Source organism: Ambystoma mexicanum, chromosome 1p, assembly GCF_040938575.1.
Source record: "Ambystoma mexicanum isolate Mex_15411 chromosome 1p, UKY_AmexF1_1, whole genome shotgun sequence".
NCBI lineage: Eukaryota > Metazoa > Chordata > Amphibia > Caudata > Ambystomatidae > Ambystoma > Ambystoma mexicanum.
This window is the reverse complement of record NC_090921.1, coordinates 471953974-472242331: the sequence shown is the minus strand read 5'-3', so window position 1 is coordinate 472242331 and position 288358 is coordinate 471953974. Positions and strand designations below refer to the sequence as shown.

Here is a 288358-nt window from a genome sequence, read left to right as displayed (position 1 = left end):
ACAATGATGGCCCTCGGTATGGGTGTATCCCGACCACAAAAGTAAGGTAGGGTCCCATGCCCATTAATAAAGAAATAGTAAGCAACATATTTTGAAGAAAAAAAGAATATTTGGGTTATAACAAATGCCATATACGTTTACTCAACAGCGAAATATTCAGCTTCATTTAATGAAATCTGAAGAAAAACAGTCCCTGTCAAGGTCTACTCAAATAGATCAGTAGAACAAAACCTACCTTTGACCTATGTCACCAGACACATTGGGCATCATTACACGGTAGGCGGTAACCATGGCGCTATTAGCGCCATGGTTGCCGCCGGTATTTTACTGTGTCCGCCTTGGTGGATGGCGGAATTACCGCCTTACTCCAAGGTGAGCGGGGCGGTAATTCCCCATTCACCAAGGCACTTCCTCATTCCCATTTTTGCCCCCATAGGGCATAATGGGAATGGGGAAGGAGCTAATTATGGTACCGCAAATTGCGGTACCGTAATTAGCACCAAGGTCCCTTTGCGGGTCCCGTCCTTAACGCCTGGAAAAACCAGGCGTTAAGGGAGGACCCGCAAAGGGACCTCGTAGTAAGGCGGTAAGGGTTTACCGGTACCGGTGCCCTTACCGGTACCGGTAAACCCTTACCGCCTACCGTGTAATGAGGCCCATTATATTTACCAGTCCACTGACTTAGTTTTATTGTTTTTATCTCTTGTAGAAACACAACAAAATAAGGGTTAGAAGACTATTTAGCTACAACAAATCAACCTACCATCTGTCCTGACGAAGGCCTTATAACAACATGGAAGAATCTACCTAAGGATAGGGTTCATTCCACAAATACAGGCCGAAACGTGTAGACATATCATCCTGATGAAATGTTAAAGAAAAATAACTATTTGGTGGAAACTATGGGGAATGATTCTCCAATCTTGAAAAATGGTTTAATAATGTTTGCACTAGATGGCGTATTAGGAAAGCCATGTTAGAGATAACCTGTGAAAAGTGTTTATGTATTGAATATTTTTTATTATGATTAAGGTTTCTTTACTGTGAAAGACAAATAAACTTGTTTTTATGTGTTTCTGATATAATGTGTGAAGAGTTCTAAGTCTAGGTAATGTATAGTCACTTAGCCTGTTGTAAATAATACAGAATTTGTGAATCAAAGGTGGTTTATACTGAGTTGAAAAACAGGAGATAGGGGTAGTCCGTGTGTCATATTTGTTTGATACATTGGCCCTCATTACGACCCTGGCGGAATTCGCGGTGCTAAATGCACCGCGGAGCACGGCGGAAAGCCGCCGATAGCGCCATGGGGGTTGGCGGATTTACCACCCCATGCCGACCTTGGCGGAGCGGTAAATCCCCAATCCCCATTTTGCCCTTCCCCATTCCCATTCTTGCCCCATAGGGTATAATGGGAGTGGGGAAGGCGTTAATTACGCCACCGTAAAGTACGGTGGCGTAATTAACAACGAGGTCCCTTAGCGCCATGGATTTCTCCGCCCGGTAAAACCAGGCGGAGAAAGGCTCCATGGCGCTACGGGAACTCGTAGTAGGGCGGACGGGTCCGCCGCGAATAACGCTGGCGGAAACCCACTCCGCCAGGGTCGTAATGAGGGCCATTGTCTTTGCTCTGTTATAACACGTTCCACCCGATAACAAAAATATAGAACGTGACCTACCCTATATAACATACACTCAAGACATACACCTTACACGTTTTGGTGTTTCTTCACAGTGGATGGGATCCCTCTAGAACTCTATCCTCAGAAGGCTTGCAATAAGGTTCAAGACACCTCACTAATATTCAAAAGCAGGAAGAACAGGTTTTCTTATCCATTAAAGTTGTCCTCTCAAAGGTATGTTTAACCCATGAAAACTGTGTCGTATTCGGGGAAACCGTTCAAATTATTACAAAAAGGTGAGACTATTCTCACATATAGTCTTCTACATTCATGTGAATCCAGTCTTGAAATGATTGAATTCCAAACATCTCTTCTCCAACATGCGTTTGTTAATAGTTACCATGAAAACGTAGATGTTAAATGATAATGGTTGGGTCATGAAAGATGTAATTTCTGAATTTAAAATTGGCAATTGACATAGTGCATTGATAAGCAATTATTTTGGATTGTATTAATAGTACCATCTGGTCCAGAGTATGGGGGTAACTCAGTGGATTTCCACAATATTGAGAAAGCATTTTGATCCACTCAAGAACTGCTTTATACATTTAGTCCAAATAAACTGAAGTGTCCATCCCTGGAAATACCAGACAATTTACATCAGCTTTAGGAATCAGAAAGGCACAGCCTTTGCCTATCTTAGAAGTGTTTGTAAATCTAAACATTATTCTACCACAAAAAGGACTTTCTTCCAACACCCCCAGTAGACGTTAATTGTGATCACATTATTATATTAGTGGATAATAACGGTCAGTGAAGTATCCTTTGGAGTTAAAGACACTTCAACTGGAACAGCTGTTGATGTTAAGTATGTATTCACTGGATTTTGTAAATCCCCATCATTGGGCAAATACTCTAAGAGTTGTACGATTGCTCTGATGATAAGATTAGAAAATCTGAATACCAGCTGTGGGGGGGTTGTGGAGTTCATTGGTGTAACCCTGTTGTCCCTGTGGGTAAGAGGGAGTTACCTGGAGTTACCTGTGATGTCACAGCAGATAAGGGAGTGTTTTACTTTACAATTAAGTACCTCCCTCCCCAGCAGTCACCTGTTCAGGTAGACACCATGGACAGATGTCATAAACCTGAGGATACCTCAGAGGTTGATACCCTAGAGTTATTTCAAGGTTTCTTTCACATGTTCAAATGACAGATTGGTCTGGCCGATGAATTTGAAACCAATATTCAAAGGCAACAATTGAGACTGATGGTTGGATTTCTAGATTATCTTCTCAGTTGGTGTGCTTGACTATGGTCACAAGTCCTTGCATTATACAATTATAGCCATGATTATGTAACCAGTAGAATGGAGTTTACTGCTAGCTTAAATGGAATCACTCCCAGAGCCCAGAGAAAATTATCCCATGGGATCATTAATCTGATTCACAGTATTCCTAATCATCCAGTACTTGGAATCTTAAGAGTCAATGGGCACTGGAGACTCTGTGCTGTCCTAAGGGAACTGGTTAAGAGGGTCCAGATGTCAAGGTGGTCTATCCCTTGCATCTATCAGGGACTTGTGCAAATGTGGAGATCTGATGTATTTTCTGCTGCTGATTTAACAAAAGAATATTGGACATTTCCTTCACAGCAGGAATTAATTCAAAACTCTTCCTGCAGAAGACCATGCCAGAATTGAGTAAAAGAGGAAAGCTGACCTACACTACTTGTCATTAACATTTGTAATATCACCCGACGTGTGATGCACCCTTTGCCCTTTTTAAAGAGCCTTTGTCTCAGTGAGCCACCTCTGGGCAATTCATTTATTTTTCCCCATTGCCAATAGGCCTAAAGAGAAAGTAATGACGCAGCTCTAATCTCTTCATGGTGTGGCGCTAGACACAAACCGCACTTCCCGTACACAGGTTTTTGGCTGATGAGTTAATATGATAATGTACCTTAATATGTTAAAGCGTGTGTTTGCAGGGTTCATAATCACAGCATTGATAATTTAGTGGTTCAGAGGCTACCCTCCAATAAGGAAGCAGACAATGGAGCTGGGTTTAAATCACACCACCTTCAATGAATTGCCCTTATTTATTGTATTGCATTAGTTTTCCAATTCTTAAACATAGTTAGACTTATGGGGTCATAGGTTTTATATGCTTGGAGAAGCAATTAGACCCATGTCTTGGTAGCAGAGGGGGTCATCTGCAGCCTGTGCAATGATTTACAACATTTTAAGCAACCAAGAGACTCCAGGTCACTCCTCCAACCTTGGAGGTGTGTGGCGTTCTACCTATACCTGGATGGGTTAAATAATATGAAACACTAAGGTGGAACTTGCACTCGTTTTTTCTATTCTATAGAGACCATAAAGGCCATACGCAGTTTACAATAAGGTTTCCAAAGACTTCTAAGATAATGACCAAGTCGCCATTCATTAGAAGATAGTTAAAAATACACAATTTTATTCAAAATTCATTAAACACATTAAACACATTGGCCCTCATTACGACCCTGGCGGAAATCGCGGTGCAAAATGCACCATGGAGCACGGCGGAAAGCTGCCGATAGCGCCATGGGGGTTGGCGGATTTTCCGCCCCATTCCGACCTTGGCGGGGCGGTAAATCCCCATCCCCCATTTTACCCTTCCCCATTCCCATTTTTGCCCCATAGGGTATAATGGGAGTGGGGAAGGCGTTAATTACGCCACCGTAAAATACGGTGGCGTAATTAACAACAAGGTCCCGTAGCGCCATGGATTTCTCCGCCCGGAAAAACCAGGCGGAAAACGCTCCATGGCGCTACGGGAACTCGTAGTAGGGCGGACGGGTCCGCCGCGAATAACGCTGGCGTAAACCCACTCCGCCAGGGTCGTAATGAGGCCCATTGTAATTCAAATCAAGTTTATCTTACATTTCATCAACACAACAATTTAATATACCTTCTAAAACCCAACATTTTAAAAGACATAGATAATTGACATTTCATATTCTAACCACCCTTAGTACACAAATTCCAATGGGAGATAGGGGGGCCTTGAAATTAATATATTATCCTCCCTCATCTTATGCTCGACATATTTAAGTTCTCCAGCCCACCAGTGGTGAACTTTCGTCAGGAGCCTATTCTTTCTGTCACTGTTAGAAAAGTCAATAATGACTTGATACCATAGAGGGCTCCTCCTCTTTCACTATAAAACAAGAAAAAACAGGATACCATTAGCATCCAATGCTACTTTGTATAGTTCAGGTGGTTGAGTCATTCCCTCCACTCTCCTCGCACCCCTACCACGGTGTAAATACCTGAGGGGCACTCACTGGTACACACTGTAGGCTCGGGCCTCACAGGTATTTAAAAAATCATATCTCATGATGGGTACAAAAAAGGAATTGAAGAGAGAGAACAAGAAATGAGAGCTTTTAAACAGAATAATCTGATGGAAAGAATAAAAAGACTGAAGAAAGATTTGAATAACTTCAGCCATGAAAAAGCTTTTCCCTCCGTCAAAACTGAATATTATCATGAATCTCATGTACAGACTCAGGGTGCCTGGAATAAACAAAACCGATGAGTCAGATTCTGTAATACATCTTACAGTACTAGTGGGGATATTAGTGAAACGGAAGATCCTGATAAAGGTACATCGAGCAGCTGGACACCAGTCAATAGAGGAAGGGGCCAATATAATAGACAAAGAGGTGGTGGAATGGTAATCAGATTTTTTTTCAACAGGGCCCCAAAAGAGCCCAATGGACGGACAAGAGAGTGACCTGAAGCAGAGCACTCTCTTAGTCAATATATCTGATTACACCAATGTAGAGCATGGAGTACTGAATAAAGGACTGAGGTCTGTTTTCACCAACGCACACAACCCTTTTGAAATCAGGGGTGAATTCATGAAATTTATGAGGAAAATAAACCTCTAGGAATGTTTCGCCAACAACAAATGTCAACCCCTGTACAATGCCACTGGAATAAAGAATCCCTCCAATTTCATGCCACCCACATACACCCACTCCACAGAATTACAAGTATTTGAAAAGAAGGTAATGGCGCAGATTGAAAAATTTGAAAGCAAGATCAATCCGATATGCCACAATCTGAGTACACGAGAACTAAATGCAGCTAAAACATTGGGGAAAAATGAATCAATCATTATCAAAAAGGCAGTCAAGAGAGGGGGATTGTTACCCAAAAGGCAGAAATCTACGCAGACAGTAATCCATACAGAGAGCACATAAAAGAATGGAGTAGATACATTGACGATGTGCTGATGGTGTGGGAAGGGCCTGTAGAAACAGCAATTGCATTTTTTGAATGGCTAAATACAATAAATACACATTTAACATTCACTATGGCCCAGAGCAATCAGGAGATCAACTTTTTAGATATAACAATCTATCAAGAAGAAGGTAAACTACTGATAAAGCCCTACCACAAACCAAAAGATAAAAATTCCCTGCTACAATACACGAGTCACCACATCGAACATTTGCGGGATAATTTACCGTTTGTTGGACAATTTCTGCGCTTAAAACGAAATAGCAGCACTAAGGCGGTCTGTGCCGGGATATTTAAATAGCCGGCTTTCCCACCATCGTTCATTACTATTTTATTAATATGTGTGTAAACCGAGAGTGCAATCTATTGTTTTAGAATCTGTAGATTTGTAGTTGATATATTTTTAGAATTGTGCTCATATGTTTAATTCATTTTTAGCATTGCTTATTATTATAACGCTATTCTTCTCGCAGTTAGCTCTTCTTGTTGCCCTTCATACATTTCTTAAGGCTCAGTTCGCCGTGACCTGATTTTTATTGCTCTAAGAAATAGCGTGGTTTTAGCAGTTGTTCCTAGTGCTCACTTGTTGCCTGGTTGAAGAAAACTAGATTACCCATCATTCTTGTAGTCCTTTGGACTACTAATTAGCTGACCAGGCGCGTGAGCACTGGCGCATCAAAAGCCAAGCCGGTCTATGCCAGTCCGTGATTTTGTGGCCGCACAAAACACTGATCGGATTTCTTAATACAGGTAGGCAGGTACAATACGCGTACAATGTGTAATATAGGATGTGCCTTTCGTATACGCGCAATATTTTACTTGCAGTAAAGAAGACCAACCAGGGCTCCATTTAGCTACATGCATTGAATAAAATCAGAAATCTGAAGATTGAAGGGACATTGGTGGCTGAGACCGTATCTACAGCAATCCTGGCTAATAAATGCCTTAAATTAGTACTCATTAATGCTAGGTCGGCTGTGTGACTTTCTTAAAACAACCGATACTGATATAATGCTGATCACAGAGACGTGGTTTACGGAGACGTCTCATTCACATTTCCACATGTTAATACTGCCTAACTACTTGATTAAATGGCTAAACAGGGAGGGGAAAAAGAGGAGGGGGTGGCTATGATTGATAAGGAATATATAGAACTGAAGAGCATTCATACACTGAATTTGGGTGATAACTCGCAGGTGTTACTATGTTTGTTACAATGTTCATCTAATGAGTCCTTTAGACTCATTTTATGCTACCGACACCCTGCCCCTGCTACTACGTTCCTCTATGCGATGGATACATATCTAGGGGTGGAGGCAAGTAATCAGCCAAACACTGTGATCGTTGGAGATCTCAATGTTTGGTGCAATGAGCCAGAAAAAGGAGATTGCTCACATCTTTTGAGAATCCTGGTCTCGCATAATCTTAGCCTTCTGTCAGTCAACACAACCTAATCATGTAAATGGATACTGTTTAGATCCTATTATAGTCAGAGGATTCCTGCAAGATATGGTACCCATTAAACAAGTTAGCTGGTCTGACCATTTTATGGTTCAGGCTAACTGGATATTGACGCCAAGTGCATATAAAACTACACCTCTGCCAACTACAGATTACCAACGGCAAAATAAAGATCTGGATAAAATCTCAAATGCCAACCTGATGGCACATATACCTGAAATCTTTGATATGTCAGAGGGAGAGGTGGATTACATGCGGCTGATGCAACAGCTAAAGGCAAATTGTGATCTCTTTGCACCGCTAAAAAATGTTAACAAAATTACCAGGAGAGTGAACAAATGGTTTGATGAAAGTGTAAAAGAATTTCAGAGAAAATATCGGAAGGCCGAAAAGAGATGGTGTCTAACCCATTCCAGGGACAACCTTATTAACACTAAGCTGGCATTAAAAAGTTACAAATAAGAGATCAGACAGAAGAAGGAATTCAGTTTACAAAATCAGATCAATATAGCACAAAATAAACTGAAGAAACTTTTTAAGGTCATTGGAAATTTGGTGAACCATGATTCTATCAGCACTGCATTACCTCCCAGTGCGACAATGGTCAATGATTTTAATACATTTTTCTTCAACAAAATTGAACAGATTAGAATAAATCTGGATAACCAATCCTCAGGGGGAGATAGTCCCATTATATCAATGCAGAAGGCAGAAGGAGCAACCCCAAATGTAGATTTTAACTTCTCCCCAGTGGATAAAGAAACCATAAAAAAACAAATTGAAGCATTAAAACCAACTAATTATAGTTAGTTATAACCCAATTCTGGCATACCTAGCTCAGAAACATGCGTAGGCCTTGAGTGGACCTATGCAAAGCTTTGTTAATGCCTCGTTGATACAATGATGTGTGCCAAAGGACTTAAAAAAGTTCTATCTGACACCATTACTAAAGAAGCCCAGTCTGGATCCCCATGTATTGGCCAACCAGTTATATAACGGCACAATAGGATTTAACGCAGACGAGAGATTATTGATGACATGCCATTTCAGGCAGGACGTGTATTCTGAATCAGAATGATTGAAGGTTGCATTGATATTTTTCCAACTTTGGTAAAAGAAGATTTGTAGGACGTGAGAATAGACCCGAGATATCCAACATTAGTAATACATACCACGAGTTTTGCCTTGAGAAAGACCGAGAGAGGTCGAAACACGTGTTGGCACATTACTCTGTCACGTCACAACCCACATCGGTTGTGATGAAGATGGCACATTACTCTGTCACGTCACAACCCACATCGGTTGTGATGAAGATTAAACTTTCATAACTTTTATTTTTGTGTTAATTCAGTTTAATACATTGTACAGGAAGTGTGCAAGAGTACTTTTCTATTGTATAATTGTTCATGCTGGCAGCGCATCCATAATGTGGGAACACCCCATGTTCCTATTGGCCAACTATGGCACAATAGCTGGGTTTGTGTGGCCAACTAAAATTCTTGAAAAGGTTCTGATTCCGCAGCTATAAAAACACATGGAAGTAAACAGAATTCTTGACACATTCCATTCTGGGTTTTAGGCCCGGACATGGAACAGAGACAGCCTCGATTAAAGTATGGGATGACATACTGGAAAATGTAGACTGTGGTAATGCCAGCATGCTTATCATGTTGGACTTGTCGGTAGCATTCAACACTGTTGATCACACAATTTTCAGTGCTAGATTGAGTGAAGTAACACATATCTCTCAAGAGGCACAGCGATGGTTTGATTCCTTTTTGAGCAATCGTACACAGCAGGTTAAGATGGGTTATTTCTTATCTGAAATGCTGACCATAATCTGCGGGGTGACTCAAGGCTCTTCTCTATTTCTGGTTCTCTTTAATCTTTATATTCGCCCCCTTTTACTGATTTTGGCACAGTTTAATCTGCAGTATCCTTCCTATGCGGATGATAGGCAATTTTATATGAGCCTAAGAAAGCCAGTGGAAGCAGTGGACAATAATTTGAAATGTGCAGAGGCAGTCCAAGAATGGATGACAAATAACAAGCCCCAGTTGAACCCTAACAAGACCGAGATCATTATCTTTGGATCTAAAAAGAATCTCAGAACCACTGCTCAGCTGGTTCCCTGTCCACCAATTTTTTTGTAACACCCAAAGGTATACAGATTCTGGTGGGGTGTATTTGGCGATCAGATATGGGATACAATCAACAAGTGAACCAAATGGTTAAATCAGTTTATTTTCAACTCAAATTATGATAAAATCAGTTTATTTTCAACTCACATTATTGAAACCACTCCTCCTTCTCATTTCAGAAAGTGATCAAGCAAAGATGGTGAGTTTACTTGTGAACGCCAGGTTGGACTATTGCAATGGGCTCCTGATAGGATGCCCTAAATATCAGCTGCAACGTCTTGCAGTAGCACAGAATAAATCAGTTGCGAAATTCAGGAGGAAACTACATTGGCTTCCGGTCCACCGAAGAATCCAATTTAAGCTACTGTGTTTGATCTTTAAGTGCATACACAACCTTGCACCCTCTTACTTAGTGGCTAAGATTCAAATTTATGTCCCAGTAGATCCTTGAGATCTATGGTTCTAAATCAATTGGTAGTTCCTACATCTAGATTTGTCTGCTGGGAGGACAGAAGGTTCTCAGTGGCTGGTGCCTGTGCATGGAATGGTCTACCACACCACTTAAGGAATATAGAATCCCTGACAGCCTTTGAAAACATCTAAAAACATATCTGTTTGAATAATGCCATGTGAATGGTGACGGGTGTTTCATCTACTGTATTTAAGACCTGCACCTAGATGCGGCTTGCTGCTTGGTTTCCTATGGGGATATGCGCGTTTTACATTTTAAATCAAATCAAGGCTTCTTTTGAACAAGAAGCAGAGACACTTTCTAAGAAATAAAGAGGTGTAAGGGAAGGTCATACCGTTTTTGTTTTATATTTACGAGGGCCCTGTGGTCATTAAGGTATATGACAAGGAACAAAAAAGGGGTTGGACGACAGACTCCTCCTGCTCCTGTTACTGTATTGACTAATAATAGTAAAATCCCAATTCACGCAACCCTTGAGAGATACTAGCTAGTTTCACTCTAAACCACACCACTTCATATAAGAAACTGTTTCTTATTCAACACAAGATATATTTTATGTTTCACACACAATATATTTATTCAAAAAAACATTGTTATACATATTAGTAAAGACTTAAGTTGCCTATACATCCTTATTCCAACATAAAATAGAAGCATTTTTGCGTACCATTTCTACAGCATACACAATGACATTCAATCTGGGTTAGTTCATTTTTGGCCTGTGTTATTATGCCATTACATTTTTCATACACTACTATCTCTTTCTGGAAAGTCTGCTAACTTTGTAGACCTTCCCTTTAGGGAGTGGTGTCTTACCACAGTGTACATGAAGAGCATACGGAATCACATCAAGTATTGTTATCTGGAATACCATGGACTCAATTGATTCAGAGTAGTCACACTTTTCAATTGTGTGTGTTGTGTTCTCTGAGAGTTTAGTGCTGTTTCTGTGTTCCATTATAGTCTCATCTTTAGGTTCCTTGCACCATCCCCCCGGGTGCTTGTTGAATATCACCCTTATGTTACACTGAAGGCGTTTGGGCCATAAGAAGTGGGATAGTCCACATCCATACGGTGGTCTTCCCTCGATGTTAAAACAGGTTGTCGTCAGGAAAGAAAAAAGTATTTGTGTGTTGATGTTAATCTTCTAACCCCAAAAATAGTGATCTACAATTAAAAAAGAAAGAGAGGCAACCATATTAAAAGAAGTGGTCCGAATGCTCTGGATTACTAGAGACTTTGGGTGGTGGTATGCGACTGTGGTTACTAACCTGATTAGATGAACCGAACAAGGACAGGTCTTCAAATTGGAATGCATCTAAAGTTATGCATTTCTGGAAAAAAGTTGTGTGCCTGTGGAAAAAATGACAGGACGATGCTATATAAACTACCTCATCTCAGTGTATGTTTTCTTTTACACATAGACAAAAAATGAAAAATAATAATAACACAGGCAGGGAAACCGTCCCTACCTTCATATAGAGGAAAGAAATCGCCTCAGTAGATGTTGCCCGTGTGAAAGGGCATCTCGTCTGATGTTAGACGTGGTTCTAATTATTAATGCCAAATTTGCTTCAGTCAGACACTTGATGAAGATTGAACCGCATTGATGGCTGCGGAAAAAGGGGAATGATGCAGTGTTTTAAAAACCATCATCCTTCCTGAATGCATCAAAACCATATAACTGTGTGGCTAAAATCAAGAGTAAAAATAAATAAATTAATAAATAAATAAAATAAGATAAAAAATAGAATCGTAGTGGTCGTAAATGGAAAAAAAACCTTGTGCCATAGTGTGCCATAGTCCTAATTGTAGTGACGCAAACCAGAACAGAGACTGTGATAGTACATGTGATTTAAGTGCAGCGGTCAGTCGTGGGAGAACGACACCTGCTTTGTCTTATGACTGAAACTCCCGGCAAAAGAACTAAATCCCAAAAAGTGCTATCAACCTGGTCGCAGAGTCGTTAGACCCCGCTGCACCGCTATGTGAGGCACGGAAAATGCAAACCACTCAACAAGAAAAGCATGCACATACCTCCAGCCTTCCGAACAGAGACTGCTCCTGTTGTTGCTCTAAACCCACGGATACAGTATCAAGAGCCGCCTACTGTCGGCATCGCCGGCTTGCTCTGGATAAGGCGCCGTATGTTAGAGTTAAGGGATATAGAAACAGGGCTAGACTTGGGCCGTATGTATTTCGTGCCTCATGCTGCAGGCCATACACGTAATGGATAAAGAAATGGGACTGCGACCCTGTTGAAGAAATGTTATTACTCGTACCTTGTGGTGCGGAGCAGAGACGGCATGTACATCATTATTCGCATTGGTGACTGCATACACTACTTTTTATTCATCTCCCTATTGTGCTGCCCAGTCAATTTGTGCAAGGTACATAACAAGCAGTTGTCCATACAGTTTTTGTAAATATACACATTATATCTTTCAAATTTGATATCACAAATCTGCGGATGCAAAAAAATGTGTTGTTAACAGTTCACTAATACCGCACAACTGCATGTGAAAACACAACATTTACGTGTCCAAAGCCTGAAGCTCAATATCGCCCATTCTAAATATGTTCTGTTTGTGATAGTGCTAACTTTATGTTGTATCCTGTCTTGCATCGTACACTCTTAACTCAACTGTGCCCCAAAAAGTACAAAAGGGGATTTTAGACGCTTGCTGCCTAGTGGCGTCTTTTGGCAGAAATGCAGAAGTGTTTATGAATAAAACATATCACAGCATGTAGCCCTGTGTGAATTCCTAGGTAAAGAGACTGTGATGCAACTCCTCTTGAAAAAAATACTGAACTACTGGGTGGCTACATTTATCATGGAGTTCTATGCATGTTAAAGAACACACCAAATATGGTCTTTGACAGAAACGGAGCAGAGTGAGAGTTTCCTCCTACCCATGTACAAATAAGGGTGTCATTTGTTGTACTTGGGAAATTTAAGACATGTGTGTAAAGGCTCCATTCAATACTAGTGTTCAGGCCTTTCTTTGCACTGTCAACCTTTTGGATCCATTTCTGTTCAAGTCTTCTTATGGCCAGGTCTCTGTCCCCTCCACGTGTCTTGGCCTGTATAGTTTGTATCACAAACCATCTGATGTCCTGATGTGTGTGTTTCTCCCTCTGGAAATGTTCCACAAGTGGTTTGTCCGCCACCATGTTTTTCACGCAGGAACGATGTGCGCAAATATGCTGTCATACCGCTCTCTTGGTCTTCCTATGTACACCAAATCACACAGACATTTTATGCCGTAAACTGCCCAGGGGGTTTTGCAGTTGGTGAATTCGGTAAAAACTCATGTGATCTTATTCAAGGATACACTCTTGATGTTAGCAGTGAACAGGAACACGGAACAAAGGCCACATTTAAAATGCCCAATGACCAGAGGGAGTGCCCACAGAGTTGGTTGGTCGACTTTCTTTTTGGTATTTTCTTCAAAGGTGTGGACCAGCATTTGTCTCAGATTTCTAAAATTAAACCTGTTTTTTTTTGGCTGAAAATCCGGGCTAGGTATCGTACGGTCAGTTTCTGAGTATAGGAGAACAAGAGCTCATCTTTATCACTAAAAGTGACAGTAGAGGTCTAAATGAAGAGATCGAGTGGAACAAAATATAAAATCTGCGGACCTAGTACATAAGCTCCTAAAAAAGGACGATGTCTGTTTTTCAGTATTTGTGTGCTTAGCAGTAAAGTCTGTCTTTTGGTATCAGAGGCTAAACCATCATCTCTGGGGGTTGGCATCTGCACTGGGTGTTGACTTGACCATGTCATTTGAACACGGTACAGTAAGAATCATACCGAGATGAGATAGTCTGTCACAATGAATAGGTGTGTATTACCGCACAATTTATTGTGGTTTACTACAGACAGTCCCTTACCTGCAATTAGGGGAGTTTTGAAGCCAGGCTCCCTCAGTAAGTCTTAGTAATTGGGCTTCATTAATTGTATGTGAACTCACGAGACAGTCTAAATAGGACTCAGAGATCCCGGCTGCTCTACGGCAGCAACGAGCGATGGACCCGATTCAAGATGGCTGCCTTAGCAGCCGTGAGACCATAGAGTCCCGTTTGGTGTAGGAGAAGAGTCTCGGCCGGCTACTAGTAGCACTGTGCCTGCATGACAGAGAATAAGAAATCAGACTCTGGGGTGAGGCCAGCAAAATCATACACTAAGTGGGTTCCGACGCAGTGAGACGTCAAGGTGAGGAACTTTATCCTAATCAGCCACCCTGAGAGGTGAACAGTGCTGTTTCTCCACTAATGCATTGACACAGGTCCGCTTTTGTTTAGATTACATGACGAGCTGTGGGAACAAAACAAAAGAAGTCACATCATGTTCCCTTTAGAAATGTATAGTAAAGGAGAGAGAACCTCCATACTTGAGGAAGCGCTAAACACTCCCACAGGTATGTTGCCTTAGGATTGACAGCTTGTGTGCTGTAGCCAGTTCCATTGCCATTGGAGATACACACTTAGCAGTTCAATATCTCGATTGTGTATTGTAGGTGGAGTTAGCATGAAAGCCAGTAGTTGTTTGAGGCCTGAGCCTACAGTGTGTTCCAGCGAGTGCCCCACAAGTATTTACACCGTGGTAGGGGTGTGAGGAGGGTGGAAGGAACTACCCAAGCACCCAAATTATACAAAGTAGCATTGGATGCTAATAGTATCCCATTCTTTCTTGTTTTATAGTGAAAGAGGAGGAGCCCTCTATGGTATCACATTTTTTGAGTTTTTATGTATTTTGAACGGGCATGGGCTTCTGATGATGGCTCTTGTTCGTCTCTTCTCTTCATTTGCCCTAGGTGACCAGACTGCCTTGTTTATAGATTTGACCTCAATTATAGTGGTCAGGCGTATATATCAAGTGACTTTTCGCCATTCAAGAAGGGATTATTTACAACTCTTCTATAGCTATGTAATTGCTTTTCACGGTCAGGGTCATTGATTGGACTCGTGATGAATCTGTCATGGTGATGGGTGCTCACTCTTTCCTTCCCCCCGTGATTGAGGCTCAGGGCCCATCTCTGAGGTGTAGGTAGAGAGTGATATTTTGTGTGTGATTGCTGGGTACTCAGGGCCATCTTTTACATTTTTCAGCTACATTTTCCAGCCCATTTGACGACATCCTTTGGTGGATGCTTTTAGGACTCCTACTGCACAATATTGCAAGAATTCTAAATGAAAAAAGAAGTTTGTTTCCCCTGAAGAAAGTTCAGGCACCTCAAGGCATCAAGAACTGAAACATGCTGCATGTCGGGAATATATGTTTTGTTTATGACACATTTCTTTTATGATGTTGTGATATGCTGCTATTTTTGTGTCTATGTATTGGTTTAAATTGAGTTTTTATGAGAATTGAGCTATAATTTTGTATTTTAGGGTCATTTCAAATTTTAAAAAAAATTATTTTTTTGGTCATAATAAATTATAAATGTGAATGTACTCGTGTGTACACTATCTATTTTTTCAAGATAGGAGTACGGGGTGACCAGGTGGAAAGTTGGTTTTTGTTCCCAGTATGACACACGTAATGGGTGTATTTTGTTCTCCTATCTCTTTGTTTATGAAAAAATATCAAGTCATTATTGACTTTTCTAACAGTGACGGAAAGAATAAGCTCCTGAAGAAAGTTTGCCACTAGTGGGCTGGAGAACCGAAACATGTCGAGCAGAAGATAAGGGAGGATTACATATAAATTTAAAGGTCCCCCCTATCACCCATTGGAATTTGTGTACTAAGGGTGGGTAGAATATGAAATTAGTCACTTTTCTATGTCATTTAAAATGTGGAGTTTTAGAGGGTATATTAAATTGTTGTGTTGATGCAATGTAAGAGAAACTTGATTTGAATTACAATGTGTTTAATGTGTTTAATGAATTTTGAATAAAATTGTGTATTTGGAACTATTTTCTAACTAACGGCGACTTGGTCATTGTCTTAGAAGTCTTTGAAAACTGTATTGTAAACTGTGCATGGCCGTTATGGTCTCTATGGACTTAGGTGCAAGTCCCACCTGAGTGTTTAATGCAATGATTTACAACAGCTGAATGCAGCCCATCCGGGGATCAAGGATCCCAGGTTCAGAACCATATGAAAACCAATGTTGTTTGATTGACAAACAAACTACTAATGAATATCAGTGCTGAATGTTTGTTTGTTTTCTGGGAGCAATTACTCTCACAGCAAGGATGTTTTTATTTGAATTATTTAGGGATACACATCCCGTAATGTATTTGGCAGAGAAGATATGTCAGGGCTAATCCCAGTATGTAATGAGCTACTGTTAACCACTGGACGTGTGTTCAACCTTCTCCATCAGCCTTCTGCTAAGCATCAGGCCTGCACAATGGGTCATATGTGTTTTGTCCCAGGGTGTGATGTATTTCTCACATGCAATTGTATTTGAATCCAGCTGTTCTAGAGTCAAATGTTAACCTCCTGCAAAGCACCCAGTACTTGAGCATTTATAACCTCAGACCTTTTGTCTCTTGCAAAGGAGTTAATTTGCACCTTTTCCATGGGCGATTTCTGTTTACCTGCTCTGCAAGGTCAGTTGAGTCTGATTAATATGGCACCAAACCAATGGCTGTTTTTATATGGTAGATTGTGAGGATACACATTCATTGTATGGGGTCTGTACTGCCACATCCTGCACAATAACCACTTCCAAGATGGCCCGCTCAACCCACGATCACTTCACAGGGAAGTCCTTCTGCTCCAAGCCAAACTATGCTGGGTACACCATTATAAAAAAGGGATTTGTTGAATGTTTTTATTCTAGAAATATCATGATCCCTAATGTCGATAGAGTAGAACTGTCTACCATGCAAGTGCTGTCCTCACTTCTGTAATCAGGGATGTGCCATTAAAATCCTCTTAGCCATGATGTTGTACAGTGAGGGGTACAGTAAGGCGCACACTGCTGTAATATCCATGTTTCTCTTTAAGATGGCATGCCTTCCCTGGCCATTCTGCTATCCTATCCAATGTAAGACTTTTTAGTTCTAGTACAATATGGTAGAATATAGAGAAACCTTGTACTATACAGAACACTGATACAGTCTTTGCGGCTTCATACTCTATGCATGCGCTGTTTTATGTTGAGGAATTCTAATGCCTGCCATGGCGTGTACCATTCAATGTTACTTGACAGCTTCCAGTCAGACACACACATTACTCCTGATAACTTTCTAAGAGAAAACACCAATTTCCCCATGAGCCACACTCATTCTTATAAATTCATCTATTATTCTGCATTTGTGATCGGACAGTGCATATTGTAGACAGGACAGCAGCTATTTTGCCTTTCTCTTTGCTGTATAGCAGCTTTGGGGGTGAGGGTGGGGCATGTACAAACTCTGACTCACCAATCATGTTTGACTACAACTCACATCAGCCCTAAGCAGCATAATCAAATGGAGGGGCTCATGGGAGTTGTAGTCCAAAACATCTGGCGAGCCATGCAGACCCCTGTCCAAATGTTCCTTATTGGCGAGAGGATGGTGTAAGGGTGTGGAAGGAGGAGACTGACACACAGGTGGCATTGTTGTGGTTATACACTTTTATTTGGTGTAATTGAAGGAGGAAACCCCCTAACTATCCCTAACCATTAGAGGGGATTTCCTGCCTCAACTAAACACTAAGGATTCTGTCAGGAAGTCTGTTGAAATTATATAGCCTACCGTACTGTCAAAAAGCCTTTTTCTGTCCCTTACACAAGTAACTCATCTTAAAAGGTTGGCGAGTTGTCTTAATACAGGGGGACCACCTTGACAGTAGTCTGGGGGGACTATTTCCTGATGGAGTGACTCTTTTCCCCACGTGGAGTTCTTCTCAAAGGCACAATGAAATGTTCCAGACTAAAAAGTCTCAGTTCCAAATTAAAGCAAAGTTCCCACTCAAATTCTTGGTACCAAGATAGTGCCTTTGCCAGGCTTTTCACAATATGCCCAAATACCAGCATCAGTGACTCCCTTCTCCTGACCTTTCTTAGACTCTTTACAGTCTCCAGGGATGGGAAGAGGTGCTGTTCTTGCCCTGCTCCTTCTCGGGTTTGCATAGTTCACAACTACTGGGGAATGACTCCCTTCCCCAGGATTTTCTCAGGTTTGCACAATTTACACATTTTATCACACTGTTAACATGACTCTCTTCCACTGGCCTATCTTAGGCTTGTTGTAATGCCAAGAGAATGTATCTCTTCTCTTGTTCTTCGTCACAATATTCACAAACTTTAGTACAATGTTCCCAGGTACAAGGGGGTATGCTCTTTTCCACTGGTCTCTCTTAGGCTTCTCGTAATGACAGGAGAATGACTCCCTTCTCTTGGCCTTTGCAATATTCACAAACTTTATCACAATGTCATGTCGGAGGGAGAGATATGCTTCTTCCCCTGATCTTCCTCTGTTCACAATGCCAGGGGGTAGGCTCCTCTTCCCCTGGCCTTTCTCTCACAGCCCACCTGGTTCACTATCCTGACAAGTACTGTGACTGTGAAGTTGACTTGGGTTACTCTTCACAGAAGGGTGCAGGTGCACGACCCATGAAATTCTCTAATGTCTATTTCACCGATCTGGTTTACTATCCTGCTAGGTGCTGTGACTACGAAGATGGCTATGGAGGCAGTTTGTTATCTGTTGCAGGTCCAAGACCTGTTCCTTGCAACCTCTTTGCACCTCGGGGTTCCCACGAACTGTCCCGACTACCCAGACCTCTCCAGGCTTCTTACCAGCGACCTGGGGTGCCTGTGAGCTTCTCTTCCCCACCTGGACTTCTCGCGGCCCTCCACGAACCAAAGCATCCTGTTTGCATTCCTCTGCTCCTGGACAGTGTGCTTCCAGCTCTCTGCACACACCAGCTATCCTTGCCGGCTGGTTGTGCTGCCCTCTGCCTTCTTCTCTGCTTGAACCATAGTGGAGTTACCGGCACGCCTCTGCCGGTGTCCAAGTGCATTCCTGGCGTCTCCCTTGCTTCTGTTTTGTTCGGGATTCCCGGCTCCTCCAGGAAGGATCTGACAGATCATAAAGTCCTTCATCCCTTTTTTTTCCTCACCATGTACTTGTTTGTTTCACATTGTCTGGACCACTCATGTTGGTTCCGCGGCCACTCTGGATTACTTCACGCCTCTTCCTCGTCTCAGTATTGTTCTAACTCTCAAGCGGGTTTCTTGCGTTCTTCTTCATCCCAGTTCTGTAGGTAATTCACAGAGGTGATCCCTACTCTTTCTCATTCCAGTACTTTCTAGGGAGCTCATGTCACCTACCTTACAAAGATACATGGAAATGTGTGGAATTATGGGACTCTCTATAGGGTAGGAGGATGAGGAAGGTGGGGATATATTTTGTGTATACCGCATTCTTCCCAGACAGTCGCCTCTAGTCCCATAGGGGATCCCTCCCCATGAAATCCACCCACTGAGTACCACCACTAGGGGGACTATCGGGTAGTGGCCTCACCTCCCTGGCCTCATGGGAAGGGGCTCACTCTAGGGGAGGAGGGATGACATCCAATGATTTGTCACATACCTTTCCCCTAATGCCAGTGGCTTCCCCATCTAAGGCTATCCAGGGGCTTTTGATGCTTTCACCCCAGGTCCAGGCATGGGTGGCTGGTTTAAACTTGTCCTCTTCTGAGGCATCAAGTGGGGAATATATCTGGCCTGCTCTATTTATTTCCTCAATGATGTGTCCACATTTTGGGAAGTCTGTGCAAGTAAGTTTACTCTGTGAGTCCAGGCAGGATGGCTGAGCTAATAAGGGTTTCTGACTCCTGATTTTAATAATTACTGGAGTCCAATGGTGTACCTCCTAGTCTCCATGCACACAGGGGATTTTGATGGGCCTTCACTTATGCAGTTCATTGGTAGAAATCAGATTCGCTCTTAGTGCCATTTGTTTGCTTCCGGGTCTACCCCTGTGACGAATCTCAGTGTTGTCACTGCTTTAGATGAGAGAGACCCTTTCCATGAGGCCAGGGAGGTGAGGCCGCTACCCGATAGTCCCCCTGGGAGTGATGCTCAGGGGGAGTATCTCTTGGGGAGGGGGGACCCCATTTAGCATAGTGACCAGCTTGGGAGAACACACTATCCCTTTCCCCCTCCTACCTTCCCTCAAAACCCATCCTTCTCCACATTACCAGATACCCCCATGTATTGTTGTAATACATCCCAGGTAATAACTACTGGGATGAGGAAGAGGCCGCGTGTAATGATGATTACCAACACGAACGACAATAAAGCGTTCTAGCCTTTGCAAGGACCTGATAGGCCCGCTGTCATTCAAAGGCAGAGAGGGAACTGCAGGATGGCATCTTCGTTCTTGGTCCGGTGCTGATAGGCTTCAGTTACGCGGCAGGCGTGCAGAGGTAGAACAACATTGCATCCCGGAGAGAACCGCACTTGCAGAAGGCTCGCAGCACGGGAAGCAGACCAGAGTGAAGGAAAGCTGATTGGCAGTAACCGAAACCACGAGAGTGTAGGAGGACAGATGCCGAACATCAGAAGAAGCATGCAGAAGGTCGGCGAGGACGCCGGAAAGCTCAGGTAGCCGATGAAGCACCTAGGAAATACACAAGCATCCCAAGAGGATGGTCAGACCCTACAGCATGGGTGCACAACATATGGCCCGCGGGCCAGTTGCGGCCCGCCATGCCCTTTTGACCGGCCCGCGAGGCACAAAGACTTTCCTAATGGAGGGCGGCCCGCGGCCGCCCTCCATTAGGAAAGTCTTTGTTGTCTTCCGGGCCGGTGAAAACACTGGCCCTCATTGGCTCAGCACACACACGCATAACGTCGCTCCTACGAGCCACGTAATGCGTATGTGCTGCACCAATGGAGGGCCAGCACTACGGCTGGCGTGGTCGATAAGGCTTGATGCCGGAAGGCATTTCAGCCTTGGACCACGCCAGCCGTAGTACGATTCCAGCTTACCTGCCGCTTACCTGCCTGCCTTCCAGCACGCCTCCGGTAAGTGGTCTGTTTGTGTTTGTGTGTCGGGTTTGTATTGCTTTATGTTTGTGTGTGTATGTTGCGGGGGGTGTGTGTCGGATGTGTATGAATGTTTGTATTTGAATGTATTTTGTGTGTATGTTGAGATGCGGGGGTGGGGGGGTGTGTCGGATGTGTGTGTTTGAATGTATTTTGTGTGTATGTTGAGATGCGGGGGTTGGGGTGTGTGTCGGATGTGTATGAATGTATTTGAATGTATTTTGTGTGTATGTTGAGATGTGGGGGGTGTGTGAATGTTTGTATTTGAATGTATTTTGTGTGTATGTTGAGATGTGGGGGGGTGTGAATGTTTGTATTTGAATGTATTTTGTGTGTATGTTGAGATGCGGGGGTGGGGGGGTGTGTCGGATGTGTATGAATGTATTTTGTGTGTATGTTGAGATGTGGGGGTGTGTGTGAATGTTTGTATTTGAATGTATTTTGTGTGTATGTTGAGATGTGGGGGGGTGTGTGAATGTTTGTATTTGAATGTATTTTGTGTGTATGTTGAGATGCGGAGGTGGGGGGGTGTGTCGGATGTGTATGAATGTTTGTGTTTGAATGTATCTTGTGTATGTTGAGATGCGGGGGTGGGGGGATGTGTATGAATGTTTGTATTTGAATGTATTTGTGTGTATGTTGAGATGCGGGGGTGGGGGGGTGTGTCGGATGTGTATGAATGTTTGTGTTTGAATGTATTTTGTGTGTATGTTGAGATGCGGGGGTGGGGAGGGTGTCGGATGTGTATGAATGTATTTGAATGTATTTTGTGTGTATGTTGAGATGTGGGGGGGTGTGTGAATGTTTGTATTTGAATGTATTTTGTGTGTATGTTGAGATGTGGGGGGGGTGTGAATGTTTGTATTTGAATGTATTTTGTGTGTATGTTGAGATGCGGGGGTGGGGGGTGTCGGATGTGTATGAATGTTTTGATTTGAATGTTTTTTGTGTGCTGAGTTGGGGGGTGGGGGTTCGGGTCTGTATGGGTGGTTGTTTGAGAGTTTGCTGATTTGGGGGGGTGGGGTTTCGGGTCTGTATGGGTGCATGTTTGTGTGTGTGCTGAGTTGGGGGGGGTGGGGGATTCGGGTCTGTATGGGTGCATGTTTGTGTGTGTGCTGAGTTGGGGGGTGGGGGTTCGGGTCTGTATTGGTGCATGTTTGTGTGGGTGTGCTGAGTTGGGGGGTTTGGTTGGGGGTGAGGGGGCCATGGGGCATAGTGTTTGGTTGGGGGTGAGGAGGCCATGGGGCATAGTGTTTGGTTGGGGGTGAGGGGGCCATGGGGCATAGTGTTTGGTTGGGGGTGAGGGGGCCATGGGGCATAGTGTTTGGTTGGGGGTGAGGGGGCCATGGGGCATAGTGTTTGGTTGGGGTGAGGGGGCCATGGGGCATAGTGTTTGGTTGGGGTGAGGGGGCCATGGGGCATAGTGTTTGGTTGGGGGTGAGGGGGCCATGGGGCATAGTGTTTGGTTGGGGGTGAGGGGGCCATGGGGCATAGTGTTTGGTTGGGGGTGAGGGGGCCATGGGGCATAGTGTTTGGTTGGGGGTGAGGTGGCCATGGGGCATAGTGTTTGGTTGGGGGTGAGGGGGCCATGGGGCATAGTGTTTGGTTGGGGGTGAGGGGGCCATGGGGCATAGTGTTTGGTTGGGGGTGAGGGGGCCATGGGCATAGTGTTTGGTTGGGGGTGAGGTGGCCATGGGGCATAGTGTTTGGTTGGGGGTGAGGGGGCCATGGGGCATAGTGTTTGGTTGGGGGTGAGGGGGACATGCGGCATAGTGTTTGGTTGGGGTGAGGGGGCCATGGGGCATAGTGTTTGGTTGGGGGTGAGGGGGCCATGGGGCATAGTGTTTGGTTGGGGTGAGGGAGCCATGGGGCATAGTGTCTGGTTGGGGTGAGGGGGCCATGGGGCATAGTGTATGGGGCATAGTGTATCTAGGGTCAATAAAATATATATAAGTTAATTAAACAGGCGAGATACAATAACTAAATAGAAATAAATTATAACAATGGAAAATGTGTAGTACAAAATGTAAGTTTGAAATGCAAATAAAAATCGTTACCCCTCAAAAACATTCTTTTTCCATGTGTTTAGTACAAATTGGGGGTTTAAAAAGCCTCCTGCCACGCCCCGCCTACCGCCCCGCCCACATTTACTTTTCGGCCCACTATAGCCCTCGTGTAAGGTACTTTCGGCCCTCTGTCAAAATCAGTTGTGCACCCCTGGCCTACAGGTACCAGGGTGGCTGATCCCAAGGTTGGGGAGAGCGAGAGGGGGCAGGAGGCAAGACATATGTGACATCAGAGGCAGAATCATTACTCAAAGGGGGTCTGGGACCCATGGTGGGCAGATAAACACTGAACAGTGAGAAATATGGACTTTGCATATTTAAGCAGCACCCATAAAACTTGGCCGGAGAGTTAACCAAGGCTGTGGTCTATAAATAAAGAGAAATTTGACAACATACAAGTGATGGGGGTCTGTGACCCACACTGAAGAGATAACTGTGAGGGGTCAGAAATGTGAGGCGGACAACTTGATAAAGGTTTGTTACAAGATGCCATTTTATTAACTCAAAGGGGTTTGACAAACGCCTCGCTATCCCTACCCTAAAGAAGATTTCCCTGCCTATCAAAATAAACTAAAGTAAACACTCTAACAAAATGAGTCTGTCCCTCAAACGTATGCATACATCAAACTCATAAAGGGAATATATTGCAATTCAAAATATAACAGAAATAACAGTTGTGTTCAACATAAAACTAATAACTGTATATCCTTTTAACCTCGGTTGGATCCCATTCCCCAGATTCAAAGCAGGACGTTCAATCAAAAGTTCAACATAGATGAGTTCAAATTCAAATGATATAATTTTTATTGCTCCAAAACCCTTTCTCTTGGATTTTGACCAAAAGTTCAATTACATTTCAATTACTATTGGGTGCAAGCAAACAATGCTTGACAAAATATCAAAGTATCCAAAACCATGCGGTACGGATAATCATGAAAAAAGCAAGGACAGACCACATAAGTGAAGCCAGAAGAGAGCTACACTGGCTCAAGGTTGAAGACCGTGTCTTATTTAAGTCTTTGACATTCTCCCTTAAGTGCATATATGGAAAGGCTCCAGCTTACCTGAAGCTCAAAATTGTTGGCTACACACTTACCCGTTCGTTAAGATCCGAGGCTCAAGGACTCATTGTAGTTAACCCCCATAAAAAAGCAAACGGCTTAGGTAAAACTTTTCCCAACCGGTCTTCTGTCAGTTGGAACAAACTTCCGCTGAGTCTGAGACTTGAACCCAATCATCTCAAATTCAGAAAAACATTGAAAACCTTCCTGTTTAAATGAAAACAGAACGCTAGTGTAGCATACGTCCTTCTCTGTCTTGGTATGCCAAGTGTCCCGTTACATACATAGCTGGTTATTCTCACAGCTCATGTCCATGTCTTTCTGTTGCGCCCTGATGCCTGCGGGTTACAGCACATTACAAATAAATAAAGAAATAAATAAAATATATACACATGACAAATCTTTATCTCGCCACTTGCAGCAAAGAGTTCAACACAACTCCAAAAGTCTTTCTCTTTGACTTTGACCAACAGTTCTATTAGACAACAAGTCTTGATCTCTCCAATTGTAGCAAAGAGTTCAATACAACTTCTTCTTCTTAGAAAATAAAATACTTCCACAATGTATTATTAGTATTCATCTGGATCAAAAATATTTTTTGTCAGGATGATTCCACAACAATTCACAAAATACTTGAGTGGTCTTTACCACTTCTTCTTCTTCACAATTTTTAACCACAACACAGTACTTCTTGGTTCACTAACCTGCCAAGACTACGTCTACAAAGTCCTTATCCTGGTATACTTGCCTGCCAGGACAAAAAGCTCCTAACACTATTAAAAGTACTTCTGTAGTAAGGTTCACTTCAAAACAATTGGTAAAGTCTTTGACTTTCCACAACATTAAACTTTACTACTTCTTCTGGGAAGACATGATACATATTAGTGCTGTTTATTTCACTCTTGTGATTGCCACATGCAATGCAGGTAATGCTCCTCTCCCCCTGAAAACCCGAAGGGCTTCTTTCCTGCCACTCCTGTTTTTCCACTTTTACAGCAACCAAAAACGGACAATGCTTATCTCTCACACTTGTTCTTCTTTGGCTTAGACAATGCTTGTTTAGGTCTTTTCCAACTAGTGTCTCTTTCTCATTCTGACAACAAGGGTTATATTTAGTTTGCTTCAGTATTGGCAACGCCCTCTTGGCACTTTGGCAATAACGGTGACCTTCAAAGTAATAATTATAACCTTTCCTTTCTTGCCTGTTTGCAAAGTTCTTATCATGCCACTTCAAATTCTTTATGTCAGTTCAGCATTCAAAATAGTCATTAGTGGCCAGCGAATGATTACAGAGCGCACCAGGGTTATCCAACAGAGGTGAACTCACCTGTTGCTGCATACGCATCCGCTCGGCCCGCTGCCACAGTGCCTTCTGCTTCCTCCACCGCCTCCTGCATGACCAATTGCTTCAGTTCACTTCCTGTGGCCCACGCCGGTCGGGAAAGGAGCGTTACTTGCACCTGAAGCACCCCGATGCTCGCTTGCCACCGGAGCACAACTCACAATAAGGAGAGCCTCTCTCTCTATGGGGTAAGCTTTCACAGCAACGCTTTTGCTGTGCAATCTCTGCATACAAGGTCATCAAGATGTAGACCCTCTTGGAACCGCCATCCGCTCTGCAACTTGCGGCAGCTCCGGCGTCTATAGTCCCCTTCTTCCTCTGCTGCCACTTCAACATGGAGTCTCTGCAACCACTCCACCTTCTACTCCTAATGGCCTGCACCTGAGGGGGTCTTATATATTCAAAGGTGCCGCTCAGGTGTGGGTCATTTGAATCACTGGACTGCACCGTGCAGTCTAATGCCTCTGAGACCCTCTTCCTTGTCCCAGTAATTGAAGTCCCCAATTTTCAGTATACTTATTTTATTCTGAACTAGCATAAAGTACCCATTTGCCAAACAGGTTCTGTAGACAGACATGATAACACTCTCATCAACTGTTGAAAATCAATGATTCTGTAGTTCACTGTTCCGATTCCCTTATCGCTTGATGTGCTTTGCGTCTGAAGCAAACTGCACTGAGAATGGGCACTTGTGGCTGGCTAACATACATCAGAGCAGACGTTTGGGGGGAGGCGAGAGTTGGTGTGCTGCTGCATACTGGGCCCTTCTGTGCTCCCTCCCCACCTGTCGCCTCACCCTAGCATTGTGCAGTTCAGTGCAGTGCATTGTGGTACAAATATCTCAGAAATCCTGAGGCCTTAGAAACGTGGTTTTCAAGGACCCATAGCGACCTCGAGTTTTGTTCCTCTTGTCGAGACCGGTCCATCTATGACCACATGGATGTTTCGCCAATTTTAGGCAACCGTCTCATGTGTGAAGGTGCTGCAATCTAGGGAGAGGGGCGGGTTGCTCACATGTCATGTAGCCAATAATGTCTGGAGGGTCCTAACAGGTGACTGTGTAAAATTTGGTGCAGATTGGTGAAACAGAGTGGAATTGCATAGGAAACATACACTTTGCCACAAACCCACACATTTTCCCTTTTATATATATAGATAGATATCGGGACTCATTATAATTTTGCCAGTCCGTAAACAAGGGTGCCGGTAAGCCCACCAGCACCCTTGTTTCCAGCCCGGCAAACTACAAGTCTGCCTGCCGGGGCTGGTGTACCCGACAGGTCTGTCCCTGCCGGACGCAGCGGTCATGGTAGGCAGACTTTTCACAGGAAGATCTAGGAGATCCGCTCTGTGAGAAATCCTCCGGGGGAAATCCAAAGAAAGTTCCATCAGAACTGGAAAGCAAGCTTGCAATTTCCTTTCTGGTGTCACTATCACTAATTCTGCTTTGTCCCTGCCTACCTTTGCTAGTGCCCTCACCAGCATCACGAATGGGGAAATGCATAATGGACTTGATCCCCCCCAGTTGTGTAGAAAGGCATCCATCCCTAGAGCCTCTAGGTCTAGTTTCCAGCTGAAGTACTTCATCAGCTGGGTGTTCAGTCTCGAGTTGAATAGTTCCGTATGGAAAGGGCCCCACAACTGTAGCAACCTCTAGAAGACTGATCTGTGTAGCTTCCAGTCACTCGGGTCCAGTAAACAGCGGGAGTTCCAGTCCGCCACTGAATTCTGAACCCCCAGTAGATACTCTGCCATAATTGAGACCAGCAATGTTCCAGATCATGATATGTAAAGTATGATCCTCAGCCCTCTCACTTCTCTCTGGTGTCACGCTGGTGTCTGTTCTGCCCAGCTTTCGGGCCACGATCGGATTGATACTTACTGCAAAATGAGTAGGCCTATAATCAGGGGTTGGACTATCTTGCCTTCCCTCAACTGCATAGTGCTCTGTTTAAGTAGATGGGATAGTGAATTAAGTCAGGGGTTGGCAATATCTTGCCCTCCCTGAATGGCATGATACTCTGATTAAATAAAGCGGAAGGTGGGTTTAGGTCAGAGGGAGAGGTTAAACCCTCCAGCCAGTCTACCTCATCTAAATATTTAAGGCAGGCAAACTTGTTGCTATGCCCAAAGTGCATACCCTTCCCACACGATTGTGGCATTGTCAGGTCTTCGCCAACTTCAGCCTGCCCCAGGACTGAGGGATGTAGTTGCCCAAATTGCTGGCAGTCCCCCAACTGAGGTGTTGGAAGGGTGAGTAGAAAAAGATCAGTGGTACTCTACCTATTTCCATTCCCTGTCATTCATGGTTTCCCTTAGGGAGCATCTTACTGACCAAAGGGTGTTTTTCAAAAGTAAGGGTCACACAATCCCCCGGGATGTGTTTCCTATTTTGGCCTACCCAATTGTACCTTTTGGCCATTAAAAGATCTGACCCCCTGTAAACACTAAATCCACAAGTCGACCTAATATGTCGCCTTATTCAGAAGGTAAATGGTGTTCTTTGAGGTTGGGTCGGGGACTTGGATACATTTCTAAGTACCACCACAAGTGGTGCTGCTTGGTTGGGGGTGGAAGATTTAGGCAAAATAAGCTTACCTCTCTGAAGGTAGAGTTCCCTCTTTCCCCCAAGCTTCTCTGCCCATTTTATTTAAATTCACTCTTCCCCTCACCTCCTCAGAATTATATCCCCTAACTTCCTTCCGTTTCTCCACTAAGTCTGTATGGTCTATAATATTTGTGTCCATCTTCTGCTGGCTTTGAGCCGGAACTAACACGTTTCCTAATATGTTTCCGGCTATATTAGCCTTAGCTATTGCTCCAGGGACCATTTGACCACACAGTTGTGTCCCTACAGTCGTAGGTCGAATCATGAGATCTGTGGCCACTCTCTGATGTATCTCTATGTTGGTGCTTGGGATCCTGGGATCTGTGGGCTTGCTCTGCCAGAGCACAGTCATTCTATCCAACTTTATTTCAATTCTCTTTAGAGTCTCATTGATGTTTAGAATTTGGCTCATGTACACATTGGAGGGACTGGAGGCGGGTGAGAACACCCTGTACAGATTCATATGGGGTGATTATTATAAAATGTTCAACACAGGAATCACAATTACGTTTAATATTCCTGTTCACTTGAACTCAGTTTCTAAAATTTAAAAAAATGATTTGTGGCCCTGAGGGGTGCACATATTATTTAGATTGGGTGTCCCATAATTATTGGAACATATCTTGGTAAAGTTGGTCGACCGGTTTCAGTGGCTAGCAATGGTATTGCCACTTTCTCCAGGAACTTGGATGCGCTATTGGTATTCTAGCGCATTTATTCTGGTGTTGCTGGATACCTTGTCCAATGTATTTCTAATTGGATGATTTAGGAGTCTGCTACCTGTAAGCAGAAAGGAGGGGCAAGGGCAGACAGATTGATATAATTATAGTTAAAGTTAAAAACAGCTGTCCTTGTGTGATGCTATAAGGTACTGCTGTAGATGTTCAAACAAACATGCTTACCCAAATGTGCAGAATATTATCATGATGACCCAACAGTGTGGTGGCCTCTAAATTCTATAGTGCTTCCAAAATCTGAACACAATCATAAAAGTACTGTCGGGTGTAGGGAGGGGGGTCACAACAACAATGTATTTCTTTAAATATCGATCTCGGACACATGTTACAAATCTACCTGCTGGTCATAGATGCCTCCTAATAACTCTCTTACCGTGTCTTGCACTAGTCTTTGGGAACAAAGGATCAGGGTTGAACCAAGCAGCTGAAAGACAGTGGGCCTCATTCTAACTATGCTGGTCCGGTAACAACGGTGCCGGTAAGCCTACCAGCACTGTTGTTACCGGACCAGCACAGTACAACACTTAGGGCAGGTGCCATCCCGCCCGCCAGGGTCAGACATGGTGGGCGGAACGGCACCCGCACGCAGAGTTTCACGGAAGCACTGACACTGTTATTAATGGTGCCAGTGCTTCCGTGGTCCCGATTGGGAATTTACAATTACCGGCGCCTGACTTCCCAGAACGCCGGGATTGTAATCCCCTGGTGTTTCCGGCAAGCCAGGTGCTAGTAATATTCACAAGTCTGGTTGCAACCTGCCGGTTTTACCGGCACGGTTACCGCCAGACTTGTGATGAGGCCCAGAATGTGCTGCGTCGCCGACCCTCGTTTAATGGACCCGCAACCCAGGCTTTTTTTGCACGGTTGAATGTGTCTTTGCACTGCTGAAAGGCGACTTTGCACTGCCGACACAAATCCTGATTCATGGAACTGTGAAAAGTGTATTTTTGCAGTACAAAGTCAGTACAAGACTTTGCTCTAACTTTGTACTGCAAAAATACACTTATCACAGTTCCATGAATTAGGTTTGTGTCGGCAGTGCAAATTCATTTTCAACCGTGCAAAAAATTCCATGAATTGGGCCCATGGTCTCTATTTTTGTATTGTAGTAGTGATTAACAAGAGACCTCACAGGACACCGGAGTCTATCTGTTGAGAACTTTTTAACAACACTTTCCCGATGAAGGCTGCACTATACAAAGGGAGCATGTTAAAGAGGGCGCCATAAGGCCGAAAACACAATGTGTCGGCATCCCTTAGTTTTCAATTGTAATTGTTTGTAATTGTTTATTTGTAAAGCGCTTATACACAAGTGAAGTGCTTCAAATCGCGTCAAGGCGGGAAGGGAACATGGGAATACAGAGTCATTCTTAAGCCTTGATGTTTCCGAATGATCTAACAAAAATGACTAGCAAACTAGGCCTGATGACCTTTATACTTGTACAAGTGCAAGACAAGAAGTGCGGCGGGAAGGGGGAGGAAAGGGAGAAGGACATACAATCTTTAAACTACCGCGTACTAGGCCAACGACGTTGCAGGTAGTGCACGTGAGTGATAGGGGGGAGGAGAAGGAGAGGCCATACAGAAACAAATAACTACCGTCCTGTACTCATCCGCTCCCTAAAAGATACACTGTGCACTCTGCAATAGTGCACGTGAGTGATAGGGGGGAGGAGAAGGAGAGGCCATACAGAAACAAATAACTACCGTCCTGTACTCATCCGCTCCCTAAAAGATACATTGTGCACTCTGCAATAGTGCACGTGAGTGATAGGGGGGAGGAGAAGGAGAGGCCATATAGAAACAAATAACTACTGTCCTGTACTCATCCGCTCCCTAACAGATACATTGTGCACTCTGCAAAGCAAATGCCACGAGCGGTGGTGAAGGATTTGCAACTGCAAGAGTAACACAATACTTCTCGTCCTGAATCTGTTTGGGGAAATTAGCTTTGCCAACGAGCGCTGTGTGGGAAATGGCTGGATTGCAGCTGTAAGGCAGCTTTAGGTGTAATAAAAATATCCTAATGTGAGCCACTTCGTTTACAGGCCATGTGGGTGCCCTTTCATTGCTCCTTGCACTTTATTTCCGTTAGAATCAAGCATTGGCCGAACCAAACAATTGTGGTTCATGTACAAGCATTGGGATAGGCTTTGCCAGGCATAGCCATGATATGCCCATGTCCCAACGCCGTATGCCAGCAGTTGCCATGTTATGGCCAATTAGTACCGTTATGTCAAAGCCTGAAAAATGCGTTGCCAATGATTGCGTGTAGCTTCTAATTTGGTCTCTTTGCTGAGCAATACTCACATTAAGGGCGGCGCCCCAAAGGTTCTTGGCTCCTGTCGTGACTTTTCACGTTTTGATGATTAGTTGAGTCGCTTAAAACGGTCGCCAGCGCATAATGACTGGAGTGTCAAACTCCGGTTATTTACAGTAATGCGAAACCGCAAGACTGTGGAAGCAAGTTCATTGCTATTATTGTGATTTCAGACACACCCAGAAACAAAAACCTGTTCGGTCATTGAACGCGTGTTGCCTCGTGAAGAGAGCAGGCGTCACTTGACTCGACGGAAAGCGATGCGAACTATGGGGCACGCGTGCGTCAGCGCTGGCCCGTGGCGGGTCAGGCAGCCCGTGGCGGGTCAGGCAGCGCGTGGCGGGTTGAACTTTACGAAGGTATCCGTGAACTCTACTCCACCCAGGGGAGTTGCTAGGTCTGGAAAAGACCCGGGGCTATGCTGATGTTGGAACTGTTGGGACTGGGGGCTAGCTAGTCTTTTGGCTGTAGCTCCTGAGATTCTATCCGGGGCTACAACCAAAAGATCAGGGGCTATAGCCCCCTTAGCCCCCCCCTAGCAACGCCCCTGACTCCACCTATGGAAATAATATTGGTTGGTTACTGCTTATGCCAATTGTGAAGACGCTCCTTATTTTTGGTATCAGTAATGAAATACTATCCATGCTACTTTTCTGTGAGTTCATTTCTATGGAGTTCACCGGAAAGTAGTATAGATCTTATTTGATATGATTATATGATATTTTTAATTTTTTTTAATTTTATTTCTTTAATGAATATCAAAAATAAGGATAATGAGTACCTACACAATTAATTGCCAAGTTCAAAGAAAAGTACTATGGATCTTATTTAATTATTGAATACCAAAACCAAGTAGTATCTACACAATTAATTGCCATGGGTAGTAACCAGCCCATATTATATCCAGAATCAAGCTATGAGCATTGGGCAGACACAATACTTTGGGGATGTGATCAGCAATGAAAACGGTATACATTCGAGAGAGATTAGCGCCAAAAAACTGCAGCATTGTATATTACTCTGGGCATCTGTGATAAAACAACCATGATAAGTGTTACTGCTTCGATTGGCATTTTGGTGCAACCAGTCTAGGTATGTCTAAATGTGGCCTGGCATGCTTTACTGTAATATGTTAGTACGTTTTTAGACTGGTCCACACTGTGCAGCCAGTTGGACATGTTTTCATTGTGGCATGGCATTTTTAGCAAAGCATTATATTAATTAAAGCATTAATGTTCCTGTGCACTGTTGGTGACTTGCATGTATTGGATTTTTGGATTTTTGGATTGGTGTTACCCTACAAAACATGTGTAAACGCTCTAGCCTTTTAGCCAATTTTTCTTTCACCTAGTGCTGGCTGCGGCGTATCCCTGCAGCAGCATGTTCGTGCGTATTGCCGGCCCAGAGTGTGGCATGACCTGTGATTTTTTGCCAAGTTGGGGGGGCCCTCACCATGTTCGTAGCGGGGCCCCCAAATGTTGGGTTACGCCACTGAATGGCACAATCCCATTGAGAAATGCTTTTTAAATCAGGTTCTTGATTTCTTATTCCCGCTTTCCCCCTTTGATCACATTGTGTGATACTCAGGGGCGTAGAAGACACATACAATCTGGGGGGCACAGGGGACACCCTGGGGACTTTGCTGCAGAGTGATGCACTCTACTCAGCTTATGTGCACTTTGCCGGAAAATTAACGACAGGCGTAGTACTCTTTTTTTGAAGCACAGTGCAGGCTCAAGAAAACGGTGCTCATTGATCTTCCACAATTCTAATGTATTACTGGAGAATATGTGCATCCGAGCATTATGAGAACACAACATAAAGGACCCTTCAACAGCAAAAAGGTCTTCAACTTCTGCCATGTTATACTGAGGGTGTTTGTGCAGCTCAACTTGTCATCACCCATCATTCATCATTCACAGCTCTTACGAAGCATGCTGTAGGGGAACATAGTCAGTTTAAAATAACTCACTGGTGTATTCTGCAATCTTATATTTGCTTCCCATTTTAAATGGTCTGCTGAAATAAAGTGAAGAGTTAAAAGTAAACTTGATATACTGCTGAGCCACCCTATTTCTTTGATGTGCTGAAATGCAAAAAAAAGAAAACCTGGAGCACAGCTCTTCAGAGCTCAGATGTCAATCTCTGAATGCCTGATGGTTGATAACAGCGGGTGCCACTTGGACATGGGTTGTTAGTTCCCCCCACAAACAGGATCCAAGGAGACAATTATTACTGCTTTCCGGTTGTAGGCCCAAGGGAGTACAATGTTACGTTTGGAGTTTTTCCTGAGAGCAATGGGCAATTTCGTCAATGGGTTTACAAAGGGGCTGAACAGGGGAAGTAGGAATATAAGTGCAGCACTGGGTGGTAATTGCCCGGAGCTCAAGTTCCCACCCAATAAGGTCTGGGGAACTTGGCAGTATGGTTGTTAGCACCTGGGGGTAAATGCCCAGGGTTTTAATGGTGGGGTAAAAGTGGGAAAACACTGATCGAGACAGGCATGTAATCCGTGGATTTTGATTATGTGAATTGAAACAATTGAACATCACTTCTGTGGAAAGTGGAGCCTGGGGCCCCTTTTCCATTTCTATGGCATGTGCATCAAGGTGCTGCAGTGGACCATGGGGCAGACATTGAAGAATAGATAAGTGGTTGTGGGTTGGGATGAGGTAGGGGTAGTACCGGGAAAGGGACTGCAAGATCTACGGCAGGCCTGCAAAATGGGCACAGGGGACGAGGGGCGGGCCAGCAACTTCAAACATGCGCTTGCATCTGTGACTAAAGACTGCATGTGTTAGAAACTGAATGGCTGGCTTTGATGATTCCCGGGACACACTTCCATTTTGGTGCTTACACCACTGTCTAGGCCCCACCAAAAATGTGTGAAGTTGGCCCCCTTGCCCCAATCACCTCCATGTGAATGACCCATTCTCACAGAGTAGAACTGCTTAGCAAGCAACTAATCAGGATTATAACAGCTGGGTTTCCCCTCTCCAACACTGACAGTCTTTCCACTACACCATTTTGATCATCACTTTTAGTCATCAGGTTTCCCACATTTATTGACAACTATACAAAGAGTATGTCCCACATCCTCCACCCTCCTAGAGGGGCATGCCCCACAGTTTGAAGACCAATGGGGTAAAGTATGATAGAGTGCAGGCAGGGGCGAATGTGGATTGTGAACCGGTGTGAGAATGAGTGTAATGATGTGAAGGGTGAGCGTGTCTGTGGTGAAGGAAGGGGGCATACGAGAGGATACGTGCAGCAGAATCAGTACCACATGCTAGGTTGTCCTGTGGAGCAGGATGAACACCAGTTTCCCTGACTTCTAAGATGCGCTTTCAGCTCGCCTCGCGCTGCCCTTTGTCCAGGAGTTCGCTGAAAATAAATAGAGGAAGTGTTTGGTTACACATAGAGTAGCTCCAACGGTGGCGAGCTGAGGATACGGACAAAGGCATGTGCCATGGACCACAGTAGACTTTGGGGCTGGAGAGGATCTTCTACACGGCTAAAATCCTGTGTCTGGAGCCCCTTAAAGCACAGGTGCAAGGTGAGTAAAGGCAGGACTCCCCTGGTGGAATAGCACTGGGATGGGAAAAGGGCATGAATAAGAGAAAGAGCTCAGGGTAGGGTGCAGAGGTGGAGTGGGTGTGACGAGAAAGGGGGAAGGATAAAGCGAGACTGTGCTCAGTTGGTGGCCCAGCTGGATCCCTTTCTTCCAGATTCATGCATATGAGTCGCAAGTGAGAGGAGAGGAAGATGAATGGCATTCATCTTTCCTCTCACTCGCTGCCTTCCCACGCTGCCCCCCCTCGTCCTCACACATCACACTACTTACCTTAAGGGTCCAGCTCGAGTTGTGCTGCTCTCGTGTCTGTCACAGAGAGCAGACTCTCTCTCACTAATCAGACAAACGCCGTCGCTGAGATCAGCCCAGCCTGCCTGAGTCTCTCAGCACATGTTGCTGCCTCCTGCCTGCTAGTGCTCCGCTTCGCTTCAACGGCGATGACGAGTCACAATCACTGGACTCATGCAGGCTGTGCAGCAGTGCATTGTGCAGGGGCACGTGCAGTTTGTTCCCTGGCCAGGACATATACCAAATGCGTAGGCGCATAGTGTGCTGCAAGCAGAAGTACTTTTACATGCTGCAGTGCATGCAGCTCTCTGTCTCCACTCTCCTCCAGCCAGGAATGTGCAACAGTGTGCACAACAAATCAAGAGGGGGGGATAAATGTCATTACATCCCCCCTACTTAAAATTGTGGGGGGGATTTGTCCCCCCTGTCCCCCCATGTCCTACGCCTATGGGCATATGGCATATCACACCGTGTGCTACCCGGCCTCTCACAACCTGTAGTTGAGTCCTAATCTGCCTCAATTGGAACACTGGTGAGTGGACCAAAAACCAGTAAATTAGGTTGCTGTATCATAGCTTTATTTGCCAGGGGTCATATAATGTTAGGTGGGAAAGCCATGTTGGTGCCTCAGGCTCCTGGATACGTTGTGCAGTTTAGACACTAGCTTGCCACTCCTCTATACCTCTGTGCACCTCATGCCACCCACCCTACCCACATGAGAACTGTCCAGAAAATACATCCCAGAATTCATACACTAAATTCAATCTACACACAGCCCAACATCAAACTTGCTGCCCATGGCACTCTTACCGAAACTAAGTATGCAAGGCTTGTGCTGTGGGGCGGGCGGAAAGGGAGGACTTGGGAGAAGGACACAGGCAGTATATAGTTTTCACTAGATGAATAAAGTTGGATATGACCCTCTCCCAGTGCATCCACGCCTAATTGCATCATATTTGGGCCGCTGTGTGGGGACATTATATTGGTGATGAAGCTGTCGACCCACTTGCGCCGTGCAGGTGCAGTGTGACAGCTACATCAAGCAGCGTGCCTTGTGGAGTGCTGCCGGTGTGGAGTGAAGCTCTGCTGGTGGCCTGACCGGAGCACCCACCTAAAGGTGCCGCCTGCAGGGGTGCGCGGAGAGCAGTCCAGACCAGATAGCAGCGGGTGGCCGTATCTACGACAGAGGGTGCATCCAGCTACAAAAGGATTGCTCTAGACGGGAAGGTGCGCCTGTGCGCAGGGGGGCTGCATGTGCAGTTCTGAACAGCACCGACAGCATCAGAGGACCGCCTTTCAGCTCAATCACGTTGGCTAAGCAGCCCAGCAAACTCGTGCCCCAAAGGAAAGAGAAACATTAAAGGCACAAGTGCAGGACAGGGCATGTAGCTATTCACAGAAAGGGCATCAGTGCTCATGACCAGCATGCTGACTGCAAATTAAGACATTCACCAGTCACCACAGCCACAAGATATCAGATCAGATCTCTGCTGTTTTTCACTGAATTTGAAAATTGCTCGCTGGAGGAAATACTGTGCTTGGCAAGATCAGACGTTGTTCTCGCACTGCAGGTGGAGGCCATGAGCAACGTCAACGTCACAAATGTGCACTTCGGAGGTGATCAACAGGATGGAGGCCACACCACTGCACAAAGGCAACAGAGAACCCTTTTGCTACTGATGCAGATATGAGCTTTGAAGGCACGCCTCTGAACGCTCACATCAGAGGGAATACAACCTGCTAGGGAAGAAAGGCCTAAGTCGATCTTATAAGGATAGCAAGTTTTAATCTCACACAGATGAGAGCAACAGCAAATAACTCTGCTGCTAAGAACGTTCTGCCAGAAAAGGGTACAAGCAGATGCTTAAGAGGAGATCTATCATCGTCGTAACGTAATACCATACAGTAAAACCCATGTGGATGGTTGGTGTGCGCCTATACAGGATCCGCCTGCTCCATAAGGGATGCCAGGTCATTAGTTCCCCCCCAGCATCTCGAACCACAAATCATGATTGTAGATCAGATGTGCAATGTCTGTTCTCTTTGAACATTTAAGACTTGTTACTTTAGGGTTGATGGTCAAAGGTCACCTGGTGCCATGGAATTTAGGGATCTTGAAACATTTTTGCAACACTGTTAGAACAATGAATGAGCTTTATGGTGGTTGGGGGTGTGGGTTGTCCTCATGGGACCTCGGGCATGGCTGGAAGCTTTCCTCGTCTCCCAATTCGGGACTAGTGCATGAGACGCTGCATTTGCCATGCAGACATTGTCTCCTAACTATGATTACTAATATCTACACAAAATGGCAGTCTTGCTCATGCCATTCGCTACACAATGTGGGTTGATTATATTGGGGTGGGGTCCTACCACCATCCCTCCTCCCCCCTGGCCCATCATAGTGCTTCAAATGCAGCTCTCCTTCCCAACAGTTCCCCCATGAAGGCGCGTGCCCCGCAGTACTCAGCATGTTGGGAGAGACAACCATTTCAAAGCAGTCTGCTGCATGTCCCGCAGTCAAGGACGAGGACAAGGAAGCGGTAGTGTGGTGGTGCACACATAGGAGAAACCACAAGTACCTCAAGCAGAGTCCAGTCAATTCTATGAACCACCTCCCTGGAAACACTGGGAGTGTAAGGTTGAAGGGATGAAAGAGCACCCACAGAATGGCGGTCAAGCCCATCATCTATGTCACTACCCAAGAGAAGGCCCATGAGATATGTCCGCTACCTGGAAGAGCAGTACCAATTGGACAGTGGGTCCAGCCAATCGTGGGCGGCAGAGCAAAAGAATAAAGTACATCTCTACGAAGAGCCAAGAAATAGTGGATATCTCTACGCCCTAGGGAATACCACTGCGAATGAACAGAGGCCCATACTGCTTCTTTGGGTGAATAGCATGCCAGCTGAGTTCCTGGTCGAGACGGGAGCCACCATAAATGTCATTAGTGAATAAGTATACGGCAACCTTCCACAAGCCCCATAACTCAGACCATCAGAGGTGAACATTTACCCTTCATGGCACACCGTAAATACAAGACTCACTCCAAAAGGATACTCATGCACATGCTAGAGACTGCCACAGAGAGCGAGTGAAACCAGAACTTCAAAGCAGCTTTGGATATAGGGTTGATACACATGCTTTACTGACTCATGGCCCATAAGTATATTGGCCCATCAGCGAAAATGGAACAACTGTTCCCTGCGCTCTTTAAAGGTCCAGGTAAGCTGAAGGACTGCCAAATCACCCTACATATAAATCTGGAGGTATGCCCGGTGGCGGCCCAACACTACCGGTATCCCCATAAACATAAACATACAGAGGCAAGTAGAAGAAGAACTACACACCCTTTTGGAGCAGGATATTATAGAGCCGACAGTAGGGCCCATCCCATCGGTGTCACTGATAGTCCTGGTCCCCAAGAAGGACTTCCATGACATCAGACTATGCGTGGACATGCACCGCCCAAATGAGGCCATCATGAGAGAACGGCACCAAGCCCTGAGGATCACAGACATGGTCCATCTACTAAATGGGGCAATAGCATTTTGAAAGCTGGATTTAAACAAAGGCTACCACCAACTGGAACTTAGTGAAGAGTCCAGGTGCATAACAACCTTTGTTACTCACATGGGCCTTTATAGATATAACCACCACAGTTTTGGGTTATTTTCAGCCATGGAAATGTTCTATGCCGAAAGCCATGATGTCATCAAACGTATCCCCAATTGTCTCAACTCCAGCAATGATATACTGGTGTTTGGGAAAGACCAAGAGCAACATGACAACACGCTGGCAAGGGTATGCATGGCATTGGAAGCGGTCCATCTCATGCTCAAAGAGAGAAATGCGAGTTCAGGAAAGGCACCTATCGATTCTTTGGCCACATGTTCTTGGCGCAGGGCATGAACCCAGACCCCGAGAAGCTAGCTGCGCTCAATGGTCCAAAACCCCTGTCCAACGTGTCGGACCTGCACTTGTTCTTGGGGCTTGCCAGCTACTGCACCTGTTACATTCAAGACTTTGCATCGGTGAGTGAGCCGCTGAGAGCCCTCACGCAGAAACAAGTGCAATTTGTGTGGTCCAAGCGCTGCAAGTAAGCATTTGAGACCATTCGACAGCGGATTTCATCTGCAGAGAACATGGCTTATTTCAACACTGAAAAGGGGACAGAGCTTGTTGTCAATGCCAGCCCTGTGGGGCTGGGTGCAATTTTAACTCATATTGACCCAGCTGATGAAGGAAAATGACACATTGTGTTTTACGCCAGCCAGAACCTCTCCTAAATGGAGCAAGCCTACTCGCAGGCCAAGAAAGAAGGCCTGGCCATAGTATGGGCATGCAAACACTTTCACTTGTTCCACGAGGCATAATTATTCATTTGTGGAAACCCAAGATACCCGCAGGATCGCACGATGGGCTTGCAGCTTCAAGATTACAGCTTCCGGATCATCCATCGACCGGGAAAGGAAGAAACCCAGACAGACTCTGTCCTGCCATCCACTCGCATCAGATGCCTCAAGTCCCTCAATTGCTGATCAATACGTACACTACTACATCGTCCAGGCGGCAGCGCCAAAGGGCTTTGACCTATTACACATAGTGCAGGAGATGGAGAATAACCAAGGAATCCAGATCATCTTTAGGTGCCTTGAATCGGGCCGCAGGAAACAGGCCAAAGTGGTGGGACCGGGCCAAAGCCTAAGTGCAACAAGATATTGCAGGTTTGACATTGGTCCAAGAGGAACTGACGCTATCTGAAGACAACATATTACTAAAAGGAACCAAGATTGTCATTCCCCAGAAGATGCAAAGGAAGATACTAGAGTTGGCCCATGAAGGCCACTGAGGTATAGTATCCTTGAAGAGAATGCTGAGACAAAAGTTGTGATTCCCTCAAATGGATGCTCAAGTGGAAGCGCTCCTCAGGAACTGGCCCCCGTGCTGTCATCAACCTTCACACCAAACTTGAACCTTTGCGCATGACCGACCTACCAGAGAAAGCAAGGGACGAGATCGCTATTGAAGGGGGAGAGGGAATAGATATTAGTAGCTATGGATGAGTACTCCCGTTTCCATTACATCCAACTGGTGAGTTCAACAGCTGCGTATCACACCATCTCTGCGCTAGACCGAATGCTCACCACTTATGGGGTACCAAGAGTAGTCAAGTCGAAAAATGGGCCCCCTTTCACAGGACAGGACTTCAAAACATTTGCAACGAACATGGGGTTCAAACACCGGAGGGCCACGCCTTTGTGGCCATAGGACAATGGGACAGTGGAAAATTCAATAGCAACATCAAGCGAATGTTCAGATTGCCCATTTAATAAACCATTGAAAAGGTACTATATCAACTAATCCAAGATTACCGGAACACCCCTCCCAGTAATATAGGAAAAGCCTCATCGGAGGTCATGTTCGGCCGCAACATCCGGACACGGCTACCCCATGTCACAGTCTCGGAAGAAACCTACGTAGGTGAATGGGACATGCATTAGCAAGATGCTCAGGCCAAGGAAAACATGAAGCGGCGTGCAGATGCAACACGAAAAGCCTGCAAGTGTGATCTACTGCCAGGGGATGTTGTGGTAGTTCACCAACCCCAGACTCGGTAGCACAAAGCAGCTTTTGGCAGTCACCAAAGTAAAGGGGTCCATCATCACTGCAGAGGGCGAAAGAAGAAATGTGACTTGAAATTCATTGCACTTCAAGAAGATGCCAGGGATCTGAGTGTTGGGATACTTCGTAATAAGGTGGCGGGAGGCCTCGGGTGATGAGCTGGCTGATTCTTCCGGCGGACCGGTGAGTGGCACTGGCAACCCTCGGAGAGCGAGAAACAGACCACATAGACTAATTGAGGAGATGTACTAAGGGTTGACCTATGTTGAAAAAAGGGGGAGGTTGTAATGTTGTGAGTGAAGCCAGCCTGCAGGCGCAGGAAAGGGAGGAGTTGGGAGAAGGTCACGGGCAATATATAGTTAGCACTGGATTAATAAAGTTGAGTATGACCCAGCTCCCAATTTGTTCGCGCCTAATTGCCTCATGATTGGGTCACCGTGTGGGGACGTTATAGTTATGATAAGGGAATTCTAGGCACATGCATAGCACCGCCACCAGTGCGACCACAGAGGCGCCATTCTGGCCCTAAAAACATCACACCTGTTTCGAGGGAAGATGAGGGCACCAAAATGCCATTTTGCTTGCGGCAGCAAAAAGCTGTGCTTTTCCTACGCCCACATGTAGCACGCTAACAGGAGGAGAACTCCCCTGGAATAAAATCACCTGCTATGCAACTCATACATTCAAATATACGTACACAAAACTGAACACGAACATACTGCTCGTGTCACGCGCTATTTGCGCATATTCACACTGCAGCATTTTCCTGCAAAGGGCAGAGGGTGGAGTAAGATTTCAAGAGCCAACTGGCTCCTCTCTAGAGTAATCCTCAACTACATCACCATCATCATAGGTGTTGGGGAAGGTCATTTTTTTGCGAAGCTGGCTTGATAGTAAGCCGGTGTTGTATGCTATCCTGCCTCCCATGGTAGCTTGTGGGAGGCAGTGTTCGGCAATCTTCGGAGTCACGCCCACTTGATGGCACCAGCCATACATGCAGCCCGAAATGAAAAGCTAATGTCATAGCCGGCCTACAGCCCGCCCTCCAACATCTCTATTGAGGGATTGGCCAGAGGGCCTTCACTCTGTCATGGGAAGCCGAATATCATACAGTATGGTATAATATACGGCTTCCCATGTTGTTTTTTTTTTTTAATACTGTGCAAAGTCTGGGAGCCTAGCATTCGCTCAGTTGTACATTTGCGCACATGTTATTATTTTAAATGGTATAATAATAAGAAAGTTTGTACTGTTACAGTAGATGGGGCGCTTAAGCATTTTTTATGGCATAATTAACCTTTCTATATTTGATTCCAACATCAAAGCACGAGGAATCACTGCAGGAGCCTCTCTTAAGGATAAAGGGGGAGGTTGGGCTCAGTCACACAACTCTGTCATAATGCACGGGGTGCACGGTAGGGTCTCCCTTCAGCATGTGTTATTGGGAAGGGAAGTCAACAGTATTTTACGTAATTGGTGTTAAGCTCCCTGTTCACCCCCGGCTTGGTAAACTGTGCACATTATCACACACTGCTGCAAGTGACTGGTATGGGCTGCGCTATGTCATGGCTACAACACCACTGGGTTAATGAGGCTCAAGCCCCCTACCTAAAGTTTGGGCTGTTTGTATGGGGATGAAATGCAGACTAGTGAGAGTCTGTGTAATTCCTTTCCTTTTGTCCTCAGCGGCGCTGTTCTTCGGCGTGCATTCAGCCATCACACACTACAATGGGGCATTTCCAACCGAAAGATCCCCTTCCCCTTACAGCTACAACTATTAATTCTGTGTCTGCTTCCTGCTTCCAAGACGGATCTATGCGATTACTGTGCCCCAATTACTATGACCCCCAAAATGTTGACTTTTTTATTTCAACCCCATTTTCACCTCATATATATGCTGGGAGAGACACCATCAGCCCCCCTACATGTATTATGGTAATTCGCATCCCCTGTCTCCCTGGGGTTAACTCACAATGACACAAGTCGTCATCCTGTTTAACGTTTAATCTGGTCCCTACCAATGTATCGGCACCACCTACCTCCTCCCTTGACACCCCCATACCTTTTCATTGTTGGGGTGCATGATATCATGGCCTGAACGCAACTATGGTAATTCACAAAACCTGTAACACACATCCTGTTTTATGTTTACTCTGGTCCCAAATGATGTAGAGGCACCACCTAGCCCTTCCCTGGATACCTCCATACCTTTTGATTGTGGGGGGCGCAAGATGTCATGGCCTGAACACACCTATGGTAATTCGCATCCCCTACCTCCATGGGGTAAACTCACACTGACGCAAGTGGTCATCCTGCTGTATGTTTAATCTGGTCCCAACCAATGTAGAGGCACCATCTACCCCCTCCCGGAACACCCCCATACCTTTCGATTGTGGGGGGTGCAAGATATCATGGCCTGAACACACCTATGGTAGTTCGCATCCCCTACCTCCCTGGGGTTAACTCACACTAGCGCACGTGGTCATCCTGCTGTATGTTTAATCTGGTCCTAACCAATATAGAGGCGTCCCCTAGCCCCTCCCTGGAGACCCCTATGCCTTTTGATTGTGGGGGGTGCAAGATGTCATGGCCTGAATGCACCTATGGTAGTTTGCATCCCCTACCTCCCTGGGGTTAACTCACACTGACGCAAGTGGTCATCCTGTTTTATGTTTAATCTGGTCCCAACCAATGTACATGCACCATCTAACCCCTCCCTGGAGACCACCATGCCTTTTGATTGTGGGGGGTGCAAGATATCATGGCCTGAATGCACCTATGGTAATTTGCATCCCCTATTTCTCTTGGGGCTATTCACACTAGCGCAAGTGGTCATCCTGTTTTATGTTTAATCTGGTCCCAACATATGTAGAGGCACCATCTACCCCCTCCCGGAACACCCCCATACCTTTTGATTGTGGGGGGTGCAAGATATCATGGCCTGAATGCACCTATGGTAATTTGCATCCCCTATTTCTCTTGGGGTAATTCACACTAGCGCAAGTGGTCATCCTGTTTTATGTTTACTCTGGTCCTAACCAATATAGAGGCATCCCCCTAGCCCCTCCCTGAACACCCCCATACCTTTTAATTGTGGGGGGTGCAAGATATCATGGCCTGAATGCACCTATGGTAATTTGCATCCCCTATTTCTCTTGGGGCTATTCACACTAGTGCAAGTGGTCATCCTGTTTTATGTTTAACATGGTCCCAATAAATGTAGATGCACCATCTAATCCCTCCCTGGACACCCCCATATCTTTTGATTGTGGGGGGTGCAAGATGTCATGGCCTGAATGCACCTATGGTAGTTCGCATCCTCTACCTCCCTGGGGTTAACTCACACTAGCGCACGGGGTCATCCGGCTGTATGTTTAATCTGGTCCCAATCAATGTAGAGGCATCACCTAGCCCCTCCCTGGACACCCCCATACCTTTTGATTGTGGGGGGTGCAAGATGTCATGGCCTGAATGCACCTATGGTAGTTCGCATCCCCTACCTCCCTGGGGTTAACTCACACTAGCGCATGTGGTCATCCTGTTTTATGTTTAATCTGGTCTCAATCAATGTAGATGCACCATCTAACCCCTCCCTGGAGACCCCCATGCCTTTTGATTGTGGGGGTGCAAGATATCATGGCCTGAATGCACCTATGGTAATTTGCACCCCCTATTTCTCTTGGGGCTATTCACACTAGTGCAAGTGGTCATCCTGTTTTATGTTTACTCTGGTCCCAATCAATGTAGATGCACCATTTAACCCCTTCCTGGAGACCCCCATGCCTTTGGATTGTGGGGGGTGCAAGATATCATGGCCTGAACACACCCATGGTAATTCGCATCCCCTACCTCCCTGGGGTTAACTCACACTAGCGCACGTGGTCATCCTGCTGTATGATTAATCTGGTCCTAACCAATATAGAGGCGTCTCCTAGCCCCTCCCTGGAGACCCCTATGCCTTTTGATTGTGGGGGGTGCAAGATATCATGGCCTGAATGCACTTATGGTAATTTGCATCCCCTATTTCTCTTGGGGTAATTCACACTAGCGCAAGTGGTCATCCTGTTTTATGTTTACTCTGGTCCTAACCAATATAGAGGCGTCCCCCTAGCCCCTCCCGGAACACCCCCATACCTTTTGATTGTGGGGGGTGCAAGATATCATGGCCTGAATGCACTTATGGTAATTTGCATCCCCTATTTCTCTTGGGGTAATTCACACTAGCGCAAGTGGTCATCCTGTTTTATGTTTACTCTGGTCCTAACCAATATAGAGGCATCCCCCAAGCCCCTCCTGGAACACCCCCATACCTTTTGATTGTGGGGGGTGCAAGATATCATGGCCTGAATGCACCTATGGTAATTTGCATCCCCTATTTCTCTTGGGGCTATTCACACTAGTGCAAGTGGTCATCCTGTTTTATGTTTAATCCGGTCCCAATCAATGTAGATGCACCATCTAACCCTTCCCTGGACACCCCCATACCTTTTGATTGTGGGGGGTGCAAGATGTCATGGCCTGAATGCACCTATGGTAATTTGCATCCCCTATTTCTCTTGGGGTAATTCACACTAGCGCAAGTGGTCATCCTGTTTTATGTTTACTCTGGTCCTAACCAATATAGAGGCATCCCCCTAGCCCCTCCCTGAACACCCCCATACCTTTTGATTGTGGGGGGTGCAAGATATCATGGCCTGAATGCACCTATGGTAATTTGCATCCCCTATTTCGCTTGGGGCTATTCACACTAGTGCAAGTGGTCATCCTGTTTTATGTTTAACATGGTCCCAATAAATGTAGATGCACCATCTAATCCCTCCCTGGACACCCCCATATCTTTTGATTGTGGGGGGTGCAAGATGTCATGGCCTGAATGCACCTATGGTAGTTCGCATCCTCTACCTCCCTGGGGTTAACTCACACTAGCGCACGGGGTCATCCGGCTGTATGTTTAATCTGGTCCCAATCAATGTAGAGGCATCACCTAGCCCCTCCCTGGACACCCCCATACCTTTTGATTGTGGGGGGTGCAAGATGTCATGGCCTGAATGCACCTATGGTAGTTCGCATCCCCTACCTCCCTGGGGTTAACTCACACTAGCGCATGTGGTCATCCTGTTTTATGTTTAATCTGGTCTCAATCAATGTAGATGCACCATCTAACCCCTCCCTGGAGACACCCATGCCTTTTGATTGTGGGGGTGCAAGATATCATGGCCTGAATGCACCTATGGTAATTTGCACCCCCTATTTCTCTTGGGGCTATTCACACTAGTGCAAGTGGTCATCCTGTTTTATGTTTACTCTGGTCCCAATCAATGTAGATGCACCATTTAACCCCTTCCTGGAGACCCCCATGCCTTTGGATTGTGGGGGGTGCAAGATATCATGGCCTGAACACACCCATGGTAATTCGCATCCCCTACCTCCCTGGGGTTAACTCACACTAGCGCACGTGGTCATCCTGCTGTATGATTAATCTGGTCCTAACCAATATAGAGGCGTCTCCTAGCCCCTCCCTGGAGACCCCTATGCCTTTTGATTGTGGGGGGTGCAAGATATCATGGCCTGAATGCACTTATGGTAATTTGCATCCCCTATTTCTCTTGGGGTAATTCACACTAGCGCAAGTGGTCATCCTGTTTTATGTTTACTCTGGTCCTAACCAATATAGAGGCATCCCCCAAGCCCCTCCTGGAACACCCCCATACCTTTTGATTGTGGGGGGTGCAAGATATCATGGCCTGAATGCACCTATGGTAATTTGCATCCCCTATTTCTCTTGGGGCTATTCACACTAGTGCAAGTGGTCATCCTGTTTTATGTTTAATCCGGTCCCAATCAATGTAGATGCACCATCTAACCCCTCCCTGGACACCCCCATACCTTTTGATTGTGGGGGGTGCAAGATGTCATGGCCTGGATGCACCTATGGTAGTTCGCATCCCCTACCTCCCTGGGGTTAACTCACACTAGCGCACGTGGTCATCCTGTTTTATGTTTAATCTGGTCCCAATCAATGTAGATGCACCATCTAACCCCTCCCTGGAGACCCCCATGCCTTTTGATTGTGGGGGGTGCAAGATATCATGGCCTGAATGCACCTGTGGTAATTTGCATCCCCTATTTCTTTTGGGGCTATTCACACTAGTGCAAGTGGTCATCCTGTTTTATGTTTACTCTGGTCCTAAACAATGTAGAGGCATCACCTAGCCCCTCCCTGTACACCCCCATACCTTTTGATTGTGGGGGGTGCAAGATGTCATGACCTGAATGCACCTATGGTAGTTCGCATACCCTACCTCCCTGGGGTTAACTCACACTAGCGCACGTGGTCATCCTGTTTTATGTTTAATCTGGTCCCAATCAATGTAGATGCACCATCCAACCCCTCCCTGGAGACCCCCATGCCTTTTGATTGTGGGGGGTGCAAGATATCATGGCCTGAACACAACTATGGTAATTCGCATTCCCTACCTCCCTGGGGTTAACTCACAGTAGCGCACATGGTCATCCTGCTGTATGTTTAATCTGGTCCCAACCAATGTAGATGCACCATCTAACCCATCCCTGGACATCCACATGTCTTTTGATTGTGGGGGTGCAAGATATCATGGTCTGAGCACACCTATGGTAATTCGCATCCCCTGCCTTCCTGTGGTTAATTTACACTGACACAAGTGGCCATCCTGTTTTGTGTTTACTCTGGTCCTAACCAATGTAGATGCACCATCTAACCCCTCCGGGAACACCCCCATACTTTTTCACTGTGGGGGGTGCAAGATATCATGGCCTGAATGCACCTATGGTAATTCGCATCCCCTACCTCGCTGGGGTTAACTCACACTAACGCAAGTGGTCATCCTGTTTTATGTTTCATCTGGTCCCAACGAATGTAGATGCACCATCTAACCCCTCCCTGGACAGCCCCATGTCTTTTGATTGTGGGGGTGCAAGATATCATGGTCTGAGCACACCTATGTAATTTGCATCCCCGGCCTTCCTGTGGTTAATTTACACTGATACAAGTGGTCATCCTGTTTTGTGTTTACTCTGGTCCTAACCAATGTAGATGCACCATCTAACCCCTCCCTGGAGACTCCCATGCCTTTTGATTGTGGGGGGTGCAAGATATCATGGCCTGAACACACCTATGGTAATTCACATCCCCTACCTCCCTGGGGTTAACTCACACTAGTGCAAGTGGTCATCCTGTTTTATGTTTACTCTGGTCTTAACCAATGTAGAGGCATCACCTAGCCCCTCCCTGGACACCCCCATACCTTTTGATTGTGGGGGGTGCAAGATGTCATGACCTGAATGCACCTATGGTAATTTGCATCCCCTACCTCCCTGGGGTTAACTCACACTAGCGCACGTGGTCATCCTGTTTTATGTTTAATCTGGTCCCAATCAATGTAGATGCACCATCTAACCCCTCCCTGGAGACCCCCATGCCTTTTGATTGTGGGGGGTGTAAGATATCATGGCCTGAACACAACCATGGTAATTTGTATCCCCTACCTCCCTGGGGTTAACTCACAGTAGCGCACGTGGTCATCCTGCTGTATGTTTAATCTGGTCCCAACCAATGTAGAGGCACCATCTACCCCCTCCCGGAACACCCCTTTAACTTTTGATTGTGGGGGTTGCAAGATATCATGGCCTGAACAAACCTGTGGTAATTTGCATCCCCTATTTCTCTTGGAGTAATTCACACTAGCGCAAGTGGTCATCCTGTTTTATGTTTACTCTGGTCCTAACCAATGTAGAGGCGTCCCCTTGCCCCTCCCGGAACACCCCCATACCTTTTGATTCTGGGGGGTGCAAGATATCATGGCCTGAATGCACCTATGGTAATTCGCATCCCCTACCTCGCTGGGGTTAACTCACACTGACGCAAGTGGTCATCCGGTTTTATGTTTAATCTGGTCCCAACCAATGTAGAGGCACCATCTACCCCCTCCCGGAACACCCCCATACCTTTTGATTGTGGGGGGTGCAAGATATCATGGCCTGAACACACCTATGCTAATTCGCATCCCCTACCTCCCGGGGTTAACTCACACTGACACAAGTGGTCATCCTGTTTTATGTTTACTCTGGTCCTAAACAATGTAGAGGCATCACCTAGCCCCTCCCTGTACACCCCCATACCTTTTGATTGTGGGGGGTGCAAGATGTCATGACCTGAATGCACCTATGGTAGTTCGCATACCCTACCTCCCTGGGGTTAACTCACACTAGCGCACGTGGTCATCCTGTTTTATGTTTAATCTGGTCCCAATCAATGTAGATGCACCATCCAACCCCTCCCTGGAGACCCCCATGCCTTTTGATTGTGGGGGGTGCAAGATATCATGGCCTGAACACAACTATGGTAATTCGCATTCCCTACCTCCCTGGGGTTAACTCACAGTAGCGCACATGGTCATCCTGCTGTATGTTTAATCTGGTCCCAACCAATGTAGATGCACCATCTAACCCATCCCTGGACATCCACATGTCTTTTGATTGTGGGGGTGCAAGATATCATGGTCTGAGCACACCTATGGTAATTCGCATCCCCTGCCTTCCTGTGGTTAATTTACACTGACACAAGTGGCCATCCTGTTTTGTGTTTACTCTGGTCCTAACCAATGTAGATGCACCATCTAACCCCTCCGGGAACACCCCCATACTTTTTCACTGTGGGGGGTGCAAGATATCATGGCCTGAATGCACCTATGGTAATTCGCATCCCCTACCTCGCTGGGGTTAACTCACACTAACGCAAGTGGTCATCCTGTTTTATGTTTCATCTGGTCCCAACGAATGTAGATGCACCATCTAACCCCTCCCTGGACAGCCCCATATCTTTTGATTGTGGGGGTGCAAGATATCATGGTCTGAGCACACCTATGTAATTTGCATCCCCGGCCTTCCTGTGGTTAATTTACACTGATACAAGTGGTCATCCTGTTTTGTGTTTACTCTGGTCCTAACCAATGTAGATGCACCATCTAACCCCTCCCTGGAGACTCCCATGCCTTTTGATTGTGGGGGGTGCAAGATATCATGGCCTGAACACACCTATGGTAATTCACATCCCCTACCTCCCTGGGGTTAACTTACCCTAGTGCAAGTGGTCATCCTGTTTTATGTTTACTCTGGTCTTAACCAATGTAGAGGCATCACCTAGCCCCTCCCTGGACACCCCCATACCTTTTGATTGTGGGGGGTGCAAGATGTCATGACCTGAATGCACCTATGGTAATTTGCATCCCCTACCTCCCTGGGGTTAACTCACACTAGCGCACGTGGTCATCCTGTTTTATGTTTAATCTGGTCCCAATCAATGTAGATGCACCATCTAACCCCTCCCTGGAGACCCCCATGCCTTTTGATTGTGGGGGGTGTAAGATATCATGGCCTGAACACAACCATGGTAATTCGTATCCCCTACCTCCCTGGGGTTAACTCACAGTAGCGCACGTGGTCATCCTGCTGTATGTTTAATCTGGTCCCAACCAATGTAGAGGCACCATCTACCCCCTCCCGGAACACCCCTTTAACTTTTGATTGTGGGGGTTGCAAGATATCATGGCCTGAACACACCTGTGGTAATTCGCATCCCCTATTTCTCTTGGAGTAATTCACACTAGCGCAAGTGGTCATCCTGTTTTATGTTTACTCTGGTCCTAACCAATGTAGAGGCGTCCCCTTGCCCCTCCCGGAACACCCCCATACCTTTTGATTCTGGGGGGTGCAAGATATCATGGCCTGAATGCACCTATGGTAATTCGCATCCCCTACCTCGCTGGGGTTAACTCACACTGACGCAAGTGGTCATCCGGTTTTATGTTTAATCTCGTCCCAACCAATGTAGAGGCACCATCTACCCCCTCCCGGAACACCCCCATACCTTTTGATTGTGGGGGGTGCAAGATATCATGGCCTGAACACACCTATGCTAATTCGCATCCCCTACCTCCCGGGGTTAACTCACACTGACACAAGTGGTCATCCTGTTTTATGTTTAATCTGTTCCCAATCAATGTAGATGCACAATCTAACCCCTCCCTGGACGCCCGGATACCTTTTGATAGTGGGGGTGCAAGATATCATGGCCCAAACACACCTATTGCAAATTTAATTCTATCCGCCGCTCCCCACAGGAAACCCTGTGATCTTCCGGCTAATGGCGGACGATGCTGGATCGTCCGAAACTCTGGAGACAAACTAGTTTGGATCTTTTTCAACCATCCGCACCGCTACCACGTGAGCATATGGCTCTTTAGTAACGTGCATGCAATGGATGGGGTTGCAGAATAATTCTGAGTCCAAATAATGGAACCAACTCGGGAAGATGGCAAAGGTACTGTTTTATTAACAATTATCCAAAACAGGGAGGTTACAACGGACATCAACGGACGTTCGCTCAGGCTCTTGACGATTTTCTCATAAAAACATCCTTATATGCAAAGAATACGTCAGACGTGATGTCATACTGCATGGCAAATAATAGGAAACCTATCAAAGGCTGTGATAGGCTTAAGGGGAACAACTAAGTATACATTGCATAGGGACTAGGATTGGAATTTGCTGCCCACTGTCAGGTGGAAAACTTATGCCTACCTCTTAAAACTTGTAAAGTACACAGTTTATCATTGGTCTTCAAACTATAAGGCCCTTCACTATATGGCCCTCTACAATTGGTTGGCACGCTCGTGCCATGTCTGGAACATTCAGTTCACTTTTCAGCACATAAACTCAAACCCAGGTGCCAGGAGGTGGACTAGACATTACCTCCCCACCCAATTAGCCCAGCATCTCTCATCAACCATGGCTTCTGCCATGAAGATTGTTTTAGAAATTGGCCTTGCAAAGTATCCTTGTCTGTGGGAATATATGGGAGTGCAGGCTCTCACTATCGTTGTTCTAGGACTCCAAGCTGAACTCTATTTCCATCCTAGGCTCACATGACAGGAGACCATGAATTGGCCCATTTTGCAGAAGCGAACATGACCTCTGACCCTTTCAGTACAACTCACACAAAGGGAACTGATGTATGTGTTATTATTGTGTTACAATGCAATAATACTATTATGTCCGTGGCACTAAATCATAGATATGTACTGTGAATCATTTAAAATTCCAATCCGAAGCATATGTGATTGTGCACTTCTAACAGGCAGGGGACCTGGGTAATTGGCGTGCAGGCCAATGGTGGTATGTGGGTGGGAGCATATCTATTCTCTGTCTTTGCATCAGGTGGTGTGGGTTTTCTTGACTGTGTTTGTGCTTCTTTTTGTCACTTTGGTTGTGTGCACTCTGGTACATGTAGTGATTTTCGTATTGGTGTACGGAATGGATGTTGTTACGCATGCACTGGATCATTTTCTTCAATTGAGACACACCTGTCAAGCCCTTGCACTCACGCATGCTATTACTGTGTTGCACCTTGATTTCCCTCTCTATACTTGCACGTTCAATGCACTCACTAGCAATAGTAGGTGTGTCTCCCCTTACCTTTTTTTATCATTACTTGTTGTACTATTGTAGCAATTATTGATCCTTGCTCTAATTCATGGTCTACCTTCCCCTTTACCCACCCTGTCTGCCCGCTGTGCGCTTTCAAGGTGTTTTGCTAATTGCATGAGCGCAGAATATTTGAACAACAAATAAAGGAATGCATACACTGCGCACAACCACTGCTGATCGGTGTTATACGTGCCCATAATTCAACAGTGCACATGCCCTTGTAGTTACATTCACCCAGCATCCAGTTACACAGTCCACTGTGACGTGCCATGTACCCAGGCAGCGTGGAGTTGCGCAGCACCGTGGAGTCATGGGTTCAACCAGGACATCTGGCACAGCAGTGGGTGATGGGGTGGCGGGCATCACACACCATCTGCATGTTCAGTGAGTGATAGTTTTCTGTTCCGGTAGACTGCCTCTACAGCATGCCTGGCCACCAGCTCCACATGTATTCCGTCCAATACACCTATGATATAATATGGGATTTATAACGCACCTATACACAAGTGTTTCAAGGCGCGATGAGGCAAGGGAGGGGAAACAAAGGGAAAACAAAGACAATGGTCTTACTAGGCCAGGTGACATTGAGATCGCGCAAGTGCAGGGGAGGGGGGAAAGGGAAAAGTGCGGGGAGGAGGTGGCTGTGCAATACATAGGATCAACAGTAAAAAATAAATTAAATTAAAAAAAAAAGGTAAAAGTGCAGCCAGCTTGTGGCAAGTGCAGGGGTAAGTGCAGACATCAAGTTTCAAGAGCTTGTAGGGGACTGTAGGGATACAGAAACAGCCACCCAAGTGCAGCTGTTGCCTGGGAGGCAGTGCAGGTGTGCAACAGACGGGGGAGGGCACCTGGGCCCGAGATCAGAGGGTAGCCAGGTGACCAATGCAGTTTCAGTTAGGAGTTCAGCAGGGGAAAGGGGGAGAAAAGAATCAAAGAGGAAGGTCTTGAGGTCCTTCCGGAACCGGAGATCGTTCTCCTCAAGTTTCAGGGAGGCTGTTCCAGAGGGAGGCCCCAGCCGAAGAAAGAGATTTACCACAAACTCGTTGCTTGGAGAAGCGACTGACCCTGAGGGAGTTCGAGGCGGGTGAGCGAAGAGCTCGACAAGGAAGATATTTAGGAAGAGAGAGTTGAAGGTATTGAGGCCCCAAGCCTCAGAATGCCTTGTGGACAATGCAGAGGGTTTTCAACTTAATCCTCGCAGCCACTGGGAGCCATTGCAGAGATTTCAGTCCTGGAGAGATACGATCCCTGGGCTTGAGGCCAAAGACAAGTCTTGCAGTCCTGTTCTGGATGAGTTGCAGAGGGCGCAGAGTAGAAGCAGGCAGATTAAGAAAGAGGCAGTAGTACAGCCTAGAAAGAACCAGAGCTCTAGAGACAGTGAACTTCTGGAGGAAGGAGAGGAAAGGAAGAATACCTCTGAGGAGGTGCAGCTGGTAGTGTGACTTCTTAGAGATGTCAGAGATGTCAGGAGAGAAGGAGAGTGGGGAGTCGAAGATGACCCCGAGGTTTTTAGCCTCACAGGTGTGAGCAGAAAGAGGGCCAAGAGAGGCTGGCCAGAGAGCGACAGTAAAGGAGGGAGCAGGTGTGCCGATGAGGAGAATCTCCGTCTTACTGGCATTAAGGCAGATGTCGTTGGCGACGCACCACACCTGGATAGCGGACAGACAGTCAGAGATGAGAAAGGGAGAAGAGGTGGCAGAAGGGAGCCTGAAATGAGTGTCATCCACATAGCACTGAAAGTTTGAGCACAGAGCAGCAATGTGGTGGGCAAGAAGTGCCAGGTATTAATTGAACAGCCAGGGAGAGAGGTTAGACCCCTGGGGAACACCACAGGTAGAGATAGAGCAGAGCAAGGATCCTAGTTAGACCTGGGAGTGTCGATCGGAGAGGAGAGAGGTCAGCCAAGCCAGGGCCTGATCAGTGATCACGGAGACAGTTGAGCAGGATGGCATGGTTGACCATGTCAAAGGCAGAAGAGAGATCCAGTCATACCTGCAAGGGCATGGAAGGCAATTTTAGTGGCATTGACCTGGTCAGCAGTCCTGAGTAGGATGATGTGGTCTCCAACCTGAAACAGGACACGCGAAAAACAGGGTTGCAATATCCCATGCAGTTCACCCACAGTATGTTGGTATGTGCCCGTGGCTATGAAGTGTAGCAAAGACACTAACTTGAGCAAGTGGGGGGTATGGCTGTACGGATATGTTTATGTTCCTGTTCTTTTTGTTGTTCCTCTTCTTCCAGAAAAGGTTTAAGTGCCTTGCCTTTTTTTTCATTCATAACTCTTTTTCTTTAATCCCTTCTACCTCATATTCAGTTCTTTTTGACCTTGGAATAGTTGTTTAATGTGGTGAGAATTTCTGTGTTGATTTCTTTCTAAAATGTGAAACTGGTTTAGTCACTGTATGGATTAGCAACGTTGGGTGGCATGGTTTATGTTTGGAGAGGTTTTTTTCTTTTGATCTTTGCTGTCTTTAAAGGTGGGTAAGAGCCAAAGGTGAAATTCTCTATTTCTGTAGCAGACCGTGAACCAATAATAAGATTCTATCCAAAATAAAAAAAGATGCATATTGGTACAAATTTGCAACCGTTTGCTTCTTAAATATCCATTGTGAAACATGTTTAAAAGTTATCGAGGTGGGTGTGGCTTAGGAGGCCCACACACGGATGCCTCCTTAACAGTCTCCGGACATCGCCGGGCCTTCAGTGTTAATGGCGCCGTCATAAGTGTCGCCAGAGCCTAGAAATCCTCACTCTGGCTAGGTGAAGCCTCGAGGCATGCAGGGACCGAGTTTCGGCACCCGCAGCCCTCGCTGGACAGGGTTGGGAATCCTGGAATCAGCGGAGCGGGGACCGCACCAACTCCAACATGGCGCCTGCAACCCTTGCTCGCCATAAACTGAGCAGCTGGCCATCTTCTCCAGGGTAGAGATGCGTGGGTCTGGGACTGTAACTTGCACTAAGCTGTCTGACCCGAGCTTTTCCTTTGGGGTACCTGTTGTTTTTTCTCTGCATCTTTCTCCGCTCTTCCTTTGGGAGCTGCCTTGAATTACATGCTTTCTGCCCAGCTGGTGAGTGCTCTGGCAGTTGGAGGCTTCCCGCGAGGACTTGCCAGATGCCTGACTCATTGCTTGATGCATGCGGAGCATCTCCTTGAGGGCTTTGGTTGGTCCTAGGTGTGCGGTGCCTGGGTGTGCGGTGACTCTTACTACATGGGTGATAGTGGTATCTGTTGGAGTCCCTGTGCATGGATTACATGCTGCCTTATCTCTCTTCACGAGCATTGTAGTTAAGAGCCCTCAGTCCCTGTGCACAGATCACATACTGCCTGATCTTTATTTATTGGTGCTGGGGCTACCTGCGGTCCCTGGATTTGTTACCTGGAGGCTGTGATGGCAAAGAGGGGAAATACCCCTACAGATGTTGATATTGCGTGCTTGGTACATGCCTGTGAAGGACCTAAGAAGATTGACAACGCTGTCCTGCTGGTGCAGTGTCCCCAGGAGAGGGGAGAGGACATGGCTCTACCGGCTATCAAACCGGATCTGGCTAACCTGCTGAGGGAACTGAAGCGGGCACTCCAAAACAGTGTTGCCAAGCTCTCCTCTAAAGTTGTGACAATTGACAAACGCGTGACGGAGGCAGAACAGTGTATTAGGGACATTGAGGACTCTTTCTGAGCAAACCTTGGAGTCTTGCAATGCTTCCCAATGCCTTCCGAGGTGTGAGGCCCTGGAACACAAGCAGGAGGACATCAACAATCATTCATGACGTAACAATGTCAGGCTACGCAGCATACCTAGATCTGTAAGTGACTCAGATTTGCTGAATTAGGTCTGCACCCTCTTCCGGTCTCCTCTCTGACTGTCTGAGGTTGCCAAGGCGGAACTGAACCATACCCATAGTCTTTGAGGGTCTCTCTGGGAAGGATCAAGCCAGCCACCTGATGTTCTCAGAAGAGTCAATTTCCTCACGTTTAAGCAGCGCATCATGGAAGCAGCACGTGCAGACCAGCCTTCACTTTCGGGGTGCCGACCTTCAGATATCCCAGGATCTGGCGACTTTCACAATCCAGAGGCGCAGGATGCTTTGTCCACTTACTGTGTGGCTCAGGGAGGAGGGTATTCATTTCAGATGGGGCTTCTCCACTGCTCTGTTCTTCACTTTGGAGGGGAAACATTGGTCAATAACATCACATCAGGATGCTTAGGATTTACTGTCATCATGGCCATCTGGCCCTCATGAGGTTGGGTCCCTAAGCCACAGAGGGGATTGTGGTCAAGAGCTGGTAAGGCGCGAAAACCTGGGGGCCACTCGGGAGTAAAATGAAGGTGATTGGCCCCACGCAGGTGAAGTAGCTCTGGATGCTTTTTTTTTTTTACTTCTCTCTATAGGTTCTGGTTGAAATTGAAATTGATATTTTATTTCTATCGCGCTCATACACAAGTGTTTCAGAGCGCGACAAGGCAAGGGAAGGGGAACAGAGGAGAAACAAAAACAACGATCTTACTAGGCCCAGTGACATTGAGAACGAGCAAGTGCATGGTAGAGGGGGAGAGGGAGAAGTGCATGGAAGGGGGATCAAAAGGAGAGTGCGGAGCAAGGAGGAAAAAAACATAAATAATAATAAATAAATTAATAAATAAAAAGGCAACAAACAGAGGGAGTGCAGCCAGCAAATGGCAGTGCTGGGTTTAAGGCAGCAGGCTGGGTAGGTCTGATAAGTGCAGGAAGAACAAAACAAAGGGGTAGGGGCTGTATGGGTACAGATACAGACCCCAGTGCAAGGAGTGGCTCGGAGGCAGTGCATGCGGGTGGCAAGAGGAGCAGGTACCTGGACCCAGAGGAAAGAGGCTGGCCAGGTGCATGGTGCCGAGGGAGAGTAGAATCAGCAGGTGAGAGGGGGGGCAAAGGCAGAAGCAAAGAGGAAGGTCTTGAGGTGCTTCCGGAACCGGAGATGGTCCTCCACAAGTTTCCTCAAGATGGTTCTCCTCACTTTAACTGTTTGGACGATCTAGACTCTGTGAGCGGATGGACTTGGCGATGGCATGAATATTCTCTCTATTGATTTGTAACTGTGTTTTGGTCTGGCGACAGCAAGCAATAGCCCCGGTCTGTGATAATAGCTCCTTTTCTGAACCGTTTTTATTTTTATACGAGTCTTTCTTGGAAGGGTTCTCGTAAATTTTGAGGTAAAATTGGATGCGGGATGGTAAGAGTCATGATCAGTTCGCTACTTGTAGAGTGTGACACCTGCTTAGTTTAAGCTTATCTCTTATTTCCACGTAGCACTGAGGTCGTGTTAGCGGACTCCCCGTTGGGCCAGAGTTAAAGAACTTGCTCTTAATGTGCATGGATTGAACTCCCCCTTAAATCTGTGTTGCAGAGATTGAGGGACCAGGAATGTTCCATAGCCTTGTTACAGGAGACGCACCTGTGTCATACTGATTTTCGTAGACTGCGCAATAGACACTTTGCTAAACAATATCTTGCCTATTTCAGTACTAATAAAGGTGGAACAGGGATCTTTGTTGAGTTGGGAGAGAAGAATGACCCGGGGGGGTCGGTTTATAGGGGTCAAGGGCTTGTTAGGCGGTCATCTGTTTACTGTCATATCTCTTTATTCCGCCAGTGAGAAGCAGGGTGGATTCCTGGTGGACTTTCTGTCGGAAAGGACTGCTTTTGCAGATGGACAAGTGATCTTGGTGGTGGGGGTAGGGGGATGATTATAATGTAGTACCTGACCCCATGATTAATCACACCCACCCTCTGCTACAGACTTTAAACTGGCCCAGTCTTTAATTAAAGTTCTGAGGGAAATGAATCTGGTTTACTTGTGGAGGCTATTGCACAAGGGAGAACTTGACAACACACATTTTACACGCATATAGGACTTTCTCAAGGATCAATCTCTGGCTCATATCTCCCTTTCTCCAGCATGGGGTCTGGCATGGATTCACATGCTCGTGAATATTCCCCGTTGTCAGGCCGGGGATCCTCGGTAAAAGAATAAACTGTTTGACTTGCACTTGCAAACTGTCTTTCTTCTATACACCAAACACTGAGCTCTGGGTCATACTGTCCCCAGCCAATGACTGCCCTCTCCCTAAGCCCCTCCACTGGCAGCCATCTTCATATTTTTACCGCAGGTTCAAGTGTTGGGAGTCCTCGTGTTGTGCTCAGAGAGCTTTTCTATGTTTTTGCGCTTTTTCGATAAAAAGTTTCTATTTTTGTCAAATAGTGCCTGTGTGTTCTTTCGTTCCTTTGACCGGCAAGCAGGGATCCGTTTGTCGGCGTCTTTCAACGCCCCTTAAGGGCAAGAATTTCATGAAAGAGTTTCATGGAAAATTCCAGAACGCCATTGGGCCTACATCGCACTCCGGACCATGTCGGAGGAGAAGAAAGAGGGAGGCTCCCTCTTCAAGCTCTGCTCCAGCTGCGGATTGAGGAACTTGTTTGTGGAGGACAAACACTCTCAGTGCCTCTACTGTCTCCATCCGGACCACAGCGAAGCATATTGTGAAATCTGCCTTGGGTTCTCCAAGCGAACCATCAAGGACAGTCACAGTAGGTTGGTGGCATGGCTTAACACCAAGGCCTCTACCCTGTGCGGCAAGCAGGGGCATGCCTTACCCAGGTCCGGCCGGTCCAAAGAGCTGGCTTCTAAGTCCTTTGAGGGTGCTCGATCCGCGGGGGCCCAAGACAAGGCCAAGTACTGCAAGTTTGTTTCCGTCTGGGTTTCCGCACAAGTGGGTCCCACAATACGCAGCGCACGTTCATCTTCGCCATCTGCCTCCATCGCCAGTCATCGCTCCAGCTCGAAGAGGAAATCGGTTAACCCAGGGAAGCTGCGGGGAAAGCCAGAGAAGACCAAGGCGCAAGGAAAGGTGTCCGACCTGCCCCTGAAGGCCCAGGTGGTCCAGACTAATTCATCCTTGAGGATCGAGCTGGTGGCGGCCGCCCTCTCGAAGGCAAAAGGGGCTGACCTGGTCCAGCGAGTGGGAAAAGATCTCCACCGACCGATGGGTGCTGGACGCTCCCACCCACGGACACTCTCTAGAGTTCCAGCAGAAGTGTCCGCGGATACCACTGGTGGCCCGGCAGGAGCAGCACATCCCTCCGCTCCTGCAGGAAATACGGGCCATATTAAAAAAGGGGGCTATAGAGCTGGTTCCGATGTGACTGCGGGCTCCGCAGTCTACTGCAGATACTTCTTGGTGACGTAGACTGGGGGCTGGAGGCCCATTCTAGACTTGCGGCGCCTTAACAAATACCTCAAGTCCCAAAAATTCATGATGGTCATGTTGCAGCACGTGCTTGGCCAACTGGAGGAAGAGGACTTCTTGTCGTCGCTGGATCTGGAGGATGCATACTTCCACATCCCCATCACGAGAAGCATCGGAAGGTCCTGTGCTTCGTAGTACAGGGAAAGCACTACCAGTTCAAGGCCCTTCCTTTCAGACTGAATTCGGCACCCAGGGTGTTCACAAAAGTGCATGGCACCAGTGGCGGCCCATCTGCGCCTACAAGGGATACATGTGTACACGTACCTTGATGACTGACTCATCCGCGCCAAGTCCAGGGAAGTAGCAGATGTGGGGTTCTCCGTCAACTATCCAAAATCCTGCTTGATACTATCGCAGAATGTGCTATTTCTGGGGGCCAGGCTCAACTTGGTCTCCTGCCTGACCGCCCCCTTGGAAGAGAGGATAGTGGCCATGCTGGGCAAGGTGCAATGGCTGTTGACACTGAAGACTGCCACGGTGCGGACCATCAAGTCAGATGGGGCATGCTTGTATTCAGTGTTCTCCAAATAAAACTATAAAAATTCTCTTTGGTTATCGACCTCCTGGCCCAGCACAGGCTTTCCTGGAGAAATGAGAATTATTTCTGGCAGACACGGGGAATAAGCATGACAAGCTGTTATGATTGGGGGACTTCAATATATGGGCTGAGGAGGTGACATCTGGGGATGGGAGAGAATTAAAGGAGACCCTGGAAGCCCATGCTTTGGAACTTCTAGCATCATCCCCCTCACATTGCCAGGACCATTGTCTTGATGTCCTGCTATATCGAGGGAAGATAATTTGTTATGTTGAGACAATCGCAATATCATGGACAGACCACTATGCCATAGTATTTGAACTGAGAATGCATAAGAAAACTCTGGAAGTGCACACGGAAAATTGGATGGGGGAGTTCCGCAAGCTGAAAGATTTATTGAAAATCTCAGGGGAAACTCTGAAACATGCTTTGGCACAGATTGAAGAGGCTCTTCCATGTGAAGAGTTCTTCAATAAAGGCATGTAAATCATGGCTATGCTATGTAATGTACAGGCCCCTCTCCAACAAAACAAAGCCATGTAACTCCTGGTTTTCGCCAGATTTGGCCAAGAAAAGGGTACAGGTGAGATCTTTAGAGAATAAAATGGAGAAGACATCGTACAGAGAGCATTTTAGAACAGGTCAAGAGCGCCTGAAGAGAATATGGAAAAGCCATTTTTGATGATAAAGCTAAATTTATAATGGGGAAAATTGACAAAGTCATGAACAGGCCACGGGAATTGTACGCTGCTATTTCCCAGTTAGCAAATCCTGGGTGTGTGTCAGCAGCACCTGAATCATCACAAGCACAGGCGAATGCTTTTAATAATTACTTTATAAATAAAATAGAGCTAATACAAGGAAAGATTATGGAAATTAAACCATTACATCCCCAAGAGGATCTGGAAGTAACAGAGGAGATTAGCCCAGAATGCATATCTCATGATGAAGACACTGGGGCGGATCAGAAGCTATTTATGTTTACGAAAGTATCTGAGGAAAGGGTCTGCACCTTGCTCTCTGCGTTGAAGGCTACTAATGATGTACTCTTCGTTATTCTATCTTCAGTAGCTAAACTAATAGCTCCAGATATTACCCCATTTATCACAAAATTTGTTAACAAATCTCTTACATCAGGGGTAGTACCGATGATTCTGAAGAAATATGTGGTCACGCCACTGCTAAAAAAAACTAATTTAGACCCTAAGAATTTCCAGAATTACAGGCCAATGGCAAGATTGTCATGGCCATCGAAAATTCTGGAAAACATTGTGACAGCTCAGCTGCAGGAACATCTGGATCAGGAGAATCTGCAATCCACTGCAATCCGGCTTCCGACCAGGTTTTGGGATGGAGATTGTGTTGCTGACGGTCTGGGACTATCTATTGGAGACGGCGGATCAGGGGGGCGTGTCCCTGTTGGTCATGTTGGTCATGTTGGACCTGTCCGCCGTCTTTGATACGGTTGTCCATGGGACCCTGCTGAAACGTCTGAGAGAAGTGGGTGGAGTAGTGAAACAAGCTCTTCAATGGTTTGAATCTTTTCTCTCTAGAAGAGAACAAAGAGTAGGATTTGGAGATTTCTTGTTAGATTCAGGATTACAAAGCTGTGGAGTCCCACAGGGATCATCCCTTGTCACAGGTTTCCCCTTTCTCACCTGCTTTCGCTGCTTGATGGAATCCAGAGGAGTTTTCTTCCGTACGGATCGGGTCTTGTACAAGCCTGCTCTGCCGTCTTCGGCTTCCAGTGTTCGTTCAGCTTTAACATCTGGGAAAAAATGAGGAAACTCCAGGAAGACCAGGAAAGGAGAAGTGCACTCGGAGGCGGGTGCACGGAATCCGGGAAGAAGGCTAAATAGGAGGAGGGAGGATAGAAGGGAAAGCGGAGGGTCCAGGAATCAGGAAACTACAGAATTCCGCAAGGCAAACTTCGGAGCACACGTCTAGCCACAGCAACAGTAACGTTGAGACGCGCGGGCTGCGGGGGCATGGCCATTTTATAGAACATGCTGCCTCGGACATAAAGACTGGTAGGCAGCGTTCTGTGTGTACGGCCATGTTGGAAGTAGTACAGAGTGTAAGCCCTGACGCGTCAAGGACCAGGAGGTCCAGAAGGGGCATGTCTGATGGTTCATGACATCCCTCTCCCCACTGCTTTTTAATTTATATGTTAAACTACTCATGGACATTCTGAGGAAGCACGGCATACAGTTTCACTCATACGCAGGTGTTCTTGAGGATACAGAATCTAGAGGAGACGTACGAAATAGTTGACCGGTGCCTACAAGAAATACAGGCTTGGATGTGTGCGATCCAGCTACTGCTGAATGCCTGCAAAACAGAAGTGAATCTATTCGCTTCAAAGCACAATCTGCAGAGGGAGCATTTACTCGCTATGTTTCCTGGGGACACAGCTGAATTTCTCCAAGAAAATAAAAAATGTAGGCTGTGTCTGGGAGGATAACATGGGAAGTGGAGCTCAAGTTAGTGCGAAGGTACAAGCAGCTTTCCACTCACTACGCCTATTGAAACATATCCTACCATTCATTGCGAATGAGGACAGAGCGGTAGTTATTGGCACTCTGGTCAACTCGAGGTTAGACTATGGAAATGTATTGCTGTCGGGTATACCAGCCTATCAGTTGCGAAGACTGCAGGTGGCCCAAAATGCAGCGGTTAGGCTGGCGTATAGGTAAAAAAATCAGCTCCAACCTCTAACTTAAGAAGAGCCCTACATTGGCTGGCAGTAAAGGAGATAATTGAGTTTAAGGTACTCTGCTTGGTTTATAGGTGTGTTAACAAGACAGGAACAAGATATCTATCAGATAAAATCAGGAGACATGTTCCACCCAACAACTGCGCTCAGCAGATCAAAATCTGCTTCATATACACCACACCAGGTATATGAGCAAAGGGGACCGCAGATTCGGCGTCTACGGTCCAAGAGCATGGAATAAACTACCTAGAGAAATCTGTGAGATTAAAACCTTTCCGGCATTCCAGAAGGCCGTGAAGACCTATCTGTTTTGTTAGAACTCTCCTAGACCTTAACTGGTGTATTTCAATCTCATATGATTAAGTGGATTAAGACATGGGCCTCATTACGAGTATGGAGGTAGCCATGCCGCTTTTAGCGGCATAGCTACCGCCATACCGGGTACCGGATCCGGGTTCCTGGAATGGGAAAATACCGGGCCATTCCGACCTTGGAGGGCCCGGTATTCCCCCATTCCAGGAACCCGGACCCGGTACATCCCCATTCCCATTTGAGCCCCCATAGGGCTCAATGGGAATAGGGAGTATGCTAACCACGGGTCCGTTAATGACGGGCCTGTTGTAAGCATCCTAGTCTGCTAGCGGGTCCCACTAAGGACGCCTGGTTTTACCAGACGTCCTTAGAGGGACTCACGAGAAGACCTCGTAATGAGGCGGTAGAGGGTTAACGGCACCGGCAGCTCTACCAGCGCCGTTAACCTGATCCGGCTCTGCAGGTTGCGGATAGGACCCCTTCAGGAATTCCTGGACGCTTGGTGGATCCAGGTGTCTGGAAGCTTTGCAGACAAGATTGTTCTCGACGAGGAGTTCCGTCGAGCGATAAGGTGGTGGGGCGTGCGCTCCAGCATTGCCGGGGGCACGGATTTCCAGAGCCCCCCATACCAAGAGACAGTCACCACAGACGCGTCCCTGGAGGGCTGGGGAGCCCACACCGGACGTCTCCACGCCAGAGGCCTGTGGCTACCATAGGAGAGGGCTCTCCACATCAATGTCCTGGAGCTGCGGGCAGTGTTCTGGGTCCTCTAGTCGTTCCTTCTGTCACTCAAGGGCAAGGTGGTGAGGGTCTTCACGCACAATACCACCACGATGTTCTACATCAGGAAGAGGCACAGGACTTGTGGCACTGGGCCGTCAGCCAAGAGATGTTCCTCATTCCTTTTCACCTGGCTGTAGTCAAGAACACCATCACCGACTCCCTCAGCAGGGAGCTCCGCTCTTGCCACGAGTGGGAACTTCGACATGATCAAGTGAACAGCCTCTTCCTCAAATGAGGCAGACCCCAGATCGATCTGTTTGCGACAGCGATGAATTCCAAATGCCAGAGATTCGCCAGAAGGTTCCACCAGCCGAGGAGCATGGGGGACGCGTTTTCCTTTCTGTGGGAAGGCCTGTTCTGCCGGAATTCCCCTTCCCCGTTGCCTCTCCTGCTGCTGTCATCAATCAACTCAAACGGTGGCGATGCAAGATGATCCTCATCGCCCCGGCGTGGCCGAGTCAGATTTGGTACCCGGATCTTCTCAGCCTGTCAGTGTTACCCCCGGTCAAGCTGCCGGTGGTTTGGATCTGCTCGCCAGAGAAGGAAGCGCAATCCTACATCACAACACAGGATCGCTGAACCTGAAGGCTTGGCTCCTGCAGCCTTAGGGTTTGGAGTGTATGAGCTGCCGGCGGACTGCAGGGAGGTCCTTACCAGGGCCAGAGCATCGTCGATTCTTCATTGCTAAGGGCACAAGTGCAAACATTTTGCAACGTGGTGCCGGACGCAGAAGACCAATCCTCTGAATATCTCAGCTCCGCAGATTCTTCCGTACTTGTACTTGGTCAAGGCAGGGCAGAAGCACGCCTCTATCAAGGTGCTTCTGGCGGCTATCTCCCGCTACACCAGGTCTCCAGGACGGTCTTCTCTTTGGTCCCACCGTCTAGTCAAGGAGTTCCTCAAATGACTGTTTCGATCATTACCGCCGGAGAATGCCCCTACCCCGGCGTGTGAACTCAACGTGGTGCTGACGAGGATCATGGGGGCTCCCTTCAAGCATATGCATCAGGCCCCTCTCAAGTTCCTTTCGTGGAAGACAGCTTTTCTCGTGGCCATCACCTCTGCCAGGAGGGTAGGTGAGATCCAGGTCCTTTCCTGCGAACAGCCTTAGCTGACTTTTCACAACACAACGGTGGTGCTGCGGATGCACCCCTCCTTCATGCCAAAGGTTCTGTCGGAATTCCACCTCAACAAGCCTTTGGTGTTGCCTGTGTTTTTTCCAAAACCTTTGTCGCCGGCTAAAAGGACTTTGCACTGGCTGGATGTGGCTTGTGCGCTGAAGTTCACGCACAAAGTGTTTCCGGAAGACATCTCAACCATTCATGAACTTTGGTCCTGTGAACCATGGGAAGGCCTTGTCCAAGGCTTCCATCTCCAGGTGTCTCTCCGGCTGCATCACACACTGTCACTGGTTGTCAAACCAACCGTTGCCCGGCCGTCCGAGAGCCCATTCTACCAGAGCGATCGCTGCGACGACGGCGTTCCTGTCTGGTGTGCCCCTGCTGGACATCTGCAGGGCTGCTACGTGGAGGTCCACGCACACCTTTACAAGATTCTACTGCGTCCACAGGGATTCCAGAGAGGAGTCCAGGGTTGGCCAAGCAGTGCTACGCAACCTGTTCGCTTGAAGGTGAGCCTGTTCCGGAGGGAAGAGTATTTGCTTCTGTTGAGCCTTGCCACCTCCTGTGGTTGTGTAATGTTGTACTGCTATGTATTCTTTATTCTTGAGCATGTGAATCCATGCCAGACCCCATGCTGGAGAAGGAACAAGTTGCTTACCTGCAACTATTGTTCTCCAGCATGGGTCTGGCATGGATTCACATGCAAACCCTCCCTCCTGTGGCTCTTCTTGGTCATACTGCCACTTTATGGGCTATTAAATCTGAAGATGGCTGCCAGAGGAGGGGCTTCGGGAGAAGGGCAGTCATTGGTTAGGGGCAGTATGACCCAGAGCTCAGTGATTGGTTTATCGGAGAAAGACAGTTTGTAAGTGAAAGTGAAACTGTTTTACTTTTTGATTCCCGGCCTGACGACGGGGAATATTAATGAGCATGTGAATCCATGCCAGACCCATTCTGGAGAACAATAGTTACAGGTAAGTAACTTGTTCCTTCTGATTCCGTTTGTATCAGAGGTACTCATTGCTACCCATGTACTCTCAGATCATGCAGCAGTTGAGTGTACACTTTCGGTTGATAGGTTGTCCCCCGTTAGCAGGCCCCCATGGAAGCTGCACGACCCGGCCCTCTCAGATGTGGTGTTCAAAGGACTCCATAACTAAGGCAATAACTGATTTCTTTAGGGAAAATAGCACTGATACTGTTCCGACTGCCACGGTATGCGACCCTATGAAGGCAGTGATTAGATGGGAACTGATTGCTCACACGACTGCTTGCATTTATAGGAATAGAACCCTAAGGTAGGCACTTTAGGGGGAGATGCGCGCTTCAGAAATGCTTCATAAGCATTTCAATTCTGTCATGGCCAGGAAGGGCCTACGGGTAGCGCGAAATAAACTAGAAGCACACTTAGCAGGAAATACGGCCAAATCGATTATTCGTGCTAAGCAATCTTATTATGCCATGGGTAATATGGTGAATACATTTCTGGTTCATAAATTGAAGGCCATACATACAACAAATACTACAGCAATGCTGGTAGACTCAGACATAAATATTCAGTACAGGGAATCGGCGAAAAGGAAGGTTTCTGAATGATATTTACCCACAGAATCTGCAGCAGGCCCGCCCCCCCCCTCCATCTCTGGGACTTACGCCAGACTACCAAATCAGGCTCTCGTCTACTGGTCAGGAGACCTTAGACACTCCTGTAACCACGGAAGAGGTGGCAATAGCAATAGTTTCTCTTAAACACAGGACCCCTAGTCCGGATGGTTTCTCAGTATCGTTTATACGATTTTTCAACCAACACTACTACTCAAACCTTTGACTAACTTATTCAACTTGTTCCCGGAATTTAGGGAGGGTTACTCCTTCGATGGAGTCAACTACAATTTTAATACTTAAGCTGGGGAATCCCACACAGGATTGTCACCCGTATAGGCCAATTTCTTTAAACCTGGATGCCAAGTTGTACTCTAAGGTGTTGGCCTCGAGGTTGGGGACGGTTCTACCCCAACTGATAAATCCGGATCAGGCTGGGTTTATTCCAAAGCGAAGCACACAAGACAACATCAAATGAGTCTTGGATATCCTTGACCTAGCCAGCAGGTGATAGTCTTGCCCTGGGAGTACTCACACTGGATGCTACTAAAGCATTCGACAGAGTGCACTGGCCCTACCTTTGTGAGGTTCTGCTTGCTTTTGGATTTGGCCCGTTGGCTAACTACCATTGACCTTTTACTCGAATAAGGGTTAATTGCCCCTGTCCCTATCGCTCATGGAACTAAGCAGGGTTGTCCACTGTCTCCTTTGATTTTTTCTCTTGTAATGGAGCCATTTGCGCAAAGGATCAGAGACAACTCGGAGATCACAGGGACTGAGGTAGCTTGGGTGCAACACAAAATGCCTCTTTATGCCGATGATGTCCTGCTCATGTTAACTAATATACCAACCTCCCTTGAGGCTGTCATGTCTGAATTAAGATGATTTGAACTGGCTTCTCTGTCAATTACTAGAAATCCTTGCCATAAGTGTGCAATTGCCCAAGCAAGTCATTGCCGCTCCGAGATCCACCTGTCGAATTCCGTGGGCATCTGACACTATTGAGTACCTGGGGGTGAGGATTCCCATTTCCCCGCAGGATGTATATTGGGTCAACTTCCCAGGGTTGCTTAAGGATCTTGCCGAAGATCTTAAACGTTGGAGTAAGCAGGAAATATCACTGATGGGACGAATCGCTGCAGTAAAAATGAATCTTTTACCCAGATTCTTGTATCTTTGTCAAGCCTTGCTAGTTAAGATACCCAACCTTGAAGTACGTATGCTGCAGCGTAGCGTCCTACAATTTATCTGGGCGGGCAAAAAGCCTAGAGTTTCAAAAGCTGAGGTTTTAAGCGATGCCCAGAGAGGGGCAATGGCGGCTCTGGACCTCCTCAGGTATTATGTGGCTGCTCGGGTTACGCGCATTTTGGCTTGGAGGTCCCCTTCCAGATGGGTAGCTCTTGAGAAAGCCAACTCCTCCTGCCAGTTATCTTTCTTACCCTTTATCGACAATACTAAACTCCCCGATCTGACACACACTTGAGCTCGACAAAAATCTTGCTGTATTACTGGCACGTGGCTTTTATGAAGAAGTGGGTGAATCGGGTTTCAGACCGTGCTCTCCAGTCTTTGGTAATGCAGAATTCTCCCCAGGATTCTTAGGGAATAGTTTTTCAAATTGGCATAATGGGGGTCTGCATAGCTTGCATCAGCTGTACCAGGAGGGCTCTCCTCTCTCGTGTCCGAATGTAAGGCTCAATTCTCACTAACCGAAGGCGAACGATTTAGATATGGTCATATTCGGCACTGGATTTCACAACTGTGAGGAGCCAGGTGACCCACGAAGGTGAGAGTATTGGAATGTACCCAACAGTATGGCATAGATGGGGGTAGAATCTCATGCTTTTATAAACTTTTGGGAGGCAACTTACTAACCGTCAGATCCTCCTACATTGCCATTTGGAAAGCGGATGTGGGACCTCCTGTCGAGGATTTATGGGAAGAGATCTGGGCTAGAAACCACGCCTCCTCTAAATGTGTAACCAATAGAGAATGTATGCATAAAGTTTGCTACAGATGGTACCGGCCTCTGCTAACTTTACATAAAATGAATGCGGCTTTGAATTCGGCTTGCTGGAGGGGGTGCGGCCTCGGGAAGCTACTTTCATATGTGGTGGTCCTGTCATGTGATCCACACTTTTTGGATTGCTGTACTGTCTCACATTAAGGAGAGAACTGCAGTGGACTTACCCCTGGCTCCACTAGTTGGCCTATCGCGTCGCTTAGTGGAAGATGTGTACCCTAAATCGGGTTGCAGAGCACAATCGGCGACACACCAATTTTTAGCAACTAAAATATCAATAGCACGATCGTGGAAGGCTTCTATGGGGCCAGTATTGGCACAATGGTGGATGGAGGTCTGGGACATCTTGGTTGACGAAAAAGTTACAGCATGTGTAAAACAATGCGCTGCCTTGGTATCTAGAATTCTGGCTCCCATTTGTTGACTATTACCAGAATTTTCCCTCCCTAACTTTTAAACCGTCTCTACTTTCAAACTATTCCCTGATGTGATGTCCTTGGTGTGGTACTTTGTTATTTTAACAGGGTTATGCATTTTCGCATTAGCGCCTCGGTGGTGGGATGGCTTGTTGGACCCGGGAATGTTGTGCATTATGCATTCAGCCATATTTTACTGTCTATGTATGTCTCGCATCCTTGTTTGAATAAAAGGTTTGGGAAAAAAGTTATAGAATTTTGCTTTTATACTTAACAGATACTTCATTGTTCTGATATTGTGAAATGTGTAGGCTTAATTGAGCTGCAACAAGAATGCTGTGTGACTTGACTAGTTTATATTTGTGTATGATTTTGTATTATCTGGGGAGATGGTTTATATTTATGGCCTGTATTGTTTGTCTAATTGTGCATAGGAGACTTTTAAATATTCATGTTCGTGTGCAAGGTTTGTTGGAAACCAAAGCACAAATGGAAAAATAAATAAAAAAGAATGCTAATCCATGCACTGGGAGAAATTGTTAACCCTGAGGTGCAGGCCCGTTTCTTGGCCCGGGCGAGGCGGGCAGCTGCCCGGGGCGCAACCGCCAGGGGGGTTCGCAATTACCCCGCTACACTGGAGCCTCTGGAGGGGATAAAATTCCCCAGTTTGTGGGGCGGCGCATTGTCGTGGGGAAAGTTCTGTGGGTCAGGTACTGGCGTTGCCCCTTCCGACTGTAATGTCACAAGTACTACGTAACATTACAGAAGTCAGAGGCTTCCTCTGACCACTTTTGCGCCACTTGGGGTGGGGGCATAAGCACAACAATTAAAACACTTCAGGTCCCTCTGCAGCTAAAACCAGCTCCTCCCATCACAATGCAGGCAGGAAACTGCTAATGGTGGGCCATTAGTCACTGAATGGTTTCGTGCTGACATTGTGTTGGGAGGGGAGGTAGTGTGGGGCGTGGGCGTGCACTGTAGGCAGCTTTGCCTCTCCCAAAATAATAGTTTAAAGCGGCACTATTTCTTTCATGCTGCTTCTTTTCCAAACTTGATATCAATTCCACTTTAAACCACTTCCATGGCACTGGTGATGAGTTACTTCATTAGGGTGATAATAGTTTTGATCCGTGTTGCTGAGTAAATATTCTTTAAGCCATGACCCGGTTCATTTATTTATTTATGCAATGTTTGTCGGGTACATGGACACCGATTGTTTATTTATGCAATGTTTGTCGGATACCTGTATCAGACAAACAAATTTAATAAATAAATAGGTACCCGACAAACATTGCATGAATAAATAATCCGGTTCCATGTCTCCTTATAACAAGTCAACAGTCAGACTTTACTGTATCAAAGCATACTCTTGATTCCCATTCAAAGAATGTTAAAGTGAGTGTTTATTGGGTTCAGGTGTCTCCTTGTCATTGCCCTTTTGGCTTAGGTTGCCTCCAAACCCCCTTCTGCATCTTGTGTTCTTTGATGGTTGCATATACTGCATCCTGTGCCATATTCATGTTCTCTTGGTGTGCCCAGTCCTCATTATCTGCAGCCTAAGTGGGACTAGAGCATACAATTGTCTTGGGCACCAATGAAAAAGTGGCCCACTGTTGCAAATGGCAATTCATTCCTTGTGTAACGGACTGTTTGACTTTGGGTAGGAGTGCCTTAATGGTGTAGTTTGGGAGTGGGGTGGGGTGCGATGCAGTGGGGCTGGGGCGCGGGGTGTGGTGGGGCGCGGGGTGCGGTGGGGCTGGGGCGCGGTGGGGCTGGCGCGTGGGGTGCGGTGGGGCTGGGGCGCGGGATGGGATGTGGGGGGTGTATTCCTAGTGTTTCGCTCTGGGCACCAAATGGATTCGAAACTGCCCTGCTGAAGTGCGTTATAATGGTTTTCAAACAGGCAACATAACTGTGGAAACCATGATGACCATTCTCCGTGATAAAGAGAGTGGAATTAACATGCAAGGAGGATTCATGACAAGTGGGAGTATGGCATCCATCCTGCCACAAGACTGCAGCCTACCTTGTGTTCACTTATTTACAGGCACGCCTGATGCAGACAGGTATGAAACCATTGTTCGCTAAACACTCCTTTTGCTTGGTATAATATTTCTTTACATTAATGTTTTGGCTATAGAACAGTGATAAAACACACAAGTTATGAAAAAGTTAAGTTGACATTCATCACACAATGTTGTCCATGCACGAAGCCCCCAAAACAGACCACCTTGAGTTAAGCATTTCCGTAAAACATTCAGGTGCTTCGTTTCAGCAATATGGTGATTAGCCCTCTCTTAATATGGCATTCTTCCGTGTTGATGTGTCTACGTACATGGGGGAGTAAACAATGTTACGTTGGTGTCATGAAACAGAAAAGTCAAAATGTTTTTCATTTATGTGATTTTTATTATTTTTTAATCCCAGCAATTAAACCACTGTACAGGGCTTTTGTAATCCTTGGTAGCCTTTCAAATACTGTGCTTTAGTTGTGTCGGTGCAGAAGGGTCCCTCCTTTGTTCCTGCTCAGTCCCGTGTGTGCCTCGAGCTCCTGTATTCCCACCACAGCCCCGCAGTGTAGAGCTCGGTTCTACTCCATGCGACTTAATTTCTTCAAACCCCCTCTTTCCCAGTCTCCCCTTCCTCTCTCCACGGCCGCTCAGTGTTGCCAGGTCAGAAGGAAAAAATAAGCTGAATGTTCTTTTAAAACAAGCCCAAAACAAGCTGACTCCCAACCAAATAAGCTGCAAAAACAAGCGCACCTTAAAATAAGGTGGAAAGGTCTCAGAAGTTGAAAAATAACTATAACGCAAAGAATACATACAGAGAGCTCAAACATATGTTAACAAAAAGCATTTATTAAAATTGTTATTTTCTAACAATTGGTGTCTATTTTAATTTTTTGTATGTGTGCGACTTATAAAAGCAACATTATTGGCTTTTTGGATCCTTGGCTGCTCTGGTCCTTGATTCGTCGCTCACCTCTGGTCCTTGGCTCCATTGCAGGTACCTGCCAAGTAGCCCCATGTACTTAATGACACTGAGCCAGTCCAGGCATTTCCTATTAAATGCTAGGACTGGTATTTTATTTCTTCCCATTATAAGTATGGGCCTACAAGGACCAGTATGCAAAGGGAAAATCCAGGACTAGCTCATGGCGACAAGCGTGACATGCCCCCCCCCACTGTCGTCCTTCTGGTATTGGGAAACCTGGTTGACTGCTGTCATCTGGTCCTTGGTTCATATAGTCCATCACCCCTCTGGTCATTGGCTCCCTCATGACTTACTCCTCTAGTAAATCACTAGCCCACCCATTGACTGTTCATTGCCATGCTAATCCCCAAACCTGTTCTTGCCCCTCCCCGCCCAAAACACCTTCTCATGGGAACTCTTTGAGCTCTCTTTAATCAAGCCTTAACATTAAACTTTGCACTCAATGCTGAATTAATTTGAGCTGTAAATGCTACTGGTGTAATAGAAATGTCTTAACCTGGTCTGCGTTCAGCCAATCAAGTTAAAAGCACTGTGTGTCCTTCAGTGAAGTCATGTTAACAGTTTTTGGCTTTTGCAAACTTATCCGGCATTTGCCAGGCACTGCCATTAGATGCCCTGGTACTTGCACCATTTTGCACCTGGTGCCGTTCATACAACTAAAGACAGCAGTGCCTACCAAGGGCCTTTCCCATGCCTACACAAAACCCTAAACTATTGTCATTGTCTATGCTTGTTTCCATCATTACTAAACTACATGTTGCTGTAAATACCCCGTGTTTACCTCTTGGCTAGGTAATGAGTCTTCAAAGGGTCTCTCATATTGAAAGAGCCCATCAATGCAAAAGAAAGGAGTACTTGCAGGTCGTTAAGGGGCTGCAGACAGCCCCGTCCAGGACGCTGCATGGGGCTTCACATCAGGAAGGCAATCAGCCCGAGCCTCACAGCGTGTGCATAACTGCTTATGGCAGGACGGCATGTTCGCCTTTCATATTCATTTTTCTTTTTTGTAAATGGGGCCAAGTCAGACAGACTGGCAAAAAAGCGGAACAATAAGCACACAATTGAGGAAAAACGCAGACAAAAACCGCGACAAGCAACCTGCTAATATTATAAGCGACTTTGGGCAAAAACAAGCCCAAAGTCACTTATAATATAATAAGCGGACATGGCAACACTGCAGCCGCTACAAAAGAAGAAAATATGAGAACTGCTTAAATGATGGACACGGGCACTCAGGGACAGGGGTGGAGCTACGCAGATCACTGGCCAATCCCAGGAACAGAAATGTAGGAGGGCGGGCTATGACATTAGCTTTTCATTTCGGGCTGCATGTATGGCTGTAGCCATCAAGTGGGCGTGACTCCGAAGATTGCCGAACACTGCCTCCCACAAGCTACCATGGGAGGCAGGATAGCATACAACACCGGCAACTAGCCTGCAGTACTCTATCTGACAGACAGAGGCGCTATATGAGGGATTTTTTTTCTGCATTTGGGCTGTGCCACTAAGAAATCCGTGTCATGAATGGCTTATTTGCATAGCTCCATCAAGTGTTGATTTGGTCTGGGGGTTTTCATCGCATTCCGATACTTTCAGTCCAATTTTATAACCGCAAAATCAAAACCGCATGGACCAGGAAGAGTGCCAGGTAAAAAATAGGACTGGGCAAAAGGCATTGGCCAACCACAGAGCCCTGCGTTTGAAATGATGTCATTTTACAAATACCAATCAAGATATAGATATGGTAGTTAGTTGTGTCTTGAAAAAAGATGATTAACTGCTTCTTTCAACACACCATCCTCATTAAGTTCCTCTTCTATAGGTGGGGAGTGGAGCCTTGCGACAGCCTGTCCACAGAAAAAGAGCGGAAGTGCGTTCTTCTTATAGCAACGTGCTGGGAAAATGAAGATAGGAGCATTACTGAAAGGATGCACTTGGCCGTTAAATAGCTCTGGGGATGTTCTTCAATGGGCCAGCATGCGCATGGGTCTACTCCTTGGCACCGGGCCAGTCCAATAAAGAGACATGAAAATAAAGAAAACAGTTTAAAAGGTTTTCTGTGTGACACGTTCATTCTCTTTTGCAGAATGCATAGGTTTGGTCAGCTAACCTACTTGTTCTGGCCTGGTGAATAAAAATGCCCCATGTTCATTTCTTAACACTGAAATGTTAAGCACAGACTTTGTAAAAACACTGACGTATTAAATGAGCCTTGAAAGGCTGTCAACACAAAGAATGAGGGGCACGGGGTGTGTGACTACAGTGTATCTCACACGCTGCCTTTGGAATATGCATTCCATTGTCAGCATGTTCTGAACCTATTGCCAGTCATCTCCAAGTCAATAGAGAGCAGCCAGCCGGGTTGGCCGCCTCCTGCGCCCCCCTCCTGAGCAATTTACCTCTGCACCCCAGGCCGTCGCCCGCTCCGCCAGGGCCTTTTCCCTGGCCTTGCCCTTCTGGTGGTGCCGTTGGCTGATGACTGCTCTATAGTTCACCTCTCTGTGCCGAGTGACGCTCTGCCCCACTCACAGCACTGGTGACTGCACCACCAATCGCAGCAAAGTGCCACGTGTGTTTAATTTTGCACATGCATGCATGTTGGCGCACCCCATGCTGACTGCATACGAGAAGAAAAAGGGCCTGCCTGTGCCCGCCCAGCTCGAAGAGGCCCTGCATGTGCCCACCCACTAAGTACCCCTGCATTCAGTCCCAGCAAAGCTCGCATCATCATATCACTTGCACAGGAGGGTAGCTTTGTTGTGAGAGCAGTGGACCAGTGATCTAGAGTGCTTACCTTGCTGCACTGAGCTCGATTCCCACCCTGCGTCAACTCCTCCCTTCGTCCCAGGAGAATAGCTCAGCGGCAACGTGCACGCCTTGGAAGAAAGACGACACAAAGCACTTAGAAACCTCTAGGTATTTAAGCGCGTTATAAATGCGCAACTAAGACTAAAACAATTACGCAACCAAAATAAAAACAATTCCTGTAACAGCGCCTCGATGCCTGCGGGCTGCGTGAGCACTTTAAAAATGCAAAATAAATAAATAAATCCTTCCGAGGTCGATACAATGAGTACCAATGTGCTTGGGTAATAGCGAGTGTGCCTACCTAAAGCGCTTTGAAGTCTACACCAAAACATGAAGCGCTATATATATTAAAGGCTAACATATACATTTGTGCCCGCCTGCCCACTGAACTAGTTATTTGCATACAGTGTCTCCTGTAAAATTAACTCTAAAATGCACTGCTCAGCAAATATTCCAGGGAGTAGAGGGGGGACCCTGGGGTTTAGCTTAGTTTAGTTTCTTTATTTGTGCCACGCACCAAACCCTGAGGTAACTGGGCGCCAAAAACTTGAGCAAATGTTACAGATAGTTTACAGCAAACAACAAAACGAACAAGGACAAAAATAAGTGCAGGTCAACCATGGTTACATAGGGGTCGAGCTTACGAAGAACAGCTGCAATACCAGGTGACTAGTAAGGCAGATAGACATGAAGAGATGAGCAGGCGCTGGTATTTTAACAGGTGCGATATTCTGATCAATAATGTTTTTTGTCAAAGAGCCAACTCTTTACTTTAGCCCTAAAGGTCCAGAATGAAGGTTCCAATCTGATGCTAAGGGGTAGAGCATTCCACTGTTTAGCGGCTAACACAGGGAAGCTTGCTCCTCCCGCTCTTTTTAAGTGGAATCTAGGGACGGTAAGGCAATATGAGTACACAGCTCTGGTGGGTCTAGCTAGTTGGCGTTTGTTGACTTTATCTGCCAGGTACTTAGGGACGGAATTTGAGAGGCATTTGTGGGTGATGACGAGCGTGCAAAGGACGATTCTATCTCTTACTGGTAGCCAGTGGACATCCTGTCTGAAGCCAGTGATGTGAGTAGATCTAGGGATGCTTAATGCTGATCTTAAGGCATTATTTTGAAGGACCTGGAGTTTGTTGAGGTTCCGTTTGCATGTGCCTAGGAAGAGGGTGTTGCAAACGTCAATTTTGGACAATACTAGTGCCCTGGCTAAGGTAATGCAGCTACTGGGCGAGAGGAATGATTTGCAGGCGTTAATTAGCTTGTTAGTGTAGGCAGTGGCAGAGGCAGTAGCATTCACTTGCTTTTTGACAGAGATGTTGGTATCCAAGTATACCCCCAAGGTTTTAATCTCTTTGGCTACTTTGATCGGGTTACCATCGATATTAATGGATGATTGAGGCAGAGGCTGTGGTCAGCCATCCACGCCTGGATTTCTAGGTATATCCGTTAATCCGTTTAGAATAATCTTCATAGCATCCTGATAGCGTGATGAGAACCTGGGTGTCATCTGCATAATTTGTGTGTGTGACACCCAGGTTATCAAGACGGTCGAAAAGGAGCTTAGTGAAGATGTTGTAAAGTGTTGGCGAGACGAACGATCCTTGCGGTACACCGCAATGGATGCGGCTTGGGTCAGCTGAGGCTTAGGGTGCGAAGACTCTAGTAGTGCGATTGGACAGGAAAAATTGTATCCAGGTAGCAGCGTTACTGGAGAAAGCGGCTGCTGTAGACAAGTGATCAGTGAAGATCTAGTGATCGACAAGATCAAATTCTGCCGATCTCGCAGCAGGAGCATGGCCAGCTTGCACTTGTCCTTGTCCATTTGGATTTTAAGGTCCAAGAAGGCTGTTTCCATTCAAGGTCTTGGCCTAAAGCCTGATTGTCTGAGGGCCAACAGGTTGTAGTCCTCCAAGTGTTTCTGGATTTGCAGGTAGGCCACTCTGTCTAAAATCTTTAGGATGCATGGAACGGTAGTGATGGGCCTGTAGTTAGTTGGGGTATTAGGGTTTAGGTTTTTTTTTTTTAAGAGAGGCATGACCCATGCCTCCTTGAGGTTGTTGGATACCGTGCTGGTCTCAAAGGAGGAGTTAATTAATGCAGAGATGAAAGGGGCCAAGTCCTTGGCACCTTCCTGAATGATTGTTGCTGGGCAAAGATCTCCTTCTCTTCTGGAAGATTTGAGACTTTGATGATTTTTTCCACTTCTTTGGCCGAAACAGGTGAGATGGAGAAGGATCGGTACTCAGAGACACAGTGGGTAGGAGGAGGAGTAGGGTTGGCATTCCTGGCCAGCCTATTCTATTTTTGTTCAATTTCGGATTGGAGCATGGCAATATTGTCTGCGAGACTTTCTATATGTTTGCACACCAAACTGCGTCTTCGACACAGGTTTCTGATGGTGGTGCTGGGGACTCAAGTTCCCTGAGGATACTGAAGAGCTCTTTTTTTTAGATTTGGCATTGGTGATTCGAGTGTCATATGTTTCTTTTTTTGCAATGAGGATAGCAGATTTGTAGGAGGAGACAGCTGTGGTGAAAAGAGCCTTGTTAGAAGGGTTAGGTATTTTTCTCCATAGAGATTCTGCTGCTCTTTTGGAATTTCGGAGAATTTTTAGTTCAGGGGTAAACCATTTGTTGAGGTGGGCTATTGGTTTGGCTTTGGAGAGTTTAATGGGGGCAATGCTGTTGACAGCAGTCTCGAGTGTGCTATTGTATAGGTGAATTAGCTTGTTTGAGTCCAAGTCCTTGTAGTTGGCTGGGACTAGGATGTTCTGTATCAAGGGGCGTAGGCTTTGGAGAATTAAGTTTTGGTTGTTTCTGGCGAGAACTTGTGGAACAACATGTGGATTAGGCATGGTGGGAGCATTCCCCTGGATAGTAAAAGAGATGTGGTGATGGTTCAACCAGGTGGTGGGTTCATTATGGAGGATAGTAGTGGAACAGATGAGGTCTGTCAACCAATCCAGTGTTCTTCCTTTATTGTGCGTCGGGGCTGTGATGCAGTGGTTGAAGCCAAGCTGGGAGATAGAGTTTTCCAGGGCTGTGGCATTGAGGTCATTAGGATCACATAGGCCTAGGTTAAAGTCACCGAGCAGTATTATTTGGGACCCAGGTTTGGTGTTGTTAGTCAGTCGGTCAGAGATATCTTCCTCGAAAGAGGAGATCTGACCAAGGGGGGCGGTAAATGAGGTGCATAACGATTGTTTGGGATGCTGAGAGTGGGATTTTGACTGCCAGTAGTTCCGTTGAGGTGGCAGGCTGTGGGGGTGGCTCGAAGGCCTAGAGATGTTTTAGCGATGAATGCTACTCCACCCCCTTTGCTGACCTCTCTATCCTTCCTTAATACTGAGTAGCCATTTAGGATGGCTAGTGATAATGCTGGGCCAGCTGTCTGATGCAGCCATGTCTCAGTAATTGCCACGAAATGCAGGTCATTACTAGTGATTAGGTCTGCAATTTCTAGTGCGTGGGCGACCAAGGATCGGGCATTAATAAGCGTGCCTCCAATGATAGGGTTTAAAGCTGGACTAGGCATTTTTAGTGTTTTGGGAGTTACGGGTGAGCTTGGAATTGGACTGGTGCGTATAGACTTAAGTGGCCGGGATTGGAGGTTTCTCCTGAGCGGCTGGCTACGGAGGGGGATTCTGTAGCATAGTCTTAGGTTCCTTTCCTTCACCGGGCAGGGATTCCATGGAGTAGGTGGTGATGCAAAGAGATGGATCCATTCTGAGGGGCTAAGGGATTTGTGGTTGTTGCGATCTGTGGTTTCTGCGTGTAAATGTAGTGGCACGCGATGAGGATGCAGTGAAGGTAGGAACTCAGATGGGATAGTTGAGTTCAGTAGAGGGATGATGGCTGCCATGATTAGGGTGAAACTTCCGAGGGTGGCCATATAGGTGTAATGCGCCCTAAGGTCGCAATGGGGTCGTTATGCGCCTAAGCAGTAGGCTAGATCAGTTTAAGTACAGTAGGAGAGTTCAGCCCTTGGGAGGTAGGCTAGTTCACTTTGGAAACAGTTGGCTTAATTCACTATAAATATAGTGGGCTAGTTCTCTTTGGATACCTAGGCTAGTTTCCTTGGGTACAGTAATAGTTCTTTAGAATGCAACAGGATAGTTCACTGGATGCAATAGGCTGGTTCACTAAGGATACAGTAGGATAGTTCGATTCGGATACAGTAGGCTAGTTCACTTGGATGCAGAAGGCTAGTTCACTAAAAATACAGTAGGCTAGTTTACTTTGGGAGCGGTAGGCTTGTACAATTTGGACACAGTAGGGTAGTTCACAAAGAATACAGTAGGCTAGTTCACTTTAGTTACCATGGCCTGGTTCACTTGGATGTAGTAGGCTAGTTCACTAAAAATACAGTAGGCTAGTTCACTTTAGATACCATGATCTAGTTCACTTGGATGCAGTAGGCCAGTTCACAAAGAATAGAGTAGGCTAGTTCACTTTAGTTACCATGGTCTAGCTAGTTCACTTGGATGCAGTAGGCTAGTTCACTTGGATGCAGTAGGCTAGTTCATTAAAAATACAGTAGGCTAGTTCACTTTAGATCCCATGGTATAGTTCACTTGGATGCAGTAGGCTAGTTCACAAAGAATACAGTAGGCTAGTTTACTTTGGATACAGTAGGCTAGTTGACAAAGAATACTGTGGGTGTTGAGGTTGCCCTTGAAGGGAAAATCGAAAGTAGGCATCAGTGCTGATAGAAAGTATATTTGCTCCTTGCAGTTTTTTCTGTCATTTGAAGAGGAATACAAGTTCTCCACTTGCCTGAGTAACGGACAGGTTCTCAGTGTCCTCCAACTCCTTTTCACGTTCAAGTGTAAAGCCCGCCTTTGCCTGCAAAAACAGACTAATGAAAAGTAATGAGTTCATGGTTGCTATTACGCAGCTCGTGTAATAAAAACGTCTTACGCCAGTGGGCCTCTAGTTACTTGATTTCTTAGCAACACAGCGCCCCAGGACACAGCCCTGATGCTCCTTTCTTTTGTGTGGAAAAAAAAGATAAATACAAGTTGTAACTTATTTTTTGTGAAGAAAAGGTAAAACTAGTCTAAACATGATATATATATATATATATATATATATATATATATATATATATATATATATATATATATATATATATACAAATCAATCATATGCTTTGAACATTTTATTGGTGTTGATTTCTAGAAAACGAGCCACGTCGTTGTACAAATGTACGCATACAGGGGAGGATATCTGTTTACAGAAAAGTGCATGCACTTGACTTTGCCCGCCTGTACACCACACTTCCTGTTTCTTTTATTAGGAGGCATGAGTCAGCGCCGCAGCTCACCTGCGCCAGGATCCGCCCATTTGACGTTCAGTTACAATGAAACGGGAAGGAAACGAAACTGGGTAATCCAAAGACAGACCGGGCTCCGTGTGAGAAGGGAGAATTGCAACCCCCTGCCTATGCTGCGAGGTAATGTGCCCGTTTCTCATTTGTTTACCGTGCCGCAGCATCCTTTAAAGCCCACTTTTGGGACCTGTAACTACGTCAATGTTTCAGGTGTTGACTTTCGTATGCGACATGTCCCCCCTTTGAACTGGGACCCCTGGCCTCGAATCTTTGGTTTCCCACTTGACTTTATTGTTTGAGCCTTGTAGCCCCTGCCCGCTTATTTCCTCTGCCAAAGTGCCTTCATTACCTGCCGAACGGGAGCGCGTTTGCCAGTGGGGAAGGGTAAATAGCGCAGAATGCTCTGCTTGGAAACCGCGTTACCTTTCTCAAAAGACTTCACGCCTTCAATGTGAAAGTTGGGCGCCCTCGGGTATTTGGTGAATGGACGAGGCGGACTGTAGATGCTCGTTATTAGTTCTGTCGCAAGAAATATGTACAGGAATGAACACACGGTGGGGTTCGATAGAAGTTGCCACTCTGAATTGTGGAAAGAGGACATTTGTTATATGAACTTGAGCTGGGCACGCAACCGTGCATTGCCCGCGTTCCTAAAGCAAGGCGAAGGCAGAAGCAGTTTTTAGAACTAAGAGAACACATCCTGATTCATTGCAACAACCACGCGATTGGCATGTTCCTGATATCCCTCACTTTATGACAATCCCGAGATACAAATGCGACAGTACACCTTGAAATGAAATATTATTCCAGATGACCTCTACATTTGCAATCTCCGTCCGCTAAAAAAACGCACACGCTTAAGAGGGACATTTATTTTAAAACTAAGGAAACCTACATACAGTCATGGGACGTCTTTTCCGCTTGGGCTAGGGCAGTGGTCTTCAAACTGTAGGGCTGGCTCACCTGGGGGGGGGGGGGCGCTGGATAACAGATACAATCACTCATTATGGGATCTGGGCTACCTGCATTTCGTGACCTCAAAGCATGGTTGCGTGCAAGTATGTACACGGGATGTCCCTGCTGTGATGCCATGGCAGGAGTGATCTGCGCCCTACCCTGTGCACATATTTGCACACAGCCATGCTGTGATGTCACAAAATGCAAGCGGCAAGGACGCCAGCCCGCACAGAGCCCCACAGCAAGTGAGTGTATCTGTTATCCTGACATCCCTCCTTCATCAACAGCCACTTATTGAAGCCTGTGTGCCCTACTCTCGTGACCAAGCTTTTACTAATCACGCACTTCCTGGCTGCAGCAAGCTCTGGAAGGTCTTCTACAACCACTACTGGAGAGCTTCCAGCTGTCACCCGTGTGTTGTAGCGGTCGCTGGAATTCTCCCCCCCCCCCCTTTTGTGTAGTGTCCTGAGGATGTCTGCATCAGTGTCTTCTGCATTTCTTCTCCACAATGGGTTGCACTCTGCTCCTTGAACCGACAGGAAGAATCCTTGCACCCGCTGCTCCTGGGCACCTCTCAGCGGAACCAACAGGGGGAAACCCTACCCAGCCCCAGTTGCCACACCTGATAGCCTGGGCCTAAAAGCTTGTATCTAAAAGCTAGGAATATCATTCTACTGACATGTAACATTGTTCACATATCTTCTGGTACATTTTCACCATCACAAGAACTCTGCTACATCAGTCCCCCCTCCTAAAATGACGCATTGTAACATTGGGCAATCAATCGTAGGGATTTAATTTATAAAGTTAGGGTATCATTCTTGTGAATTGGTTTCATTCTACTACATGGTTACCTCCTTTGATTTGATATGATACAGCATTATAACGCGCCTATACAAAAGTGTTTCTAGGCGCGAAGAGGCAAGGGAGGGAAACAGAGGGAAGACAGACAACGATCTTACTAGGCCAGGGGACAATGAGATCACGCAAGTGCAGGGGAGGAGGGAAGGGGAAAGGTGCGAGGGGGAGGGGAAGTGAGTGCATAGGATAAACAGTAAATAAATAAAAACAATAAGTGCGACCAGCTGGTGGCAGGTGCAAGGGCAAGTGCAGACGTTGGTTGTCAAGTGCTGGAAGGGGGCTGTAGGAATACAGGAACAGACCCAGAGTGCAAGGACTGCCAGGGGCAGTGCAGGTGTGCAATTGGTGGGGAGGGGGCCTGAGAACAATGGGTAGCCAGGTGACCAGTGCAGTTTCACTTTCAGCCAGGAGTTCAACAGGCGCGAGGAGGATTGAAAGTAGAAGTAAAGAGGAAGGTCTTGAGGTGCTCCCGGAACCATAGATGGTTCTCCTCAAATTTCAGAGAGGCAGAGAGGCTGTTCCAGAGGGTGGAACCAGCCGAAGAAAGAGATCTTGGAGAAGCAACTGACGCTGAGGGAGTTGGAGGCAGATGAGCAAAGAGCTTGAGAAGTAAGATATTTAGGATGAGACAGTTGAAGGTATTGCGGCCCCAGAAGGCCTTGTGGACAGTGTAGAGGGTTTTGAACTTAATCCTCGCAGCCACTGGGAGCCAGTGCAGATATTTCAGTCCCGTAGAGATACAATCCCTGGGCTTGAGGCCAATGGCAAGTCTCGCAGTCCTGTTTTGGATGAGTTGCAGAGGGCGGAGAGTAGAGGTAGGCAGATTTAGAAAGAGGCTGTTGCAGTAGTCCAGCCTAGAGAGAACCAGAGCTCTGGAGACAGTGAGCTTCTGGAGGAAGGAGAGTAAAGGAAGAATACCTCTGAGGAGGTGCAGATGGTAGTGTGACTTCTTAGAGACGTCAGAGATGTGAGGAGAGAAGGAGAGTGTTGAGTTGAAGATGACCCCGAGGTTTTTAGCCTCACAGCAAGACTGAGATCCTCCTCATCGGCACACCATCACCTTCCTTTCCCCTCACTCTCTGGCCGGCCTCCCATGGCCCTCCTCCTGTCCCCCTCTGCGAGGCCGAGAACCTTGGTGTCTCCTTTGATTCCACACTCTCCTTCTCCGCCCACATCGCTGATGTATCAAAAAAGTCAAACATCCTTTCCTCTCATTCCCCCAAAAGCTCACTGTCTCCCAAGCTCTGGTTCTCTCCAAGTTGGACTATTGCAACAGCCACTTTCCTAATCTACCTAACTCTACTCTCCGCCCTTTGCAACTTATCCAGAACAGAACTGCAAGACTTGTCCTTGGCCTCAAGCCCTGGGATCGTATCTCTCCAGCTCTGAAATCTCTCCATTGGCTCCCAGTGGATGCAAGGATTAAATTCAAAACCCTCTGCATTGTCCACAAATCTTTCTGGGGCCTGGGTCCAACATACCTTCAGCTATCCCTCCACAAATACCTCCCATCTCGAGCACTCCGCTCCTCTACCTCTAACTCCCTCAGGGCCAGTCGTTTCACAAAGAAACGAGCTGGGGGTAGATCTCTGTCTTCGGCTGGGGCCTCCCTCTCGAACAGCCTCCCCGCCACTCTAAAACTTGAGGAGAACCATCTCCAGTTCCGGAAGCACCTCAAGACCTTCCTCTTTGCTTCTGCCTTCGCTCCCTCTCGCCCCTGCTGATTCTACTCTCCCTAGGCACCAGGCACCTGCTCCTCTTGCCACCCGCTGACACTGCCTCCGGCTCACCCCTTGCACTGTGGTCTGTATCTGTACCCATACAGCCCCACCCCCCTTTTGTTCTTCCTGCACTTATCAGACCTACCCAGCCTGCTGCCTTAAACCCAGCACTTGCCACTTGCTGGCTGCACTCCCTCTGTTGCCTTTTTATTAATTTTATTATTATTTATGTTTTTTTTTTCCTCCTTTCTCCACACTCTCCTTTTGTTCCCCCTTCCATGCACTTCTCCCTTTCCCCCTCTACCATGCAGTTGTACGTTCTCAATGTCACTGGGCCTAGTAAGATCATTGTTTTTGTTTCTCATCTGTTCCCCTCCCTTGCCTTGTCGCGCTCTGAAACACTTGTGTAAGAACACGATAGAAATAAAATATCAATATCAATTTCAAAAGGTGGGCGCAGGAAGAGGGCCACGAGAGGCCGGCCAGAGAGTGACAGGAAAGGAGGGAGTGGGTGTGCCAATGAGGAGAATATCAGACTTACTTGCATTAAGGCAGAGCTCATTGGCGGCACACCACTCCTGGGTAGCAGACAGACAGTCAGAGATAAGACAAGGAGAAGAAGTGGCGGCTAAAGGGAGCCTGAAAATGAGCTGAGTGTCATGTGCATAGCACTGACAGTTTGGGCAGAGAGCGGCAATGCAGTGAACATGAAGTGCCAGGTATTGGTTTAACAGCCAGGGAGCGAGGTTACACCCCTGGGGAAATCCACAGGTAGAAATGGAGATAGAGGAGAGGAAGGACCCAAGTTGGACCTTGGAGGGTCGATCGGAGAGGAAAGAAGTCAGCCAAGCCAGGGCACGATTGGTGATACCCAGGTTATCATAGAGACGGTTTGTGCATGATGGCATGGTTGATCGTTCAAAAGCAGAAGAGAGATCAAGTACGATGAGGACACAGGGGCTGTTGGAATCAAGGTTGGAGAGCAGGTCTTCATGGATGTTCAGGAGAGCAGTTTCCGTGCTTCTGGCAGCTCTCAACAGACTGATGGTTATGGAGACAACAAACAGATTCAGTGTGAAGATTAAGCTGGGGGATGGCCAGCCTTTCCAGGAATTTGCCCAGGAAAGGAGTGATGGAGACTGGGCGATAGTTAGCTGGACAGGATAGGTCGGCAGGGAGAGGGTGCACAAGGGAGTGCTTTGGGGGTGGGGGGGACTTTTAGTTATCTAAGTTATTGTATGCATTCCTTCAAACCTAAAGGTGACTCATATATATTTGATAATTGAGTATTATTTGATATTACTACCTGCTTAGTTCATTTTCTAGTGTGTGTTTTGTGCCTAAAATAGAGTATTTATGTAACCGTCTGTCTAATTGGATTTATTGTGTGCTTCACTGTGGGGGACTTATTGTGGACTCCTGACCCCACTCACTTTCTCCTGAGACTAAGCCTTGACCACTCACATGCTTACCTTGATTGCATTTGGCTAACCTCTCAGTGGTCTCGTGTTCACTAAAACTAGGGTGGCCTCCTAAAATCTGTCGACCAGGCCAGATTCTAGAAATCCAAATAAACATAAGGCGCACCCCTTCTACCCTTGCCCTGAAAATCAGCCAAGCCAAGACCCTTGCACATCCCCATTGCTGAATTTGAGACCCTAGGCACATGTCAGAGCTAGGCTCTAAAGGGCCCTATGGGTCGAAAGACTCGAACTCCATTTTGCCAAAATGAAAGATAATGATGACAATAAGAAGTTCACAATGCTGTTTTAAGTGGGACTAGGAGTACAAAAAATGATGCTGACTGACAACTCGTATGCGGCAGGTAAATCTGCTCTGGCCAACTACTCGCAAGCCAACACAGATTTCTAAAGATTTCAGCTGTGTCAGGCACACCAGCTGGAGCACAAACCAACTGATGCAAGACTCTGCCAGCTTGCATCCGCCTGCACCCTACTCGATGAAACAAATGAGGTGCAAGCTCAACTAATCCAAGGGTGCTACTTGAACAAGCTAAGGAGACAAATTCTTAGAAAAGCTGGCCTGCTCTTGTAAAGGATCCTGCAGCTACGCTGCTCACTTGAGCACACCGAAAGCAGAGTTGAGAAGATGGAAGCAGCCTTCAAATATGTGGTGTTGACGCAGGTTCAATCACTGTCGTACAACTACCCAAGCAAGAGTGGTGGGGAAAGTAGGTGGACAACCCCCAAGGAACCAGATCGCACAGGCCACTACCAACAGATGTGACTACTGTGGAGGCAGAGTGCCATAGTAAAATAAGCGCCCTGCAAGAAGTGCAGAGAGCACCAAGTGTGGTCGGCTGAACGACTTTGTGCAGGGCAGGCACCTTCATGCTGTCCTCCACAGACCACTAAGGCGAGGGGTCAGCTAACTGCACACTGCGCACATGTCGGACCGCAAAGACTGAGGCGAGGACCATGCCTGTTCCTTATCTCCAGGCTAGGTTGGTGCTGATGGTGACACTGGCAACCGCGCTGCATAATCCTCATAGAGCGCACTGAAATGCCTGCGCTGATCGACTCAAGTGCCTCCATGAATGTCATTAGCAGCACTCAATTCAGCAACTCAAGGCAACCCACCCCCACGCCCCTGTCCACTCGATGCTGTGACCAATGCAATATTCCAACATGAAGACGCTGTGGTACATGGCAAAATATATATTACTCCTGCTGACATGGCCATGCTAGTCAGCTAAAACACCACTGAGGATCTAGCTTTAGTACAGTTTTCCATTAGTGTACACAAAGACTGGGTACAGATCCTCATTGAACAGTTTGTGGACCCCTTTCAAGGAATTGGTTGCATGCGGTTGGAAGAGGTGCAGCTGCACATTGGCAAAACAGTCCACATGGTGTCATTGAAGTGCCTGAATATTCCTTCCCTCTTGCGCCCGCTAGTAGAAGAGCTTTGCAAGATGGAACAGGCTGGTATCATGGAGAAGGCAGTGGGGTTCACCATGGGCTTTGCCCATTGTACTAGCCAGAAAACCCAAGCAACTGCATCAGGTGCGTATTTGTTTAGACGTGCACATCCCCAACCACACTGTCAAATGGGAGAGGCACCCAACAATCACCTTGGAAGACCTCCTCAATGACCTCTATGAAGCTCAACCTAATGGCATGGTACCATCAGATCCATTCACAGACCATTACTACAAGAGACTCGTATTTGGAATCTCCTCCTCCACTGATGTTTTTCAAATTGCCATTTGCGTCGGAATTGCAGGAATCCCAGGCAACCTAAATGTGAGTGAAATCTTGATAATTGCAAAATCACCATCTGAACATCATCACTGGCTGAGAACCATCCGGCAGAGTCTTAGAGACCACGGGCCTACCATGAACAAAAGCAAATAAGAGTTCCACAAAGACCAGCTAGAATTCTTTTGGATTTGTTTTTCAGAAGGAGGGAGTCTCAGCAGACCCCCAGAAAGTAAAAGACATCAAGACAGCCCGCCCGAAGAACCTATTGGAGATAAAAAAAGCTTCCTGGGTATGGCAAACTATTGCAACTCAGCACTTACGGAACCCCTCAGAAAGCTGACAATCTGTGGGAATAGGTTGAGCTACATGTGATGCCATGAAGAGAGGCATGGCAGTAACCTACCAGCGCACCTACTTGCACTCAGCTATGCAGAAACACTGTCCTCACGCAAATAAGTTACTGTGTCTGTTTTACTGGCAGCCCTCACACTCATTTGTCAGGAGCCACTTCCTGAAGTCTGGGAACCGACTCTCCGGGACCACCCTTTTACTGAGCAGGCACTCCCGAGCTGCAGCATCACGAGTGCTGGGAACCCTCCATGGCTTGTCGGTCAAGCAACCCTTACCTTGGGCCCAGCAGATGGCGTACCGTGCGCCAGGCACCTTCCTGCAGGTACGCTCCAACTCCCGTGTCTCGGCAGTGTCCCGCTTTTCACACTACCATGGTTTCATTCAACAAATCAATGTATTTTGAAAATTGTGTTTGTGGGCTACAGTTTGACAAATTGTACTTAAGCACCTGATAATAAATGATATGCCAATATGCCAAAATAAATGCACTAGACTGCAGATGCATTGTCTTTTTGACTTCTGGTTGGCGGATTTGGGGAACCTTAAGCGAACATACATGCCAACAACATCTATTACATTTGGGAAAAGTTAGCCAAGTCCTGGTTTTAACTTTTTATTCCTGGACTTGTAGTCCAGAATACCCCCATTATAAATCTAGGCTTGCAAGTCCCAGAAAGCAAAGTTAAAAGCAGGACTGAAGTGGACAAGTGCCTCCCAAATGGAATGAATAATGTGGACATCGATGAGCAAATCCAATCCAACTGGGCTACAAACTATATTGGACTGCTTGAACCCACTACTCGACCAACCACACTCCAACTACCCCTGTTAGTAACAGCTCTGCCTACTGGCATACACCGCCTTTCCTTCACTTCATACCCGAAGGGGTTCACAACATTTGACCCTCCAGATGTTGTAGACTTACCACTCCACAGGAGTTGGTTTACAATATCTGGAGAGCCACAGGTTGCCAAATTATTATTCTACTCCCGCTTTCACCAATTCCCTTCAAACCCACTCCCTCATATCCCCTCCACGTCTGGAAATGTAAGCATGGGCACAGTGCGTTATATTTTTACCAACAAACCTCAATGCTGGTAGACCACTGCTGGTGGAGTATAAGTTCTTGTTACATTACTTCAGGTGATCACCTTACCAGTGGAGAGTGTTTTGTTTGTACGTTTTCATGCGTGTCAACATTTTCAATTCAGGAGATGCCAGTCCAGTCCTTCTTTTTTAAACTTTACCTTCAGGGACTTGTTGTCCTGGATTTCCCCCATTATAAATCAATCAGTTAAAACTAGGACTGGATTTGAGTCTCTCGAATGGATTTGATAATGTTGTCATAAGTGCTTTAAATAGGCCTCGGTCCTGCACTTCTCATTTTTTGCCAGTATGTGTACCTGCACTTCTCAAAGCTTGAAGGAGGGTATTGGTACTGTGATGAATCCCGGGATGTCATCATTACTTCCGTAGGGGGAGCCTCTTCCATTAGGCCAGGGAGGTGAGCCTGCTACCCGATTGTCCCACAAGTAGAAAGGACTGAGACGAGAAATCAAAGTGGTAGCTATCATGAAGATTTAAGCCAAGAAACGGTGATGAGGGAGAGGTGCAGATCCGCATGGATCAATCGGAAGAGCTTGAGTGAACAGTCTAGTCTCCAACTACAGACTGTAGTGAACACCAACATAAAAACTAACAGACTTACCTGGGAGGCAGATCTTCCCTGGAGGAACCAAGAACGTGGCGGATGCTCACAGCGGAGACTTGAAGGGGCAAACTGGAACGTGGGAGGGTGCGAAGGAATATGTCTAGGGGACACATGAAGAGACGGAGAACCAGAAGGCTGGCTGGGGAGAATGCCAGCAACTCAGCACTGCAGGACCACACGGTCTGGCAGAGAGAGACGATGAACAAGATCAGAAGCCGTGGTGCTGCTGCAGCATGCCAGAAAGAGCCCAGAGCGCCGGCGAGCAGGAGAGAGAGAGGGAAGCCCACAACCGACCCAAGGGCTGTAGCCAAGACCCTAAAGGTATTTTGGTGGCTGAGCATATGGCTGGGGGTCCCTAGAGGGTGCAAGAAGCCCTAAAGATAGCAGTGCGTGAACTGGGGGAGGAGAACCCCTACGGGACATTAAGAAGAATATCATTAAGATACTATACCGAGAATAGGTTCTGGGACCCTTATAGAAAAGAACATAACTACATAACAAAGTTACCTAACCTTCATGACAGTACTTGGAGAGAAGGCGACCCAGGGCTGTCGAACATCAGAAGAGGGTTTGAAGAAAGCTGTGTGAGTGATTCTTGTGAATGCAGTACTTGGCAGGAGAGCAAACTGTCATGATATATTAAGCGGTCACTCTTAACTCAACTCCCCCAAGAAAGGTGGTGCGCACCCAAGCTCTTAACCAGATTCAGCTTCAGTGAGGCCTTCAACCCATTTTGCACCACCCCCAGCAAATACCCTTTGTACCACCAATTAGCTAACAACCAGGCCGGTGTATAGTAAGAATATATATTTATTTAAGGTTTGACAAAGAAGGCTAGCAACCGAACATCGAGCACCAACAGGACAAGGGGTTAGGCGGTGCGAATGATGGTGGCTGAGGGAGGAGAAAGATTCATCATCCCAAAAATGACAAGTGGATTTAACTTCTTCAGTGTCCTTAAAATCTAACAATGTGATAGCTACCCCAATTTTTCAGATAATTGCCCACGCATATATATTTTTGAATTCTATATTTCATGCCGAGTCAGAAAATACACATTTTATTTTGGCACACCCATCCTTGGTGGAACTACCATTTTGTGTGATTTGCTCATGAGCCAAAATGTCAATAATCTACCCCTTCCTGATTCCAACCTTACTTCCATGTCCTATCACCACAACAACTTTCTATTCCCTCAGAATTATTGGAAGGGCGGAATCATAATTCTTTTGAAATGATCTCGATGGGCTTTATATCCCGTTCAGTATGAGCCTGGGATGATCTCACTGGGATGTACGATGCACTTTTTATTCAAGAAAATGCATTCAATGTTGGTGAATGGAAATGCACCACAAGTCCCTCAGTTCCACATAGCCCCCATCAATTCCTACGTTGCATTTCTCTTCTATGACCTGATCAAGGCACCTAGCTGGCCCATGTGATCATGCCCTCCCCTCCTGGGCGTCAAAGGATTTTGTTAGAAGCGAATGCACTGTTAGTGGGGAGACCTGACTTTAAAGGCCATTTCTGATGGCTATGTTATCTGTACATCCCATAATTCTGGTCTACTTCTCTGTATATCTTAGCATTTAAACTGAAAACCAGACCTTCTTCTCCTAGAGGTCCTCAGCCAAAGGTCTTGATGTCAAATTTTCAAAGGCAGAGACCTTTCAGTTCAGTTGGGAAAACATCAGCTGCATCCATACTTCAGAAAATACAACTTTAAATTGACAAGATGTGCTTACATGTAACATTTTAGCATTATATCTAGGCCTGCTGTTCATAAATGCACTCTTTCATTTCTACTATATTATAACAGAGGTAGATTCATTATTAATCTCATGCACACAGATTGGCCACAGCTAACATAGGAAACCAGTGTTCACTTTTACAAAAACGAAATGCGCCTTTCTCTTTACAGGCTGTCATTTTCTATGATGGAAATTAAGTCTCTTTATTCCTGCTAAACACAATCTGTCACTTGACTTTATTTCTTAAATGTCAGGCATCATTCCTCCTTTTATCTTCCAAATGCGCTTTCTATGTGCAGTATTGCAGTTTTACATAATTTCTTCAACTTCACTAGGCCTTATGTCGAAATCTGTTTTGTACTGGCTTTTATATTTCAATGGAACACCACATTAGCCAGCTTCACTCTCACAATAGGGGCTTAGCATGGCCTCTCCATCTTTTCACTCTCGGGCTGTCTGTTCACCCAACAAAACCAAGTCTGCCTATGAAAATAGGAGACTGAAAAGAACTGTGAAAGCAATGCATATAAACACAGAACTTGGCAGGCGAGTAAACCTAGTCCGTGTTTCAGATTAAGCTTCTGGTAGAAGGAAACCCAGGTCTGCCAACCAGGTTCAGGCACCCACCACTGTTTGGCGAAGGATCCAAACTACACTTCTTCATCGCAGTGCCTGGTAAAAGGGAACCAGGTCTGCCAACCAGGGTCTGGGATCCCCAGACACAAGCACAGAACTTGGCAGGCGAGTACACCAAGTCAGTGCTTGAGATTAAGTACTTGGTTGAAGAAGGAAACCTAGGTCTGCCAATCGGGGTCAGGGGCCCACCACAGTTAAGAGAAGCATCCAGACTACTCTTCATGGTTGCAGTGCCTGGCAGAAGGGAACCAGGTATGCCAACCAGGCTCTAGTGACCCACCACAGTTTAGAGAAGCATCCAAACTACTCTTCTTCATCACAGTGTCTGCTAGAAGGGAACCAGGTCTGCCAACCAGGGCCTGGGGCCCCCAGAGACATAGAAGAAGCCTGAGAAAGGTTGGTTGGGGAAGGGAGAGGCATTTCCCCACTAATTGTTGAACTGTCATAAGTCTAAGGAAAGCTGGGAAATGAAGACCCCCCTCCCCCTATAGTTGTTGAACTGTTTCGGAAGCCTGAGGAAGGGAGACACTTCCCCACCAGTGGAGATTAAACTTTGAGAACTTTCAAACCAAGCATTTTGTCCAAGCTAAGGGAGTTTATTTCTCTGGAGCAGGAAGATAGCCTTTTATATTTTTAGTTTAACATAACATGTGCGGGACAGAGAGATGACTCTGACATATAACTTTTACTTTTGATATCCTGACTTTTTGAAACACAGTTCTTTGTGATTAGAAGTGCCTTTTCTAATATGTTAATGTTGAAATGTTTGGAATTGTGATGGAACGTTTCAGGCTGAAAGCACAAACACAGCTCCTGTTAGCTACCAAATACTTTATTACTAGACAATGAAAGGGAGCAATAATGAAACTCCTGTTTTAAAGCTTAGTTTATATTTGTCTGCTAGTCTGACATGCAAAAAACGAAGTCTGCTTTTATAGGGATACTCACATTTTCGTAAACCCCTTCATCCCAACAAACTTGTAGTTTGTGTGACGGAATTCCCAGCTTCACTGCTTAACCAAAGCTTGTGATCATTGGCAAATAATGTAAACGCACTGTGTCTGGCCTTCACAAATTGGGCATTCTCAAAGCTTGCCAACTTTTGTACATCACAATAAGGCTGTGATGAGAGGTTTTGAGAGATGGTGCGTTTGGGTTGACATAATCAAATGTAAAGGTAATGACTTAACAGTAAACCATTATACTGAGATGTTGGTTGATTCACTGAGAATTTTCAGCATTCCATGCTCCCAAGGCCCTGAAAAAATAGGGAATTACACAGAGGTTAGGAGTGTGTGACCGCTTAATTGGAATGAGAGTGTGGGGAGAGAGAGAGACAAATGGAGAATAAGATACGAAGAGTAAGACACAAATAGATAACTACAAAAGTGGAGCGGGTCACACAGTGTGAGATTTATTGAAATGCGTCACTGAGCCTCTGCCAGGCACGAATGAGAGCAATATTTAGCCCTGTCCCGGGACTGAACCCAGGACTACTGGACGCCTAGCTAGGTGAGCACTACACTTTCCCTTTAAAGCGCTGCATGATTGTTTTTTGTGGGAATGGCGAAGGTCATGTTGCTGTATGAAAAATACACCAATTGGTTAAATTGCATGCCAGTTCTAAGAGTCTCCCCATGGATCCCTGAATACTGGCAAGTGGTCCCAGGCAATGGCGTGGGGGGTGGGCTGGGGCTGGGGAGGCCAGTGCCCCCTCTCTGAAATCCTGTGCCCCCCCCCACCTAAGGCGAGCAGTGACTGTGTTCTCTGTTCGTGGTGTTATTTGTGACACTCACTGAGGCAAACGTCTGCAGATCACACAGCAATACTCCTTTTGTCTCAAAAGCAAGCAGTGATCAAGCAGCTTGCAGCCCCTCCCATCAGAAAGTAGTCCGCGAAAGTGCAAATGATGGGCCATTAGTCACTGAATGGTTTCATGCCTGCATTCTGATGGGAGGGGAGGTACAGAGGGGTGTGGGTAGTTGGAGCGCACAAAAGCCTCTCTGCAGGAGTGCTTGTGACGTCACACATTACCTTTCATATGTGCCCCTCCCACTTTTGCCTGTACCCCCCACCCCACACTTTTGTCTTTGGCCCCCTCTGTGCCCCTTCTAAATTTGATTCCTGGCGAAGCCACTGGCCCCAGGAGAGCTGTGTAGCCTGTTCTGGCTTTCTAGTTCCCTTTACTTTGCATTATGGCACTTGTAGTCTAGCATTTAAAAAGCCAGAGCCCCTTTACAGGTACCTTAATTCAAAGCTAAAAATACTGAAGTATTTGAGCATCTCACCTGCAAAGGGGTAGCGTGAGATCACGATGGCCATTGAAGCAAATACTGCTTTTTCTGTATTTTAGGACTTTTTGTTACCTAATGTATAAGCTCGATTTATGTTTACATCGAAAATGACTCCAGGTAAAAAAAAGGTATTCTGGTTCAGAATTACAATTACATTTGATTGAAAACACAACTGCGATGTAATTTTTGTTTTTAAAGTTTACGTTAGTTGATGAAATGGGTCATGATTTACTGTGCATTGTGGGAGCAAATCGAGCAAGCTCTAAAAATCAGTCGTGTGCGACACTGTGGAGCTCAAGCAACATGGCAACAGCTCCAGTCTCGAGTGTTCCCTCCCTCCTGAAAATGTGGACTGAGCACCAACTATGTCCTCAAAAGTGCCTTGCTTGGATTGAGTGGCATCCCTAGAAATCAGAAATCGGTATTAAGAGGGGGGAGGATGGGGGAGGGGCACAAGTAAGCCAGAGTGGATACCCTGCACAAATACACTGCGAGGCGGCATATCATTTAATTATGCATCGCAATGTATCTTGCAGGGGATCTTGTCTGGCTTCCTTGTGCTAATTAAACGTACTTGTAACACAACCGCCTATTCAGCCATGCATGCACATGTATGTTTCAGGCCCATTGGGGAATGGACTCTGCATTTTACTCTACCTGGGACGACCTTAAGAGGAATGGGGATGGTCATCACCACAGCCCTTTGGTTAACCATGCATCACTAATGGAGTGTGGAAGAAGGGGGACTTTGCAACACTGTGCTATGATAGCTGAAGTAACTTCTCGTGTACCGAATAGAAGTGACCGGGTGCCTCCCATACAGTTTGCCAATAATGGAATAGTAATCCAATTTGGTTCTCGTTTTCCTGTGTGCTAGGAAGTGATTGAAAGACCTGAAATAAACAGCGTGTTTGTGGTCTTCCAAAAACAGTGTGTGCGACAATAAGGCTCATGGGAGAATCTAGATGAAAATGCGTGCTGCATAAAAGAGCAGTAACTAGGAACCCCGGCCAACAAATAGAAATATATCTAAGGCTCCCAGGTTTAAGGTGTTTTTTTCTACATTTCCATCTATATTCATCCCTATTTATTTCCTGTTGTGTTATCTGTGTTTATCTGCATTTATTTTTGCTCTGTAGAAGAAATGAGATGCAGCTAGTATTTTATTTTTCTCATATTTTTCCAAAGAAAAATGGACACTAGCCTGTGAATGCCTGTAATGGGCCACAATGCGTCGGGTTCCTGCAGGTCAAGAGCCATTTCTTTTTTTACCTTACAGCAGGCGTTCTATTTGCTTAAATATATGGGACAAATGAGAACTAGCCACCTCGAAATCAAAGCAATTTTCACTCTCCCCCTCCGCACCCCCTCATCTGTACTAAAGACATCGCCCACAAAAGAGTAGCATTTACTTTCTTTCAAACTGAGGAAATCGTGCAGCTGGACTGCAGCAAATTAAATTACTCCACATGGACCCACTTAATTTTCACATCAAGCCAAACGCCATTGTCCCCATAAAAACAAACCTAAATCAAACGGATGATCTTGTGAAATGGCTTTAAAGGCAATTAACCTAATGTCTTTTTCTCTCTGCATGGTGTCATTATGCACATCCATTGGCCAGCAGTGCATGGCTGCAGACAAGAAAACGACATTTCCGTCTTTTGTATCCGTTTTTACAAATGGGTACTAACAGAAAACAGATTGATTTCCTTTTCTGTATTATATGTAAAAAAAACATGGAGCCTTGAATATAATACAAAATGCTGTTTAAAAAGTTTCAGGGAACGCTCAATGTGCAGTAATATGGACGTGTCCTGGTATGCAACAAACTTGCCGACCACTTCAAAAAAAAAAATCAATGACATCCGACAAACCATCCAACAGAGGCAGCGACACACAACCAAACGAACCTAACTTAGAACCGCAGCACAAACTCAACAACTTCCCTGAAATATCAGCAGAGGCATTCGCAATGCTGGTAAAACACAGCAAGAAAGCGGGCTCACCGATGGATCCCTGTCCCCCGGACATCTACAAATCAATCCTCACACAAGGAACGCCAGCAGAATACTTCAGAAACCTTCTAATGCTATCACTGGCAACAGGAACCGTACCAAGGATCTTCAAATCGGCTTACATCAAACCACTTCTGAAAAACACAAGCGGGCACGTAGATGATCTCTCCAACTACAGACCAATCTCCAACATCCCCTTCCCGGCCAAACTCCTCGAAACCTACGTATACAAACTAACCCAAGAATACGTCGAAGAACACCACCTGCTAGACCAAGCTCAAGCCAGCTTCAGACCCACAAGAGGTACAGAAACAGCACTACTATCCATCTGGGATGACCTAAAAACAAATGCAGACTCCAACACAACATCAGCCCTTATTCTGCTCGACCTCTCCGCAGCCTTCGACACAGTTAGCCATGACACCGTAACCAAAAGACTAGAAGACATAGGCATAACAGACACAGCGCTACGCTGGACTAAATCATTCCTAGCAGACAGAACTGAAACCGTTTGGATCAAACCCTTCAAATCCACCCCACCAGTCAACGACTGTGGAGTACCACAAGGATCCACACTATCACCACTGTACTTCAACATCTACCAAACCCCAGTTATCAGAATCTTCAAGAAACACAACATCAAATGCTACAACTACGCAGACAACACTCAAATCATCTACAAGATCGAAGACACCCAAGCCGATCATTCAAACTTAACCGACTGTCTAAAAGAAGTCTTCAACTGGATGAATGCCAACAACCTGAAAATCAACCCAGGAAAAACAGAAATTATGATCATATCCAAAGACCAAGAGAAGGAAACCGCCATCCCGTGGCCAATGGAAATGGGATCTGCACCATCACCATCTAAGGTAGTAAAAAATCTGGCAGTCCTGATGGACAACACCCTAACCTTAGAACCGCAAATAAACGCAACAGTCAAGAAATGCTTCTTCCTCCTCCACACGGCAAGAAAAATACTACCTTTCCTCTCCTTCACACGCAAAACACTTACTATCGTCGGCCTCATCATGTCAAGTATCGACTATGCAAACAGCCTCTACCTCGGAATACCAGAATACCTACTGAAGAAGCTACAACGGATCCAAAACACAGCAGCCAGACTACTCCTCAAACTATCCAGAAGAGACCACATCACCCCGGCCCTAAAAACACTACACTGGCTCCCAGTAAAACACTGTATCACCTTCAAAACAATGTGCATAACGCACAGGGCAATCTGCGGACAAAGAGCAGAATTCCTACAAAAGAAAAAAATCTACAAGCCAACGAGACCGCTCAGGTCAACCAACGAAATCCGACTGGAACAAAAACCTTACATCAAGAAAAAACCGGGAGGCACTGCCTTCTACCACTTAGCTGCGAAAACCTGGAACAACATCACAAAAGTAATAAGGAACACCAAAGATCACCTTAAATTCAGAAAACTACTAAAAACCTGGCTCTTCAACACCAGAGACTAAAACCGAAACAACAATAAGACAAATGACTCAACAGGAAAGGACATTGACAAGCCCCTAGAACCGACAGAAGTACTCTGAGCACCAGTAGGGCTGACGCTGGACACGCGAGACCCAGGGAGACAGAGGCAACAACCCCAGTCAATCCTTACCATCCCCCACCGCCCGTACAGCTACAACTAGGTACCACGGGGTTGTGGAACGGACGAGATACCACCAATCGCCACACAATCGGAAGTATGGACACTAGCAGGTGCGCTGTTCATGTGGGTGGGGGTGAGGAGCATGCAAAGTTATTGAGGGAGCGGACGGAGGGGACAGCTAAATGCTCAAGCGGCCTCGATGCAAAACGGGCACGTACCTTCTGATGCACAGGGTGCGCAAGCACCCCGTCGTGTAAGATTACACGAGCCCAAGCGGTCAATCCAGGATAGAGATACCAAATAACCAATACCACTAACAATTTCCTTCTCTGCATACACCTCTCAAACTCCAAACCAAACACAACCACAAACCTCCAGCACAACAAACCGCACAAACTTCACTACACTGCAACAACAAAACAAAAACACACATAGACTCGCACATCAGCACACGACGACTACTGGCCGCATACACCCCAGGCCCAGCCGACGGAACCACGGGCTGAGGCTGCCAACAGCACATCACTGCAATCTTGCACTTTTCCAGCCTCCACCCACTAACCCACCTCTCCCTCCCTCTTTCAGAGCCGCCAGAGCGCCAGGGGACCACTCCGGTGGTGATAGTGCGCAGTACAAATGTCCTTTAACATTAACATATATGTTCATGTCTGTTTGGCTTGTGTGGCTGTTTGTCGGTACTTTACAGGGGGCATGTTTTCTTTTTCAGATCTCCAAGTTCATGATGCTAACTGGAGTGTATTTCTCTTGAGCAGTGGTAGAAGTGCACCAAAAAAGTAGTGGAACTGTGACTCGGGTGGGGGACAGAGTAGGAAGGAAGGGAGCAACGTACAACACATTTTTCAGGGGTTGCAGTCATGCTGGTTGACGGCCAATTGAGTTGAAACAGGTTTCAGTTTAGCTGTAACAGATATACGGTGCTAAAGTGGGGAAGTCTGCTTTAACTTCACAAGGAACGCTTCTGGAATGGTGATGATGGTTGCAAAAAGTAGTGAAGCTGTAAACAGTAATAAAAAGAAATAGTAGTGGAACACTGCTCCAGACCGTTACCGCTCACTTCGACCACTGCGCTTGAGCAGGAGTGGGGAATTGTCTGTTTAGACAGGGGACTTCATGGTCCTTTTCTGCATACAGTAACTATTGCCCAGAACTCCTTCTCTCTACTAACGTGTAAAACGCTTCTCCAGTCAGGGTCTTTTCTTTTGTTTTGTGATTTTTAGAATTGACATAAGAGCCAACTGTAGAGACTGGATTATCCTGAAAAACACAAACGCACTCTCACTCGCTCGCCCTCTGTCTCTCTCGAAACGGGTTCTTTGACCCTATTCTACCTTCTATGAATGAACCATATATTTGCCTTCATTTAAGAGAAAAAATCTGGATGCTAAATAGACCTGATGGTGTTACAGCCTGCAGGGTTCGTGGCGGAGTTGGATGGAAAAGGTTTTTGATTGTGGCTGTTTGCCACTGGTCAGTGTAGTTGCAGTAAAGAACCAACTGTTGGGTATTGGAGTGCATGTCTGAGTTTCAGAACACTGTGTGTTTAACAGCTCCGGCAGAGGGTTATGTTCAACCTACCACGCACAGCAGTGTCAATTTGAGGGGATGAGGTGGGGTGAGGGGGGTTGGAGGCTCCAAATGATACTCTTCGGTGGTGGGAGAGGGCGTCCTTTTGAAATTAAATGTGCTCACGGGAGCGGGCACATTTAACAACAATAGGGTGCTGCGGCACCCTATTAAGATGATTATCTCCCCACTCCTGCACCGTACCAGGGAGTTAATCACTGGAATAGGGCGCTGATGCAAGCATCAGAGGCCCATTCTAATAAACACCAGCACCATATTGTTAAATTCTCCCGCAAGCGCATTTAACTTCCAAAGGATACTTCTCCCACCACACTAGCTCGAGTTAGCCCTTGAAAGGCTCCCCTGAGCTGGCGCCCTGGGGGGCTAATGGCACACTGGGGGGCTATGGCGCCCCAGGCGGTCGCGCGGCCCACCCTGCCCTACGGCCGGCCCTGAGGCACAGGCTCTAAACTAGCTCCCTGGGCTGAATGCTTGTTGAAGAATCGATGTAACCTGCAGTATACAGAATCAAAAATCAGTTATCTAGCTAATTGGGTCGAGAAGCTGCTGCAAAGATCTATGTAACCTGCAGGTTACAGGATCTGTTTTCCATCACGAGAAATGGGATAGAACATTCCAAGCCCCTTCCCATTGCATTTCCTTTCTGCGTGGGGATGGAAATAGAATTATTTATGTGTAGGTTATGTTTTCAGAACTGCCATTCAATGTGTGGTATTTTATTTTACATAGAAATCCTACTACTCATTTGTCACTTAAAAATACTATTGGAGATGCTTAAGGTTTAAAGATACTTCAATGAAAATGAATACATTAGTTTAGTTCCTTTGTTATAGTGAGGGAGTAAGTGTGATCATTGATAGTACCATGATAGAGGGATTACCTCTCTAAAAAGTTAACCAAAGGGTTGGATGATTCCTGGTGCACTCTTTGCTTTCCCCTTTGAGCTAGTTGGGACTGAAGCAAGGGATGGGGAGAGCGACACCTGAATGCACTAGGAATGGAAAGCTGTATATTCTTTTAAGTTGAGGCGTGAATCCCCCCACAGTGCTAAACAAGCGTGATGGTGATTTGTTTGATTCCCAATGTAATTTCACATGAACGGATGCTATATGTCACACCAATACTGGGAGGATGCATAGTCATTCCTAGAAAACCCAGTGTTAAGATGGCCTGACAAGTCCCAAATTACACAGAGGTTCTGGAGCCAGTTCAACCCGGACTCAATGGAAAAAGAGAAGGTGCAAGGCAAAATCCAGCTTTGTTATCATCAAAATTAAGTAGGGACAGCATACAAGGATTGAATTCTTGGAGGTCTCGCTTGTTATATAAAAACTATGGCCATAAGTATGATGTCATAACTGACATCATACTGTAATTTTCCAAAAACCTATGGGGAACGCGGCTTGCCTAATAGTGGGGATTACATATACATTTGATAGGGGTTACATTTCTAATTGGGTTGCACTTGTCGGATGGCTCCTCCTTCGACCACCTCTAAAATGATAAAGGTAAAAACACATCATCTCTGCACTATGGAATTATCTGGCACCTTGCTTCATGGGTGGCGTATCATTGGAGATTTTCATTGGTTGGCTTCTACTAACCAACTTTGGACAACTGAGGTCATCAAGACATGAGCCAGAAGGGAGTAGGGGGAGAGAGGTCCACTGACTGCTTTCCTTTCAATTAAAGAAGATGCCATCCCTCATTTCTGGGCCATGAGCCATGGTGCTCTCTTCATATTTCGCCTAGTGTGGCGTCTCATGTCTGGGAGTGTGTAAGAAGTAAGGCAGGTGTCCTATCTGTGTTTGTTGCTAATGAATAGACCGTGTTCTTCAATTATGGGTCATGTGTGATGGGACCGTATTTGGAATAATTCCACCCTTCATTTATTGGGAGTTTAGCTAATATTGATGCAAGTGTCATATTTTCTCTTGCCACTGAAGATACTATTTTTCATGGGGTCTTTTGGCTTATAGGTGTCCTGCGCCTGGCTTGAAAAGGCTTGATTAACTTATATCAAACTTTAATCTGGCAGTATCCTTCTTGTGTCCTGGGAATTGTTATTTTGTGGTTTCACTGCAACGTTCTGAGTCTCCCTTAATTCACGATAACCCTGACTGGGGTTACCAGCTCCTTCCTGAGCTGTGCACGTATCTATATATTTGTGGTTTCAGCCTTTTGAGCTCTCATGAAGCCTTGAGGCCTTTCGTTTAATTAGAACCATGTTGTGGCATCCATTTTGGAAAAGATGGCTGCCCATTACTGTTGCGTTTCTATGTTAGCGTTTCTATGTTAGTGAGCTATATTTGTTTTGTCTTGTAGTGTGAATTGGGTATGTTAATGAGTAGGACATTATTTGTACATATATTTTGTAATACGTTAGCAAAGCTAAAATGTTTGGTGTGGTTTGAAATGTTCAAGTGTGCTTTTCTGAGAAACTAATTGTTCACATTGTTTAAATAAAAAAATTGAAAGTAGGTTAATTCCATGCGCAATTATAGGGGAACGAAGTATAACTATTCTTGATACCTTTCCCTGTGCCTCAATGCCTTACATTAAACTGCTGGCACCAGTGATTACACAGACACACGTTTTGAAGGGTATAGTGCAATGCAGAATGAAACATAATATTTCTTGTTATGCAGACAATGACTTAAACTATTTACAGTTCAACTCTAAAATGTATTTCGGTACATTCAGTATTCCTTAAAACCAACACACCAGTAAATCTAAGGCCATAAAAAGAAAATTGCATCATTCTAAGACAAATACAGCAGTACTATTTGTTACAATCCACTACAAGGCAGTACAGTTCCTCCAAGGTAGACTGGCCGGTACGACGTCCTTTCATCGTCTGCCTTTTCTTCCCCAGGCTTGCACATTCTATCGAATGTGCTCATCGAATTTATTAGGAGGGGGTGGTGGGAAAGGGCAGATAAGGGTTTGGGCGGGTGGGCAATGGTAAAAAATAGAGTGGGAGGGAGTTTTGGGGGGGTACCGCCCCCCAAAAAAGAAAAGAAAACGATGAGCACAATCGATGGAATGTGCATGTTTAAAAGCCTGGGGATGAAAAGGCAGGCGATGAAATGACACGGAACCGACTTGCCTACAGGGAACTCTGGAGATATCCTGATCGGCCTCTTCTCCATGGGCTTCTTTTCGCCAGGTAGTCTGCTTTTCTGCTCTTCGCAACATATCTCGCAGTCATCCTATCGCTTTCGTTCTAGCTCTCCTGATTCCCCACATCCCTTTGAAGCAAAGGTTTTCTTATAAAGCTTTCAATATGTTCTTCCTCACTTGTTACCAATGTTTTATTTAAGTTATTTGCTTTATATAACTACCTGTTGATCCCTATATATTGAACACATTTTTAAAGTTCAGGATTTCAAATCGTTATTCCAACGTTTCCTGGGCGTAGAATGCCCTGACCGATATTTGGAGGGATTGGCTTGCTCGCTACTTTTACTTGCATGGTGTAATATGGCTGAGCTTAAAAAAACATTTCCAGAGCCACTTTTGGTTCCCAGTCCACCCATGCAGTCCCTTCTAATTATTTATTTCACAGAGGTGGCCTTTCTCATAATTGTAAAAAGTTCAGCAGCCTACTCCTTGGCGCACGATTTAGATGGTGTGTGTCTGGTTATCATTTAGATTCATGCATAATTCGTTTGAGGCAGGGCGATATTCCGGAAGCCAAAATAGTGTTTTGTTTTAGCTGATTTTCACACCTTAGCCAATTTTTAGTGTGCCAGTCTCAGGAATGTATCCATTTGAAGGACATTAAAGAACTGGTGAGCATCAAGATAAAAGATGAGGCCAGTCTATATCGATAAAAGTTTTATTTCTTCAGCAAATGAATTAGTAATTCATCCAAGAGTGCTGAATAATGCGCCAAAAACAGAATGCTTAACGATGTGCAGTGTTACATAATCGCATCTATGTACGTTAAAGAGCTTTGCCTTCCACCTTCCCGTAGTTATTGCAAGAAACAAAATGTTATATCGTGCCTGAGTGTGTGTGCAATTGAGTCTGCCTAGTCTGGCCATGTGCTCAGTGATGTCATGCAAGCATCAATTGGAATGTTGATGTATGAGTGTGAGAATGATGTGGTGAGTGTTCTGTAACTGGTCAGTTGGTCCCTCCCTCCCTGGGTGATGGGTGCCGGTGATCTATTGTCTTATACTTAATGTCTGTCCTGAAATATGTAACTTAGGAGGCTAGGAACATCTAGGGCGAGGGACAGAACCTGTGGGGAAGGGATAGGTTGGCGGGATGATTATATGATGATAAAGCTATTATGTAATTGCGATGTTGCATGCTTTTCCCTCAGTCTGACTTATTTATTTTTGTTATTTATGTATATGTTGTATTAAAAAGCAGACCTTGTTCCGCTGTATGGCACGTTAAATAAAAAAAAAAGTGTTTTGTTTTTGTTTTGCCTGCATCCTTTTCATGATGCTATCAACTTGCTTAACCTCTGGGTCTGTTTTGGAACAAATACATTTGTGTTTTGACAGGTTTTAATGCCACAGTTGCCTGCCTGTTTTACAGGGTTTCCAAGAGTATCTCCTGCAAAGATCTGCACTTTTCTTTCTTGTCCCTTCTGGAGCAAATTCATTTGTATGTTCAATCCCATTCTCTCCACTTTAGGCCTCCCCCAATTACAGCCTACTTGTGATACTGCCACACACACACTGAACATTCACTTCCCAGCGATTTATTAATATCGGCTTTATAAGTTGATGACTGCAAGCACTTCATAGGCTTTGGAGACATTCCGTTCATTTAAGCACAAGGGAAAGGAATAATGAGCTCAGGGTATTTGAAACCAGAATATCAAAAGAAGTATTAAAACATAAGCGCTAGAACCTAGACGTGGCATTGATGATCAGTTGACCATTCATTTATTTACCTGATTCTTCGTTGGAAGGTACCAAAACCATTTCTAGGGAATTAACCTATATTCTGAAAGTGGCCAAGAAGGTCTGTCATGTGATTGGGGGCACTCCCAAACCCCATCTAATTTCACTTTTTATCACTCTTCCTCTCTCCACTTGTTGCAGTTTTGTTGGTCTGCTTCTGCACTGTACAAAACGCAGGTTGTCCAGTAAGTTGAGGTGTTTCCACAAAGCTATGAGTTCACCCTACAGCCACCTGTTAACCTAACATGGCAACTGCAGCTCAGGGAAGTGGTAGGAAAGAGGTGGTATATATGCAGCTTTAATCCAGAGGATGCTAGAAACAGCCTCAGAAGGGCCCCGTCTTCACACTTCCCTCAGATTTCTCCTAAGTTTCCTAGCAGGGCACATTGATGACTTGTGAAACAACATTAGGGCTATGTTCTTAGCAGGGACCCTGCATACTGAATGCCCCCTAGCGCACACTGTTACAGCGTAACAGAAATAATTTCTTTACGAAGGCAGAGTAACTAAAAAAAAAATCCTTTTTTTAAAAGTCTGCCGCTACTCCCACCCCACCCCATGACATGGTAGCCATTGTGCTGGAGGCCTCCATGTCATGGGGTGGAGGAGCCTTATGACTTCAAAAAGAAATAGATTCTTTTTGAAGTCGCTCTGCCTTCATAAAGACATTATTTCCATTATGGTTCGTCCTTAACGGAAATAATGGGCCTCATTACGACCCAGGAGGTAACTACGTTTACGCCATGGTGGTTGGCGGACTTACCGCTCCATTCCAAGTTTGGCGGGGCGGTAAGTCCCCAATCCCCATTCACCCTTCCCCATTCCCATTTTTGCCCCATGGGGCATAATGGGAGTGGGGAAGGCGTTAATTACGCCACCGTAAATTACGGTGGCGTAATTAACTCCATGGTCCCTTAGCGCCATGGATTTTAACACCTGCTAAAAGCAGGTGTTAAATCCGCCATGGCGCTAAGGGACCTCGTACTCAGGCGGTAAGGGTCGGCGCTGTTTACGGCGCCGTAAACCCCTTACCGCCTGAATTGTAATGAGGCCCCATTTCTTTTTAAAGAAATAGGGCTCCCTTCAACGCTATGACATGTGTGAGTGTATGCTGAAAGGGTGCCCAATTAAATGTTTGGGTGGCTGGGTGTGCGTGTCGAGTGTGTGGTGAAAGGGTGCATACTTAAATATATGGGAGGCCGCCTGGGTGTGCCTGAATGATGAAAGGGTGCACGCTTAACTGTATGGGTGTCTGCCTGGGTGTGTCTGTATGGTGAAAGGGTGCAAACCTGAATGTATGTGTGGCTGGGTGTGCCTGTATGGTGAAAGGGTGCACCCCTAACTGTATGGGTGTCTGCCTGGGTGTGCCTGTATGGTGAAAGGGTGCAAACTTAAATGTATGTGTGGCTGGGTGTGCCTGTATGGTGAAAGAGCGCACGCTTAACTGTATGGGTGTCTGCCTGGGTGTGCCTGTATGGTGAAAGGGTGTACACACTTAAATGTACGAGTGGCTGGGTGTGCATGTGTGTGTATGTTGAATGGTGTGTATGCTTGTGTTCTGGGGCGCAAAAAAAAACAAAATTATGGGGGGTGCTAACCCGTCAAGTGTTGGGAAAGGTGCTTACTTCACGGGTGGTGGGGGAGGGGCAAACGTATTTGTGTGGGGCATCTAACTTCTTTATGTATTCTAATGAGACTATTCTAGTGCAGCTTCAATGTTACAAGCAGTTAACTCTCTCCTTTAAGTCTGAAGCACCCACTTATGGACTGCTGTGAGAATGACCGGTCTCCTGTCCCCTCTCTACCCGTCCAATCACTTCCCTGGCATGCAAGTACTAAACCCACATCAAGATTTCAATTGCTCAAATAATTGTGCATTTGAATGCAGGTACTAACAGTGAAATGCTTTACGTTAGTAATTACTGGGCCTTTGTTAACCGCAAAACCCAGGTTCCGTATTAGTGTTCTGTTCTGTCTGGCAATGGCTCTGTAGGTCAGCCAGGTCAAGTCAACATAGCCCAAAATGCCAAGGGGGGTGGGGTGGGGTAGGAGGGCTGAATCCCAGCCAACTCAATGGTGTTGCACCACTACTTGTGTTTAATCCCTTGGGTACTTATTGGTAATCTAGCCCTATTCTTCCTCGTCCCAGTACTTGTGTATGAGACCGTTTGACTCATACACAAGTACTGGTATGAGGTAGAGGGACACTGAGGTAATGCCTGGCTAAATTGCCTGTAATCTTCATTACTCCTAGTCCCACTCTTCCTCATCCCAGTACTTACCTTTGCAGCAAGGAGCCTCATACATCGGCACTGGGACAAGGAAAAGGGACATGGAGGTAATTCTGTGCCGGGAAGCTGATTTTGGCAGTTTGGGCAGAGGGTGGGCGGGAGAGGGGATGTGGAGGGATATGAGGAGTGTGTGATACATCCTAATGGTCATCCATGTCCAAGCTAAGCAGGCTTACTATGTAGTATTAGGGGCTAGAGAGGCATTTTGGTGCAGCCAGTCTAGTAATTTCTTAGTTTGGACTTTTGCAGTCCTGCTAAGTGTAATTACCTGGCTAGACTGGCACTTGGGTGCTGCCAGTCTATCAGTTTCTTACTGCAGCATTGTATATTTATCTGGGCATCTGTGATACAATAACCATGATAAGTGTTATTGCTTCGACTGGCATTTTGGTGCAACCAGACTAGGTATGTCTAAATGTGGCCTGGCATGCTTTACTGTAATATGTTATGACGTGTCTAGACTGGTCTACATTGTGCAGCCAGGTGGACATGTTTTCATTGTGGCATGGCTTTTTTAATAGCAAAGCATTATATTAATTAAAGCATTAATGTTCCTGTACACTGTTGGTGATTTACATGTATTGGATTTTTAGATTGGTGTTACCCTACAAAACAATTGCAAACGCTCTGGCCTTTTAGCCAATTTTTCTCAGAGTGTGTTGTATAATCAATTAAATAAAACGAAAGAAGGTCTCGGGTATTGGCGAACCAATGTACCCTATCTAATCCTCATGAAACTCGGAGAAAACCCTTGGAACAAATATAAGCCTGCTCAAAGTCTCAAACTAATGTTGCATAAAACATGTGTACTTTTATAATACACAGTGGTGTTGCCACTTGAAATTCAAACAATAAAAAAAGTCATCAGTATATAAATCATTACCTGAGACCTTCTTTCAGTTCATGTAATAGATAGCTTCCCACTAAGTAAGAAGGTCTAACACCCGGTAGTGGGCTATGCCCGTATAAGAATAGAGTAGAATGCATTAAAACACATTTATATCTTTCTCGTAGTGCAGTGTGCGGCGTACCCCTGCAGCAGCACGTTCATGCGTATTGCGCAAGCATGGTAATCTAGGCCATCCCAGTGTGGCACGACCTGTGATTTGTTGCAGAGTTGGGAGGTGGGAAGGCGGGTCCTCAGCATGGCTCGCAGGGGGGCCCTCAAATGTTGTGTTACACCACTGCTAACATAGTGTCCTAACGTTTGCCCCCATATCCGTACTATATCCTTGGGTGCAACCTTCTTTCATGGGGACTTCATGGACCATAGGACTCGGGCAACCCGGGATTCTGGAGGCCTAAATCTAATTGGAATAGGGTCGATTCCCAAATCTCGTCATGAGGGTCGACTGAGAGTTTTAGTGCCTCTTCACAAGTCTGGGGTAACCCTTAAAAGGGAGGGTAACAGAATTAGCGCTGCCAATACCGCTCCGCCAGATCATGAGCCAGCGCTAATACCACGTAATGTAAAATCAGCCGGCGCATTTACAGCTGGCATGATTACTGCCAGCTTCAATTACAACAGGCACTATTACAGCCGGTCACACAAGGCGCAAACACAGCCGGATCAAGTCCATGTTCAGCGGTATTTGCTTCATGGGTACATCTTCTCCATGCAGGTAAGTCCGGCATGGGCATGCTCCCTGGCCTGTACTGTGACGTTGGTGTGGGAGGTGGTCCAGTACAGAATTCGCATTCGCTTGTCATGCCATCCTTTGTGTAGTAATTTGCATCTCCCAACTTTGGGCATGTGCTTCACACCGCATGTGTGCTGGCTTTTCTACTCACGCAGTATCTAGGCCCGTTGTCCTCTGTGCCTCTCCATGTATCCTGGCGGTGTGCTGTTCCATGTGATAATGGCATCAAGGGTAGAATTAGGGTAGCGGCCACAGCGGTGGGTAACGTACAGGTTGTGGTCGCAGCTCACCTGCAGATTCAGGGAGTGGTTGTGCTTGCGGTTTTGGTACACTGCTTCGTGGGCCTGGGGGGCCACCTTTGCAACATGGGTACAGTCCAGGGCAGTGATCACATTTTGCATTTCGGCAATGGCATGGAACTGTGCATTGACCTGGGCTGGGGTGGTAGGCAGTGGGATGTGGCATGCAACTTCCTAGTCTTCCTCTGATGCCTCTGGCGAAGTGTGTGTGCCTGTAAGGGGCATAGGAAATGTTGTTAGTCAGTTATGGTTCCCCCACGTGTGTTGGCATGCAAGGCCCAATTGCTATGGTACAGGGTGTGACCCCAAAGATATGGGCATGGTTGGTCTTGGGAGGGGAAGATGTGGGGGTGGGGGTGCATGTGGGCCCACCGTCATGGGGTTGCTTGTAGCGATGGATGTGTGACCCATGGCCTGTTGGTCTTTGGCCTGTGTGTGGGTAGGACAGGTTGTCCATGCTGGGGCAGCTTACGTCTGAAATGCATGCTTGTCCTCCATGGCCCCCCACCCCCTCCCTGGATGGCACTCACCTGGAGGGGGGGGTTAGTACATGGAATTGTCATGGCTCTATGGGGCACTGCTGTGCAGCCAGCAGGACTCCACTGTGGTGCACTGTAATTGGCAGGCTGGTCACATGTCGGTGTGTGGGACGTGTACTTCCCCATTGCTTGATGGCTTGTCTGCCATGCCGACATGGGGCAGACCTACTGATGTGACTGCTGCACGGTGTGGTGGTCACTCAGACACCTCAATCTTGCTGGCACAGGGTGCGCCAGTAGGGGTCTGGTGTGCATGGCATTTGTTTGATGCACTTGCCTGGCCTTCCAGCTGCAGTGATGCTCCGGGGGTGCTCTTGGTGCTCTGCCCCATGGCTGCTGTGGAGGCGGGCTGATGTGCCACCCCATCCCTCTGCCCTCTTGGCATGCCCTGCTTCAGGGTCTGCTGCCTTGTGTCACTGTCCACTGGGGCATCTTATGCTGGGCTGTCATTTGTGCATGCATTTGTGTTTCGGGGAAGGGTGTTCACTCACCTCCTGGCTGCTGGCACCCGCCTCTGCACTGCTGACTCCCTATATCCCTTTTGAGGTGTAGCACCGTGCTGCATTTCTCCTCCCAGGCGGTGAGGACCACTGGCTCAACATTGCCTCCTCCAGTCGCCATGGACTCTCGGCGGCGTTTAGACCGCAGTCCCCACACCCTGACCCTCAGGTCATTACACCGCTTGCTACAGTCCTCTCCTTCACAGGGTATGCTAGAAACTGCTATCACCTTCTGGCAGATGGAAATCCAGATGGCTGTCCTGTGCTGCACAGTGGTCTTCCGTTGGCGACTGCCGTAAAAATCCTTCGGTTCGCGCAGGCAATGTTCGGTCACCTTGCCACTTATCCTCTCCTGGGACATTTTTACTTCTTACCAGGACCGGATGGCTGCAGGAAATGGAGATATTTAATGTATTTAGTTTGTCAAAATGTCTGCTGCGGTTGCTTTGCGTTCCGGCGGTGATGCAATTTATGCCAGCACCTTTAGCACCAGAATTGGTGGTGGTAGCACTATTGGCACCGCTTTCTCGGCAGTAACCCTTATTTATGCGCAGTTACTGCTGGGCACTAATAGTGTTTTCGCCAGAGTCGGGGGTTGCATTCACGCCAGGTTGTGATGCAGCGCTAATTCCCCTGCATGACCTGGCGGTATTGCTATTTCCGCTTGGTGATAATTGCACTGGATTACGCCAGACTTGTGATGAAGCCTTTAGTCTCCTACGTGGGTCAACTCTGTTGGGTTATCCGAATCCTACTTCTGACACGATACATGGCAGACCAGAAGGAGGAGTCTGACGCACTGAGGACATTTTAAAGATTTGAATAAATAATAATGTAAAAGACCTACTTTTCCCTATTACTAAGGGGATGTTCTCAACCTTACTAAGGGTGCGTGCCTTTCCAAAAAGTCCAAAGAAAATGTCCTCTGTCCAAAACATGCTTCTAACTAGCCCTTCCACGATAACTAACAACTAAACAAAGCAGGAATGTTCAGCTTCTGGTAACTTCACTTTTATCTAGATTCACTGGGCTTCTTCCCAGGGCCATTCCACAAAACCATGTTCTTGTAGTTCTGAAAAGTGGTTAGTCAATAAAAGAAAGTATTCTAATTTTCATAGGGCACTCCTCGTAAGACTTCACACTTATTATATATATATATATATTATATTGCAAAAGGATGTCAGGAAAAAGGTACAGGTAGGCGGATGAACAACACCTTCAACTTTAGCCAAAACTTGCCCAAGCACTCACGACCATTTATTAAGTTAAAAATTATTTTTCTTTATTTTATCAAAGGTTGTGCAAAACTTCATAAAAAGCATACATAGCAATACCTGGTCAGACCAGGCATAAGGCACCACTCAGCCCAACGGGTGGAAAAACGGCACGTGTTCCGCTCGACTCGCGAGCTTCCTCAGGCTTGTGGTTGTTCCCAACTAGTGTGTTCTCGTGTTTATATTAACTCATAGGCCATGTCATGTGCTCCTCCCAACTGTTACTCACGTGTCACATGATACACAGTTCAAATTTTACTGAAAAAGAACTCTATGGTTCTGCATGACGGAAAATCCGCCATCTTGGAGTGACTAAGGTCTAATAGACCGTAAGTGTAAATATATGTAGATAAAATACTAATAGATTTTTTGAAATTGAACTAGCGTGTGTAGATAGCAGAAACAGGGGGAGTCAAACATGCCATGCCTGAGCGAGAAAAAAATGTATATCAACTTAATGACGAGATCTCGCGTCAGTGCGCAATTGCAATATTTGTTGCCTCACCGCGCGAGAAAAATTCTACGCAGTGTGGCAAACAATCGTATGAAGGGGTGAGTGCAGAAGAAACGAATACAGCGGCTACAGCCCAATATCAGTAATGCCAGCCCGCACAATGCATGAAAGGAAGGGAATCTTCATCTATGTAGCAAGTGTACTCCATCAATGACCGGTTAGGCGCAATGCATGTTGGACCTACTAGTCCCTAACTCGCCAGGGAAATGCAACTGCATATATTGGGGATTGAAGCAAATTCAGACAGATACAGACGCCTTTCATCCCATATGGAGTAATACAGTACTATGAATAGATGATACCTCAGTGTATTAATAAAGTGCTAGTGCAAGATTAAAGCAGCATGATTTGAAGTTATTCGGACAAGTGTCCAAATTGATGACTTTATCTAAAAAGGTTATTTATGCTACTCTGAGAGCACTGAGATTCGACAGAAATAGTGAGCAGAGTTCTCTGTCTCTAAGGATACCCAGTCATCTGTGAGCATTATGACTTGAAAGACATAGCGTGCAGGATTCTCTCTCTCTAGGGATACCTCATATATTTCTGCCCACTTTCTCCCCATCTCCCAACACTATGCAAACGGCATGCTGATACTGGGCAGTATTTCACTGAGTGATCAATTATACCATCTTTAGATTAGATGAGCATTCCGCCTGTCATATAAAGTGACATGTGCATTTGATTAATTCTTAAAGTGCAAAGTGATACATGTGTATATACATTGTCAATGTGTTCTGTCCGCATCAGAAACCAACCTGAATACATTATGAGGTTACTTTCTAGAATAAGTGGTATGCAGAAGGAAAGTGTAACACAGATAACAGACATTGCACTGAAGTATGGAACAATCACTGATGTAAATAGCTTCTAGCACCTAATTAGTCATATAAAAAGACATATAACTCTGAGTCCACATTTAAACCGTTAGGTTTTAAGGTATCAAACCTACAGATTAGCTTGGCTTCTAGTTGGCGCAATTTGAGTTCCCTATTGCCCAACCTATTGTGTTGTGGTATATGTGCTAAACCTACCAAACTCATCTCTGATGTATTTTTATTGTGTTTTTCACCAAAGTGTAGCGCTAAAGGGTATGTCTGATCTCCATTTTTTATGTCTCTGTAATGTTGTAAAATACGCAGTTTTAGCGGGCCAATAGTAGATCCTATATAGTGTAACCCACAGCTGCATGTTATTGCATAAACCACAAACTTTGTAAGACAAGTTATTTTGTGCTTATACTTCCATTCTTGCCCATTGGCACTGATTGGAGAATTTCTCGAGACATATTTGCACATTTTGCATTTTCCACATTTTTTGAAACCTACATATTCATGTTTGTTAGGAAACCAGCTCGATGAAGAAACCTCGGTTATTACAGTGCTCGGTGCCAGTATATTTTTCAATGTCAGAGTTTTGCGAAAAGTCACACTGGGTCTCTCTCTGTTCCAATACTTTACACAGGTCTCAGTCAGTGGTTAATATGTTCCAATGTCTGTGCATGATAGCCCTGATGTGTTTAGCTTGCTGGTTGTAGCCTGTTATAAATCTTATCGTTTAACTTTTTGATTTAGGATGTGGTTTGAAGAGATCTCTTCTCGAATGTTTTTCAGCTTTAATAAAACATTCCGTCACTGTACTTTTCGAGTATCCTCTGTTCACAAATCTGTTGCCAATATTTTTGGCTTCTTTTTGGAAATCTGCCTCATTACTACATACTCTTTTTGCCCTAAGGAATTCTCCATGGGGTATAGATTTTTTTAGAGCTGTAGGGTGGTGACTGCGAGCATGGAGCGTGGAGTTCGAACTGGTGTCCTTCCTATACAGGGTGGTAATGAGTTGGTTTTGCTCAATTAGCAAGGAAACATCCAAAAATACCAATGTGTTTTTACTGATGGTGCTTGTTAGCTTCAAATTTAATGCGTTCGAATTCAGAATAATGATGTACTTCTCTAATTCTTTTTCTGTTCCATCCCATATCAGGAAAAAATCATTGATAAATCGATACCACATGACTATGTGTTTGGTAAACTCTTCCAGCTCCTCACTCCATGCCACTGTCGTTTCCCACCAAACCATATAAAGATTGGCGTAAATTGGCACCATACAGGACCCCATTGCTGTGCCCTGGGTTTGTCTATAAATTACATCATTATAGAGGAAAAAATTGTGTTCCAGGCAGAATTTCAACATATCCAGCAACATCTTATTGTGTTGGCGGTAGCTAACAGATCTGCTATCCAGAAAGTGACGCCATGCATTTAAACCATGTTGGTGCTGTATAGACGTATAAAGGGACACTACATCTAAGGAGAAAAGAAAATAATTAGGCTCCCAATTGACCTCATTTAATTTTGACATGAGGTCTGATGTGTCCCGAATGTATGAGTTTAGGCTTAGCACAAATGGCTGGAGGAAATGATCAAGGAATCTGGAGGTATTTTCCAGCAGGCTGCCAATTGAGGACCCTATTGGGCGTCCTGGAGGGTCTATTAGGGTTTATGAATTTTAGGGTTGAAGTAGATTAGCGGGGTTATTGGGTGAGCATTCTTCAAGAAGTGGTATTCATCATCATTTAACAATTCTTCTTCACACCAATGCAACAGCAATTCATAATATTCTCTATTGGTGATCCCCAAAATCGATTGTCCGCTAGTTCATAACAAGAAGTGTCACTAAGTTGTCTGTTTGCTTCTTTGACATAGCTGCTACTATCCATGACAACTATGCTCCCTCCTTTATCCGAGGGTCGAATGACTATGTTATGATCATATTTCAATGTTTCCAGGGCTTTTATTTGTGTGGGATCAAGGTTTTTAGATCCCATGTTGATAAAGACGGACAGGCCTTTAAGATCTTTCATCACCAGTTTTTCAAAAACATCTATTGGACTGCATTCTATATTTGGGCAGAAAACTGATTTTGGCTTAAATTAACTAAAGCAAGTCATATTGGTGTTAATATCATATCGTTCCGCCAGTATGTTGTCGTCCATAGTTTCTGTGTGTATATCAACAGAATTGGGATTAGACTGCAATTCATCTATACAGATTAAGGTGGCCAGATCTTTCTCTGATAGAATGGAGGCAATTTCTGTATCAGAGTCTTTTTTTCTGTGTTTTGTGCCCAACTTGTGTGGAGAAAAACTTGGTGAGTTTTTCAGTTTTTGTGTAAATTTGAAGAGATCTATTCTGGCAGATGTGTAATCATAGGCGTAGATTGGGTTATAAGATAGTCCTAATGATAGGACTGATATTTCCTTCTGGGTGAGGCTTCTAGCTGAAATATTGAATATTTTTAGTTGTTCAAATTCTTGCCTCTCGGTCTCCCCCTCTGTTTGTTCCCAGATCTTGTGGCCCTTCCAATTTGATCTTCCCCACTTTGCAAGGCTGCCCCGCCTGGTTGTCTTCTTCCTGTCTTTCCTCTTGATCCTCTTCCTCAAACGGGTGATTGGCCTCGTCCTCTTTTGTACATTCTGCTGTCCATATGGAGCAGCTTGAATTCGTCTAAAAAGTTCATCTTTTTTGCTGATTGTGCTCCTTCAGAATCTGAAAGATCAATTTCCGAACTGCTGGGGTCCTCTACAGATGCTTCATTTTGTTTTGTAGGGGGTTTTTTCTGTTCCATCCTTGCTTTTATGGGCCCATCGAATCTCTTGGCAAAGGTGTATATTCTTCCTTGCTCATAATCCAGCCTGTCTCTTTTAAATTTGAGCTGCTTCCTTGTTCTTAATTCTCCTTTGAATTTTTCTAGATTCTCTTCCAGTCTCGTCATACGCTTTTTGCATTCATCCCCATCTTCTGAGGTGAATAATAGTTCTTCCATGGTTTGTATTTCTTTCATTAGTTTGATTCTATCTAATTTGGCGTATTTTATCAGGCTTTCAATCATTGGAAATGAGAAAGTATTCGTGTGGGTTGTCCATTCTTCTATTAATTGCGGATCCATATCTTCAAATGTGGGTATTGTAAGAATTCTTAATCCCCTCGGTATCCGCTGTGCTTCTAGATACATCTGTAGAGTCATGGCTTCCCACCATTTAGAGATCTCCTTTTTCTTTACCCTTTCCAATTTGTCAAGTTTCTGCTGCACTGTAAGACTTGCTGGTAGACTATTGTCATTAAAAATGCCAGTTGTAGTTTTGTCTTGATAAAACAAGATTAGCGTCGCCGCTATTAGTTTTGCCTCTACCTGGTCTGCCATTTCTTAAATTCCACTAGTAATTAGTGTGCTATAATGTTGCACTAAGCACTTAGTAAAAAACACGGTGGTAAGACAAATGATAGTTGAATAAATGTCTTTGTCTTATCCTGCTCTGCACACAGACGTCTGTGGTAGCTCTCCCAGGTGGTCTGCCCCTCAATAATGTAAAAGAGATTAGCAAAAAATGGCTCTTTATAGTTGCAACATTAGAGGGACACTCAACTCTGATTATTATGATGCTGAGAATCACCACCCTACAGCTCTCAAAAAAATCTATACCCCATGGAGAATTCCTTAGGGCAAAAAGAGTATGTAGTAATGAGGCAGATTTCCAAAAAGAAGCCAAAAATATTGGCAACAGATATGTGAACAGAGGATACTCGAAAAGTACAGTGACGGAATGTTTTATTAAAGCTGAAAAACAATCGAGAAGAGATTTCTTCAAACCACATCCTAAATCAAAAAATGAAACGATAAGATTTATAACAGGCTACAACCAGCAAGCTAAACACATCAGGGCTATCATGCACAGACATTGGAACATAGTAACCACTGACAGAGACCTGTGTTAAGTATTGGAACAGATACCCAGTGTGACTTTTCGCAAAGCTCCGACATTGAAAAATATACTGGCACCGAGCACTGTAATAACCGAGGTTTCTTCATCGAGCTGGTTTCCTAACAAACATGAATATGTAGGTTTAAAAAAATGTGGCAAATGCAAAATGTGCAAATATGTCTCGAGAAATTCTCCAATCAGTGCCAATGGGCAAGAATGGAAGTATAAGCACAAAATAACTTGTCTTACAAAGTTTGTGGTTTATGCAATAACATGCAGCTATGGGTTACACTATATAGGATCTACTATTGGCCCGCTAAAACTGCGTATTTTACAACATTACAGAGACATAAAAAATGGAGATCAGACATACCCTTTAGCGCTACACTTTGGTGAGAAACACAATAAAAATACATCCGAGATGGGTTTTGTAGGTTTAGCACATATACCACAACACAATAGGTTGGGCAATAGGGAACTCAAATTGCGCCAACTAGAAGCCAAGCTAATCTGTAGGTTTGATACCTTTTAAAGCCTAACGGTTTAAATGTGGACTCAGAGTTATATGTCTTTATATGAATAATTAGGTGCTAAAAGCTATTTACATCAGTGATTGTTCCATACTTCAGTGCAATGTCTGTTATCTGTGTTACACTTTCCTTCTGCATACCACTTATTCTAGAAAGTAACCTCATAATGTATTCAGGTTGGTTTCTGATGTGGACAGAACACATGGACAATGTATATACACATGTATCACTTTGCACTTTAAGAATTAATCAAATGCACATGTCACTTTATATGACAGGCGGAATGCTCATCTAATCTAAAGATGGTATAATTGATCACTCAGTGAAATACTGTCCAGTATCAGTATGCCGTTTGCATAGTGTTGGGAGATAGGGAGAAAGTGGGCAGAGATATATGAGGTATCCCTAGAGAGAGAGAATCCTGCACGCTATGTCTTTCAAGTCATAATGCTCACAGATGACTGGGTATCCTTAGAGACAGAGAACTCTGCTCACTATTTCTGTCGAATCTCAGTGCTCTGAGTAGCATAAATAACCTTTTTAGATAAAGTCATCAATTTGGACACTTGTTCGAATAACTTCAAATCATGCTGCTTTAATCTTGCACTAGCACTTTATTAATACACTGAGGTATCATCTATTCATAGTACTGTATTACTCCATATGGGATGAAAGACGTTTGTATTTCTGTCTGAATTCGCTTCAATCCCCAATATATGCACTTGCATTTTCCTGGCGAGTTAGGGACTAGTAGGTCCAACATGCATTGCGCCTAACCAGTCATTGATGGAGTACACTTGCTACATAGATGAAGATTCCCTTCCTTTCATGCATTGTGCGGGCTGGCATTACTGATATTGGGCTGTAGCCGCTGTATTTGTTTCTTCTGCACTGACCCCTTCATACGATTGTTTGCCACACTGCGTAGAATTTTTCTCGCACGGTGAGGCAACAAATATTGCAATTGCGCACTGACGCGAGATCTCGTCATTAAGTTGATATACATTTTTTCTCGCACAGGCATGGCATGTTTGACTCCCCCTGTTTCTGCTATCTACACGCGCTAGTTCAATTTCAAAAAATCTATTAGTATTTTATCTTCATATATTTACACTTACGGTCTATTAGACCTTAGTCACTCCAAGATGGCGGATTTTCCGTCATGCAGAACCATAGAATTATTTTTCAGTAAAACTTTAACTGTGAGTCATGTGACGCGTGAGTAACAGTTGGGAGGAGCACATGACATGGCCTTTGAGTTAATATAAACACGAGAACACACTAGTTGGGAACAACTACAAGCCTGAGGAAACTTGCGAGTCGAGCGGAACGCGTGGTGTTTTTCCACCCATTGGGGTGAGTGGTGCCTTATGCCTGGTCTGACCAGGTATTGCTATGTATGTTTTTTATGATGTTTTGCACAACCTTTGATAAAATAAAGGAAAATTAATTTTTAACTTAATAAATGGTCGTGAGTGCTTGGGCAAATTTTGGCTAATGTTGGAGGTGTTGTTCATCTGCCTACCTGTACCTTTTTCCTGACACTCTTTTGCAATTTTTAGAGCCCAGCCCGCTCTAGCCCAACAGCACCAGCTCAATAATGAGGCAGAGCGCAGTCTAGGGGCTGACAAATTTTATATATATATATATAATATATATTTCAGAGGTTTAATTGCATTGGGGATGGTGATCCTTCTTGCACCCATTTTGGCACTGTTCTAATACTCTTCTGCTCTCTCGCATGGTTTGTACTTCAGCCCTTTTCAAGCTCTCATAAGCGGCTTTCACGTTTAGGTCAATTAGTCTCTCAGTATCCCTTAAATCACGGTTGGCCCCCTCCAAGCTTTATATCTGGGGAAACTCTTGTGGTCCATCCCCAAGACCTGCACTTCAGGTTTCTCAGGTTCCCATAACAGGCGTCGTCCTCACGGTTTCTCATAGGGCATTGCCAGCCCTCTCTAATCTTTATATCGTACAACCTTCTTGGGCTTCCCCAAGGTCTATTTTCAATGTCTCTCATAGGGTACTGTCGGCCCTCTCCAGTCTTTATTTGAAATAATTGTGAACTCTCTCAAGACCGACACTTCGGCTTTATCAGGCTCCTGTAACCAGTAATTTCATACAGTTAGTTCAGTCCCTGTTTCTCCCTCTTTCCTGAACCACCCGGGCAACTTCTCTTGAGTTGGGTTAGTTCACAGGGCTTGGTGTCAGGATATGGTGGCTTCACTTTCTTTCATTGTCTGCTTTCTTGAGTCTATCGCTGACTCTCTCTCACCATCTGTTTGCTTCGGCAGGCCCTGTACATGTTGATGGGAGGTTTTGTTTCTTCATGTTTGACTGATCTCGCCGTGGTTTTTCAGGCCCAAGACCAACCACGTGTCCTCGTGGTCACGCCATCAAGTGGGGCGGTCTCTGTGAATCCGTCCCAGCAGCAGTTGCTCCACTGCTCGCAATACCGGGTTTCGGCTTTTCTCATCTGGCATTCTCTCAATCTCAGGAAGCCGCTTCCTCAGTGGCTCCAGTGTTCTACACCTTTAGGACGTACCTACGTCAGAGGCTCTCCCCTGAGTAAGGTTCTCTTCCCTTGATTCAAAGTTCCTCCTGGTTTTATGTACGTTATGCAAACCAAAAGGGGTGCTTTGCTCCTCCTTTACTCTGGAGTTCAGGCAAGATCCATTGTTACCTGAAACCAAAGAGATTGAGGAAACAGAAGTAATAAGTCTGTCCAATTTCCATGTTGGTAGATAATGTTCTCTGGACTGGGAGCTCCTTATCGGAATGGGAGTCCTTGTCTCCAAGAGGGGAGTCCCTCTCAGTGAGGTCCCACTTGGCGAGGGTCTTGCTTAATGGGCTCCCCTCTCTAACCTGAAAGGTGTGGCTCCCCCTGGTGAAGAATAACCTAGATTAATCACACAGAGTTTTGGAGGAAAGGGTTATTTTCCTGTGTCTCCTGCCGCAAAGAAAACTAGTAGTCTTACAACTATGAAAGCAGGAGAGTGGCCCAACATAGACAAACTATCCATCTTATCCAAGGTTCTGCTCAGCTGAGCCTATTAGTGTCAGCATGGTTGGTCCATGGCCCAGTCCACAAGTATGGTTTGTATATGATGATTTTATTTGAGATAGGCACAAATTATTTGTGTCGTAAACATGCATTATGGCATGGCTGGGATAACTGAATAAAGAAACGGGTGCACTACTCACAGAACCCTGCTTGTTGACCTATAGACTTGGAGCCAGCCTCTGGACATTTAAAAACAAATGTCCCTAGAAGGGGCATTTCTGTCTTTTGTGAGGTGGGGGATTTGGAGGCAGTGGTATAGGTACATTTTTCTTTGGCCCATGTTTCTCCAGAGGTCTTACCTTTTCATTGTTGGTGAGTAATCCAACTGAGATTTACACTTAAATTTTCATTAATACCTTTCGATATGAACACTTGGGGGTCCACGAATACATGGCTGAGCTTCGCCTATGCTCGTTTTCCTCCAGGAGGGGAATCGACAGATGTGTTATTCCTACATGTTGATTGGAAGTACTCTGGTTCTTTGTCTTGGTTCTCTTTCTAGGCGTGCTTTGTCAGGGCAAAGGAACCTCCTGCTGTTCAAGGTGCTAGGTTGTGTTGGTCAGGTGATGTGTCTTGTAAGTAGAAGTGTAGTGTTTTAATTGTTTGGTTTCTGATGGGAGAGTCATTTCGACCTTACCATTTGCAAAGCTGGTATGTTCATGGTGCGTTTGCACCGGCATTGCAGACAGGCAGCTCCCTGGCAGGCTGGATGGGCCAATGTGACTGCAAGCCTGCTGATCTGTTTTTTACCAGTGTTTCGCAAGGAAGCAGTGACCTTCTCTGTGCATCCCAGAAGCAAGCAGTCAGTACTAACACCCACTCGTTCTCTGGTTGAGTTGGCAAACACCATTTTGCCTGGTCCCTTAAGCAACCAATTTAGAAGCGGGCAGATACCGCAATAGCTGTTCCACTCCATGTGCCATCCAGTAAATCTTTGTCTAGAGGCATTCCACTGCCTGGTGGCCACAGTAGAAGGCTGAACATACAAGGACATGTTCTGTTTGGCTTAGGTAGGGCTGGGAGAAATTGTTAAATTCCATTCCGCCAAAAGAGGGAGCTTAATTGGTCTGATTTCGATCAGATTCAGCCCAATCTGCCGTTCACCCACCCCCACATATTGAAAAAAGTGGCATTGCTCCAACCTCAGAAAATTAACTTTCGTAAGAAATCTCGATCTAACTTTATTCATAGGGACCAACAAGTGCTTGATTGGCTTTAGAAAGATCCAGAACTGACTATAAAACCTGCCGATAAAGGCGGCACCCTAGTCCTGATGAACACTATTAAATACAAATTTGAAATAGAAAAGCAATTAGCAGATCAAGATACATACCTAGAGATCTTCAATGACCCCACAGAAACGGTACGCAGTGTCATCACAACTGTCCTAGACAAAGCAGTGACAGAAGAATTTATCACTCATCGGGCTAAACAATTTCTTACCAACTTGTATTCTTCAATGCTGGTGATTTACACCCTCACAAAAGTGCGCAAGAATCTCCAAAATCCCCCCGGTAGACCCATCATAGTGGCTACCAACAGTCTTTTGGAACCACTAGCACAATACATCGAGAGAGCTATCCAACCCTTGACACGCACATTTGAAACCTACATCAAAGATACAAATGACTTTCTACTGAAATTACTGGACATTCAGTTTGATGTAAACAAAAACTATCTCTTCACGATGAATGTGCCGAGCATTTATACCAACATAACGCACCAAGGTGGACTTAAGGCTACGGAATGGTTATTATTAAACACACAGAGACATGCAAAGCAGACCGGTTACTGGTTCTCAAACTCCTGAAAATTGTACTAAATAACAACTTCTTCATGTTTGAAAACAGATACTTTGTCCAAATTTCAGGAACATCTATGGGAGCCTCAATGGCTCCCAATTATGCCAATACATATATGGATGGAACAAAATATATAAGAACAACATATACTACACAATACCAAATGGAACAAACACCTAAATCTCTTTGTGCATTATATTGAAGACCTGTTTGGAATCTGGGATGGCTCCTGTGATGACTTGGCGAATTTTTGAAATTCATGGACACATTGGCTCCCAGAAAAAAATTCACTTCAAAAGTCATTCAATCTTCAATAGAGTTTTTGGATGTGAAGATTTATTTGAAAGCAGGGAAGGTAGAAATAACCATTTACACGAAAAAGACCGATATAAACAGCCTGCTACCAGCTGGAAGCTTTCATCCTAAGAAAACCTTTTCAAGTACCCCACTCAGTCAATTTCTGAGATATAGGTGAATTATTTCAGACGACTCAGATTATATCGACAAGGTACAAACCCTCACAGACAAATTTATCCAAAGGGGATATGATCCAGAATCTGTGAAACAATGTGCCGAAGAAGCAACTAATGTGCAGAGACGAGATGCAATGAGTCCAAAAGAAAGGCAACCAGTTGAAAACATGGTGTACGTTACCACCTATTCTCACCAAAGAACAGAATAAAGAAAATTGTGAAAAAACATTGGAACATCCTGTCATTAGATCCTACATTAGCAGAACTTTTTCCTATGCCACCTCTGTTTACATATAGTAAAATCAGATCGATTAGAGATAATTTGATGAGAGCAGATTTTGCAGCCAAATGTACTAAAGGCCAAAATCCCAAAGGGACCCTTCCGTGCAATAATTACAACAATCTGATAAAAGGCAACTACATCACCCATCCACATATGGCCTATAAAATTGGACTACGTCACACAGCAACATGTGACACTAAGAACACCATCTATGGGATCAAATGCCCATGTGGACTTTTTAATGTTGGGATGACCACACCAAAAACTAAGACAAAGTGGTTGGATCAAACATCTGACTGAAAGTAGAAAGATCACCAGTAGCACAACATCTTTTGAAAGAATCGCACTCGATTACCCGGATAAAATTCATTATATTGAAACATGTAATCTTATCATGAAGAAGAGGCAATCTCACCAAGCAACCTCTTTAATGCTTTAATATTTCGGTTGATCGATTAGATTCGATGTCACCAAGTGGGATGAATGTAGACTGGGAAATGAGCTGTCGTTTATGATCTAGAGACCTCATTTGGAGAGTAGGGCACTTCTATTTGATCACATTGAGATTAAATAAAGTGACCCCCAGTGTTGTCATAAGTCATAAAGTTCGCCTTATGAAACTAATATCACGGGACAAGCCGTATTGATAATCTGCCCAGTACCACATAATTAGCGACTCTGCGTTTTCCCACAGAGGGGGTATACAACAATGAGCCCATAGCTACTACTAACATCATGATGCTTTTATTTTAACCACTCACACCATGTAGTATTTATTATCATTAAGATTTGCATCCATTCAACTACTATAATCACTGTTACTTGCTCAGATCTCAATAATTTAACGCATTACTGTTTTGAGCGTATGTGGACACAGCATTCTAACAGCTAGCTTCCAATAACAGAAGCCACTCCAAGATGGCGCTCTTTGAAACACTTCCTCTTTAGGAGAACACAAATACGGTTATCGCATAGCGTCGAGGCTTCCTTGCCGACTGTACGAGTTGCAGACAGCCGCGCAGGCATTCGGAACGCCGCTTTCACACAGCATACAGGGAAGCAGCTCCGCTGCACTTGAAACAGATTGTTAGCGGGTCAATTACATGCCCTCACAGTAATATATTTGACAATCTGCACTTACAGGCTGGGGACAACTAACACGATCCAACGCCTGTCAAACACACAGCAAAACACGGGTTCCGCAGACCCAGCAACGATCTTCATTTCATGTACTTCAATCTTTACTGGTGAAATGATGGTAAGCAGTCTCTCTAATGTGAATACATACCATATCTTGATAAAATGCCCGCCGCTTTCTATTGAGGTGACCACCTCCGTGCAGCCAGTTAGCCCTAGCAAGGCTACAGTTGGCTTGGCTGGAGCCAACCATTTCAGGGCAATCCGATTGGCTCCTGACCTGAGCCTGTCCGGAGACGCCGGACACTGGACGCCAGAAACGCTGTCCATTTACAGAGTGCCCTACTGGTTATACCGCGCCTGACATTTACTGATACAAGCTATTCTGGCCCAGTATCATGCTTGGCAAGCTACTTGTCAACACGCGTACCGTCGCTCTTCTGGATGGCTACTGCCGTGTTCACCCCAAGTTATAATGAGGAATGCCGCTGTTAGCCACTTCTTTCGATTTGTGACCTACATACCAAAATTACTGATTACTGTTAGCCCTCCCGACAACATATATACTCTCACTAAGCCTGTCCGTGCTAATACCATAGTCCACCCACTTGTCTGCTGTACTGTGCCTACTTTGCTTTACCCTTTACACCTGTACACATAGACGCTTAAATTATCCCTAATAGCGACCTAATATATTTATCGTACGTGGTAGGCCCTTCTTGTATTGTGTCCAACGCCCTATAACCGTGTCTCAATTGGGAAGGATATACTGGACTCTGGCACGTGGTACTGGACTCACTCTCTGTATCCTAGGATTGGTATTTAAGGACTGTATGATATGTTTTCGTTACAATGCTGCGTACCAAACTTTTTCCTAAAGGGGATTCTCAGTGCTTACATACAATTACTTACCTATGCCTAACTGTACAGTGACTATCTGCATGCAAACATGCTGTGTCATTTATAGCATTGTGCCCTATGTGGCTGCGACTCCGCTTTTATACAGTAATATGTGCAACACTCTGTTATTACCTAGCAGACCTACTCTGCTGTGCACATTGTAGAATTGTGTCTGAACTGCCTAATGCGCTGCCTTGTTTAGTGTGCCCATCTGATCGGCTCTCTGTCTAGCGAAACAGTGTCTGCACTTGGTGCCCATTCCAGTACTGCCCTACGTGCCTGTTAGCAACTACTTTTATGTTTTACATTTACTTGCTGATACTATTTGCTTGCCGGATCATGCCCTTTTTAGACCTGCACTTATAAGTGCCTTGGATGCTTCTATGCGTCCACAGTGTACTCTACTACTCCCATATACTGTTACGGCCTATTACTACTGCCTAATCTCTCTGGCTATAACTGCTGAGGCCTAGAACAACCCTGGAAGCAATAGTTCTACAGGCCATATGCCGAAATGTTATAATGTCATAACATAACGCAACCAACTTGCACATCTTAACCAATGACCCCTTCCTTTGTGACCTGCTAAAAAAGAGCTAAACTTTGCACATCCATCTTATCTGCTTGCATGGCAAATAAAGAAGACTCTCTGCATAGAGGTTATTACTTCCACTTACTTCTCTTAACCTAAGTAATTATCCTGCTTCTCGGCACTTTAGCCAGTCACGCAGGGCATACTACCGGTACTATGCATGCCGACACCTACCTGCTCCTAAAAGCGCTGTGTGCTCTACTTGCCGTCTACATTCAAACTGTCTCTATATATTTAGCCAACCAGTATCTTGACATGTCTAGGCACTCCTTTTCCTCACCTTGGATCAAACCGACATCATTTCTGCCTCCTCTCAAATATGCAATATACAAAGGTGAGGACTGGCTACCCCTCTCTCAGTGCCACCAAACTAGGCCAAAGTCCCCTACAGAATCCAATTGAGCAAGACAAATCACTTACCAATTAGTGCCAGTAGTGCACGTGCACAGGACACAGAGTGAGTAGGAGGAACCATCTTATTCAAACATTAAAAATACAATCACAAAATTACATCTTATATATTTATTAGGTATCAAAAAACCAATCACAGGTGATTAAAACAAGGGAAACATAGTGAGAGGAGCAGCATGCATCTTAGAGTTAATATTAAACATTACTGGCTATTTCTCACTTGTTTGAAAAGCAAACAAACACAATATATTTCACATGGGGTTCAGCATCTTAATTATGGCCACTCTGTTACTTCATGTGGTTTACAGATACAAGACTATCTACTTACGCTAGTCTCTTGTCATGTGTCGACATGTTTCGGCCGTCTTAACATATGAAACACTATCCCTAGTATCTATACAGACAAAAGTGGCGTTGCTCCAACCTCAGAAAATTAACTTTCGTAAGAAATCTCGATCTAACTTTATTCATAGGGACCAACAAGTGCTTGATTGGCTTTAGTAAGATCCAGAACTGACTATAAAACCTGCCGATAAAGGCGGCACCCTAGTCCTGACGAACACTATTAAATACAAATTCGAAATAGAAAAGCAATTTGGGCCCAAAGATTTTGGGCCTTCTTCAGGACAGACAAATTTCTTTTTCTGATGGTGAGCCTCTTTTTCAAATCCCTGTTGTAGGGCGAGTATAATCTAAAAGTCAAACGTATATACAATTATCACATTAAAACATTCTAAAAAATGGTTCCATACTCGAGCAACATCTCTGGTTCTTAATTCTTAGCAATTCATATCAAGGCATATTAAACTCATGCGCTCATTTAGCATCTGACCATAGTAAAGTAGTGGTCACATTGTATTCTGTAGGTTACACAAGGGCCTTTACTTACATCTTGGTGGTACTAGAGCTTTTTCCTAGACACACTTAATGATAGTGTGAGTGGATCGCTATTTCCTGGTGTTCACAGATCACCTCGCAACCTGTTGTTTAGAACTTGCAGGTTCAAGTGGGCTCTATAAAAAAGAAACCCCAAACATATATTTTAGTGGATCGGCATACTAATATTTCACCTGATACAATACCTCATTATGGTTAACAAATTAATTAATACATTTCTCCGGTGTGTGGAAGACTTTTTTATATTAAAATTCAAAAAACGTTTGGCTAAAGAACAAAAGGCCTATATCATTCAAAGGGTCCGTCTGTTTTATCTCACATTCGTTCTTATGTTTTAGTGTATCTTACTACACAACTTTGTAAAACGTGTGGGGCGTGACTTTTTCAGAACATACAAGTCGTGTAACTCACGGGAATGAGCCTCTTCCAGTGCCCAAGCACTTGAAAAAAGCCGTGGGAGCGGTTTGTTTTGCACACACTTTCGACTTCTAAAGATGGTCGCGTAGCTGCCAGCACAAGTCACAGCTCGAACGCGGATCGAAACGTTGATTCATCAAGCCTGAAACACATAAACCACCACACAAAGGCAGGTGATCGTCAGAAAACCACATCTGCAACAAAGCGCCCAGAGAGGGACAGAAAAAACAGTACCCCGGCATCTCGTCCGAGACGCCGTACTAGAGCGGCATTACATTTATTCTTTACATGCGGGTGGGAGCAGCATGAGAAAACCCTGTGTCTCAGTATATTGCCTCTTGAGTGTGTCTCCCGTTTTGAGAGACTGGCCCCCGATAACAAAAATCGTCGGAGATTACCTGTGTTGATATAACTCCTCTCAAATATGACTGCCAATCCATATCCTTCAAACTGACAACAATGTTCCCGAAGCTCAAAGAAAATACCAACCTAGCCTACTCAGATGATGTTAGGGGCATTGACCTTGACCTCCTACTACACACCAACCTAGATAGCAATACATCTTCTACAAAAGTCAACTTATCTTGCTCTATAAAAACTAGAAACAATAGACTTGGTTCCAAACTAGCCAGACCCCATGACCCACTCGCCAACTTTCCCTACAACCGGGAATAACCATAACACTGGAAGAAATGCCCTTTCTATAAATAATGTTCTAGACAATAATCTTTACAGCCAAAAGTAGAGCCACGTTCAATAAGATTGGTAATCGGAGGAAAACCAGTGCCATCCTGACCAACTCTAACTCTCTCACCATTAAGGGCGCCTTAATAAACGCCAGGTCTTTGGTGGCACATGCTACTGACATAGCGGATCTGATCACGGTTGAAAACCTGGACTTCCTCGCCATAACTGAGTCATGGTTACACACAGCTGCAGCCCCTGCCATCCTACTTGCAGTACAAGACAACTACAACCTCATAAGAGGAGACAGAGCAGACTCTAGAGATGGGGGCATTGCCTTAATTACTAAGTTCAACTTAGGCATGAGAACAGTCCCTTTGCCTATTGTCACGTCTACTACTAACAGAATACCTATCTCGAACTCCCGGGCCGTAACAACCCACCTAATATCTACAGACCTCCAGGGCCCATTGGCTCATTCAAGGAAGATATCAGTACCATACTTTCTGACCATACCAAAGCCACTTCACAAATACCACTGCTTGGAGACTTCAACCTAGGTTTTAACGATCCGAAGGACCAACAAGCACTAGTAGTGTCCAATGCGCTCACTGAATTTGGTCTCAACCGAAGAGTGACTCAGCCCACCCATGACAAAGGTAGAAAGTTAGATTGGGTAGCTGATCTCAACTGTGAAGCCTCAATCACCTCCATAATACCACAACCCGATCACTCTCTAATCGCCTTTACCATCTCCGCCAACATCCCACCACTAAAATTAACTCAATAGCACCCCCACGCCTCATGAGAAACAAAAGGAATATTACCCTGGACAAGATCCTACCATTAGTTATCCCCACCCTCGACTCATTGTCAGATACCACTGATCCAGACACATTAGTAGATGTATACAACTCCACCATCTCCAAGGCCTTAGACAGTATCGCCACGCTCAAAATGCAGAAAAGCAAACCCAGAGCTCACCTGAACTCATGGTTCACTCCTCAACTAAAAGCCTTGAGAACTGAAAAAAGGAAAGCGGAAGTCACCCACCAAGGAGAATAAAAGTAACCTTTTTTGAAATCGTTCGTACCAAACAGGAAACCTACAATGATGGGATAAACAAAGCTAGTTCAAGTACCAAGGAACTCTTTGTTATTTTAAGAGAATTAGAAACTCCCATTCCTCCGACCAATACCTGTGTGAAGGATACACTCTGGTGTACTAACATTCTGAACGCCCTACGTAATAAAATTGCCCTTCTCCAAAACAAAATCGCAGACAAAAGAGCGACCCTGTCAAATTTAGGTACGCAAGCCGAAACACCAGCCCGTTCCTCTAAACCCCCTCAAAGCTTCAAGTTTGCCGAAGTCTCCATCAGGGAGGTAGAAAACATCATTGCGTCCCTTAAAACCTTCAAGGTGCCAGGACGACAGCTGCCCAGCTCAGATAATTAAAGAAGCTGCTAGAGATTTAGCGCCTTTTATCTCTTAATTAATGCTTCTTTCTCATCCGGTACCGTACCTAGAAATTTAAAGGCGTTCTGGGTTTTATCACTCCTACAAAAACAATCCTTGGACCCTACTATACCTACAAATTGCAGGCTAATTACAACTGTCCCATTTCTATTGAAGATATTAGACAAAGTAGCTCATCTCCAGATACAGGAATACCTAGAGACCAATCACCTCTTAGGTGTCCAACAATCCGGCTTCAGGCCCCAACACGGCACTGAAACGGCGCTGATTGATCTAAAGACCCCTGATAGATGAACTCCAAGACAAGGGGAAAACGGCCTTGTAACTACTCTTAGATCTATCGGCCACCTTTGATTTGGTGGATCACAAAGTTTTATGTAAACGCCTTGCCTCAGCAGCCAATTTTTCTCAGGACTCCATAGCATGGATCCAATCATTCCTGAACAATAGGACCATGAGAGTCTTCTCTCTCTCAGCGGCTGCAGACTCCATCCCTATAACATGTGTAGCGCCTCAAGGCTCGTGCGTTTCACCAACAATGTATAATATATTCACGAAGCCATTATTCGACGACTTGCACCATCTGGGTGTCACCTACACTAATTATGCAGATGACACCCAGATCCTCATACCCCTTTCTGGGGACTATGACAAGGATGTAACCCTAGTGAATAAAATGTATCTAATCATCCAGGCATGGATGGCCTCTCACGGTCTCTGCCTGAATGATGATAAAACAGCTCTTGATTCTAGGAACGTAACAAACCTCAACAAACTCTGTACCTCATACTCCTCATTCAACATCGACGGGAACAATATTAAAGTGGTAAAAGAAGCAAAAACTCTAGGTTTTTACTTAGACACTCCTCTCTCAATCCAAGCAAACCAGTCAATACCATAGCCTCTACAATGGCATACACATATAAGCTGATCCAGGCGTGCAAACACTTTCTTTCTAAAGAAAGCTGTATTACACTAGCCAGAGCCCTCATCCTTTCAAAGTTGGACTACTGCAATGCACTATACCTAGGTGCGAGCGAGTACATTATCAATAAAATCCAAATCCTTCAAAATAACGCCCTCAGAACAGCTCTTGGCATACCAAGGAGAGAGCACATTTCGGAGACGAGGAGACAGAATTAATGGCTCTCCATTAAGACAAAATTCTGCTAAAAACAGTTTCCCTGACACACAAATGTCTGAATCAATCAGCCCCTCTCTACTTCTCCCAGAGAATTGTCGTGAAATCGTTGTCACGTACCACCAGGACGGCAAATGCAGACTGTCTTGTAGTATCCAGATACAAACTAAAATAAGCCGGAGGGTTTAGTTTCCCTGTTATGGCAACGCAGCATTGGAATACCCCCTCCCCCTCTCTGAGAGCAGATCAGTGCTTCCCTAACTTTAAACGAAATACCTTAAGCTGGCTTTCAGCCAACGACCTAGTTTTGAGATAGTCTGGGCTACGCTTAAAGGTAGATACATGACTCCTCTGCATTCCAACAAACGTTACTGACTTTTTGCTTTGTTGTACTTTCTACACACTCTGTATATAAGGACTGTAACTACTGTAATACATGACATTGTATATTAGCATGTACTTTTAGCATATTACTGTACCTTTATGGTAATATCCTTGTATCTTTCCTTCTGTACATATTGCTCGTAATTATTGTAATTCACTGTAATGTATATCTGTAACTCTTGCAAATGCACCCAGATACCACTGGGTTTGGGGCGCTTTATAAATCAATAAACAAATATAAAGAAACAAATAAGACCAGATGCAGTTGGCGATTATGATACTGGAATATGTCTTACTTCCCTTATAGACATTTCCCATAAACACGGCATAAATCGATACCAACATTACTGATAGGTTGAATCTGTTGACTTGTCAGAACTGATTACTTACGGGGGCATACTCACCAAAGTTGGTGAGTATATGAATGATATTATCAAAATGTAATATATGACCGTGATGGGGGACCCAGCGTCTGTTTGTAAGCGACTGGTCCCACACGCCGTCATTCCAAATCTGGTTAGACATCATTGTTTAAATATTTATTATCAGAATCTTTGCGGATTCAAGTTCTCTGCTCCCCAACATGTGGCCCATATCCAACTGAATCCTTTCCTCAACAACTGGGCCATGCTTTAGGAGCCCAGGTCAGTCATTGACTTTTTACCATTTAATTTTCCACTGAATAAGCATTGCATAATCATTCCCGATAAGTGACCAGAGACTAAAAGATATATAATTGATTTATATATTTCAGAAATTAAAACATGTCCTGTACCTGAAGAAGGGCTGTGCCCGAAACCCGTTGTACAAATAACACTGCACCCCATCCTTGTAAAGCAGTGTTTTTAAACAATTTAAATGGAATGACATATATGTTTATGTTGCCAAAATTGTCAACATTTCTGAGTTATCATTTATTTCGTTTGTGACCATTTGAATTTGTATGACTATTATAATGTTCAGATCTATGACTATTGAAAATGAGTTGTAAACACATTTTGCACATGTTTTACTAACACATTTGTGGTTTACAAATTGTGACGTTTTATAAATACTTTTATTTAACTTTATGATTAAAATGATACACCTGGCTGTGCTTTGACCACTATAAGATTGACTATTGAGTTCATTTGCTGACGTTGGTCAGTCTATAGTGTGCCCTGTTATTGTCCCTCACGAGTTGGTGGACCCTCGATTCTGCGTTGCTCGAACCTGGCAGCGATTGAAAAGAACCACACAAGGTTTCTCATGCTGCTGCACAAACCAAGCACGAATCGGGGAGTCTGGGCGGGAAAAGATGCAATGTTTTACATGCTGCAACATGAAACTAGCAGGGATCGGGGAAAACGATGTGAAGGTTATCGTGCTGCTGCGTGAAACCAACACGCGAATGAAAAACCATGCTCTGGGCGAAACAGCAAAAAACATACACAATTTCAGTGGCTGCGGAAATGTAATGCTGATTTCGCAGAACAAGCAGAAGCAGATTTCAGTGTAAATCCAGCACTTTTTGTTTCGCAGGCAGACCTTTCCCTCGCCCTAGGGCCAGCCATTCTGCTCTTTTGCCTACTCCATACATGTCCTTATCTCAACAAAACTACCACTAAAGTCTTGTGCCTCAACTGTAAAATCAATGTTTTGAACATCCACCAATTCATGTTCCAGCTGCACCTTGTCTAATGCATTTCTTGGTTGCCCATGGTCCTGACTAAACCCTCAATACAACTAAAGTCATGGGGTTTTTATATTCTGTCTCAACCCACTTGTACTGTAACACATCACAGACAGAATGAAATGTATTCAAAAGTTATTCCTCCGTCTGGAGTTCCTATAGATAACTAAAAGTCCCTACAGAGAATTTCTCACTATCCCTTTGATTTGCTGTCCTTAGTTGGGCGCTGGTGTGTCGCCTGTCTAGGTAAGGGGATAGAGGAGACATCTAGCCCTATCCTAACTCACTACTTTCCTCAACCTCTAAAAATGGGAGCACACTGTTTGGAAGTCAAAAACCCTGCCCATCACTCCTTGCCTTTTATGCTCCTGCCAATCCTCCGCCATACTGTTTACTGTTCTTTTCCTCTCTAACGCACTCTCCTGTGGACGTCTCCCCGCCCTCTCCCCGCCCCCACTCCATAGTTCTTCTTTCCCAGTCTCCTCATTGCCATTATCCACTCACCTCCTAAACGCTATCAGGCCACTCCTTGATTCCATTCCACACACTAACCTCATCTACCCTACTGATTTCCCTTCGACTCCATCAACTTACCCCGACTCCATCAACTTACCACCTTTACCGCTGCCTCCCCATTAACCCTTACCCTGGTTATCTGAAATGGCCAATCTATCTGCAAAAATACTTTTAGGGAACCATTTTGATTCCCAACACCTCAAACCCTCAGTGATGGCTATCACCGAAACCTGGATTCCACCCACACCTTCCCAGCCACATTGACTGCCCTTCACATCGACTATCTCTTTCCCCTCCTTTCCCCCAAAAAGGCAGATGGTGTCCACGGCATCCCATCCCTTCCCTGATTTTACTCCTTTCTCCTTTTGGGCATATCTTGGACAAACCTCTTGCTCCCAGCCTTCGTACTATGCTCCCCTATCACCCATCGCCCAGCCTCAATGTCTTCTTCTCTGATCTTGACGTCTTCCTCGAAATGCTCTAAGCAAATTTCCCTGCAGTCATAGTGGGAGACCTCAAGCTATCCATTATGACCAAGTCCCAAAAGCTCCAGCTTGACTCCACTTTCTAACCACTCAGTCAACCTACAGAACCTCACAACCTAGCCAACTCTCTCAATCTCCTATTCCTATTTTTTACCCTGGTCTTCACAGATGCCACAATGTACTCTCCCATTCCCCTCCCTCAATAGTCTTCAAATGTAATGTCCAGCCTGACCTCATAGTCCTCTAACTTGACCAAGTCAACATCTTGGTCCACGCTCTTTCTCCTCCACTTGCTCACTCCATACAACTCCCCTTTACCCAATTCAACTCTGCACTGGCTACCCCTTCAATCATTACTAGCCTGCCTGCTTTATCACCCGCTCCCATTAACGTTCGCAACCATGGATCCGCCCCACTGCCCTGCTCCATCCAGCTGTTGAGGACAGCAATATGTCCCTACTTAAGTTGCTGGCACAAAGACCGATCCCTCCCTCTTCTCGCTGCCTACATGGTGTCTCTATCAACCCAGACCACAACTAATTTCCTACTTACCTTTTGGCTTTAACTACCACCTACTCACTGACAATACAGTGATATTCTTCTCTTTCCCCATTCTTCAACCATGCATTCTCTGAACACATAGCCAACTGACTAATCTGCATTTACTAATGGCTGGCTCTATCCTGCCTCATGCTTAACTCTTCAAATACTGATATGCTCTTTCTCAAAGACTCCAATGCCAGACCTGGTCTTGCCTCTCCCCCCGTACCTCCCCGCCCACCCCAAGTCTTTCTTCCCTGACCACCTCACCCCCTCACTCCGGGGTTTATCATGGTCACTGTCATTGGAGTCAGACTCCACCTCCTAAGCATTAGAACAACTTGCCCACACCTGTCAACGAAAACCCCTTTCTCTATTCATGTGCTCAGTACAGACTGCTGTGCATGTTTACTACTTCTTGCTCTACCCCTCTATTGTTTAGCTCCCCTCAACTAAGTCTTCAATATTGTGACACACACCCTTTTAAACCTACCCAGATCCTCACCCACCTCTACCTACCGGCACCATGCTGGCTGGCTCTCCAGGCAGAATTGCTCTTTAAATTCCTGGCACTCCTCTATAAATCCATCAATGGTCTTTTCCCCCACTGCCTTACTTGATGCATTTCACTGTACTTTCCCCTCTCAGACTCTGAGCTCATTATCTCTTTCAACTGATCGGTTACAAGTGCCTCCATCCACTTTTGCTTTTTTCCCTGCTTGACCCTCTCCACTGTAACGGTCTCTTCCCTAGCCATCCAAGCCGTCTCTTCAGTGAAACTCTTCAAAGCAAGACTCAAACTCCACCTAATAACAATGCAAAAGCCCCTCAAATCCTCCATCCTCACATTCAAACTAACCACCAGACCTGCATTCTGGCCCCAAGCCCACTCTATGTAATTTGTAAATATATAAATACTAGCCTCATGATTTCAATGTCAAAAATATTGTAGTGTCCTCCAGTCCCCTTTTCCCTGATTTGAGTTCCTATTCTTACCCCTTTACCATACGGTGTGTCATTTAATACAACAATGTTCTTATGTTATGTGGAGACTTGTGTGGTGAACCAAAATAAGTCAGACTCGAAGAGGACATCCTAAGGATGTTTATTAAATTAAAAATCAAATGCCTATCTATCCCTACTGCTAAAAGGGATTTTCCATAACTAAAAAAACTAAACTAAGGGTGCTCGTCCATCGTCAAATTTAAAAGTCGTTCTCGTTCCAAACCTAATCCCTATGTGGTCCTACCACTGTGGACAAAATATAAACATGTAAGCTCAAGCAATAGCCTCTCAGTTTAGGCTATGTCCAGCCAATTGTCCAAAAGAAGTATTCTCCGCTCTCCTGTTAGCCTCTTCAGAAAGACTTGCAAGTCTCTATAAAGTCCCATGTCTCAAGTCCTTTATGTGTAGACATTTTTCACTTGTTCCTTTTCCACCACTTTAACCACTTTCTCTCTATTGGTTCTTTATTGTGAAGAGGTTGATTGAACCCTTGAGGTTCCCTTCCCCTTATGATTATACCAATGTCTCCTATTTCCTGAGGACTTTCTAAGCCCCTCTTCTTCTGACTTCAGAGTTTCTTAAACCTCTATGGGTGTGTATGAGCTTCTTGCCAAGATTCAATACCCTGGTTTCTAGGACTTCTGTAACCCTCCTTGTCAGTTTTCTTTCTCTGTATTTATTTCAGCGCACCTCCTTCCAGCCTGGGCAACTCTGGTACATTCTATAGCCTTTGTGTGTGCTCCAGCGGGATAGCGTGCTAGCAGAGATGTTGCTGGTCGCCCTTCTCCACAGCTTCGTCAGCACATAAGCTTCAGCTTCTTTTCTTCTGCCCAACTTGGTAGTCTCTGTGGTCCTTGCATTCAAAGTGGAGTGTTCGTTCCTCCTGTCTGTTCTGGCCTCAGCTTAGTTTTCTGGGTCTCTGACATGCCACGGCTGATTTGGTCCCGCCACCAGGTAAGATGTTTCTTCCGTCCCCATTTCTTACTTCTCTGCTTCTGCACAATTTGGCAGTCTCTGTGGGTCTTGCGTTCCAATGGTAGGAGTTGTTCCTCCGTTCAGCCGAGGCTCGTCGTAGTTTTCCGGGTCCCGGGCCTACTACGGCTGCTGCATGGTCACACCACCAAGTAAAACGGTTCTGCCATCCCGTCTCTTACTCAGGTTGATCGTCTTTCTCTGCGCCGGCCTTCTGGCATCTCTGCCTTCTCTCCACGCTACCGCTGGCTCCATGGTCTAGCGCAGCTCTACTGCCTCTTCATAGGATTCTTCCTCCTCCATTCAAGGTTCTGCATCCCTTTATACTCGTCGCCATACTTCAAGAGGGCGTGTTGTTTTTTGTCAGGTGCTGAATTCAAGGGAATGCCATTATTCCCTTGAGCCAACGATGTAAAAGCAATATCAGTATTTGTTGGATGCAAAACAGAATTAACATCAGTCTCTTCTGTACCCATATATGCAGACATTCTTCATAGGGAGTTCCTTGTTGGAATGGGAGTCCTTGTCCCTAGCCTCAAAGGGGGTGGCTTCCCCCTTGGAAGAAGGGACTAATTGTGCAGATTCTTCAGAGTAGGCACCTTACCATAGAGCTGCCTCTGCTCACTCTTATTGCCTACTTTGTAAGTCATTTCAGTTCAAAATGACGCCCTCTTATTGAATACAAATATGTTCGAGCGTAGAAGAGTGAGGTGATTAGTGTGGGGGGTTACAAGGTCTGACTGACGATTTAGGAGAGTTTGTTGGGTACATTTGTGGTTGATTTGGTATGCTGGTACGACAATAGGGTTACTATACACAATCAATTGGTCAAAACACATAATAGAAACGCAGATGATTGTTAAAACCCCATTGGCGATATTTAATGATCACATACTGGGCAGTGCAAGAGAAAAGTGCTTGCCCTGCCTTTAAATAATCCTAACTGTGTCTATAGTGTAATTGCCAAAATAGCTTGGGTAGTTTTCCAAATAACCCACAGAACACTAGGGGAACATCAGGATATCTTTCACACAGAATGGTGTGTAATATCGAATAAACGACAATACATTCTCATAAACCATTTATGATTAAAATTCACTTGCAAATTTGTGTTCCTTGAATATCAATTCAACAGTGTCACAAACGCACAGAAAATTAAATGTATAATTTAAAGCAAAATGATTTATTAACAGTACATTCATTGACACTTTTCAGACCATTAGCCATTATAACTTACAAATAAAATTCATTTAAACCAGATTTGAGAAATCACACATACTTTAATGAACTATAGATCAATCAGTGAAGCTAACAATAGCAACTCGTGTCTGTTAGGCAGAATCACATGCAGTACCCTTTGGGAACACCAGCCACGATTAAGAGTACAAGTGCAAGTGCAAATTCACCTTTGGTACAAACCTGTAATACACAGTAAAGTGGTAGCGATGGCTGAGCAGCCAGACTTATCTCAAGAGTAAAGTGAGCAGTATCAGAAGTTACACAAAGGACAACAATTACTATGATTCAAACAAACACTGATTCAAGCTTTCTGAGTAAATGAATATACACTTATTTACACCATCAATTATAAAACAGTTCACTAATATAAAGCAGCAGCAAATCACAATCTTAATACACCACAGAACACGCAATCAATTCTGGACAAGTTATGCTCAAAAAGAAGTGTGAGCAAAATGGCACTCCAGCTATTTAAAAAGGGAGGGCAAGGACAAGGTTATCAATAATCAACAACACCAACAAGTGATAGGCAGGGCAATCTACAAAAGGCTTACTACAACTAGGATTCAAATCAATAGGCCTGGGCCAATGTTAATGGTTCAGAGTCTTTGTAGAGGATCACACAGTTCAGAGTAGTTCGCGGTTAAGTCTTTGCCAAGAGTTCAAAACAAAGTTGGTCGGAGGAAAAATTATTCAAAAGAGTAGAGAAGGACAAGCCTTCGGAGAGGCGAAAGATTTAAAACACTTTCACCGCGGTCGGACGGAATGAACGACCGGATTTGAACAGTACCTTAGATGAAGAAGAATCCTGTAGCTGAGGTGGTAGTTCCTGGTAGTTCCTGCAAGCTCACAGTTCCTGAAGCGACTGTCGGACTGACAAGAAGGAGGAAGACTGGAGGGTCCTGCGCTGCCCAAGGAAGAAGCCAGCAGCAGAGCAAAGCGTTGAATAAAAGGTGCACTCCTTAAAAGCACAAATGGACTCTTCACTGCTATGCGGTTTCCTGTAGCACAGCAAATTCGACCAGGCTGAAGAGGAGGTCCAAGGGCTTTGTGAGCTGGTTGGTCCCACCAGGCTCAAAGGGAGAAGACTCCTTGCGGATCTCCTCTGTCGTCGAAGTTTCAGGCGATTTGGAACTGCAGCAGGGCTTCACCGGGATGTCCAGTAGTTGCAGCAGTCATCTTCCTTCAGCTCCTCGTTGGTTATCTCGTTCCAGTGGCAATTCTGCCTTCCTAGTCCCAGAGACCTGCTTTTAAACAGTTCTCCCCGATTCACACAGCCTGGCTGTGCGACTTGGGTGTCCAAGGAGACCCTGTGCAGGGGTTTCAAACCCCCTCCCTCACATTCTGTCCACCCAGAACTCATGTGCCTAAGGCGGGCTTCTCTGCAGATGCCTGCCAAAGGACGGTGGACAAAGGAACCAAACCTGGTTTGGCGCGCAGAGTATAACACGAGAAAGACCTTTACAAAAAGAAATGGCGATTAAAACCAACCGGAACCAAATAAAATTAAAAGGGGTCCAGTGGATTAAAGTTCGAGGCTACCACCATAGCCTCTAACAGTACCGAGGCTATTTTCATAGCTTGCGGTAAAATAAAAATGGTAGCTACCACTGCCACCAGCCAAATCTTAGAGAAAGGGGAACGAATAAAAGCTATTGGGGAGTCGGGCGCAGCGAAGGTACAATGTACAACTGCCAGCTGACAATTTAAGAAAGATGGAAAGAAGACAATATTGCGATTTTAAAAACGAAATTTCGCCTTCTTTCACAGGAAGACATTTCTCCTCTTTCAACTGGTGCTAAACCAGTGGTCTTCAAACTTGAGGAAAAAGAAAGTTGCCCCACCCCCCCATATCATTGCCCATATTTTAACATGTGGACTTTGGGGTCAGGGGCCATCAGCGGTGGCCAACTTCTTTTTTTTAAAAAAAACATTTTTTAGCTGCTTGCCCCAAAACTAGGTTTTTGGTCCAGTGGTGGGGAGATGTAGGGCCTAGTCCAGGGGACAAAACCCCCCAATGGTGCGATCAGGAGCACAGTGTGAAGGTGCCGTGAGGGGAGTGAAGATGCCTCTACTCAACAGAGGACAGACCCCTAGCGTCCGTACTCTCCTTTGAGATGGGAGTTCGGGGTCTGGCCTTTGTTAAGCCATGCAGCTGGAGGCTTCTTCACCCACCCTTCCCCCAGTATCAGTGTTAGTGGTTAAGGCCCCCACTCCAGACCCCTAGCCCCTATGTGGTTGCTGGGCATCTATAGGTGGAACCAAATGCCCCCAAAAGTGGGATCGGGGAAAGGAGGATGGCAGGGGGTCAAGAGTGGGTGAAAAAACAAATAACGTACCTTGTGTGAGGTGCTCTGTAGACGACATGGCGCTGGAAGGGAAGAAATGCAGTCTGGAAGGTGTTGTTGCAATAAAAACGGTCTTCTAGGCTGCATTTAAATCCTGGCCCCAAAAATGGCTTCTTCCCCTCTGCCTCCCCTGATATACACGTCTCCCCTTGGCCATGAAGCTTCACCCCTGAGGGGGGTTATGCCCCACAGCTTGAATAACACTGCGCTAAAACATCAGGATCCTCCAACTACATCTACCAAGCTAATGTTCTCATATCTGTTTTCCTTCTATAACCAAACCTATAAAATATCTTAATTACTCATCCTGGGTCACTTTCTTCCACACTAACGTACGCCATGGTCCTCATCCCACCAATTTTCATTTACGCTCACCTGGACCCCACAGGGGTGTCGATCGGACCCAGACAGCTGCGGTTTCCTTCAACGTGATGCGTAGTGCAGAGATGACTGTCTGGACTGGCCTGCCTAGTCTTGTCTGCTGGACCCGAAGAAGTACTCTCCTGCAAGTGGAGACGGATTAACCACCTGTGGGTTTTAGTGATGGCCGCCTACTGTTCTCGCTCTCCCCCACTAATCACCTCCGATATCCCCTTAGTAACCTCACCTTATGTACATAAAAGATGAGCTCTCCATCCTGCGTGTCTTGCAGGGGCGCGTAGATACCAGTTACTTCACTGGTTTGAAGGCGTTGGGAGAGTTCCGGTAAGTATTGACTCTGAAGTCCCTGGCGGGATTGGTAAGTATCAAGTTCAAAGAGTTCAATGTGCCCGATGTTCACTCTTGTCCCATTCCTTCCTTAAATTGCAACTGAGTTTGTGAGAAGAAGGTCTCGTAGCTGCTGCTGGCGTTCAGGTAAGAGTCTGTGTTACCCAACGCTGTCCGGTAACTATTGCATGCGTTAACATGTTGTTTTTCTCCCTCTTTACAGATGCGGCATATGAAAATGTGGAGAGTTATGGAATAATACCGCCGGTGGTAAATCAGGTAAGCCTATGGTGGTAAGAGGTTGTATTTGTTGATTCCCTTGGCTCACCTTGTTTTTTTCTTGTGTTCCCTAGGTGCCGGATTACAGCGAAGAAATGATGGAGACAGTGCCGGATCGAAAGATGCTGTGAGAACTGGTGAGTATGGCGCCGTGCTGGAGCTGGCGAAGCGACGCGTGCAGGACTGATGTTCTTTCCAGGTCTGGAGATGAAATGGTTCCGGAATTAGGTGAGGAATTTGAAATAAGTTCATTTTCTAACCTTGTCCTTTTCTTCTTCTTTATTCTAGGAGCTCCGGATTCGAGGCGGGCGTGGCAGAAGACTGGATGCTGGCTGCAGGCACGTGGGCGTGGCAGAAGACTGGATGCTGGCTGCAGGCACGGTGAGCGTCCCGCTGCTGGATGCAGAATAACGCAAAGCATGTGCTGCTGTTTGGGTGTGGTTTAAATAGCCTCCAAAGTAGTTCCAGGTAAGAAGTTCCCTAGAGCCACGTCCGAGTAAAAAATAGTCCCTGTAACAAAATAGTCCCATCCAGGCCTCATGTAGGCTTGGACTCTTTTGCAGCATGGTCTGCATCAGGTAAGTAAAGTCTATGAGCCTGGCGCCTATGGCGCCAGTACTGATTTCTATGATGAGCCTGGCGCCTAAAGCGCCAGGACTGAACCCAGACAGCCCCTAGCCGGGGCTGCTGAGGTTTAAACAAATGTCTGGATGCCTGCTCTCGGAGCTGAGGGCCTTGGTCCTGATGCCCGGGGGTAGGCATCATGACATTTACAACCCATACAGAGACTGTTTTTTGGGGAAATTCTACCACCTTCAATTTGATGCCAGTAAAATTGAATTATTTCTATGTGGGCAGAAGGCAAGAAATTGGAATCCCACTTTCAGGCCACATTTTTTGGGAATCGCCACCTTCCTTCTCCCCACTTGTACAAGGTACACATTGTCTGGGTAACTCTGGATAAATGACGGACTCCAATACCGCAAATTAATAATGTAGCAGCCAAATATGTGTACTAAAAAAAAATCTGTATCGTCATGTTTGTATTCATTCTCTTCATGAGGGTGCATTGGGGTGACATGCCAGACGCTGAAGTTAAGAGCCATCATTAGCTATACGTGGGATGATGCAGTTCGACAAGTTGACTTACCACAGTGAAAGTATGTTGGCACATCTTTGACACTTATTAGTGTCAAGTGATGAGCAGGTGAAAGTAATGTCTCCTAGTGGATCAGAAAACTCTGGAATACCCCGCATCACCTGCTCACCTTTCCCCAGGTCCCTACAAATCGGTGTAAGATGTTGTAGATTAGCTGGAAAATACAATGAGGTAGTGTCACTTGCAAAAGCCATATTTCAGTAAAAATAATATATTTGAGCAGATGATGGCATCTTAGGGCTGGACCTACTGCTTGCCATGCACTTGAGATCGTTAAGCAGTACTCAAGCATATACAAGGGAAGGGACATCACTCCAAAGCTGCAGCGAGGCGTGTCTGTACCCCAGCAGGGTAATCACAAGGGCAACTTCTGAATATAATGGCTGCAGATCATTTCTCAAGTAGCCTGATGCATTAGCTATCAACATGTGGTCTAGGGCTTTAACCCAATGCACAGAGTATATTCTCTGAGCTCACACCCTTGCCAACAGCAGGACTCAAAAGGGAGAATTCTATGACTTGCATGGCAAACTAAATATCAATGGCCCCAAATACTTAAACCCACATTGTACACATTTGTGGCTATCGCACAGACTGTATGAAAGTGCTATTCAACTATGATGCCAACAGAATTGTCACCAGCACAAATGTTAAAACCGGGTCGGTGAACGTGGTAGCCCAGGACGGTGAACATTGATTACAACTCTGGGCACAAAAACAAAAGGGTGGCAGGAGAGTGGTCCTGGAGCTCTGAATTGTAGCCCGCTACCACAGACATTAAATATAGCAGATTAGCTCTGCTCCTCTGCACCCAAGGACATTAAATGAATGGTTCTAGATTTTGCCATTGTGATAATCTGATCCTCTGGCAAGGCACACCAGAGACATTCCAAAAATATACTGACTATTTTAATAACAATCATTATGGCATTAGTCTAAAAGGATATTGTGATGCCAGGAACATTGATTTATTTGGACTTAAATATTTATGTTAACAATGGTAAGATTGAAACAAAAACGTTTTGTAAACCGACTGAAGTAAACTCTGTTTTGCATGCCAGTAATTGCCATAGGAGGGCCACCATCCTCAATAAACCTGGTGGCAAATTTCATAGGGCAAGACGGAATTGCAGTGAGGATATGCAATTTATCAAAGAATGTGAACTTAACAGAAGGGGGTACTCGCACAATAATGTTCAACTATCACGTGATAAAATAAAAAAACTCTTGCATAGCCACCAAAGCACACCTCATCAGGGCACCAGATCTACTGAAACGGGTAAATCTGGGATCTGCTTATCTTGTGCTAGCCCCATACCCCAGTTTGGTTTATATCCCTGCTACATTCCAAGGAAGGAGAAACAACAATTCGTGAAATTCTATTGGGCAGAGGTGCACCTGGCTCAATCCACCTAATCAGTGACGAGTCAACCGCAGTGGCCCTCGCATTAATGCCATGCAAGCCAGAGGAGGAGACTAGATGATCTGCACATGGTCCAGGCCCCTTGTTCACGTCATGTCCCTGGGGTAATGTCGCCTTGGGAGATGAATACCTGGTTGTTGGCACAAGCAGTTAAACAGGGATATTGCAAGTGAGGAGATTCTTTCATGGCCGCGGTGGAGGGAGGGGGGAGTTGGGTGAACTCCTCTTCTGAACATTCATCTGGCCCAATGTGTATCTTAATACTCTCCCCAACACTCATCCCTACAGGGCTAACCAACAAGCCTCCAAGACTTGTTCATTTGGGATGGGGACGAGTCTTCGTTACCCTTTCTGGTCTCTCTGGAAACATTCGCAATATCTTCACAGATCAGTGACCCACACTTCCGTGCAGAGCAAACACAATTGATGACTTTAACTGGGCTTTAGATTCATGCAGTTAGAGCCATTCAATTTGCTCTGCTGATCAAGCGCTTACCCGGCCCCCCTTAGCCCTTGCGGAAAGCCATAGAAAGAGCTGTGGGAAGGCCAGAAGGGCTACAACAAGGGGGTTGTCCTGCCCTCTATGAATCAAAGGAGTGCACAATATTAATCATGTGCACACTAGTTTTTAAACCCTTTTGGGTGCCCATGCAACTGGGGCAACCGTTGTTGAAAACGACATGCTTGCTACTGACAAATACTTATCTCGAACATATAAGAATGTTTCAGCTTTTATTAGTTTTCGCTGAAGCTTTTTCTTTTTTTACAAAGTGTTTAAGTTTTTGTGTATACATAACAGTACATAATAACCGTTGTGATAAACAAATGCATAGTTGTGTTGAACATTCAGTGTAACATATTTACAGATGACATGGCACCCAAAAGGGTTTAAAAACTAGTGTGCACCTGATTAATATTGTGCACTCCTTTGATTCATAGAGGGTAGGACAACCCCCTTGTTATAGCTTCGCCAGCCCTCCAGTCCTCCCCGCTTTTGGGCAGCTTTTTTTTTGTTTTACAAGGCCAGAAGGGCAGCAGGGCTTCAGGAATATTGATATTGTGAAGCCTTTTCCCATGAGTGGAGCGCTGCTCAGGTTGTACAGAAACCATGGATGAGAGCTGTCCTCGGACTTCACTCTCCCTTCTTTAAGTGCTGGGTGAGGAGGGTCACTTCCCCCAGATCGCTGCCCAAGCATAGAGCCAACTTCCCTCTACAACTCGGCCACCAATTTCTTCAATGCCCCGACCTCCAGCCTCAAAAAAGCTGACCTTTGTGGTAGTCCAAGACTGTTCACCAGAACAATCTGAGCGTTTGACACCCTTCACACGACAGAACAAGCAGGGACCCCAGGCCACTTGGAATTGTTGCAGAGTTGTGCTATATTTTACAGAAGGAGGGGGATTTATCACCTAGTTTTATACCTTAAACATACAAAAGGAAGGTAAACATTTATGGCCGGATTAATGGAAGTGTTCTATAATGCTGCAGTGCCATAGGAAAACGTTCTGTGAATCTGGCCGAAGTGCCATCACTTCTTAAAAAGAGACCTACACATCATTGGGGTCGCTTCCAAAATACACTATTCGTTAAAAAAAATATAATTTTCTTAATCCTAACCCACACAATCACAAAATCGTTTTAAAACATAAAAAATAATGTATAAATCCACAAGTCAAACAAAATGTAAACAGTTGATCCAAAGTACAGCAGACAATCCGTGCACTATCTTTCCACTGGATTCCTCTTACTAAAGTGTCCTGGACATTCATCAGGGGCAACATTTCACTGGGTCTTATATGTTTATGTTTATTAAGTTTATATAGCGCTTTAACCCAACGCACTTTACAATAAAACAGGTACAATGGAGGGAGAAGCATATAAACAATCCTGATACAAACCAGTGTAACAGTACGTAGAACAGTTTCCTTAGATGGAGGAGGCGAGGGAAGGGTGAGGTGGAAGGGAGTTGGGGTAGTCAGAGAGGGGGATCAAATTCAGTTGTCTGTTTTAAGTTCTCGCGGGTGTGAGAAAAAAAAGGGGGGGATGAGGTATGAAGGGGATAGGGGGGCTGGGGAGAAGGGAGGAGAGAGGAAGGAAGGAAGTCAAGGGGGAGGAGTGGAGAAGGAGGGCTTTCAAGGCAGAGCAGAAGGAGGAGTAGGTGGGGATGGAGCGCATGGAGAGAGGTAAGGAGTTCCAGTGTAGGGGGGGCCATGAGCTGAAAGGAACGGAAGCGAGAAGAGGCACATGGTGAAGGGGGTACAGCGAGTAGGAAAAGATCAGCGGGGTGGAGAGAGCGGGAAGGAGTGAAGAATGAAAGGAGAGAGGAGAGGTAGGGGGGCAAGGTCATGGAGAGATTTGAAAGCCAGGCGGAGGAATTGAAACTTAAGTTGGGAGAGGAGGGAAGCCAGCCAAGGAGGGAGAGGGAGGAGGAAATAGTCGTGAGGACCGAGGAGACAGAGAGTATGGATAGAGGAGTGGTAGATGAATTTCAGGGGGGTCAGATGAGAGACAGGGAGACCAAAGAGGAGAGAAGAGCAATAGAAGAGACTGGAGAAGATGAGAGAGGAGATTAAGAATTTAGAAGCGTGGAAGGTGAGGGAGGATCGGATTTTACGAATGTTGTAAAGGTGGTGTAGGCAGGTGCGAGAGGTGAGAGAAATGTGGTGGGAGAAGGAAAGAGAGGAGTCGAAGTGGAGACCGAGATTGCGAGCATGGGTTGTTGCCCCTGATGAATGTCCAGCATTGAAGTGCGTGTTTAGGACAGAAAAGTTGGGCTTAAAATGCTATAAGATTAATAGCACAAACAGTACACTTTAGTAAGAGGAATCCAGTGAAAAGTGTGTACACGGATTGTCTGCTGTACTTTGGTTCAATTGTTTACAGGTTTATATGTACTTGTGGTTTTATACATTATTTCTAATGTTTTAAAACAATTTTGTGATTGTGTGGTTTATGGTGAATAACATTGTATTTTTTTTTTAAACAAATAATGTATTTTGGGATCGAGCCCAATGATGTGTAGGTCTGTCTTTTTAAGAAGTGGTGACACTTAATGTTTACATTCCTTTTGTATGTTTAATGTGAATACCCACGAGGAAGGCAGGCTTTGGTTCCCCGACGTAGGGCTAGACGTTTTGGGATCAGCGCCTAGTTTTATACCAGCATGTGACCTGTGTTATACATGCAATGCATTCATGGTTTCCGGAGACTTAACCAGTACTTTGAAATGGTTTGAACAAGGGAACAAGGAGGTTTCCCATTGGGTGCACCATTAGTCTTGACATGTTGCTATCAGGTGCAGAAATGGTTCTTTGGTATAACTCCTAGTTCCACCAGCAAATTCGTAGTTGATGCAGAGGATTTATTGATATTGAGGTGCTGATTTGTGTGTACACAAATGCCATCACAGGCCGCTAAATAGACAGCAGTAGCCAATTTCCTGGATAGCTTCCCAGGAGACAGATGGTCCTCTCTAGGGGCGAAGTGCGAACCAAAAGTGGCCATGGAAATGTTTAGGCTCCATATCACACCGTGCAAACAGGCCCAATCCCTCCATGGGCTTATCACGAGTTTTATGGTATTTCTTCGGGAAATACTGAAAAATGGTAATCCCTTTAGCGCACGCAATAAGCAGGCTGTAACTTTGCAGGTCCGCCACATTGAGTCGTGGGCACCCAAAAGTTATTCTCCTTTTGGAGTCCCATAGCTCTTCGTAGGCATTGTCTATTATAGTATGTGGTAATTTACACATTTGGTTATGCTTTTTCTGGTGGTAATTACCACTGCACACAAGTATGTGGCGATGGACAAGTTTCAATATTGACAGTGGTAGTTTGATGGAGTGGTAAAACATCTGGTTTAAAAACAATATTGGATGTTTTACCACCGCAGCCACTAATCGGGCCCTAAAAGGGGTTTGGGGGGTGCTTATCGCCCAGAAGAAATTTTGGAAAATGGGTTCAAGTTGTGAATTTTAAAGCACATTTTTGCCTATATACGGATTAAAATGTAGGTAAACGGAGCGTTTGTTAAGCGTTAGGTTTGGCATACTGGAAGTTTCAGAAGAAATGTTTTGCTTGATAATGTTAATTATGTCTTGATTATATAGCGCTTTCGCCAAAGAGCTTTAACGAGAGCATATTTACATACATTGGTACTCATTCATAGATTTCGGAAGGATGAAAGGCTGAGTTGGCCGTGCCAGGATTCGAACCTGAGACCTGCAGCTCACACACAGATTGCAGCAGCAAGAGCTCAAACCGCTGAGCTATCTTGCCGGCACTGTTTCAAAGGGATGAGGAGCGATAGAAGGAAAAAGGGGAGTGCCTGGAGACAGGGTAAGAGGTGTAGAAAACTAGGGTTCTCACACACGAGTCCCATGGTGTAGAGGTCCCCCGGGAAATGTTCAGAGTTCCTTGTGGGCATTACACCCCTGGTCCTCTGCCTTGTGCTTTTCAAAAGTTTGACTGCTGCACACCCCCTTCTGATCCATCCCTGAAGCGATCAGGAGGATCGTAAACCAGTCCAGCTTTCAGTACAAAAGGACGACCTATCTCTTTCCGTCATCCGAGTATGTAGCCTTAGTCCCATTAGGGTTTCTTTAGTGCTGAGAGGCCCCTGCAGAGGTCAATGAAGTGCTCTTAGAAGGTGTATGAAGCAGTCTAGAAGGGAAACCTAAGATGACATAATATATACTCGTTATACAGGATTTCCATTTATGACACTGATGGCTCTGAAACTGCAAGAAGAAGGCAAACATTACTTTGGCTCCCTGTTTTTGTCAAGGTGTGCCCCCGTGGGTATCATTTACTTGCTGTCTTGGTCCGTAGATGGTGCAGGATAGTACGGAGTCCAATCCAGTCCTGTTGATATGTAGTGAAGGAATCTGCACCCTGTCCCAGACCAGGTAGTGAGCACTAGCCAGGAACAGGAAGCAGTCTCTCAGCAACATGGGAAAGGACCAGCCACATATTAACGCGGTGCCAGGCAGTGCAATGCACTACATGAAGGATGCCCAATAGCTCAAGAATACGTTAGCAGAAAATAAGGAGAAAACGAACAAAGCAAAAGCAAGGTAATCGAGCAAGGAAAACAAGAGCCAGAGCAAGGCTGGGAGGGATACGACCCAGCAAGGCGGATGGTAGGGCAAGAGCTCAAGGACCAAGACCGGTTCCAGGGAAGGATGCCAGTTCCAAGAGGACGAGCAAGGAGAGTTGCAGGTAACAGGAAAAAGGACTGAGAATCTCATCAGCGTGACCTCTGGAAAAGAGGTTGTGATGCCATGTTTATATAGAGCTCGGCAGTGAGGGGGGATGCCATGCTGGTTGACTGGTTGCCCATGGCAACAACCCTCGCTGCACACACGGCAAATGCATGAAACTCGGCTGTTGCTCCTCGGTGCGGCAAAGACGGCGGCACCCAGGAACCAAGGTGATCCCATCTGGACACGTCTGGGAAGACGGCCCAGCAAAATTCGGCAGGCCCCCCTTGGAGGAAAGGCATGGTGACCCAGGCAGGTAAGTGGCACGACATTCCACACACCACAAGCACTGAAAAGAGCACCAGGCTTCCAAGGACAACGCAGGTAGAAGTGAGGAACAAGACGGGGGCATGAACACCAGATGCAGGTTCCTAAGAGTTGACGCAAACAGCATAATCTTTCCAAGACACCATATATTAGAGACGTCCACGTCAGATCCTGGCATCACAAATGTCTTCCACCTTGTACTCAAGGGCACCAGCCATGAGGAGCGGACAAGAAGGTGGCATGCAGCGCTGGAATGGATCAGGATAAAAAGGTTTCAACAAAGAAATGTGGAAAACAGGGTTCCCCTTCCAAGTAGCAGTTATACTAAGTCGAAAAGCCACACAGGAGAGTCGTCAAGCAATCCGGAAAGGCCCAGCGAAACAAGGCAAGGCAAGCTTCGGGGATGTTTCACGAGTGCTGATCCTTGGTCGAAAGCCACACATTATCGCCTCGTTGATAACCAGGTTCCGTAGACTGACGTTTTTCGGCAGCATTCTTGACTGGTGATCAGGTGGATTCCAACTGTGTGATCACCTGACAGTAAGTATCCTGCAGACGGGATATCAAATTGTTGCTGGAAACCACGATCCCAGGACAAACGGACGACAAAGACATAAGGGTAGGATGGTATCCTGTACAGCAGAAGAAAGGACTGACTCCAGTGGCGGAATGGACAAAATTGTTATAAGCCCCCTCAGCCATAAGCAAATTTCACTCCACGTAGACTGCATACCTCCAGTGAAACACTGTAGGTATTGTCTGGTTAGTGCGTTCTGTTTGGCCATTGGTTTGGGGATGACAACCAGAAATGAAGGCAGTAGTCGCGCCAATATGTTTACATGAGGATGTCCAAAAACAGGACGTAAACTCTGTTCCCTGATCGGAAATGATTTGAGCGGGTAGACCACGTAAACCATAAATGTTGGAAAAGAAAACCATAACCATCTGTGAAGCCGTGGGAAGAACAGGTAAGGGAATGAAATGCACCATTTTGGAGAAACGATCTGCTACCACCATTATACATGTCGAACCACTGGATGGTGGTAAATCCACAATAAAGTTGGTAGCGATAGTGTGCCAAGGGAGTGGAAGTGTTTCCAGAGGATGAAATAGTCCCACATGACGTTTGTGTTCGGTCTTGGTCTGGGCGCCGGTAGCACGTGACGCTACATACTCTTTCACTTGTTGCCACAACCCTGCCCACCAGAATTGACAATCAAGTTCTGGTGTGGGACGCTAGCCCTTATGTCCTTCTAAGGTGGAATCGTGCATCTGGGAAAGCATGGTTCGCTGAAGGCGTGATGTAGGTACATACAGCCGATCCCATCTTTAATACTGTTTTCTGGAATTCTGAGCAAGGCTTGCACATTTGTATTTTCTCCATTTGTAAAGCGCGCCTGGCCCTCGGGCATCTGGGCGCATATCTTAGGTTAGGTTACAGAAACATATAGTACAGCATAAAACATGAGATAGTGCAGGTATAAGCAACATAGGAAAATATGTAACAAGCATGTGGCAAATTAGGTTATATACAGTCACAATTTACATTAGTAGATATATACAGGTCATATACAATCAAGATTTACAGTAGCCGATAAATACAGGTGTGTGTCAGAGTAGGGTAGGAAGTGGTCAAAGTAGAGACTAGGTATCGCATAGGGCCGCTACTTAGTGGAATTGTCGCTATCATGAAGCCACAGTTTAGTCTCAAAGGCGTAAAAGCAAGGTTCGAACCTGAGTGTAGGTTGGGATCAACGGATGTTTCAATCCTTACATGTTCCAGCAGGGGTTGAATGGCAGCCAGGAAATTAAAAAGTTGAGCGAGAATAAATCCAGGATTGTTCATACTTCCATTTTCCTGTAAGGAATGTGACAAGGCACTAGCCTGCTTGTTCTGCGATCCTGGGATATAGGTAACATGAAAGTAATATTTAAGAAAGCCCATCTGGCCTGTCTACTGTTTCTGCACTGTTGGGTCCAAAGGTATTTCAGGTTTCGATGATTGGTATCGACCTCTGCTTTAAACCGTCTGCCCACCAGGTGTTGTCACCACTTCTCAAATGTGGCCTTAATCGCCAATAATTCCTTTCAGATGATGGAATCGTTTTGTTCACAAGGTGTTAATTTTCGTGAATAATTGACCACTGGTAGTTCTGTAAGAGTTTGCAGGTTTTTCTGGAGTTATACCACACCCTAGGGACAAGTATTATACAGATGGGAGCCAGGATGAAGGCCGACTTGAGAGACTGGATTGCTAGTTTAGCATTGTGATTCCAATGAAAGGGCAGTTTTGTGCTCAAAAGATTGGTCAATTCTTTGATTAGTTAGGCGAAGTTGTATATGAAACAACTGTATTAATGGCAAACCCCATAAAATGTTGAAGGGATTTGTGATTGTGTGGTTGTATCCATTGCAATCTGGATGGTGCCTTCCAGACAACATACTCTAAGAAAATCAATTTCGGTCGTATGGAACTGACATTTTTCCAATTTGGCATATAGATGGTTTTGCTGCAGTCTTGTAAGGACTTTAGTGGCATGGGAAATAGGCTTCCCGAGTAGCTGAGAAAACAAGGATACCGTCCAAGCATACCCACATGGATTGACCAATGATATCAGAGAAAACCGAATCCATGAATCACTGAAATATTGCCGGGCGTTACTAAGACCAAACGGCATCACTCTGTACTCTTAATGCACTCGTAATACCCAAAGGGTGTTTTAAAGGCAGTTAACCACTTATGTCCTGGTTTGAATGGTATACACCTGAAGGTCCAATTTGAAAAAGAACTTACCCTCTCGTAAGGACTCCAGTATATCCAAAATTAAGGGTAATGGATGGCCATTCTTCAGGGTGATCTCATTGAGCAGGCGGTAATCAATGCAAATCCATAGGGTTCCTTCCTTCCTTGGGGACAAAGAATAAAGGAGGTTCCAGGGGTTATATAGAAGGCATAATATACCCAAGCTTCAGAAATTCTGCCTGGTATTCTTTCAATTCTGTCTTCTCCGACTCTGTCAAGGAACAGATCCTACGGTTTGGTAATGTGTGGTTGGTTGTCTGCTGACTCTGGTCATTATCCTGTTGAGATTTAAAATGCCCCAGAATGGGGTATTCACACTTGGCTAAACAGCAATGGGTGGTGCAGATGTCAGAGGCAACAGAACTCGAGTTGTCCAATTGATGCTTGAATTGTGTTTCATGTTCCATGGCAACAGGATACACAGGAGAATGAGTAATGTCAAAGTCCAGCTGTTCGCAGTGTTGGTTTATATCAATTTACAAAGGCACAGAATGGTGATCAACGGGGCCTGAAGATAGCGGGGTACCGTCAATGACTTGAATATTAGCGCTTTCTTTTTTTACGTTGTTGTGGAACAGAGTTATTCCAAGCAAAGTCTTTGTCAAGATAGTTACCTGTAACCCCAAAATCCAGTAAAGCGAGTGCCACCGCGGTTTTTGTAGATTGGGTACCCCAGGACAACTGGACTTGAAGAAAAAATAAAGGGGTTGGAGACATCAAAGAGCCGTTTCTTTGTGAAGATGGCATTCAGAATCTATAAGTCCTACCTCTTGCTCCCCACGTCATAGGGCAGGCCTTTTAGTTTTCTGACGTTTTAGTGGGTCACACCAGACAGGAGTCCCCAAAAAACCCTGATCATCCGCCGTACATGCAAAGACAGTTTATTGTACGTCGTAGTCTTTCGTCTTCTGTCAAGGGTCTGCATAGTGTCCCGATTTGCATGGGTTCTCCAGAGGTTTCTCCTGTAGACAGGGTTTAACTAGTGGTAGGCTGGTTAGTCACAGGATGAAGTGCGGGCAGGCCACCAGCGTTCTGTTCATCTTTCAGTTAGACAATTGTGAATTCTGATGACTTGGTTGATTAGGCCCTGCAGAGGCATCGCTTCAGGTACATGAACCCGTTCATCTTCATACTCTTCTCGTAATCCTCTGCGAGTAAGAGTAAGTTGGGTGATGTCCGGCCACAAGGACTCTGTTGCCAACTGCTTAAATCAACCCACATAGGAAACCACATCTTAAGTACCGTGCCACAATTCCAATAGCTGTCTTTGGCAGTTGCAGCTTGATTAGGAGACTTAAACACATCAAAAAAGGCTTTCTCAAAACCTGCAAAGTCTTCCAGTAACGGGCTCTGGTAGGACACAAATAGGGGACTGCTCAGGCCAATGGATTGCCAGAGAGATGGCCGATGATGTATCCGATCTTCGCTTTATCAGTTATAAAGTGGGTAGGACGGAGCATGAATTGAATTGGATGCTACTATGATTGCAGCAATAGGTAAACTTTCGTGGATTCCCATCGCATCTCATTGAACTCGTCTGACCAACTACACTCTCGTACAAGGATGAGGATGTGGTAGTCGTCAGGGCCTCTTGCAACTTAGCATGCTCAGCACGCAAAGTGGCTACTTCTGTGCGCAGATCCCGTATTTCATCCCTAACTTCTTGCATGGCATCCATGTCCAGTTCAGAGCATACTGTCAGGCGTTGCAATCTGTCAAGGTCTGCCAGCTGTGCTCTCCGTTAGGCTGCAGTCTTGGTGTGTAGACAGTCCAGGATAAGTATGGAAGCCGCCGTCTGATCTGGTCCTGGTGCTATGTAGTGAGGGAATCTATAACCCATTCTATGCCAGGTAGTGGGCACTAGCCAGGAACAGGAAATGGTCTCCCAGCACCATGGGAAAGGACTGCCCAAATATTAAGGTGGTGCCAAGAAGTGCAAGACACTGGACGTGGGAACCCAAGAATAAGGGAGCAGAAAATAAAGAGAAAATAGACAGAGCCAAGCAGGGAAGGAAGGCAAGAGCCAGAGCAGGGCTAAGAAGGATAAGACCCAGCAAGGCAGATGGTAGGGAAATAACTCAAGGACCAAGACAGGTTCCAGGGAAGGGGGCAGGATCCAAGGGGATGAGCAAGGAGAGTTGCAGGCAACCGGAACAAGGACTGAGAAGCTCAGTAGCGTGACCTCTGAAAAAGAAGAGGATGTTACGCACCGGAGCTGGCATCTGCCATGTTTATATAGAGCTTGGCAGCCAGTGGGGATGCTGCACTGGTTGACTGGTTGCCCATGACAATATCCTGAGCTGCATGCACGGCGCGTGCGTGAAACACACAGCTGGTCCCTGGCATGGCTGCAGTGCGGCAAAGATGGCGGCTCCCAAGAACCAGAGTCTGCGCGGCCGGAAGCCCCAGGGAAGACAGTCCAGCAACCTCCTGCAAGCCTGCCATGGAGAAAAAAGGCATGGTGACTGAGGCAGGTAGGTGCTGTGACAGTTTTCCGTTTTTAACTGATTTTTACATGCAAATACTCTTTATTCATACAGAAATGGGGGCAAAAACAGAAAAGCAAGTCTCTGCTTGGCTCCCTATGCTGTCTATCATGCATTGCAGGCCAATCACAGACTGGCAGCATGGAAAATGTCAATGGTGTATGATAGTTTTATAGTTGTTTAAAATGCTGACAAGATATGTTAAGACAGCAGCAACCATTTGTTATGATAACATGGCGCTGGCATTGATGTGCAATATCCCAGTTCCATGGGTGCCCTGTATGAGTGTCTGTATGCTTTTTTTAAATGTATTTTTTTCATTTAAATATATTAATATGCTGGTTGGATATTATCTTTTTATATGACAAATAATAAATGTGGATAAATACAGACAAAAATAATAGAAAAATAAATACCATAAAACGTGGCGCCTTAATTTTAACTATACGAGAAATAGAGGAAAAGTTGGCTTTGTTGCCCCCACTCTCTCTCTCCTTACTCCTGCTTCCTGGAATCCGGCCCTGAGGGATAATGCACTTTTGCGGTCCTGTGTGTGCTGCTGCAGGCGCCAGCTTTCTCCTGGTAAGTCATTACTCTTGATATGTCAGTGGGCCCCACTGTGATTGAGCCAAACTCTGCTCAAAACTACAGTGAACACATTCGGGGGCGACTCGTCAATAATGGGCGAGGGCGCGTCGGCCACTACCCCCCTTGCAACATTATGGAGGAGCCGAGGAGCCAGCCCAGTGTAAACACTGAGCACTCCCTCCGCTGCTTTTTACAGCTAAGGGAGTGTTCCTGGGCTGGCTTAACTTAATAAACACTGTTTCCCTTTGGCGTTTAGCTTCCCCCAGCCTTGCATAGCCCATTGGAAATGCTGGCTGGGGAACTGCATGTCTTTATGCGTGAGGGGGCGCCTCCCGGGACACATACAGACAAAGAGGGGTGCTTCCTTACCAACACTGTGGTTCCTGCACACATGGCTCCTGTTCGTGCTACGAAGGAGCTGGTGTGCTGGGAGGAAACAAACTTTAGGTCCGGGGCAGAAGGTAAGTTTGTTAACTTTTTTAATGTGTATGGATGCATGTAGGCTTGTGTTATGAGAGTGTATAATGAAGGGTGCTTGCGTGAATGAGCGAGTGCATGCTGTGTGTGAAATGTGTATTAACATTCATATATGTGTGTATGCTGGGCCAGCGAGCTGATTTTGGCGAAAGGGTTGGCGGTAGTTTGTACAACAGCATTTTAAAAATCACACTGTTGCACAACCCCCCCTCCTTACTGGACACAATAGTTTCCCGTTCTGTGGTGCTGGGGGGTCCAGGGCAACCAGGATTGTATTTTTTTTACTGGACATCTATCATAGATGTCCAGTAAAAAAATACCATGCCCCCCCCCAATGCTTTACATGCACGCAATCCCATTCATTATGTGCGTGGGAGGCGCTGGCGCACCAGGGGGCAGGCATGCCATTTTTTACCAGGCATGGATGATAAAAACAAGCATAAGTGTTATTACATGACTAGAATGACATTTTGGTGCAGCCATTCAGCCATTTCTTAATATGGCATGACCTTTTGTATTGGGCATCGCCGATAAAGCAAGCATGATGAGCGTTACTTCTCCTCTGCGAAGGGTGCAGTGAGCTAAAATGTGGTTGTAGGCCCTCCTGAGTGGAAGATATTCATTAGAACTGGATATTTGACCCATGCTTGTTCTCAGTAGAGGGGCCCCAACACTCCCTTTGGATTATTATGTAGCTAAACTGGCCTTTTGGTGCAGCCAGTTTGGACATGTGTTTATACTGTGGCCGTGTTTTTATACTGTGGTATGCATTTCAATGGTAAAGCCAACTGGAGTATGTTCTTACGTGGGGATACTGCCATATATTGGCAGATCAAGCATGGACATGTTTTCTTATAGTATCTTTACCGGCATTATGCGCAAAGCAAACATGAGTGTGTTCTTATATGGGAATACCAGCGTATATTGGTGCAGCCAGCATGGAAATGTATGGGCCCCAGCGTGTAAATGTTTTATACTGGCACATAGTGTGGGCAAAGGCATCATGAAAATGTGTTGGAGAAATGCTCCTGTGCACTGTTGGTGACTTGCATCTATTGGCTTTTTTAATGAGTTACCTTACAAAACCAAGAGCAAACTGGCTTTTTACACAATTTCTTTAAAAGGGTGCCCTAATGCACCATTTTAACCCATTATTTTACAAACTGTCTCGGCGGGAGCATCCCTGCCCCCAACCCTCCTTGATTGGTAATGGTTCCTTTGCTACACTTGGTCGGTAGGGCATATCTGGGAGAAATATGTACACCCCTCCACTTAAAAAATTCACCAGCCACCACTGAACCCATGCCCTCCAAGGGTCTCAAGTCACCCTTGATCACATCCCCACACACACCATGCTGGCAATGCCCTCTTCCAGATGGCGCGTGACCTATCCAACCAGGGTGGTGGCACAACTACACTACAGTGGATTTTGGGCACAGTATAAACGATTTCTAACATAACGCACCTATTTCTATTAGTTGCCTATGTTTTCCTGGTTTGACCGGAAATCCACAAATCGGTAATATATTATACAAAACAGTATCCTAATGCACAACATGGAGGATTGTTTTGGGATTTTAAATTGTCTAAAAGCTGGATGTCTAAGGGTTATGCAGTAATAAAAACGTGGCAAAAATATCGCCTTTACAAAAATTGCGGCAAAAATGCTGTGGTTTGACCCGGTAAAGGTGTACCCCATTATACCATTTATGGGGAGTGGGTCTTGCCGAGGTGTCTCCCGCTCCCATTAAATGGTATAATGGATCTGAGAGTTGCCCCTGCATCCTTTACATGGATTTTGGCGGCAAAACCACTGCCTTTTTGCCGCGATTTTTTGTGTAAACTGCCATTTTTGCCACGAATGGACCCGCTTAAGGGTGCGCATCAAACCAAAGTGAATCTCGGGCGCTTTATTTAGCTTGCACATTCTAGGGATGGCGGTCTGTGCCTAGCCTGCAGTTAATAAGAATGAGATGGACAAGCCAGGTATTTACCATGTGACGGTGCGTGCGACTGTGCAGATGATTCGCTCTGGGTAAACGTAGATGTTTATCATCACCAGGAAGTGGCTGGAAGAAATCCAAGCTCTATTGTTGACATGTTTAAATGTGCCTGTGATGTCTTGTGTGCTTGTTGGGCGTGCCTGCTCGACAATTAGAACCCAAGGTACCTCCTTCCTTCGTGGTTATTTGCCTCTGTCACGAATGTGGGCACGAGCATCTGCACATCCACAGACCAGTGACGAGTTGGCGGTAACCGGGCGCGCTCGCCCGTCTGTTTCACCATTTGGACCCCCGGAATCGTGATCTGCGGGTCCCCACTGAAGAGCGCGCAAAATCCCTGTTGGTCAAAGACTTCAACTTAATGGGATCCTGGGGGGCGAATGAAATGTGCCAGTTATGGGAACAGACTGTAACGTGCCGTGCTTTCTTCCACAACAGGTGATCGGTAATAAAAGTGAGGGAGAAATGCAGAATTTTGACGCCACCAAGAACTCGTTCATAGAAACTCAAGCTTCTTTCTTTTTGCAACACGGCGGCACCCCCACATGGTTTCACGGAGAAATTACTAGAAAGTAAGCATCGCGGGTTGTGCATTTTGCTATTTGTTAAATAACTAAATGGTATGTCACATTGACGTGGACACAGCAGAAAGTAGATGTGCCCAGCAGCAGCAGCAGCTGGGGGCCGCCGCGGTGCACTTGCTCGTGTAATAGGAACATAATCTGTGGTATTATGTAGGTAAACTTCACTTGACCTTTTGCGCGTTCTCTTTCAGCGAAGCCGAGGCGTTGCTGAAGGACACCCCACCCGGAAGCTTTCTTATGCGTTACAGTGAAACTCGCGTCGGCTACAGTTTATCATACAAGTAAGTCCAGTTCTTTGCTTCCTTCTAAAGCTTCGTTAGGCTGGTGCCATTATCCAGATTAGTGGGTTGGCGGTTGCCTGCCTGGCCTGCTGCGGAGTTCTGCGTGAACCTGGCCAAGCAGAAGCCATCTTTTCATTCTGCAGAGGCCTGCAACAGGAGCACACAGTCTGATGGGCATTCTGGTTTAATTGCACAGGTGTGTGAAACCTCTCGGAACTGCCTTTTCACATCTGCTCGTGGGTACGCACAGTCAACTCTAGTTCATTGACACTTTGGCAACGATGTTAAAATTAGAGTTATAATCTAGCTATCAAAATATTTGTAGGTTTCTGGTGACTTGGTTTCGTACAACTAGCCATCAGGGTCTTATTAGTTACTGTTATTGTGGTCACCTGGAGTTCCCTCATAAACCTAAACATTAGAAGTGTTGACGAAGGACCTCCTTTGGTATTGGCTGTAAATTCAGTGTACTTTATCGCATTTCTGCTATATTTACTTTAATAGAAATGTGGTCTAAGTTGCTCCATGATGACCGCATTTATTTACCACTTTCCATCCAACCAGTAAATGAGACCTTCAGAAGAAACACATAGACCTACATTTTAGATATTTTGCCCCTGTGTACATTGCATAGCTAACCCGGAAGGTAACCGAGGGCTTTACAGTGAATTTCTTATTTTGAAAATTTGACGCACAGGTGAGTTTTTGAAATTGTGCAGTTCATAGGTCTGATCAAATACAGTGATAAAGAGAAACAGAATAAAAATACAAGTGTTGATGAGAGAGGGAAGAAGGGGCTTGCGCCAGGAATATGATGAGGGATCCTGAGCCCCACTACGCCCCCGCCATAACTAGTTTAGTAGAAGAAGAAAAAGAAAACTAGTTTACTTTCAAAATAAATCTAATTCAATTTAGATTAGTAATAAACAGGGAGCTGACTGAAAAGAACTGGATCAGTCAATCACACTCACTGGGAAGGAGGAGGACAATGACGGGATACAGAAAGTCCCCGAGTGTGAGGTTGCTAATTCTCTACAACCCGGGCCATCAGATAAAGGAGACCTATATCTGAAGACTAATCTTGGTACTTGCCTCAAAGCACTCTTACTTAACACCAGGTCCCTTCGGAAACATGCGTTAGATGTTGCCACGTACATTGTGGAACATGATATTGATGTCTGTGCTCTCACTGAGACTTGGTGTCATGCCGCTGCAGGTCCGATGCTGACTCTTGGGATTCCACCCGACTATGATATCTTGCGTCAGGATAGATATGATGGGAGAGGGGCTGGGGTTGCTTTCATCTTCAAAAGCACACTTGATGTATGGAGGACTGAGATAGCTGACATTATTGAGAGTGTGGTGATGCAGTTTAAAATTAGGAATTAGGACTAATGTGGAAATGACTTATGTTTCTGGTGTATAGACCCCCATCCTCCATGCCAGACTTTTCTACGCAATTGTGTAACGTTTTACTACTGACCCTGAAATTAAATACTAAGGCTGTGGTCATGGGGGATTTTAATTTCTGGTTGGGTAGTATGTCTGACCTTTATGCCAGATGCCTTGAGGATGCTCTGGGGGATCTTGGCTTCTCAAAGGGTATTATTACGCCTACGCACATAAAGGGGAATAATCTAGACTGGGTTGCCACACACACTACGATTACGGATCCTATGACCTATTCGTGTCTCTGGTCTGATAATTTTCTTATGCACTCCCCGATCTTGTGTGAAGGGCCCCTAAAGAAAGGTGAGCTGAAAAAAGCAACAATCAAACCAAGGAACCTGAAGAAACTCACTGCTGAGGCATTAGAGCCTTGGCTGAGACCACTGGCAGAGAAGGTAAACGAACTTGATCTGGCAGATCTTATTCACGCTTATCAGCCAACGCTAGAAAAAGCCACAAATACATTGCTCCCTGCTTTTTGTAGCTTGAATTTGGGGGTGACGAGAGAGTGCTTGTAGGCTGCTCTTGTGGGTCTGATGGATTGAGGTTTGGATATTTTGTTTGCCAGGTAGGCTGGGGCTACCCGGTTAAGACCTTTGTGAGTCAGCGTGAACGTTTTAAACCAAATCGTTCTTGGATGGGTAGCCAGTGAAGTTTCAGTCTAGTTTCTGAGATGTGTGCTGATCTGGAAATGTTCAGCACTGCTCTGATGTCGTTGTTTTGAAGGATCCGCAGTTTATGTATGTTTTAAGTCGAGGTGCCGGTGTAGAGGGTGTTGCAATAGTCTAGTCGGGTTAGAACTAGGGCTCTGGCCAGCGTGATGCAGCTGTCAGAGAGAAAGAGAGAAAGGGTCTGCAGGAGTTCATACGTTTGCATGTGTAGGAGGTGGTTGAGGGGTTGGCCTTCACTTGTTTAGATAAGGTGAGGGAGGAGTCTAAGTAAAATCCCAATGTTTTAACCTGGTTGGAGACTGTGATAGTGTTGCCATCGATTTTAAAGGATTGAAATGCAGTGCTGAGTTAGGTAAGCCTAAGTTGAGAGCCTATAAGGAGCAGCTCAGTCTTGTCGTTGTTGAGGCACAACCCGTGGTGTGCCATCCACACCTGTATGGTTAGATAAATGGTGTTCAGTGTGAGGGTGTCGGAGGCAAAGTCTCCTGTGATGGGTATGAGGACCTGGGTGTCATCTGCATAGTTGGTGTAGGTGACGCCTAGGCCATCAAGACTGTCAAACATGGGCTTTGTAAATATTTTATACAAACTGGGAGACATGCATGAGCCTTGCGGTACTCCACAGGTGACTAGTGGGTGGTGATTCTGCCTTAGGTGAGAAGCCCCTCATAGTTCTGTCAGAGAGGAAGGACTTTATCCATTGGGTCGCGTTGGGTGAGAATTGTACGACTGTGTCGAGGTGGTTGCATAGGATACTATGGTCCACCAAATCGAAGGCAGCTGAATGGTCGAATAGGAGGAGCAGGGTGAGCTTCCCTTTATCTTTCATATCGTCCATTTGGACTTGTAAATCTAGAAGGGCTGTTTCTGCCCCGTGTCTCGGGCGGAAGCCGGATTACCGGAGTCCCAGGATATTGTTTTCTTCCAGGTACTTCTGAATTTGGAGGTAGACAACTTTGTCTAAAATTTTTAGTAGAAATGGGACGGTAGTTTGCGGGGATGTTGGGGTCAAGGGAGATTTTTAAAAATAATGGTAGAACCCATGCGTTTTTGAGGTCCGTTGGGACACCGTTTTTTCGGAACGATGCATTTATCAGATTAGTGATGAGCAGGTTGGGGTGCGCAGTCCTTGATGACTGACGGTGTGCATGGATCCCCTTGGCATTTGGAGGGTTTTAAACCTGAGATGATTTGGAGAACCCCTGTGTTGGTGGCCATCGAGAATTCGAAAGGAGGCATTTCTGAGTTGTTGGTGAGTTTCGGTTGGTGACTGACTGTGGCAGAGGGGTTTGCTAGCGTTTTCTTTTTTGCAGATATTTTAGCCTGTAGGTGCATAAATTTGCCCAAGAGAGCATTCTGGCTATTGCAGTTTTCTACAGGGGGCGATGGGTGTTTCAAACTCTCTAAGGACAGAGAATAATTCCTTGGATTTTGAGTTGGCTTTAGCTATTCTGTCGTTGTACAGTGTGCTTTTGGTTTGGCAGACTTGTAGTTTATAATCTCTAGTGGCCTTGAGTAAGGCAGTTTTATTTAGTATGGTGGGCGATTTCTTCCATAGGGTTTCAGCCTTTCTCTTAGTTTTTCTTGAGGTGTTTAGTGTGGGGGTGAACCATCCATTGAGATGCGCGGGTTGTTTGTCTTTGCAGAGTGCAAGGGGGGGGCAGTTGGTCTATGGCTACCAGTATGGTATAATTGTATTGTTGGGTCATAATGGTGGGGTCTTGGTTGTTCATGATTTGGGTTGCTATGAAGGGTTGTAGCAATTGAAGTAGGTTGTCGACCGTTATGTTCCGTTCATTTCTGGTTGGGACTCTGGAGCTGGTTTCGGGTTGTGGGCCCTATTGTTCAGTGTCTCGATTTTAAAGGTTGTAAGGTGGTGATCTGACCATGGACAAGGGGAATTGGATGTGATGGTGGATTCGAAGTTGATGTCTGCGAGCCAATCAAGTGTGCAGCCTTTCTCATGAGTGGGATTATGGTTCCTACGTGATAGCCTGAGGGCAGACATGGTGTTGGCTAGGGCATTTTTGTCCAATAGGTCACGGTAACCTAGGTTAAAATCGCCCAATATGGTTGTTTGTGATTTAGGTTTGGAGTTTGAGGATAGAATTTGGCTAACCTCGTTTTCGATGGAAGTTATGGGCCCTGGTGGTCTGTAGATGAGATGGATGTTTACCGTGGCTGTCCCATTCAGACACATTTTAACTGAAAGGTGTTCCCCAGAGGTAAAAGAGGAAGTGGGTACCTCTCTCATGTTTACGGAGCTTTTGGCTATGATGGCCACGCCTCCACCTTTGGCTGTGGGTCTGTCCTTTCTGCAGATAGAGTAGCTATCTGGAACGGCGATAAACAGGGCAGTGCCAGCTGCTGCATGCAGCCATGATTCAGTTATCGCAAGGAAGTCAAGTTTGTGCAACGTAATGATATCTGCAATGTCTAGTGTGTGTGCTGGAAGGGATCTGGCGTTGATAAGGGCTCCTAGAATGTTAAGTGTGGGCTCTGCTGAGTGGGCGTAAGGCACATTGAGATGTGGGGCATTGAAGCATTCCATTCTCAGTGTGAGGAGTCAGTTTCATTTTGGGATGGTAGGGGTGGTGGGATTTATTTTATTTATTTGGATTTATAAAGCGCCCAGCGGCCTGGAGGCATCGTGGCACAGTTACAGGATATTCACTTAGTGCAGGTTATACATTGCTTACAGAGACAGATGTAGACATTAGATGACATTGTAGAGAGGTGTTCTGAAGTTACAGAGGAACAATTTTGGAGGCAGTGCAGGACATAAAGCGGTCTAGTTGAACAGCTTTGTTTTTAGAACTTTTCTGAAAGTTGCCAGGGATTCTTCCTTTCTTAGACTGAGTGGAAGTGAGTTCCAGGCTTTGGTAGATGTGTTATCTCTAATGACCTTTGTTCTGGATGCAAGGTTGTTGTTTCTGAGTGCTGTAGGTTGTGGGATATTTGTACATGGGATGGTGCCCTGAGGGGCGATAGGGCGTACTAAGTGTGATGGTATGGCGCGGGCTGATCTGAGGCCATGCATGGTCGTGGACCTGCTAAGATGATTGAGTAGCGAGGTGGCCATGTTGTGGTGCAAGGTTGAGTGACTCTGTGGGGGCGCTAGTGTATCTGTGAGGTCACGTTGCGGGAAAGTTCAGGTGCACATGGGTAAAAAAAAGCCTCAGTAATTGTGGATTAGACACAGAGCAATGCAAGTGCACATGGGCAAATGAGGGCACTATGTAATTATGTATTAGGCACAAAGCAGTACAGTTGTAAATGCACGCGGGTAGTGGGGGGTGCTACGTGAATACCAATTCAAACAATGAAGCAGCACAATGCAGTACAGTTGCAAAAACATGTGGGTGGTGCTAGGCGAATTCCAATTCAAAACAATGAGGCAGCACAGCACAGTGCAGTACAGTAGCAAAAACACACGGGTGGTGCTAGGTGAATTCCAATTCAAACAATGAGGCAGCACAATGCAGTACAGTTGCAAAAGCACGTGGGTAGTGGGGGTGCTAGTTGAGTATCAAATCAAGCAGTGAGACAGCATGACAACGGATGCTGAGTGACGCTGGTGGACGCAGCGTGAGGGCGGTGAATTAAGACAAGGACAACTCTGCAGTACAGAAAAGCACACACCGTACAGTGGTGCATGGAGGTTGGAGTTTAGATCACAGCAGTAAAGCAGCGGGTGCACAAAGGCACGCAGGTTGTGAACACCGTGGCGGGGGGTACGCATTGTCCGTATTCGTGGGGAGTGGGAGTTAGGAGTTCAGCACAGACTGTTAGAGGGGAGGTAGCTCGGATGGAGCAGGTGGCGTGGAGGAGGGGAGAGTTCGTAGTCAATAAGGGTGGGGTAGAACTGGATTGAACAGGGTCGTAGGTGTGTGCCAGTTGGTCTTTGGGGGGAGATCTTACCGCAGGTCTCGACTATAGTGGGTAGCCTCTTGTCCGTCTCGGTTAAGGCTCAGTCAGGAGCCTTAACAGCGGGCCTTGGCAGTGGGCCAGCTTCGCCGGCCGGCGTCACCTGTTTGGGGAGATATGCTGCTCGGCAGCCAATCACAATTCAGGTGGCCATGTTATGGCAAAGGTGCTGCAAATTTCGGCGGTGGCCATCTTGCACTGGGTTTACCCTCGTGGTTCAAAACCAAGATTGAACTGATAATGATGGTCTTGACACTCGGTTCCACTGGCAGACAGTTCTGTCCCTGCAACATGCACACCCCTGACTCCGGAAAATCAGTTCCATTTCAAACCCATCAAAGAAGCAGCACTTGCATTACTTATTAGCAATTTCAAACCAACAATGGGCAAAGGTGATGTATGCCCTGCAATAGTAATACAAGCATGCTCTCCCCTGCTGATTGGGACTTTGTGCAAATGTATTAATGCCTCATTTAAAGAAAGCCCTGTGTCATCTTGCATTAATTGTGCTTGGATCACACCCCTATTGAAAAAGCCTGTCTTGTGTCCGGATACACCAACCAACCAACTACAGGCCCATCACTAATGTGCCTTTTTTGATGAAGATCCAGAATCGTGTAGCATATACACAACTGGTAATACATTTGAAGACAAATAGGATTCTGAATAGGTGGCAGTCGGGCTTCAGGGAGAGCCATGGCACAGAAACAGCCCTATTGGTCTTGAAATCCAGATTATCACGAATCATTGATAAGGGGCAAACTGCACTACTTATGCTATTTGACCTCCCCGCCTTTGACCTGGTGGACCATGCTATATTGGTTACCAGGTTGAGGGAGGTGGCAGGCTTGTCAGATAGCGCAGTACAATGGATTAACTCATTTCTGAGTGATAGATGGTGTAGAGTCTGCAGCAAGGCCGGTGAAGCTCAACCTGTACTTCTGACATATTGTGTGCCACAGGGGGCTTGTCTATCTCCCTCGCTCTAATATTTTTACTGTGCTGCTTTTTAGCTTATTAGAAGAAAATAATGTTGCTTTCACCAACTATGCAGATGACATGCAATGTGTCATATCTCTGTCTGGTAAGCATAAAGATGATGAGGAAACAATCAATAAAATATATGGACTCATCCAGCTATGGATGATTAATAATGGCTTGGCTTTGAATAAAGGAAAAAACCGAGCTGATGGTGGTTGATACAGAGGTGAAGATACACAAATTGGGAATAGATTAGACTCCCTTTCTCGTGGCAGGATGCAACATCCAAACTAAAGAAAAAGTTAAAACATTTGGGCTCTACATAGATTAGAAACTGAATAGGAGGGTCCAGGTGTGCAGCCTAGTCTCCTTCACTGAATATTCCATTAAGCTGCTAGTGCAGCTTCGTCCGTTCATCTCAAAAGTTAACTGTTACAAGAGCTATATTCTGTTCAAAAATGTATTATTGCTGCAGCTAGCTTGTGGGCATAGCCAAAACAGAATGTACTCGATTGCAAACCATTCAGAATAGTGCGGTGAGAGTAATCACAGGATTACAGAGAAGGGATCATATATCCAATGTCAGGCGTCATTTACACTGGCTGCCTGTAGAGGTAAGAATTATTTTTTGTTCACTGGTGATTACGCCTAAATGTCTTATTGGGTCTGGCCTGCTGTATCTGAGTGAGGCATTGGTGAATATATTGAGTACTAGAATGCCAAGATCCAATAACACCATTCAACGTAAAATGACTGTCTGCAAACTAACTCAGTTGAAGAAATGTGCATTCTTCATGGTTGCTCCTAGAGCGTGGCATGCTATTCCTCTCCATCGTAGGGGGATGAAATCGACTGTAGTGTTTAGAAAAAGACTGAAAATCCTGCTATTTAGATAATGTTCTTTTGGTGGGTGGTTGGAGGGACGTGTACTGTTCTGCACTTCATGGTGCCATATGCCTGTTCTTTAGTCCTGTCCTGTTTGTATTGTTACATGTGGTTGGCGCCCTTAAGCCTCCGGGAATTTTGGGGTTGGCCATGAGTAATAGGAGTACCCAATTCCTTTAACAGACTATATATCTATCCACACTGAAAGCAATGTTGTTGATTTCGAATTTCAACTAAATCACCCTGTGTTAGTTGGCTATAGGCACATTACTTCATTTATTATTTAGTAAAAATACTAAGGATCTACTTTATTAAAGGAAAAGGATCCCCTTAAGACTTGGTTTGGTTGGACATGTTTACATAGATACCTCTGGTCTGGGTTTGTGCCCAGAAAAAAAGACCCCATCTCCTGTATCATCTCATGGGGAAAGGACAGAGATCTGGTCAGACTGCAACCTCCGTCATGTGTAGCTCCCGGCATCAATCCTCTTGATTTGCCTCTCCTTTTAGGAATCCCCGCTTCTGTCTTTCCTTGGTTTCCTCCAATGCCTGTCTCCCAGGCAATGTTAATCCTCCAGCAGTTTTTTCCAGCTATTTCCACTCGGATGATATCAGGCAGCCCTCCTCTTTTCCCATTGTGCGCCACCTTCCAAATCTTTAACCACTTCCCAAATTAACTAAATTCTGGTGCCAGCTCATTGGTTAGTTATTTGGATTGGACATCTATTTTCCATCCCCTTTACCCAGACCTAGCCCCTTTTCTTTGATTGGTCCCTTCAGTTACCAAGCTCAAATTCTGCGAAGGATCAGTCCACCCACTTGAATTTACACTTCCACACATTTCAGTTGTGTGCTTAAAAACAACAACGTGGCAAATTTCGCTAATTTCTAAATAAACCTAACAATTTATACATTTTTGAATTTGTGTTATCATGCCCGATTTAATGAAAGGAGTCCTGTGTTGGCATTAGGCTGCAGGTTCAAATGACAGTTTTTCGTGAATTACTCAAAAGTGATAAATCGGCGTCACAAAATGTTACATACAGTTAAATAATTCACTAATGTTATGTTTGTTATGTTGGGGTTATTTATAGAGCGCACTTTCACCCAAAGGCATCTTGGCGCTGAAGAGGTAAAAGACACTAAAGCAGAAGTACACTAACGGCCAAAAGAGCAGAAGATTTAGAAAAGATAGGTCTTGAGAGCCTACCGAAAGGCTAGGTGATTAGGCAGCACTTTCATAACCGGTGGAAGACTATTCCACAGTTGTGCCCTCTGTGATAGAACAGGCCCGCCCTCCAAGCCGAGAATGGTGAAAGGAGGGCACACATAGCATGCCTGCCAATGCTGAGCGCAGCGGGCGGTTTGGAATATAACGGTCAAATTTGACACAACAATACTCTGCCCCTTGGCCATGCAAGGCCCTGTGCACAATGCAGAGAGCCTTGAACTGAATATGCTGTTCCACAGGGAGCCAATGGATGGAGTGGAGTACTGGAGATATATGGGACCCATACAGGGTGCCCGTTACCATCCTAGCTGCCAGATTTTGGAGGCGCTGTAACCTGCCAATCAGCCCCTTGGGCTGTGCCAGGTACAGGGAATTGCAATAATCCAGCCTGCTCAGAATCGTAGCTGCTACTACAGGAGGACATAGCAAAGGTGGAATCAAGTGGACCACATTCCTCAGAATTTTCAACTGGAAGTACCCCTGTTGGCATACCTAGGAGACTTGGGCCGCCAGAGACAAAATGGCCGACATAATCACTCCCAGATTTTGTACCTTCTTAGAAGGAACTGGAAGTGGACCCAGAGAACAAGGCCAAAAGGAAGAGATCCAAAGTGAGGGCTTAGGAGGGGAGCCCACCACCAGCACCTTGGTTTTGTCCCCATTCAATTTGTCAGTTTTGCACCATCTGTGTCCCACGGCAGTCAGGCACTTGTACAGGCATGCAGACACCTCAGCCTGATCCAGATCTAAACGGATCAGTAACTGGGTATCGTAAGAGTAGCACCTAGTGCCATAGGAGCGGATGAGGCAAACAAGCAGAAAAATATAGATGTTAAAGAGAATGGGGGACCGAGCAGAACCCTGGGGGACACCACAACTAAGATGTGAAGATTTAGAAATAAGGTGGCAGAGAGAGTGTTTGAGATCTATCTGCCAAGAAGGAGCTGAACCAGGCCAGTACCTGACCCGAAATACCAATCTGGCCAGGCGGGTGAGCAGGGTAGCATGATCCACAGTGTCGAGCGCCGCTGAAAGATCTAAAAGAATCAAGGTGCCAACACCCCCCTTATCGACCAGCCTGGCTATGTCGTCTTGTAGCCACTAAACTACTATCTCCCGAAATCGCTGCTTTGTGACATTTTCTGGGAAGTCATAATCTCATTTCAGGTTGTAACTCTTGTTTCCAAGGTCGAATTGTTAGGGTAGTTGCATTATCAGATGGGGCTTTTCATAAGCTTTTCAGTGATATTTGTCCCCTTTTTGTAAGTGTCATGGTTCCTGTTGTCGAGCACCTTGAAGCATCTCATGTGCTCGATGGAATTACCAATAATGATCACAGACCCAAATAACCGGACAGACTCAAAGACTATGGCAAAGTACTACCTTATTACCAGCTCAGAATAAAGTAGGGCAATCTGACGAACAACAAAACTGTAGTCCACACACTTGCATCTAGGTTTTGATTATACAGAGGCTTTATACCTCGATATGCGTCATCTATGAGGTCACCCTACAAAACCTATTGAAGGGAGGGATTGGTTAAGGGAACATATACACCTATATATCTTATAAGTATTAGTAATGTCAATGGATGCCCCTTATCTATTAGGCACACCTTGAACCACCTCGAATACATATAATACAGATTACAGCAGAAAACAGTGGATTGGCCTGTGCAACATTCTATAGCATGTTCTGATTGGTCTGACAAAACTCTGGTGCAGAGAGCAACGTCCGACTACTACCCAATTGCCCAATTAGTCAATCATCTCTCATCGGTCAGGCCCCAAGCCAAGACTTCTTCTTTAAAGTTGACCTGGCAGACTTTTCTCTGTTCTGGGACATTCAAGGGAGTGTAGGTACATCATTATCTTTGTTTGGAGCTTAATGAAGAGTCCTGAGTTTCAACTTCTGAATCACGTGTGAGGAGACCACGATTCTGTCCATTTCAACCTTTTAATTACTGCTATTTGATTCAATTAAGCTGGGTGTCATTGCTCCTCTTGGCCTCTGGAGACTTGGTTGCTCTTCCGCACAGAAGCTTTTCGCACCTTTAATTGTCCAATACTTGGCACTTGCAGATGTTTCTTTCTTAATCTAAGAGAAATGTCTCTTACATATATGGCATTTCCTCTTGGCTCCCTTTGTGCCTTGCAATTATTCCTTGATGTGGCATCCTTGATCCCAGGCCAAGAGATTCCTTTGTTCCTCACACAAACCTGTTTTTCCAGCGTCTCCTGACTCTGCAGCTTTGGTATGTCTCTGAGGTAGCTTGATTGGTTTCAACACGAGTCCCGCGTCCATCTTTTTCCTATATCCGCCTTAGCTATGTTATGTTTTATTCTGCAGCAAGCTTCTATGTCTCAACTACCTTGAGTTTCTGCTTTTGTACATTCACTTTACCTCTACTCAGTAATTTCCTTAGAGCATACGATTTCTTCGTATTTGATTACATGTTTCTCTTGTTACTCAACTACACCTTCATTCTTTAAGTATTTGTATATTGTTTCAGTTCATCTTTGTGTCTTTCCTTCATGACATCATTCTGGCCTCATCCGATTCCTCTCATAGATCTTCGCTGGCCAATGGTGTGTGTAGACATCCTTCCACCCTTTCAGTGCAAGGGCACTTCGATACAGTTGTCTGAGTGCATGTCGTCTCTCATACACTCAATGTGGTAGTGGGACAATACCTGGCTTTTCTCCTACTGTTGCAATATGATGGAGGTGAGGGGGCGGCAGCTAGGGATGACGTGTCCACCTGCTCCTCTTCGCCCCTCCGGTCGAGTCCTCGACCACCTCCTCCTCTTCAATCTTCTTTATTTTCTTTTCACACTTTGGCTTCTTCGGGACCCATATCTTCGTCACCCCTCTTAGGTGACCTGCATTCTTTATATGTTCATCCACACCCCAAGTGTCACGATTCGAGGAACAAACAGTGTCGTATTTTGTTTCTCCTCCTATGTCGCTGGTGGTTGCCATGGCACCTACATCAACTCCATGAATGAACCCAACGTACTCCAGCTATCGTGCTTCGCGGCAGTTAACGCCTTGTTTCGGCATGGTTACCCAACACAAAGCACATCAGTAACATCTGCTCTCCAACCTTGACTCTAACATCTCCTGTCCTCATCCTACTCGATCTCTCGTCTGCCTTCGACACGGTCAACCATACCATCCTGCTCAACCGTCTCTGTGATAACCTTATCACCGATCGGGCTCTGGCCTGGCTGATTTCTTGCCTCTCTGATTGACCTTCCTTTCATCTATCTCCCTTTCTACCTGCAGTGTTCCCCAGGGGTCTAACCTCTCTCCCTGGCTTTTCAACCAATACCTGGCAACTCTTGCAGACCGCATTGCCATTTTCTGCTACAATTTTCAGTGCTTTGCTGATGACACTCAACTCATTTTCAAGCTTCCCTCGGCCACCTCTTCTCCTTCTCTCATCTGATTGCCTATCTGCCATTCAGGATTGGTGGGCCGCCAACGATCTCTGCCTCAACGCCATCAAGACGGAGATCCTCCTCGGCACACCTTCACCCTCCATTCCTGTCCCTCTCTGGCCGGACCTCCCTTGGCCCTCCTCCTACCCCCACCTGCAAGGCTAAGAACCATGGGGTCATCTTTGACTCCACGCTTTCCTTCCCTGCCCACATCTCTGATGCCTCTAAAAACTTCCTACTGCACCTCCTCAGGGGTATTCTGCCTTTCCTCTCCTTCCCCCAGAAGCTCACGGTCTCTCGAGCCCTGGTTCTCTCTAGGTTGGATTATTGCAACAGCCTCTTTTTTAAATTTTTTTTAAATTTTTTTTTATTGTGTTTGTTTCAAAATAGAAACTTTACAATTTATAAAAGAATACTTTTAAAACTTCACAATTATTTCCATCTTTACAGCAACTTTGAAGAATAAAAAACATTTTTAACATCAATTCCATCAATTTCAAACATCACAAACATGTAAACAATCAATTTTAAGATTCGGCTAGTAAATTCAGTTCAAATTAATTAATTTAAAGCACAAATATCTTTCACAATTACTTTTAGAAAATTAGTCAAACTAATAAGCAACTTATAACTGTTCCCCCACATACATCTATTCCATAAACTTAACCTCGAAAATTCAGTATCGGAATATAAGAAACTTCCCAAGTGTCTAGTTCTTAATACATCAAAATGTTTGCAATAAATCACCAAATGTTTAGCGATTCGATATTACCATGTATTTGACAAAATCTACAGTTTACATTTTGGGTAGTAATCTGTTCCCCTTTTTCAGCCCAACTAAGAATACGTTCATAGGTAGAGAATTGATTTAATCGAAACCGCACGTATAAGTTTCTTTCTACAAAATTTGGAAATTGGAATATGTATCTTGGTAGAACACCCATTTTCATTCTAAATGGTGCATATTCTTTAGACATCTTAAAGTTGCCAATATGATCAGATTGGCGACACCAGGTCAATAGTTGATATTTACGTTTATTTGCAGGCAGACACAATATAAAATCATCTTTAGAAATGTTAGTATCTTCTAAAATGTCATCCATTTTCTTAGCATAGTTAGTTAGTATCGATAAAGATCCCTGTTTAATTATTAGGCTGAGATCGACATATAACGAATTCCTAGGAGGACTTAACATCTTTCTATAATTATTCAGTTGTCTCCAATTCCACTTAGCAGAAAGTGGTAACAGTCCTAATTCATGTAGAATAATTGAATTTGAACCGATCTAGCAAGACCTAATACTTTTTTCCACAGTTGCCCTTGAATCATATCCAAGAAATCATCCGTCCCTACCATGCATAGATCAAGAATGTATAATATGCAAGGTTCGATTTTCAACAGATAGAATTGAAGATTTGGTATTAAGGTGAAGTTGCAATATTTTCTTGACAAAATACACATTTGGCATATCAAAGATTTAAGTCGATCCCTCAAAAATTTAGACCACCAAGTCTTGGAATTCTGGTCTACAAGAGTATAACCTAAATAATGCAACTCTCTAACCACTTCCAGCCCTTCCGTCCCAATTACCCAGTTGTATTTTTTATTTATTTTCTTACCATCTGAGAAAATCAGGATTTTAGACTTTGCTCGATTTATTTTCAGATTGTGATCCTCTGCAAAAAGGTAGAAGGCATCAAGCTTATTCTGCAACCCAAATGGGGTTCTATCAAGAAATAAAAGATTGTCTGCAAAGCTAATACTAATCAGTTTAAGATGACCAAGTCTCACAGGATAGCATATAATGTCGTTTCAGAGTATTTCGATCTGTGAAAGGTAAATATTGAATAATATTGCAGCCATAGAACATCCCCGTTTGAGTCCGATTTCAGTCGGAATTTCTTCTGTTAGTTCCTCATTTATTTACACGCACCATATAGTTGGTGTTAGAATGCAAGAGTGCAATCAATGCCACCAAATGTACTGGAATCCCTAAGTAGATCATTATCTTCCAAAATGGACTTCTTAAAACAGTGTCAAATGCGGAACTCAGATCAATTGCTGCCATATAGACCGCTCCAGCTCCCATATTTTTTGTTTGACACTGAATAATAGATAGAATGGTAGCATTTAGAGTGCACCCCATATCTTTTCGGAAACCCGTTTGAAATTTAGACAGAATATCATCCCTAAAAAGAATTTCCTGGAGTTCATTTAAGATAAATTGGGAAAATACCTTGGCAGACGCATCCGTTATGGCAATCGGTCTAAAATTTTGAGGGTCGTTTGAAGGACCCTTCTTGTATATTGGAACTATGATTGCAGAGCACCATGTAGTAGGAATACTTTCTGTTGCAAAAATTGTGTTAAATTTGATCTTTAAAATAAGAGCCCAGAATTGTGGATCATATTTCAATACACATGCTGGAATACAATCCGGACCAGATGCTTTAGTATCATTTAGCTTTATAGTAGCTTCTGTCACTTCCTCTATCGGCCAAGGACAACATTCCAGCATAAATTTCGAGTAATCAATAAAAGGAATATTTCGAAATGTTGTAGGAAGAATGAATTTATCACAGATGTAAGTTACCCACGTAGCAGCTAAAATAGAAGGTTCACTTGTAATATTTGATACCTGCAAGTATCTAATCAGCGACCAGATGTTCCTGGTATCATGAGCCAATATGTTGTACATCCTTGCGCTGATTGTCCTTAAGTGCCATGCCTTGCCTATAAACCCTAATCTGGTTCTTAAATGAAGAAATGATATGCTTCTTTTCCTCACAATACTTAGACTCACTAATTTTCTTATTTTATAATTTTTTAGGAGTTTCAAATTATAAATTCTTTGATCAAATACATGTAAATGTCCACTCAAAGGAGTGGGCGGAGTACATTCGTATGCCATATCTAGCAATTTAGCTTGAATAATGTTAGCAAATTCCACTTCCATATCTGGTTGCATTAACTCAGAACTCCAATTAATGGATAAGAGATGTAAATCCTCCTTGATATTAGAGATCAATTTTCTGCAAGTGTGTCTATTCCATCTAATTGACAGACCCTGCCTGTCAGTCTCTATCAATCTCAGAGTTTCTTCCTTATCTAAACTCCAATTAGTTATATTTAAGATAATGGAAATAGCAAAATGGTCTCCATAACCACGGTTTAAAATTTGAGTTGGTTCACACAGGTTATACAAATGTGATGATAAAAAAAAAGATCTATGTATGAGCTACGATCATCTCGTTTCAAAGTATAATGATAAGATCCCTGCTTGGGGTTGACTAATTGCATGTCCCAACTCAACAAGTGTCGCACTCACTTTTGACCATTTATCATGGTTAGTGGTAGGCTCCCATTATCTTTACACATTAGAAGAGGATCAGCCCTATAGCAAGAGGAATTAAAATCCCCACCTATGATAATCCCAACATATTGTGTAGTTGCAAATATGTCTTCCATAATTCCATCCAGTACTTGCATAATTCAATCCCATGTTATTCGGGCTTTGTTCCAATACAGGCTAATAATTACAAGAGTTAAGTCTTGTAGTCCCTTTGGAATGAGTTGAATTACCATAAGACTTTCATCTTTTAACATTAACTTAACATCAAAATTACATCGATTATTTACAAGGACAGCAATACCACCAGATGGCCTACCTTTTGGACCCCTTGTTGCTTCCATAATATAAGAGCTGAAACCCTCAATGTTAAAAGGAAACATATGCATCGTTTCTTGCAAAAGAATTATTTCATGATTTTTACAAATTTTCTCTTTCAGAGACCACCTCTGGAAGTTTGCAAAGCCGCAACAATTCCAGGATGTAACCCTAAATTTTCCCTTGCTACGCTAATGCATCCCCATTGGCCTTTACAGATGGACATGAAGTTCCACTTGGCTTTCAGTGCGACCACTAATGCAAGTAATTGCTTCAATGTGTCTGCACTGAAGTTGAGCTCTTGAACCACTTGAGAATTTACTACTTTAGGAATATCAACAACAGGCGGGGTTGCTAGAAATTCTTCGGCATCCTTAGCATTCATAAAGACTGAAGGGGAAAGACCCAATTCCATAAAATTCACTCTTGCTCCCAGACCATCTTCATAATTAACATCGACTGGAAACCACATATCATACGATGATTAAAATGATTGCCAAGCCGTATCCAGTCCAGATCATCTGAGCGAAGAGTTCTTAAAAGAGAAATGGATTGGAAAGTTTTCAACATAAACACTCTGTTCAAACTAGATCTACTATTTATTTGCACATCACTTTCCTACCCCATAATGATTGGCATTCCCGGGACCAGTATCACATCCTGTGCCAATTTATTATCACCTTACGAAGAATCACAGTCCTCATTAATGAGCTCTGGTTCCATTTGTTCATCATTCACACAAGTTTTAATATTGAGTCCAGATGTCACACTCAAAGCCTGCTTCTTTAATTTTGTCATAGATTTGTTCTTTCCCTTAAGTAGGTTCTCATCCCCATTCTCATCTGCAATCATTTCCTCATCGAATTGATTATCACCATTAGTCATTATATTTCTATCTCCTTCGCCAGTTACCTCATTCAAATTATCCTCGTTACCATCAGAATTGGTAACCAATGTAGTCAATTTCTTTTTCTTTTCAGTTTTCTTCCTATTTACTGGGTAGAATTGTGATAGTGCAGATTGAACACCCATATTACCCATACCTGAGGATAAAGACTGACACATTTTTGTAGGGAGGGGATTCCATTCTTTACCAGTCCTACTATCACTAGGACTATTTTCGAAGTTCAGATGTTTAATCTTTTGCGTACATTTTTTTGGCTTCAATGCATCTACATTAATACTATCTGGGATCAGATTCAAGTGCGCCTTGGATTCATCATCCAGTTGTTGAAGGTCAATTCCATTCTCCTCAACTGCATGATTTGCTTTATTATTACAGGCACTAGATAATTTCACCTCAGCCCCTTTATTTGGATTTGCATTCATTTTTTTTTTTCTTTTGCATTTTGGGTTTTGTTTCTCTTTGCTTTCCTTTTCTGTGCACGTGCTAAAGTTTTCTTCTCTCTCCTAGTCAAAACCACAATCTGTTTTTCGCACTCACTATCGGAGTCATGATCATTCAAACCTCCACTCATCCCTTCAGTTCTATCATCTGATAAATCAATTAAATCCAAAAGCACTGACGGACTGTCTATTGCATCCCCACCAGGCAGTGGCTCTACTTTCGGTGACAGCAAAAGCTTGTTCCCAATGTTAGATTCCCCTAAAATGGATTTTTTTACCACCTCAATATCTAATTTCAGGAGTTTGATGTCATTACTTAAGGTACGTATAGCATTCATTAAGGGATCAGGATATTCAGGTTGTGGGTTAGACAGTCGACCTAAAGTAGGAACCGCCATTTCAGCATATCTCTTCAACTCAGCATTCACCATTCTTCCATCCCGAGGAGTTTGTGTATAACAATCTTTAGGAGCTAATCTGCTTTTATTATATACTAAGTTGGAAACAGCATCGCAGGTAAACGACAGCCCCTCAACTTTATTAACCCTACACAGGAGCTCAGTTATAATTGCTCTCAGATCTATGAGGTCTCTGTGAGTTCTTTCATGTCTCTTATCTAATAGGTCCAATATCCTAGTAAGAACAGGGAAATCTACACCAAAACCAGGGGCATCACGGGCTCGTAAATCCAATTCCTCATCCCCTCTTGCGTCTTCCCGTATATCAGCATTATACCTCAATCCAATCTTTTTATCAAATTGCTCAATTTTTTCACTAGGATTCATACGAGGATTAAACATGGTTACTGATGGCTTTGTGACAATCCCAGAAGGATTATCCTCTAGTCTATCTCCATTGTGAGATTTTCCAGCATAATCATCATTCTCACACGAATATACCGCAAAGGAGTGACAGTTTTGACCATAATGGGTTGGTAAACTAAACATGTGAACATCCTCTCTGCCCACCATTTTTTTGAGACTGGAGTGGATGGCCCCATAGAGAATCTCATTCTCTTACCCACTTCCATCTCAATGGTAGGACCGAGGATAGAGCAATCATTCAAGCCACCTATCCCTCTACTAGAAGGATTTTTTAAATTCAACTTACTTCTCATCCACTCATCAATCTGTCCCATCAGGGCCAGTACAAGCAGGTAAGTTGAATTCATTCACCTCTTTAACATTATATTTAATAGGGGAGGAGGCAAGATTAGTGGAGGCTCGAGGTACAATTTTAGGAGCATCCTTAGTTAGGCCACTCTCCTTATTATTACATTGCACCTGATCGATTTTAGAAACTTCAAAAGATGCCCCACCCTCTTCATTCAAACTCTGCAACTGTTCAATTTTTGAGGCATTCAAAGTAACCACTCCTGCCTCATTCGAACATAAGGCCTCGTCATTTTTAGAGGAATTCAAGATTATTACACCTTCCTCAATCATATCTGGAAGTTGAGACGGATTATTAAGACTGTGTACACTACATTCATAGTCTATAACCTCTTCCTGGTTAACATTAAGGTTAGGAGGATATTCATACACAGATCTTTCATTTGACAGGTCAATAGCTGCCATAACTGGACTCAGCACCCCCTTAAGCTTCCTACCACTTCAAAGCCCATTGACCATTTTCTTGGGGCTAAGAGCAGCAGCTTATGTAGGCACAGTTCAAATGCTATTCAATGTGCAGACACCAACCCAAATACAAAATCACAGGTCACAGATTTGGCCTGATAAAAGCAAGCCGTTATGTGAAATCTTTAAATCAAAGAAAAATAGTTCCATTGTTATCTGCGTAATACCCGCATACCCGCCACCACGCCAAACAGCCCAACAGCCACTTCTTCCCACTTCCGATGCGCGTGCGCGATGTACGAGCGCGTGGTTTGAAGTAGGAAGTGGCTTAGGGGCAGGCCGGGGGGCGGGCAGGCAGGCGGCGGAACAAGCAACCACTGTGAACAAGAAGAAAAAAAGAAAAAGGCGGGATTAGTAATTTGGAAAAAACGCTAACAAAGTAAGTAAGCGGGTAGACACCACTGTAGAAACCGCAGTTAGCAGTAAGATAGACACACGGGCAATGAGTCCTTGATTGTCAATCACCTTGCAGTTGCGGCCAATGTTGTGGCCAAAGACAGACGTGTGTGTCTTCCACTTGCCGACTACGCGTATAATTCAAACGCAGAATCCAAGGCAAATCCAAATACGAAGCAGTGAACAATGGAGCAGAATATCCCTGCCCAACAGCCACTTCGTCCCACATCCGATGCGCGCGCGCGTGTGGTTTGAAGTAGGAAGTAGGAAGTGGCTTAGGGGCGGGCCGGGGGCAGGCAGGCAGGCAGGGGGCGGAACAAGCAACCACTTGCAGTTGCGGCCAATGTTGCGGCCAAAGACAGACGTGTGCGGTTTCCACTTGCTGACTACGCGTATAGTTCTCTATAGCCTCTTTCTAAATCTACCTGCTTCTACTCTCCGCCCTTTGCAAGTTATCCAGAACAGGACTCTGAGATTGGTCCTTGGCCTCAAGCCCTGGTATTGTATCTCTCCAGCCCTGAAATCTCTCCACTGGCTTCCAGTGGCTGCAAGGATTAAATTCAAGACCATTTGCATTGTCGGAAGGCTTTCTGGGGCCTGGGTCCAAAATACCTTAAACTGTCCCTCCATAAACACCCTCCCTCCGGAGCTCTTCGCTTCTCTACCTCTAACTCCCTCAAAGAAATGAGCTGGGGGTAGATCTCTGTCTTCGGCTGGGGCCTCCCTCTGGAATAGCCTCCCTGCCACTCTGAAACGTGAGGAGAATCATCTCTGGTTCCGGAAGCACCTCAAGACCTTCCTCTTTGCTTCTGCCTTCGCTCCGCCTCTCCCCTGCTGATCTGTTCCGTCTCAGCACTGTGCACCTCGCTACCCTCTGACGTTCGGGCCCAGGTACCGGCTCACCCTGTCCGCACTGCCACCTGGTAATGCCTTGCACTGGGGTCTGTATCTGTAAACCTACAATCCCCCCTTTTTATTTCCGTACTTATCAGACACACCCCATCTGTTGTCTTAAACCTTGCACTTGCCACTTGCTGGCTGAACTGCCACTGTTTGTTGCTTTTTATTGTTTAGTTATTATGTTTTTGTATTCCTTTGCTCAGCACTTTCCATATGTAAATATCATTGCCATCTTGCTGAATAATTTATGCTCCGCTGTAATATAGCCATAGGCTGCTATTGAATTTGCTGAGAAATAGTTCTCTCTCTTCAGCCGACGGAGGTTGAGAGATCTCTTCTTTCTCTGGTATTCATTCATTTTTGGGAACTCATCAATATGAAGGTAACTTTGGAGAATCACTAATGCAGGAACATGTATGACCACGATAGAACAAATTCCTCCTTGGGCAACTACATATGAGCTCTGGGTCCACAAGCCCAACATCGATCCATCAGCACGGCAGTTCCTCTATTAATTCCTGGTACTTACAGTATCTGCTTACATCCTTTATTTTCTCCAACTAGAACCAGGCCTTTTTTTTTAAAGCATGTTGTTGCATTATTTATTGTTATTACGGACAACGGTCCTGCTTCATTGACAACCCATGTCAGTAGCTTAGAATACTTGGCCCTTGACGTTATGCATATGTCATTTACTATTTGCACTAAGCTTACTGGTTCCTTCTTCAATAAGTGTGCAGTGCAAGATAACATTCCTTCTTCCCATCCTGTATTGGTGGCAACTCCTCCATATACCACTAGCTGAGGTCTCTCCCAGCATCCTGGTACTCCTAATTTTTCTAGTATGTCTGAACATTACTACCTCTTCATTTCAACAACCTTTACTTGTTCTCCAGTCAGGGATGAATATATAAGCATCTTGCTTGCCCAGCCGATCCCTTTTTCCATTTTTTTGTGTTTTCACATAAGCATCTTCCTATGGAAATGTTCTTCTCGATTGCCATCGTAGGGTTTCCCATCTTCCTTCCAACTGCCCTCTGGTTGTGCAGGCTGCTAAATGGCTGAGGCACTTTGCATCGTGTGCAAGTAATTCTTTTGCAATAAATGTTTGCATTCATGGCATAGGAAATGAGAGAGCATACGGTGAGGAAGCCATGGTATCAAGAGTAGACACAGACACAATGGATCCAAATTTGGAAAACCTTTATTTATACTTTTGATTGGGATGGTAGAATTCCTAACTGACCCTAACTCTAAAATAGGAGTAATCTCTACCATTGAACAAAAACAAATACGTCCAAGTCAGTCTGGTCAAAATAAAAAAGGCCTATACTAAGAAAACCTAATCTTGCCCTCCTTCTTAGAATAAGAAATGTGTTAAGGGAATACAAAATGAAAGTAGTTCCTCAAAAGGAAATGTCAGAATGGCTCCTGCACCAACTCCCTTCCCCAAGTTCAACCCCACGGGGTCCAGAGAGTCCCTAAAAAAAAAAAACAAAGGATGGGTGGATGGCACAGGTCTGTCAGTTTTGCACACTTTGGCTTACTGGTACAATTGAACAGTTCACTCTTAGGCGCTTTCAACCTCTGGTAGCTCAATCACTTCTTTAGGCTTTGCCCGCCTTACCATCAATACTCTGTTCATATATTCTCAATTTCTCACAGTCCTGCAGAGGTGTCCCTCTGCCGGGCTTGAGCCTGTCTCTTTTTCGTGGGGGTTCCCTTCCTCACGTTTTAATCTCGTATATCCTTTTCACTGTCAAACTTCTGCGACTGCAAGGAATTTACGTAGACCCCTGCATGACCACTTCGACTTCTCTTTCAACAATCCTTCAATTTGTAATCAACAACATCTTATGGCACCAATACTTCTTAGTCCTTATGATTTTCACTCTCTTTAGTCTGCCCCATTGGCCTTTTCAAAAATTCATGTGCAATATCAATACGTTCTTATTCTCTTTTAATTTCAAAGTTCATATTCAACACCAATTGCCTCTTGATACTTGTAGTTCTTATTTCGTTGTTCTTAGTTCTTATATTTTACTTTTGCCCTCTTGGCATATTTCACAGTTCACATAGTTCACTTTAATTTTGCCACTTGGCATATTATACAGTTCACAAATGTCACTTTCCTCTTATTCAATCTTCTTGCCTTATTGCAGTTTTCTCTGACTTTGGCTTGCAATATCTTTCAAATTCCAAAAATATTACAGAGACTTTTGAATGTGCGACTTTCTCTCAAAGGACCACTCTGCTACTTTGTGGTTTTATTTTTTAACTATTGTTCTCTTCATTCGTGTTTTATCAGCACATGCGCACCCTTCAACTTTTAAATTAGTCACTTTCCCTTTAACATCAAACAGACTTTTGTTTCCCTCAATAACTCACCGGCTATGTTAATTGGATTGCTTTCATCTCTGTTCTGCAGCGCAAAGCAGTTAATAATGCTTCTTTTGCTCCTCCCCAACTCTGCCGTTCACCCGCAAGGGTCGCAGACTGCTTTCTGGCAAATTGAAGGTTTCTTTCCTCCGCTCGCTCGGATTTGCTTTTGGAATGCTCACTGTTTCCCAAAAGCATGGAAATCCTGCCTGGCCTTCTTTTGATCCTCTCCACTGTCGATCAGCCACTTGGCCTTCCACCTTCCACAGCCTGGTTCGCAACAGCCTTGGAAGAGCTGTCCGTCTCATTCGCAGCCTCGCTCAAAGTGTGCTTGTGTGCACCAAACCTTTTGTTCACAGGGAGTGCTAATAAGTGGCAGGTACTCTGCTTGGCCTCATTACTGGTACTGGGCCAATGCAAGTCAGGGGAGCTAATCCTTAAAAGTGAATTCCTCATCTTCTTTGGTGCAGTACCTTTGTTAGGGAGAAGTGGGGAGGAATTATGAGAGTTGTTTCCCATAAAATAAGCAGGGATAGGGGTTAGATGGGTTGTGGAAAAAGGGGGATACCATGTCTCACCATTGGGTGCTTCTCCCCCACTCTAAGAGTACCCCCTATCCAGGTTATCCTCCCTTGTTTGTCCACCAGGGTTCTGATACAAAAGCGATGGCCTTCCCCTGGCCACCCGAGTACGGGATCCCCGGGGACTAGGTTGTTAAACACCCTGTGGTTTTTCACAATACATTACAGCTTTCATCTGACATTCTCTCTCCCTCCACCTTCATGTGTTGATACCACATGCTATTCATTAAATGGGCCGAATTATCAGGATATATATTCATATTTTCATTATCTTCACTAGCATCCCTTTTAAGTTGAACAATTTGTTTAGTAAAATCAGGGAAGATGCAACTCGTGCTTTTGTTAGGGATCATAAGAAATGTTTTATTGTCAACCGCTGTATCTGCATTTTAATAATTATGTGCCTAGAGGCCATAATAAGTAGGAAGAAAAGACAAATCATAATGCAGGATTAAATCACAATGTGCCTCATTACAAGTTTGCCGGTCTGGGAACTACAGTACCGGTAACCTTGCCAGTACCGTAGTTCCCGGACCAGCAAACTACGAGTTGTGCTCGCGGGTGCCTTTCTGCCTGGGCAGAGCGGCACCCGCGAGCACAGCATGTCGGATGCACCGGCACCATTATGAATGATGCCGGTGCATCCGACCTCCCCATTCCCATTGAGCCCTACCGGGCTCAATGGGAATGGGGAGCATTCCATTCTGGCACCCGTGAACGGGAAATTACTGGGTCCGGCAGGGCCATAATGACCCAGTTATTGCCCATTCGCGGGCGCCGGAAATTTTCGGAAGTTTGGCGGCAGCCTGCCGGTTTTACCGGCAAGGCTACCGCCAAACTTCTAATGAGGCCCAATGACTATTACAGAAAAAAATAATCGATTTTCCTGATGGTAGTGAGTCTCATATTTTGGAACCTTCCCATTTTGTTTTAATTCAATATGTAATTTTTTTAATTTTTTTTGTTAATCACACTTTTATATCAAAAACTGCAAGATAATAGCGCTAATAATTCTGAAAATAATATGACTGTTTTTAAGATTGCCAAAAAATGTCACAATGTCCACATGTCGCCTTATCAGAGCTGGGTAAAACTGCAATATATAGGTAAAGACAGAATTAAAGAATGTGTTCAATGTTATTGTGATTGGCAGCATAGAAGGTGCTGGATACAGTACGTCAATACATTGTCTCTTGTTCCTATCTAAAATAGTTCCAGAATAGCTGCAAGTTCATTCATTCCATATCCTTATTCTTGGTAGCCGAGCTAGTCTAATGCGCGGATCATCTTCTCTTGCTTCACTGTCAGAGATGCAGGAGGGGTCATGGTCTCTCCTTTGTACGTTTGATGTCGTGTAGGTGCAGCTTGGCTCGTCTTCCTTGTAGCTTGACAGCTGTGGGAGTTACTACTTCCACTTCGTATGGTCCCTCGAAACAGGGTTTATTCCAAGTGTGAACAAACCTTTGTACCAGCACCTGGTCCCCTGGATATAAACTAGGTTGTTACAATAGACTGTCTGGATCAATTGGTTGGCTGTCTTTTTCAATCCTCTTTGACCCCTCCCTCAAGTTCTTTATCTGTTGAAATAAGAGACACTAACAGTCATAGTTACCAAATAAACATGCATCTCGTCACCTAATGTCTTCGCTACACTGTGGGCATCAGTTTCTAACCTAATAGTAGGAGCAAGCGGTATTCTCAAATGGTGTCCAGTCACCAACTCACAAGGAGTTAGGTGGTGATCTGAGCTAGGCTAATTTCACAGTGCATATAATACCACCCCTTCTTTAACCCCTTTACTGCCAGTCTATTTTGCAAGTCTATACCAAAAGGACAAGAATACTCGTCTTTGGCACTTAAGGGGTTAAAGTAATCTTAAAGTAATCTTAATTTTAGCTATTCTCTTTAAGGAGTCCGTTTAAACGTTCTATAAGTCCATTTACTTGTGGGTGATAGGCAGAAGAGAACTTATGCTGTAAACCTAATAAAAGGGTAACCTGCTCAAAGTCCATTGTCAGACTGCAGGACTTGACAGTGCATGTGGCATCGGGGTGTGTACATGGACCTACCTCAATCCATCTGGAAAAGGGACATACTACTACCAGCATGTACCTATAACCATTGCATGTCTGCAACTATCCACATAATCTATATGTAGAGGCTGAAACGGACCATTGGGTCTAGGAATTGCTCGCAAAGTGTACCCTGCTGTATGGCACACATTGCAGTTTTCAAAAAAATGTGCCAAATCTTGAGAACCAATCTTCTGCAATGATAGCAGCAAAACTCTCTCGAGTCGTATGCACGGGCTAGTGAAGCTGCTCCACCGCTACCCTCAATAATGCTAGAGGCTTAACTGGCTTTCCAGTACTGTACTGTCTTGTCTCCAAATTGCCTCAGTGGGGGATAAAGAACACCCCCGCTTTCTCCACAAATCTTGCTCCTCTTGTGGAGCTCGACCTTGTAACTCAATTAACTCAACAAAAGTCAACATATTAAAACCCTCCTTTACCATCATACACCGTCCTGACATCTGTTCAACACTTTTTACTTCAAAATCAGTAATGTTTGTGAAATATACTGCCTTTTGGCTTCTAAATCTCTAGCTTTGTTACCGCGAGAAATCATGTCTGTTCTTTTAGTGTGGGCTGTGCATTTCACGACTGCGATAACCAATGGGAGTCTTAGTGCCACAATAAGCTTATCCAATAGGGATGCATGTTGCACTGGTGTGCTGTCTGCCCGGAGGAATCCCCTCCTTTCCCAACGTGATTAATGTACAGAGTAAACAATGAGAAATGTCCTCTGCTTGCTGCGCTCTCCACCTAAGGTTTTATTTGTGTTCTCAAAAAAAACAAAGCAGATACAATTTTCTGCCTATGTGGCTCTATTTATTTGTGATAAACAGTCAGAAATGATATGGAAATTAAGCATATAGTTGCTTTATAATTGTCAACATAGATGGGTATTTCCCAGAATGTTTGACATTCAAAAACATTGGATTACAAAATCAATTGAAATCCCAAATGTTTCTAACAAAACATCAATTTTGAGGTTTTCCTAAGAGTATCCAATGAAAGTAAACCGATTTGAGACACTGATAATTCTCAGTTAATATCCCAAAGAAATGCTAACGTAAACATCAATTTAAGGATTTTCCTCAAAAGTAGGAAATGGAAATGAGCAGATTAAAGACACTGATAACTGCCAACACGTGTTTCAACCCATTAAGGTCGTCATCAGGGCTGAACAATTGTAATCAACATCTTGTATGTTCCAATACATTGAAGCAACCTGTTGCATGTGTTGAAATTCAGTGCAAATGGGGAGAAAAATGTAAAAACATGGACGGGAAGAGAGAGGGTGGGAGGGGGAGAGGAGAGAAAATGAAAACGCTAGGTTAGACAGTTCAAAGTGATTCTTTGTTTCATATATGCTGTCAAAACATAAGTGAACATGCTAGCCATTTGCTGGATTGTATACTGAACAGTGGTTGAGGTGCTAAGGTGAGTGACCCATTCTCTATGCACTTGAATATGCAAACATTAAAAGACATATTCTCAAAGTTGCTTGTCTATGCATTTCCTTAAGATTGAATGGAGTTGGCGAATGTTAATTCTGCTGATTTAAAAAAACAGGCGTTCAGCAAAGGAATAGGCTATGGGTTTATTGTTTTGTATTGTCTAATACTGAAAACCCAAAATGGTGTTTGGAACACAGATCTAGACCAAAGAGGAAAAAATGTATGCGACTCAAGTTTCAAATCTTGGAATTGAATTTGAATTTAATATAATTAAATTAAGAAAAAGCCTGTTAAATGACTATTGGTGACTGTCATAATGCAAAACTAAAATGATCTTGAACGAGCACATTGCATGTCGCAGCCATAATATCGCAGCCGGCAGCTGCCCATTTTGTTAACCGTACAAAATGTATTCATTGACATGAGTTACACGTTTTTGATGATTCCAGATCCATATTTTGTTTGCACAATTGTGTGGGAACATCTTTTTCTGAAAAGCAAGTGCTTTAGACCAAGAATTTATAAAATGTGATAAGCTTACCTATCTGGTTTTTGTGACGGTCACACTCGTGCTATTGTAAGTAATGCGTGTAAGGGTTGCCAGTGCATTGGTTTAATGCGAAATCTGTTCGAAGAAAGAATAATATGCCTGTATTTATATCTGACTCGTATGTTTTCTGATTGGTCTGGTCTGGGAGGATTTACGAGCAGCGGGTGACAGAATACATGCACTTACCTTGCTAAACCAGAACATATGAGCATGCAGAGAATAGACTGCTTTGATTGCAGACTGTGGCGGCCCACACGTTAAAGATAGAGGGTAAATACTTCAGACGTCCGGATATTACCGCTAGGTGTTAAAGGGGTTGCCAGCAAAAATATATGGAACGAAGTCTGTGTTGTCTATGTTTATATCTGACGTGTGTAATTTCATGTTGGTCTGTTAAGTAATGATTTATGAGTAACATGTGAAGTACAAACGCTTACCGTGCTAGACCTCAGATAGTATGCGCATAGAAAATAAACTGCTTGAAATGCAAGGAGCAATCCACACAGCGAAACTAGAGAGCGGATACCCGACACATCCTGGTATTTCCGCTTTCTCCTAAAGTCACGTGATAGTCATGTGATGTTTTGCGGTTACCATGGTAACTTGAAAATTCACGTCAACGTATTGGAGTGTTTTGAGAAAATATATTTTGTGTTAGTAACATGGTTCCTACCGATCATATTGGTAAGTAAAGTTCTATACAGGAGATATGTCTGGAAACATGGTTGTGAGGATGCAATAAATGTATTCGGAAGTGGTTTAAGTGGAATTATTACTTGGATTAAATATATCATACGCGTTCTCTGGGTGCAACGCCAAGAAAAAAGTGTCTCCTAAATAAAAATACTTGGAAAGTTGGTATGTTTCCCTCTAATTTGGCAACTGGAATGTTGAGTTAATGTTGCCATTGAACCAGTTCCCTAGCTGGAGCCTGGACGGCAAGATGCCTGGAGTTTCCTAAGTACATTTTTGTTCTGTTGTATGGAATTTGGGGAAAAGTCTGTGTGAAATAGTAACGTGATTTGGTTGCTGGTGGTCACTGATGATCTACATATTTGTGATATTAGTAACCTAATTTGATAAATGGTGGTCACTAACAGTCTGAATGTTAGTGAGATTAGTTGAGCACACAAGGAAAGGTATTGCAATGGGCGCATAATACGCCCCTTATTAGCCAACCTATTCATGGGTTTCTTTGAAGATCAATGCATATTTCATAACCATGTGTTTCTCAATGATATCAAGATTTGAAAAAGGTACATAGACGATGTGTTTATGATTTGGACTGGAACCTTAGAAAGATTCGATCAACTTTTTACAATATTTGAAAACCGATATATTTGACATTGAATTTACTGCCAATATCCATGATATACAGATGGTGTTCTTAGACTTAGATATCAGCATTGTGAACAATTCCATCTTAACGCAAACTCACAGAAAAGCTACGGCTGTCAACTCAATCTTGCATGCCTCCAGCAGTCATAGAAAAAGTGTGATAGATAATATACCCAGAGGGGAGTTCCTTAGATCCAGACGAAACTGCAGTACTGATGTTCAATATTTACAAGAATGTAAGTCAGTGCCAGGTTTACAGATAGAGGATATCGACATGATATCATTGACAAAGCGGCATGACTCACTCACAAAGTGGATCGTAATCCAGTTAATAACCACAACCAAATGAATAAACATCAATTCACCTAACCAAGTGCACTTTATTACCAAATATTCCAATGATTGTAAATTCCTGTTCCAAATTCTACAAAAACATTGGCACATACTTAAATTGGATCCAGATTTGTCAGAGTACATCGCAGAACAACCGAAGATTATATTTACAAAATCTCCAACCTTGCGACATGCCCTAAGCCCCTCTTTCCTCAAAGCGGACACCATCTGACAGATTACCTGGCTCACTCCACAGACCAAACCGGTATCCTTTCATAAATGTGGAAGATGTAATTTTTGTCAGTTCGCCTTATCACCCACCAAAGTGTTTCACTGCCATGGAGGGCAAGAAGTAGTGATTACTGATGTCATCAATTATCGCACTAAATATGTGATTTATGGAATCCAAAGTTTTTGCAACAAAATGTATGTGGGCAGCACCGTCCGAGAACTACACGTGAGAATCTGAGAACACCTATCTAATCTTCACAGTCAAGATCCAAGACTCCTCTTTGCCCAGCATTGGGAGACAAAACATCAACAAGAACACAGCAAGGACATCTGTTTTGTTGGACTTAAACACATCAAATCTCCTGCCAGAGGAGGAGACGGACAATTTCAAATACGTCAATGCGAGGCCCGGATGATTTGCAAACTCTGTTGCCACAATCTCGGTCTCAACAGAGAACGAGTTAAATGTCTTCTGGTAAAACTATTACCCTCTCTGAAATGCCTATGCATTACTCCCATCAACTGTTATTGTTACCACGGTCAAGCTGCAACTTTTTAGACTTTCGACTCGAAGTCTGTTCAAACACCTTTATTTTTTGATATTGACAACCCTTCGTGGGACTTGAAACTTAAACATGCCAGGGCTCTGATTGCGTCATTTCAGTTTAAGATTGTCACTCTGGACCTTATCCTAAAAAGCTTCCTTGAGTGCTCAACTAATCTCACTAACATTCAGACTGTTAGTGAGCACCAGTAATCAAATTAGGTTACTAATCTCACAAATATTTAGATCATTAGTGACCACCAGCAACCAAATCACGTTACTATCTCACACAGACTTTTCTCCAAATTCCACACAACAAAACAAAAATTTACTTAGGAAACTAACTCCAGGCACCTTGCTGTCCAGGCAGGTATTTTACCAAATATGCAGGCTGCCGCCAGGGAACTGGTTCAATGGCAAAATTAACTCAACATTCCAGTTGCCAAATTGGAGGGAAACATGCCCACTTTCCCCAAGTATTTTTATTTAGGAAACACTTTTCTTGGTGTTGCACACAGAGAACGCGTATGGTATATTTAATCCAAGTAATAATTCCACTTGAAACCACTTCCAAATACATTATTTATTGCACGCTCACAACCATGTTTCCAGACATATGTCCTGTATAGAACTTTACTTACCAATATTCAACATTCACCTGGATGCCCCCTGTCCTTCGTCTCTACTTTTTTGCGACCTCTGCGACTCTCTCTCACTCACTATTCTCCCCTCTGGCCAGACTCACTCTGCAGGGCATACTCTGGATGTTCTGATCTCCTCAGACCTGCCCCTCTTTGATCCTCTCTCCACTCCTCTCTCCTAGAGTGATCACGTCTCCTCTCCTCCCACCTCACCCCCCTACCCCTCAGGTCAAGCCACTTCCATCACTGCCACCTACCTTCTCAGTCATCCGACCCATGAAGGATGTGTCAGCTGAGGCTTTCGCCGCCACCTTCTCACCCCCCTCTCCCTTTGGCTGACACTCACCCTGACCCAGCCCTCTCCACGCTTCACTCTATCTCTGATACTCTTGATATCCTTGCCCCTGTCACGAGAATCCGCCTGAAGCCCAAAGCCAAGTGCAACTCCTGGTACAACTCAGACCTCATCACCCTAAAACGTACGTTCAGGGTGGCCGAGAGGAAATGGTGTGCTTCATGTACATCCTCTGACAAACTGGCCGGCCGCCTGCTGCAAAGGCAATACCGGCTCTCTGTCCTAACCAAGAAGAGAGCTCATAACCAAGCCCGCGTCTCTGCGGCATCAAACAACTTGGCTGAACTCTTTAAAATCTGCAAGGAACTGGCCAATCCTGCTGCAGTCTCTACCTTCCCTGTCCCATCCCAGGCCCTCTCCGCGGCACTGGCATCTCATTTTGTCTCTAAAACTCAGGACATCCTGTCCTCACTCTCCACCTATCCCTTCCGTTCCCCTACTCCCTGATCTTCCTCTGGCCCTCTTGAAGCCACCCCTCCTCCCTCCTTCTCTTCCTTTCGCCCTTTTGCTGCAGACAAGGTTTCTAGACAAGTCCGATCTATGAAAGTCTTGTCGCAACAGGTCCACCCCTGTTCCTCCAAAACTATCAAGGACCACATCAACTCCCTGGCTCCTGCCCTGTCTAATTTCTGCAATCACTCCTTCGCCACTGGAGTCTTTCCATTCCCCCTGAAGCACTCCCTTGTGCACCCCCTTCTTAAGAAACCCTCTGCCGACCCTTCATGCCCGGCTAATTATTGCCCAATCTTCATCACTCCCTTCCTGGCCAAGCTCATGGAGAAACTGGCCATCTCCCAGCTGAATCTCCATACTGAATATGGTGGTTGCCTCCATGACCATCAGCCTGGCTTCAGAGCTGCCAGAAGCACGGAAACTGCTCTCCAATCTTGACTCTAACACAGGCTCTGGCATGGCTGACTTCTTTCCTCTCTGACCGACCCTTGCAGGTCCAACTTCGGTCCTTCCTCTCCGCTACCTTTTTCTCTACCTGTGGTGCCCCCCAGGGGTCTAACCTCTCTCCCTGGCTGTTCAACCAATACCTGGCACTCCTTGCCCACTGCATCGCTGCTCTCTGCCCCAACTTTCAGTGTTATGTGGATGACACCCAGCTCTTTTTCAGGCTACCCTCTACCTCCTCCTCTCCTTCCCTCATCTCCGACTGTCTGTCTGCTATCCAGGAGTGGTGTGTCGCCAATGACCTGTGCCTTAATGCCAGTAAGACTGAGATTCTCCTCATCGGCACACCCGCTCCCTCCTTTCCTGTTGCTCTCTGGCCGGCCTCTCTTGATCCTCTTGCCGTTCCCACCTGCAAAGCCAAAATCCTCTCCTCACATCTGTCATCTCCAAGAAGTCACACTACCAGCTGCACCACCTCAGAGGTATTCTGCCTTTTCTCTCCTTCCCCCAGAAGCTCACTGTCTTCAGAGCTCTGGTTCTCTCTAGGCTGGACTATTGCAACAGCCTCTTTCTAAATCTGCCTGCTTCTACTCTCCGCGCTCTGCAACTCATCCAGAATAGGACTGCAAGACTTGTCCTTGGCCTCAAGCCCAGGGATCGTATCTCTCCAGGACTGAAAACTTTGTATTGGCTCCCAGTCGTTGCGAGGATTAAGTTCAAAACCCTCTGCATCATCCACAAGGCCTTCTGGGGTCTGGGACCTCAATACCTCCAACTCGCTCTTCTAAATATCTTCCTTCTCGAGCACTTCGCTCATCTGCCTCCAACTCCCTTAGGGTCAGGCGCTTCTCCAAGCAACAAATTGGTGGTAGATCTCTCTCCTCATCTGGTGCCTCCCTCTGGAACAGCCTCCCTGCCTCCCTTAAACTTGAGGAGAACCATCTCCGGTTCCGGAAGTACCTCAAAACCTTTCTCTTTGCTTCTGCTTTCTCTCCTTCTCTCCTCTGCTGACCTTCTGGCTGAAACCGGTACTGCACTGGCTACCTGGACACCTTTCTGATCCCGGGCCCAGGTTCCTCTCCCGCCAGCGTCACACACCTGCACTGCCCACCTAGCAAACCCTGCACTCGGGGACTGTTCTGTATCCCTACTCTCCCCCCACCAGACTTCGATAGCTGATGTCCGCACTTACCTTTGCACTTGCCACATGCTGGCCGCTATTTTTTTATTATCTATTCCTATGTACTGAACTTTCCTTCCTCCCTTCCCACGCACTTGCGTGATCTGAATGACACCTGGCCTAGTAGGATCGTTGTATGTCCCCCTTGTTCCCCTCCCTATGTCCCCTTGTTCCCCTCCCTTGCCTTGTCGTGCCTTGAAGCACTTGTGTATAGACGTGTTATAAATGCCATGTCATATCATATCAATATGATCGGTAGGAGGCGTGTTACTAACACCAAATATTTTGTTTCTCAATACACTCCAGTATGTTGACGTGAATTTTCAAGGTACCATGGTAACCGCAATACATCACATGACTAATCACGTAACTTTAGGAGAAAGTGGAAATACCAGGATGTGTCAGGTATACGAAATCTATTTGCCGTGTGGATCGCTGCCTGCATTTCAAGCAGTTTATTTTCTGTGCGCCTACTATCAGTGGTCTAACAAGGTAAGCGTTTGTACTTCACACGATACTCGTAAATCATTACTTAACAGACCAATATGAAATTACACGCGTCCAATATAAACATAGACAACATTACTTCATTTATCCACAGACCTCGTTCCATATATTTTTGCTGCCAACCCCTTTAAGACCTAACGGTAACATCCCGACGTCTGACGTATCTACCCTCTATCTTTAACGTGTGGACCACCACAGTCTGCAATCAAAGCAGTCTATTTTCTGCACGCTCATATGTTGTGGTTTAGCAAGCTAAGAACGTTTTTTCTGTCACCCGCTGCTCGTAAATCCTCAGACCTGACCAATCCGAAAACATACGAATCAGATATAAATGCAGGCATATTATTCTTTCTTCTAACAGATTTTGCATTAAACCAATGCGCTGGCAACCCTTACACGCATTACTTACAATAGCACGAGTGTGACCGTCACAAAAACCAGATAGGTAAGCTTATCACCTTTTATACATTCTTGGTCTAAAGCACCTGCTTTTCAGAAAATATGTTGCCACACAATTGTGCAAACAAAATATGGGTCTGGAATCATCAAAAACGTATAACTCATGTCAATTAATAAAATTTGTACAGTTAGCAAAATGGGCAGCCACAGGCTGCAATATTATGGCTGTGACATGCAATGTGATCGTTCAAGATCATTTTAGTTTTGCATTATTACAGTACCAATAGTCATTTAACAGGCTTTTTCTTTAATTATATTAAATTTAATTTCAATTCCTAGATTTGAAACTTGAGTCACATACATTTTTTCCTCTTTGGTCTAGATCTGTGTTCCATACACCATTTTGGGTTTTCAGTATTAGACAATGAAAAACAATAAGCCCATAGCCTATTCCTTTGCTGAACGCCTGTTTTTTTTAAATTGGCAGAATTAACATTCACCAACTCCATTCAATCTTAAGGAAATGCATAGACAAGCGACTTTGAGAATATGGGGCTCATTACAAGGTTGAAGGGAACCATGCCGCTCTTAGTGGCATGGTTACCCCCTTACCGGGTACCGGGTCCGGGTTCCTTGAATGAGGAATTACCGGGCCATTCCGACCTTGGAGGATCCGGTAATTCCTCATTCAAGGAACCCCGACCCGGTACATCCCTATTCCCATTCGAGCCCCATAGGGCTCAATGGGAATGGGGAGCATGCTAACACTGGCCCGTTATTTACGGGCCAGTTATTAATGGGCCCGTTGTTAGCATGCTGGTCTGCTTGCGGGACCTGGTAAGGACGCCTGGTTTTACAAGGAGGTCTTAGCGGGTCCAGCAAGCAGAACTCGTAATGTGGCGGTAAGGGGTTGACGGCTCCGGCACCTTTACCGGTGCCATTAACCCCTTACCGCCACAGTAGTAATGCCCCTGCATGTCTTTTAATGTTTGCATATTCAAGTACATAGACAATGGGTCACTCACCTTAGCACCTCAACCACTGTTCAGTATACAATCCAGCAAATGCCTAGCATGTTCACTAATGTTATGACAGCGTATATGAACCAAAGGGTCACTTTGAACTGTCTAACCCACCCCCCCTCTCTCTTCCCATCCATGTTTTTACATCTTTCTCTCCATTTGCACTGAATTGCAACACATGCAACAGGTTGCTTCAATGTATTGGAACATACAAGGTGTTGATTACAATTGTTCAGCCCTGATGACGACCTTAGTAGGTTGAAACACATGTCAGCAGTTATCAGTGTCTTTAATCTGCCCATTTCCTACTTTTGAGGAAAATCCTTAAATTGATGTGTACGTTAGCATTTCTTTGGGATATTAACTGAGAGAGTCATCAGTGTCTCAAATCTGTTTACTTTCATTTGATACTCTTAGGGAAACCTCAAAATTGATGTTTTGTTAGAAACTTTTGGGATTTCAATTGATTATGTAATCCAATGTTTTTGAATGTTAACCAGTCTGGGGAAATACCCATCCATGTTGACTTTGCATGAAGCATCAATTCTACAGCAACTATATTCTTAATTTCCATATAATTTCTGACTGTTTATCACAAATAATTAGAGCCACATAGGCAGAAAATTGAATCTGTTTAGTTTCTTTTGAGCACACAAACAGAACCTAAGGTGGAGAGCGCAGCAAGCAGAGGACAACATTTCTCATTGTTTAGTCTGCTTTAAAAGGTGACCCTGGGAAGTCACAAGTTCCCCTGCTACTGCAGCATTTCAAACTTCCCCGGAATTACTTTCCTTTTCATTTATGCAAATAACACGAGTGTACGCGCACTCCTGTTCAGGTTACCTAGCCTTTGAGTGATTCATGTGCATTTGACATCGCATAGGTAGAGTCAGAGTACATCTCCACTTCCTCATCCTCGTATCTTTGAAGTGTGACGGTAAGCACCACTAATTCTGCAGCCTGTGCTGAAAAATGCAAAGGCATTCTCGCACTTGTCACTATTTCAAATAAACCTTCATGGTTCAGCTTCACTACTGCTGATCCAGTATGCCTTTCACCGGTTTTTTGGTCAATTTTTGAAGAACCATCAATGAAGAGAATTCCCCTTCTTCCCCCCTCCGAGAGCATTTTCTCTAACACAGGGAATGTCATCGTAAAACTCAGAATGCGTTGTGCAATCATATACATAATCATCATTGCCTACTGGTTCTGCTATAAATGTTGCTAGGTTCACTATTCATATAGACTATTAGTCCATAAAATATTTGGCACCTTTTCTAAATCTTCCTGAATAAATGACGGTTTCTTTTTTACCGTTGCCATTCTCTGCGGCATTTCTCTATTCTCAGATTTAATCCATTAAGTGAGACTCATCTGAATAATCATCCCTGAAAAGCTCCAAGTCTGTCAATCTATGTCCTTAATTGAGGGCTATCACTGCTCTCCATCCTCTTCCCTCATTCGTCCCATGGACAACCACCCTTTCTTCTCTGACCACTGCTGTATCTAGCTCTAATGGGATAACCTGTCCTCCTCCATCATACATAGGTATTTCTGGTCTAAACGGAAACTCTTCAAGTATTCTCATACCTACCAACCTGGGTAACTACGTTAATAAAACAGTCACTCCATACAAAAATACGTCTGGATCTAAAGGAACTCCTCGTATTGCCTTCTAGCCTTTAAAGGCTAATATAAACTCTTTCATATTCATATAATGTATCCCTGGAGTGAAGCTCATTATTATTTCATCAGAAAAAGATGTCGTCATGTTAAGATTTGTCATCAAGTCACGCCCTAATAACTGGTGTCTGCCGAGAATATAATAATGGCATAGACACGTTGTGTTTTCCTATAGAGATTGGTAATTCGTCTGTAAAAGGAACTAAGTTCATCGCCCCAGAGAATCCGTGCGCATTCATGGCAATGCCTGACCTTGGGTATTTTCCCTCACGGACATAGGAATGAGTTTCTCCAGTGTCTACAAGAAACAAAAATGTCTTGCCTCCTATTGTTTCCTTGACCATGGTCCTCTTGGGGTCTGGTGTCACTGATAGTACTGAACACATCAGGAAGCTCTGTGGGCTGTCCTATTGTGGATCTAAATTCATCCCTTTACCTATGAAAGGATTTCCTCCTACCACAGTCACACTCCCTATCCTAGGTGTGTTTTTTTGCAGGACTTCTGTATTCATATTTCATTGTGGTATCGTGGCCTGTTGCATCTGCGCTTGCTGGGTTTGTATCTGTTGTGTTTGCATAGGCACTTACTGTAGTTGCCCTTGTGGCAGTTGCATTTGTAATGGAGCTTGCTGTGTTTGCGGTGCACATTTCTGATTCTGCATGTGGTCTTGGGCATAATACTTCTGTCGTTCGGTATTGTATTGTGGAACATAGTCCACCCCCCCTCTTGGAGTTTGACAGTTTTGCTGCATGCCCCCTCTACTTCTACATGTTCTGGCGATATGTCCCATCCTCCCACAAATCGTACATTGTTGCTGCTGTCCGCCATTAAATCATCGTCCTCCTGCCTGAGGGTTTTGAAATCCACCTCATCCTCCACTGGGTCCATGCCCTCTCCCTCGTGGCAAAAACAATACCCACTCTGATTTGTAGGATACACTACATTACTTTGCTGCAGAGAGAGTCGTATCTCTTGTGTCGTCACACCTTCACCAATCGTCAATACCACTCTCTCTATGGCTAATTATGCCAATTGTTTCTGAACTAACTTCGCTTCCTCCTGCTTTCTACTCTCGGCTTTCTTCCTTTTCTTCTCCTGTAACAATCGACAATGATGTACGATAATAAAATGTATTTCTGACCATGGCTTTGTTGCCATCCCTGCCTTTCTTCATCTGCCTTTGCACTGGCTCAGGCAGTCCCTGCCATAAAATGTGGTAAAATAATGCAACCGTTTGATCCCATGGTTCTCTCGTCTTGAGACGCCATCGCTCCTGAATAAAGGCAACAGGATCTGCATCCTTGCCCATTTTCCTAATCCTGATCGTACCCATATCTGATGTATAGGGGATATTGTACTCTGAGCGGCGCCATACATCTGCTCTGCAATTAAATGGTGCTCTGTCCTGTTTTGTGCAGTCACACTCGCATACCCTACTCGTTTCCAAATGTCATCATCTCTTGCCCCTAGAACGGCTGCCAGCAGGCCTTTTATGTCACCTCTTGCTAATGTCCTTCCTGATGTCATTCTCTCTGACTCATCCATTTTCCCGCACCTGAAGTCCAACTAGGTAATTTACATATCAAACTATCCTTGTCCATTTGTGGCCACAGTATATATTGTGGTCATCCTACCCCTTTCTCTAATGATGGGAATTGTGTAAATCCTGATCCATAATCGTACCTACCTACACCTCTTTTCCAGGCGGAGCCATTCACGCCCGTCTGTCTTTATCCTGGCAGTGACCTTAATCTGCTTACATAGGGCGAGGATATTTCTGCCACACTGCACGGTCAAACTTGTGGTCGCTCAGTGTATGGTTGTTGGTTCTGGTGTTTTTTCTTTAGGGTCTTCCAAGTCTGACTACTTTACACCTTTTTCTACAATTGAGTCTTTTGAAAAACCGCATGCATCCTCTCTTCGCGCTTTCTCGTTTCCTTCCCCTTTTTTGTCTGGCATCATTATGCTCCAGTTTGTATGACTTTCATCCCTTTCCATATCATCAAGATCTAGTCTACTTTAAGACAGCGTTCTATGTTCATCTGTTGTTACATCATCTGACCTACCTCCTGTTTCCCTCGATTAATGATCCATCGTCATTCTCTTTGATTTTATACCCGTCTTTATCCCTTATTTGTCTTTATAAATCCCCAATTTCTTTCCTGATGTGTTCTGTTTCATGCTAGTCAGCCCAATTTTGAATTCTCGGTATCCCCCGCAGCTACCCGCGTGGCTGTTGTGACCCTCTGTCTTCTTCCAATTGTTCTTGTGCTTCAATCTGCACCATGCCTTTATTGAATAGATTATCTATTTCGTCCTCTTTGTCCCCATCTCTTCTTCCTCTTGCCTTCTTTGCAACATACATACTTTCAATCTGTGTTTCTATCTCCTCTTGTTTCTTCACTTCTAATCTCTCCTTTTCTTTCCTTTCCTCATACTTTCTTCGTTCATTTAATTTCCTCTTTTTCCGTCTCTTCCTTGTATGCTTTTTCTTGTTCTCTTTCCTTCTTTTCCCATTGTTGTTTGTTCCCTTTCTTTAAGCCCATCAATGCTCTTGTCATTTAGTTTGAGTAATATTTGTCCTCCCATCTATTCATTCTGTATTATCACTGTTTTGCTTAATCCTGCCCTTGATTTCTCTTTGGCTCTTTGCTTCTTCCTCTGTCTGTCCTTTCTCTCATCACGCTGTTTACTTTCATCGCGTGTTGACATGTATTTGCGTTCTCTACTTTTGTTCTCTTCCACACTGTCCTTAAGCGGGGGGCTTGTTTGTCAGATTAACATTCCCCCGCCGCTTATTTCAATTCCTTTTAAAGGATTAAAGTCCCTGCTTCTCAGTATCTATGCTCTTGTTCTCAGAAGGGGAAAGAGGAGCCAAAGGAGTTACATCCTCCCATTTAAGCTCATTAAGCAACCACTCCTTCTTAGGTGGATCTTCATTTCACTCTTGTACATCTTCCACAACTCTAAAACTGCCAACCTTTTCTGTAACCTCTTCCCCTATATACAAGGCATAAAATAAGCAGGTCGCATAGCAATTAAGTTGACACTTGTGTAGCAAATCCAGCTATTTAATTTACCCTGTTCAATGAAAGCACAGCTCACCCTGCATACCTCTCTTGCCCTCGGGGATCTCTCCACCCTCTTTTCTCTGTTCACTGCAGGTTCAAAGGGGTTAAGGGAGAAAGTGCAGCAGTAATCCTCTCCGCCACTAAAGTGCTAAAGGCCTGTGTGCGAGTGCTAGGCAAGAAATATAATTGCAAACCCGAAGTAATGGGGTGATACTTTTATTGAGCTAACTATATCCTGCCTGGCAAAGAACAGTATGTGTTAAGTTTACTTTTTTGTTAAAGACAGTCATGAAATTCCATTTCTAAAATGTTCAAGTTGTTACTTAATGCATAATTACAGTTTAGGAAGATGCATCATATTGCAGAGTGAACAGTTTTGAAAATGTACATCAGCAGCCAAATGCTTTTGATGACAAACCTGGTTCTGTAACCTGCTGGTTGCATACATCAGTGCTCAATCCAAGAGCTGATCCCATACTCCTTGTCATTCTATCTTATTTCCCTGTTGCTTTATACCAGCTACCCTAAAGGGGGATGGCCACAAACTACACTATTCCACCTTGTATTCCTAGTTCTCTGCCTGCTACACGATCCACTATCCTTAGTCTCTGACTTTATTTCCTTTTACATAATTAATACACAAAAGTAACTAGATGTTTACGCAAAGTAGTGATCAATAGTTCCATCCCGTCTGTACTGCTACAAATCTACTGCATTACCATACACTGTAGTTAGCGTCCAGAGCTTGCTTTGCTCCATGATTATGATTGCATTATATATTCGCACCTGTGGGAGAGAGCTGGCCAAACTGTGTTCAGAACCCATATCTATTTGTGTCCATTCATGAAGCGAATCGTTTTCAATTTACCGGCACTTAACCACTGCTCACAAACTTTTTGCCCACTCACATAGTCAAGTAGATTTTACGAACGGTGAGTACCATTTGCAGGATATGGTTGAAAAACATGTACATTTGCAGTAAATGTCAAATAAAAGGTTTCTCTATGCATGGCTCACCTCTGTGTGGCCGTAGTGTGCCAAACATACTGGTTTTGTGGTGACATTCACCATTTTCTAGAAAGTGCATTTACATTTTGTCAATTGCCATGGGTCGAGTGCATTTCTCTTAGGTCGAGTAGGTAAACTAAGTTAGGACTAGCAGAATTCTAACAAATTTGTAAGGCCTGACCTTTCTCACTAATGTCTTATTTCAGCAGTACACAAAACTGCTGTATTGTTGCTCGTTTTATGTCTTGGGTACAAATAACTTATGGTAACGTTAAAAATATTAGTACAACATTGCTAATCAAATGAGTTTACTAATCAAGAAAAATGTACTTAGCAAACTCTGCCAATACTTACCAGATCTTTTATTCTTTCATTTACGTTATGAAATATACCCTACTGATTGATTTGAGCAAGCACAATCTATCGCTGCCCAAAGGTTTTTTAACCAATTTTAAAAATCTATGCAATTGCGTTATTTTTATTCCTTCATTTACAATTTGTATCAATTTTTGCTGTCTCGTTTTATAACTGACACTTTAAGAATCTCTATAAACAGAGATAATCGGGATGGGGAGATCCAAAACCAGAGACAAGTAGGTGCTAAACGTGTGTGTTTATTGTATAATCACACAGAAAGTGGTACGTGACTGCACAATTTATTTTACATTACTTCCGATAAGCACGAAAGGTGTTTTAGAGAGGACGGACAGAGTGGGTCACGCAGTGGTGACACAGGTGGGTGCAAACCTCTGGAATATCGAGGTCAGCATTACATTGAAAATACAAGTTTCCTCGCATATCGAGGAACAAAAACACAAGGTGCACACAACAATCTTGAAAGTGAACAGGTACGACACAGGGGGTGACACAGGGTGTGTTTCGGCCAAAAAAGTGGCTGGGAAGTCGCCGTCTTTGTGCTGGCCTTCGTCAGGAAAGAGGCACCAGTAGTGGTGCTGTCCGTGGTGTCTGCCGCCGGAGGGGAGCAGGTGGGTGCTGTCGGGGAAGCCGCGAGGAGTGCGGGTTGACCGGTGCGGTGTATGGCACAAGGGGGAGGGCTATGATTGCCTTCGAGCCAACGTGGTCAAGAGTCTCACGAAGCAGGAGTGGGGCGTAAATATACCCAAGTTGTGGTCTGGGTGGTACGCTGCCGTGCTGGACGTAGACTGGTGGGAGCCGGATGAGTCGGACTCGACGGACCACGGCGACTTCCCAGCCACTTTTTTGGCCGAAACACACCCTGTGTCACCCTGTGTCACCCCCTGTGTCGTACCTGTTCACTTTCAAGATTGTTGTGTGCACCTTGTGTTTTTGTTCCTCGATATGCGAGGAAACTTGTATTTTCAATGTAATGCTGACCTCGATATTCCAGAGGTTTGCACCCACCTGTGTCACCACTGCGTGACCCACTCTGTCCGTCCTCTCTAAAACACCTTTCGTGCTTATCGGAAGTAATGTAAAATAAATTGTGCAGTCACGTACCACTTTCTGTGTGATTATACAATAAACACACACGTTTAGCACCTACTTGTCTCTGGTTTTGGATCTCCCCATCCCGATTATCTCTGTTTATTATACGTATACCCACCTGGGTAAATCGGGACCTAGCCAGGTGCCCTAAAGATTTAAATATACTTTAAGAATCTCTTCTTTATTTATTATTCTCCTTTGATTTTAATCTTCCCGATTAACGTCAATCTCTTGATTTAAAAATCTGATGCTCACATATGTTTTTTACCATTGGTTTATATCTCCTAATCTAGACATAATAAAAGTTTTACACTGACATATTTATAACCACATACACATGTGCACTTTGAATTGTCTGCGTACGCCCTCCATTACTATTTCTAATAAACGTATCTCAACTTTTTACCCCATTTTAAAGTTTGATAAAGTTTGATACACACTTTTTTTTGGCCTTTCCTCAGGAATCCTTATTTATTTTACGTGTACTCTACGTGAACAAGTGTACAAGGCATAGAGGCACCAAGACAAAAGCTACAAAAAAAAAATCTGGTATATGGCCAGAAAGCAAGCAGGTCAGGAGGAGAAGGACAGAGAAATTAGTTAAATAAAAAAGTTTTCAACCTGCGCTTAGAGGTAAAAAAAATAGGACATGATTTAAGGTCCAGGTGGGGGTCTCCAGGAGGCAGGTGTTATTGGATCTCAATACTCTGCGAATAGTCACGAGATGAGAGTTGACACGTACTTGAGTACCTGCCCAAAAAGGCACACAGAAGGTGATTCTACTACAGGCAGGGAGCCAGTGCAGCGCTCTCCTTGCTGCTGTGACATGTTTTTTCCTTTGCAGGCCTGCAACGATGTGTACCGCTTTGTTTTGTACTACCTTCAGGCTAGTAAGGTCATGTTTGGAAATGCCAAGCAAAAGGCTAGAGCAATAATCCAATTTGGCTCCAATGAATGCCCGGGCAACCGTGGTACAGTTTGTGGGGGGAAGAAAAGGGTTGTAGCTGAGCCAGTAATTTAAGGTGGTAGCAAGTACTAGACAAAAGGCTATTAACCTGTCCTTTCATGGATAGTTCTTGATCCAAGATCACCCTAAGTGTCTTAACCTTAGGTTGTGTGGAAATGTTGCAATCTGCAATTTTGAAGGAAAGATACTCTGAGCTGAGCTTCCGCAACTGCGTAGCCGTACCCAGCATCATGAGTTCTGTCTTTGTGCTGTTAAGGGTGAGCTTGTTAGCTTGCATTTATGTTTGGAAGTACTCATAGGTGGAGTTCAAAGTAGATGAGTCATGATATAGGCACCTGTGAGGGGAACAAAGCATTGTGTATTATCCACGTAATTGGCGTATATGATACCTAGTTTATCAAGTTGTTCAAACAAGCGGAGCATAAAGATGTTAAAAAGGGTGGGTGATGCACAAAAGCCCTGTGGTAACCCACAAGTGACAAAAAAACTCCTCAGCCAGGGCATCCTCGAAGCAAACCCTTGCTCTACAATCTGCCAAATAGGATTTCACCCATTCAATGGCTGCAGTGGAAAAATCTGCTGTATCATGTAGTCTCTCTGCCAGGATGGTATGATCCACCAGATCAAAAGAGGCGGAGAAATCTAGGAGCATAAGCATGGTGGTGTGTCCCTTCGCCATGAACCGCAGTATATTTGTTTTAAGTTCGAGTAAAGTAGACGCTGTACTATGTGATCATCTGAAGCCAGATTGTTTAGGCTCCAGGATGTCGTGTTCAGATAAAAAGGTCTCAATCTGTAAATGTGGCACTTGAATCAGAATTTTAAGCAGATAGGGCACATTTGTAATAGGTTAATAAAACTTACCTTGATCCTGATATACCGGGAAATTCTTTTATCAATGGCGAGATCCAGGCTTGTTTTATGTCGCTGGGGACAAGGTTCTCCCTAAAAGATGCATTTACAAATTTGGTTATAAGGGGAACCAACTGGGGGGGGGGCACAGGACTTCACCGTAATGGCAGGGCAAACGTCACCTTTACAGTTGGTAGGTTTTAATTTGCTAAGAATGTCGGCAAGGTTCTGCTCGGAAGCTGACTGAAAGACAAATTCAGAAAAGGTCCTAGGCGTGGGAGGAACTGCTGCGTTGTTGTATTCTTTATTCCTTTCCTTATTTTTACAGACAATGTTTGCATGAATTCTTTTTTTATTTATTTTTATTCTGTTTTTATTGGGTTTTTCATACAGAAACATTGGATCCAATGAGCGGATCTAAAACCTTACAACGTAGTGTTAGACAAACAAACATGTGTAGATACATCTTTAACTTCCCCCTCTCCTACCCCTGAAATTATCCACTCCCTCCCTCTTTTTCCATATCACCAACGGTACAGTAATGTGCCACTGTAGCTAGTGACGCCACTAGCGGCTGTAGATTAACAGATTAGTTAGTGCCACTGAATCTGATATATAAATCAGTATGAGCACAGTCTCATCGCAAAACACCTTGATTGGCCCGTTTGGGTCCGAGCTCCTGGCCTCAGTGAATATATTACGCACAGATTCTGCCCATTCCATTTCAACTGATCCCTGATGTCTGTGGGCGGCCGTGGTTAGACATTCCATCCGCTACAAGTTCCGTGCTATGTTGGTCCATTCGCATTTTGTCAGGGGGATTGCTCTCTTCCAGAAGGTTGCAAGACATGCCCTGGCCACAAGGAGTAGACCATGGACTGTCTTGGGTAATTTAGTGAGGTCCCCATCTTGGTCTTGTAGTCCGAACAACAGTAGCATCGGTGCTTTCTCCCTAGTAATTCCGCCTAGGTCTTTGATCCAACTCAGGACCTCATCCCAGTATGATTGGACCACCTTGCATTCACACCTCATATGCCAGTAGTCTGCTTTTGACCTGAATTCGTGCCAACACATGGGACTCGTCTCTTGATACATTTTGGAGAGCCTAACTGGGTCATATTGCCGTCTATATAGGAGTCTGATGCCCTGCAGTTTGTAATGGCAGGAGATCGATGTTTGTGAGGCTCCCCTGCACATCTTCTCCCAAGTACGAGGGGACACCTCCCTCCCCATCACTCCCTAAGCTTGTCAGCGTGTAGAGGAGGTCCCAAATAAAGCCTGCACTCCAGTCGCCCATTTTGAAGTACCGGGAACGTTCACACCAAAATATGTGACGTATGAGGAGCAAATAAACCAGCAAAGAGCCGCAGTAGGGCTCTGCCCTGTACCTATCAGAAGAGCAACGCCTATTGAAGTACCAATACCCAGAAAACCATGGACAGTAAGGTACTCATTAAGAAAACCCTACCAGCAAATGAGACGAAATAAAGATTTCCTAAGTACAGCCCCGGGAGAAACCAAAAAGGTCTTGATGGAAGATGAATGCTGAAGTCACAAGGACCCGGAACGGACTCACAGATAGAAGAAAGGACTACCCGAGAATGACACAAAGAGACGGAAACACCATGAGAGAAGAGATCTTGAACCTAAAGTGAAAAGAATGCTATCAAAAATGTAAGAGAATTAAGCTGTAAGCGAAACGAAGACAGTCGATCAGTTTACACCTGTACATATGCTTGGAACCACAAGAAAACTAAGAAAACAGTACAGCTTGCTATGCTAAGTAGAAGATTAGTGCGGCAAGCGCCATTATACATACATCTACCTCAACCGAAGCATGAAAGCCACTTTGCAAACAAAGGAGAACCAACCCAGGTTACTAAAGTCTGAATGATCAGGGATTTATATTCTAGCAAAACGAGAATAGACGGCTGAATCGAAACTCGGCAACTAATTGAAGCTAACAGAATATCCGGTCTCTGAAAGGCCAAGATAAGGAGGCGAAGCCAGGTGGCCAAGCTAAATAAGAATCAAATACACAAATTAAGAGGAACAAGACTAATTCACGGTGTGGGGATCACGTGTCCAGCCGAGCAAGACGAGGCACGGGTTCACACCTACGCTTGGCATCCGCCCAGGCAGAGATATCTGAACTTTTCCAGACAGTAGAGGCAGTTTCGAGGCCAAACACAATGAAATAATTGACACATAGTTGCTGAAGTGATGATTGATTGTAACCATAATCTGAGAAAGGCTGCGTTACTAAGGGGCACCCAGCACCTGGCCGACCATTCTGCATGCTTCTAAGCGAAGTGGAAGAATATGCATGGGGTTGGTGCCAACCCAATCACAATGCACCAAATAATCTAGGGTCCTATAGTTAGTAGAACCAATGAGACGTTGTACTTTTGACGTCTATAGTAGTCAATTTTGAAGGAAGGGCTTAGACATCCACCTGACAGTGTTTACCCAATCCCCTCACTCCGTTACCATATACAGATATAGTACCTATATTAAAGTTACCTTTTCCTATCCAATTGAATTGCATATTAACTCGAGTGTTACATGTCAATTATGACGAGTTTTGAGTATAAATGTTGTATGAAGTTCATTGGAGTTGAAGCGAGAAGGACGATCGCATCACTGCTGATTTCCATGACTCCCTGTTTTTTGTACTTGTCATTAAACGGACTCCCTTTGCAAACCATTGAGTTGTCCTTATTGATTGGTGTTGGAGTAAGAAATCTGCACCCCCATCCATCTCAAGGGTGCAGCAATCTCGTTTTAAAGTACTTCAGAGCAAACCTCGGCTCTATGGGCCGGCCGGGGTGTCTCCGGAGTACAAGCGGATGATCTTTGTTTCCACCAAGTCCTGTATACCTATCAGCCACTAGTACTGGATCCAGTGTTCAGGATCTTCTCTAAGGGAGTGAGTTCTCTTTGCAGTTTATCTTTCCAGATTTCTCTAGTCATCACCCCTTTTAGCCGTAAGTATAAAGAAACTGAGATTGGACCCACACCCAATGCCTCTTCCAGCTCCTGGATTATAATAAAGGTACCCTCTTTTCATAGCAGTCCTGCCCACTCGAGCCCTGCCTCGTACCATGTCTGGAACCTCCACGGGTCTGGAATGGCATCTCGAATTCCCGGAACCCACAGGTGCCCCAACTGGGACGGCCAGGTTGTGGCAACTGCCAGTCCCGATCCCTGCTGCCAGATGTTCTGGGGTGTTATTGTATCCTGCCGAGTAGTTTTGACGTGGGAGCCCATAACCATTCTCCTACTGTTGCAGGGTGTAGGTGATAGTTATCGGATCCACCCATTGTAAGTCTCTTCGCTGCCTGAGATGTGGGATTAGGATTCTCAGCTGGGTGGCTTTGTAGTATGTGTGTATGTCTGGGTGTCCCACCCCTCCGGGATCTCTAGTGAGATTCAGCAATGTGTTTGGGACCCTGGGTTTCTGACCCTGCCATAGGAAGCGTGTGAGGGAGCCTCTGATTTTCCTAAAGTAGTCGTCTGGAATCTGTATGGGGAGCATAGAATCTTGGTAAGAACACCATTTTAATTGTGTTAAGTTGCCCCATCCAGGAGAGTGTGAGTTGAGTCCACCTCTCGAGGTCCTTCTCTATGGCTGACATTACGGGGGCGGGGGGAGTTTGCCTCGTATAGGTCTGAGTTTCTAGTGACGTTAATGCCTAGGTAACGTAGGGTTCCAAAACTAACCTTCTTGCACATTATTGAGAAGCGTTCTGTGTCCTCATCTTTGCTTTTGTCTAATGGAAACAGGATAGATTTACCTGTGTTTATCCTAAATCCTGGCCGTATGTTTCAATCGCATGTATCGCCACCAGAATTGATGTTAGTGGATTGACTACATGGAGGAGGACGTTGTCTGTGTAGAGTCCCAGTTTACATGTTTTCCCCCAACTTCTATCCCTTCCACTCAGCAGTCTTGTCTCAACCTTTGAGCAAGTGGTTTTAGGGAAAGAACAAAGATCAGTGCAGACAGCGGGCAACCTTGCCAGGTACTTCTTTTCGGAGTGAACCAGCGTGAGTATGCTCCGTTGATCACCACACAGGCCTTCTGGGAGGTGTAAATCACACTGATGCCTCAGGGGAGTCTTTGTCCCAGACCTATTCTTGCCAGAACCATATCTAAAAAGTCTGATGCCCCTCTATCAAATGCCTTCTCTGCGTCTATGGAGGGAAGGGTGGGGTCCCTCTGAATCCCCTTGGTGTCATTAACTAGGTGGAGCGTCTTCCGCATAGTGTCTGCTCCCTGTCGCCCCATGACAAAGCCTACCTGGTCTGAGTGTACCAGTTTCGGTAGGTGGTTCTCTAGTCTAACTGCGATGACCATGGTATATATTTTCGCATCTATATTAAGGAGTGATATTGGGCGATATGAGCCAAAGCATTTGGGGTCTCTGTCCTCTTTTGGGATTACTGTAATGAGAGCTTGGGTGAAGGATTCAGGGGCTCTACCAATCTCTGATGTTGTTGAAGAGTTGTGTTAGGAAGGGGAGCTGGGCCGCCACAGATGTCTTAAAGAAGCCTGTGGTGAAGCCGTCCTCACCAGGTGCTTTCCCAAGTTTGAGATACCCGATGGCTTTCTTTCTTTTCTCTCCTGTGATCGGGGCTTCTAGGATCTCCGCCTCTGACTTCAGTAGGGAGGGAAGGTGAGACTCTATTAAATATTTCCTGATGGTCTCTACAGGCATTTGTCTTTGTTTGCTATACAAGACTTCGTAGAATGAGGCAAAGGCTTCCTGGATCCCTTCCACCGTGTCTATGCCCCTACTATCTGCTCCTTCTATCTCGGAGACCCATCTTTCAGCCTGTTGTCGATGTAATCGTGCAGCCAGGAGAGCATCGGCTTTGTCTCCCTTTTCGAAGAATTTTTGTTTGAGGAACTGTAAGTTGCGGGCTATCTTTTCTTCTTCCAACAATTTCAGTTCCTCTCTTAAACCCCTCGCCTCCGTGAGGTAATTCTGGCTTCCTGAGGGGGAAGATTGATTGTGTTTTTTAGCCCCCTCTATTTCCTGCTTAATCCCTTTCCTATGAGTGCTCTTTCTCTTTTCTTGCGGGCTCCCTCCCTGATGAGGATACCTCTACACGTGGCTTTAGCCGCGTCCCACACCACTCCTTTCCTCACCTCCCCTGTGTTATTAATGGTGAAGAATTGTTGATTTTTGTTCTCCATTTCTTCCTTAAAAACCGGGTCTCTCCAAAGTGAGTCATTGCACCTCCACTTTGAGTTTCAGTGGCATAGTCCCTCCCACACGATGTCGGCTGAAACCATATCATGGTCAGACCATAACATTCGGTCAATGTCACTTCTCCCTTCACCTCCCACAGATCCCTGGACACGTATAGATAATCAATCCTCGTTAGCGTACCATGTGAAGCGGAATAAAAGGTGAAGCTTTCTTGCGGATGTTGGTACCTCCAAATGTCCCTTAGGCCTTGTGCTTCCCCTATAATTGTTTCTACAGTTCTACATAAGAATCTCTTCTGCCCTTGGTTTGGGGCGTAACTTGTCACAAAGGTTACCCTTATGTTTGGATTAGGCCTGATATAAGCAGTGCCCACCCATCCGTGTCTGCCCACTGCTTTGTAATCTCCATTCGGATCCCTTTCCGTACTAGGATGCCAACCCCCGCCTTTTTGAGGACTCCGATTCCCAGTGTTGACCACCCGTGAGGCTACTTGGTATCCTATTGGAAATGTCGGAGTTACTCACCACAGTCATGTATGTCTTTACCTAGCCTCACTCGCATAGCTACTACCACATATATTTCTAATTGCATACATTAGCGTCCCATATAGTTCTCTCTACCAATGCAGTCAGATACGGCCTCACATTGCTAGATTCGTATCCAGCTAGCCTCATCATACTAGACATCTAACATCTAGTATAGCTCTATATAGCTTAGCTATTAATTGTATTGTCACGCCCCACCTCAGCATGTACACCTTTTTACCTATGCATACTGGGCACTGTGCTCACCTTTAAGAGCATACTCATTCATCACAGATTAGAGCCTGCCATCTCCCACACGATGGACATCATGCATTCATCCACTCACCATACCATACATGTAGTCACACACGCTGCTAACCATCAGCACAGACTGCACAGACTCAGAACACGCACCCACCCCATGAACATCCATGCCATTCCCATGCAGCCAGCACACAAACATCCACTTGGGTGCATGCACTCACACAACAAACACCAGTCACCACTACTTAACTGTTCGTAAATTCACTAATACTAAGCTGATCCACTCAATACCCAGCCTCAACACCACCAAACAGCATACCTCATCACCTACAACAGGCACCCCACCACCACAAAAAAAGAACCATCAGCCTCTGCACCTGAAATGCACCCTCCTCAATGTACGTTCGCTTAATGCTCATGCACTAGAAGTCAATGATTTAATCACCAGTCAGGACCTAGATATTTATTTATTTATTAGAATTTATAGAGCGCACAGCAGCCCTAGGGCATCGTGGCGCTGTTACAAAGTAGAGACTTGCTGGTTACAAAGAAAGGCGAGGAGCATAGTGGTTAAATGCCATGGCTTAGCTTAGTGGTTACAGGGTAGCTTCGCTGTGGTTACAAGACATGGTAAAAATGGTGTTTACAATGGTACAGAGGATATTGGATGCAGGTTTAGTAGCAACATAGAAAGCAAATGTTGAAGACATGTATGGCATAGTGGTTAATGGGGAGAACGGGGGGGTAGTTAAGTATTAAGCTGGGAGTGCAAGCAGAGTTAGATGAACAGCGTAGTTTTGACTGTTTTGCGAAAAATAGCCATCACGGAAACATGGCTTCATGAGGCTTCCGGCCCAACCATTACGTTAACCCTATCTGAAGGCTACTCAATCCAAAGATAAGCAGGCTATCTCTAAAACGGGAGGGGGGTTGCTCTAATCGTCAAAGAAAGCATATCTATCAGACCCATACCTCACCAAGGTCCTATCAGCTAAATCATCACTTTCCCCGAAAGACACTATAAACATTCATGTCATTTATCGACCCCTGGGTCCTCCCACCAAATTCCAAGATCAAATCATCCACCTCCTCAGAGACAATATTAAAAAAACGACCAAAACACTGCTCCTAGGCAACATCAACTTGGGATTCAATGACCAGAATGACAAAACTGCCACCTCTCTCACGAAGGACCTCCTCGACCTAGGCTTCTCACAGAAAATCATTTCCCCTACTCACTCCAAAGGCCGCATCCTAGATTGGGTGACAGACCATAACTGTGATTCAGCCATCGTTTCTAACACGGTCCTCCCATGGACAGACCACAACTGCCTACAATTCACTATCCCATTATCTCCACACACCAAAACTACTACAACGGCACCTGCTACCTTAGCTAGAAGTGCAAAAAAACTCACTGCGGATAACATCCGTGCCTTTTTTGACCTTCCAGGCTTGGCACCACCATTCTCACCACACTCTAACATCCTAGCTGAGATTTTCAAAGACACCCTTACCCATGCAATTAACATGGTTGCACCATTAGAAAACAAAAAAACTGAAAAAATCTTTCCACTCCAACTGCTGGTTCACAGATGAGCTCCAGATTCAGCACAAATGCAAGCATCAGGCGCTTAAAACGTGGCAGTCCAACCCCTGTGACGCTACGAATGAAAATGTCCAAGCCATTGCAAAAAAATACAAAGACTCCATCTTCAAGACTAAATCCGAATCCTACAATCATCGTATCACAGAGGCTAACTCCCAAACGAAAGAACTCTTTACTATCTTTAAAGAGCTTACAATTCCTCCTATTTGCACCGACGAGATCATTAAAGATGTAGCATGGTGCACAAGCATTCAATCGGCTATGCTAAAAAAAATAGATCTTCTCCAAAATAAAATCTCAAAACACTACGAGGCACTGCAGAACTACCCAACCCACACCCAGCCTAACTCCAATAAAAGCAACACTCCCAAATTCAAATTTACTGAAATCACCGAAGCAGATGTCATAGAAATCCTCAAAGGAATGGTTCGGCCAAATTTGTTATTGCCCAAAAAGATGGGCAATAATAAAACAAATATAATCACACTTTTTATTTTTTTTTTAAGTTCCTATGTAAAATTTTAAGCAATTCAAGCTCAAAAATTGGAAAAGCAAGCACATGGGCGCATCCATTTTGTGAAATGGATGCCCGCCTGTGCTGGCTTTTGCTTTTGCGGCACTAATGAAGGCAAGCCATCCAGCTGTAGTAAACAAAAGCTACCACTGGGTGGCTTTTCCTTCATTGGTGCCGGGACTCGGAGGACGCGGACCGGAGACTACAGGCAGAAAACCTGCAGCTGAATCTCGGTAAGTGCTATGTTTTTTTAAAAAAAAATAAGCACTAGCTGGAGGAGCCCGGAAAACTCAGAAATAAAACCGCAGCTTTAAAAACGTTGTATTTATGTTTGCGGTAGCTTTTGAAGCTACCGCAAACATAAATACAACGTTATTGTGTTTGAAAATGCTGCGGTTTTTCTTTCTTTCTTTCACATTCATCTGTGGGTTTCCCTGGATTAGGTATTGTGATTACTAGGGTTTCCATCATGCTTCCTGGCAGTACCTCTTTCTCATATGCCTCTTTAAAGACCTCAAGCAATATGGGGTTAGGGCTGACTCATATGTCTTATAGAAGTCTGGTGGGAGTCCGTCGCTCCCCGGTGTTTTACTCGTGACTAGCGATCTGATGGTGTCAGTTATATCTTCAGCCGAAATATCCTCCTCCAGCCCATTGCGCTGTGTTGCAGCTTGGGTAGACCTATTTCGTCTAAAGTGCCCAGTATGTCCTCTTGGGAAGCCCGGGTATTATGGCTATACAGGGCCATTTTAACAGTTTTGGGGGCCCGGGGCACAGACAGCATTGGCCCCCGACCCCACCGCCTGAAACCCATGTTGCACCCCGAAACCCATGTCCTACTCCCACCCCCCCTCCAAACCCATGTCGCAACCTGCGACACAACACCCATGCCCCCACCCTATCTCGAGTCTAATTCAACAGATACTCCTCTAAGCTTTAAATGGATTATCTAGTTCTTAATAAAATATAAACATTATACATCTGTGATCTGTTTCCCCAAGAGGATGCTATATTAAGGACATTTCACTTTGTTTTTGTTTCGAATAATATATTTTGTAAGAAAATAAAGGAAAAGGATTTTAAGCAAGCATGTAAGATGTAAGCATGTACGCAATAGTAAGGTGCACTGATCAAGTTGCCTTTCATATCCAATGCACTTTGTCATAAACACACATCAACATCCCGGCATTTATTTATTTATTTATTTATTTATTTGGATTTATAAAGCGCCCAACGGCCCGTAGGCATTGTGGGGCTGTTACAGTATATTCACTTGGTTACAGCTTTCAAGATTAAGACAACTTAAGACGTATGCTTTCAGGCAGAGTTGCAGATACAGAGAAGTGTCATAGAGGTGTTCCGAGGTTACAGGTGAACAGCCTTGATTGTCAAAAACAGGTAAAAACTTAGTTGAATAGCTTTTGTACTTCCAAGAGAAGGCCACCATCTTCCAATTTTACCTAAAGAAACAACAAGGCAAAGTCCATTCACTTCCTATTCACCTACCACTGTCGCCTCTGTTAGGACTGCTAGGAAGATAAACTGTATGAGTACCAAATGACATCCCTGATTTCTTCATTACAGCCTATATTGAATTGACCCGACTCCTCAGCCAAGACTATGGTCCACATTAAGCGTCAAAATGGGTTAGGGGTGTGCATCTTGGTGACGAGAGTGCAGAGTGACTACAGGGGACACAGCTCGAATGTGCTCGTCACAGAATGTGAGACCCACTGTCATAAAACAAGCATTGGCAAAGTAAACGGTTTTTACTTGGATAGGGATTTTCCAGGCAACACCATAATTGTACTTCCCGTACACGAGATGGCAAGTGATGTTCGCAGATGGGCCTATTGTGTCAGTGCTTGGCAAATGGCCATCTAATGCTTACGCAACAGCTGAAAATGTTGGCTCTGCCAGTGCTTGTTTTTAATAGGAATTGAGTGCAAGAACAGGTGCAAGAGCAAGCCTACTGCTTACAAATCAAGTGGCAGAAGTCATACATCGACATTTTGAATACACCTGGTGCTGGTTTAAAGCTGTAAATAAGCCATTATCTTTCAGAAGACGGACTAAAAATAACATTGACATCCCGGTAACAGCACCACGCTAGCTCAGGGAGATCTAGAGGGGTGGGTCCGTCGTCTTTTTGGCAGGCCGGGTCAGGTACTGGGTGATGGGGACTAATGAGTAGGGGTGGGCAAAGGTTGGGTACGATGACAAACATCTACATCCCATCTCTCTCCTGCGATCTTCCCATTGCATACTAATAGTTTTCGTTTTATGGGCAGCGCTTACAGTGTTACCTAATAGCTTAAACCAAAAAGGACTTTTTTGGGAGTACAAATGTTTAAATATCTCTTCCCTAATTGCTGTTTTTCATGTATGCAATGTGTGCCATGTATCCAAGACTACCAGTGGCCACTGGCTGGTTTCGTTGTGTTTTGATGTATTCATTGGTAGCAATGAGTCCCCATCCTTCTTTCAGTGGGAGGGCGGTTGTGCATGCAGTGCTGCAACTGCATAGGCTTTTTGGCAGTGACTTGCGTCTATAACCCTCCAGCGTTGTGTTGCTAAGGACTGGTAATTTGTTTTAGTTCGAAGAGCTCCCTGAGTCTACTGTTAATGACTTAAAGCACTTGTCCTGCCAATGAGTGTCTTTCTCCACAAATAAGCATGCTGCCAAAGACGCTTGCCAGGTTACTCTTGATTTGGCAAATTTATTTCATCTTGTGCTTACAGATTAATATAGAGTGGTGTGTGTGGGGAGTGGATTGTAAGGAAGGTCATGGATTCGAGGTGTTCCTGCCCTAAGTGGTCAATACACAAAATGGTGCCCTTCAGTGTGCCATCGGCGCATGCAAGTAAGCAGAGGCAGCACAATGTGTGTGAGGACCGATTCATTGAAGAGAAAACTGCATGCAGTTACCTTTGCGCATGCGGTTTTTCTCACATGCAAAACCTGAGGTGTGTGGGCATTCCCGGGCGGCGGGGGAGGCATGTGGAGGACATGAAGACCTATACAGACATTCCCACTGGAGTGTGGAGTTTCACACTTACCCGGATCGCCTGCTGCTCTACCTCGGGCTGGAATCAGCTCGCTCACCGCCACCAGGATGTGGCCTACTGGTCTGGCAGCACCCCCAGCACAGCAGGAGGCTGCCGCAGGCTAGTGCAGGGCCGGCCCAGGACCAGGACAGGTCATGAGGATGCAGGCCGCAACAGGACGGGCGGCCTGCTGTCTGGGGGCCAAAGAAGAAGTTAACTGTCTGCAGACTGGACTGCAGGCAGTCTGACAGCATCCCATCGCAAATCATCACTACACGGACTCTCAGGGGAGCCAGTGGCACGTGCGTGCTTGCCACTAATGGGCAGGTGCCAGGAGCCATCGCTTGATCGAGGCGAGCGCTGCCCCGCCCATGCCCACAATCATCAGTCAAGACCCTTAACTGACCCCCTCGACCCCAATCATTTCACGGTGCCCTGGTGCCACGCTGCCTGGCCTGCTGCTGCTACAGCCAGCCTCCGCCTGCAGTCTGCAGACAGTGTGATTGTAATGTATTGACAGATTCCTCTTTATGTTGCATTTTTTTTATATGTGCAATTGAGATGGTGAAATGAAAAAAAAAAACTCCTTGATTAACTGAGGTATATGCCCCTTGCAGGATGTTCACGACCTTATTTAAGCACCCGCCCCAAATCAGATGCTGAAAAAAAAGTTGGGAAGCTTTTAGCTTTCAGTTGATGTCTCCCATGGGAATATTTCTGCCCACTTAAACATTTAGGCACACAAGCAGACAGGTGTGGCTCTGCCCGATGACAGGCCTACGTGGCGGCGTGACGTTTCACGCTGCCGCGCTGAGTATAAATAAAGGGGGCGTTCTCGGCCGCATTAGAGCGACCGGGAAGCCCGAACACGAAGGACTGGTGTCGGTCTGACTCCTTCATGTGGTGGGGGTTTACGGGACCGCGTGGGGGCTCCGACCCGCCCCCAACAGTGGCGACGAGTGGTGAGGGAGACCCGGGCCCGGCGGTATAATCTGGGGAAGATTAATTTTTTTAAACGAAGCGGAACGGACCTTCGTTTCGTCTCATGCCGGGTCGCGGGACGCACACGCGGCCGGCGGCCATTTTGTCTTGGAGGCCGTGAAACTTCACGAGGCTCCGGTTTGGAGCGTGTAGTCAACACGGGCCTAATTTTTGGACACATTAATAGCAGGAGGTCTACCCTGCACGCCCATGTCTGATTTGTGGGTTTTAACCCGATTTTGGGTCTTTTACGTCGTGTGAAAGCCAGGAGAGGACTTATATGACAGGGCCTGTCTAGGCCAATCCATCACTTTTGGCTCAATTTTTGGAACTTCCAAGTCCATTTGGATTGCGGCAAGGTGGATCCACGGTGTTCTCTTTGTCCCCTTCATCATCAGAGTGCCGTGGGTTTTTCTTCTTTGTCTTCTTCATCATCAAGCTTGGCTGCTCTGGATAACTGCGTCCTTTGTACATCCACTGGTGCCTTATCCGGAAGCCTCCCCGTGTTGGAACTGTTCGTGTACCCGGGAAGGAGGGGTGAGTCGCACTGTGATGGTGGGTGTCTGAGTTGCGGCCCTCAGGACAGTAGGTGGGGGTGCCTGTGCGATCAAGCCCATGGGCGACTCTGAGGATTCGGACAGTGGTGGTGCAGCAGCGTCCCTTCCCCGCGATCGTGGCCAGGCAGCGGCTCAACAACAGGCCGCCCTACCTCCGGTGATTCAAGTGCCTGCAGGACCGCCACCTGGACAACCAGGGTTTCCCATTATGGCTCAAGCACGAGCACCCGCGGCCCATGCCGCCTTGCAGCCCATTCCGGAATTCGATGCGTCGGGCCCACCCTCGAGCATGGGGCCCCGATGGAGAAGATGGGTGAGTCGCCTCGACATGTATTTCAGGGCTGCTCAGGTGACGGACGATGACAGCAGAATTGCCACCATGCTGTATTCGACAGGGCCGACAGTCCAGGAGATATTTGAATCGCTTGCTCCTATCAACAACTCTTATGATGCGGCCAAGGCGGCCCTCCTCGCACATTTCCTTCCCCTTGCAAACGTGGACTATGAGAGGTGCGTCATGCTCTCGGCGAAGCAGAAGGAGGAGGAGACACTGGACACTTTTTATGGTCGCCTACGCCGCCTCTCCCTCGGTTGTGCATGGGGGGATGCAGACGACATGATACGCACAATGCTAATCCAGGCATGCTCCTCCGGCAAGCTCAGGAGGCAAGTCCTGAGAGAGCCGGGCCTCACGCTGCCCCGCATTCTGGAGCTGGGCAGGTGCCACGAGGTAGCAGAAGCATGAGCCAACAAGATGGAAGCTGGGTCTCGGTCGGTGAGGTCGGAGGAGGTGTGTGGCGGGGTGGCCGAGGAGTGAGACGCCCGGGTGGAGGAACCCGAGACAGGGCAGGAAGAGCCGGGAAGTCGTGCCAGAAGTGTGGGTACGACCTCCCTCACATGGCAGAATGCCCGGCGGCTGCGAAAACCTGTGGGAGGTGTGGACTGGCCGATCATTTCTCGAGTGTATGTCGGGCAGCCATGCCGGTGATGGTGCCGAGAGGTCAGGCACGGACATGGACTCCGCGCCAGAGCCAACAGCCCAGTATTGCCCAGGTAGAACAGGGGGAAGTTGAGTCCCATCCGGAAGGAGCCGAAGAGGAAGACGAGGAGAACATCTTTTTCGTCTCAAGCGTGGGAGTACTCAAAGGAAGAAGCCGGAGACAGCCGAGATGTGTGGTCGAGATCAACCACTCCCCAGTCCCAGTGCTCGTTGACACAGGCGCCTCTGTCAATGTGATGGCCAGAGGGCATTATGACTCTCTCAAACCCCTCCCAGGTCTGGTCGCACCGAAGGCCCGCATATTTGCTTTTGGGGGTCAGGAACCGCTACCGCTCGACGGTGCCTTCGTGGCAGACGTGGAACATGATGGCTCACAAATCATGGCCCGATTTTATGTGACCCCGGTGAGCAGCAATACCCTGCTCAGTTGCGCAGCTGCGGAGGCCTTAGGTATCGTCAGCTTTGCATACTCCGTCCACCTGGAGGACATTAATGATCTCCTCGACAAATATGCTGCACTCTTCAGTGGGATCGGAAAGATGACGGGGGAACCAGTTCGATTACACATCGATGAGTCAGTGCAGCCCATCGCATTGAAACACCGCCGAGTACCTTTTCATTTAAGGGAGCAGGTCGATAAGGAGCTGGACAATTTGGTGAGCCTGGATATCATCGAAAAGGTTGAGGGCCCAACCCCCTGGGTGTCCCCGATCGTGGTGGCCAGAAAGCCCAAGCAACCCGACTCGGTACGCATCTGCGTGGACATGAGGCTCCCCAACAAGGCGATCAAAAGGGAGCGTCATCTTACTCCAACGATCGATGATATCATTGCTGATGTTCAGGGGGCTCGAGTGTTCTCGAAACTGGACCTCCGAGCCGGATATCACCAGGTCGTCCTTCATCCAGAGTCCCGGTACATAACAACGTTTACCACCCATCAGGGAATATATCGATACAAGCGGTTGAGTTTTCGAGTATCGTCTGCCGCTGAAGTGTTCCAAAACATCATCAGGGGCGCCCTAGCAGATCTAGAGGGCGTCCTCAACATCAGCGATGATATTCTGGTGTTTGCCAAAACCGAAGTGGATCACATGAAGAGGCTCGATAATACTCTGAAACGACTTCAGTCGTTGGGCCTCACCCTGCACAGGGAGAAGTGTGAGTTCATGCGCCCCTCTATTGAATTCTTTGGCTTCATATTCAAGGAGGGGGGGGGTGTCGCCAGACCCGAAGAAGGTTCAGGACATCAAAGCGGTGAAGGCCCCCGAGTCTGTGACGGACGTGAGGAGCTTCCTGGGGATGGTAACGTATTGCGGGCGGTTCATCCCGAACGTAGCCTCAAGATCTGAACCACTCCGGGCGCTGACCAAGAAGGAGTCACCTTGGCATTGGGGCCCTCTCGAACAGCCCGCCTTTGAGGACATTAAGGGTGCCCTCACAAAGGGAGATACCATGGCGTTTTTCGACCCCGCCTTGGAATCGGAGATTGTGGTTGATGCGAGTCCTTTCGGGTTGGGGGCAGTGCTGACTCAAGTGGATCACAGCGGGACTGTTCGACCTGTGGCATATGCGAGCAAAGCGCTCACCGAAACGGAACAGAGGTACTCCCAGATCGAGCGGGAGGCCCTGGCAGTGCTGTGGGGCTGCAAACATTTCCGGCTCTATGTCTTGGGACGTCCAGTGACGGTGGTGTCTGACCACAAAACGCTGCTTCCGATTCTAGTGGGCTCATTGTCAAAACCACCAGCTAGAATTGAGAGGTGGATGCTCGCCCTCCTCGAGTATTCAATCACCCTGGTATATAGGCCAGGGGCTAACAATGCCGCGGACTACCTGTCTCGTCATCCGGGAGTAGGTGGGGGAGATGGACATGACACCTGCGGAGAAGAGGCGGACAGTTATGTACGAATGGTGGTGGAGGCGGCAACGCCAAATGCGATGTCCCTAGAGGAGTTGGAGGCTGCTGCGGCTGAGGACGAGTGTTTTCAAATCTTGAAGGACACAATGCACAACGGGTCCTGGAAGTCCGTCCTCGGAGCCGTGTCCGGGCGCACGCCGGAAGCCAAAACAGCTCTGGAGCAGTTGTGGAAGGTGAAGGAGGAGTTGTCGTTTTCCGACTCAGGGCTGTTCCTCCGGGGTGACCGGATCGTCATTCCACGGTCAAAGGTGAGCGATGTGATCAGTCTCGCCCATCATGGACATCAGGGCGCCTCTAAGACCAAGGCGCGGCTCCGCTCGAAAGTCTGGTTTCCGGAGTTGGAGAAAAGGGTGGACGACTTCGTGGCGGCCTGCGTATGGTGTCAGGCGGCCTCTCCTCTGCAACGAGAACCTGCAATTGAGGCAATGCCCCGTGGCACGAGGCCCTGGGAGATCGTCCACGCTGACTTTGGCTCAACATCAGTGGGCACTCACTTCCTGGTAATAGTCGATGAATACTCGAGATACCCGGAAGTTGAGTTCGTCGAGTCTGTGGCCTTTGAGCATGTGGTGGTGGCCATGGAGAAGATATTTGCGGCCCATGGTTTCCCCCCACACTCTATGCTCTGACAACGGATCGCCCTTCCAAAGTGAGTGGTTCTCCGAGTTGATGGAGAGCTGCGGAATACAGCACAGGAAGATCTCCCCCCTGTGGCCCCGAGCAAACGGGGACACTGAGAGACTGATGAGGACGCTGAATAAAACATTCCGAATTGCTCAGGGGCAGGGGCAATCCTTACAACGCGCCCTCTATCAGTTTCTGCGGGTGTACTGCACCACCCCACATGCTGCCACGGGAGTGGCACCCGCAGAGGCGTTATTCAAGAGGTGCCCCAGGGGACTGCTGCCGGAAGTTGGGGAGAAAGAACCAGGGGTCATCGATAGTCCGCGGGTGGAGGCTGAAAGGCGAGTCCGAACGGAACAAGAGAACCTGCGCAGGGGTCTCCGACCTCAAAGACTAGAACCGGGAGATGAGGTCCTTATCCGTAATCGACACCCCCACGGGAAGCTATCGCTCCCCTATGAACCGGAGCCATTGGATGTAGTGGCAGTGAAAGGATCCATGGTGACGGCCTCGGATGGACGGTCTGCTGTCACCCGAAACGGGGGTTTCTTTAAGAAGCTGGGTGATCCACGAACTGAAACCCCACCCGAACCTGATCCACCAGACATGCCTGCTGACGGAGGTCTCTGGGACGAAGGACCCGAATCCCAGTTCGGGCCCGGGGCTAGCCTTTGCTTGTAACCCCTTGATCTTCATCCGGGGCTAAAAGCAAATGATCCGGGGCTATAGCCCTCAAGCCCCCCCTAGCGACGCCCCTGGTCACGACACTCTCCAGGATCATTCTGGGAGTCCCCTTCAGGGCCATCAGAATGGGGGGCCCAGGGCATGTGCCCTGTTTGCCCCCCCATAGAGACGTCCCTGTGGCTATATAGGCAAGAGTTAAAGTCAATAAAGATGTCATTGATTGCTTGCTGTGTTTTGTGCACTGTGCCTGCCTTGTCCTTGGGTTCCGTGGTCAGGTGCCTCAGGTGTTCCCTCTTACATAACCATGCCAGTAGTTTACTGGGTTTATCCCCTTCCGCATGAGTTCTAGTTGTCTTAACCTTGTAGTCGAATTTTGACAACCTCCCCCAAGCGCCTTGGCAGTTGCATCTTAGTTCCACTAGCCTGAGTTCCTCCTCATTGTTGCTGGATGCCTTTTGCTTCTATTTGTCTGATTTCCTCCTCCCACTGCCCCAATTCCACCCTCAGCTTTTTCCTGACCCCGTCTGCACGAGCGAAAACCTCCCCCCGGACCACCACTTTCAGTGCCTGCCACACTGTCCCCCACTCCTTGACGCTGCCCATGTTTGTTTTTATATACTCCTCTAATTTACTTTGCAGGTCCTCCCTGAAGGCTCGGTCTGTCGGGGCGTCTGTGGGTATGCGCCACATTGGTATGGGGGTTGCAGGCCCAGCATCTTCCATTCTAGCATCAGTGGGGAGTGGTCTGAGATGTATCTGCCTAGGTATTGTGCCGATTCTATTTGTGTAAGGGGGCCACTTGTCATGAATAGGTAGTCAATCTTGGTGTACAGGTTATGTGGGGAGGAATAATCAGAGTAGCCCCTGTCTTCTGGGTGCAATTCCCTCCAAATGTCTACTAAGTCTAGATGTTTAAGCGTCAAGATCTGTTATTTCCACAATGTTCATTACTACATCAAGGCCTCCTTCTTTCGCTTATTAGATACACTCCTGCGTGAATTCTTGTGGGGCGTAGCCTGCCATAAACTATCGCTAGTCACACTGTGTCTGCCTTAAAGGGAGGGCAGTGTAAAACTACCGGATCTGGAGAAATACTCCCTCATGGCCCAGCTAAATTTCGTGGCCAAGTGGCTGTCGGACGAGCCCACATCAGAAACTGAACGATGCCTAGTTGCGCCGTCACGACTAAAAGAAGCATTATGGGTCCCTCTAAATTGTATGGGGAGCGTCCCAATGTTGGTGACCCTGAGCAGGAGGGTATGGAATAGGGCTATGACACTTCTAAAAACTGTGTCTCTATTCACCAGAGACCGCAATAGCAGCGGATGTCTGCAGGCTCAGCACAGATTTGGCAATGGTGAGACACTGGGAGATGTGGGGTGTTTACCTATGGGTGGCTTGTATGACGGGGGTACCTTAAGAGAGTTTGAATCATTACAAGCGAAAGAGGAGCTGCAAGGGGGTCAGTTCTTGTGGTACCAAAGAGCCCGGAGGGTGGCCAGGGAAAAATGGGATGGATGGCCGGAAGAACCGATACCAAACCCCCAACTAACACTAATGCACAACCTGGGAGACAACTGGAGGCCGGTGTCTAGACTATGTAGTCCAATAACAGACAGGCCAAACCCCAAGAGTACACTGTTGAAGGAGAAGTGGGAGAAAGATATAGGCACCGATATTATGGAAAAGGAGTGGGAGAGGATATTGATATTCCCCAAAGAAGTGCTTAGGAACTCCCGATTCAGACTGATTCAGCTGAACGTGCTGTACCGCACATACATGACCCCACACAGAATAGCCACATTCAGTAAGGCAAGTTCAATATGCCCCGGGTGTGCAGTAGGCAATGCAGACTTGATGCACATGCTCTGGGACTGCACACGAGTGTGAAATTTCTGGGCAGAGATAGAACAGGCCTGCAGGAAGGCTTGGATAGTGAGATATGAATGGACTTACAAGTCTGCTTGCTAGACACATACCCCAGAAGCAGTAAATACAAGCATGTGGTCAAGTGTATGAATATGGTGTGCATACTGGCCAAAAGAACCATTGCAATGGGCTGGAAATCTGCTAGGTGCCCGCAATACGCCTGCTGATACCGAGAATTTGAACGTTGGACTAAGGCTGAGACTAGGGTATGGGCAGAAGATGCAAGAGGTTCTGGTACAGATGGGAGTGACAAATGTTCTGAGTGGAAACTGTTGGTCTGGGATATGTTTCACCCGTCGGATGATAAACCCCCTTGAACACTTCTTGGCCCCCTGTTCGTAAATGTCAGTCCTCGACTGTTTAAAATTGCTGCACCCTCAGAAGGAACTAAGGGGTTACTACTGTACTGCTGATATCTTCATCGCTTTGGTCCCACCTGCTACTCCACATGTAACCAACGACGATGCACACAAAATGTCTGACAAGTGAAGAAAGTTGGTTTTTGTTGTTCTGTTTACTGTTAACATTGGAATGTTGTCATTAGAATGTCACTCTTGCTATGAAGTGAGCATTTAATGTATGAACAGCTATACTTTAGAAATGCCAATTAAATATGTTAAAAATAAAACAACTCGGATCTTGTCGCCCTCAAACGCAAGTACCAGTTCTCGGTCTGAACCAAGAAGAGAGCTCACATTCAAGCCCGCGTCTCTGCTGCATCTAACAACGCAGCCAAACTCTTTAAAATCTGCAAGGAACTGGCCAATCCTGCTGCAGTCTCTTCCTCTCCTTTCCCCTCCCATGCCCTCTGCACGGCTCCGGCTTCTGATTTCATGTCTAAAACTCTCTTCCTCTCCCCCACCTCCCTCTACTTCCAGCTCTTCGGCCACATCTCCTCCCTCCTTCTCTGCCTTTTCCCTATTTTCCCCAGATGAGGTTTCTAGACGAGGCCGATCTATGAAAGTCTCGTCAAAACAGGTTCACCAATGTTCCTCCAAAACCATCAAGGACCACATTGACACCCTGGCTCCTGCTCTGGCTGACTTTTGCAACCACTCTTTCACCACTGGAGTCTTCCCTTCCCCCCGAGGCACTCCCAATCGCCCCATCTTCATCACTCCTTTCCTGGGAAAACTCCTGGAAAAGCTGGCCATCTCCCAGCTTAATCTTCACACTAAATCTGTTGGTTGTCTCCATGACCATCAGTCTGGTTTCAGAGCTACCAGAAGCACGTAAACTGCTCTCCTGAACATCTGTGAAGACTGGCATGGCTGACCTCTTTCCTCTCCGATCAACCCTCCGAGGTCCAACTTGGGTCCTTCCTCTCCTCTATCTCTACCTGTGGTGTTCCCCAGGGGTCTAACCTCTCTCCCTGGCTGTTCAACCAATACCTGGCACTTCTTGCCCACCGCATTGCCGCTCTTTGCCCTAACTTTCAGTGCTATGCAGATGACACACAGCTCATTTCCAGGCTCCCTTCAGCCACCTTTTCTCCTTCTCTCATCTCTGACTGATTGACTGTCTGCCTGCTATGCAGGAGTGTTGTGCCGCCAATGATCTCTGCCTTAATGCCAGTAACTGAGATTCTCCTCATCTGCACACCCACTTCCCCCTTTCCTGTCACCCTCTGGCCGGCCTCTCTTGACCCTCTTCCTGCTCCCACCTGTGAGACTAAAAACATTGGGGTCATCTTCCACTCCACACTCTCCTTCTCTACTCACATCTGACTTCTATAAGAAGTCACACTACCAGCTGCACCTCCTCAGAGGTATTCTTCCTTTCCTCTCCTTCCCCCAGAGGCTCACCGTCTACAGAGCTCTGGTTCTCTCTAGGCTGGACTACTGCCTCTGCTCTCCGCCCTCTGCAACTCATCCAAAACAGGACTGCAAGACTTGTCCTTGGTTCAAGCCCAGGGATCGTATCTCTCCAGGACTAAAATCTCTGCAACGGCTCCCAGTGGCTGCGAGGATTAAGTTCAAAACCCTCTGCATTGTCCACAAGGCCTTCTGGGGCCTGGGGCCTGTGACCTCAATACCTTCAACTCTCTCTTCCTAAATATCTTCCTTCTCGAGCTCTTCGCTAATCCGCCTCCAACCCTCTCAGGGTCTGTCGCTTCTCCAAGCAACGAGTTGGTGGTAGATCTTTCTTCGGCTGAGGCCTCCCTCTGAAACAGCCTCCCTGACTCTCGGAAAATTGACGAGAATCATCTCCAGTTCCGGAAGCACCTCAAGATCTTCCTCTTTGCTTCTGCTTTCTCTCCTCCTCTCCCCTGCTGAACTCCTGGCTGAAACTGAAACTGCACTGGTCACCTGGCTACCCTCTGTTCTCAGGCCCAGGTCCCAACATCGCCAGTTGCACACCTGCACTGCCCCCCTGGCAACCTATGCACTCTGGGGCTGTTTCTGTATCCCTACAGCCCCCTACCAGCTCTTGACACCTGATGTCTGCATTAACCCTGCCACCAGCTGGCTGCACTTCTTATTTATCGTCATTATTTATGCTTGTTATTTATTCTCCGTTTATCCTATGTATTGCACTTCCCCTCCCCCTTTCCCCTCGCCTCTCTCTACTTGTCCACCTCCCCTGCACTTGCGCAATCTCAATGTCACCTGGCCTAGTAAGATCGTTGTCTGTTCATCCCTCTGTTCCCCTCCCCTGCCTCGTTGTGCCTTGAAACAATTGGTTATAGGCACATTATAAATGTCATACCAAATATCATATTATATAATGATATACTTAATAGTGGTGCTTCTGGGGACTCCTGACCATGGCGCGCACGAGCGTGGGGTCGTCTCAGTCCACAAATCTTGTATGGCGGTTTGTGGAGGGGACCATTTGTTTGTTTGTTCAGAGAACGGGCTGCTGTATGGCAGTGGAGGGAAGTCAAAGGTTACTGCGATAGATATGGGTCCGGTCTAATTAGGTTCTTACCACTAACCTGATGAAGGAGGGCAGGAGTCGCACATCTGTAGGCCAGCCCTTCAGTGTCGTGGTCTTGTTTGCCAGAATGGCACCCTCGCGTGGGGAGCACGACAGACCTCAGACCGCATCGTATGCCCACATGAGCAGGGATCAATTAGACCAGTGAATGAAGGAGTTGTTGTGTGTCTCTGTTGTGGGGATTTGGTCATCCGGCGTGTCCGCTCTGCCTCCGTTTAGAGTCTGCAGTGGAGGTTGGCATGTAAAGTGGTCCTTGTGTCTTCCTGAGTACTTCGGAACGACGGTGTCTGATGCAATACACTCGGCCTAATTACGAGCACTCTGGGGCTCTGTGTCACATGTTATTAAGTGTTCGGCAGTCTTGGCTGCCTGTATGCACCTGCAGCCACTGGTGGTTCCCACGGGGTACCTCAGTGTGGATCGGCGGGTTGGTAATCGAGGAAACGGAGGGGGTGGGGGCGCTACGAATGGTCACAGCCCTCGTCCCAGATCCCTCGACGAGCGGCTGCAAGTTACCTACTTACCTTCCAGGGCCGTTGAATATCGATAAAGGGCCTTTCCTAGACCCGCGGTCTGCGGACGCTCAGGGGTCTTGTCCACTTTACGACCATCCGCCACTACATCTGACACCTGTCCATAGGGCCGCTGTGACCGGGGCCCATGAGAGACCATGGGCGTCTGGGGATGCCGATTCTCTCCATGGGGGGCCGTGGCCCGGGGCCGCTTCGTGGGGCGAGTTGCTGTCATGGCCACTGGTCAAGGGCCATTACCTTTATGCCCCACAGGGTCCCAATGGACCCAGTCCTGGCGCCTTTGCCACCAGGCTCATTTGAAAGTGTGCTCTGCACACAGTGTGCCTAAGGCACGAGCATCCAGGCCGGGCGTGGCCATACAAAAGCATTGGAAGCACGTGCAGAAGTCTGATGGAGTGGTAAGGTGGGGACACAAGGCAGGGCTTAACGGGAGTGGCTGGGGTCAGGCTATATAAACCGGCCCCACCCGCATGCTGGCGCTTCACGTTAGTCTGCTGGAAGCAGCGTAACACTTGCCGCCGTCTACAGCTCCTTACCTGTTTCCAGTCCTGCTTCTCTTCAGTCTCTGGAACTCCATCTTCAGCGCGCACCCACTTGATCTCCATCCTGCAGCTACTGCGCGCATCTTACCTGAGACCAGCCACGCCATTGCTCGAAGCACTGCTTACCTGATTCCAACTCTGCAGCTTCCATGCGCATCTTACCTGTCTCTGCAAATCCAACGCCAGCAGCGCCTTGCATCCTTACCTGTCCCGAATGCCCAGCAACACGGGAGACCTCTTCCGGCTCAGCATCCACACGGATCCATCCATCTGGCAGCCAACAGGTACTCGGATAACTGCTCGTCATCAAACGCCGTCTGGCCGAACCTGCAAGGGAGACAGAACGCACAAGGTTAGCAACTGCACAAACTTTAAACGTTTGGCCGCGCAACTTGCAAAACTTTGCGTACCATCCGGAAACCCAACTTACCTGCTAGTGGGGTCTTCTGAAATCCCCCCTGGCACCATTTGAACTCGCTTCCATCACTGCGATTCCACGGGGCCATCTTCATACCTATAGGGGAAAGAAAGGACATTACAACATTACGGACAATGATCATTGGGGAAATGTTAAGACAAAAGGACACAGACAATAATCACTGCTACAAAAAACTTACCTTCAAGGTGGATTGGTCGCAGCCGGTCTGGGCCACCACGCACACGGACCAGTGACGCAACTTGGTCTTTCAACGGTGCCCCTGCTGAGCGAAAGCAGGACTTAGAGCTTATCTTTACAAAACAGGTGAGGTCATATGGGAAAATGCATGCTCATCTCATTCTGGAAGGAAGGGTTCGAGGGGGATCGCAATTCCACTGCAGCATTCTCATTGCCTCTTACCTTCTCCCAAGGGTATTAGCAGCAACCAGAGCAGTCCACACTACCACAGCCGAGGCTAGAGCCTGAACCAGAGAAGTCCAGTCCAGGGAGGGCTCCAACCGTCCCCCAAAGCCCCCGCAGAACCCAGGTGAACGTAATAGTTGCCTGTGTTGTTGGGATGGTGCGGGGGTGCACCTCAGGACTCTCCCAAGGGGCGGGGCCTCAGGTCCGGGCTGCACGTCTTCCACTGACTTGTGGCGTAGTCGATTGTCGCTTCGGTGTGCACTTTCGCTATTGGATACCTGCGGGCGAGGCCTCTCAGGATTTCCTGAAGTGATTTTCAGCTGATTTTCTAGTGTCAGGCTCCGGTCTAGTACACCAGTTCCTTCTGGTGTTTCAGCGCTACTTTGGGGCAGGGGGCAAATGGGGGCACATTTGCAATTTTTAGTGGTCAGGGTCGTGGAGGAACTCTCTCGCGTCCTCCATCCAAGCGCCCCCGGGTGGCCGTTCTGCCTGCATTTTTTTAAGTTTTTATCAGAGAGTGCTTCTTTGATTTCATTACACCACTTGGTGTCCTTGGTAACCTGTGAGGGAGGTAGACAGGGGGCCTCAAGCTCTTTGATGACTCTGAATACCTCCTTGGCCCAAGAATGCGGTGCTTGTATTAGTTTTTTTTTGCTGAGGAGATGGCTGTTTTGTACATCTTGGCTGCCTGAGCGTAAAGGGATTTCTCCTCAACGGTATTGTTTTTTTCCCGCCGTTTAAGCGCATTGGATTTATTTTTTCTCAAACGCACGGATCTCTGTCGAGTATCTCTTTTTTTTATCTGGTTGCTTATTTAGTCGGCGCGATATATCCAGCGCCAATCTTTGAACAGCTGTTTCTAGGGAACTAGAGAAGATGAGGTGTCCACACTATATAGATTACTCCAGACAGATTAACCTCGGGATCCACTGAAATGTAGGAGTAAGTGGGGAGAAGACTTTGGGGTAGCCCTCACAGACAGACAATGGGCGGTGGTTTGTGGCACCAGACATAAGGGAGCTTTTAATTATCGATTACAAGACATTGCACAGGGTATACATCTCTCTAGCACGCACGCACCAATATGACACCACAAGACCCGCCAACTGCTCGAGGTGCAATGAGGACCCGGGCGATATGCTACATATGCTGTGGGCCTGTGGTAAAATACGCCCCTTCTGGAAGGGAGTGGTCAGTATCATGTCAGAGATGATGGGGAAACCAGTACCGGGTGAGTTGTTATGTTGCATGTTTGGGTGGCTCCCTGGGTTGCCGAAACACTACCATAAATTACTCTCAACCTGCTTGATAATAGCTAGGAGATACGTTGTGATGAAGTGGACCAGCGCATCTGCTCCAGCGGCGCAGTCATGGTTGAGAGATCTAATGTGGTTTAGTGACACAGACATGGAATACGCAAACCTATGTGGACTGCTAAATCAGCCTCAAAACATCTGGAACCCTTTTACTGTGTACCTATTAACTTGAGTGGATCCCCTGGACTGATCCCTTTGCCAGAACAGAGAGCACAATATCACGCACTAACGGTGCCTCCACGGACAGGAGTAGCAGAAACCTCAGGAAGGGACAGGTTCACCTTGTCACAAAACTCCCCTCACCGGATGCAACCACGTTCCCATGATAACCGACTGTTTGACTGCACACTTTACGGCTCGATATGTAAATGTTCAGAACTGACCTGTTTTTGTAATGAATGTTGTGAAATATGCTAAATGTAGATGGCCACTGTTGATGAGGTGCGAATCACTCAAAAAAGACATTTTATTTTTTTTAAAAAAGTATCACTTGTGCACAAGCTGTTCTGCAATTTATAAATTTTCTAGGTGCGTGATGCTTTTAAGGAATGGTTCTGGTGGCACACTTGCTTCATGGGTGAGGCGGACAGGTTTGATTTATGTATGATCCAAGGAGGATAATTCAGCAGGAGCTAAATGGCACCTTGACATTTCTGCCAGGAGCTAAATTGCACTCAGCGCCCTTGAATTACGGTCCCTGATTTGTCTTAATATATTAAATAATTACACACTTGGCCCTATTTAAGATGCATCTTTTAAACAAGGTTCTTTTTGTCTTGTATCATTATGTTTGGCCTATTGTAATCCTTGTCTATACTCTGCCTCCCTCTATTAGTAAATTGTCGGGTCTCTATCCCACTGGTCTCCTGCACTCTTGCATCGCCTTGCCTCTCACCTATTGCATCATTACAGTTCCCAAACTGGGGAGGAAGGATAGCTGAGGGGCAACATGTTTGTCTTGGAAGCAAGACAACGCAGCGCAACATAGTTTCGAATCTTGATTCCGTGCTTAGAAACCACTCGCTTGTATTAAGTTATTCTTAATACCAGCGAGTGTAAAAGATCAATTATAATTATAATAATAAACATTAGAGGTTTATTAGGAGGTTTCCGAACTGTGTGAGGAGGTGGGAGAATTCTCCAGTTGGCTGACGTTTGAGTGGCAATCTGTGCACCCTGATAATGTTTACACATTCCCTCCTCCTCATTTGTAAGGATTACAATTGTACATTCGCTTTGTTGGTTATTTGGCCCTGGGCATAATATTATCATGCACTGTGGAGCAACATTATGGGGCAATCCTGCCATCAAGTTGGCAAAGCAAATCAGTAAGGGTGCTCGGTCAATCAGGTGGCTGGAAGTGTGGGTGAGAAAACCCCACCCCCAGAATAAACATTTACTTTTCCCCAACCCCCATCCCTTCCTCACCACTGACCTGCTGGAATGGAGCTTTGTGCTCTGGTCCTGTGCGCTCCTCCCACCCATGGCCGCCGTTGTATAAATGGAAACGGGATTAAGTCCCTTTTCCACTGGTGGCGGCCATCTATTTTGTTTCTCTTGTGAGAATGGTGTTGTACAATTCGTGAACAACCCATCTCCTGAAAAACAAAAAACAAGTTGCACGTTGCGCAAAACTCCGGGTGTGAATAGCTTTCACCTCCTAGTTGTGGGCGCATACATGGCCAGTAACAGGCGGCAGCCCTCGTTAAGGCCCAAGCTTCGCTCTGGCCTGAAAAGGTTCAGGCTGGCAGGCCGTTACCGGCCATGTGCGCCTTCCAACTCGGCGGGGGGGGGGACAGTGGGGGCTGGGATTGCTGTACTTTCATGTAGGTTTTTGATGGATTGCGGGAATGGACATGTTCAAGATGTCTGGCGGATAATGCAATCCTACACTTGGATACATTAGAGAATCAGTTTACTTCTTATTAGGGGAACACATTTAATATGTTGTGTGCCAAAATTGTCTCCAACCAGACAAGTCACAGGGTGGTCTTAATCAAGTCTAAGTGGACTGGGGAACTAGGTATATACATCTCATGCATGGGAGATGGGGAAAACATTTTAGAATTTATTTATAGTTTTTATAATGCGCTACTCGCCCATAGTCCTCAAAGTGCACGAAAGACAAAACAGGACATACATAACAAATTAGAGAAAAAGCAGAGGATACTGGTCTAATCTGATCGGATCTGTGAAAACGGCAGTCTAGTCTCGGTCAAGATTGAACAAGTGAGTTTTAAGACTTTCTTGAACTCATGAATGGAGTTGGACTGCCTGAGATCACGTGGGAGTTTATTCCGATATGTTGGAGCCTGAACATCAAATGTGGAACCACCAAATGTTTTAAGATTATACCTGGGTTGGGTGAGTTTAAAGGGGTCATAGGAGTGCAGGCAGCGACCAGGTGGAAGGGTGGTGAGGCGGTTGTTCAGGTATTGCGGGGCTTCACCATTACAGCACTTGTAGGCCAAGGAGAGTAACTTCTGCATGACACGTTGTTTGAAAGGGAGCAAATGAAGACTTTGTCTTGCATTTGTGACATGTTCCCTCCGGGTGAGACCCTGTACAGCTCTGACTGCCCCATTTTGAGCAACTAGCAGGGCCTGAAGATTTCCCTTAGATGTCCCTACCAGCAAGCTGTTGCAATAATCAAGACGGGAGATAATCAAGACCGTAGCTGGGAGGGATCTGTTTTTAATGAAATGTATGGGCGAATGTGGTTCAATAGTTTGGTCACATACCCACAAGAGGCTCGAACTGAAACAACATAGGGTTTCACGGATAGCTCTGCGTCCAGCACAACACCATATGTTTGTACCTTCTTGGTCACTTTGATTAGATTTCCTGCTATAAGAAAACTAATGTAGTCAGGAGACATAGTTTTGAGCCTTTGCTCTGATGCTAACATCAGGAGTTCGGTTTTTTTGGGGATTGAGAGCAAGGGAGTTTGTAATCATCCAATCCTGTATGGAGTAATAGATGCGATTGATGGTGTCAGAATCAGTGCTATGATAGCCCATTAACTCTACGATGACCTGAGTGTCATCTGCTTAATTGGCATACTGTACACCCAGGTCATCCAGAAGAGCAAGATGTGGCATGACATAAACATTGAACAGCAATGGATAAATACATGAGCCCTGTGGTACCCTGCAGGTAAACATGGGCGTTGAGCTGGCGTTTTGTACAGCAGTGCCTTTCAAAGTAAAATAAAACTAATCAAGAGTTCAGCAGAAGACCTGGTTCAAGCTCCACTGGAGCCCTGTGAAAAGGTTGAAATCTGAATTTAAAAAATGACCCCTGTGGGGGATGTGTGTGAGACAGTTGTCAACACACAAGCTGTGAGGTTTTGCACAAGTTGCTTTGTCAGGTAGTCTTTGACAGAAATTACTTATTTTTTGGGGGTACCTTTTCAAATGCTGAGGTAACTATCCTGCACTGGATGGGCATATAAAAAGGTGAACAGGCACACGTGGTTGGTTGGTCAGAGAACTTGTAGTGATTAAGAGGAGTATTCTGGTTATGTGGACATCAAGACAGAAAGCCAATAGTTAGTGAGTTGCGTACATAACTCTACTTATGATAAAATGTATGTTTACGTAGTGGATAATAAAGATTGCTATGCAAATAGATGAAACGGTTTTACAGATCCCTATTCCTGATCCATGCTTAAAATATTGGGATTAGAGCACTTGTATAACAAAAAATTAAGTCAATAAATGTAGTGTTATACGTAAACCCATAGACTTCTGCTTTTCCGATATGATGGCCTGGCAGCCAGGATTGATGAGTCCTAATCTGGGTGCAGGAAAGTTCTTCGTGGTGACATTCAAATGGAGAAGAATATAACCATAAACCAGTTCAGGAATATTATATATATATTTTTTTAGAATATGGAAGTTCTGTTTTAAACAGATTAAATATTCACAAGTCTTAGACTGCTTGCTCCTAGTTTCTGAATTTCTTTGGTCCTACCTGCATTTGGAAACATCAAAAAATGTCTTCGCTTAATCATTTATGGCATACTTTTTATGGCAGCATTAGGTTGCTGTCATCTTTTTACAGTAGTGATAAACTATCTCAACCCCACAGCTGACCAAAGCTTCCACATGTTTGCAGGATTACAGAAGCAGAAATATGCATGATATATCGCTGATGTCGACTGCAGTATACATGAATGGGTGAAGGTAAAAGGTAGCGTCAATAAAGTGAAGATGACACACAAAATTTGTTAAGTTACTTCATTAATGTTTTTTTTCTTCTAGGGCCATTGATCGCTGCAGACACTTCATGATTGACAGCCAAGCAGATGGACGGTTTGTGATTGTAGGTGTGCATGTTGCACACAAAACACTGGAGGATTTAATCAAATACCATCAACGGAGACCGATCATACCATACAATGAAGTATTAACGCAACCATGTGTGCAGGTGAGTGCTATAGATTACTATTTTAGTAAATTCATCTCATGTATAATTTACCAGAATAAATATGCAGGTATGGTTGTCAGATATTGCCCTGTGGTATTTTCTAACTGCTCAAATGCGTGCCCAGCCATGATCATTCAAGTTTTCAGGACCTCTTACCAGATGTTCACGAAATTGGCAGCTTACCTGATGATTATTCGGATCTGTGACTAGTCGCTGTGATCAACCTGGAAGTCCGCCACATGTCCAAGTCGAGAATTGGAAAACGCTCAACTTCACACCTCATCGCTCTGCCAGTGAAAAATCTGGGCGAGGTGGTGACCCTATCGGATGAGATGCAGTATTTCCCTCTTTCCCCTGAGAGACTCTATACTACCTGAGACCTTAATGGCTTACTGTCACCTAACAGTTGCACACTATAGTAAAAATATGAAACTTTTCCTCTATATTACTCTTGTCAGGCTCCCATCTATAATTCAAACAATCATAACACCTACATAACATCTTCTGATTTTAATGTATCTTTTTGTGAGACTTTTGAACAACCACGACCAAGAAACTCAATAACATCTATGGACTTCAACTCCCATAAACCCTCAGGTACTGAGACGAGAAAGAGGAAGAAGGAATTGATGTCAAGTCTAAAGTGTTTTGTTGGACCTAAAGTGAGGAGGACATTTCAAAATGGCAGCGGCCATGCAGGAGAAGGCTCTGCAGGAGAAGATGAGGAATCCTGTGGGGCTGATGCTCCTGACCGAGGTTTCCAGAGTGGTGTGGCAAGACGAGGAGCGAAGCGCAGGGGAAGGAGAGACTGGAGGCTGAGCAGAGACTCCCGGAAATACGATCGCACAGCCAAACAGAGCTCTCTGGTCCAGGGAAGCTGGAGGTTGCTTGCGGAGCCACGTCGGACGCTGACAGAGCGTCTGCACATTCCTGAGAGGGAAGGAACAACTTGTGCAAGAGAAAGCAAGTTCGGAAACGCAAAGAAGACCCAGTGAGTCTGCCTAGAACAGCAGGGTCCCCAGGGCATTACCATTCACACGCCTGCAAATGTTTGCACTGTATGAAGTTGCAAATGACGGGAAGATACCAAACTTGTTTAAATGAAACCAAGGAAAAGTACAATTTCAAATGCCAATATGAATAACATTTGAAAACGAACAAAATAAGTGCTGCAACAAGCCTCAGGCAGGTACAGATGTATGTGATGTTAATGTGGGGAAAGTTACAGCAAGTGCTACCATAACCAAATATACTGTGCACCTCAGGGTAAGTGCAACTGTGGTACAGTGAAAGGAACAGTGAACCAATAAGAAGTCGTGGCAGGGGAGTACACCAGACACCTGAAGTTTTATAAAGATTTTGGCATTGTGGGAAGATACCTGGCAGAGAAGTACACCAGGGGATCTGAGAAGCCCATGAAAGAGGTCCTGGCAGGGGATTACACCAGTAATCTGAAGTTGTATGATGATTCTGACATTGTGGGAAGATACCTTGCGTGGGAGTCTACAAGGTGATCTGAAAATCCCACAGGAGTCCTGGCAGGGGGGCGGGGCGGATACCAGGCAATCTGCAAAATTATTAAGATAAAACTAAATAAAGACTGTTTTGGAATTTATTGTTTGAATAAGAACCTTTTGAATTCAGTACCACAACACAAAGGAACTGTTGGATAAAGAGACACCTTTTGACATCTTACTTAAAACTCCATGGGAAGGGAACCCCCTACGGATCCAAGGATCCTTCCTTGGAAACCCCTTTTTGTTGTGATCCCCAAGATCACATGTTTCCTTAATAGCTTGGGGGATCTGGTTTGTTTATAGATCTTTTCTGTGTCTTTAAGGTCTGCGAGCAGTTTCTAGCTCTCACTTTTCCTAATTTTGGCAAGTTTTGCCCCCATAGACACAAATCGGTCTCTCATCACTGCCTTATACGCATTCCACATATTATTGTGCAATGTATCCTTAGGGTTATTCTCAGCGTAATAGTCTCTTATTTACTTCCTAATCGCCTCCTCAATTACAGGTTCCCACAGCAGATGGGGCAGTGAGTAGGCACAGGCTAGCCACAGGATTTAAGGCAAATCTGGACAAATTGGAAATTCTAAATCTAACCACTCCTCTAGAGACTAGCGCTTATCTGAAAACTATACTCCCATTTCAGTGGGCGAGGGAAAGTATTAAATATCCGCCAACTTAGCCAGACTTTATGCCATCAACTATCCCAAGTGTTAGAACAAATTAGGGCAGACCTAAAAAGATGGAACAAAGTTACTATTTCCTGGTTTGTAAGAATTGATATACAAATGGTCGCACTTCCGTGTTTAATATCTCTTTCAAGCCCTCTTGGTGGCAGCCCCCAGGTGAGTACTACTGTCACTTTAGAGCGAATTCACCGATCTGGATTTTCAGACATACCATGCGACAGCGCCCCTGCGTATTCTAAGAGAATGACGCCAGACTGAATCTGCCAAACAATGATGGATAATGGACACAGCAACTGGAAGTATGCCTCTCTGGAGGATCCTGTGGCACCCCAGACATCGGAGACAGCAGTCGATTTATAGGAACTTAATAACCAGAACCACTCTCGCAATATGGGACAAGGTAGTGTGATAAATCTGGTTGTTGTCACTCCTTCCCTGGGCAAAGTCTCTCCCCAGGTGGCCAGGGAAATGCAGAAGCTACCGGATACTAGGGGTGTAATGGTATACCATTATAGATACCATGAACAGCTTAATTGAACTATAATAACCGTCACGTTGTTTATACCGGTATACTGTTTTAGGGCCTGCAGCTATTAAGTGAGCATAGGGAAAGTGAGGCCGCATTAGTAAATGTAGCTTTGATGCTGTGACCGCTCTTTCTCTGTGATCAGTAGAGTCGGGTTAAAGATCAGCCGATTTGTAGTTTTCCCACCAATTTGAAAGATGGGGAACTACACATCCCAGAATTCAAAGGGGGAATGAACTGGATGCCCTTCTGATGCATGTCCACAAAAAACGTTAACTCTGTAGACTGTATGAACACTGGGCCTATCAGTGCTTTGTGCTAGTATTTAAACTGCCCCCCACCCACTGTCCTCTGTGTAGATTTACCTATTGGCACTAGAGTTGTTGCTTCGCTTGATCCTTCACCTGCCTTCTGCATATGGCACTGGACTCAAGCAGGCAAGATAGATTCAACATTCAATTTGAAGTATCCAGAGCAATGGGGGTGAGCCATTTCTCAAGTCTATCCTCGATTTGTGATACCACCCATGAAAGCATTGCTCCGTATTACCTCACATGACAAGGGTCCTAGCGCACTCAGACCTGGGGAAAATGGTAATGATGGCGCTGTGATGATGTGGTGGTCTAGGCCATATTTGTGCCGATATGTATTTTAACTTTGTCATTTTCAAAACGTTTGTGCCACTATCTTTAAGAAGGTAAATGAACATGTATTGCAAGAATCAAGAAATAAATCAACAGCGCCCACTGAATGCTGTCCTGTTAGGATTACATGGTCAGTGGCGACTCCAATGTCAGACCTTTATAATACACCAGGCAGATGGTAAACAAGCTATAGTGATTTGATCAATATGCAACCTTTTCGGTGAGTGTGTGTTGGCTGTGACATTTTGACAAAAGAAACACAATGATATGGGCTTTCAGACCTCTCATGAGTGACTTTTCTCCCTTTAATGGGATAAAGTGTTATCAAAACAAACTTTTATGACTGATCGCATTGAGGGGTCATGATGCCCATGCCATGTGGTTCAAAAATATGCAGGTCGAGGCCAATTTTCAAAGCGATGACCTGTGACTGAGTAGCATGCTCATTGCTCAAAATGTGCATTTTAACACTTCCACTAGTCACTTTCATTCAAGGCGATCAACGAGTGAGTGCCATGAAAGACCAAATATGCAGCCGCCTTAGATTCCTGGAGGATCAGCTAAAAATGTGCAGAGACAAGTTTCAAAATGCTGTCAATGTATGACCTTTAAAAAGATATTTAAGATTAGTTAACTCCACCTGCTATACCGCGATAACCATGATAAACCGTCATTTGGCAAGAAGGTTATCATACCGCCATAAAACCAATACCGTGACACCCCTACCTGATAAAGACACTGGAGGTGGCTCTCTGCGGGAGGTCCCAATTAGGGAGGAAAATCTCCAGGGAGTCAGATAAATACTGGGTCAAAATGATCCTTCGGCTATAGTTACAACACTGGCTTATTGTAATGTAGATGGAGGATTCCCAGGTTCTCATAGTCAACAACTTTATATACCTTCCCCCTTCCTTTATGGTACTGAGACAAGGAAGAGGGATTGAGTAATGAGGATGACCAGAAGCGGTAATCCAACGCCATGTTCTAGTCTTTGGAAAATGCGAACCAATGCCGGGAAGTTTAAAATTGACACAGCTGAACAGCACGAGGGAGAAAGAGAGACTGCAGTTGGATCTGACTTGTTCTGATGCTGGTTGGGACACCGGAGGAGAGCAGACTGCAGGATGCCACGGAAGCTGACAAAATGATGTGCAGAGAGACTGAGCTGTGAGAAGTTCACTGCATTATTGCCACAAGCAGCTGGATCCGCTAGAGGCAGAAGAAGGCAAAGCTGGTACCAAGTGGCTAACTGGACGCACTCCCAGTCAGTGGGCCGAGAGCAGACAAGACAGAAAGACATGAAGAATGCCAAAGCTGCCAGTGAAGACCGGTTAGCCCATGGAAAAAGAATGGGATATCGGGGCGATTCAGGGCAAATACTGCGTACCATTGACCGCGCGAGAGAACCTAGGTAAAGCAACTGAAATAATTGTTACGAATGCGAACATTGTTAAGAAGGGGTCGGTGACCCAATACCTGAAAGACATTATTTCCTGGGTGCAAGAGAGAGTGAGTGGAGAACGGAAAAGCCCTGGCAGGATAGTGAACCAGGCAAACAGTGAGTCTGAGACTCACACCCATGAGTGGACAGAAGAAGCCCTGGTAGGAAAGCAAGCCAGGCAGTGTACGATTTTGGGACCCACACCCAAGTGCGATACCCTGGTAGGAGAGTAAAACCGGGTTAAGAAGAGAAGTAAGAGAACTCGGGGGGGGGGGGGGGGGGGGAGAAGTTCTGAAATTGTGGAGCAGGGATAATCAGTACAAAAGGGAAGAACCATACCCCTTTTCATGATGATTAACAAGGTGGCAATACCCTGGCAGGGGTAGAAAAAGGATTGGAAAGCTCAGGGGTGAAAACCCCGCCTTAAAATTGTGAAAGACTGACAGTCAAATGGAGAGGGAAGAACCATACCCTTTTAAGACTAATGGAGATTCAAAGAGTGAAAAACTGAATATATTTAAAAGAACTGTGTTCTTAAAGTAGAGTCAAGGCACAAGCCTTCTCCCTTGACCAAACTGGAACTGTGCCAAAGTGACATTTGAATCACCAGAAGAAATCTAGCAGAAGGAAAGACCCCTTTACTGGTGGCTCTTTATTCTTTTTTTTTCTTTTCTGTACCTTCAAACCTTTTCGAACTTTGAAAGAAAGCTACAAGTATGTAGCTTACAGAAATCCCTAAATTGCACATTATATTGAGTCTGGCGTGGAAGGGTCAGTTTAGGGTTTTGAACACAAGTCAGAGGACGATCTTTGGTTTAACATCCTGACACAGACGTTCCTTAGTTCTGTTGAGGAAGGGAAACCCTTTTTAGGATTAGGAATAGCTAGGATTGCTCCCAAGCCCTCTTATTTCCTGATAAATGAAAGTCTGTAACCAACACTGAACATGCCTCTGTATCCGAGTCTTACTCTTGATTCCTTGCAGTAGCCACACAGAAGAAACTCACCATATTTCCTTCACCACTAACCCTGATCCACAGCATCCCAGACTTTACTCCAGCTCTGCAGAGAGGGGCATTTAGAGGTTCGAGGGAAAACACAGGCTTGTGTATAGCCGACATGTTTAAAGAAACGAGATTAATTCCTTGTTAGAGTGTAAGCGGGTATATGGTTTTGGAGAACGGGACAGTTTCCAATATTTCCAGCTATGGCACTGGGTGATGGGTGAATCGATAAGGGAAGTGGGCACAAGGGTGTTGACAACTGAGTCGGCTACGGCGAAGGCGCTCATTTCCACCCTGTACCGTATAATGCTCAATGACGGGGGGAAGAGGAGATGGTCATAAATGAATGCATGGGACAGGGATTTTGGGAGGAAAATTAGTGAGTGGGGAATAGGAGGGGATTTGGCAAAGAACAAGAAAGGCTGCTAGTGCAGTGCAATTTAAGGGAGACGGCATACATAATGACGTGCTGGTACCTTACACCAGACAGGCTGCAGAAAACCTACCCAGATTAGGAATGTAAGTGTTGGAGTGAATGTGGGTGAATACTCCTACTGCTCTTGATGGCCAAAATGGTAATAGCGGCACAATGTAAAAGCAAGGAAACATCACATTTGAACCTCTGGTGGGTTAGGCTACGGTCGGTTTTGGCATTGGAGAATATGACAACCGATTTACGTGTAGACCGATTGGGATTCACGTAAAAGTGGAACCCATTGATAGCCTTCCTGTCCCCAGAATTTATTTACAGCATCTCTCCTTATAGATGCAAAGCTATGAACTTCTTTGATATAATAGACTCTTAAGAGTCCAACTTGGTGGGGTGGGGTGACTGGGCTCGTACCTTGAGGTAGCCCGCCCCCGAGGTCGCCTGGACAGAGAGATGGGTAAATCGAGTCAAAGAAACATCATTGATACCCAGATAAGTATAGAAGCACTGGACTTAGGTTGGGCAGGGGGAGTTTTTGGGGGGAGTGTATAAGTGTGTTATGTTTTACGATGACAGTGGTCTCAAATAGGCCTGAGATTTATGAAAAAGAGCTTTGTGTTTTTACTGTTTGCCTACGCTGAAATACAAAACGCGAAAAAAATGTTTTGAAATAAAAAAATAAACCTTTGTATCAGTACTTTAAAATATTTTGTCTTTTCGCTGGTCTTCTGAGTAAGAACTGGATCACAGTAGCAGTAATAGATTCAGGATTCTGGTGCTTTGGTCTTGGGAGCGAAATATTCTTCCTAAACAAATTAACGCCAGTATGATAGATTTAAATGTGCAATGTGATACAGAGAGTGGTGCTTTGGCTGTGTTGGCCACCTGCAAGACTCCTGACTTGCCCACTCACATTCCCATAGATGATGATGAGCTTCTTAATTATTATTCTTCAATTTCTTATTACACGCAGCATGCCGTAGGCTTCTGTGCGCACACATAGAAACAGACATTACAAGAAGGGTCCAGGGGGGGTTGACAAAATCCAACGGTAAAAGTCAAAATTTTATCAGCTACCTAGTCCTTAGAATGAAAGAAGTAGGTCTTTAGAGCCTTCTTAAAGTTATTGCCACATGGAATTGGAGTGAGATCCAAAGACCTGGTGCACAGGCATCAAAACAGGTGCCACCAAAACCTTGAAACAAGGCATGATAAGTTTGTTGGATGCATTTGAACGAAGAAGACTAGTCACTTGGGCCTTTTACAGCCACTGCAGTAGGTAGCCAGGCGCTTTCCCTGTAAGACATGTTTGTGTGAGAGAGAGGCTCTTATGGGAAATGCAATGTTGGACTGACACCCAGTGCAGGGATCTCCTTGCCTGGGAAATGTGGTCTGTTCTGGCCAGCCCACACACTGCTCTCAGAGCTTCATTTTGAGCTACCTGTACCGTTTTTAGGTTACCTTTAGAGGTACCGACCAGTAGACTGTTGCAGGAATCGATTTTGCTGTTAATTAGCACAGTGGCCACTGACGATGCATTCAAAGCTGATAGGAAAGGCTTGATTTGCCTAATCAGCTTCGTGGTGTAAGCGCACAATGCTTTTATTTGCGTAACATGTCTTTTTATAGTGGATGAAACAGTCTGAGATTTTAAATTGACAGTACTTGGCCTCAAGTTTTTTTATTGGTTGATCAGAACCCACGATCACCAATTCCTTCTTGTTGTTGTTAAGGGCCAGTGAGTCCCTGTCATAATCTCCAGTCGGCTCAAAGACCACCTAGGTGTCGTCGGCATAGTTGGTGTATTTAATACCAACGCCATCCAGGAGGTCAAAGAGCGGATGTATATACACATTAAATAGGGTGGGGGAGAGACTTGCACCCTGAGGGACAAGCAGCTCAGGGGGTGGTTGAAAACTGTCAGTGGCCACTCTGGCCGGAGGTGGACCAAGAAAAGAGGCCATCCAAGAGATGGTTGAATCAGAACAGTCCACCATATTCCCTAACCTCTCAAGCAGCAACGTGTGATCCACTCCACGAGATCAAATGCTGTTGAGAGGTCAAGAAGAATCAGCAAGGCGGCCTGACCCCCATCCACAGTTTTGTCCAAATTAGCCCGCATATCCTGCATTGACTTTTCGGGACTGTGCAACGCATGCAAAACCTGACTGTCACACACTCAGCAGCCTATATTTGTCTATATGTTCTTGGAGTTGCAGGAAAGCTGCCCTGTCAAGAATCTTTAGTAAAAAGAACTTTTGTGATGGGGCAGTAGTTACATGCAACCTCTGGGTTGAGAGACACCTTTTCCAGACATCCTTGAGACAAGGCGGGACCACTGACATAGAAAAGGAAGAATTCACCATCTTATTAATGTGCGGGTGGCTAGACGTGTAATTGAATCTTTAAATATACTGGGTGGACACGCATCTCCAGCACAGACAGAGGGCTTCAGTCCCTTCACAATTCTTCTAAGTTCATTAAATCTAAATTCGGGAGGTGCACAGAGGCAGCTTGCTGCAGCATTCTTTTTTGCACAAAGCATGGCTTAGAAGACCAGATGGATGCAGGCAGCAAGCATCAATAGTTGACTGATGCGACTTTATTTTCATAAGAAACCCACCTTGAATCTTTGCGCACCATGTGTCACTTTTATGTCCAGCAGGAGCTGTGCTTTTCTTTTCCTCCAACTCTCTATGAATGCTGAACAATTCTCTTTGATTGGATTTTGCATTAGTTATCCTGTCTTCCATGCTCAGAATCATCTCTTTTGAGCTATTCAACGGGATGTTTCTTCTGGCAAGAAGCACCAATGACATAGCAATAGAGTTGGTTTCTCCTTATGAAAGTCAGAACTACTGGCATTGCTAAACTACATCCCGACAGAAAGACTTGCATCGTACAAACTATATGTATATAGAGACGTTGGGACTCATTATGACTGTGCCGGTCCGGTAACAACAGTGCCAGTGAAATTTAATAGTTTTGTTATACCGTAGTTTTTTCAACGTCGCTGACCAGGGCCTTTGGCCGTACCCACTGTATATTGTACCACACAGCCAAGCCACTAGCCATGGCCTTTGGCTATGGCCACTGTCTATTTTATGCAAAAAAACAAGCAGACCAACCGAGGCAGTAACTCGCAGCTAATTAACAAGAAACGTTGTTCAAAATTCAAACCCGAGAGCAGGTATCAACATATTTGTCACAAATACCAACAATTGTAACTCGGAATCAGATTTTATTTGTAAGTAACTGTCGTTAGTTTATGTTGAGATCAAAACGACATTATTCAACATTATTCTTCAATGTGCATAAGACATGGATGTGCCCTCAATTGTAAGAGTGGCAAGCAAAAATAAATTGAACAATTGCATATTCAGATTTCTTGATAACATAATGTGACAGAAAACAAGACCTGCTCTATGATTCATTTATTCACTCAAGCACTCAAACCTACTCCTGAGTATGTTTATGAATATTAATCATGAACAAGGTGAATTATAAATGCCACATCATATCATATAACAAATCACAATTCAAACAGTTGAAAGAGCCATTGTCAACACTGTTGGAAAAACCTCAACTTCATTCAAGGAGCCAACACGTGTTTCGATGTCCAGAGGGCGGTGCTCAAAATCAGTTCTATGTATTCACTGATGTATTGCAAGCAACTGAGTACGTTGAGCTCACCCACGTGTTTGTCAGGGCAATGGAATGTAAGGTCAGAATCCTAAAAATGAAATAAATGGCATCACTAATCGGGAAGACTACTGTATATTTTACCAGATTACCAAGTCATTACCTATGGCCTTTGGCTGTGCCAACTGTATATTTTACCACACTACGAAGCCACTAGCCATGGCTTTCAGTACACATGTATAGTGGCCACGGCCGAAGGACATGGCTAGTGGCCTGGTAGTGTTGTAAAATACAGTGGACACGGCCGAAGGCTATGGCTAGTGGCTTGGTAGTGTGTAAAATATACAGTGGGCACAGCCAAAGGCTGTGGCCACTGGCCATGGCCAATGGCACGGAACAAAACTATGGTATAACAAAACCCTTGAAATTCACTGAAAAAACTTTAGTTAGTTTAGTTAAGGTGCTCAAATTTATTGCAACGAAACCTCTGAAATTCAGTGCATTTGGGAAGTCATGAAAGGCTTAACTCTGCGGGTTCACGTTGCAAAGCCCATGAACACATACATATTATAAGAGAAGGGATTCACAATGAGATACAAAATTGCATTACAGGGGGGACATGGCATTATGGGAAACATCAACGGGAGCGTGCTGAGTTAAGCCGGTCGTGACTTCCCAAATGCGCAGAATTTCGGGGGATTGCGATACATTTGGGCACTGTAACTAAAACCCTCTTTCATGTCCTTTTTTTCTCATTTCCTTTCTCCCTACCTGTCCTTTGCCATTTTTTGAACAGTTTACCATGCCTCCATAATAATCGTTGCTTAATCAGTATATCATTGCCTTTTATTTTCAAATCTGCATTTCAATAAATTCTTTTTAACATTGATCGAGCGTCTGTATGTGTTGCCCTCTCCAGTGCCTTGCACTTGTGGTTCTCATGATAGATCTGCACAGAAAAGTCAGTCTTTTATCCTGGTTTTTACACTCCTCCTTTATTCCCAATATTATTAGCATTGAGATGACCACCATCCATGTGATAGGGATGCCCTCCAAATCATGGAAAAGGATGACTAATATCTCCTAGTCCTCCTTGCCCTCTTAGGTGCATTTGACAGTCGACCACTGTATCCTCCCTCCATCCTGATGGACAGGATGGGATTCTCTGGCACTGTCTCAAATTGGTTTACCTCCTATCTCTCGGGCAGACACCAGCCATCCAGAGGAACACATCATCTTCTAACTGACTCCCAGTCTCCTGCGGAGTCCCCCAAGGATAGTTCCTTTTACCAATCCTTTTTAACCTTCATATGGAGCTTCGGGGTACACTCCTCAAAGACATCAATATAGCCATCCCCCAATACGTGGATGATACTCAGTTGTACATCAGAATGATAAGTCCACAGGGCATCGGTCATCTCTGTGATTACCTAGCCATCATATATTCCTGGATATCGGCTGCCTTCTTCAAACATAACCCAGCCAAGTTCAAATTCGTATTCATCAGTCCCCTCGCTGAACCACAATTTGTCCAACAATGGTTCAATGAGGAGCGCCTAGAAGGATTTAATCAGCAAAATCCTTAGGCTTCATCGTTGACGTCTTTCCAAAATCAAACCCTTCATCCTTTCTCAGGACTTCTGGACCATAGTGCAGGCCCTTGTGGTCTTGCACCTCATTGGGGGTATGCCCTCATGAAGGGGCTCCCAGCCACCCACTGGCGTCCCCCAAAAGCAGTCCACCACACTGCAGCACATCTTATTATGGGTGCATGGAAATTTGACTGAATCATCCCCATCCTACACGAACTACATTGGCTTCCTCTCCAGGCCAAGCTACTGTTCAAGACTGCATGTATACTCTACAAAGCAGTCATGAAAAGTGCACCATTGTGCCTGGCAGCTAAGCTCCACATATTTGGTGGCACACCCAGCAATTCTATCAGCCGGCTTGCATCACAACTATTCTGCAAAGAGAGGCGATGCAAACAATCGTCCCTCTGGATTTCGATCCAGTATCAACTCAGAATTTCCTCCACAATTAGTATAAGATACATTTTCTATGCCATTGTTTTATGTTTCCGTCTGGAAAAAATATCTGAAAGAAAAGTCTCAATTTTCATTGTTTGACATATGTCTGCCCAAATGTAATGCATGTTTGAAAACGTCTCAGTGAGATTTCTTTTTTTTTAAACGGGGCCTGTTAAGTTAATAATCCCTTAAAGTTATATCTATAAATGTAACAACTTTTCTCCAGGAGAGGCATGCTGAATGTTTGAGGGTTAAAGGGATGGTCTAGTAAAATTTTTTATTTCATTTCAAAAATAGATAGGCCACATTAAAAAAAAAAATACTAGCATCCTCCGTTTTAAAACTTCCTATGTAAAATTTTGAGCTATTCAAGCTCAAAATTCGAAAAAGCAAGCACAGGGGCGCCGCCATTTTGTGAAATGGAGGCCCTCCTGTGCTGGCTTTTGCTTTTGCGGCACTAATGAAGGAAAAGCCAGCCAGCTGTAGTAAACAAAGTCTACCACTGGGTGGCTTTCCCTTCATTAGTGCCGGGACTCGGAGGACGTGGACCGGAGACCAGAGCAGGAAAGCTGCAGCTGAATCTCGGTAAGTGCTATTTATTTTTTTTACAAAAAATAAGCACTAGCTGCGATTTTTTTTTTCTAAGTTTTCCGGGCCTGAAGAGCCCGGAAAACTTAGAAATAAAACCGCAGCTTTAAAAACGTTGTATTTATGTTTGCGGTCGCTTTGAAGCGACCGCAAACATAAATACAACGTTGTGTTGGAAAATGCTGCGGTTTTTCGTTCCAAGTTTCTCAGGCTCCTCCGGCTCGGAGGAGCCTGAGAAACTTGGAACGAAAAACCGCAGCGTTTTCCAACACAACCGCGTGTGTTTCTTCCTGCTGTGGCTATCACTTTGGGTCTCCGGTGCTCCCAGGAGCACCGGAGACCCAAAGTGAAAGCCACAGCAGGCAGAAACACACGCGGTTATGTTTACATGCCGCGTAGTGTTTCTACCTGCAGCTGATTTCCCATTTGGGGCTCTCGGGCTCCCCGTGGGGAGCCCGAGAGCCCCAAATGGAAAATGCTACGTTGTGTGCCTTAATCTTCTTTTCCATTTGGGGCTCTCGGGCTCCCCGGAGCCCGAGAGCCCCAAATGGAAAAGCAGATTCAGGCAGACACAACGCGGTTGTTTTCTGCAATGCCGCGTTGTCTGCCTGAATCTGCTTTTCCATTTGGGGCTCTCGGGCTCGGGAGCCCGAGAGCCCCAAATGGAAAAGCAGATTCAGGCAGACACAACACGGTTGTGTTGGAAAACGCTGCGGTTTTAAAACCGCAGCGTTTTCCAACACAACGTTGTATTTATGTTTGCGGTCGCTTCAAAAGCGACCGCAAACATAAATACAACGTTTTTAAAGCTGCAGTTTTATTTCTAAGTTTTCCGGGCTCCTCCAGCCCGGAAAACTTAGAAAAAAAACCGCAGCTAGTGCTTATTTTTTGTAAAAAAAATAAATAGCACTTACCGAGATTCAGCTGCAGCTTTCCTGCTCTGGTCTCCGGTCCGCGTCCTCCGAGTCCCGGCACTAATGAAGGGAAAGCCACCCAGCGGTAGACTTTGTTTACTACAGCTGGCTGGCTTTTCCTTCATTAGTACCGCAAAAGCCAGCACAGGAGGGCCTCCATTTCACAAAATGGCGGCACCCTTGTGCTTGCTTTTGAGCTTAAATATCTCAAAATTTTACATAGGAAGTTTTAAAACGGAGGATGCTAGTATTCATTTTTTAATGTGGGCTATCTATTTTTGAAATAAAAATTTTTACTAGACCATGCCTTTAACTCCTAACACGCCACTCAACATACTGGACCAGTCATATCCAGGACCAAAGCTTGTCTGTAAAGTTATATTAATAGTCTTTTATGGTATGCACACCACTGTAGGGGTTTGATTCTTGTCCACATGGATGTGAATTGTGACCCCTGTGAGACACCTGAAGGTGTCTCACCCGCTAGTCCCTGGAGATCTGTCATCAAGGTGGCCAGGACACAGCCATCGCTATTGGATCCAGTTCCTGTGGGTGGACCAGTGCGGGAGGATCACCTAGATTGAGGGTCTTCGAGGAGTGGAAGTGGGACACCGAAGGGTGAGACACGGTACCCCCTTTCCCGTAACACCTTTTCCCCATCCTACCAGGTAGGATACCGGGAAGCTCAACCCTACCTCCCCCCTTTTAAACACTTTCTCACGCACAGCTCATCGTGAGCAACAGACTAACACCAGAGCCGTATACCTGACAAGTCCCAACACCTTAGTCAGGCAAGGTCAGGCAATTACTAATCATTACACACACCCGACTCCCATCACACTTCCCCACACGGATAAAAGGTGGAGCACGAAAGCACACACTGAGTGAGGAAAAACACACAAGGAAGAAGCAGTTCCAGGGTGGTGATTTAACACGAGGAGAAAGGCACCGGGACCGGAGTGGGTTGCAAGGTGGGAAGCACCCTTGACCTCTAGAAACCGCAATTTACATGAGTCTTGGAAAGTGAAAATCCTAAGACAAGGAACTGAAGCTGAGCAGACCTACGCTGTGCATCAAAGGTATCCGGGGCGCTCCCGTGTCAATATCCCCGGCCGGGAGAAGCAATTGCCGCCATGGTACTGTCCTTGGCTCCTGCAGGAAAGGTGCACCAGTAAAGGCAGCACAGCCGGTGAGTCGGAGAAACTGATGCAAAATCACCCTATGTTTGAACCACGGTTGCAAGTGGCAACATTGTAGGAAGAATTCTACAAAGGACTGTGTTTGAAGAGCATGTGTTAAGAGGCGCAAACGATTGGAAGCATAAGGAGTGAATGAACTGTTGAAAGCTAAAACAGATACCAAATACAGAGTGGTCTGGCGTCCGGGGGGTGGGAGGGTGCTCCTTCGAAGGTCTCTGGGGGTATCGAACTAAATGAGAAATACGTTGTCAAATAGAAATTTTTAATCTAAGTGATCCGGTGACGGGTCCAACAAAAACCTGTGCACAATCGAAAGTGTTCGATAAATATAAAGTGGAACTTACAATTGGTCCGAGCCTGGCTGAGGGAGACTAGTTGAACGTGTAGAGGGATCTGAACCTGGCTGAGGGGGATGCAGGGTGAACCGTGAGTCACCCGAGAAGGAATGGTTTTGGAATTACAAGAAAAGGGATCTGACCCCGGCTGAGGGGGATCCAGGGAGAAACCTCCAAAATAGTTTAGTTACAGGAAGAGAGGAACATTCTACATTTTTGTTTTGCACATCAGACCCTCCGAAACAATAGACTTTGATGGAAAAGAGACTCGAGCACAGAAGGCCCTGATATTGGAACTGCCATTATATCCTTGTACCGTAGATGCCAGAGTGTGTGCTTTGCTCAGAGTGAACCGCCTTGTCCCGTGCTGAAAACGTGAGGAAGGGATGCCAAAGGCCCAGTATCCTGATTATCATTTTGTGAACACTTTTCTTTTTCATGAACTGCACCCCACACTATTTGCAGCTAGTAGTAAGGGTTGGCAAAAGTTTTTTTTGTATAGGCCCTTTTTTGTTTGACACAACTCCACTAGGACTGCATTCTTTATTATTTGATGGTCGTAGCTTGCTCCCATCTTAGATTTAGGTTTAGATAGGCGTTTATCACACCTCTTTGAAACTTCAATAAACATCCTTGAACTCTGATCACTTGTCTGTCTTACTTTGATACCATGCCTTCCTTACACCCCACAGAGAGTGGCAGTCAGACATAGCCTGTGGGAAGGGGAAACTTGAATGATAGTAAAGAATGATGATAGAAGGGTGAGTGATAGTGTATCATTTTTGGTGTTTTTGACCAGAAGCAAATATGATCATATGAAGGTATGCACACCTCTTATTGGATAGCAAGCATTTGTGAAGGCAGCTACTGGTGTGGTGACGGTGGAAGTACATTAAGGTGTGCAGGTGTGATGGCCTTGATGTGCTCATGCGGGATATGGTAATGCTTCAGCCTGCTGACAGAAGTGTCTGAGCCAAGATTTGACACTGTGCAGAATGTGTGCTAGGGGACAGAAAAGGAGAATTTGACACAGAAAGAAAAACAGCCTGAGCTATGCTAGTATGGCTCCTGAAGGAGAAGAAATAATGTCCCACTAGCAGCTGCACTGCCACAAAAGGACTCTTCCCTTTCTTACTTTCCCCCAGAAGCTCAGTGTCTCCAGAGCCCTGGTTCTCTCTTGGCTGCACTACTGCAACAGCCTCTTTCCAATCTGCCTTCCTCTACTCTCTGCCCTCTGCAACTAATTCAGAACAGGGCTGCGAGAATTATCCTTGGCCTTAAATCCAGTGACCGTATCTCTCCATCCCTGAAGTTTCTCCACTGGTAACCGGTGGCTGCAACGATCAAGTTCAAGACCCTTTGCATTGGCCATAAGGCATTCTGGGGCCAGGGCCTGTACTACATTCAATGGTTTCTTCCAAAATACCTTCTTTCTCGAGCCTTTCTCTGAGCTATCGCCAACTCTCTAAGAGTTATAAGCTTCTCCAGGCAGAGAGTGGGGGAGTAGATCGCTCTCTGCATGTGCCTCCCTTTGGAATGGCCTCCCTGCCCCTCTCAAACATGAGCCGGACCACTTGAAGTACCGGAAGCAGCTCAAATCTTTCTTCTTCCCCTCTGCTTTCTCTCTCTCTCTCCCTCCCCTGCTGACCTCCCCGACTACCTGTGTGCTTTACCAACTAGTTGCTTGGCTACCCCCGGAATCTCACTGGGTACCAGGCTCTAGCTTGATCAGTCACCCATGAACTGCCCCCGGGTCTACCATGCACTTAGGGGCTGTAACTGTAAACCTGCAGTCCCTTCTTCTCCTTGCACTACCCTGAGCCGCGCTGCCCTTCTTCTTGAATTGGTATGAGAATTATACTGTGATGTAAGAAGTAAGAGAAATTATCCAAAGACTGCTGAGGGTTTGTGGTGGTAGACACGATTGAGTACTCCCGATTTCCTGCATCAGATAAATAGCGAACATAGACACATTTTCATTCCGAGGACTCTCATCATGCCGCCCATACAATATGGCAGTGCCCAGTGTCTATTTAAGGTGAAACACTGCATGCTGAGAGTTAAAACTATGTTGATAATGTTATCCTGTAAACAGGTTTTATTCCATGTGACAAGGTGTCCGCTACAAATCTGTGACAGCGTCGACAATCCAAGGGTGTTTATTCTTGCTTTTTCAATAAGAAGCAACTATCAGTATCTTAAAAGGGTCCGTGGGGCCGAACAGGTCCTTAGGGGATGTTTGGCACCTCCCTAATCCACCTACGTAAACCAGGCGTCCTTAAACGGTGCCACCTATCTGTCCGCTTCTGGCTGGGACTAATGGTGCATTCCCTGAGGTGATGGCTACCTGTCTTCCCTGCACACAGTCCCAAGAGGTTCTCCTCCCACCATACTACTGGCCCTCTGATCTCACGCACTGCCTTCTTACCTCCACCCTTCAATGTAACCACTCTATGTATTCCTCCATTTGCTACTATCACTACTGCCTTTTATCTGTTACCTTCTCCACCCTCCCTCTCTACTACCTCCTTGTCACCACAAACACTCTGCTGCTACTGCCTCTCTACCACTACCATGTACTACTACCACTTTCCTTCCCAGCTTCCTCCTCTCACTACCATCCTCTACTTCCACAACTACTAATACCCACCACTACTCCCACTACTCTTACCACTTCCTCTATGCCCAAATACCTCATACTCCTACTGCAGTCACTCCTCCCTCCTAACACTCCACATGCCCCTCTCTCCAATAATCTCCACCCTCTGGTCTCTTGAACATTCTCCACCTCCTGTCCTCACCCATCTAATGCACGCTTCACTATCTGTACAAATTTACTTACATACCCCACACACCCTCCCTGGATTTGTTACTTACCGTGTCCATTCACACTTTTCTTGTGGGGTTGTTGGGAGAAGAGCTTGGTGAGGGCTGATGAAGGCTGGTAAGCCACACCCCCTTCTCCATGCAGTCTGACTGCATTCCTAACCTGAAGCCTGTAATGGATCACAGTGATTTGGGTCTTTCAGACCTCCCTGGAATCCTTTGCCCATTAGAGGTCTACCTGATGGGATAATGGGGTTGCCAAGACCTTTGCTTTCCTTTTATTATCAATATCCCTAGTGGGTTAGTGGATTTTTTCCCAAGGCCTCTATGGGGGAGGGAGGTCTTTATTTCTGAAAACATTTTCTTGGCAGTTACGTGGGTGTTCTCCTTCCGCAGGCTCCAGCAGATGCTGTCTGCTGGAGGAGTGCTCTGCTCCAGCAGTGTTTTTGGCATCCCAGTGTCTTGTGCAGACCACTGCTGCACTGTCACCATCTCCGGCATCTCCCTGTGCCGTCCTCTCCAAGGTTCTCCGCAGTACACCAGCCGCCATCATACAAGGTAATGAGGGGCTGGGAGAAGGCCTGCCCTCACACCGACACCTTGCAGAGATGTTTGGGGAGGTGGGGGGTTTGCCTACAACCAGTCCCTATCACATTCCAATACCTCAAATAAGAAGTGCTGGAGCTGTCGATTATTTTAGAGAGAATTATCCTTTAAAATCATGGTGGAAACATACAAAAAAGAATATCATTGTCATGAAAAACATTAGTGCAAAACTAGCCATCAGCATCGCAACTTCATGCCCCAAGAATACTGGCTTTCTTTTAAGTTCTGAGAATCATCAACCAAATTTGATTGCTTCTGTTGATAAAACAAAAGTTATAACTGATAGAGTTATAAATTCCCTAGCTGCAAGAAAGAGATGTAGTCAGGAGTAAACTATAACGCATCTAGGTGAATAGCCTAGTAGAAATTAGCAAGCTCATCATTGTCAGATTCCAGTTTTTATCTTCTTTAGAATGGAAATAATGTTTTAATGTTTTTTTTATCTTGGAACTGGGTTTGCTCTATTGTCTTTGGGAAGTGAATTCCATATCTGTGGTGCGAGTGTGGAAAAAGACAACGCTCCTTTTTTCTTTTTAGAATAAGTCAGAACCACCAATGTCTAGGAGTGACGCTGATCTGTGGTTAAAGTTCAGAATGTAGCTTTCAAAATATGGTTGTCAGAATCGTGGGGCCCTTTCTATGTAGTGCTTTGTAGGTAAAGCAAATCTTCTCCACCCTACTGGCAGCCAATAAAAAGACTGGAGTTCAGGAGATATGTGTTCCCTGTGGCCAAGGTGGTGTAGGTTGCAAATCGATGCTTTTTGAAAGAAGTCGAGCAATGAAGTATTCTGGAGCACATATGTACAGACTTGTGGTGTAGTCTGTTCCAAATAACACCAAGGCAATGATGGCAGAGCATTCTTGGTAGAATAAGCCAAGAAAGGAAGGACTTTCAAGTGAACAAAGCTTGTTTTGATACCTACGTAATTTGAAGAACAGACTAAAGATCAGCTCTCGCTCATGAAGGCAGAATCAACGGAGAAGCATTAAGTGCCAAAGATGAAATGTCTCTGCCTTTTAAGAGGAGGGTCTTTATACTGAAATACCTAAAATGGGGGTTCTGTTTTTTCTGCTTTAAGAATGCTAAAAGGTGAAATTGGAGTAAGGTTACGAGCCCCTCCTCAAGGGGTTTTCCCACCTGGAATATAAACCAAGAATGAGACGCCTTCACAGAATAACATAGTCACATAGATACATTTATTGGCATCAAACAAAGCACTCGAGCAGAGAGGTGACATATATGTTTCGCTAGTGCTTTCTGACTTACAATCATTTGCTCTTTAATTCGTTTTTTCAGCTGCATTAGCATGGCATGTAAATAAAACAGGGTCCTTCGAAGATAAATCACTGGCAGGGTGAACAGAAAGCTCAGTGAGTAATCATAGTTAGAACAAATAAAGACATGCCAGGGGAGTCTCAACATGTGTTCCATTCTATCCTTAGCCTGAGGTTAGAGGGGGTGGGTCACCACCTGCTGGTATTTGTGCATGCTATTATGACCGGAAGCTATTTCCTAGTTGGCAGCCTTTCAATGGGAAAGAGCAGTGCCTGCAGTTTGGCACACATACATCTTTTGGGACTTCACTATTGTGGACCATGGGAAAAAATGCCATGTTACATTTTTAACGGAGGGATAATAACTGGTGTTTATTTAATGTATATTTCCATAAGAAGTATATGCTTGTGTGCCTTCCAGATGTCAATTTTGATGCATTCCACAATGTTGAAAAGGGGGGTGAAGTTGTTGAAGGGGCTTGACTATCAGTTTGACGTCTTTCGCATACTTGTAACAGGAGAGATTAAGTGATTTTAAAATTGATGGGATCACAGAGAGGTAAATGTTGAAGAGTAGAGGGTAAAGCGATGGCCTTTGCGTTACAATATACATTTTATTTCAAAAACACATTTAGCATAGCATAATGCAACAAACGTGGTCATTGTTTACAGACATTAGCCCTAATTGCAATAATCTTTTCTCGTTTTCTGTTTGAAATGTATGTGTGGGGTTGCATTCATTCTCATTTTTAAATGTATGTGTATTGTAATTTTCCATCATTTCCCTCTTGTGTTTTTGTCAGTATTTTAAAAAAGTATACACCTATGTTTTAAAGCCTTGTATAAGGGATTGTAGATATTCAGTGTGATTTAGGTTATACATGTCACAGTAAGGTTCAACATCTACACTTTATTCATAACTGTATTTTTCACACTTCCAGAGCGCCTGGGGACCAATTCCGTTGGTGACGGTGCCCTTTATAAATATCATTAACATAACATAACTTCCATTTTATCACGGATTACCAATAATTCATAAAATAAATAACTGATTTAGCACAGGGCTGCTGTGAAATTGCTATTGAGGCAAATGGTCCAGTATCTGGGGATTGTATGTATGAGAATCCCGGCAATGATGGAGACAGTATGACTCCCTCCTACCCCACATTTGGTGTATCTAGCTTGTGTATTATGTGGGGATGTGGGTTGCCTGTACACGTGTAGAAGAAGCACCACGTAAATCAACGTTGCATCTGCATCGGAATAAAGAGCACAACTGACAACGAAAATTTGTATTTTGGCAAAACTTCCACTGTTGCAGAGGCCAATTAAACATTTAAAAAACAATATATGCCTATTCCAGGATGTATGGAGGGGAAACGGACATTGTTTCATTGCTCATATGCATGCCTGCATAGAATTGATGCAATATCAATGACCAATCACGATAGACAAAACGGTATACAAAAAGTCCTTGGTGTGAAACTTAAGCCATGCTGCAAATGCGCCAGCACCTATTGACTACTCGGTCTATATAACCTGGATTTTCACTTTAAATGTGCAGATAGGAAGGCTCTAGAAAAAGCAAAGCTTGTCTAATGCATATGAGTGGTGTGCCAAACTCAGCAGATGCAGGATGCCATTAAACTTGACACAGATTAATGTACATGGCAGGGAGGGAGGTGCCTCACCTTTGCTGAATGGCAAATTTACGGAATGGATTTTGGCCAAATGATTTACCTTTTGACCTTTTTATTTCGTTTTTTTTTTTACCACAGATGCTAAGTATAGCTAAGGTATATAGAGGGGCTGGTGCAGGGTATAAGGGGGGTATTGTGAGGGGTGGGTGGACCCACCACCCCCGGTTTCTGTGGTTAAAAAGAGGTAAAAAAAAGTTGTCATTCTGCAAAAAATAAATCTGCAGAGCCTAATCGATCCCTTAGTAGTAAACAGACGACGTTCTTCTCTTCCCTGGAAGAACGCAAAATGTTATTTTTCTTTATGCGGACAGACATCAAGTGCCATTGCAGGATAATGTAGGTTTTGACTACTTTGCTCTGAACAAAATCCTCCATCATATGGTGAGATGTATATTGCAATGTTATTTTAGGGGTCTATATACAAACAACCCACTTCCACTCCAACTTGAGAAAATGAAGTACTACCTTTGTTTTTCCTCAACTGCTCTCAGTAGTCCACACCTTCCCTGGGCCACCCCTGCATCTTCAGCTCGTTTACAAGCTATCTAATGTGCTTCGGCATCACTTTATATAATAATGTTAATGAGGATAATTTGTGGTTTGAAATGCGGCTTGACACAGTGGCTCAGCCATTACAAAGCTCTGGAGAAATTGTGTTCCTATTATCCAACACAAAGGTGGGAGCTATAATAACAGAGCACAGTTGATTCAGTCATTGGCAAACATGTACTTCATGTATGTAGAAACTGCAGGACAATACGTTCATTACTATGTGGTATCTTAGTTCTACTGCTGCAGAACGCTGGCACAGACTGTCACGAAATTGGATTGCCCAAAAGGCATCTGAACAGTCCATACACGAATCATACACCTTTAATAGCACTCACTACCAAGATGATCTGTGATTGGATGGCTTCTTATTGAATGACTATATATCAAATATTTGCATTACATAATTACAGCGGTTTCCATTCCTTTCCAGAGAAGAGTGTTGCAGAATGATTATGGAGACCAATTTCAGGGTGATGAAGCCATGATGAAAAGCGATACAATATGTCCGAATGAGCCTTCTCTTCACCTCAGTGGTACTTCACATACCCCAGCAGCACAAGATATTGGACCGAGAATACCACCGGTCGTTCCACCGAGGAGTCGACCAGACAAGAATCGACCACATCTTCCACCAAGGGCATCGTCTTGCGACTCATCTCCAGAACTAACGGGAAAGGTGCCACTGCCATCTGCACAAAATGAAGGCACGAGGCGGCTTTATCCGTCCATTGCCGAAGAAATGTCTGGTGCTCTTGTACAGGATCCCGTAAGTACTGGTTCTCATCTAGATAAGCCAACTGAATGCTGGTTCAGGCTAGAAGACTGGGCATAATTTGCAAATCATCAGAAGCTTATTACATGAGACTGAGTTGTAACAGCAGAAGCTTCTTTGCCTGATCAATTTCGAAGTGCATTGTTACAATATAAGTGAAGATTACTTGGTCCACAGTACCTACATCATACGAATACTGATGTGAAAGGTGAGTGGTCTAGTTTGAAGGGTGGCAAAAAGAAAGAGCAACTGTGTTTTAGATGTGCCAGCAAGAGCCATTTCACAGGCTCTCTGTTGTGTACAGGAAGTAAGGTCATCTCCTCCAAGTACAAGAGATGGCGACATTTAGCAAATTATTGCAAAAACATTCAAGTGGGTCCCATCAAGAAAAAGGTGTTTTATGTATCGGGGGGAATGATGTGACTTATCGGATGATGCTGAAGAGGGAAATGTTGACTTTATTACTGTCAATGTGATGGGTGAGCAGGGTGAGGAGTTGTGAGTGCGGTGGCAAAAATGTGGATGAATGGGAGGAGCATAGAGATGATGGCGGATTCAGGCACCAAGGTAACTCTGATGTCAAGGAGAGTGTTTGAAGAGGAGTTGCGAGGGGAAGTGGAGCTATTGACTCTGCCAGATGTCAAACCTGGTGGATACAACATGGACAGAATTGAGGAGTTCGGATATTTTGTGGACAAAATGGAGTTTAAAGCAGGGTGTGCTGAGGGGCAGATAGGTCACAAAAAGGTGTGCAACGTTATTGGCATGGCCGGAGCAAAAAAAATGGAGTAATCGCCTAGACCTGAATATGTGCGAGTAGGTTTTGCAGGTAAGTGAGACATGTGGTGAATGTGACTTGGAGCGATACAGTAATGCGTTTGACAGAGCTGTGGGAAGAATAAAAGGTATGAGGCATCAGATAGTTCTCAAGCACGGTAGAGTGCCAGTTGCGGCCAAGCTACGACCAGTTCCGTTGGTCCTTCAAGAAGGGGTGAAAGAAGAGATCAACAAAATGTATGAGATGGGTCTAATTGAAAGAGCGAGCAGTGTTGAATGGATATCCCCTTTGTTTGTAGTGAAGAAGCCAAGTGGGGAGTTGTGGGTTTGTGCTGATTTGAGGGAATTAAATAGGTGTTATGGTGGAGAGGCACACGTTACCGAACATGGGTGAAATGTTGACTATTTCTGGACAGAGAAGATCTTAACAAAATAGGAATTCGCTTCAGCGTGCCACCAGGTTGAGCTGGAGTCAGAGTCGAGGAAATTGACAGCCGGGGTATTTTTCAGTTTCGCAGGATGCTGTTCGGCCTAGTTTCGCCTTCTGTGTTTTCCAAAATGTAATCTACAGGTTATTTGAGGTTCAAAGGGGTTTTAGATATTCAAGCAAAGAGAGAGATGACAATGAGGAAGAAGTGTGGAATATTTGGGACACAAGATTTTGGGAGAGGGGGTGAGGGCTAAGAGGAAAATGGTGGAAGCTATAAGTAAGGTTGAGTTCCCAAAGAACAAAGGGGAGTTATGGTCATTCTTGAGAATAATTGAGTTCTATCAAATGTTTGTTAAAAATGTTGCTGACAAGGTGGGAGGAATGAGAAAGCTGTTAAAAAAAAATGAAGCAGATTTTGTGTGGAATGAGAAGGCTGACAAGGAGTTCATAAGGATAAAAAAGTAGATTGACATGGCAAGGTTACTAAAGTTTGATACAGGAAGGAAGTTTGTTGTCACAACGGATGCCAGTAATTTGGGTATTGGAGCGGTTCTATCGCAATTATGATAGGGAGGGAAATAATGTGTGATTGCGCATGCTTCAAAGAGTGTTATGGATGCCTGAAAGAGGATATTCGGTAGTGGAGAAAGGAGGCTTTGGCCAGTCATTGGTCTGTAGAGAAATTCTGACTTTGTATGGGGAACAGAGCTTATCTTGGGGACAGATCATAGGGCATTGAAAGCTATTTTTGAGTCTAAGGGCCTGCATAAGATGTCTCGTGGTGTGGCGAGAATGCAAAGCCATGCATTTGTGATGGAGATCATTCCGGCAAGGAAACATTTTTTTGGCTGATCATTTGTCTAGGTTAGATGGACAAGAAGAGGAAGAGGGAAGGGATGAAGTAGATGAAATGGTCTGTGACACATGAGGGTGTCCTAGGAAGGGAGGAATGGGAACATGGGATGCGAGAAGACAGTAACATTGTCTGTGTTATGAAATATGGAAGGTTGGAATGACCAGAAAAGTGGAAATTGATGGGAGAGGTGAGGGCGTATTGGGACGTAAGAGAGGAGCTGAGTTTGGAAGGTGGCCTGCTGTACAGGTGGGGGAGAGTAACTTGTCTTTAAGAGAGAGATTAGTGGTTGTGGCCCATGATGGGCACATTGGCATAATGAGAACTAAGGCTGTGTTAAGGGAAGAATATTTGTGGCCCGGATTTGACTGAGTGATGGAGCATAGACTGGATGGGTGCATAGAGTGTGAAAGGGTAGGTAATGGAATGATGGCTCAAGAGCAGCCGCTGGTTAAGGTCGATATGTGCTGAAAGCTGGATGGGATGAACTATCCATGGATGTATTTGGCCCGGTAGAACTGGGTGGGAATCGGGGCAGGTTTAGTATAGTGGTGATGAACTTGTCTGGGTGGGTTGAGTTCAAAGTGGTGAGGGAGGCAAACGCGGTTGTTACCACAGCATTTTTGGATGACATTTTTCAAAGGGAAGGTTATCCCGGGAAGCATTTTAACTGATAATGGTAGCCAATTTGTGGGTAAGGTATTTGGTGAGTACGTGAAGAAATGTGCGATTTTCCATGCACAAGAGAAAACCTCTTTATCATCCTGAATGTAATGGTACGGTTGAGAGGCTGAACAGACCTATAGTGGATGTGATACGGATGGCTGGTGTGTGTGTGGGTGAGACCAGAAGAAAGCTGTGCGGGAATGATTATATGCGCTTAGGATGTCTATGCATGCAGTGACTGGTGTAACTCCTTTTGAGATGATGAGAGGCAGAAAGGGTAATAAAAGGGAATCAACTTTGGGGTTGGGAAGGGTGAGAGAGTCTGACTATGTAGTGGAGGATGTGAGAATGAAGGTGGAGGATGTGAGAATGAAGGTGAGCCATAAGAAGATGTTGACAAGGAGGGTCAATGAGAGTAGAGAATGCAAGCCCACCGAAGTATGTGAGTGGGTGTGGATTAACAAGGGGGTAATATGGGAGAAGGGTGATTGGCTATACAGTGATCCTGTACACGTGGAAAAGGTGATGAAGAGAGTGATGTGATGTGTGGGGGAGGAAGGGAGATGTGTTATATACGAGTGAGAAGAGGATAATATTGTAGGGGGGTAGGTGGAATGTAGAGTGTTGAGAAACCAGTGGTGCTCTAGAGAGTCAGTTAGAGGAGTTTGTCTACCTTTGAATGCTGGCTACTGGGGGCTGCTACGAAGAAGCTGGAGTTCCAGTAAAGCACTGTACATATATGTGGCTTAGGATCTTAACTTCACTTCAGAGAGAAAGCAAAAAGAGCGAGAGAAAGTAAAAAAACAACACCCTGGAGGAGCGTGGCCACCCAGGGCTTGAAGAGGTTCCTGCCTCAGGCCGCCTGTTCTCTGCGAACCGGCCTGTGTATTGCATCCATGGGCCATAGTAGATGTCTGCCCACCTGGGGATCAGACCAGACATGACCACTATCACCAAACCCTGGGAACCATGCGCAGTGCTGCCTGTGGTGAAGCAAAGAGTTGCGCAGTCGGGGCCGCGTGTGGGAATGGAGGTCCGGGGGCAGCCAGAACCAGACATCCCAGCCGCTCTCGCCCCAGGGCCAGTCTGACAGACCCAGTGCAGAATGTCTTCCCGGACCACACATGCAAGGCGTTCCAGGAAGTAAAGAGACATGGAGGAAGTCTGCCCTGCACTCAGTGGGTGGCGCGATGAAGAAAGCCCTGGACTGCCGGAGTTGCCCATACGAAGTGAAGTCCCAGGCTGCTCTGTCATCACAGCCAAGAGTAAGCCAACTTGGGCTGCCCCCTAGACATAGCAAAGAGAGTGGGCAGGCCTGCGAGTGCACGGTGGAGCACTGGAGTGAACAAAGCAGTGCCCCCATGACAACATGGACACCGTCTGAGGACAAAACTGCTCTGTGTGCAAAGTGTTTTTTCGGGGCAGCCCTCAAGTGCAGTGGGCTGACCAGTACATGGGAAAGTGGCCATAGGTCACAGTAGAGATGTTGGGTGCCCCTCCCAAGCCACAGGGGCTGCCAGGATAATCTGTTGGGCCAGCAAGTGCAAAGGCAGAGGCATGGGTCATGGTGGTGAGATTGGCCGGACCCCCACTCAGGTAGGTGGATACCGAGACACATTTAAAGGAACAGGTTGCATGTGGTGCAATAGAGTAGACCCATGTGGTGGACTGGGCTATCCTGAAGGAAAGGAAAGAACAGTGGGGGCCAGTCCCCATTTCTTCAGACAGACCCTCCCCCATTTCTCAGGTCATCAGGAGACAGGACATCAACCATAAAGACAGCCCAATAAGGTACTGGAAAGGGGTGGCGGACTGCAGCAGTCGCCCCTATGTTATATAATGTATGTCATGTTTTTATATCAGTGTTTGTAGTTTGTGTATATATTTAGATGCAAGTTAAATGATATTTAGGGGGGATTATAGTGTGGTGGAAAGGTATTTAATGGAGATGTTAAGTAGGAAATAGTATTTAGGTTATGTGTGCAGTATGTAGAAGGGTATGTTTAATAGTATGTAGACGGGAGTAATGCGGATAAGGAACCCTTTGTTGAGTACAGAAGAAGGCAGTGGCCTACTTGAGGCTGCGTAGGGTGTGGGATCACCATTGGCGGTCATCCTCTGGCCTCATGCATCAGTGGGTGGTACGAGGTATTTGGCAGAGGCCTGTTTCATCAGTATCACTCATTAGGTCTCCCTGTGAACCCTCCAAGGAAGGGTGGGCTGACTGGGCAGATCCCTTTTTAACAGAACTCATGTTAAGGGAGATTAGAGGAGAAATAGAAGGTAGATTATAGAAAATGTTTATTTTAAAGGGTTTAAATGATATGATATTTATAAAGCGCCTGTACACAAGTGTTTCTAGACGCCTCAAGGCAAGGGAGGGGAGACGAGACAAACAATCCTACTAGGCTTGTGACATTGGGATTGTGTGAGTGCGGCAATGAGAAGTGCAGGGGAAAGGTAGGGGGAAGTGCGATCAGGGCAGCATGGCTCTGAGTAAGTGCAGCCAGGGCAGTACTGCTCTGCGTAAGTGCAAGGTGGCAGGCGAGTGCAGAGGTTACAGTTACAGCCCCTAAGTGCACTGTAGGACAGGAGGCAGTGCAAGGAAGACTGGTCATGGAGGAACCTGGTACCCAGTGGTACCCTGAGAGTACCAGGCATCAGTCGGCACTGCAGACAGGTAGGTTAGCAAGCGAGAGAGAGAAGGCAGAGGAGAAAAGGAGAGGGTCTTGAGCCATTTCCGGAACTTCAGGTGGTCCAGCTCAAGTTGGAGAGGAGCAGGGCTGCAGTTCCGGAGGGAGGCACCTACAGTGGAGAGCGTTCTGCCCCCCCCACTCTCTGCTTGGAGAAGCATCTGACCCTCGGAATAGGTAGCTGAGCGAAGGGCTCTAGAAGGAAGGGATTTAGGCAGAGAGAGTTGTATCTAGTGAGGGCCCTGGTCCCAGAAAGGCTTGTGGACGATGCAGAGGGCCTTGAACTTGATCTTTGCTGCCACCGGGAGTCAGTGGAGAGATTTCAGGGCAGGAGATGGGGTCCCTGGGCTTGAGGCCAAGGACAAGTCTTGCAGTCCTGTTCTGGATTAGTTGCAGCTGTCATGATGCCTACCCCCGGGCATCCGGACCCAGCCCAGCATTCTCGGGAGCAGGCATCCAGACATTTGAGACCCCAGCAGCCCCGACCGGGGGCTATCTGGGTTCTGTCCTGGTGCCTTAGGCACCAGGCTCATAATAGACATCAGTCCTGGCACTATAGGCGCCAGGCTCATAAACATTACTTACCTCCTGCAGACCATGCTGCAAATGAATCAAAGCCAACGTGAGGCCTGGATGGGACTATTTTATTACAGGGACTATTTTTCACTCGGGTGTGGTTCTGGGAACTTCTTACCTGGGACTACTTTGCAGGCTATTTAAACCACGCCCAAACAGCAGCCCGTGTTTCGCGTTATTCTGCACTTCTGCAGCGTGACGCTCACCGTGCCTACAGCATCCAGTCTTTTTCACGCCCGCCTCGAGCCTGGACATCATCCTAGAAGAAAGGAAGACGAGAACAAGAACTTACCTTTTAAACTTAATCTGTTTCTGAATTTGCCGCACTTCCGAACTCGGAAAAAGACTTTAGAAATAAAAGCATCGCATCGCTAGCAGTAGCGCCGTGCCATACTTACCAGTTGGCATCTCCACGGTCCAGCACTGCTGCCATCATTTCGTCAGTGCATCTGTGGCACCTGGAAGGGACAAAGAGAACAAGGATAGCCGGGGGCCAAAGACAATCAAAACAACCATATTAAAGTCACCAGAGTTACTGCTCCTTGACATCTTTCATCGGCATTCCATATCTTTAACGCCGCACCTGTGTGAGGAAAGGACACTGGTTTGAGACATTTACTTGCTTTTACCGGACAACGCTGGATAATACAGACTCTTACCTACGTGCAACCTGCAGCACTTCAGGTGAACTCTTCCCGGATCAAGCTGCAAAACAAAGGGGAAAAAACGAGTGAATAACAGACAGTTGAACCCTATAGACATTATACTTACAGCTCCTTGCCATTTACCACAGAGTCCAACACGTCTGTAACTCGCCCAAAATCTTCAAACCAGTGAAGCAACTGGGATTCTACGCGCCCCTGCGCTCGGTGCAGGATGGAGAGCTCATCATTACAAACAATAAGGTGAGACACCAAAAGGGGAATATCGGCGGTGTTTAGAGGGAACAAATTAAACGAGTGTTTCCTTACATCCACTGGGTGGCTAATTCCCCCCTCCTGCTTTTATGAAACTACTTTTACTAATCAAGCAGACGAAGCTAGGAGGGCCGGTCCAGTCAGCCGTCTCTGCACTACGAATAACGTTGGTGGAGACCTTAGCAGTCCAGTTCTGATCGACACCCCGTGGGAACCAGGTGAGCGTAACAGAACACGAATCCTTTCTACAAATCCCCACCCGGGCGTTATGGAGACCTCAGAAACTGACCAGATGGCCCAATTATTAGGGGAACTTAGAGCGGAAGTGCAGTCCGCCCGCCAAGAGACTAATGCCCTCAGGAGAGAACTGATTGTGTCAAAGGAGCCCACTGATGATCTTGCTAGGCAATTGCTGCAAAACCAAGCTGGGCAAACACCCCTACCTGGACTTGGGGGGGAATCCAACCCCTGTTTCATCGAGCAATCCTGTGCAAGTGATTTTACCAGTAACTATCCCTATAGCTCCACCTGAATGCTTTGCTGGGACCCAAAAAGGATCGCTGTATTTATGAATCAATGCCGCTTGCTTTTTTATGCAGACCTGGAGCCTTTCCAAATGACCAAGCCAAAGTAGCCTTTGTATTATCATATCTTAGTGGCAGCGCAGCAGATTGGTCCATTCCACTAGTCAACCAGGATGACCCCCCTTCTCCGGGATTTTCAGGGTTTTCAAATGAACATGGAAAAACGATTCGCCAGACGTTCTCAGGGACAGGCCCTGGATAACAAACTTTTATCCTTACGACAGGGTAACCAGGATCTGTTAACCTATATCGCAACTTTCAATAGGTTGGTGGTGGAAACCGGATGGCCTGAGGAAAAGCGAATTACATTATTTCACCGTGGACTTTGGGGAGAACTCAAAGACGTCTTGGCTCAAGTTGTGAACCCACCTCAGGATTGTGCAGAGTATATAGACTTAGTGGTCCAGCTAGACCATCGACTCCAGAATAGAAGGTTGACCGAGCCAAGTTCGAGAATCGGGTATTGATTAAGCCCAACGTTGCCTCCAAAGGGACAGATGCATCTGAACCTATGCAGATCGGGGGGGGTTAGAGGACCCTTAACGCAAAAGGAAAGAGAAAGGAGACGCCAGATGCAATTGTGTCTGTACTGTGGAACCTCAGGACATTTTCTACGGGATTGCCCTGCAAAACCACCCAAGAAGGTGGTAGGAGTTGCTGATAAAGGCCAAAGAGAGCCCAATTCGGGAAACAACCACACCCGACAAGCGTAGAGGTCCGCTTACCGAGCTTAAAAAAGGACACTCAGACCTTGCACCTCATTATACCAATGGTCCTCGTTGATCCAAAGCAGCCATCACATATGCACGCAGTAAGGGCATATATTGACAGTGGGGCCGTAGGAAATTACATGGACCACGATTTGGTTTCAAGGATGAATCTACCTCTTTGCAAGAAGACCACTTTGGATGTCATCACCACAGTTGATGGAACTGAAATAGCCTCAGGGCCCGTAACTTATTTCACTACAGAGATGACACTGTTGGGTCAAGACGGGCATCGAGAAGCTATTGTGTTTGACTTAATCAAGGCCCGCAGTTCCAAATAATCCTGGGAATGCCATGGTTAGAAACACATAACCCTTGTATTGATTGGCAAGAGAGGAGAGTGACCTTCCCGGATTGTGCACGTACCTGTTACCCGAAAGAACCCTTGAACAAAGGCCTGGCCACAGTCACTACTCCAGTCGCACAGTTACCTCAGGAATATCAAGACTTTCAAGATCTTTTTCAAAAAGAACAGGCAAACACATTACCGCCTCACAGACCATACCATTGTCAAATTGACCTCTTACCAGGTGCACAACCTCCTTGCAGTAGGATCTACGCCCTTACTGAGCCTGTAAATCTTCACCTACGACGGTACTTGGATCAATACCTTGCTAATGGCTTCATTCGGCCATCAAGTCTCTGGCATCCTCAGCTTTATTCTTCGTGCCTAAAAAGGAAGGTGACCTTAGAACGTGTATAGACTACTGCGCATTGAATCAGATTACGGTAAAAAACCGATACCCCTTGCCTCTGATCCTCAAGTTACTAGACCAAGTAAAGGACGCTAGCATCTACACCAAGTTAGATCTCCGAGGGGCATATCATCTGGTACGTGTAAAGAAAGGCGATGAATGGAAGACTGCCTTTCGCACCAAGTACTGATTATTCCAATATCAGGTGATGCCCTTTGGGTTGTGCAATGCACCAGCAGCCTTCCAGTATTTTATGAACGATGTCCTTCGTGAACTCATTGACGTCTGTGTTGTTGTATACATAGACGATATTCTAGTGTACTTCTCCTCAGAATCAGACCATGTTAAGCACGTTCGTGCAGTCCTTGAGAAACTATTCCAGCATAAGTTATATGCAAAATTGGAAAAATTTGTTTTTCATACTACAGAAGTCGAATTCGTTGGATTCATCCTGACTCCAAAAGGGGTCCGAATGGACTCTCGAAAGGTGGACGCATTTCTCAAGTGGCCATCACCCAATTCAGTTAAAGGGGTACAACGCATGCTTGGATTTGCTAATTTCTACCGCAGAATTATTCCGGACTTTTCACATGTGGTACACCCCATCACAGCACTTTTGCGAAAGAACAAATGCTTCTTGTGGACTGAAGAGGCTGAAAAGGCCTTCCAAGAATTGAAATTGAAATTCAGGTCTGCGCCTGTCTTAAAGCATCCACGCCCCAAACTTCCATATATAGTGGAAACCGATGCATCCAGTTTAGCCATGGGAGCTGTCCTGTCCCAGAAGGATCCTGAAACCGGTCAACTTCATCCAGTAGCATTTTGGTCTAGAAAGTCCTCGGCACCCGAGTTGAACTATGCGATCACCGATAAAGAATTGTTCGCCATCAAATCCGCCTTTAAGGCTTGGTGGCATTATCTTCTAGGTGCCAGGCATACCATTACTGTAATCACAGAAATCTGCAGTATTTAAAAACAGCTAAGGCCCAATTGTCGCGTCAACTTCGATGGGCATTATTCTTTGCCGAATTCGATTTCGTGATCACCTATCGACCAGGTTGTAAAAACTGCAAGGCAGATGCATTATCCCGAATAGGAATGGGAGAAACATATTCCAACCCGGAACCGGTGCCTATAATTTCAGAACAAAGAATCCTTGGCATAAATACGCTACAGACTTTAGAAGACATTCATCTCAAAATCCAACAACCTTTCGATCCAGCAGCCCTGCAGGACTGGGTAAAGAAAGGCCAAGACTATTCTGTCATCAATGATCTACCTTACTATCGAGGGTGTTTATTTCTACCTCACAAGGGTCATCTCCAATTATCATGGTGCTCTGATGGAAGGACACCCTGGTATCGCAAAAACTGAAGCTAAAATTAAAAGACAATTCTGTTGGCCCACCTGGTGAAAAGACGTAAAGTCGTTTGTGCTGTCTTGTGGTATCTGCGCCCAAAACAAAAGTCAGAAGAAAAAAACAGCTGGCCTTTTACAACCGTTGGATATTCCGCCTACACCATGGCACACTTTTTCCTTAGACTTTATTACAGATTTGCCTCCATGCAATGGAATCAACACCATTCTAGTTATTGTGGATCTTTTTTCCAAGATGGCCCACTTTATTCCTTTAAAAGGATTAACTTCCGCTTCAATTTTGGCCAAGGAATTTCTCGAAAACATTGTGCGAATCCATGGATTTCCTTCCATATTGGTCTCTGACCAAAGGTAGTCAATTCATTTTGCAATTTTGGAAGAAATATTGTCAATTGGCACAAATCGACGTAAGGTTATCAACCAGTCACCATCCCCAGACCGATGGTCTAACGGAGAAGACTAACCAGACTCTCGAACAATACCTACGTTGCATGCTACACCAAACCGAAAGCAACTGGAAGGATATTTTATGGATTGCTGAATATGCATACAATAACTCAGTACATTTAGGAACCGGACAGAGCCCCTTTTATACTATCTTTGGGCATCATCCTCGAACCTCAGAACTCTACTCGCCTCAACACTTAGAAATGCCCGCAGTAACTCACCTGCACTCAACTATTACACAAGCCTTTAAAGAGGCATCAAAACATTTTAAACAAGCAAAAGAAAAATGCCGATCAACATAGAAGTGACACTCCACCATACCAGATTGGGGATCAAGTTTGGCTAGCTACAAAACACATACCTCTAAAAGGAACTCAGACTTTTAATCCTCGATATTTGGGACCTTACACTATCAAGGCCATTATCAACCCGGTGGCCGTCAAATTGGAATTACCCTCTAATATTCGGATTGACCCTATCTTTCATGTCTCGCTTCTAAAGCCAATTCAAGTCGGGGCAAGATTAACCAAACCACCAGACCCCATCCTCATAGAAGGGGAACCTGAATTCAAAGTTAAAAATTTCCTGGACTCTAAGATGGTTAAATCAAAGCTTTTTTATTTAATCAACTGGAAGGGCTACGGACCACAAGAAAGGTCATGGGAGCCTAGTGACCACCTTCATGCGCCTCGATTAGTGAAGAAATTCCATCGGAACTTCCCAGGCAAACCAGGGCCAGGGGGAAGAACAACTTTAGGAGGGGCCTTGGGGGGGGAGTGCTGTGATGATGCCTACCCCCGGGGATCCGGACCCAGCCCAGAAGCCTCGGGAGCAGGCATCCAGACATTTATTGAGACCCCAGCAGCCCCAACTCGGGGCTATCTGGGTTCAGTCCTGGCGCTTTAGGCACCATGCTCATAATAGACATCAGTCCTGGCGCCATAGGCACCAGGCTCATAAACATTACTTGCCTCCTGCAGACCATGCTGCAAATGAATCAAAGCCAACGTGAGGCCTGGATGGGACTATTTTATTACAGGGACTATTTTTCACTCGGGTGTGGTTCTGGGAACTTCATACCTGGGACTACTTTGCAGACTATTTAAACCACGCCCGAACAGCAGCCCATGCTTCTACAGCGTGACACTCACTGTGCCTACAGCATCCAGTCTTCTGCCACGCCCGCCTCGAGCCTGGACATCATCCTAGAAGAAAGGAAGACAAGAGCAAGAACTTACCTTTTAATCTTCATCTGTTCCTGAATTCGCCACACTTCCGAACTGGGAAAAAGACTTTAGAAATAAAAGCATTGCATCGCTGGCAGTAGCGCCGCGCCATACTTACCAGTTGGCATCTCCACGGTCCAGCACTGCTGCCATCATTTCGTCGCTGCATCCGTGGCACCTAGAAGGGACAAAGAGAACAAGGTGAGCTGGGGGCCAAAGACAATCAAAACAACCATATTATACTCACCAGAGTTACCGCTCCTTGACATCTTTCATCAGCATTCCATATCTTTAACGCCGCACCTGTGTGAGGAAAGGACACTGGTTAGAGACATTTACTTGCTTTTACTGCACAACGCTGGGTAATACAGACTCTTACCTACGCGCAACCTGCAGCACTTCAGGTGAACTCTTCCCGGATCAAGCTGCAAAACAAAGGGGAAAAAACGAGTGAATAACAGACAGTTGAACCCTATAGACATTATACTTACAGCTCCTTGCCATTTACCACAGAGTCCAACACGTCTGTAACTCGCCCAAAATCTTCAAACCAGTGAAGCAACTGGGATTCTACGCGCCCCTGCGCTCGGTGCAGGATGGAGAGCTCATCATTACAAACAATAAGGTGAGACAACAAAAGGGGAATATCGGAGGTGTTTAGAGGGAACAAATTAAACAAGTGTTTCCTTACATCCACTGGGTGGCTAATTCCCCCTTCCTGCTTTTAGGAAACTACTTTTACGAATCAGGCAGACGAAGCTAGGAGGGCCGGTCCAGTCAGCCGTCTCTGCACTACGAATAACGTTGGTGGAGACCTTAGCAGTCCAGTTCCGATCGACTCCCCCGTGGTAACCAGGTGAGCGTAACAGCAGGGGACGTAGAGTAGAGTTAGGAAGATTGAGAAAGAGGCTGTTCCAGCAGTCCTGCCTGGAGAAAACCAGGGCTCTGGAGACAGTGAGCTTCTGGGGGAAGGTGAGAAAAGGTAGAATACATCTGAGGAGGTGCAGCTGGAAGTGGGCCTTCTTGGCAAGGTCCGTGATGTGAGCAGAGAAAGAGAGTGGAGTCGAAGATGACACCAAGGTTTTTTGCCTCACAGGACGGCGAGGGAAGGGTTCCATGTAATTTCATCGCAGGATGTATTTTTTTTTTTTTTTTTAAATGAAAAAACCCATCACATTTTTTTAAAATTATTTTTGGGGGTGGTTCCCCCACAACCCCCCATTTTCGTTAATTTATTTTTATTCCCAAACACCCACACCCCATATATATAATTTACCAACCCCCCCTAATAAATTCGATGGGTTTTTTCTAAAAATAAATTGCAGTAAAAAACCCAGCGAAAAAAACATCACGCGATGAAAGGACGTCGTACCGAGGGAAGAGGGCCCAAGGAGGGCCGCCAGAGTGAGCTAGGGAAAGCAGGAGCAGGTGTCCCAATGAGATGGATCTCTGTGTTAGTGGCATTAAGGCAGAGATCGTTGGAGGTGCACTAATCCTGAATCACGGATCGACAATCCGAAATGAGCGAGGAAGGAGAACAGGCTGAGGAAAGCCTAAAAGAGTGCGGAGTGTCATCCGCATAGCAATGAATGTTGGAAGAGAAGGTGGAGATCAGATGGGCCAAAGGGGCCAGATAGACCTGGAAGAGTCAGCGTGAGAGGATAGAGCCCTGGGGGACAACACATGTATAGGGAGAGGTGGTGGAGAGAAAAACCCATGTTGGACCTGAGAGGGTCGATCCAGGAGGAAGCTCAGCCACGCCAGGGCCTGATCCGTGATATCAAGGTTCTCACGGAGTCGATTGTTCAGGGTGACATGATTGACCGTATCAAAAGCAGAGGAAATGTCAAGGAGGACGAGAACAGAGGAAGAGCTGGAATCAAGATTAGAGAGCAGATCTTCACAGGTGTTCAGGAGAGCAGTGTCCGTGCCTCGGGCAGCTCTGAATCCAGACTGATTGTGATAAAGGCTACCAACATATTCAGTGTGAAGAGGAAGCTGGGCGATGGCCAGCTTTTCCTTGAGTTTGCCCAGGAAAGGAGTGATAGAAATCGGGCGATAGTTTGCTGGATAGGTAGAATTGACAGAAGGCTTTTTTAGGAGGGGGTGCACAAGTGAGTGCATGAGGAGAGAGGGGAAATATCCAGTGGCAAAAGAATGATTACAGAAATCAGCCAAGGCTGGTGCAAAGGTGGAAACGTGGTCCTTAATAGTTCTGGGGGAAAATGGGGGCACCTGTTTGGACGACACTTTCATAGATGGGACTTGTCTGGAAATCACGTCCAGTGTTGTCTGAGGAAAGGAAGAGACGAGGGAGGGAGAGAAGAGGAGGAAAACGAGGACAGGATGTCCTGAGTTTTTTTAGTTCTGAAGTGAGACGCCAGGACCGTGCAGATGGCCTGGGAGGGAACAGGAGAGATGGAGACTGCAGCAGGATTGGCCAGCTCTTTGCAGATTTTAATGTTTTCAGCCGTATTTGAGGCCGCCGAGACACAGGCTTGGATATGGACCCTCTTCTTGGAGAAGACAGAATCTGTATTGCCTTTGGCGCAGGAAGCAGGCCAGTTTATCAGATGATGCACCCAAAGCCCTCCACTTCCTCTCAGCCACCCTGCACTTGCGTTTAGGGGCGGCAAGGTTGGAGTCATACCACGAGTTGCACTTGGAGGTGGGCTTCAGAAGGATTCTCATGACGGGCAAGGATTTCCAAGGTGTTGGAGATGGAAGGATGCAGGTTATAAAGTGTTCTGTCAGGGTGGGAGTCAGCTGCAGGAGTAAGAGGGGCAGAGAAGGGAAAAGGCAGCCATTGACACTCGCTTCATGGGCCAAATAACCTAGAAGGAGTGTGGTAGGGTTGGGGAGGGCCTTGCCTAGGGGACAAGACGTTTGGGTGGGAGGAGAGCAGAAAATGGTAAGTCCAAGAGAGAGGAGTAGTAAGAGGGTTAGAGAGGGGGATGTCTGAGGAGATGAGAACATCCAAGGTATGTCCAGCAGAGTGTGTTGGACTAGAGGTTAGAATGGAGCGGAAGAGAGCTGGGAGGAGGGATTGGAAGCATCCAGGTGGATGTTGAGGTCTCTGAGGAGAAGTTGAGAAGTAGAGGCAAGGAGAGAAGAGGTGAGGTCTGCCCATTCTGAAAGGAAGAGGGTGATCTGGGCAGGTGACCTGTAGATGGTGGCCTCAGTCAGGGAGAGGCCAGGAGAGATGGAGAGCCTGCAGACTAGGCTTTCAAAGAAGCAATAGGCCTGCGTAGGAATGACAGAGGCAGGGACCCACTCAGGAAAGATCAGGGCCATGCCACCTCCAGGCCGCTTGGTTCTGGGCTCGGAGAGGATCGTGTAGCCCTCAGGGAGGAGAGTGTCAAAACTCGTGACAGAGCTGGCCATGAACCATGTCTCTGTGAGTGCCAGGGCATCCAGGTCAAGGTCTTTGAGGAGCCATATGTCAGAGGAGTGTTTCACAGCCGAGCGAAAGTTGAGAGTAGCAATGTGGAACAGGTTGCCACTTTTGAAAGACTTCCGGGGTGGGGTACGGGAGTGAGGTACACCCAACGCAAGCAGCAGAGGGACCTGAGAGTGGGCAGAGGCAGTAGATGGAGGTGGCATAGGGGCCATAGAAGGGGGTGCCAGAGCGGAGGCATAGGAGGAGGATGGAGGTGGCAAAGGAGCCAGTGGGGTGGTAGAAGGAATAGCGGAAGGAAGGAAGGAAGTTGATAAGATGTGGAAGCTACCTATCAAGAAGGAGAAGATTGGGCTGAGGGCCCTGGACCATGACTGTACCATTTAGATAGACATTGATGAGGGTTTTAGAGGATTGGAAGTATGCCAAGAGGGCCTCCCATCGAGTGCCACCATTAATGGGAGAGGAGGAGAACGGAGAGATAACAGAGGACATACTAGGGGCCCATAGGTCTGGAGCGGGAACCACCAAGAGGATGGCAGTGAGACTCTGTCTGGAGGAAGCGCTGGTGTAGGTATCCGCGATAGGAAGGCCTGGATTTGAGACAAGGATATCCCTTGTGAACTTTTTTATTCCAGAAAAAGTGAGAGGGATAGGATCGGAGATAGAGTAGCAGTTTGAAAAGATGGGAGAGATTGAGAGCAGCATAGAGGGCGCGAGGAGGCAAGAGGGGAGAGTGATGGAGGAGAGAACTGCACCACAGGAAGCACCGGTGGGGGGAGGGTCCACACAGAAATTGTTATATAGATTATACTATACACTAGAAAAACTAGTTAAAATGTATTGCAGTGTAGATTATCCATGCCTGAGATGTCGCTCACAAGACGCTGATCGCATGCACATGTTTTGGAGTTGCACCCACTTGGCTGGACTCAGGCACTCGGTCCTGGGAACATTGTCGGATCTTGTGGGATTTCCTATAGAGTGCTCGCCTTTGGGCGTGCTATTCAGTTTATGGTCAGATTTTCCTACTAAACGCCTCATGGCATTTGTGATTATGGGGTGCATTATCGCCAAAAGGTGCATATTGCAAAAGTGGAAAGACCAAATTCTGCCAGTAGCTAAGGCGTGGTTGGTTGACCTCACTTGGGGTCAAAACTGTGAATTTGCCTATATTGCGACATTGCCTTGTACATCCAGACGAAAAGATTTCTGGGTGGAATTCCACTCTTATCTATCTAACCTGGTCCATGACGAAATATCTTAAGCTAAACCTGCATGAACTTTATTTGTTAATTATCTAATGGTACCTATTGGAAAAGCAGAAACGGCTCGTTTGAGATGACTTATGCTTGTCTTTGTGCCTCTGTGCATGCCTTACACTTCTTGAAAAAGTTGATCCAGAATTATTTTTTTTTTTTTAATTTATTTTTTTATTTATTTATTTACAAGTATATACAAAAAACAACATCATAGTACAGAGGAACAACAAGAAAAAAAAACAAAAACGTATCAAACAGTCATTAAACATGTTCCAAATCTTTTCATATGAAGACAACTTACATTTCAATTTGTAGATCATTTTTTCTGTTCTAGACAGACCATGCATTTCTTGAACCCATTCCTCAAATGACGGAGGGGATCCGACCTTTCCATCCTCGAAGGATCAACCTTTTCGCAACAATGGTTGCTCTAAAAAGCCATTTCTTGAGGGGAGAGCTGACATCAGCCAGCTCAGAATCATCCCCTAGGATCATTGGGCCTCATTCCGACTACGGCGCTAACAAATGGCGCTATTAACGCCTTGGTTGACGCCGTACCCGGACCGGCAGCGCCTTGGTGGATGGCGGAATTACCGCCCCATTCCAAGGTTGGCGGGGCGGTAATTCCCCATTCACCAAGGCTCTTCCCCATTCCCAAATGAGCCCCCATAGGGCTCAATGGGAATGGGGAAGATGCAAATAATGGTCACCGTTCATTACGGTCACCGTTATTGGCTTGGAGGCCCCTTTGCGCCCTCGACTTTAACACCTGCTCAAAGCAGGCGTTAAGGGCGAGGGCGCAAAGGGAACTCAGAGTATGGCGGTAAGGGATCACCGCCACCGGTCTCGTTACCGGTGGCCGCTATCCCTTACCGCCATACTCGGAATGAGGCCCATTGTCTTAAAGTCCAGGACACACCCTTCACCCCAAATTCTGACACACACATCACAAATATCAATCCAGAAATCCCTGACCCGCACGCAGCTCCATAGGATGTGTTCCAATGATCCAACTTCCTGAGTACAATCCCAACAATCCGCATTGTCAGTTATGCCCCTTTTATGCAATGTTTCCGGACACCAATACACACGGTTCAGGATCTTAATTTGTCTAGACCTTTCGCCCAGATTCAGCGAACATAAGGAGACATTTCCGCATATATTCTGCCAGGCCTCAACATCAATATCAGACCCAATTCTCTCGCTCCACACTTCCCGTAAATTGTCATTGTTCCGAAAATACGACACAAAAAGTTTGTATAACCTACTGGCTAAACCACCTCCCTGTCCATTAGAATCCGTCAGAAAAATAGTTATGTCAAAAGAGTCAGACCAGTCCACCTCACCGACAGACCTCTTGAGTCATCTATAAGCCGAGTCCGACAAATCCTCAAAACTCCATCTCTCTCTCAGCTCAGCAGCAGTCAGCCACCGAACATCATTCCCCAAATCAGAAACCTTTTTAACATTCATTAGGAACCATTCGGGCCAAAAAATCGTCCTGGAGTTATCTCTAATCCTAGGATTCAGCCAGATAGCGGCATTCTTACACTTAAAAGCGTCCCTACCTAGCAATGTCAAGACCTCAATCCAAGATTTGCGCAAAAAGGACGTGGTTAACAAACTACCTCCCGGAATCTTTGTGTTAGTGGTCAACAGTGCTTCCGGGCCCAGAGGCCCATATGCATTCGACTCTGCCACAGCCCATCTGTCCAGTTTACCATCCAAAAACGGAACAAAAGAATGAGCAGAAAATGCTAAATGGTAGGCCTTAAAATTCGGAACTCCTAGACCTACCAGATAAATCGGACGCTGCAATTTCCACAGACTAAGTCTGACCGGTTTTCTGTCCTATAAAAAATCCTGAACAAGGCGGTCTAGATCTTTCCAATAACTACACTTTATTCTCAGAGGAAGCATGCTAGTTATAACGTTAATCCTGGGAGCCAAATTCATTTTCAGGGCATGCATGCAGACATCTGATCCAGAATTATTGCGACTGCTAATTACTGTAATGTGCCTGAACTGCGACATTTAAATAAAAAGTAAAAAAGAAAAAAAGAAGGGGGCGCACAGGAGGCACAAGCAGGTAGCACACCACAGGGGAACGCAGGACCAGCATGGAAGGAGGACGGGGCAGAGGGGGTGCACTGCGAGAAACCGGATTCAACCCTCCCAGAAAAGGGAGAGGCCTAGTTTTAAACACAGCAGCAATGCAAATAATGTGACTTTCTTAGGGTGATGTGAGGCATGGCTAAACAATACAATTAACTGAGATGCATATGGGTGGTGCAGTAAATACAAATCTGAGTAATTAGAGGGGTGGGTCAGTTTAGTGGAAAGCAGTGATTGCTGCCCCCTGCCCCTGGCCACACCTACCTGGTTGGTCGCAGCAGGTTGACAGATGCAGGCTTCTTGCTTCCCCTGCTGACAACGGCAGACACCATCTGGAGCTGTCTTGCTTCGGGGTCCTTCGCTGATGGGGCTGCAACGGGCAGTGGACTGGCCTGGTGAGTCATGTGATAAGGGCACAATGAGCCAATTGGGGTGGGGGCGGGAGCAGGAAGGCTGAGGCAGCAAGAGAGCAGAGGAGGAAGTGGGGAAAATATAGATGGCGCTGGGATGCCTTTAAAAAGGCTCCAAAACAAACGCTACTTGGAATGGTAAGGCCCCTGCAGCTCCTTACCTCACCAACACCCAGTTCGAGTGGCTGGGGTGAGGATTGCTGGGCCTGGCTGGCTGGGGTTCTGGGTTTTTTCTAAATGTGTTTTATTAATAAATAAAGAGGGGTTCCCTTTTGAATCCCTAAACTATCCACCTTGGGATCATTGTCCAAATGAAGTAAGGTAAGAACTCCGGGTGTAGCCCATCTCCTGTTTAACAACGATTTAATTTTGCAGGTGCAGCGTCTTTCCCTGTCCGGCTGGCCTGGAGGGTGGGGTGGTGGTTCCTATTGGGCCCTGACCTGGCAGGGAAGGAGCCCTCCCTGGACCAGGTTGGGGCCAGAAATCGGGGGCTATCATCTACCTGTGACTACCTAAGTAGATACATTCCTGCAGTACTGCCAGGCTTCTGTAGCTATTACTATAGCTAATTCTAAAATGTTCATATGTACATGAATGAAAAGAGAAAGAAAAGTCGTTTTCATTGTGAAATGATGAAATACCTTTTTGTACAGCTAGAGGTTGTAGAGGACAATCTGTGTTGAAGTCACTTAATTACAATGCTAGATTTTGTTTAAAGGAATTGTAACTATTGGCAGGAAAATGGTTTATTTAAACGAGGCAGGGTGAATTTGTCATAGTATCAATTATAGTAAAGACTGAAACATTTCAATTTTTCATTTTGTTTAGGCATCGATCGTTTCTGGCTTGTATCCTTGGAAAAATAAAATGAAGCACGGCACCAGTTGCGATTCTGTGTTTGACCAGAAACCTGCAGAACTTCAAAAAGCCTCTGCTTCATTGGAGTTGGACATTTCTACAGGGACATGCAGTGAACGTAACCAGAAAAACTGGCATGTTAATAAACTTTTCAATCCTGCAAAAGAGTTTAAGAATAAGGTTCTTCCTGTGTTAGGTATTGACAACATTGCAATGAACAGTGCAAGAAATCCGCACAACCCCATGCTTACCGGGAAGACGAATAAGACACTCATGAGGGTGCCTATCACAAAAAATACCACCCAGGACTCTATTTCAGGATCCGATAATGGAAGTGAAAGGAACCAAACAACTAACCAAATGCACTCGGCTGCCTTTTGGGGAGGGCAAGTGCAGCGTGTGCCCAATCCTGCCAGAGGAGGACAAGGAAATGCTGTGGTGAATGTAGCAAGGCCAATTGAGGTCACGTCTCATCCTGGTTTGCCTCGCGAAGAGTACAAAAGGCCGCCACCCTTTGCACCTGGATTTTAGGACCCTTTTTCGAAAATAGGACATTTATACACTGTCATAATGTCACAACTGTGCTAACCATTTCATCTGTAAATTTAGACAATTTGGAGCCTAAAGATTTTCTTTAGGTCATGTCTCCAGTTTATTCCATGGTTTGCTTGCAAAGTAATTTCATTCCATTAGTCTAGTTTATGGACACAGGGGCTTATCGTGCAATGATAGAGCTCAGAAGTAGTGTTCCTATGATCAGGATAACAGTGGTAATTCCAGGTACCTAGGTTCACCACCAACTTAATCTGGCACTTTCATAATATAGGTCCTATGTATTCAACATTTGGTACGTCAGTTGTTCTGCACTACGACTCCCATGATCCCTCACCATTGATTATGCAGGCTATCACTACTGGGATTTGTTCTAACGTCTGGAGAGCTAAATGATGTAAGCCCCTGATATAGATGAATGACTTGATGGGTTAATTTACATTTCTTTTGTATGTTTCTCTGTTTTAGTGGGATTTGACAGTAGCTCTTCTGTTTAGTTATGTGATGTATGTGTTATGGAGGTGATATGGACGGAAGCTGATTCTTCATAGACTTCTTGGATGTCTCAAGAGACGAGTGGATAAACAAGACCTGGGCAACTATGGGTAATGGAAAGGTGGGGAGGAAAGGGTGCCCTGCACCATGCCCCAAGCTGTAAAAAAAGGCCAGACACAGGGCTTCTACTCCATGAAGAACAAATAAACTCGTATCAAGATTGTAAACAAAAACAGGATACCTGTGTTCTACACACGTGGCCTCTGGTGAGAAAGGAGTTACAATGGAGCAACGATGACTGGAGAATGCTGCTAGGAACAAGAGGATGTGAGGAAGCATCACGAATTGGAGGTCTTGAAAGACCCTGAAAGCAGTCCATGAATAGGTGGTCCATAGTGCAAAGCAACATATCCAAAGTACAGTCCAATGGTCAGTCCAAATAAACAAGTGCCGTACAATACAGGAGAAATCCTTGGTGTGGCCCCATCAGGGTTAATAGTCAGAAAGGTATGTGGGAAACTGTTTCCTGACTGTTCTTTTTATCTCCCTTTTTGTATGAGCAGAGGCATTTCTTGTACATCAATGTCCGGCATGTGGCTCCAGCTCTTTGAAGTTTAAGGACAACAATGCACAAGCCATAGCTTCAGATATTAACATTTTGACCAAGATGTGCCTACGTATTTAGTTTCACTGGTTGTAAACTGAACCATCGGTTGTATTCAGAGCTCTCAATGGTCTGACACTGGCCTTTCCACAAAGTATTTTTGCCCCACTCTAAATTTATTTGACATGGTTTGAAATTCAGTTGTGATAGTCTGAGGTTTGATAGGAGAATTTCTGAGCCCTCCTTCAACCTGAAGAGGGCCATCTAGTTTAAAAATACTGTGCAACACCACCAAATGTGCAATGTCTGTTTTATTTTCTAACTGGATTTTTATGGTCTTCAAAATATTTGTTACAAACGATTTCCTTATCATCTAAAGCTATATGTATGCAGTATAATTTAACCCACGAGTTGGTAGCTGGAAACGTTAAAACAAAATGAATGATTAAGCCCTTGAGAAATTCGCGCAAGCGAATTGTAGTCACCTGTCAAGTTAACTACCACCAAGCTTCACCACACCCACCCACTGCAATTGTGATACATTTCAAACCACTCCATTGCTTGAGGGCATGTGGGAATTGGGATTTAATATTGTGCAGTTAACTTAACTGGCAAACTATAGACGTTTTGTAACCTAAATTTCCATCTTTGTAAGTTGTTGCACTAAATTTACATATGCACACACACATGCTCACATTTAAATCTATATTTATAAGTACTTTTTTGATGCACAACCATTATCAAATATATATTAATGTTAGAAAAAAGGCACAGAATATTCCTCAAAGCCCTATTGGAAGTTCACCTCATTATATTTAATGTCTTATATTCCCTATGGGATGTGGTAACCAAATGAAAATCCTCAATCTCTGTTGAATTGCCTTAAGATTTAAAATCTTTGTTTGGCTTTTGAATTCTTCTCATATTCGGTAAGAAGCATGCACTCTGAGGAGATTGTCCAAATGATGATTATTATTAGGGTATTTATTGAGCATGGACCAAGCTTCGGGAAGCAAGGGAGCACTTTACAACCATAGGGGGATGGGCGGGAAACAAGGTTAGTCGGCAGAGAAATAATGGAAGGAGCACAGTTGTCAGCAATGCGTCTACAAGTAACCAGGGGAGGAAACAGTGGGGCTCACATCACCCAGTCTCAGGTATGATGGGGAGTGAATGGTTTATGAACCTAGGTGTTGGGGAGGAGCCATCCCTTCAAAAGGAGGGTCTTGAGCTTCTTCCTGAACTGTAGAAGCAAGAATGTGGAGATGGGGAGAAGGTTTCATAGTCTTGGGTCATAGACGGAGAAGGCCTGTATTCTGTTTATTTCCATCCTGAAGCTGCGGAGATCAAGTCTGCACATGTTCTTACTTCTGGTGGATCGTAGGCCTCTGGAGTTGCTGAGTTTGTCAGTGAGGAAGCTGGGGCACTTCAGGGTGACAGCCTTGTAGATGACGCAGCAGAATTTGAAGATGATACGGTTTTGCAGTGGGAGCCAGTGCCGTTAGATGAGGTTCTGGGTGATGTGGTTGAATTTGAGGAGTTCTTTGAGTCATGCTGCAGCATGCAAGACGCATCTCAAGGGAGCCAGTGTAATCCCCTGAAGTCCTTCCGATAGGTCATTGCCACCATCCAGGAGGGAGAGGACCAAGGCTTGGGCAGCAGATTTCTGGGCTAAGGGCTTGATTTTCCACAGTAGAGAAAGTTGGTATTAAGCCGTTTGTGCCTTCCATTCTTTGTGCTGTTTGAAGGAGGGTGGCTGGCGATTTCAGACCCAACAGTCTAGGCACAGGTGGCCAGCTGGGTTGTGAAGCCCTTGAGGTGCATAGCAGAGAGTCCGGTCTGGATGTCCGGGTGTTAGGTGTTGTTGTTCAGCAGTAGGAATTCAGTCTTGAAGGGATGAAGCTTCAGGTAAGCACTGAACATCCACAACTTGATCAATGAGAGGCAGGCCTTGAGCCTGTGGATGCCTTTGATGAGGATATCTTAAGATAGAGCTCTCTCATCTATGTGTCGGTTACTGTGGATGTTGTGTGGAGCCAGGAGGTTTCCCAGCGGTTCCATGTAAAGATTGCAGATTACAGGGGAGAAGATGGATCCTTGTGGAACTGCACAGGAGATGGGTAGAGTTGATGATCTGGAGGAATCCACTTGTACGAACTGGTGACGATTAGCAAGGTACGATTTGAACCAGCTGACGACGATCTTGCTGATCCCCATGCAGTGATGTAGATTGTCGGAGAGTGTATGGTGGTTTAATCGACCAAATGGCTTGTTGGTTAACAATGTCATTTTATCTATATCAGGAAACCATTTTGAAATCATGATTCCCATTTGAGTTCCGCTGAGCATGAAAATTACAATAGCCATTTTACAAATGAACACATTTTCTTGAAGATTGTCACATGCGTTCTGATGCCAGTTTTGACAAACATTAGAGCAATGTACTTTTTCTAAATGTTATTTTGAAGTATTGTGGGGAGATGGTATGGAGGAAATCCCCCAAATCTTTTGTCCCCTCCCCAGGCTTTTCAGGGAAATCCCTCCCAGTAGCCCTACCACCCAAACGATGAGCAGTATAAGACCGAATATTGATCTGCCAACCTGGACTGCAAGCTACAGACAGAAATTGCATGATTGTACAGGTATAGATCATGTGTGCCGTGTCCCATTTACATGAGTGATCCCATTAAAAGTAATGGGATCACTCATGTAAACTGTTTAATTGGGGTCCTGTCTGTGAACCACAGGTGAACCCTTGAAGGGAGTCTAGAGTGGATCCATTAGTGCCGGGTAGTCAAAGCTGGGTCAAGCTGTTGCCATGACAGTAATTCCGAATTCCTAGCCCTTTATGCCCCACAGCCAAGGGAGTAGCAGTCCCATTTCATAACAGGCTAATTCTAAGAGCCCAACATTGTCAGTACAAGGAGCACACCTGTCACACCGGCCAGGGAGCAATCTGAGTTATATCAATGCTATAAAAGCGGGAACATACAACAATACGTTTGGAGAGTTGCATCACTATCCCATGAGGGTTTGTTGTACAGAGAGGGAGGTTGAGACTGCAAGGGCGGACGAGAAGTAAACAGTAAGGGACAGGTTATAGGAGAAGGGACAGAAAAGAGGATAAGTAGAGATGACAAAGGAAAGGTTGGAGGTGGAAAGGAGGTGGAGGAGGAGTCTGCTGGGGACCTTAATCCAGATTTTGGACTGAACAAATACCACTGCGTCAAAGAGTGTCAACCAGAGCATCACAGACCCTTGGTGGGGGCTGATAAATCCCTGTAAATTCTTATTGCATTATACCACCCTTGGTTGGGGGGGGGGGGTTAGAAGAAACACTGCTACATGAAAATCTGCGCAGGACATGGTTAATAAAAGCCTGTCAATATTAACAAGCCTAGGTTACTGAGTGGTTTATTTATTTTTGAATTTATAAAGCACGCCTAACCCGGAGGCATCTAGGCGCTTATCCTACATAGTAATACATAGGGTTGCACATAATTGATCATTGAAGTATGGTACATTACTTTTTTTTACAGTTACAAGTATACATGTATGTTACAGATTAGGGATGTGTTCATTTGGTTACATAGCATGATTACGTAGGTTTGCTGGTGCAGACGCTGTAGCATTTACTTGTTTATTTAGGGTGAGTGTCCAGTCCAAGTAGAAACCAAGGGTTTTTACTTCTTTGGCAACTTGAATGAGGTTGCCGTCAATAGTGAAGGTTCTGAAGAAGTCATTTAGTTTGGTAATATGGAGTTGTGATCCTAAAAGGAGCAACGCCATCTTATCGTCATTAAGGCACAGGCCATGGTGTGCCATCTAGGCTTGAATGGTTAGGTATATGGCGTTGAGGGTGGCAGAATCAGTGCTATGGTAACCAGTGATAGGGTGTACAAAAAGAAGGTTGCCACACATCAAGCCCAGACGGCCCTCCCTTACTTTGACTGGAACTCTAAAGAAGTATGCTAGGGCCCACTAATCTCCCTGTGACTTGGGTGAATATCCCTCTAGAGTGATACAGCCCTATACGTTGTTTCTGCCATCATAAGGAAACCTGGACTCTGGGCATCAGTTCTTATTTGAATTAGGATACATAAACATCTCTCACTTGTTTTGTGTTCTTACTCTTGCTGTTTATAGCTAACTTCCTCTTGTGTTTTAGTTTCCTCCCAATAGTTCTTATAGGCTGTTTTCCAAACAAATAAAATGCTGCTAAAACCTCATTGTCTCTGTGTTTCATTCTTCTGTTAATCGCATCCACTGTGACAAAAGTGTCTTCCACCGAACCACAATATCACTTGATGCAGAATATGTGGAATCTACAGATAAAATGTATGAAAACTAGGTAACCGAAACAGTCAGCTGGCTATGTCATACATTATGTTCACTCCTTAATCCTGGAATTCTTAACTGAGTTTAACCAAGAATAGACTTGTACAGAGAGCAAAGTGGAAGATTCAAACAAAATCAGGGGCTGTTTTCAACTCTAACAGTATATGTGTACAGTAATATGATGTAACACCCCCATTAAACGTTAATTGATACCCCTACATGGGTGCATCAGCTTCAAATCTAGCTGCATTAAATACAAACCTATCACCATTCATGCTCCCTCCGTCCTGGCGGACAGTCGTCCCCTGAGTACTTGGCCAAACTAGATTATCAGAAATGTAAAATGAGAAAGAACCAGAAATAAAACATGCTCAATCTATTCTCATAAAGACTAGCCATTATCAGAATCTCCCTCACTCTCCTACAATTCAGAAAAGAAGTCAAGACCCCCTTTTTCAAGAAGCCGCTTGTTCACACTCTGTAAGATACACCCTCAATCCAGCCAGCTCTCCATCAATATTGACGACCACCTCTACAGACTACCCTATCTCATCCCCCACTTCCACAACTGTTATGTTTCACCACCGACTGTAAATAGTACCTATTCCTTGCTATTCTTAATGATACACCAATAAAAATGTTATACTATGAGTGTTTTCCCATGTAGCCATTTAATGTTTGCCTTGTAACTCCTAGCCATGTACAGCAAAGTACAGTACTTCCTGAAACCATGTTAATGTGAAAAAAAAACAAATATGTATGTTTCTAAAAGGACTTGTATAACTCATCGTCTTGTTCACTGTCTGCTGAGAAAGGCATTACGCAAGAGCAAGATTCAAGGTGCCATATTAATACCAAAGGCATTGACGACTCCAGAATGTTTGGAAGCTTCAACCCCAGTGTCAAAAGGCAACACTGATAAAGAATTTTGCACACCATTTTGGGTCAAAGTCCAGTTGTCTTGGATATTGAAAAGTTAAGAAATATTTCTTGAGCCTACAAATTCAAAACCTGCACCTCAAACACAAAATTGAAATTTACAATCCAGGGGGCCTTAGCAACTGTTGAAGGCACTTGGAGCTGTTCGACACCTTGGAACCCATTGAGGGGAGAAAAAAGGAGGACAGACTTCATGAACTTTGAAGGAAGGGTAGAAAAGTGATCACAAATACATTGTTGCGTAACCAGCAAACTACAACACCACCATATCAAGATTCACAAGATCCAGATTACTATGGCTGTGACTATAATACCCACATGTTCAAGGACCTGTTCCTTATCCAATTTATTTCTGACCTCTAGGTGACAAACCCTTATAATAGGCATTACAAATTGACGTCAGGAAGACAAATATATTCTGTTTATTTGCAGGTTCTTTCTTTATTTGTAACGGGAGATAAATAAGTTGTTTTGATTTTACAGAGGATTAACCTCTAGGTTCCTTTTCTTTATGAACCACTGATCTCCTTGTCAGGATTCATAGTCTTTGAGAAGCTTTCCATCCACCTTCATATTGTTTGTCTGAATTCCCAGTTTCTTAGAGATTTAGCAATAACCTCTCTTCTCAGCTACTATTCACAAATTTCAAGAGACTTGGAATGAACAACTGAACTCCTGCTCGGGATTGGTTGTTGCGCTGCGGCTTCAACCTCTAGTCTTTTTCAGGCTTTGCAGAGTTGTTCACAAAAGCTTAACATTATACAACTGGTAATTCGGCTATCCTGGCCTTGTGGCAGTCTGGATCCAACGGGCAGGTCATAGACTTCTTCAGCCTCTCATGTATTGAATCCTGGTATATAGTGCATCACATCAGCACCGTAGTAATTGGTAGCCTTCCATCAGTTTTTAGAATTTTCCATGTCCTTGTTTGGTTCAGCATCAGTTGTTCACCCTTCGTGCACACACCTTGCCAGAACTTCTCACTCCAGCTGGTTCCTCATCATTCTCTTGTGCAGTGGAATAGAACCTCTTTTATATTCCTCCACCTTCCTGCATGCTTGCTAAGGAGTTTTTCTCTACTCTAACTTTCTGCTTATTGATTTTGTGGCGTTCTGCTCCAGCCTCTTTTCCATGGTGCTCAGTAGTTGCTCACCCATCACATGATTGGGTTGACAGACATTTCTGGTGCTCATTTTGAAACTTTGTTATGGTTGGGTTCTATCTCTTCTGCTCACTTTGCTTTCACCTGCTTGAAACATGGTGGGCTCTGTTTAACAGAATAAGACTGCCGGGTAAGCAGCCATTTTCAGAGTAGGAGTGCTGCATCAATTTACAGCTTGCTCCATGCACAATTACTGTTAACATTCACCCCGAGGAATAGAAGTGTTGCCCACAATCTGTGTGCGCACAGTGTGGTCTCTTGGTTTCGAGCCTCCTGTGTCTGAATCATTATGGGAAATTGATCAGATAGGCTTTTGAAAAATGTAAAAGTACCATACAGCACCAGTAAGACAATCTATTAATCCAAACTCTTCTAATAGGCTACCACTCGACGAGGTAAGCAAAAGGATAGAAAGTCTGGAAAGTCTTAAAGTCTGCACCTTAAGAATAGCTCACTCATGTAACGGAGTCACCTAGGTAGGGAGCATAAAGTGTGGATGGGGTCTCTGGCCAATGAAAGCCCCCAGCTTTGTGATGAGACTCCAGGAGGTGTGAAATGGTGGATGACAGAGCGCTCCACCAATCACTTCTTTGATGCCATTTTGTGTCCATTGCCAACATCACGTCAAGGAAAGGTCCCTGGGGACCACACCAGAGTGTCTTGTGAGAAGGTTAGTAACCACCTCGGTACTGTCAGCAGATGAAGGAAAAATGTGAGGGATATGAAACACTAGGAATATCCGGTTTGACATTTGTACAGAATACAGAGGATTCTGTACCCAGACAGACATTGAGCGCCACCGTCACAAGTCCACTGAGGGAGCAGAACTCTGTGACAATAACACTTCAGGTGCCCAAGTCCCGTAGTGGATTGGTGAGTGGAAACCTATGTGGAATACACTTCAATGAGGATATGATATGATATGATTGGTTATTTATATAGCGCCTATACACAATGTGTTTCAAAGCGCTTCAAGGCAAGGGAGGGAACAAGGGAAAATACAACCACATTCTTACTGGCCATGAACAGTAAGGATGTGAAATCAACTATCGTACTCGGCCTGACGACATTTCAGATAGTGCAAGAGCTAAGACATAGATAAGGAAGGGAGGGGGAGAGTGGGAAGGAAATGGAAACAGACAGGCAACTACCGTACTAGGCCTGGAGGATGGAGACGACAACACAGTATACACGCTCTGCATTCATGCTCGATTAAAACACCAACTTACTCAGACTTTGCAGTCTTGGGGAGGGATTGCGAAATTGTCATAATATGGGTGCTAGATCCCAAGATGGTGGGCAGCTTTTTTGAATGCTTGGCCTGTAATAGTGGGTGAATGAGATCATTTACCTCAAGAACTTGAAAATAATTTGGCAATCAAGATGTCCACATAGGAAGGAAGTAGAACCATTTGGCACATACCAATCGCAGAGCCTGAGCGCAATGTTGAACTTGGCCCACCAATATGCTCTCTTATTGAACTTATTGCTCAAGCAAAACTATAAAATTGCACAGCAATAACTTGGAGGGAGCTGGAAAAATGCTCCAGAGTGTTGATGGTTACTACAATGAGAGTAGTAGGAGAGACAACAGGAGAGCAAAGGGGGACATGCCAACTGGCCACACTGGAAGATGACTCAAGTTGGCAGGAGAGAAGAGAGCAAAGGACTTGTTGGTGGCCTTGATCCAGAAGTTGGCAAGTGCCATGAGACAATGTAAAGGTAGAGTGGCAAATCGCCTGCTGTGGTTGGTATCCCATATCCTGGTGGTTGATGCAACCCCACCAGAATGCAAGAGAATCTTTGACTCGGACGGAAGGAGGATCGATCACAGAATGATGGACCTTTGGTGGAAAGAAACATTGTCTGGGTTGATTTAGGTTTTCTTTTATCACATTAATCAGCCTTCCCAACATATTCCAGGACCAGTTTATTATATAAACAAACCCCAGTCCTACAACATGTGGGGGAAATGCTGGATAGTAAGAGGAATGAAACACTTTCCTCACTTTTTTGTTTACTGCCAATATTATCACTGGTTACCAAATTCCTACCCAGAAGATCCCCTAGGGCAAGGGGGTGAGAGGACTTGCATCAGTAAAAAAGTGTGACACAGACCCCTAGCACAAGATGGAGCAAATGATACGGTTTGCCCCAGTAAAGGCGCTACAGAGACCCTTAGGGCATGAGGGGAACTGCTACAAGGCTTTTCCCCATTAAGAGTATGTCACGAGGATCAAGGCATCCAGAAGAGTGTCCATCACTGGGATCATCCACTCACGTAAAGGCTTGCACTTGAAACCACCTGAGACTGTGAGTGAACTGGCTGCAGACACCCTCAGAATTGTATGAACTAGAGTAGGGACAGGATTATTTGAACGTTGGGCACTAGACCCTTTCAGCATAGGTCAACCGTTCACAACCTTTTGGGCTACTCCTTCATCCTGACATGGTTTACGTAGAGTTCCCTTTTGTGTTTTAATTATTGTCTGCTAGTGCCTCTAGCTGTTTCTCCACCCAGGCTGGAGGAAGGTGTTTGATATGGAGAGAGGTAGAATGGAAACCATGAGGAAAATAAACTGCAAAAACCCTTCGATTCATATCCCATCTTGTACTTGGCTGCCTTCTTGTAGCCTAGCAGACACCTGGTTTCCTGTTACCTTCACAAGGGTCTATATTTTTTTAGAATGGAACAGAGTTCTGATTTTCACATATTTTGTTTCTTTCATCCTTTATTCCGTCGACTACTTCCATCTGAAACTCTTCTACCAAGATATGCGTTTTTAAATCAAGTTAGTCTTTGGGTGGTTTTAAGTGTCCAGCAAGAAATGGGAGGCAATGCGAGACATAATTAAATACTGCTCTAGAGAAAAACTGAAAATGTGGTATAAACGGCAAATGCCATCTCTAGCATGGACTTTTAGGTTTCCCTTGAGGCTGCTGATACTGTTAGCAATGGGGTATCTACTTAACCTGTCATAGGAAGACATTCATGTCTCAGAATCTGTCAGTTTAGGTCAGTGGCCCAACAACGGGTCCGTGAAATGTAGGATGCATTGGAGAAAATTCAAGAGGGAACGGATAGTAACAAACCCATGTAAACACTGCCGTAAAGAACTCCTTTTCACAGGGGAGTACTGCCAACAAACACTGCATATAAGTTAGAGGTACCCTTGCCCAAGCAGGCAGCCCTCCCTTTAAGCAGTCCAGCCCCTACCAGCCAAAATAACTTTTATCTATCAGATGAAAATGGTCACCAAATGGTCTCCCACAATGTAGGTCTGTTCTGGGGAATCCTTCCCCTACTCTCTACGCACCAATAAATTGTCCTAGTTTACTGGTCTACTGAAACAAGTTGTACAGAAGGTCCAAAACTTAATTGCCATCATCAATCTTTGGAGTGCACGTCGGACCTCCTCTTCCTACAGAACCCTAACTGTAGCTCTAATAATATATTATTTTCTTCTGTCCAGGCCTCTAGTTTCTTTAGGGGTAATGCCCCAATTATTTTAAGGAGATGGGTCTATGAAACTTTGGTGAATCTCCGCTACCTTTTTTAAAGATTAGTAATTATAATTGAGGCGAGTCCTGTTGATGGTATCCGCCTTGTATATAATGTAGTCTGGAAAACATTATATAGAAGCGCAGACCACAAATTAACATTTGTTTTATGTAAATCGCCTGGTCTGCCATCGGGTCCTGGCATATTTAGTAGAACTGTCTAATATAGGAAGACAATTTCTCTACACTTAGCTCCTTGAATAAGCTGAGTAATGAACCAGCAATATTGATATTAGAACAGGACACCAATGAATGATATTCATAGGCCTCTGAAAAGTGTTTATTCCAATTGTCACTTGAAATCTTGTCCTGCAAGGCACATAACACACTATTTGTGGCTGAACCTGTTGCAACAAGCCTCCAATACAGTCTTGTGTCCTTGGTGTTTCAAGCGGAACGAAGCTGATCCCATAAAGCTTTTTCAGCAATGTTCTTAGCCCTGTCTAATTTTGCTTCATAGCCAGCTCTAGCAGCATCAATCTGTTGTCTTTGAGGCATATCCTACAATCCTTATTAAACCACGTCATACCTAAATAATTTGAATATTTTAACCTAGGAGGATCGGTCATGGCAACTCAAACTGTATCTTTATAAGAGCTAAAGACACTTGTGATTAAATCAGGAGACCTATCAAATGCAAGACATGAAAAAATTGAATTTCTAGCCTCATTAAATATTTTCTTTAAGTTAATAGTTTTATATTTTTTATACTATTTAACTTTTCTTCTGTTATTGCTACAAATGACAGATCAAGATTGAAAAGGGATTCCAATATTAGATTTCTATGCAGCAGATAATCTAAAAAGGAAATGTTCAATTTCACGTCTGATCACTTAAAAATTCTTGATTCTACACCAATCTACATCGAAATGTATTAATTGGTGTCTTTGGGATCTTGAGAAAAGTGCCTTTTGCAGGACTATCTGTTACGAAAGGACCATTCAGAACATGCATCTTCGTCTCCAACAAAAGACTAATATATTTATTTCCCCGATGATTAGTAAAGAAAGAGTTCATTCTTCACTTTTGTATGTTACAAGCCTAAACCGCTTCATAATCAAGATTGTGCACCATTGAATAACCAATAACGACATTAAAATCGCCAGCTATCAACACACCATTGCATATTAGATTTGTGAGGGATGTAATGAAATGCAACTACACTTATTAAGCGCAAACCAAGACCAAAAGACATCTGGGCACTAGCAGTAATACTAAAGATACCTCAGAAAACCTTCAACCTCAAAACAAAAATGCCTTGTGAGTTCTACGAAAACACAAATGATCTGAAATCTCTCGCAGATGAGAAGGGAGAGCGTTCCACAACATATGGGGCTAAAACCGAGAAAGAGTGCCCTCCAGCACGTGCTTTGCAAAATCTCAGAACTTTCAAAACATTCGAAGGAGCTGAACACAGGTCTCCTAAAGCAGAGTGAGCCAGCTTAGATTGAAGAATGGTAGGCCCAGAAAAATGAAAGGCGCGATGTGCGATGCAAAGTATTTTAAAATTCAGTTGCCCAAGATAAATAACATTGCAGTAGTCCAGAGAACCCACGGTAGAGGCAGTAACTGCTGTAGAGCGAAATGCAATGGAATAAAAAGGAGCACTTTCCTTAGGAGTTTTAGTTATAAAAAGGGCATCATTACAACCCAGGCAGTAGCCATGCCTGTCACACAGGCACGGCTGCCTCTGGAGTTGCATTGTTTCTGGTCCCTGGCAATGGGGACATACAGGGTCATTCCGACTTTGGCGGACCCTTTATGTTCCCATTGCCAGGGGCCGGAATCCATTACTCTCCATTCCAATTTGTCATGGCCACTCAGGCAGGGATACAGTTGTTGCCCATCCGCCCTCGTATGGAGCACTCCAGAGCCCCTTATGGGGCACAACATGGGGCCAGGTCAGTTTTGCCCTGGCGCTTCTGGGGCGCCAGGCTCATGAAAAAGGCCAGATCATTGGGAACGTTGCAGGCCCACTCCGCACGTGCATCTAGTATTAGGTGTGGCAAGGCGTCCCCAGCCAGGCTGCTTGAAGGCGTGGCTAGACAGCCCAGGGCTATATAAGCCCCGCCCTCACACTGATCCATGCTTCGCGTTACTTTGCATCTTCATGCAACGTGACGATCACCGCCGCTTGGACCAGCTAACTTACCTTCTGGAAGTCAGCGATCCCCAGTTCACCGCATCTGCATGCTCACCGTCTGGAAGCCAGCAATCACCATCTCATTGCATCTGCATACTCGCCTTCTGGAAGCCAGCGATCACATTCTCATTGCATCTGCATACTCACCTTCTGGAAGCAATGTTCACTATTGCATCGTATTAACATACTCACCTTCTGGAAACCAGTGACCCTGATTGCGGCGCCGCGCTCCTCATCTAACGCCGCGCACATCGTCCACAGAGTCGGGCCCTGTAACGAAGCAGCAAGACAAGTTTAGACAGTTGAAACTCAGCAGCTGGGGGTCGTGCCGCTTTGGGACCACGCACGCCTACGCCTAGAGAAAGAGTAAAGAGGGACATTAAGGAAAGAACGAACAACATTGCCGGAACAGACAAATCAAACACCATAAAGCAGGTTGAAAGCAAAACTGACTATACAAACAAAAAACACTCACCTGGAGAGAAGTGGATTAGTCGCAGCTGGACTGGACGGCCACACATAGAGACCAGTGAAGGAACTTGGTCCTAGTTAAGCAAGCGCCCCTGGCGGAAGTAGCAGGACGGAGAGCTCATCATTCAAGATAAGCAGGTGAGCCTTCTATGGGCAGAGCAACCTATGGGATCTACACCCTGGGTGGAAGGGGTCTGGAAGGGAACTCGGGTCACAGACTGGCATACTTGCACCTCCTTTACATTTACATAGGGGCAGTCTTGAGCAGCACTACCGCAGTAACTGAACAAGTGCAGAGGGAGAAGCCAGATAAGGGCGAACTAATCCCTGGGAGGGCTGCAACCGTGCCCCAACGCCTCCGCAGAGACCAGGTGAGCGTAAAACCATTGAGCCCCTCAATGGGAATGGGCAGGTTGTTTGCACCGGCACTGTTTATAACGGTGCCGGTGCACCCGACATGTTGTGCTCGCGTTGCCTTTCTGCTCGCCAGGTCTGACCCTAGCGGGCAGAAAGGCACCCACGAGCACAACTTGTAGTTTGCCCGTCCGGGAACTACAGTACCGGTAAGCTTACTGGTACCGTAGTTCCCGGACCGGCAAACTTGTCATGAGCCCCAGAGTCTCAGACTGATGCAATCTGCTCTCCTCTTGAGCCTGAAGGGAGTATCTTAATCCCTAAACTCTCAACCGATGAGCTAGGAGCTGGGCAGGGGCCCAAATAAGGTGCCCAGGTGTCCGTAAAACAGAAGGAGTGGGCATTCGGCGGACCAACCACCAGAATCTGTTTTCTCAACATTGAGTCTCAACCAATTGTTTGACATCCAGCTGCCAATCGCTAACAAACAAACCCTTAATTTAGAAGAAGGTTCAGATCAGGAGAATTTCAGCCTAAAAATGAGTTGCGTGTCATCGGCATAAGTATGATACATATGCCGAAGGAGGAAATAAGATCCGCCAAAGGGCGTAAGTATAAATTAA

General features: G+C 45.4%; 1 protein-coding gene across 2 annotated transcripts; it reads left to right on the top strand.

Moving 5' to 3' along the window:
* The first annotated feature begins 80069 nt into the window (after positions 1–80069).
* LOC138573297 (uncharacterized) lies at positions 80070–278994 on the top strand. Of its 2 annotated transcripts, none has more exons than XM_069649325.1 (6): positions 80070–80179; positions 156416–156549; positions 156753–156842; positions 230214–230379; positions 252725–253060; positions 273087–278994. In XM_069649325.1, the coding sequence occupies exons 2-6, from the start codon at positions 156443–156445 to the stop codon at positions 273645–273647; spliced, it is 1260 nt and encodes a 419-aa protein (XP_069505426.1). In that variant the 5' UTR covers positions 80070–80179; positions 156416–156442; the 3' UTR covers positions 273648–278994. The 2 variants fall into 2 exon arrangements, with proteins under 2 accessions (XP_069505426.1, XP_069505427.1); XM_069649326.1 differs by lacking the exon at positions 80070–80179 and adding an exon at positions 155962–156316.
* The last annotated feature ends 9364 nt before the right edge of the window (positions 278995–288358 follow it).

What these genes read in the sequence shown, in the direction of transcription:
- LOC138573297 (XM_069649325.1), top strand. Translation starts at nt 156,443, where the DNA reads ATGCAGAATTTTGACGCCACCAAGAACTCGTTCATAGAAACTCAAGCT. An exon ending in CACGGAGAAATTACTAGAAA is followed by an intron (nt 156,550 to 156,752) that starts GTAAGCATCGCG and finishes GTTCTCTTTCAG; the next exon opens with CGAAGCCGAGGCGTTGCTGA. An exon ending in GGCTACAGTTTATCATACAA is followed by an intron (nt 156,843 to 230,213) that starts GTAAGTCCAGTT and finishes TTTTTCTTCTAG; the next exon opens with GGCCATTGATCGCTGCAGAC.